At 48.6% G+C, this 254,988-nt stretch overlaps 8 protein-coding genes and 8 long non-coding RNA genes across 45 annotated transcripts; 11 read left to right on the plus strand and 5 right to left on the minus strand.

The window, feature by feature from the left end:
• Nucleotides 1–1,217: 1,217 nt before the first annotated feature.
• On the minus strand, nt 1,218–17,307 carry LOC139079625 (uncharacterized). 2 transcript variants are annotated; one of them, XR_011533390.1, is made up of 3 exons: nt 17,198–17,285; nt 11,206–11,380; nt 1,218–1,494 (listed from the first exon to the last, which is right to left on the minus strand). It is a non-coding gene; the product is annotated as an uncharacterized lncRNA (long non-coding RNA). The 2 variants fall into 2 exon arrangements; XR_011533389.1 differs by lacking the exon at nt 11,206–11,380 and adding an exon at nt 15,453–15,707 and having other exon boundaries at nt 1,221–1,494; nt 17,198–17,307.
• A 104-nt stretch (nt 17,308–17,411) lies between these two features.
• AK2 (adenylate kinase 2) lies at nt 17,412–36,981 on the plus strand. Of its 2 annotated transcripts, XM_008530477.2 has the most exons (7): nt 17,412–17,671; nt 26,386–26,511; nt 28,251–28,361; nt 28,490–28,584; nt 32,623–32,695; nt 33,861–34,056; nt 36,116–36,981. In XM_008530477.2, exons 1-7 carry the CDS (start codon nt 17,573–17,575, stop codon nt 36,118–36,120), a joined length of 705 nt encoding a protein of 234 aa, XP_008528699.1. In that variant the 5' UTR covers nt 17,412–17,572; the 3' UTR covers nt 36,121–36,981. The 2 variants fall into 2 exon arrangements, with proteins under 2 accessions (XP_008528699.1, XP_008528698.1); XM_008530476.2 differs by lacking the exon at nt 36,116–36,981 and having other exon boundaries at nt 17,435–17,671; nt 33,861–34,226.
• A 13,854-nt stretch (nt 36,982–50,835) lies between these two features.
• LOC139079634 (uncharacterized) lies at nt 50,836–65,949 on the plus strand. Its single transcript, XR_011533409.1, has 3 exons — nt 50,836–50,970; nt 63,829–63,961; nt 65,806–65,949. It is a non-coding gene; the product is annotated as an uncharacterized lncRNA (long non-coding RNA).
• Nucleotides 63,956–65,624, minus strand: LOC103557783 (uncharacterized). Its single transcript, XR_546555.2, has 3 exons — nt 65,456–65,624; nt 65,167–65,340; nt 63,956–64,155 (listed from the first exon to the last, which is right to left on the minus strand). It is a non-coding gene; the product is annotated as an uncharacterized lncRNA (long non-coding RNA).
• Nucleotides 65,950–70,167: 4,218 nt separating the features above from the next.
• On the plus strand, nt 70,168–91,297 carry RNF19B (ring finger protein 19B). 12 transcript variants are annotated; one of them, XR_011533393.1, is made up of 11 exons: nt 70,169–70,924; nt 79,040–79,245; nt 80,448–80,592; nt 81,983–82,145; nt 82,602–82,716; nt 83,776–83,916; nt 84,856–85,063; nt 87,552–87,683; nt 88,472–88,970; nt 90,238–90,382; nt 90,767–91,297. XR_011533393.1 is itself a non-coding variant. In XM_070595552.1 (10 exons), exons 1-9 carry the CDS (start codon nt 70,293–70,295, stop codon nt 88,929–88,931), a joined length of 2,202 nt encoding a protein of 733 aa, XP_070451653.1. In that variant the 5' UTR covers nt 70,169–70,292; the 3' UTR covers nt 88,932–88,970; nt 90,238–90,499. The 12 variants fall into 12 exon arrangements, 10 of the variants coding, with proteins under 10 accessions (XP_070451687.1, XP_070451653.1, XP_070451712.1 ...); XR_011533399.1 differs by lacking the exon at nt 87,552–87,683 and having other exon boundaries at nt 70,168–70,924; nt 90,767–91,056; XM_070595552.1 differs by lacking the exon at nt 90,767–91,297 and having other exon boundaries at nt 90,238–90,499.
• Nucleotides 91,298–91,968: 671 nt separating this feature from the next.
• LOC139079638 (uncharacterized) lies at nt 91,969–93,229 on the plus strand. Its single transcript, XR_011533418.1, has 2 exons — nt 91,969–92,082; nt 93,087–93,229. It is a non-coding gene; the product is annotated as an uncharacterized lncRNA (long non-coding RNA).
• Nucleotides 93,230–93,738: 509 nt separating this feature from the next.
• Nucleotides 93,739–106,537, plus strand: LOC139079637 (uncharacterized). Of its 2 annotated transcripts, XR_011533417.1 has the most exons (3): nt 93,739–94,498; nt 94,657–95,210; nt 105,562–106,537. It is a non-coding gene; the product is annotated as an uncharacterized lncRNA (long non-coding RNA). The 2 variants fall into 2 exon arrangements; XR_011533416.1 differs by lacking the exon at nt 105,562–106,537 and having other exon boundaries at nt 94,341–94,498; nt 94,657–100,216.
• A 4,991-nt stretch (nt 106,538–111,528) lies between these two features.
• TMEM54 (transmembrane protein 54) lies at nt 111,529–118,142 on the plus strand. Of its 2 annotated transcripts, XM_070595647.1 has the most exons (6): nt 111,529–111,720; nt 114,054–114,247; nt 116,385–116,444; nt 116,586–116,774; nt 116,914–117,048; nt 117,467–118,142. In XM_070595647.1, the coding sequence occupies exons 1-6, from the start codon at nt 111,705–111,707 to the stop codon at nt 117,533–117,535; spliced, it is 663 nt and encodes a 220-aa protein (XP_070451748.1). In that variant the 5' UTR covers nt 111,529–111,704; the 3' UTR covers nt 117,536–118,142. The 2 variants fall into 2 exon arrangements, with proteins under 2 accessions (XP_070451748.1, XP_070451755.1); XM_070595654.1 differs by lacking the exon at nt 116,914–117,048.
• HPCA (hippocalcin) lies at nt 117,702–126,915 on the minus strand. 4 transcript variants are annotated; one of them, XM_070595660.1, is made up of 5 exons: nt 126,616–126,915; nt 126,198–126,297; nt 123,142–123,540; nt 118,814–118,919; nt 117,702–118,665 (listed from the first exon to the last, which is right to left on the minus strand). In XM_070595660.1, exons 3-5 carry the CDS (start codon nt 123,517–123,519, stop codon nt 118,568–118,570), a joined length of 582 nt encoding a protein of 193 aa, XP_070451761.1. In that variant the 5' UTR covers nt 123,520–123,540; nt 126,198–126,297; nt 126,616–126,915; the 3' UTR covers nt 117,702–118,567. The 4 variants fall into 4 exon arrangements, with proteins under 4 accessions (XP_070451761.1, XP_070451779.1, XP_070451769.1 ...); XM_070595678.1 differs by lacking the exon at nt 126,198–126,297 and having other exon boundaries at nt 126,616–126,911; XM_070595668.1 differs by lacking the exon at nt 126,616–126,915 and having other exon boundaries at nt 126,198–126,312.
• Nucleotides 126,280–132,884, plus strand: LOC139079636 (uncharacterized). Of its 3 annotated transcripts, XR_011533413.1 has the most exons (5): nt 126,280–126,529; nt 126,964–127,215; nt 129,363–129,498; nt 130,487–130,609; nt 130,695–132,884. It is a non-coding gene; the product is annotated as an uncharacterized lncRNA (long non-coding RNA). The 3 variants fall into 3 exon arrangements; XR_011533412.1 differs by lacking the exon at nt 126,964–127,215 and having other exon boundaries at nt 126,400–126,529; XR_011533415.1 differs by lacking the exon at nt 126,964–127,215 and having other exon boundaries at nt 126,400–126,529; nt 130,708–132,884.
• A 5,070-nt stretch (nt 132,885–137,954) lies between these two features.
• LOC139079639 (uncharacterized) lies at nt 137,955–139,508 on the plus strand. Its single transcript, XR_011533419.1, has 3 exons — nt 137,955–138,084; nt 138,222–138,256; nt 139,382–139,508. It is a non-coding gene; the product is annotated as an uncharacterized lncRNA (long non-coding RNA).
• A 556-nt stretch (nt 139,509–140,064) lies between these two features.
• FNDC5 (fibronectin type III domain containing 5) lies at nt 140,065–147,690 on the plus strand. 2 transcript variants are annotated; one of them, XM_070595740.1, is made up of 6 exons: nt 140,065–140,287; nt 141,929–142,044; nt 142,517–142,715; nt 143,058–143,147; nt 145,098–145,231; nt 145,583–147,690. In XM_070595740.1, the coding sequence occupies exons 1-6, from the start codon at nt 140,080–140,082 to the stop codon at nt 145,586–145,588; spliced, it is 753 nt and encodes a 250-aa protein (XP_070451841.1). In that variant the 5' UTR covers nt 140,065–140,079; the 3' UTR covers nt 145,589–147,690. The 2 variants fall into 2 exon arrangements, with proteins under 2 accessions (XP_070451841.1, XP_070451830.1); XM_070595729.1 differs by having other exon boundaries at nt 146,148–147,690.
• Nucleotides 147,691–150,847: 3,157 nt separating this feature from the next.
• S100PBP (S100P binding protein) lies at nt 150,848–192,299 on the minus strand. 6 transcript variants are annotated; one of them, XM_008521852.2, is made up of 7 exons: nt 192,149–192,299; nt 175,198–175,314; nt 173,647–174,512; nt 172,876–172,964; nt 171,513–171,616; nt 155,816–155,900; nt 150,848–153,527 (listed from the first exon to the last, which is right to left on the minus strand). In XM_008521852.2, exons 3-7 carry the CDS (start codon nt 174,508–174,510, stop codon nt 153,386–153,388), a joined length of 1,284 nt encoding a protein of 427 aa, XP_008520074.2. In that variant the 5' UTR covers nt 174,511–174,512; nt 175,198–175,314; nt 192,149–192,299; the 3' UTR covers nt 150,848–153,385. The 6 variants fall into 6 exon arrangements, with proteins under 6 accessions (XP_008520074.2, XP_070466474.1, XP_070466472.1 ...); XM_070610373.1 differs by lacking the exon at nt 192,149–192,299 and adding an exon at nt 180,853–181,099 and having other exon boundaries at nt 172,876–172,961; XM_070610371.1 differs by lacking the exon at nt 192,149–192,299 and adding an exon at nt 180,853–181,075.
• YARS1 (tyrosyl-tRNA synthetase 1) lies at nt 180,179–207,493 on the plus strand. The gene is made up of 13 exons (XM_008521851.2): nt 180,179–181,362; nt 184,902–185,048; nt 185,189–185,364; nt 191,062–191,191; nt 193,167–193,247; nt 196,709–196,801; nt 199,206–199,341; nt 199,823–199,908; nt 202,703–202,838; nt 203,596–203,693; nt 204,583–204,776; nt 205,331–205,472; nt 206,627–207,493. The coding sequence occupies exons 1-13, from the start codon at nt 180,568–180,570 to the stop codon at nt 206,735–206,737; spliced, it is 2,325 nt and encodes a 774-aa protein (XP_008520073.2). The 5' UTR covers nt 180,179–180,567; the 3' UTR covers nt 206,738–207,493.
• Nucleotides 207,494–207,796: 303 nt separating this feature from the next.
• Nucleotides 207,797–236,122, minus strand: NHSL3 (NHS like 3). 4 transcript variants are annotated; one of them, XM_070610369.1, is made up of 7 exons: nt 235,768–236,122; nt 214,323–214,493; nt 214,184–214,239; nt 213,755–213,878; nt 213,056–213,172; nt 210,401–212,965; nt 207,797–209,996 (listed from the first exon to the last, which is right to left on the minus strand). In XM_070610369.1, exons 1-7 carry the CDS (start codon nt 236,000–236,002, stop codon nt 209,974–209,976), a joined length of 3,291 nt encoding a protein of 1,096 aa, XP_070466470.1. In that variant the 5' UTR covers nt 236,003–236,122; the 3' UTR covers nt 207,797–209,973. The 4 variants fall into 4 exon arrangements, with proteins under 4 accessions (XP_070466470.1, XP_070466469.1, XP_070466468.1 ...); XM_070610368.1 differs by lacking the exon at nt 235,768–236,122 and adding an exon at nt 225,428–225,678; XM_070610367.1 differs by lacking the exon at nt 235,768–236,122 and adding an exon at nt 216,459–216,680.
• On the plus strand, nt 213,470–221,483 carry LOC139081943 (uncharacterized). The gene is made up of 2 exons (XR_011537473.1): nt 213,470–213,521; nt 220,783–221,483. It is a non-coding gene; the product is annotated as an uncharacterized lncRNA (long non-coding RNA).
• Nucleotides 236,123–254,988: the final 18,866 nt, after the last annotated feature.

Raw genomic sequence — 254,988 nt, forward strand, 5'->3', positions numbered from 1 at the left:
TCCCAAGCTCCTAAAACAGTACTTAGCACATAGCAGATGGTCAATAAATACTGAATGAATGAATGAATGGGGCAATCCAAGGTCATAGCAAGTGAGGGGTGCAGTGTTTTCATCAGGTCCTGCCACTGCTCTTAGAGCTTTTCTGTGATGTCCTCTGGGGCTGCCTAGGCTCTCAATGGGACCATCTGTGATCCCCCAGCCATTGTGGGGTTGACTCAACGCAAAATTATGAGATCTCAATTTTGTCGTTGTTACTTCTGACTTCTCCTTTTCTCTCCTTCCCCAACCCCAAAGCCGCCCTTCACCCTAATGTGCTTCCCCCATGTGGCAAACATTCCCCTCTTGTGTGGCAGAGGCAGGGCGCTGTGGCACAAAGAGCACCAAGCAGGAGTCCTTAGAAAAGCCACTTCCCTCTCTGGGTCTGTTCCCACCTCTGTGACTCCCACGATCTCTGAGACTCTTGGTGGCTCCCATATCATCCATCAGTCTCTTTATATCATCACCCCGGGAATCTAGGTTGAGATCATGGCCTTTTCTCTGATGGAAGAATGTGTGGCTTTTTCCCATGGGGAATAGAGAAGAAAAGTATTTTCAGGTCTGAGGTTGTTCAGTCTGGGAACTAAAAAAAACTGGGTTTAAACTTAAAGCTGCCACGCCCTAGTAGCTCGAGGACCCTGGCAATTTGCTTCAGTTTTCTGAGTTTCAGTTTTCTCCACTGTGAAACAGGTTGAGTAATATCTTCTTCAGAGGTTTGTGGGAAGAGTAAATTAAAAGATGCACGCAGAGCACTTTGCATGTTACCCGGCTCATCAAAAGTGTTCCAAAAATAGTGGCTGTTATGAGCTTCTGAGCCCCGAGTGGATTCCTGCAGGTACAGATGGGTGGGGGGCAGCGGGAGGAGGGAGTATTTCTGGACTCCTCTCTGCGCAGCAGGTGTGGACCTGGGTGCTGCGTGCAGCTGTTGCAGACCTGGTTCCACGGGTTGAGGCTGTGCCTATTTTGCAGACACCAGTTCCTGATGTCTAGATAGGGCTCCAGGGCCCTTATCTCCCCATCTCAGAGACTGAGCCCAGAAGTTTGAGTCACAGAAAGCACTGGAAGGTCCCTGGGAAAGCCATCTGGGCCAGGAGGACAGAGAAGATGTTTCCCCATATGTTTAGTTTATTGAAATATTGTGCTTGTCATTTATAGCTACAAAACAAATAACTCCTAAAACATAATGGCTTAAAACAACAAACATTTATTATCTCACACGGTTTCTGAGAGTCTGGAATCAGGAGGCTGCTTAGCTGGGTGGCCCGCTTCAGGGTCTCACAGGAGTTTGTAGTCAGGAAGTCAGCCAAGGCTGTAGACACGTGAAGGCTGTAACTGGGGCTGAAGGGTCCGCTCACAGCAAGCTCACTCACACAGCTGTTGGCAGGAGGATTCAGTTCCTTGCCACGTTGACTTCTCCACAGGGATGCTCAAGACATGGCCTCCTCTAGAACAAGCCATCTGAGAAAGAGAGAGGGAGACCAAAATGGAACCACAGCATCTTTCATAACCTAATCTTAGAAGTGACACACCATCACTTCCATCAAATTCTATTGGCCGCACAGACCCACCCGATACAATATGGGAGCGGGGATTACACAGAGGCCTGCACACCAGGAGGCAGGGGTCACTGGAGGCTATTTTGAATGCTGCCCAGCTCAGGTGTAATTTACATATGATGAAATCCACAGATCTTAGGAGTACAGTTTGATCAGTTTCAACAATCGGATATTCTCGGGTAACCCACACTCCTACCAAGGTTTAGAACATTTCCATCACCTCAGGACATTCCTCATCCTCAGAACATTCCTTAGAACACCCATCACCTCATGCCACTTCCCGGTCATTCCTCCATCACCCCAAGCAACTGGTAATCTTATTTCTACCTGTAGATAACTCACAGTCTTACCTGGTCTGGAACGCCATAAAAATGGAATCACACAGTCTGTACTCTTGTGTCTGGCTTCTTTTGTTCTTCATGATGCTTATGAAGTTCCTCTGTGCTGTTGTGGGTATTAACGGTTTGTCCCTTTTTATTGTTGAGTTAGCCCCTCTCACCTTTGCGTAATTCTTACCCATATTCCATGCACCCTGTAACCCGACATCTGGCAGTTAACTCCTCATGTTTCTCCTTCTATAAGACTGTGACCTGCGCGAGGGCAGAGACTGTATCTCATTTATTTCTGGGTCCCCAACATGAGCTCAGTGCCTGGCAGGCAGCAGCTGCTGGGAGCTGGGAAGTGCGGCGTGATGGGAAGTCGGGGTCGGCAGGGAGTGGAGGGGCAGAGCAGGCTGGACACTGTCCGGAGACCTGTTCAATGGGGCCAGAAATCATGCCAAGACCCAGCATCGACAGGCCCCATGAGCTCAGAGAGATTGACAGCCAGAGGTTCCAGGATAGAGAGGGGGTTCCAGTCCAACAAACACAGAGGGGAAGTGAGTCCAGGGCTGTCACCCTGGAGGTCACCCTCTGGCCACTGAAAAACTCGCTGACTAGGGACAGGCCTGAAACGAAAGTAAAACGAGTCCTTCTGCTCTTGTTTCTCCTCCCCTTTCACCCAAACAGTACACCTGAGAACTAGCCCCAACCCTCAGGCAGGGGTTTACAGCCCTGGCCTCACTTGAGTACCTCCTTCCATCTCCCTTACTCCTCACACCAGCCTCACCCTTGGCCGGAGCCCTGAGGAGACCAGGGCTAAGTCTCGAACACCAGTGGGCTTTCTGGAATCCCAGGACCCCTAGAGCATGGACCTAAGGGTCAGAGCTGGTGCCGAGTTCCTGGTCTACCACCTTCTGATTGTGTGACCTTGGTCAGATTACTTCCTCCTCTGTAAAATGGGATCATAATTCCTAGCTGGTAGGGTGAGCGCAGGACTGACTGAGGTTAAGTGCTGGGTGCAGTGGCTGGCAGAGAAAGGATGGTGTGACTTAGTTTTTCGAGGTGCCAGGTATGACTTTGCCCATTTAGTCAGAAAGGTACAATTAGCACCAGAATCCAGAGCAGAGAACAAAAGGCACCGAGTACTTCACCTTCCCTTCCCTCAGGGCTTGATAGGAAGTACCGTGCCAGCAGAACCAGCTCCACTGTCAGGGCTCAGGGGGTGTCCCCCACGGAAAGAAGCCACCTGTCCCTCTCTCCCCGAGGGGCAGAGCAGGGGCCAATGGATTAGTTCCTCTCTCTGAGGCAGGGCAGGTGTGTCCACCTGGATTTTGCCAAGATGGCCACCATAGTATCTCCCATCCCACTTGTTCTTCTGCAATGTGACCTTATCACTGCTCCATCCAGAGGACCTGTGAAATCCCCTGCCCTCGAATCTAGGCTGGCCTTGGTGACTCGCTTGTAACAATCGAATGCCGCAGAAGATACCCCGCATGACTTCCTCAGGAGAGGCCACAAGGAAGCTTGCAACTCCTTCCTCGGTGTACTGGAAAGCTCACTTGATGGACTCTCCCTCTCTTGAGACACTCCCTCCCAGAGAAGTCTTTACCGGGTACTTTACCGGGAGAAGCCAAGCCACATGGTCAGGCCACATGTAGGCCCTCCAGGTGACAGTGCCAGCTGAGCCTTCCAGTCATTGCAGCTCAGGCACCAGCCACATGTGTGAAGTAGTGTCCACGTGATTCCAGCCTCCAGCCATTCGAGTTTTCCCACGTAGGGCCCAGGAATCATAGAGCAGCCTATTAGCCATCTATCGCTGCGTAACAAATTACCTCAAAATGTCACAGCTTAAAGCAACAAACATTTATCATCTTAAACAGTTTCTAACGGTCAGGAATTCAAGAGCAGCATATCTGGGTGTTTCTGACTCGGAGTCTCACAGGAAGTTGCAGTCAAGCTGTTGGCCAGGGCTGTAGTCAACCAAGACTTTCTCTAGGGCTAGAGGATCCACTTCCAAGCTCATTCACACGGCCGTGGGCAGGAAGCCTCAGTTCCTCTCCAGATGGGCCTCTCCGTATACGAGTGTCCTCAGGACATGGCAGCTGCCTCCCCAAGAGTGAGTGGTCCCAGAGAAGCAGAAGCCACAATATCTTTTATAAGCTCGACTCCAAAGTGAGATACTATCACTTCTGCCAGATTCTATTGGCCAGACAGACCAACCCTGATGCAAAGTGGGAGGGGACGACACAAGAGCATGAACACGAGGAGGCAGGGGTCATTGGGAGCCATGTTGGGGGCTGCCTACCGCAAGCAGAGTCCAGTCGTCCCCCCTGGGCCCTGTCAAATTCCCGACCCACAAAACCCATGAGCATCATAGAGCAGTGGCTGTTTTATGCTGTGAAGTTTGGGGTGGTCTGTTACACAGCTTTAGATAACCAGAGCAGAACTGAGTTATTCATCCAGTTGGGGTGCCACCAGGGGGCGTCTGACCTCTCATTCCCGGTTGATACCAGCTGAGCCACTGCGCTTGCTGACCTGCCCTGGTACTACTGAAAAAGGAGAAAGGGCACTGGAGAGAGAAGGCCGAGGATGTGACCAGGTGGAGAATGGGCAAGAAGAGGAAGAAAGACTAATTCTGCAATGTCCACAGGCCCCGAGTTTGGGGCTGCAGAGGGTAGAAGGGATGGGGGCAGCAGGCCTGCCTGCGGCCACCAGCAGAAGGAGAGCTGTTTGGCATCGAGCCTTTTGTCAGTACGGCCTGTGAGTGATAACGTCTACAGATAACGAGCTGAGCAGCTGTGATGACCAAGAGGAGAGGAACACAGCCATCTCACAAGCTGTAAAGAAGGGATCAGCCAAGGGCCAGGGGACACCTCCAGAGACAAGGCATTTTTCTGCCTCTTGTTCCTCCCTACCAGAGGGCAAGGAAGAGAGGGCAGACGATGCCCATCCTCCCGCCACAAGTCCTGCCTCCTAGGACTTTGAATCCAGTAGGAGATTGACCTTTGAAAATAGAAAGAGCTTAAAAAAAAAGCCAAAATTGTCCCTTTTGAAACAACATGGATAGACCTTGAGGGTATTATGTTAAGTGAAATATGCCAGACAGAGAAAGACAAACACAGTGTGATCATTCATATGTGCAAGACAAACAAACACATGGATAAAGAGAGCAGATTAGTGGTTACCAGAGGGCAAGAGGGTGGGCAAGTGGGCACAAATGTATGGTGGCAGATAAAAACTAGCCTATTGGTGGTGAGCACGATGCAGTCTATACGGAAACTGACACAGAATAATGTGCACCTGAAATTACACACTGTTATAAACCAGTATGACCTCAATAAAATAAAAAAATTAAAACAAAATAAAGAAAAGAAAATGGAAAGACCAAGTTAATGCCTGAAACAAGAGACTGCATTAATAACTAAAAATGACTGAAAGTTTTGACACCAGCTAGAGATGTCATTGAGGGAATCAAGTGTCCATCAGGAAGGGGGTAATGTCAGATTACAGTTGGTATAAGTTGCTTTTTTTTTAACAGTATGATATTAACCTTTAAATATGAATATTCCTCAATCAAGCTAGTTCCAGGAGCCATTATTATTATTGTCTTTGACTCCTCCTGTTTCACCTCATTAATTCACTCACTCACTCTCTCCTCTTCCACCTCATATATTCACTCACCAATAAGCACTCATTGTATGCCAGGCTCTGTGCTACGCACAACACAATGGTAAGTACAGTAAATTAGAAGTATAGTCAATTGGCCACAGTGACCTGTCCATTCAACTTCTAAATATCTCCTAAGACTTTGTCCACTTCCCCACCCGAGATGTCTCTGCCTTGGTTCAGAGCCCAGTAGCTCTCATTTGAATTATTTCCTTGCCTCTGATCTCTTACCTCTAGTCCCTTCTCCACCCTTCCCAAGAAAGATCTTTCCAAAAGACAAATAGGTTTGTCACTCCCTGTTGAAGACGGCTAGTTGCCCCCCAGCATCCATCCTTCCTTTACTAATAGAACCTCTGCCTTTTAGCTAAGCACATTTCTGGCCAGACTAGAAACTATATTTCCCAGCACCCTGGCTATTAGTGAGAGCCATGTGACTAAATTCTGGGCAGTGCAATGTGAATGAAAGTGATATGTGCAGGTCTAGGTTATGCCTTTAAAGGGCAGGGGTGTGTCCTCCATGCCCCCTTTACTCCTCCCTGCTGGATAAAATGCAGAAGTGATAGTAGGAGCTGGAACTGCCCTCTTGGAACACAAGAAGGAAGTGTCTGTTGAAGACGTCAAGGAATGAGCCAGAAGGAGCCAGGGTCCTTCTGATTGTGATGACTGTGGAGCTGCCAGGCCCACTCTGGCTTTGCCTACCCAGGTTTTGACATAAGCAAGAAGTAAACTTCTATCTTGTTTAAGCCATTGTTATTTTGGGGGGTCTTTGTTATAGTAGTTGAGCCTGTTCCCTAGCTAATAAACACCAAAACTCAAAACTCTTCTCATAGCTCCTACCATCTTCAGGTTAAGTCCAAATACCTAAACCCAGTACCTAGGACCCTTCAAGAAATAGCCCCTGTCAGCCTAGTCTGTCACCTTATCCCTTCCTTCTCTTTAGTTTCAACTGTATGCTTTAGTCATACCAAACTACTTACACTTACCAAATGCAATAAGCTGATTCATGCTTCCAGGCCTTTGCTTAAACTATTTCCTCTGCCTGGAATGCCCTTCCTTCTTCTTCTTCGCTGCCTCCCTTCTACTCATCCTTCAGGATTCAGTTCTGGAGTCACATCCTCATAAAGTTATCCCAAAATGCCCTTCTCCCCCTGCCCCAGATTAGGTTACCTGCCCCTGCTACGTGCTCCCTTAGCATTCTGTGTCTATTTCTCTCATATCTGTTAGACTATAACTTCAGGAGGGCAGAATAGTTCCAGTCTGGTTTACACTAAACACCCAGTTTCTTGTATATCAGGAGCGCTCAATAAATGTGCACCAGATGAATGAATAACTAAATTAACCAACCGACCTCATTTATCACACTGGGTCGTCGCCCTCTGCTCACTCGTCTGTCTGACGTCTGAGTTCCCTGACACAGGGACCACAGAGTCTGACTGCCAGGCATCTTAGGTGCTCAATAAATGTTGTTCTAGGAGCATTTGCACCCCAGTGCCCTCTGGTCTGCATCATCACTTTCCGGTGGAACTTCTGGTTCATTCCACAAGGATTTCGTCACAGGCAGCATCCAAAGCGCGGCACTTCCCAACTGAGTGCATATTTATTGCTGTTAACATCATAAGCCTTTCCTTGGAAGGCTGGCGGTGTGTATGGAAATCAGCTTTTGGTCACAATGACCTCAAAACAGAGGCTGAAAAGCTCTGCTTGTTCAGGTGGCTTGAGCTTAGCCAATTCTTTAGAAAACCACATCTCAGCGTTGTGGTTTGTGTGGCAAAGGGACAGGAAGCATGTTACAGACACTGGGAAGTGGGTGCCAGGTCAGGTGGGATTGTGAAGTGCGAGAAGGGCACGGAGGAAGGGGTGCACTCTGGCAGGTGGGAGGCGCGGTTGGTCTGTGGAGGTAATTGGCACTCAATAGCCACAGTCTTGGCCCACTTGGCAAAAGCCTCCTGTCCAGCCCCTTTATTCCGACTCCAGTGAGGGACAGTCAGTTAGGATGGGCTAGGTTTTGCTACAGTAAGAAACAACCAGGGAAGTCTCAGTAGCTTAAGACAACAAAACAAATTCCTCACTCGTACTGGATGCTCATTTGAACCAACTAGGGGTCTCTCTTCAAAGCAGCCTCTCAGAGACCCAGGGCGATGAAGGCTCCACCTCAACACGGGCTTCCATGACTGCAGAGGCAGGAAAGAGAGCGTATGAATCCTGAGCTGGCTCTCCAAAGCTTCTGCCCTGAAGAGGCATGCATGTCACTTCTGCTCACATTACATCAGCCAAAGCAAGTCATATGCTCTTGCCTAAGTCCAACAGGGAAGGGCTAGGTAATAGGGAGGAACATCAAATATTTGTGAAAAACAGTAATCTACCACAAAAGAAAATGCTGGGCGGTGGGAGCTTTCATGAACTGTATGATTTCAGGTGAGCCAGTTAACCATGCTGGGACTCAGTTTTCCCATTCTTATTATTAAATAATAATTCTTCTTGTTAAATAAGAACAGTAGTTGCTCTGACAAAGCAAGAGTATTGTGATGACAGTGAGATTGTATGCGGAGAGCTGAATACAGGGCCTGGTATAAATACTTGCTCAATAAATGGTAACTTTTTCAAACTAAATTATGGATAACCGTGATTGCCAAAAGGCAAGATGGAAATGGAGCCCCGTGGCCATTTCCTTCACTGAGGCTGGAACAGGGAGAACCCCAGAGCTGCCATTTCTCTCCCTCTTTCTCTCTCATACAGGCAGCAGCGGGGTTCAGGGACTGCTGCCCTGGCCTAAGAAGGCCTGGGGTTCTATTTGGCCTCTGTGGACACCAGCAGGCCAAATCGGCCTCTTGGCCTGCTTTGGTTCTTGACAGCCAAGGCCAATGTAGCCTATGAAACAGGGCCGTGAATGTGGCCAGCCAGGCTCTCTGACGGTCAGCATTGGATTTGGAGGTGCAGGGAGAGAGCTCAGGCAGACGGAAGCCTGGCCCTCCTACACCTGAGAAATTGACTCTGAGATGTGTATTTTGCACCAGTTACTTACACCTTAAGAGCAGGCAGGCAAGTAACTGGCTCCTATCTGAGCAGTAAGGAGGAACCAGGAGGGAACCAGACTCCCCAGAATGGGAGGTGGGAGCTTATTGCACCCAGCAGAACCCTCTTTCCGTAGGGCAGCAGCCCCTCACATCTCAGCGTGCAACTTTGGCAGGGCTGAGCCACCTGTCCCTCCATCTGGAGCATGCGTATTGTCTCCCACTTGGTGGACTCCAAATAGATGAGTTTCCGTACCCAGGGCCATTACAGACAGTTGGCATTCTTTAATTCTGCTGATGTTGCTCAGTTAATCACATCACTATTGTGATGGGATACCCAAGCCATGTCAAAAGTTTGCATTCTAGAGCAATTCCTCTGGGGGCAATGTGGAGGAGAAGCTAGCCAGGGAGTGGTTGCTATAATCCTGCTGAGGAAGGGTAGCGTGAGCCGGGATGTCCCCAGCAGGAGGGATGGAAAGAGGGAGGTAGACATGAGAGGTGTTAAGGAGATAGGAAGAATGAGTGGAACGTGCTGACCACTTGGACGTGGGGGAGGTGAGGAGGGAAAGGAAAGTCAGGCTGACTCCTAGGACTGATCTAGGAAAGAATTTTAAAATTTGGCACCAAAAGTAACTTGAACCAAAATCTGACCTGAAAGACATTCTGGTTTGGAAGATACAGGACTCTATAATCTTTATATATCTATGGTATATTTACTGCAGAAATATTAGCATATTTTGTCACATGGGGCTGCCCCGTATCACCTGTGTCTAAAGTCTAAAAGAATTCCAAATTCTGAGTCACATCTGCTTTTAGAACAGTAGTAGCAGCAGCTAACCATTGCACCAGGCTCCTCCCAAGAGGGTGTAAGAGGATGCCCTTGTTCCCATTTGCTTTCCAGTCATCAGTCTACAGAGGTCCCAGCTGAGAACTCCTTGAACCCGCCTCAGGGCCCCTGCTAGTCCACCAGACACCCGTGCCCACTGCCCCCTAACCCACACTGGGCAACAACACATTCTGCTGCTCCCTGCAGCACACTGGGTCATGAGGGGAGACATGGGGGTGTCTTGGATCCTTGGCCTTGCCCTATATCCTGGGGTAAGGGTGGGGCTCTGAGATCCTGTGATTTCTTGGGCCCTCCCCACTGCTCTCCTGCCCCCAGAAAAGTAACAGATCCTCTTCTGCTCTAGGATTTCCCACACCCGCCTGGGAAACCTGGCATTGTCACTCCCTATGCCACCCACCCTCAGAGTAGGGAGGGGCAAGCCCCGTGCCCCCTTCTCAGTGACCCATAGTAGCTCAGCTCTCTGCCTTCCCTCAGACTCTCTTCTCCTCTCTAGGCAAAGGTGTCTAGTTTCTGGCAGTGGAGAACCGACTGTTTCTTTTATTTTTCTTTTCATTGGGCTAGGACCTCAGCTTTTAGAACCCTCAAATGGACTCTTTCTCTTTCATTCTTGGCCTTCTCTAGCGTCATCCCTGGCCTGAAGCATGAAGGTAGAAAAACCATAGTTGCAGAAAGAGATCGGTTACTATCAAAAATGACATCCAGGCCCACCGATAAACACGCTGCCTCTTTCAAGAAGACACCTTGCCTTCCACTTGGCTACCCCTCAGGTTACCAGCTTGCCGGTCTCCCTCCTTCCCCAGGACAGCCTCAAGAATGAGGGATCTCAGCTCACAACCTTGCCCACCTCAATCAACCCCCCCACCCCAGCCTCCATCTGAAACTGCTCCCTTGTTAAAGGTCATGGACAAACTTGAGGCCAACTCAAGAGGCTTTTCTCAGTTCTCATCTTGGACTCCTTCATGAAGGCAGATTGCATTATTGCTCACAAATATTCGCTGCCCCTCCTACTGAGGCCCTCCCAGTGGGAGAAGTGTATCCCATTGGTTGCAGTTTGGCCATGAGACTTGCTTTGGCAAGTAGCATGGGACATGTGGCACTTCCATGACCTGCGACATTTCTGGGCAGAAGCTTTAAGGACTAACATCATTGTCCTTTTCCAGTGCTGTGCTAGTAAATGTTTAACAACTGGCTCTCTAAGGGGCAAAAAGTATCTGCCAATTTCCATAGTATAAATCCTCCCACCGTGACTGATTTCAAGCTATCAATGTGACATCATTGAGCGTGGAGCTGGGCAGAGTTGTGCACTATTGGCTCTCACTAGTGTAAGCCAACTCCACGCACCTGTGTATCATTTCCTTCTCCCTTGAGAGCAACGCTGTTCTAGACAGGGGCTGCCCCTTCAGCCAGCATCCCCGACAAACAGCAGGACCATAGCTGACCTGCAGCTGACATGTAACGTTTTCTGTAAGCTGATATTTTGGGTTTATGTCACTGCAGCATAACTTAGCTGAAGCTGACTAACATACTTCCTGAAACTCTTTGACTTTGGTACTACCCCTCCTTATGATTTCAATCAACAAACATTGATCAGTGCCCACTACATACGAGAGACAATGAGGCACAGTGGTTAACAGTACGGGCTGGAGAGCCAGACCACCTGCATCTGTACCCAGCTCTGACATTTACTAGCCATAACCCTGGGCAAATTACTTAACCTGTCAGTTCTTCCATTTCTTCATCTGTAAAATGGGACTAATAATAGCACCTACCTCCTCAAGTTGTCATGCAGATTAAATGATTTACTATGTGTAAAGCATTGAGCGCCATGCCTGGTGCTTCACCATCAAATGCCAGCTTTCATTATGACCACTAGCTGCCAGGCCCCATGCTAGCGGCAGAAGATCCAGTCAAGGTCTCCCCGCTCTCGGAGAGTTCACTCACAGTCTGGGGCAGGAGACAGATATAAAAGCAGAAAATCACAATAAATCATGACCAGTGCAAGAAAAGAAGGGCGTGGTGTGGGAGCCAGAGCATTAGGACACCTAACTCAGAGTGAGGCTGTGGGTCGAGCACCGAGGAAGACTTCACAGAGAAGGAGATATTTAAACTGGACTTTAGGGGCCGGCTCCGTGGCCAAGTGGTTAAGTTCACGCGCTCCGCCACGGCAGCCCAGGATTCGGATCCTGGGCGCGGACATGGCACTGCTTGTCAGGCCACGTTGAGGCGGCATCCCACATCCCACAACTAGAAGGACGTGCAACTAAGATATACAACTGTGTGGGTGGCGGGGGTTGGGGAGATAAAAGCAGAAAAAAAAAAAAGATTGGCAACAGTTGTTAGCCCAGGTGCCAATCTTTGGGGAAAAAAAGGAAGATTGGCAACAGTTGTTAGCCCAGGTGCCAATCATTAAAAAAAATAAAAAAAGCAAAAAACTGGACTTTAAAGGATGAGTGGGAGTTTTCCAGATGAAGAAGGGAATGGTGAGTAGAATGAAATTTCAAATTTTCCTCTTAACTCTTTTTTTTTTGAGGAAGATTAGCCCTGAGCTAACATCTGCCACCAATCTTCCTCTTTTTGCTGAGGAAGACTGGCCCTGAGCTAACGTCCGTGCCCATTTTCCTCTACTTTGTGTGTGGGACGCCTGCCACAGCATGGCTTGGCAAGCGGTGTGTAGGTCTGCACCCAGGATCTGAACCGGCAAACCCCGGGCCACCAAAGTGGAACGTGCAAACTTAACTGCTGCACCACTGGGCTGGCCCCTCCTCTTAACTCTTTAATCATTCTCTGACTCCTTTGCTGGCACATCTTCCCCCTCAAGTGCTGGTTCCCCACATTTAGTCTTCATTCTCCTACTCTCTACCCTCTCCTAGGACAAACTCATCGGCCATGGTTTTGACGCAGGTAGTAATAGTTAACACTTACTGAGTGCTTACTGTGAGTAAGGCGCTATGCGAAATACTTCATGCCCATTATCTAATCTGATATTCACTATGATCCTGTGAGACCGGTGTCATCATCCTCACTTTGCAAAGAGAAACTGAGGCCCAGAGGGGTTAGGTGACTTGCAGTGTCACAGGGGTACTTTCAGCGGCAGGTACCAGAATACCCAAATAAATGTGGATTGAAGAGCAGGGGTTTATCTCCCATCACAAGAAGTCTAGAGGAAGGTGATACCCAGGTTGTTTCAGTCAGCAGCTCAGTGATGTCAGACTCTGGGTCAGCTTCTCTCTGAGTCTCTTGGCTCTCCCCTCATGGTCCCAAGATGGCTGCTAGACTAAGCGTTGCATCCTCCTTCAACATTCAAAGGCAGGCAGGAAGGAAGCTTTTCCTCCTGGGCATCTCTCCTTTTACTGGAGGGGAAAGCCTTCCCTGGAAGCACCCGGAAAACTCCCCATAGGTCCCTCCCTCCTTGCCCTCTTCTTTCTTCCGTTGTCCTCTCAAGTTATAACTCCAGCCGGGCTGACCCTCTCTCAGCTCTGTACCAGTCAGGGTTCTCAGTGGCTAACCTAAACAGTGAAGGAATTTACTGAATAATATGGGGTGCTCATGAATTCCAAACATGGATGGGAACCAAAAGCAATTAGTCTAGGAACACAAGCAAAGCCACGGCACAGGAAACGCCTGGTTGGACAGCCACTGCCGGCCATTGGCACCCACTGCTGCTGGACTCTCCCCTCCTCTCCGAAAACAGGCTGTGCTACTTCGCTTCTCTCCCTCAAAGGTCAAAGTCCTGGGCAGGAAGGTCCCACTAGTTGGGCCTGGTCATGTGCTCCCTTCCCAGTTGCCAGGAAGGCAGGCAAGATTCCGCCCTTTCAGCTCCTGTGGGATGAGACAGGGCTGTTTCCCGCAAGCCCTTGGCAGTATAGAATTTCCACGACATCAGAGAGGCATCCCTCTACTGAGTACCACAGTTCCCCTCAACTTGTCGTAGTCTCTCTTGCCTCCAGGCCTTTGCACGCCCTGTTCTCTTTGTCCCCTTGCTCTTTGCTAGGCAATTCCTTCTCATCTTTGAGGTTTCATCTCTCTTAGATGTCACTGCCCCTCAAATCCAGGCTAGGTGCCCCTCCATTGTATTTCCACCACAGCCTGTACCTTCCCCAGCTCAGCCTCCATCACTGTACTGAAACCGCCATCTTACTTGCCTTTTTCCCCACTTGACTGCAAGTTCTATCATGGTGGATACCCTGCCTTCTCTCTTCACCACTAGATCCCTAACACCAAGCACAATACCGGGAACATAGTATGTGCTTACTGAATGTATATTGAATGAATCAATTAAAGAACGAGTGAGATGAATATTGATGGCACCACCATCCCCCTGCTCACCTTGCCCCAAGACTTGGACATTTTTATCCCCATCTGGTCTGTTGTCAGGTCCCATTAATTCTACCTCCATAGTCCGGTCCCTCATTACCTTTCTCCAGGACATTTGCAATAGCTCCCTGCAGTGGACATCTGTCGTTTCTCCATGCCCAATAGCTCTTCCCTTCTTATTTTGGAAACTGTCATCATTCGCTTTTGGGGAACTACTTTTCCCATTCCTTGCAGAGTGAGGGAACTGTGGATCAAGGTACTCTCCACTTTTGCCAGGAGGTGAACATGAGATCCAAGCCAAGCCAGGACTCCGAATCTTGAGTAGAATTACATAGATACAGAAAACAGTTGAGCTGAGTCAGTCCAATCACAGCATCCATGAGAAATTGTTGGGTTTTGGAGTATCCTCACCCAAGTTTAGAACCAAATGAGAGAGAGCTACAGAAGTAGGGCAGAGGGAGATCAAAATACCACCTTTAATACTGACGAAGCTGATAGAGATGTACTTTCAGGTCTGAAAGACAAGTGGGCTTACTACTCCTGAACCCCCAAATTAATCTTCTCCACTAAGTGGCAGGCAGTGTTGGAAAATCATAGTCTTCCCTGCGAAGGTCAGACTCTGGGAAATTTAGAGCGTGGAGGAAGAGAGCAAAAAAAACATGGCTCTTGTGGACAGGCAGATCTGAAACAGAAAGAGGGAGGAAGAGCTGTGTTGACCTCCATTCACTCTCCCTAAACTCCCCCATCAGATAAGTCTCTCCTCCTCCTTTGGGGAGGACCGATGAGTGAGGGGTAAATCAAGAAGCAAGAGTATTGCTCTAAAAGAGGTCCCTCCACGTGGAAAAAGCCAGAGAAGGGACCAAATATTCCCCTCAGCCCTGTCCACTTGCTTCTGACATCTGGATTACTCTAAGCAGCTCTGGCTCTTATCTTTCCCGAGGCTGCTCGTTGTACAACTGTGTCCTCCCAATGAATTCCTTTCTCACTTACTGTAGCCAGAGTCTGTTTCTGTTGCTTACGTCCAGAGAACATGTGTTAGTTTCTACTGCTGCTGTAACAAATTATCACCAATTTGGTGGCTTAGAGCAGCATAAATCTATTAGCTCACAATTCTGGAGGTCAGAAGTCCAAATGATTCTTGTGGGGCTAAAATCAAGATGTCAGCAGGAGGTGTGTTCCTTCTGGAAGCTCTAAGGGAGAATCTCTTTCCTTGCTTTTCCAGCTTCAGAGGCCGCCATCATTTCTTGACTTGTGGTCCCCAGTCAGCAATCACACCACTCTGACCTCTGCTTGTGTCATCGCGTCTCCTTCTCTGGCTCTCCTGCCTCCCTCTCACCCTTATGAGGACATTTGTGATTATAACGGGCCCATCCAGATAATCCAGGATAATCTGTCCATCTCACAATCCTTAACTTAATCACATCTGCAAAGTCCCTTTTGCCATGTAAGGGAACATGGTCACAAGTTCCAGGGATGTGGACATCTTTGGGGGCAGGGGGAGGGGAATTATTCTGCCTGCAACCAAACACTGGCAGAAATAGTTCCTAGCTTGTCTGTAGTCATCTCTTTCTCTCCTCTCCAGTGTGTCCTGCAAGCAATCTTTATAAAATGTGCATCTGGTCATGACTGTCCTTCCTAAGAAACTTCCAGAATCCCCAAAGCCCAAGGAACAAAATCCACAGCACACCCTACTCTCTCTCACCTCTGATGGTTTGCTCTGAAATGTCCTGGCTGAAAAGTACCCTATCCCAAAGCCAAATGCTCTGTATCCTTCAAGGACCTTCTCTTTCACAGACACCTCCATGATCCCTCTAGCTGGAACCAGCCGCACTGTGAGTCCCACGCCTGCAGAAACTGCCTGTCTTGTCGCCCGGCAGTGCTGGGCACCAGCCAGTCAGACAGACCTGAGCTCAAATCTTCTCAGCCACAGGCTAACTTCTCTGTGCCTTAGTTTCCCCTATTTAAAAAAAAAAAAAAGCAGAAAATAAAGTACTTACCTCTTATACAGTTTGCTGCGAGAATTAAATGAGACAATGTATGTAAAGTGCTTAGCACAGTGCTGGCACCCAGTACCCAATAATAGGTAGATGGTAGCAGCTATTATTAAAAATTAGTAGTTAAGTGAATAAATGAATGAGGTATTCCCTCCTTCCCCTGGGCTGTCAATATCTCCTTTGTGGGCCTTAGTATGCCCCAAAAACTAGGACATTTAAGAAATTGAATGAATAAACTTTAGATTTTGTATATTTATATGTGGTCCTAGTTGTTTTCCTTCCCGGGGCGTCCATGCTTGGTCAGAATCACTGTAGGGACTGGTGGTAGAAGGAGAAGGCTTCTCCTATGGCCCTTGCCTGGTGCCCCGGGAACAGCAAACCTCGATAAACTCTGATCTTCTTGGATCAAAGCAAACTTTGGCCACATAGAGGCATCTGTCAGAGAAAATACTCTTGCTCCCCACCCTCACCCCCACCCCCACAAACCCCATGCTCTCTGGGGCACCAACTTGTCATCTCCAGTGTTAACTGTGACGCTGCTACTGTGTGACTTTAGGCTGGTCACTACATATCTTCCTGGAAAATAGGGGTGACCATCCCTCCTGCCTTCAAGGTCAGGCACCTTGTAGAACTCCAGTGTGGAGATGAGGAAGGAATGTTAACTTCTTCTATGAGGTAAAATAGAAGAGACCGAGCTGAAGGGATAGCAAATTCATTACCAGGACGGAGAAAATGAGTTGCTCTGAGCCTGTGGGGAAACATAATTCTTTCATAATCACACTCTCCACAAAAGGTCCAATGGGGCCGTTGGGGCAGGTCTTGCCAAGGACTCAGGGCTTGCTTCATAGGGGGTGTGGAGGAAACTTTCACACGCCAAAAAGCTGCAGAAACTATTTGCCTGTCCAAGAGACAGTCAGCTCTTTTGAGAAAAACTACCTTTTCCTGACTTAAAAGGTCATTTTCTTATTATAAAGTAATATCTGTTTATTACAGAATTCATCATAGAACTTTTTGAAATTATAAAAATGCACAGAGAAGGGGAGAAGTTCCTGTAGTCACACTATACAGAGATCATCACTTGAAACTATCAAACAAAATTGGGATTTTGTTGTAACTGTTTGGTGAATATTTTCCCACGTTATTAAAAATCTTAAACAATGGCAGGATACAAGTATAAAAGTTTGTTGCAATTTATTTAACCAATCTCTCATTGCTGAACATTTGGGATATTGCCTTAGTTTTTTGGTTGGTTTGTTTTGGGCTTTTTGGCTGTTATAAGTGCTACAATTAATATCTTTGTCACACAACTTTTTCAGCACACCCTTGATTATGTCCTTTGAATTCTTGCAAGTGGCATTGCTGGACCAAAGGATATTTGATACATATTGTCAATTTGCTTTCGAAGACTAATTTCACCCACTTACACTCCCGCGGGCAATTTCATAGGACTTACCGGAGTTTCCGGTGTCATCAACTGTCAAAGCCTAACTAGAACTCCCAGCGGGGCCTCTCCCCGGGCTCCACGTTTTCCCGCCCACTCCGCACACCCGCCGTGAGCCCCACCCACCTCGGTCCTTGATGGCCCGCCCCTTCCTTACTCCGGCACCAATTCTGTCCAATCAAAAGCAGTATTCCCCAGTATCGCCACATGGTTGGTAGGTTGAAGTGTCCGTCTGGCAAAGGGGCGGGCGGAGCGGCCTGACGGACGTGGCGACGGGCCAGTGTGAGCAGCAAGCGGGGCGTGCGTGGCGTGCGGGGCGCGCTGGCCTGGAAGCGCTGGACCTGCTAGGTGTGCAGGCGGGTTGAGCAGTGAGAGGCTTCGGCGGCCATGGCTCCTAACGCACCCGCGGCCGAAGAGGCCCGAAAGAGTCCTCAAGGCATCCGGGCCGTGCTGCTGGGGCCGCCCGGGGCCGGCAAGGGTACCCAGGTGAGCTGCAGGGCCGGGCTTGATATCGGAGCCCGCGGATCTCCAAGGTCAGGGCGGCAGGAGGTCCGAATCGCCCCAGAGCGGGGCACCGGACTGAGGCCTCCAGGGACGTTGGCCGGCGTTTGGGGTTCTGGTAAGGCGTTTGGGGGAGGGTCCAAATGGGAGATCGGAGGAGTTTGAGTTGGGATTAGAGTTCTTGAGGGATCCAGGCTTGAGGTGTCATGCTAGTGGATTTAAGGACTGGTTAGATGCCGTAAAGGGTTAAAAGCTGAGAGGGTTTGAGAAGTAGGCTGAGTTCTGGCCTCATGCTTCTAGAGTACCACCTGAGCGGAGGCAGGGCCCCCAGGTTCCCTGTGCTTTGAGAGTGAATTGTCCAGGGTTACGTCCCAGGCACTCGGGGTGGGGGATGTCTCTTATAGTGGTTAATGACTGAAGGTAGAGGAGCATTTCCAGCACGTGGGGCGGAGTGGGAGCTGACGTGCTCATTAGGCGTCTGCTCAGAGAAGTGAGGTATGGCCTGCGTGAGCCAGTGAAGTTGGGGGGATAGGCGAGGGTACCCCAATATACAGGTAAGAAAACAGGCCCAGAGAGGTCAGGTGGCTTTCTCAAGTTAGGGACATTGACTTCCTGGAGCCTGGTACCTCAGGAGGTGATTGGAGTCTGAAGTGACCTTCTGCCCTATCCCACTGCAGGGCCTCTCTTGGTGTCTGGGAGGTAATGGGTCCACAGATCAAGGCTGGGATTTATGGTCTCGGTTAGGATTTAGAAGCCCACAGGTTGGATTATCAATGTCCCCCCTTCCTGCCTGGCATCTGGCATTGCCCCCCAGGCCTCAGGCTCTTGCTTGTTGTTAGGTTCTAAAGAGGGAATTCCTGAAAGTCTGAGCTCCTGAGGGACTTTGGTTCTGGAGACTGCTCTGTGCCCACTCTTCCTAGCAACTTGCAAAGACTGCAGCGTCTTGGCAAACAGACTGTCTTGTCTTACTCAGTCTTGGGACCCCCATGGCACCCAGTACATTACTTGGCACTTGATGGGGTTACTGGAAATGGATGAAGGACACAGATTCGTGTGGGTGATGAGGAGAAGGGAAGTCGGGGAAATGCGGATCATTCCTGTGACTGCTTTTGTCTCTGAGCACTACTAGGTGAAGGCAGGCTTTCCCTTTTCTCTGTATAGCCCGAGCGGATTCGTCCTTGGAGCTCCCTGTTACCTAACCCCTTGTTCTCAGTAACACTGAAGTCTCCTCTTCCCTGTTGCTACCACCCTCGGTTATTAGGTAACCTGCGGCCTAGGAATGTTTAATCCCAGACTGCAGACTTTTGCTGTGAGTGACCGAGTATAAATAGGGTAGCTCAAATGCATCGATTATTTTTTCTTAGTTCATATTGAGGTTAATAATTTTAGTAGTTGTGAAATGGACAACCCAGCTCAGTGCTGAGACAAGGGCTTTATAATCTAGCAAGTTTTGTAATTTCTAAGCCTCAGTGTTCTCACCTGAAAAATGGGGAGAACACCTTCCTTACTCATTTGCCATTTCATGAGCACCAAACATTCGAGATAGAGCAGTGAACAAGACTGATGAGGTTCTTGCCTGCGTAGACCAAAGGTTCACAAGGATGTTGGAAGATTATGTTATATACATGTGTAAAGCACCCATAGGTACCCACATGACAACCTGGCACATAGTAGGTGTTCAGTAATTATTGACTCCCTCATCTTAGTAATACATCTCCCCTCCCCCCCAACTTGGATGTATTTCAGTGTAAAGGGTGATGTATTCAGGAAGTTGTAAAAAAAATTATGAACTGATTTGTGAGGATGCGTGTATGGTGGGAGTTCGTCAGAGAAGGCTTTATGGAAGTAGAGGAGATGTCATTAGAGCTGGGGCTTGAGGAAAGGGTAAGATTTACACAAGTCGCTTGACCTCTCTACGCCTTTCTTTCCATAATTGGAACAATAGGAATACCGGTGGTTGTAGTTTTATGGAGTTGAAAATAAACGACAGTTCATAAATCAGAGGTTGCAAAGTGGCAGCCTACAGCAGCATTTAGCTAGCAGACACACCCTCACTTTTGATTGTAAAGACTTTTGAATACAGAAAAGAAGGCGGGATGGTATAATGAGCCCCTGTGTACCCATTATCCAGCCCCAGGAACCATCAGGTCATGGCCATTCCTTCCCCACCCATGCTCCCTTCACAAATTATTTTAAAGCAGCTCCCAGACGTCCTAACATTTCGTTTGTAAATATTTCCGTGTGTATCTCTAAAAGATAATTTTTTTTTGTAAACAAGTACAATAACCCCTAAAAATCAGCATTTTTAAATATCAGTCGGTGTTTATATTTCCATTTGTCTCACAATGTGATCATTTTAAGTCTCTTAATTGACAGGTTCCCCTCCTTTTTTTTCTTGCAGTTTTTTGTGTGTGTGTGTGGAAGAAAATGGGTTGTTTTTCTTGGGAGTATGTCTCTGGGAATTTTTTATTGTATCCCCATGGTGTATTTAACGTCTTCCTCTTTCTGTTTCCTATAAATTGGTAGTTTGATCCTAAACTTAACCTGATCTGGGTTTTTTTGGCCCAACTAAGTCACAGGTGGAGCTGTGCTGTTGATGAGGAAGCGCGTCGTGTCTGCTTGTCCCTGTGGTGGTCAGTGCCTGGGCCCAGGAATTCATTGTGGGTGGCAAAATGGTGGTGTTCTAATTACATCATTACCTTTTCATTTATTAGCTGAAATGTTTCTATAAAGAGAAACTTCGCATCTCCCATTTGGTGTGGTTTGTACAGAAAAGGCAGCATAAATGCTTAATTTGTTCCTTTTCTTTGTCAGCTTTCAAAATAAGTTGACCACACAGCATTTGCAGTTGTGAAATTTCACTTAAAAATCCAGAGGTCCAGTTTCTCTTGAGAAGTCAGATGTGGTGGCTCTGGGCCTCCATTCCGACTTGGCGTGCAGTTGAGTGGCGATGCCGCTTTGGATGGTCCATGAACTCTCCTGTGCCCTCCATGGCCCTCTTTGCTGCCTGTTGCTTTCATTTGACCCCCTTCATTCATTTGCGTGGCCAGCCTGGCTCCCATTGGTACATGTTTCCAGTCTCTGATGTAAAATCCCTAACCTGGGTTAGTGCCTTGTGCCTACTCAGTTATGTTTGTTTTCTTCCCATTAGTACTTCCTTTTATAAGTGCATAGCGCAGTACTTTACATATTTGATGTTGGCATGACTGAAATAATGTCTCCTTTTAAAACTTCTCATTTTTAACTAAAATAATTAAACATTTTAAACTATCTGCTTTTGCATCAACATAACAATGTTTAAAAACATCTACAATACTTGGGTTTGTTGTTTTATTTGTGTAATCTTACTTTTCTGTCTCCCTTTTGGGGTTGGATGTTCCTACAGTGGGGCCCAAACCAAGGTATTTCCTGTTTTCTCTGCCAGCCCCTGTTCAGTTTCTTCCATGTGTCCAGTTTATACCAGTTCCTCAAGGCCAGGCACTCTGAGGCAATCAGCTACTATCTTGCAGGTCAGGGTCTGTCAGTTACGTCAATGCAGTGACCCAGCAACTCTGAGACCCATATTCTTCTTCCCCCTTTTACAGTAGGCGAAACTGATGTTCAGAGAGCTTGTTCTCTAGCTTCCATAGCAAGCCATTGGCAGATCTTGCCTCTGAATGACTCCAAAGCTCATGCTCTTTCTGCTGCTGTCTGCTGCTCTGGGTTAGAGTTTCCTCCTCCCTTTGCATGTTTTGTTGGGTAAGTTCAGTGCTAAAGATGCAGAGAGCAGCCCTTCCCTCAAGAGGGTATAATATTACAAAAGTCACCCTTTGCTTAGTTAATGTGACAGACCCTCCCAGCCAAAGACTTCATATGTGTCATCTGATTTAATCCTACAACCCTAGGAGGTAGGTCCTGTTGTTATCTGTACCCTTTTACTGATAACCTGAGGCCCACAGGCTGTATCTTGCCCCAGGACATTCATAGAGTAACTTACATAGAGTAAGTAGCAGAAGCAGGATTTGAACTCTTGACTGTCTGATTCTTGAGCAAAGTCACCATCTTACATTGTTGCTATTAATCTAGGTGTAGAGGCAGAAATTAACATGCATGCAAACAATACACACTAGTGCAAAGTACCACGTGGGAAGTGTCAGCTGAGTGACTGACAAATGCTGGGATAGTTCAGGGTTAGAACAAGAACTATAATTTGTTGAGAGTCTCCCATTCTTCCTCCTCCCCACCCAGTGATGTTGGTAATAGTATCCTCAATTTATAAAGAAATAGTCTCAAAGAGTCACTGGCCTAGGGTTACATAGTAAGTTATGATGCAGAGCTGAAGTTCAAACACAGGTTTCTGTGAGTTTTTTTAAACTTTTTTATTGAAGTGTAGTATATATAGAGAAAGATGCAAATATCCTAAGGGAGGGACTTGAGGAATTTTCACAAGATGAACGCACTTGTGTAGCTTATACCCATATCAAGATACAGAACATTGTGAAGTCCTTGTGCTCCCTTCTGGTCACACACACATACACACACACAGACACACAGACACCGACACCCTTCCCCAAGGACAGCCACTAAGGCTCTGTGGGTGGTGGTGGTTTTCTAAGACCGCACAGTGTCAAGAGTAAGAGCAAGGTCTTGATAATCTTGAGGCCACTCGCCAGGTTCTTCTCTTACGAGCTATGTGATCTTGGGCAGCTTAGCCTCTGAATTTCATTTGTAAAATGCAGACAAAAATAGTTGCTGCCTCATGGGTTTGTTATGCATTGTGCATACTAAATACTGTCAAACAGTACATGGAAAAATTGCTTGGCTTGTTGCAGACACTCAAAGTTAGCTGATGTTGATGATTCCTTCTCAGAGGTAGAAGGGATAGTTGAGGTTTTTAAGTGGGAGAGAGATGCTCAGAATTTGACTACAGAGAAGGGTAGAGCTCTGACCAGTAGGGGGAAGGGAGAGGGCATTCCTGCATAGAGAGGAGCCTGAGCCGAGGTCCAAGGAGAGGCTTATATTGTATGTTTGGGAATCATACAGAGAGCAGCTGTTTGCGGCGGTGCAGGGCATCCAGGTAGGGAGCTCGCAGGGATAAATTTGAAGAGCTTAGGAGGTATAGGAAGTTGATCGTGGAGGACAGAGTGCGAGGCTAAGATATTTGGACTTCTCCTCTGTTGCACTGGGGAGACGGTGAAGGCTTCTGAATGTGTGTGTGTTGCGGAGAGGGGCAGGGTAGCATAAACAGTATTTTAGAGGATGATTCCAGCCACACATGCAGGAGCATTGGAGGTGGGAGCAGAAAAGACTGGAGGCAGAAAGATGATTCCCAAGTGAGAAAGAAGTGAGTTTGAGATTAAATCAGATCTCAACGACTGGTAGTTTCTCTTTATTTCCGTAAGTGCCAGGCACTGTGCTGGATTCTTTGGGTACGTACAATCTTATTAAATCCCCACAACAGCTCTGAAAGTAGACATTGTCATCCGGACTCTAGGGATGAAGAAACTGAGGCCTTAAGAAGGCTGCATAACTCATTCCAGGTGACACAGTGAGAAAACTGTAGTCCCTGTTTCCACCCAGATCTGTATCGCTATACAGCTCAGTGTTGTGCCACTGCCCCAGGGCTTCGCACACAGTGTACATCAGGATCCGAGAGCGCTGCCTGAGAACCACTCAGTCCTAAACTTTAAGGGTGGGCCTGGCTTTGTGTTTTTAGCAAGTGCCCCAGGCGATTGTGAGAATACACTGAAGTCTGAGAACACGAAGCCCACTGTGCTGCCTCCCCAGTGGTTTTAGCTAGTCTTACCCACGCCCTCACAAAGTCCACCGTCCTCCCCCATAGGGTTCTCATAGAGGTGATGAGCCTATTACTTGGGGTCAGCAACAGTCCATGACTAGTGAAACACAGGTGGCTCGGGGGCCTGCAGCACAGCCAGGCCTGGAAGGTTGTTAAAAATGCAGATGCTCAGGCCCCACCTTGTGGAATCAGAACCCACTTTAGCAGCTCCCCCAGGTGATTTGGAGTAGAGAAGCGTTGTCCTAAAGCATAAGCTTGAAGTGTGAGGGGAAGATGATAAAGTTCTTTCATCAAGCTTCTGCAGTTTGCAAGTAAAGAGTAATGCAAAAAAGAAAAACCATGGGGGTCCAGCCTGTGGCCTAGTGGGTAAGTTCAGCACGCTCCACTTCCAGGTCCAGGTTCAGCTACCTGGCATGGACCTATACCACTTGTTGGCAGCCATGCTGTGGTGGTGACCCACATACAAAGTAGAGGAAGATTGGCACAGATGTTAGCTCAGGGCCTGTCTTCCTCAAGCAAAAAGAGGAAGATTGGCAACAGATGTTGGCTCAAGGCAATTTTTTTTAATATATATAAACTTTTTTGGGGGGGAGAATGAGGAAGATTGGCCCTGAGCCAACATCTGTTGCCAATCCTCCTCTTTTTGCTTGGGGAAGATTGGCCCTGAGCTAACATCTGTGCCAGTCTTCCTCTATTTTGTATGTGGGACACTGCCTCAGCATGGCTTGATGAGTGGTGTGTAGGTCCAGGTCCACACCTGGGATCTGAACACCTGAACCCCAGGCTGCTGAAGTGGAGCAAGCGAACTTAACCACTACACCACCAGGCTGCCCCCAGGGTGAATCTTCCACGGCCAAAAAAAAAAAGAAAGAAAGAAAGGACCGGGGAAGGAGTTCTTTTTTTTATTTGTTGAGTGCCTACTGTGTGTCTGATGTTTTGGGTACTTTATTGCATTTTATCCTCACAATAGCTCTGTGAGTTAGACATTATCCCCATTTGACTGGTGAGTAAACTGAGGATCTGAGAGGTTAAGTAATCAGCCCAAGGTCACACAGTTATTGAGTGCTTTAGCCAGGATTCGTGTGCAAATCTGTCTGACTCCAAAGTCCGTGCTCTTTGCCCACCACATTGAGCCCCGTGCAGCCGGCAGGGAATGAAGGAGTTAGGCTTCCGCCATGCCGTGTCTTCCCTGTTGGGTTCTTCTATACAGTTGTAGAATTCAGCCACCTGGAACAGCATATGAGTCCCGCAGTCTGGGGGCGATAAAACTAGAACATTAGGTTCTGTGCTAACAGCTCTTCTGCGGTGTTTTGGTCAGCCTTTCCCCTTGGGCGAGCCTGGCTTCCAGATTTTTCACCCAAGTTAATTTCAACAACCAAGGAGAAAGATGGGCAGAAAAGCAGAGTTCTCTGGGTATGTGGCCACTGCCAGCCTGGAGACTGGGAGGTTTTCCATTGCCAGAGGGTCCTGACCTTCATAGATTTTCAAAAGTGTGGGTTTTTAATGCCTTCCTGTCTCGGTTCCATTTTCTGTGAAGTCATTTCTTTGCTTGCATTCAATCAGCCCATGAATCACAAACCAGAATTTGCTGCGTTGAGCTCCATCCACGTAGCTTTTATTGCTTTCGCCTAAGAAAACTGCCAGTGAACTGGTTTGAAGGAGGATCCAACCTACTTATTTGATGAAACAGTTGAACTGGAAAGCTATGTATTAAGCTCCTTGAACTGATTCTTTTCCTTGTGAATTTTGTGCTCCTTTTTGCCACTACAAAACCAGTGTTGAACCATCCAGGGTCTCTTCCTGTTGTCGTCTTTGTTCTGATATGTCGTCCACCAAACCTTGCCTAGAGGACAGAGTCTGTGTGTCCTATTCACCTGGCTCCCTGGCTCCCAGCAGGGTTCTTGGAAGAGGCGTCCGGATGCGTTTTCTTTCCGTATGAATGAATGCGGACAGTAGGGCAGGGGTTACAGTGACAGCTGATGTTCACTGAGCACTTAGATGTGCCTGGCCCTGCTTGTGCCAAATTCTGTGTAATCTCATCAACACGCTGATGTAGGTACTGTTAACCATCTCCATTTTACTTAGAGGAAATTGGCAACTTAGGTAATAGAATTTTTCTCAAGTCACATGTCTAGTCATTGGCGGACGTGGAGTCTGAAACCCGGGCAGTTTGACTCTCAAGCTCATGCTGTTTACCAAAAGGCCGTACTGCCTCCTAAAACTGATAGATAAGTGCTTACTGTTTACTGAGTGCGCTTTGTATATATTTCCTCTGAGCCTCACAGCTACCTTCTGAGATGGAGCCTTTTTGCCTTCATTTTAAACAGGAGGAAACGAGCCTCTGAGAGGTTAAGTGATTTGGCCAAGGTAATGGAGCTCCCTGGTAACAGGAAGGGGAAGAGCCGGGTCTGTCAAGGGGAAACCTGTGTTCTTCACCTTGCCCCAGCTGCCTCCCAGGCCACACATTCATTCCTTTGGCAAATCTTCATTCAACACATTACGTGCCAGGCATTGTGCCGAGTGCCGTACATACATGAACTCATTTAAATTCACAGCAACCGTGTGAAGTGTTGACACTGCTCTTTTTATTCTTCCCATTTATAATGGGGAAGCTGAGGCTTATGTGTCATAGTGTGTCTAGTGGAAGTAGTGATAATTGCTAATATTTATGACGGCTTCCTGTGTGCTACCTGCATTGTTTTAATGCTTTTCCTGTGTTATCTCATGTAATTCTTACTACAACCCTATAATGATTATACATTAGAATATAATATTAAGTACTTTTATCCATTACAGGTAAGGAAATAGGCATTTGCCAAAGTTCACACAGCCAGTAAGTGGCAGGGCCAGCTTCACGCCCGGCAGTCTGACTCCGGGGTCTGCAGTGTTAACTGTATCTCGGTTTTTGTCTTCCCCTCCACAGGCACCCAAATTGGCCGAAAACTTCTGTGTCTGCCATTTGGCTACTGGGGACATGCTGAGAGCCATGGTGGCTTCTGGCTCAGAAATGGGAAAAAAGCTGAAGGCGACTATGGATGCCGGGAAACTGGTAGGTTTGGTGGCACCAATGAATGTTGCTATTCTTCAGAGTCCGGATCTGCGCTGCCTAAGATGGTGCACCAGCCACATGTCGCTCTTGAAATTAGTTTAAATTCATTTCCTCAGTCTCACCTGCCACCTTTCAGGTGTTTGCTAGCCAGCACAGATAGAGAACATTTCCATCATTGTGGAACGTTCTATTGGGCAGCCCTGTGCTGCAGGGTGTTTTAAACTGGCACATTATATGAGTAAGTTGCTTGCTTCGTTCCAAATTTACAGCATCTATTTTATTCACGGTATTCTTGAGGTTCCTTCATGCTGGTGCATTTTGTGATGCACCCACTTTTTAGGGCCAAAAATGAAACTGCCATCCCTAGGCCAGAATTCAAGGATGCATTCAAGAGAGGACTCAGGAAGCCACAGAGTGTTTTTAATCTACTTTTGTGACTCTGTGTTCTGTGTCTCTTAACAGAGGAGTCGCTTGGCAATTGATAAAAGTAATCCTTCCTATTTGGAGGGTATAAACCGCATTTTCTCTTGTTTTTAGTTTAGTTGATCTGATTGGACAAATACAATATATTATCTACTACATCTTCTTTGATTAGTGCCAGAGCTTAATTGTAACCGAGTTCTTCTGGGACAGGGCCTTTGGGAATCACCTTTTGAAATCATCATGTGCTTGGCCCTTTGGTCTTTTCGCATCCGCGAATGTTGTGTGGGGAAGGTCCTGGGCTTTGCCTCCCTCCCCGACTTACCTCCTGCCAGGGTTTGAGATTCTGCAGCAAGTAAGTTATCGAGTGGTACCCCTGCCTGCCCTCCCACCTGCCCCTTAACTCCCAGCTTTGCCTTCATGTTAGTGAGGCCTTGAGTCAAGCCAGGAAGCTGGGTATTTTGGACTTTGGGTCTTGGCAGAAGATCCTGTACTGAGAAAAATTAGGATGTGGCAATGAGATTACTTATCTCCAGCCTTCACTTAGTCACAGAGCTTACACTTTGTCCCTAAGTTCACAGCTGGTCCCAAGAGATAAGATGAGCATTTTCACTGTGATGCAGGCAGAGAACTTCTCTTTCTGTGAAAGCCCAGAAGAAAAACTAGGTTTTTGAAAGCTGGGAGGGGTCCTCATTGGAGTTTTTAGAGAGGCTCAGAGATGTGTTGGGCTGACCCTTCAGTTCCTTGGTCTGACCCAGTCTTGCCAATTCAGTGACCTTCTCTGTTGCCTCATGTCCAGGATGGGCTGGGTCACTTTACTGTCCGCCTAATCAAAGTTGTGAAACAGGCAAAGTTGGTGCCTTTCTGCATTCTGGCCAACCCCCACTCTCTCCTGGAGCCTTCCTCAGGTGATCTCTCAGCCATGTGTCTTTATCTTTTTTGTTCCCTTAGGACAGCTGATTGCTGATAAGTTGTTTTCAGATGGTCAGGACTCTAATGGCCAAAGAGACCTTCAGGACCCAAGACCTGGAGCCCTCCTGGTAGGGTGACAGGCAGTGGAATTCTCTTCCCTTGCCTAGATTAGGACACGGGAGAATCTCAAGGGAGAGAATGTGTGTATGGCAACCACAGAAATACCATGAAACTGAATCTTCCGAATGGAGCCACTCCACATTTGCTCTGATTTTTGCTTCTTTGGGGTCAAGAAAACGTGCTGCTTAGTAATTGGTTATACAGACACAAACATGTGACTGTGGAGTTGGGCTGGTGTCACCAGGTAACATATTTAAACCCAAGGCTGTTTTGTTCTTGACTTCCAGGTGAGCGATGAGATGGTGGTGGAGCTCATTGAGAAGAACTTGGAGACCCCTCCATGCAAAAATGGTTTTCTTCTAGATGGCTTCCCTCGGACTGTGAGACAGGCTGAAATGGTGGGTGGCCTGGTTTTGTATCTTCACCGCTTGAAAGCCAACTCTGGCCCTTTGTCTCTTACTTCCTTTGAGGGAGATGGGTCTGATCAAGCTCTGGTAGCTTAGGTGTGCCACACACTCTTTTACAGCTTGACGACCTCATGGAGAAGAGGAAAGAGAAGCTTGATTCTGTGATTGAATTCAGCGTCCCTGACTCTCTGCTGATCCGGAGAATCACGGGAAGGTATTTGTCCCCTGAAGGTCCCTTCTGTCGGTGCTTCCTCAGAGCTTTGTCAGACCATGGGAACTGCTGTTGCCTAACCCAAGCCAGGAAGCTGAGTGCCATTTCAGCGTGGATCGATCTTACTTGGTGACATCCGCTGAAGTGGTGGCATAGGGATGGGGATGTGGAAAGAAGAGCAAGGGATCTGAAGTCAGCCTCTCAGTCCTGTCACCTTTTAACACTGACCCTAGACAAGTTTCTTAACCTCTCCAGGGCTATTTTAGAGTGCGGTTAGTAACACCTGCTTCAAGAAACTGTTGGCATGTTAGATAACATAGCATGCATAGTTCAGAGCCTTGCACCCATAATAGGTGCTTAAGAAATAGTAAATTCCTTACATGCGTATCTCCATTTGAATGCTTTTTAAAATCTGATTCCAGTTGGAGTTGCCATGCCTTGCTGTAGGCTTTTTATTAATTACAAAAAGAATATGAGCATCTACAGAAAGTTTAGAAAATGGAGGGAAAATTTGCTCGTGGTGCAGCCACCTTCGCCAAAATCACTATTTTTTTGCATGTTTTGTCTTCAAGTTCTTGTTTGTCTATAATAGTCGACATTGAACGCAGAAATGCTTCTGCTTCTGAACGTGTTTGCTCTGAAAGATCTCCACTGCTTTAGGCTACGCCCTCCCCTACCCTATTTCTAATTACTCCACCGTCTGCTTTGTACCTTCCAGAAATATGTTGGAAGCTCTCAACCACTAATAGGCCCTCCTATTCTTGTCTCTGCCTTGGGCTATAGCTTTTTTTTATTCCTTAGTCATTTTAAAGGGGTCTCAGGAAGGTGGTCAGCCTACCGTCTTCGACCAGACATCCGTGACTGTTATTTTAATTGCTGTGTGATATTTCACAATAGATGACCCATCATTTACATTCTTGTTCCCTTGTTGTTGTACGTTTGTGTTTCTTCCAGTTGTCCCCTGTTAAATTGATACTAAGACCATCGTAGTACCTGTAAATTTTTGGATTTAATTAGGGGAAAATTTTTTCTCACTGTAAATTTTATTACTTTGATTTCCCAATGAGGTTGAATGCTGTTTCCACGTGTCTGCAGTCCATATCTTCCAGGAGTGAGGCAGACCTGTAAACAGACAGCAGAGTGAGTGTTAGAGTGTTTTCCTGGATATTAGATAACAGTGGGAATCACCTTAGGTCAATTTTCTAATCAAATGTCCAGGTTTCATGTTTCTAGCTATTCCATAGGCTCCGTCAATGCAGGAACTTTTGTTTCTTTGCATCCCCACTGGCACAGAGCAGACAGACAAAGTTGATGTAGGCCAAGAAGCAGTAAGAGTTAACAGAAAGGGACATCAGCAGGGTTGGGGTCCCTGACATACGATGCAGATGGCAACAGTACTAGGTGCCACTGGGGGCCTTTGATTCAATCAATCCAGCTTCCTGAGTGCTTGCTTTGTGTGCAGCACAGTATTAGACTCTGGGGGCAGAGGACCAGGAGAGGATATAGAAGAACAGTATGATGGTGCCCATCTCTGACCTCAGAGAGTCTACAAGCCATGCGTGGAACCTGGGCCGTTCAGTCCAGGAGGAAGCCCAAGAAGAGAGCCTGTGGGCAAGGAGGGAGGAGTGCCAGGGGAGGTGTAACGTCAAACTTGACCTTCTAGAGAGAGAGGATTTCAGTGAGGCTTTCCTGGAAGGGAATAGAGGCAGAAATGAGTATGGGTTGGGGGAGGGGCTCTATCTGGGGCCAATGGCAGAATGTCCAGAGTTGGAGGAATGGTCTGGGGGGCTGAGTAGTAGAGTGAATGCTGTTGGGAAAGTAGGATGGGAGCTTGGCTGGGGAAGGCCTGGCCTGCTAGGGTAAAGAAGGTAGGTGTGACAGAGGGTCACGAGTCACGGGATGTTCTTAAGCCTCCAGGTGTTGTGGCAAAAACAGCATTCTAAGAACATTCGCTTGGTTCTCTCCTACAGGTGAAATTGGGGGAAAGGACAAAGAAACGAGGACCCACCTAGGGGCCTGGTTGTGGTCCACATGTAAAGAGATGGAGGCTTTTAACTGGGGGTGGCTGGTACGGAACAGGGATTTAAAGAACAAACTCCAGGATTGCTAGAGAGGGCGAAGGAGAGAAGATTCAGTCCCTCAGGTGCCAAGTGAGTGGTTTCCTGTGACCCCATCCCTCACGGAGGAGGAAACAGGCCAGACACATAAAAGTGTTCTTCCAAGTTCAGTCTGCAGGTCAGCGGCAGAGCTGGCACCAGAAGCTTGCTTTCTGCCTCCTAGTCCACTGCGCTGATTCTTGGAAGAAAAAGAATCAAGAACTAGTCAGTTTAATATGGATGTTATTTAAATCTGACGTGTTAAGGACCACTATAAACATCTTGTGAATTAGCTCTGACTTCCTTGTAATAATTTTATGAATGATTATTTTATTCCTTGAGTAAGTGTGGTTGGTGGTTGTTGATTTTAACTTACTCGGTGTTGGCACTCCCGTATCCTAATTATTGTGTTAGTTGCCTCTCTGGTGTTATTAGCCTAATGTCTGGTACCATCCCCATTTTGGGGATGAAGAAACAGGTGTCCGCAGCGTCACCCTCAAAGTAGTAGTGGCTGTAGATTCCCAGCCCTGATCCCTCCACATCCTCCCCTCTCCTTCCAGGACAGGCTCGCAGTGGTTCGTAGAGCTGTTTGGGTTTGTATTTGAGACCAGTCCCATTTTGAGAACTTGGAGATTGGACTTTCTTTCATTTCCTTTCCAGGGAATGAACCTTCCATTCCTCTTAAAATGATGCTTGTGAGTGGGGAAGGGACAATGTATTACATGTCACTGGAAGGCTGAGGCATTTTGGGAGTGAGCAAGAGAGGTAGAGGTGTGGAGGAGAGAGATGTGTTTGTTGCATCCTGGCTGCTATGTGCCATGTGCTCTCCAGAAGGTGAAGAAAATGGCCCACACCTCGTGCCCCCTGCATTTCCCAAGGGCAAAGCTGTAGCAGAGCCCAGCAGCCTATGTTCTCCCTCTCCCTGGGTCTCCCAAAGGATGCACCAGAGGAACCCCTCCTCCACCTCACATTACGTGATTGCAATCGCAGGCCCGCTCAGTACAGCTGATTTACTGGGCCATCACCTTACCCCTTCCCAGTGCTGTAAATGGACCACCTTATGCTATAAATGGACCACTTGGCCCCCGGAAAATGTGCTGTCTTTAAAACACAGTATCCTGTTTTACAGAGATGTGGCTTCAATAGTCTAACCTGGACTTGGGAAGCTCTGGGCTAAGACCTCCATGAGGAGAGCACCTGTCAATTAAATAAGCAGAACTTGGTTGGCATAGAATTGGGAAACCACACGAACTCAAGCAGGCCCTGGCTGCTGAGCAGTGTTTGGCCTGCCTCCTCCCTTCTTCGGTTTGTGGGCCCCTGTGGTGTGGTCATTCCCAGTCAGGAACATGGGCTCTTTGCCTGAGGGGACACAGCACAGAAGTGGCTACCAACTACACATTCAGTGCCAAATAAAAGCTTCGTCTTAGACCCTTTATCCCATGACTTGTTTAATAAGTCATTTTCCCTGACACCTTGAATGTTGCCCTCTGATGATCGCTCTCTCTTTTATCTGTGATCACAAAGGTGTGCCTCATTGTCTAGTGGTGTTTGCATCCACAGGACATATTTTTCTTATAGCACTTTTCTGATTTTATAACCAAACTGATTTAGAAAATAAGGTTAGTTTCTCTGTCCTGTGTCCCCATAGCATTTTGTACAAATCTCTGTTAAAGGATTATCACATTACTGTAGTTATTTATTTCCACATTTGTCTCCCCCACTAAATTAAGAACTGCTTGTGAGCAGGGATCTTGACTCCTTGCTCTATAGCCCCTGGATTCAGCCTAGGGCCTGAATCGGACTGGGCGCTTAGTACATGTTTGTTGAATGAACAAGTGAAAGTCCTAGCATCCTGCATCTCTGTCTCTGCTCATCATCTTGGAGACCCCTGGGGTTCAGGGATACTTTCAGGCAACCTGACTGGTGTTCATTTGCTGTCTTTCAGGCTGATTCACCCCCTGAGTGGCCGTTCCTACCACGAGGAGTTCAACCCCCCAAAGGAGCCCATGAAAGATGATGTATGTAAACTCAGGACAGGAAGTTTCCTCTTCTTTCCTTTCTCTTTCTTCCTTCACTTTTGTTTGTTCATTTTTGCTTTGTTTTTTCATTTCCCCTTTATTTCTATCATTATTATTAACTTAACCATGAGAAATATCACTATCACATAAATCACAAGGGCTGTGCTCATCAGTACAGTATCTTGCCAGGTGGTTTATTGCTTGGCCTCGAGGTGGCCACCAGTGCCAGCTAGTTCCCAGGGCCCGGTTTGTACCTGTGTTTTGTCCAGAGCTGTTCCTTTCTGGCATCATGGTGACCTAAATGGTCACCTAAGCAGGAGAAGGTGGCTTGGAGGCCCCGAATTAGAGGCAGAGTGGAGGGCTAGTATTGAGGAGAAAGTTGCTGCCCAGTCCTGCTTCAGAAGGTCCTTTCTTTCTAGTGACCCTACTGTGCCCTACAGATTCAGAATATTTTGGCTAGACTAAGACTGCCAAGTTCTTATGACAGTCTTCAATTGCTTGCTGATGTAAAAGGGAGGGTGCTATACATGTTTACTGTAACATTTGCCATAAATAGTCCGTTTCATCTGTTTTAGAGCATGCAGAAAATAGTAAGGATTTGCTGACTTTACCTTTGTCATATAAGACGGGTTCGTCAGGTTCCAAAGCTATCATGTCAACTTAGTCACATTCCCCAAAGCTAGTACTTCTATGATTCAGTTCTTTCTCGCTACACTCACCACTTTCGAATGTTGATGGCCGACACCCTGGTAAAAACACTAACTACTTAGGCACCTAAGGTTCTAAGTGATAATGCAGCTCTGATTTTGATGTATTCTCCTGGTCTCAGGGGCCTCTGTCTTTCTTGCTTTTGACCCTAGAAGTGTTCATCTTGGAAGCAGAACAGCCTGAGAAAAGGCTGTGAGACAATTTTTGCCCATCTTCCTCTCACCAGCCCATTTCCTCACGGTTGCTGTTTCAGGCTCCCTGACTTCTCTAGACCAGTGGGTCTGCTCCTGGGACCAACTTGCTGGGAGTATTGGAGTTCTCTATAGTTCTTTCTTGGAGAGGGTCTAGGTTGTCTGTCTTTCCCTCTGATGGGCTTTGCCACCACACAGCATCTCAAATCTGCATCTGGCATCTTGCTAACAGTCTTGGCGTTTCATTGCCCTCTTTCTGTTCTCAGATCACTGGGGAACCCTTGATCCGCCGATCGGATGATAATGAGAAGGCCTTGAAAGTGCGCCTGGAGGCCTACCACACTCAGACCACACCCCTGGTGGAGTACTACCGCAAACGAGGGATCCACTCGGCCATCGACGCGTCCCAGACCCCTGACGTCGTGTTTGCGAGCATCCTAGCAGCCTTCTCCAAAGCCACATGTAAAGACTGGGTTATGTTTATCTAATGCTGGGCCCAGAAAGGAATTTCTTGCTTCTTCCTATCCTTGTTGAGGGGGTGGGTAGAAATGGCAGAGCAGGTGGAGGAAGCTTCCTCAGGCCAGCGAGGATACCATTTGATGTATTAATTAAAAAAGCACTTGCTTGATGTATCTTTGGTGTGTGTGCAACTCTCATCTCATCTGTGTGTGTGTGTGTGTGTCAGTATAAGTATGTATATACGCTCCTACTTTGTAGGTTACAGGCGATGTTTTATCCGCTCTTCTTTAGCCATACTCTCGATTTTATTTTTTGACCAAAATAAACTAACTCAGGTATCTGCCAGGCACCCCAATTCCAAAACCTCATGGTATTTATTCCACCTCCATCAGCTGAGTGGAAGTCCAGGGTCACGTGAAGTCAGGCAAGGCCAAAGCTCCTGCTCCTGCTGGCAGATTGTCGGCAGGGAATTCCGCTTGTTTTTTAGCCTACAATGAAAAACCACACGAGTCAGTGTGTGGACAGGGATTATTAATTTTTTTCCCCTAAATGGAAAGAAAAAGGCGCTTACATTATAGATTCCAGAAATTACTGGGAGAGGGTATCACCATAGAAGAAGCCAGGCCAAGCTGGAATATTTTTGTGATCTGCATCACAGTGCTGTAAAGTAGGGATCATTTAGGACCTGTGTTTGAAAACGGAATTCTTGCCAAAGAATTAAACGAGGTGAAGGGTCCTTTTGAATTCAGACTACTGTCTCCTGAACATCCATGCTGGGCATCTGAGGGCAGCCAATCCACTTCCCCAAGGAGACACCAGGGGAGGTTTGTTAGTTTTTATTTTTAATGTTTGTCTCTGTCTCCAAGTATGAAGAAAACACTGATTTGGAGGTGATCTGTTCTTGGATTCTTCGGATTTGAATTTATTCAAACCCAGCCTCTCTTGAGGCTGTGAAACTCAAGTCAGATGTGTCCCTTTTAGACTAAACCCTCGTCCTTCCAGATCCAGTCCTTCACTCCTTACTTCATAACGGTGGGAGCCACAGTGTCCCCAAGAAAAGATCACCCCAAAATAAGATCACTTATGACAGTAACCAGCTTTTATTTCTAACCTCAGCTCCCCAACTATTAAGTGTTTCCTGGGGTCCATGCTGTGCCTTTTGGTCTCTGGTTTGATTTGTGGCAAACAGATGAATTAATAGATTGCTGTGAGGGGCAACAAAAACAGCAGCCTCTGGAAAAACCGTTAGAAAATGAGTGGCAGATCCAGTAAGTAACGCTGCCTCCCTCAGCGTAACCTGCTGACTCAGTGCAGTGGTCTTTCAAGTGCCCAGTCTCCCTCTGACCTGAACTCTCCTCCTGTCTCTGAGACTACCAGAGGGCTTGTCCTCTGTCCACCTGGAAGCTGGGCACGGGTACGTGGCCATCTTGCTTCCCTGTTTGTCTGGTTCAAGTGAGTGCCTGCCGGCTCTGCTCTGCCTTGCTTCCCTGGCTGTAAACTAACTCCACCCATTCTTAACGGAAACCCAGTTCCGGCGTGGGGCATTTCTGGGAAGCACATGACTTCTGGGAATAGCCACGGAAAAGGAGTGAAACCAAAATTATCAGCCATGTCTACAGGGATCTGGGGTCCTCCTCTGGGTGAGGGTGGCCTCATGAATCTTGGAGTCAACTCCCCTTTGGCTGGGGACAGTTGCAGACACTTGGCCTCAAAGTTGAGGTCCTTGAATGTTTCCTAATTGAGTGTGCATGATCTTTCTCAAATATTTGTCACCCATTCATACACATTCACGTGCACACACACGTGTGTGTGCTATTTGTGCTGCCAGTGAGAACTAGATGATCATGGGGGATGCATATGCCCTTTGGGGGTGGTTGGGCTTTAGATTTTTGCTTCATTTAATTCCAGACCTTAACCTCAGCAGGCATGAGAGCTTTCACTTGGCAGAGAAATGTCCAGTGTTAATGCATTTGGTTGCTGGGGCGTGCATGCTAGCCTTCTTTGATATTTACTTGGTTTTTAAAAACCCATTTTGTTCTCTCTTGTTTCCTCTCTATTTCAGCCTAGTAGCAGAAGGCCAGGCGAGACTGCAGCACTGCTCATCACCCCGCGGCGTGATCCCTGCTCTTAGGTGCTGGGCAGCGGGGAGGGGTGGTCAGGGACGAGTCGGGAGGGGCTCAGGAGGAGTATTGGAAGAGCAGCAGTGTTGTAGTGAAGTGGCTTCTTGGATACATAGTAGGGATCTTTAAAAGTAAAGGGGAAAATTAATTTTTTAAAAAACTGATTGGAGGGTATAACGAGAACTGTGGAGATGCAGTATTATTTCTAAGGAATCAAGTTTCATGTACTCTGGACTGGTGACAATATTTTTTAAAGCTAGTGCGCTGAGACCTCAGCTTTTATCTCAGAACCTCAAGGGTTACCAGGCTGGGAATGCAGGAAATCAAACTGTTGTCCTGTCTGTCCTGCAGCTTGGAACGGGGAGGGTTTGACTACTGACCCAGATTCCCCACACCATGAGATCAAAAAATCACCTCCGCATTTGAAAGAGATCCGGTGTGTTCACGGGGGCAGTAGTCAAGTTTACTGGAGTTGTGGCAAGGGTGGGGCAGGCTGGTCTCACTTCCTTCCCGACGTACCACTGATTTCCAGCCCACCAGCTCTCATGGGGAAGCTCTCAGCAGCCAGCCAGCATATGCCACAGTCCTGCCTTGCCGCCTTCCATCCACCATGTGTAAAGGGACATTTTTAAATAAATGACCAAGTGTCCTAATCAACATCATCCAAAGATTGTCCTTTCCATCCTCAAATCCTGTGCCTGGGATCACTCAACAGCACTGTGATGTACTGTTTTCAATGAGGTGCCTTTCTTAACCAGATGCTGCCTTGTTTGGCCCCTAACTCAATAAAGTCTATTAAAAATTTGTATCCCCTGTTGTGGCATTTTTTGAGGGGATCTGGGCTAGTAAAATGGCATTCAATTCTGGATCTGGCTTGGAAGCCCTTTTTTGTGGTCACTAGAAGTTGTGAGGTAGGAAGGTCCAAGTGGGTGCTCATAGGATGAACCTGCACCCTCTTGGTCTCATGTGCAGGCTTTCCTCGAGCCCAGGGACAAGGCAGCTTGGTCTGGTGGAGACAGCACTGGGCTTGGGGTTCAGGGAACTATAACGAATCCCAGCCAATCATTTCCTCTGCTCCTGCTTCCTCATCTGAAAAAAGACTGGTGATGCCGCCTTCTCAGACTCATTGGCATTAAATGAAGTTTATAAGAAGCAGCTTTTTGCTTGGTGCCTGGCACACAACAGACGCTGGAGAAGTGTTAGTTGGATCCGAATATACACAAAAATATCTGCTTCCTGCCGGGCTGGATAATTGGTGAGCAGACAGTTGTCCGCAGCCTAGAAAGCCAGTGCTTCTCAGCTCTAAGCCCGATTTTTGGCTGCTTTTTCAGCTGCCTCTTTAACGCCCTTGGCTGCTGCTTTGTAAATCCATTTCTTCCCCAGCAAAAATGAACTTAAATCATTTGTCTAAACCGAAGCTCTCATGCTCTTTGGAAGGGCTGCCTTGGCCAGTGAGTTTTCTGAGAAATGGCTGCTGTTCTGAAACCAGAGGGAGCTGGCTGGAAGCGCCGCTGTTCTTCAGGGTCCCGTTCTGGAGAGAGGCCAGGTTGTCACTGGCATGTTAAATCGAGCTCCCTGAGCAACTAACTCTTCCCTCTCCTGCTTCACCGCTCCCCACCTCTGCAGTCATTCTCAGGTGTCAACATGACTTCTCTGCTCTGATCTTCTCATTCCCTGAGCTGTTTAAAGGCTCGATGAAAATTTTCTTCATCGTCCTGCAACAAATGGGGGAAATATTTGTCAATCCAGCCTGGGAGGCCGCGTGGTATGGTTGAAAAGAATAAACTGAAAGAAGACCAGGCAAGCTGTTAGTCGTTACTTCTTTTGGGCTTGGTTCCTTATGTGGACAAGATGAGAACAGCTGTTCCTGGAAGACTGACACGCCAGGTCCTGAGCAGCGGCTTCACGACCCCCGCGACCTCACGACCCTCACGAAGCACCGGAGGCGGTCAGAACTGTCATTCTCCTGTTTTTCAGGTGAGGAACATTCCTGAGGTCACACATAAGAGGCGGAGTCGGAACTCAAATGCAGTCTCGGACGCGGGTCAGTGCCCTTGGCCTTGTTGCAGTGCTTTAGTGACTAGCCCAGCTCTACAGCAGGGAGGGCCCCTCCGGATGAGAGTTCCTTCTCATGGACACGCACGCTGCCAGAACTGATTTTGAAGAAGTCACTGCCAGTCAGGACCCAGGTTATGTGTCTTGGGATCCCTTGTGTGCGCAAAGTGTCACAGACAGAGCAGGATGAAGAGCAGTCTCACTCCTCAGGAAGCCTCACTAGTCTTCTCAGCAAAACAGCTAAATGAGTCAGAAAACAGATTTCAGCAGCGACTCCTCCACCATGAGACCTCGGGCAAGTTCTCTCACCTCATCAGTAGACTGGAAATGACCCCTAGCCCTCAAGTGTGCTGACAACACTGGTGACCAACATACTCGTGTGGGCCAGGATTCTTGGTACACAGCAGATGCTCAGTGTGTGCTGATGGAGTTTAGAGAGAGAATGTAGGCACTGGCAGGAGCTGTTGTCTTCCTGACTTTCAGAAACCAAGCCAAGGATTCTTAACCTGAAGATGCCCCAGGAGTTGATGGACCTCTGAAATTGTGTGCAGAAGTCTGTATTTTTGTATTTTCATAATTAATAATAGTTTAACATATCTAATGCTTACTGTGTGACAGGTTCTGCATACATTATCTCATTTATTCTTCTCAATAACCCTGTGGAAGCAAGCACTATTACTATCTCCATGTTGTGTCTGCGTTTTGAGGTTCATACATCGAGGAATGGCAGTGGCTGGTCTGTGGCTGTCCACACCCCAGCCACTTACCACTGCCCCCATTGCTTTGACACTTTGCTGGCAGAAGGAGGAGATTCTCAGGGCACTCGTGATACAGAGAAATCCACAAGCCGTGGATCTGAATGAAAGGAGAAGAAAGTCGAGTAGGTTTCCTGTGTCTGGAGGAAGGACCTGAGTGGGGAGAGCTGCCTCAGGTAAGGCCTTTTTCATTTTCGCCATTCTTGCTTCCTTGCTGTGGCTGCTAAAGCTTCAATGTACTGGATTTGCAAAGCTCTTGGAACCACTCCTATTCCAGAAGGGCCAGAGGGCTGAGTCACTGTGGGAGAGAGCAGTCCATTTCCCCCGCCTGGTTCTGGAAAGGGTGGCAACAGAAGGGTGCATGTGCTGGCTCCATCTCACGGTCATCCCTCCAAGACTGCAGCTCTGTACGCCCGATGGCATCGCTTTATTCCTAACTCTAGAGGGAACCCCGTCCTCTGACATCTGGGGAAGGCGGCAGCTCTGTGTCGAGAGTTGTCCAGGGCAGTGTGGTGATGAGCTGATCTCACGGAAGGCCCGTTTCAGGTGCGCAGTCAGGATGAGCTGCACCCAGCAAGGAGCAGACGGGAGTAGAAAGAAGGTGTCAGAGGGCGAGGGCAAGACAAGCCTTAGGCCCAGATCGTGTGCAGGTAACCCTCAGGCTGAACAGATCTGCACTTTTGGGGTAAAATGGCCATAGAGCAAATCGTTACATGGTATGGTGTCCCTTAGATAAAGACTTTTGGGACAGATCTCTCTGAACTTGGAGCTAGGAGGTAATTTTGCTTCCCACTTGACTAGTCTTTGTTTCATACCGTGTTTTCTTTTTTGCCTTGGCTGTGAGGAAACTCCCCTTGTGTTCCATTGCTATGCTTTCCTCTCCTGGGGTTTCTTAATAAAATTCTTACCCCACCTCACCCAGTGTCAGTTGTTTTATGTTTAGTGTTTTTGTGCTCAGATGTGCGTTGTAAACTGCCTTGAGTCTGTTTTGGAAAAGAAGCAGGGTGTAGAGAAAGGGCTAATTATGTGGTACAGGAGGTCAGACTGCAGAGAAGAGGGTAGCTTTGTGGAGGAGGTGGGATGGGGTGGCTCCAGGTGGAGGATGGAGCATTCCAGGCAGAGGGCACGGCCCGAGGGAAGGTACAGAGGCCACTGGGGCTCGGGGCTGCTTTAGCTAGTGCATCCCTGGAGTTCTCGGGACATCTGCATCTGGCTGGAAATAGTGTTTCCAAACCAAGCACAGGGACAGTAGAAAGGAAGTAGTAAGAGTAACATCAAGAACCCAGAAGAGTGGGAGACAAGGACGTGTACACATCGAGTTGACGGCCTACCTTCAGTTCGGCCCACCTACCATCCTTCTTCCTTCTCTCGCAAACACACCGCATCCGTGCTTTGACCAGGAATTGGGTGGTCCTTTGTTCTGCGACTGAAGAGGGGAATCCCCTCAGTTTTACTGTCAGCTCTGTGTCAGTCATGTGCCTAGTGATGTGGGCATGGGTTCTGGGGGTGACAAAGACGACCTGTGGTTAGATCTTGGTGCTGACAGTAGCTCACTGCGTTGGGGAGACACTTTCCTCTAAGCCTCAGTGAAATCACATGTAAAATGAGGATTGTAGCACCCTTCTACGGGTGGCAGGGTCAGTATGACGTGAAAGATAGCAGCTGTGCAATAAATGATCCTTTTTTTCCTCCTTTCCCATGGCCATTTGCCACGAAATAAAGGATCTTACCGTGACTACCAGGTATTTCCAAATGTGTGTCTTCACCCATTCCTACTCCCCAGTGCCACCTCCCTCCCCCTTGGAATACTGCCCCAAACCAGAACAGGTTGCTTTTCACTGGGATGTTTGCTGAAACCACACCTTGGGCTTGGTGGTACCTGCTCTTACTCTACAGACCGCCCCCACGGCCGCCTGCAGGAACTGCCCTCCTTGAGGCCAAAATGGGAGGGAGTGCAGAAGAGCATGATGGGGTAGGTGTGTGTCTTCTATTGCCTGGGACCCCAGGGAGATGCTGGAGTGGGTTGAAAGAGCCTGGTGAGAATTTCATCCTTTGAAAACCTTTGAGAATTGCCCCATAGTAGAGGAATGAGAGAAGTACCTCCTGCTTGGTGTTGTGGGCATGATTAAACAAGTTCGTGCACATCAGGGGCTTTCGAACAGTGAGCGCCCGTGGTGCTCAGTGAGTGCTCCCTAGCTGGCGGCTCTGGCTCAGCAATTCCCCTTTGTTCCTGCATCCTAAGGAAATGACTGTGCAGCATTTTTTATAATAGGGTGAGAACTGGAAACAACCTAAATTTCCAACAAGGGGAGATAGGCTATGATTCATTCACGGGATGGAGCAGCATGCGATCATGAAATAAATCATTTCAAGACAGAAGAATTTCATGATAAACTATTGAGTGAATAAACAAAGGTTATAAAATAACAGAGAATGGGTCCACTTTTGTTTTTTTTTTAAACAACTTTTTCTCTTTTTTTTAAGATTTTATTTTTGCTTTTTCTCCCCAAAGACTCCCAGTACATAGTTGTATGTTTTTAGTTGTGGGTCCTTCTAGTTGTGGCAAGTGGGACACCGCCTGAGCATGCTTGATGATCAGTGCCATGTCTGTGCCCAGGATCTGAACTGGCAAAACTCTGGGCCGCCAAAGCAGAGCCGGCAAACTCAACCACTTGGCCACGGGGCCGGCCCCAGGGTCCACTTTTAAAAGTAAACTTTTTATTTTGGAATAATTTTAAGTTTACAGAAAAGTTCCAAAGATAGTACAAAGAGTTTCTGCATACGCTTCTCCCAGCTTCCCCTGATGTTAACATCTTACATAACTATGGTACATTTGTCAAAACTAAGAGATTAACTTTGGTATAGACTCTGGTTTGGTTTTCATCACTTCTTCCACGAATGTCCTTTGTTGCTGTTCCAGGATCCAACCCAATATACTGCATTGCATTTAGTTTTAGTTTTGTTTTTTTTTAAGTTTATGTACATAGAAAAGCATCTGCAAAGTTACAGATGAAAACATTAACTATGATCATAGCTGAGTGGTAGAACTAAGGGATATTTTTATTTTTAAGTTTTTCTTGGGTGTTCTCATTTTTCTATTGTAATGTGTCACATAATTAACAAAAACAAAACTAATGCCTTCAGGCTGACCTGGTGCCCTCTGTGATTACTCTTTCTCGCGGCTACTCTGTGTTGTGATTATTCTTTTGTCCTCTTTAGGCTGAGCTCAAAAGGCGGGGCCATGTCTGCTTCATCCTTTCCCCATCTCGCCACAGCACAGGCTCAGGCATGGGAGGAGGCACCGAGGTCTGGCTTAATGAGTGAGTGAAGTCAGAGAAGTTTATTGCTACCAGCTCTCAAGAGATTAACTAGTCTTAGCCTCTTTCGGCTCAAGGAAATCCCAGGCTTACATTTCCCCGGTTTAGTGACCCCTGGCAAAAGTACAGGCCCAGCTCTTAAAGTTTGCAGTCTCAGGGCTGACTCTCATGCCCATCACTGAATGAGTCACTGTGGCTAAGGGCATGGAATATGCCGGTTGGCCAGGCCTAGGTCACCTGACCAGCCCTTCGGATGGCATCTAAAGAAAAGTCAAGGTTCTGCCATCCAAAGGAGGGGGGATGGATGATGAGCAGGTTAAATGCAACATCAGAGCCAGGCCCACAAGTAGGCATTTTAATCCTTGATTCTTTCCTCCACACTATAAACTTGAGGAGGGTAGGACCGCATCAGTACTGTTCATTCTTAAATCCCTAACACCTGGCATAGTGCTTGGTGTATAGTCGGGGCCTAATCAATATATAAGTGAATAAATAACGTCTTTTGGTAAACAAAATAGTTTAACTAGATGGTGTTTGAATCAGGGTGATTTTAGCTGCAAATAGCAGAAAACTGGCTTAACAATAAAGGAAATTGTTGGCTCATGCAACTGAATTTAATTTAAGTCTGATGGAGCCTGGCAGTCAGGCATGGTTTGATCAGGACTCCATTTCTCTGCTAGTCTAGCTCTGCACTCTCATTATCATCCTCAGGCTGACTTCTCTCATGGTAACAAAATGGCTGCAGCAATTCCAGACTTCACATCTGCACTCTATACCATCTGAAGCCAGAGAAAGAATAGAGAGAATCTGTATCCGGAATTCCCAAGTCCTGAGATTCACTGAGGACTGAATAAAGTCATCTGTCCATCTGTGAACCAGCCTTTAGGGATAGGAGTTGTTTATTGGCTTAGCTTAGATCATGTGCCTCACCCTTGGAATAGGGGCACGATGGAGTACATCAGCCTCCCTGAAACCACGTGAATCCCCAGTGGGAACCGAGACTTTGGAGAAGGGGAAAGCAGTCTAGATCCTGGGGAGGTGACCAACTTAGGTGGGTCAGGGGAGGCCTCAGAGGTGGGGGGGACATCTGAGCCACACCTTGAAAGGCGAGTAGGGGGGCCAGCCCAGTGGCGCAGCGGTTAAGTTCGCACGTTCAGCTTTGGTGGCCCGGGGTTCGCCGGTTCAGATCCTGGGTGTGGACGTGGCACCACTTGGCAAGCCATGCTGTGGTAGGCATCCCACATATAAAGTAGAGGAAGATGGGCATGGATGTTAGCTCAGGGCCAGTCTTCCTCAGCAAAAAGAGGAGGATTGGCAGCAGTTAGCTCAGGGCTAATCTTCCTCAAAAAAAAAAAAAAAAAAGATGAGTAGGAGTTTACCAGACAGCCATCAGGGACAGAGTTTTTGTGTCAGACAAATGTGTTTTATAAATTGGGCTGCCTTTCCCTGCTAGGCTCCTACCTGAGCCCACCTTGCTCCCATGGGAAACAAAGAAATGCCCTGGAAACCCATCCCCAGGCCAAGAGTTCCTAGAACAGGGGGTACGGAGGGGTATCACCTGCAGGGTAAAGTCCAGACCATGAGCCTACCGTGCAGAGGCCCATCCAGCCTTTCCTCGTATTTTACACTCTGGCCTAACAGATGTCCCTGAAATCAGCACCGCCGTGTTTCTCCTCCCTGTGTCTCCTTCCTCTCCACACCTGCCTGGCAACCTCCAGTTCATCTCCTGGAAACGTGATTGATCCCACAGCCCACTCAGGCCACCTGGGCATCTTTTTATTTGTAAATACATGGACTGATCCTACCTCCCCAAATGACTGGAGCTCCTTCAAGTACAAAGAGGAGGTCTCCGTCTCCTCTGTTCCCCCAGTGCCTAGCACAGGGACTGGCCCAGAGCTGCATTTCTGGCTGCATGTTTGGAAGTCCTTCGCTTCAGCAGATATCAGGCAACTGCCTCAGCCTTGCAGGTGCTGAGCCAGGCACGGAGGATACAAGAAGCCCGGGGTACCATCCAGGGAGAAACTCACATGTTAACAGGTCATTGCAGTGTTGGGTGATATGACGGGAACACAGGAGAGAGCGACTGCTTTGTCTGGGCGCCCCGGGGAAGGCCTGCAGGAGTCAACATCCAACTGGGCCTTGAAAGTGGAGCAGGAATTTGCTGGGTGCTTGTACAAGACACAGAGTCATGAAAAGCCTCAGCGTGCTCCAGGGACAGCAAGCATGTGTTATGGCTGGAGCATGGGAGGAATGGAAGAGGGCTGGGAGAGGAGGCTAGGGAAGCCGGCAGGGGCCAGGAAGGAGCAGACCTTGTCCTCCTGGCAAGGAGTTTGGATGCATGTCTTACAGCCAGTTGTTGAAGCTTTTCAAACAGGGAAGGAGTGATGTGGTCAGTTTGTATTCTAATGTAGAGGACAGAGAGGGTAGAGATGTCCAGGAACTTGGGCCACTTTAATAGTAATAACAACAGTTAACACTTATTCAGTGATCGCTCTGTGTGGGCCCCATTCTACATAGTACCTTTTACATATTAACTGATTTAATTCCGCCACAACCCTATTTTAAAGATTGAAAGCCTGAGATGTAAAGAAGTTAAGGACCTTACATTACTTGGTAAGTGGTGGAACATGGATGTGCATCCTGGCTGGCTCACTTCCGGGCCTGTGCTTTTAGTTACTGTGCTGTGTGGGTTCTCGTCGTCATCATAGTAATAATAATGATGCTATGCTAATAGGTGATTGTTGAGTACTTATTCCATGCCGGACTCTGCTCTGTGCACTTCACACTGTTATTTCCGGTTTAATCAGGTTCTAATCAGATTAGCAGGAAGGACACTATCCAGCTGGAAGGCCAGCACCAGAGCCCATAGTCCAGTGGAGACACTGCTCCAGGCCTTGCTTGCTGTGTCTGAGCTACCCAGAGGGAAGTGACCTGGCCACCTCTCCAAATTGCTGACGATGACCTTTGGCAGGGGCAGCCAGAGCCTCGTGCTGCAGTTGGCTGAGAGCCCAGCCAGAAGGGCTGAGCCAGTGGGGAGTGAGCAGCTGTAGGGCCTGGGCCCCTGGGGCCTCCAGGCACCCTGGCTTAATGCCAGGACGCTGTGCAAGGCTGCTTCAGTCGAGAGCTGGGGACCAAGCATCGGGACCCCTGGGTTTGGGGCCCAAATGGTCGCTGATGTGCTATAGGATCTTGGGTAAATCCTTACCCCCTCCATGGGCCTCACTTTCCTGGAGGATGAATGACCAAGATTGCCTCTGTTCTTGACCTTCCTCCTGTATATCGCCTATGACAGGGAGGGCACTGGGTGTATCACAAAGTAGTCTCTCCTGCCAGGAAACCCAGGCCTGGTCTGTTGAGGAAAGGGTGTGCTCCGTGTGGCAGGTGCTGGGGAGGGGAGTGTGTGTGAGTGCAAGGAGATGGGGCTGAAGGGGCAGGTAGGAGGCAGCAAGGGGCTGAATTGAGGACCAAGTTGCTGAGCCACAGCTGAAGGCTCCTAGGCTGGAAAAAGCAGGGCCCATGCACAGGCCTCATGGGCATCTGGGAGGGCCTGGAGCCTCTGGAGTCCCATCTTGGCCCACATCATCTCCTCCCCTCCCCCCAAGGCCAAAGGCCATCATGCCTTCCTGTTCAGGGCGCTTCCTCCTCTCCAGTCTCTTGATGAAGCCCTTCACAGAAGAGCCCATTCATCCCTGATGCCTCACACTTGTGGCCTCATCCTCTATCTTCCAGGTTTCTCCAGCAGCCCAGTGAGGCAGCTGAGACTCACACAACCTGCCAGGTGATGCAGAAACAGTTACTGAGCACCTATGGGTCAGGCCCCATGTTGACCTCGCGAACAGGTCAGACAGGACTCCTGCAAGGAGCCCACCATCTGGTTGGGAGGATAGACGCTAAACAAATAAGCATGTCAATAATTAAATATTTACTATTGTTTTGGTTGTTTAGAAAAACATAGGTAGCTGGAGATCTTTATAACAGGGAGCTGACGTCTGTGGGCAGACAGGGAAGGTATTCGAACCTGAGGTGCAGAGGAACCAGCTTACTCGATGAAGCAGCAGAGGGAAGAGTGTTACCAAGTCATGATGACTTGTCCAAGGTCATCTGGCCATACGGGAGATCTGCTTCACAGCCCCCTCCCATCAATCAGTATTTCGTTCCCATCATTCAAATGTTAACAGCAAAGAATTTCCGTATCTTTGATCTTTATGGATCCTCTGTGAGACAGGGCCCATTCTCCCCATCCAGAGGCAAACTGAAACCTAGGAAGTCCAAATGACTAACCAGTGTCCATACAGCAAGTCAGAACCAGGACAAGAACCCATAACTGGGCCCTGAGATACCTAGCCAGATCAGGGAGGAAAACCACAGCTGTCTTTCCCAGCTTTGTCTTGGGCCGGACCATCCCTGGGATGACAGACACCCAAGGGACTTTCCTGGAAAACAGCTTCCTGGAGGGACGTGACGGTGGCCCAAGGGATATTTTTGACTTGGGGACAGCCCCGTGCTGAGCCTGAGGGTGCCCAGGAATCCCCGATAGTTTTCCCAGCCTTGCTGGTAGCCCTTAGCTCAGAGCAGACACTCGAACTATGGTTCTTTATGCCCTTGAGGTTGCTAACAGGACTGCGTTTGAATGAAATGGATCATAAGCTGCACACAAGGGCTGGACAGGCCTCTAGGGGATGTGGCCACTACCTTCAGAAAGAACTGTAAACTGTAGGAAGCTCTAAGCCTTCGGGCACTGGGCCTTCAGGCCCTGAAGTGGGATGGGTATCTTTCGACCCTAAGGGAATGTTGACCCCATTCGGGGCCTCTGGGTTCTGATGAGGGGTGTTTGGATACTGTGGACCCAGGGAAGGGGGTTCTAAGGGTAACAGATCACTCGTCAGGAAATGGGAATAGTGGAAGTGTTTGAATATATTTGGGTGCATATATTTACTGTATCTGTGGAGTTTCTTCAGTCCCTTTCATCCCTAGAGCACTCACCCCTTGATTATCTTATGTGTTCCACATTGGCCCTCAGAGCCATATTTTATGGAGCTAAAGAGATTGAAGATGGAGAAATGAAGAAAGCTGCCCAAGACGCCGCAGAGAGGGACGCATCTGGACTCAGACCTCTCCTGTGGCCTCCAGCTGCCCTTGCACCCTCTGCCAGCCTGGGGCCCTCCCTCTCCCAACCCAGCCGGGTCCAGCCTTTCCTGCCCTTGCTGAGCTGCAGGCCTTAGGAGCCAAAGAAGCAAGCCCACTCCTCAGCTGAGTTCTCCTTTCTGAAAAAGCCCTGTCTGGGGAGGTGGGAGGAACTGCGGGCTTTAGTCCTGGCTCTGCCTCCTTCCCTGCGTTGCTGTGAGTTTAAGGGAAATCGTGGATCTGAAAGTGCTTCATAAACTGAAAAACATCAAACCATCACAAAGAAGGGGAAACCACCACCCTGTTGAGTACAGAGGTGAGTGATTTGGAGTCAGGCCCTCAAGGGGCTCACAGTCCGGGGAGACAGACCCACAACCCCAACATGGCATGAATAATGTGACAGTCAAGGGTGTGCTGGGCACTGTGAGGGCGCAGACAGCTCCTAGCCGAGGCAGGGAAAGCCCTGAGAGGAGCACACCTTGGAGACGGGCCCTGAGGATGCGTGAGAGTTTACCAAGGAGACGGAGGAGAAGACATGCATTTCAAAGGAGGGAACAGTTGGTGCAAAGGCTGGAAAGGGAATGGGGTCCAGCCAGAGCATCCACTCAGTCATGGCGAAATGGGTCTTGACAAAGGCAGGCCAGGGTGGGGCAGGGCAGAGAAAAACATTGCCATACTGGCAAAGAAGTTTTGGCGTTCTTTTCAGTAAATGATGGGAATTCTAAAACAGGGAAGTGTACTTATGCAAGGAATTATTATTTCCATTTTTTTACAAATTTCAAGATAGAGAAACAGAACTAATAGAATGGAGATAGATACAGATACCTCCATACATATATTTATATATACACTTATGTTTATATTTTTATATATATTTATATAAGATTTATTATATGTATTATATATATGAGACTTCTTATAAAGAATTGGCTTACATGATTATGGAGGCCAGCAAGTCCCAAGATCTGCAGGGTGAGTTGGCAAGCTGGAGACTGAGGAAAGCCAATGGTTTAGTTCTAGTCCAAGCCCAAAGCTATCTATAGGGCACCCTGTGAGCCAGTCAAGTTGACACACAAGATTATCACAGCGTCACAGCTAAAAAGCAGCAGGGCTGGGGTCTGAACCCAGGTCTGTGTAACTCTAGAACCCTTTGCTGCAGCTGCCACTGGGCAGAGACCGAGAGCTCTCCTTTCCCAGCCTGGACTCCAGCCCAGTGCCAGCTGGGAAGAAGCTGCCAGTCACCAGCCAGGTTAGGCTGTGGGCCAGTCGGATAACCCAGCAGGACTTGGGGAAGAAGCTAACCAGCGACCTCTCTGTTTTAGGCAAGGCTTTACAAAGGGCTTTAGACCCTGTTGGGAGGAGAGGTGAGGGCAAGGGGGTTGGGGCTTCAAGGGAGCTGCTCAGCAGGAGCAAGATCTCCTCTTTTGTCGGGTGTCCAGACAGCCGTACCTCTGTCTCCCCCCTCCCTCTGTTCCCTGGCCTGGAGAGTCACTGCTTTCAAGATTGTTGGAACTGGGAAAGCCCCCAACCTTCCCTTCTTCAAAGCAATTCCACATCATTATGCAGGCGGCAAAACAGATCTGGAGAGGGAAAGGGCTTTTTCCTGGTCACTCAGCCAATCCAGCTCTCTTCAACCCATGTTTATAGGTCTTACTATGTTCTACTGGGTAAGGGGCTTAAAAGGTAAGGGGATTGAATAGGCAAATCCAGGAGTGTGGTTGAAGGACCCTCTCCCCACCAGCCAGGGGCTCCTAAGGAATAAAGAGTGAACCACCTCTTTGCCTCCAGTGTCAGCACAGGGCCTAGCATAGAGAAGGCGTGTGGCTGTTCCATTATATCGCCCCATGTCCCACAAGGTCCTGGGGTATCAGAGAAACACATAGGATGGATTCTCAGAGAATAGAATCTTTGTGACTTGGGGCTCACATATATGTGGGTCGTGAGAGAAAAGGAGTTGAAGATAATACATCCCAGCTTCCAGGCCTCAACTCCTGGGTACATGGGGGTATCCTTCTCTTTAACTCTGAGAACAGCGGGAAGAGGAGCAGATCTGGAGAGAAGATGACAAGTACAATTGGGACCTTGAAATCACGAGTAAAGGTCTGGAGGAGGAAAAGTACAAGGCTTGTTTGAGGAAGGTTGTTGGTATGTCTTCGACAGCGGGAAAAATTAGGTATGAGTGGTAGAGGGTTTTGAATGGAGAGGCAGAAGTTGCTTCTTGATCCCTTTTGGGAGAGCCACTAAAGGTTTTTAAGCAGATCCCCAGGAAGATGATTCCAAAGGTCACTACAAGCAAGCATCATGGGACTAGCACACCCCAGATTCCTCAGGCAGTGGGGGGAGACAAAGCTGGACCATGCCCACATCAGTGTCCACTTTCTTCCCCATTCACCCCATTCGATCTCAGCAACCCTGAGAGTAGGGAGGGGTAAAATGCCCATTGGGCAGATGGAGAAACTAAGATGTGGAGAGATGAAGTGGCTTGCTCAGGGTCACAGCTAGGAAGCGGAATCACAGGACCCAGGACCCTTGGAGCCCATCCCCCTCCTGTTTTACAGAGAAGGAAGGAGAGGCCCAAAGGGGAATGTCCCCATTTTGCTGATGAGGAAGTGGAAACACAGGAAGGTTGGGTCTTCTCCAGGCCATTCAGTGAATAGTGATCAAGCCCTCTAACTGTCCTGGGTGTTGTTCATCTCTCCACAGGACTGGGCCTTTCTACTGCCCCCAACCCAGAGTTTACAAAATACTTGTCTTGGCCACAGTATCTTGGGTTCAAGATCATGCCACTGCAGAGCCAGCTCCAACTTCACTCTCACTCAGTACCGACATCCAGAGAGAGGAAACCTCCCCCCCATGTCACCAGCAAATCAGGAGCCAACTCCAAAGGCTCTTTCCCTGAGCCGTCCCTTGGAGTAGCAGAAGATAGGCTTGACTAGTGGCACCAGCCTCCGGGTGACCCTGGGAAACCTCTCCGGGGAGAGGGAGGTTCCGAGGCCCAGAGATGGCAAGTGGCTGGCCTGAGGCGCCACAAGCTGGGACCTGTTGCTGCCCCATCACAGCACTTGGTGAACGCCAGGTACTTTCTGAGGTGACGGAGGATGGGCGGGGCGCAGCGCCTGCCCCACATCCCACCATGAGAACTCACCAGGAGCAAGGGGCTTTCCACTCAGCTCCCCGAGAAGTTGCTCCATCATTCTGTCTCACCACAACCATTTCCTTCTCTAAAAACTCCCTTCCCGGCAGGCCCTGAGACCAGCCAGCCTCTCAACACAGGGGACCCAGACTAGCTTCTTTAGCTGCGGCCACACCAGGCTCAGGAACGTCCCCAGGAGGCCCTCTTACTTCTGCCACTGTCACAGGCTGAGGGGGTGTGTGGGGGGGGGGGGGGGCGGGTCGGCCTCAGGAAGGGCTGGGCCTGAAGCTACCAGCAGAGAGTAAAAGTAATATGCTCCCAGCCCTTGCAAAGCAGTTTATGTAGACAGCTCGCCTGGCCCTCACAGCCACCCCGTGCTGGGGGAGCAGTTACTGTCAATGGCCGTTTTACAGGTAAGGAAACCGAAAGCAGGGAAGGAGCCCAAGGTAACAGCTTTTCCGTTTGCCTCTGAGCGCTCTGCTCCTAAGGGTCTGCTCAGTGGTGTTGAGTATCAGGTTTCGGGTTTTGTTTTGCTTTCGGAGATTTTTTGGAGGTTGCCTGGGAAAGAGTTAAGATTCCCAAACGTGCCAAAGCGGAAGGGCTCCCGGGATGGGGTAACCGGAGCCGAGAAGGAGACGTGTCTTAGCGAAGGTTACACATTAAATGAACCAACTGGCTGGGGTCAGACGTGGGACGGGAAGCATCTCCCAGGCTTGCACCCCGACACCCGGGCGGCCGCCTCCCCTCCCTAAGGCCTCAGTTTCTCGGCTAAGTCGGGGGCCCTTCAGAGCTCACGCCTCGGGTGGGGCCGCAGACTGAGGGGGTCTTCATTTGCGGAAACCAGTTTGGTTCTGTGGGTGCATAGATTCCTGCCCCGCCTCCTTAGGCGCGGGTCACTCCCCCAGCCCCGGATGGCCATCGGGCCCCGTCCTGTCCCGCCCATACAGGCCCATCACTAGAGGCCTTGAAAGGCTCCGCCCCCAGCAACGCTCCTGCTGTGAGGGGCGGGGCCTCTCGTCCCAGCCCCGGGGAGGCGGGAGCCCGGCTCCCCCACCTGGGGAGGCCTACTTTGGGAGATGGAGGATTCGAGCTCCTTAGGAGAAAAGAGGGTTGGGCTGGTGGGCGGATGCCTGCCGCTACTGACTCATTCATGCATTCATCCATCCACGCGTTCGATCTCCACGGTGTTTATTCATCCATTCCTTCAACAAATTCCTACCCAGCACTTTCTAATTCTCTCACCCACACTTCCTGACAACCATAATCACGCTTTCTGCTGGACCCTGGGGACACAGAAATGAGCAAGGTGGACATGACCTCTGCCCTGGAGGAGTTTTAAGAGTGTAGGGGGCACAGCAGCGTGTATCTAATGCTTTAACAGACGGGTGGACGCGGGACAGCAGCAAGACAGGGAGTGGGAAGTGTGGGAGCAGCCAGGGAGGGCTTCAAGGGGCGTGGCATCGGACTGGATCAGGAAGCGGGCAGCAGTTGGCCAGGTGAAGAGTTAATAATAGTGACAACCCCATATAAGCTTTTTGCAGGCTTTTACTATGTGCTTTATTTCCATTAATTTTCATCTTTACCACAATCCTGGGAAGTAGATATTATCACCCCCATTTTACAGATGAGGAAACTGAGGCTCCAAGAGGTTAAATAAATTGTCCAAATAAATACAGAAGCCAGAATTTGAACCAGGTCTATCTCTAAATACAGTGCTAAGTTTAGACTTAGATTTAAGTTTAAAAATACAGGATGTTAATTGTAAAGACCTGGAGGCTACACCCAAAACAGTTGTAATGGCAGTCTCTGGGAGATGAGTTTACATTATTATACACTGACATACATTCGAATTATATATGAGACAAGAGATATCTATATATGTTAGACTTCATAATTATCCCTATGATACATTAGTTTTGTTTTCTCCAATTCTTTTTCTTCCTCCAGAAATGGAAATTGCTTGCGGGGTGGAGCTGTTAATTACAAAAATATAGGATGATTTTTTGAAAATCAGCCCATTTACAAATGACCATTCCTGGGGCCAGCCCCCTGGCCAAGTGGTTAAGTTCACATGCTCTGCTTTGGCAGCCCAGGGTTTCGTGGGTTCAGATCCCGGGTGGGGACCTAGCACCACTTGTCAAGCCATGCCGAGGCAGTGTCCCATGTGGCATGAGCCAGAAGGACCTACAGCTAGAATATACAACTATGTACTGGGGGGCTTTGGGGAGAAGAAGAAACCAAAAAAAATAAAAGAAGAAGTTTGGCAACAGATGTTAGCTCAGGTGCCAATCTTAAAAAAAAAAAAGTAAAAATGACCATTACCACTGATTTTATTCCCTTTGTGTTTTCCTTACTGCATGTACTATCTTTGTAATTCAAAAGTAAACGTTAATTTTAAGAGATGAATTGCACACAGCAAGGACTCTGAGCAACCAGAGCTCAGGCAGTTCCTGAGAAAAAGGCCTGGGGGTTTGGGTTGACCTCAGACCAGAGTGAGTCAGCAAGTTGAAGAGGCTGCCAAACGCCAGGCAGCCAAGTAGAAACATGGGTCCCAGATGAGAGAAGGAAACCTCCCCTGCTTCTCAGGGCTGGTGAGACCTCGTGTGAGGCTCAGGCATGCTGGAGAGCCGCCTGCAGCCAGAGAGAGACCTAAGCACAGCTGAGGGACCTTGGAGAACAGGCACCTGGGAGGAGGTCTTCACAGTGCATGCAGAGCTGACATGCAGAGTTGGCATGCGGGTGGGCAGGGCTTGACCTGGGGCTTATCCTGCCTGGAGAAATAGAAAGGGGAGGCTAGAAGACCCCCTCATGAAAGGGCAGCTGTGTGGGTGACAGACTGCATTAGGAGACCTCCCTAATATGTACAGTGTTTGCAGGACATGAGGCGAGAGGGATACATACCCAACTCAACATCTCAGAATGTGCTAGAACTACCAATAGAAAAGAATAATGGTAACAATAATGAGAACCATTTGTCAAGTGCTATTGTGTGCCAAGCTCCGTATGCCTAGCACATTATATGTCATATAATATATATTATATGTATATTTTATATATATACATATGTATATATATGTATATACAAATGTATAATTTTATATATATACGTAGTGCCAGGCATAAAGAGCCTGATATATATATACATATATCACTGGCTTTCAAACTTGAGTGACACCAGAATTCTCTGGAAGGCTTCTTGCAACACAGATTGCAGCTCCCCACCCCAAGAGTCTCTGATTCAGAATGTCATGGGTGGGGGCTAATTCACAGGTGATGTTAATGTGGCTAGTCTGGGAACCACAGTTTGAGAACCACAATATACATTATCTTATTTATTTGTCACAACCAGCTTATGATAGAGGCTCTGTTATTATCCCCATTTTACAGATCAAAAACAAAACAAAACATATCATCTGAGGCTCCTCACAGAGATAAAATTACTGTTTACAGCTAGTTAAGTGGCAGGGCCTAGGTTTGAATCCAGGTCTTTCTGACTCCAAAGTTCATGCTTAACCAAAATAATCAGTTCTTTTTTTCAATTAATTGATAAATAGAAATCAAGATTCTATTCTTTGGTAACAAACTCGTAAATTGTTTCTTCAAGATATAAAATAAGAACAAAAATTTTGCTACCTAGAAAAGACTGGGGCAGGAGTTACCAGGATTCCAGGCGCCAAGAAACAGCAACGCCTTAGGGGAGAAGCCGGTGATGATTCAGCCCCTCCTCCCAGTCGGGAGGGGCCTTGGGTTATATCGTGCCCAGGATTTCTCAGCTCTTGCAGCTCCGGGATCTCCTGTTCTGGCTCTCTTCTGGGGCAGTAGCTCTTCCCTTTCTTATGATGCAATTTACCAAACACGTGTTGAGCATCTTGCTCAATAGAGCAAGGTAGGCTGAATAATGTCCACCCAAAGGAACAGGTCCTGATCCCCAGAACCTGGGAATGTTACCTTATATGGCAAAAGGGACACGTTTTAGATGTTATTAAGGATCTTAAAATGAGGAGATCATCTTGGATTACCAGGGTGGGCACGATGTAATCACAAGGGTCCTTGTAAGAGAGAAGGCAGTGTGAAGACAGAAGCAGAGAGAGAGTTGAAGATGCTGTGCTGCTGGCTTTGAAGATGGAGGAGGGGCCACAAGCCAAGGACTGCAGCTGTAGAAGCTGAGAAGGCAAGGAGATGGATTCTTCCCCAGAGCCCCCACAGGAAATGTGGCCCTGCCTGCACCTTGAGGTTAGCCAGTGAGACCCATTTTGAACTGCTGACCTCCAACAGTAAGACACAACCGTCTTCTTTTAAGCCACTAAGTTTATGGTAATAGCACAATAGGAAGCTGATTGTGCTGATTCCAGCAGCAATAGGAAACTGATACAAATGTAACTGCCAAAAATAGAAAACTGCCTCTGGTTGTCACATAAGTGTGTGAGCAAATAAATATCCACACATCCACATGCACACACTGCTTCTGGCTTGTGCACGCAGGGGAGCAGGTACACATGGATGCATAAGTGGCTTCTGGCCTTGAGAAGTGAGAGCACCTGTAGCCACCTAGCCCCGCACAGACCACTTCCAGTTTTAATTCCACAAGTAAGCAAGTGTGATTCATTCCTTCGGAAATCATTTACTGGGTACCGCTCTGTGCCCAGCCTGGGGCTGGATTTGGGTGCAAAGAGATGAGCCAAACAGATCTTCATGGGGCTTCTGGGGCGGGGTGGGAGACAGAAATTCAATACTCTTTCACATGCATATTATAGCAAGGGTGTCTCTGAAGGGGCTTCAGTTCTAAAGTCAGCACTCAGGTGGAAAGGGCATGTCATTCAAAATTACCTTTGAAAGCCCTTAAATTACCTGTAATGCACAGTCATTCTTTTGCACACTTAGGTCTGAGAACTAGGCTGAAGGAAGTAACTAGAGGAAAGGCTGTGTTGAGATATCTGGACATTGAAGCCGCTCTGCCTTTAAGAAAAAGACCCCACCTCTAAGGATGAATTGAGATTGGGCAGAGAATTCGGGAGTGCTCCTGGCTGCTGCAGGGGCGATTCCAATCTGCCTTTATATTAAGCATCTATCATCTTCACGCATGTTAAAAGGTTAGTTTGTTTTTGTAAGGATAACAGCAAATTCTGGAGTTGCATCTTTGGAGGTCAGTGGTTGGAGGATAAGTTCTAAAGTTGGTGTTAGTTAAATGTGCCTCTGATGTGAGTCCACAGGGCAAACCATGGTCAGTGCTATTATGGAAAAGAGCTGGACCCATGAGAATCTATGGTCAGGGGAACATGGGGGCCTTTCCAGAGGAAGTGACATGAATGGACACCTGAAGGACAAGAGGTCATTAACCAGGCAAGGCAACACAAGGGGAGAATATTCTGGGCACACAAATCACCCTAGAAAGTAGCTGGAGTTGAGGCCTTCTCTGTAGGCCCCAAAAGGTGACACTCACAGCCCCCTTGCTGCCCAGAGGAATGCTGGGACCCTCTGCCCTAACCCAGAGACTTCTAGTAGGTCCTTGTCTATGAACCCTGGTCCCTGTTCCATTTCTTGGAAAATGCTGGGGATTTCTTAAGACTTGAGATTTCTTGTTTATGCCTGGGGCAGTTTTTGTTTTCTGGAATGGTGTGGTGAGGCTTTTTAGGAAGGGTCCCAGAATCTGCTCTGCCGTTGACTTGCTGTGTGACCTTGGGCCAGTCACTTCTCTCTGGGCCTTGATTTGTCCATCTGTAAAATGGGGGTTAGGGACAGAATGAACCCTTCCAGTCCTGATGCAGTCCCTCTGGGACTGTGGAGAAATAGTGCCCTATTTCAAATAGCGGTTTGAAACCCCAGGCTGTGGCTCTGGCTCTGAGTGTGAGTCCTGACTCCACTGTTTACTGGGACCTTGGGCAAGTCATTTCACTTCTCTGAGGCTCCGTCTCCTCATCTGTAAAACAGGGGCCTTTGTTCCCATCCCTCCGGATTGTACGAGGATTAAATGAGATCACAGACATAAAGCATTTGCTGGTGTGCCGAGCCCAGCAAATGGCAGCTGCTGTCCTTTTTTGTAATGGTTGTGAAACGGAACGTGTTAACTCTGCTAATTGCTGTGAGAGGCACCACCCTCAGGGTTTACCGTTCGTGCAGTCTCTGCAAGCAGCGTCAGAAGGTCCTCTGATGGGTGTTCAGGGAAACATCCAGAACTGGGGAGCTTCATTTTGGCACGAACTGAGGAAACTCCCCGTAGGGAAAAGTCTGCCGGGTAGGTGGTGGCTGCACTAACTTGTGGGTACAAAGATGATTCCCAGCCTGAGCGGCAGAGTGGGCCTGGGATGGAGTCTGGGTGGCCCAAATCAGCTCAGGGTGGGAAGGGAAATGTCCCTTGCCCTCAGCTGGTAGCCAGGGCCAGGACAGGCTGGGGCAGGATGGAAAGGAGGAAAACTGAGTCTTCCCTCCTCCATGGGCCCCTGGGCCCGGGCCCTGCCCCACCATCATTCTGATTCTGACCATCTGGTGTCTACTCATATTGCAGCTTGGACAGTCTGACTGCTTTTTATACAAGGGATGGGAAACTGAGTCCCAGAAAGGGGCAGCGACTTGCCCAAGATCACACAGCAAACCAGAACCAGAATCGAGCTCTCCAGGGCTCAGATCCAAGAATCTGACAGCATCAGGCAGCTTCCTTGACTCTGCCGAGTGAGGGAGTAGCTAGTTGTTGCCTGGCAACCTCAGCAGCCCCAGATGTTTTCTATCTCCACATTTCCATGGGAATCAGGCCACCCAGTGATAGTTGGGCTCAGACCTCAGAGAGAAAATGTCTCTGGCTTAAGGGGCAGGAGGGAGGAGCCTCCTTCTGTTGAGGCACTGACCCGGGCAAGGCACAGTCAGTTCCCCTCAGGGGCCTGGAGCTCCTCCCAGGCAGCCCAGGCCCGGCTATCTTTCTGGCTTAGGCACAGACTCACATGATTCCTTCTCTCCAGACAGAACTGAGCTGTGGGCTGTCATCAAGACAGCAGCAAGTGCTGGAGGAGGAAATCCTGCCAGGGCCTTTTAGTCACCATTGGGAGACACCTTAAGAGAGCAATTTGGAGCCACACCTGGGCCCAAACCCTGGCTCTGCCACTCACTGTCTATGTGACCTTAGTCAAGTCACTCTGCCTCTCTGAGTTGGTTCCCTCATCTATAAAATGGGGTTAATAATATCTACCTCTCAGGTCTATATAAGGAGTAAATGAAATCATAAATGTAAAGGATCAGGCATAGAAGTAGGTACTCAGTATTGATATCTGTATCAGTTAGCTTTCTCAATTGTAGACAAGAGTCCACTCTAGAAACGAGCCACAGAATCAGGCTGGGAGGCCACAGCCAGGAACAACATCCCCAGAATGCTACTCCAGTGGAGACCTGAGACCGCACCCCCCCCGCCCCCACAGCTGCCAGCACACAGCACACTCACGGCAGCACACAGGGATGTTCTGCGGGCTCACTGCCATCTTGGCACCCCTTGCCCTTCTCCCTTCCCTTTTGGGATCCGACACAGGAGGACAGAAGTAGAGTCCTGGCTCGCATGGCTGGGCTGCATAAGGAAAACAGCAGTGGCCAACACACACACAGGCACTACACACCAGGCACTGCCTTGAGTGCTTACAGCCCTTAGAGGGGGATATTATTATGAGGCCAGTTTGTAGATTTGGAAACCGAGGCAGAGAGAGATTTCCCTAACTTGCCTGAGATCACACAGCTAGTAAGTAGTGAAACCAGGACTGGAACCCATGAAGTCTGGCTCCAGAGCCCATGCTCTTAACTACTACCTCAGTTCCAAACGTCTTGAACTGGAACTCAGAATAAGGTACCTTGAGAAACAGTGTTATACAGGATGGGGAGGTTCTATCATAAATATGACTAGATGGATGGATGGACTTAATTAATTAATTCAACTAGTATACAGCACTTTCTATATTCTCTGCGATCAGTACTAACAAGACTAACATGGCCTCTGCCTATAAGGAGCTTAGGGCTAGTGGAGGAAACAAACAAGAAATAAGCAAACACCCAAATAAATAAAATAATCACAAATTATGATAAGAGTGATGAAGGAAGCACAAAGCATGGTATGAGAAAGGACAAGTGGAGTGGTGTCAGGGGTAGGGAGTACTCTCTCCTGGCTCATTCTGTCCCAGCCATACTGGCCCCATGCTGCTCTTTGAAACCACCAAGGACACTTAGGGATTTTGCATTGGCTTTTCCTCCTGCTTAGAAAAGATTTCCCCAGTTACCTACAAAGCGAACTCCTTCACCGCCTTAGGTTTTACATACATATCACCTCCTCAGCGAGGCTTTCCCTGACACCTCTATTTAACAGTGCCTCTCCCCTCCATCCCCACCAGCTCGCCTTATCCTCCTTACCCTGCTTAGCCCTTAGCACCTTCTCACATAATTTACTTACTGCGTTTACAATTTGTCTGCTCCCCCTTGTAGAAGGTAAGCACCAGGAGAGAGAGCAGGGATCCTTGTTCCGTTCACTAAACAGTGTGTAGCAGGTAGTAGATGCTGAAAATATTTGTTGAATGAATGTAAATAACATCCCTGAGGTCACACAGCTGGGAAGCAGCATGGCTGTGATTTGAATCCAATTTTATTCGGCTCTAAAGCCAGAGAATCTTCTTCCTTGGGCTGTTGTGAGGCTCAAATGAGGTCACATGTGTCAGCCACTTAGCACAGTGCCTGGTACAAAGGTTAACGTACCATAAACGTGAGCTATCAGCATCATTATTATTATCGTTATTATTATTATTGAGGGGAGCCCCCTCCCTCCTCCTGGGCTCATTTTTCTATAATAGTTCCATAATAATTTCCATAATAGTTCACTCAGCTCTTTGGGGTGGGACTTCAAGCTTAACTTGAGCAGACACACTGACATGACCCGCAGGTAGGAAAAATGCAGGTGTCTCTGGCCAGCCCTAGTTGCACAGATCCCTGCCCACTGCAGGACCCAATCCTCTATGCGGCCTTGCCCACTTTGTAACTGACCTGAAATTGTTCTCCCACAATTGCAAACAACACAGACTTCCTGTGTTTTGAGAAAGGGGAAGTCCAGCCAGCAATTTACCTTAAGTCATTTGTTTCAAGAAGGAAGCCTGGGCAGCTGGCAGAAGGTAACAGAAGGAGGAGGGCTGCCAGAAGAGAGAAAGGATTTTAGAAGGAGTTCCACCAGCCCTCAGCCAACTACACTGAGCAAGTCCCCTCTCTTGCCTTAATTTTCTCATTTGGAAAATAGGTCAATGATCTTCACCTCACTTGTTTCTCTACATAGTACTAGTATCGATGAGTGCCTGTGGGTGAAGAGATGGGAATACCTAGCATGTGCAGCTGGGAGGACTTGGAATGGCATCAAAGTCCAGAAGTTACAAATACACAGATCCTGGATTCAAATCCTACCTCCATCACTTTCTAGCTATGTATCCCTGGGCAAGTAACAGAGTCTCTCAAAGTCTTGGTTTCTTTTCCTATAAAATGGATTCTTGGTTTCCTCAGCTGTGAAATAATAGCTTATCTACTAAACTGGTTTTGAGGGTTGAGATATGCATATCAAGAGAGAAAGGACCTAGGCTCAGAGCAAGCTCTCGGGAATTGTGGCTCTTGTTTTTAATCCTCGATGACCTCTCACTTCCTCACATCTCCCCTGCGTGCTGTCTTGTCCAGTCCCAGCTGTGCTCAGGACAAAGCCCCATCTGAGATTGTTTCTAAGAGCCCTTCTCCCATATCTGTGAGGCCACAAATAATTGTTAAAATAGAGGATAATTTTATTTTACAAAAGTATTAAGTCCATGGTAGGAAAAAATATATATAAGCAAATAAGTAAAGAGAAGAAAATAGAGATTACACATAACTTCGCCACCCAGAGATAATCACTATTGACAGTTGGGAGACTTTCCTTCCTGATTTCTTTTTAATGAATGTGTAACAGGATGTTAAATGCAAGTTTCCTGTTGTTTTTGACTGTGGAGCAGAGGCAAAGAATGCCGAAGACCACCCTGGCAGGGCATGCTGAAGGATGGAGAAACCTGTTCTACAGGCATTAACCCATCACCCACATCTAGTCCTCATGGAGTGTGAGAGAGAGACAGACAGACAGACAGGCAGAGAGGAGAGATTGGTTGTGGAGGATTTCTTTTGGAGAGGATTGTTGATTATTGTTTGGTCCCCACTGCAACACCCCCTCCACCCCAGGAAGGAAAGGTGGCTGTGTGTCTCTTTCTCACTTAAGGATAGAGGGACTTGAAGGGAGCCACTTGGTGAGTTTGAGACATGCTTCAGGGGTCAGGGGAGCAAGGAGAAAGGCAAGTCTAAGGCAATGGCCCACTCCTCCATCACTTGCACTTACAGACAGCATATCATGCTGAATTATAAATGTCAATTGAGTTGTCTGCCTCCCCAACTTGACCTGGAAATGTCTGTTTCAGAAAGCCTGGATCATGTATCCCCTGCCCCTGCAGAAGGCCAGGCACTTAGATGCTTGATAAATGGTCTGGTGAATGAAGGGAAGGCTGAAGAAGCCATGGAATAGAAAGCAGAAAGAACGAGGATTTTAGAACCGCACAGATCTAAATTCAAATCCTGCCTCTGCCACTTTCTAGCTGTGTCCCCCTTGGGGAAGTCACGTCACCTCTCTAACCTCATTTTTCTCACATGTAAACAAGGATAATTTGTGTATCTGTTCTGCAGAGTTTTGAATTAAATGAGATCAAGCACTGGCACATAGTAGGTGTTCCAGCAAGGACGAATGAATGAAGACACGGTAGTGTTGGAAACTCTGCAAACTGACTGGGTCGCCTGAGAATTTTCTGTCTGAACTGATACAGTTCTAGAATTTCCAGATCCTGGTTTCCTTCTTTGCTCCTTCCTCAGTCCCTATCATCATCATTATCATCATCATCATCACCATCATCATCATCATCATCTTTATAGCGGCAATAACAGCTGCTCTTTATATGACAATTTACAGAAATTCCATGGCCTAGTCTCATGTAAATCTCACAATAATCCTGTGAGGTCTGTATCATAACCCCCATTTAACAAATGAGGGAACTAAGGCCCAGAGACGGTGAATGATTTGCCCAATGGGCACAAAGATCTGAGACCTGAGGGCACTGCTTTTGGCCTTCCTTAAATAAATTGATTTAACATGTACTCAGCACTCCTTGTGTGCCAGGCCCTTGAAGTTATCAGCATGGCTCCTGCGCCCTTAAAAATGAGTGGGGAGGACAGACATGCAAGTCAAAACAATACCTATCATTCTGCATGGTAAGTGCTGTCCATGAAAACCCCAGACAATATGATCATTTTCTCTGTTGGGGGCAATTGGCCGGAGAGCAGGTCCAGTCCACTATTTTCTATCTCTGTGCCTTTGGGCAAGTCACTTCACCTCTCTGGGCCTTAATTTCTTCACCTGTAACATAGGGATTATAATAATAGTACCTCTCTCATACAGTCACTGCAGGGATAGCAGAGAGAATGTATGTCTGTAGCACAGTGGCTGGCACATGCAAGCACTCAGTACATTGCAGCTGGTTCTTCATTATTGTAACCTAGATGTCAGCCAGGGGCCTCCTGACTCCTTGAGATCTCCGCGGGGATGAGCCCAAGCACCCATCCCAAACCCCTTCCAAGATTACTGTAAATTCCTGGGAGGTTTTATTTCTCCTGCTTCAGCCTGCACTGTCTTTGGTCAGCACTATACCAAAACAGATGTAAAACTTGGCCCCTTCAGCCATTTCCACAAACACCCTAGTCAGGGCAGCCTCCGGGAGTATAGGAAACTTTTTTGAAGATTTCGAGGGATGGGAGACAGAGGAGGAGATCACATCATAGCTACAAAAAACCTCAAGGTGAACCAAAATGCCCTGGTTCCCCAGACAGCCTCAGCCGGCTCTTCTGCTTCCCTCAACACTATCCCCAGCCACTCAGCTGTGGGCCAGTCCCCATCTCCTGGTAATGGACGTCTGCCATTGTTTGGCTATTGTCTGCACTCTCTCTTCCTAAGGAGCTCTCCAATTTCCCTTCCAAGGTTATCCCACTGTGTGAAGCCTTAGGGGATGGGGAGGTTGGCTTCCCCTCCTGTCTCCTCTTCACTTCCCCACCCCCACCCCACAAGTCAAAGCACTACAGGGCCCCTCTCTGGCCTCCAGGTAGCCCCACAAGGATGGGAGGAAACGCTCACTGTCATTCATGGAAGTTGATGCTGGGGGGCGGGGGAGCGGGGGCTGGCTGGCTTCCAAATCTAGGTGGTCTTCTTGGCTGCCTCTACAACAGCTGCTTCTCAGAGCTTCAAGACGGCACCTTCGCCCTCAACAGTTTTTCAAAGTTTTTTCCCAGTGAAAGCCATCCTCTTTCCTAATGAGCTGCATGTGATCTGCAGGGATGTTTAAAACAACCAAATCAACATTTAAAAATTGAGAGATTACACATAAAAATCCGGATTTGTGGTTTTTCTTGTAAACTCAGAAAATCTGGCATTATAGAACCCACGTTCCCCAAAAGGAGCATGTTGGCCTGAAGAGAGAGCAGGGTCCCTGCTCTTTAGACAAGTCTTTCTTTTTTTTTCTTTTTTTACAATTTTTATTTTTATTATTTTATTTTTCTCCACACAGTCCCCCGGTACATAGTTGTATATCCTAGTTGTGAATGCCTCTGGTTGTGCTATGTGAGATGCCGCCTCAGCATGGCCTGATGAGTGGTGCTAGGTCTGCGCCCAGGATCCGAACCGCCAAAACCCTGGGCAGCCCAAGCACAGCGAGCAAACGTAACCCCTCCGCATGGGCCACCCCAGACAGGTTTTTCTTAGGCCCCTGCCCCTCCACCTTATTTATTTCTCCAACTTGACTCCTGTAGATTTTCAACTTTGTGACCTTCGCTAAGAGGCATTTCACTGCCAGTTCCCACCCCCTGTTGCATTATTATAATAAAGTTGGGTCTACGAATGAATTTGCTAAGCTCACAAAGGGCACCCTCCGCAGAAGGTATAGCAACAGCCATCACTTCAGTATGCAAGTGATGGCTGTTCCTGGAAGGGTAAGGGGCCCAAAGGGACTGGGTCTCTGGTGCAAGAAGGCAGTGGGGCTGAAAAAGGTTAAGCTGGGGCTTGGGTATGAAGGGCCTTCATGCTCTCTTATAGGGCATTGGGGCTAGTGTGGGGTTTGAAGCAGGGCGACCCAGCAAGAGGTGTGCATACGAGAAATGTGGCTGGGAAGCTCGTGGGGCGGGATACATGGAAACCCTCCCCTCCCCCGCTGTCCCCGCAGGAAGCCCAGCAAGAGGCTGGGGCAGTCTTCCAGGAAGGCCAGGGATGCTGCAGCCGGACGCGTGGCAGCGGCGGTGGGAATGGCTGGGAGGACGGCAAGGGAGGGATCCCGGAGGCAGCCTCGCCGACAGTGGGTAAGCTCGACCTTGACGGAAAACACTGCGGCTGCAATTCGCTCGCCTCTCCTCTCCTCCCTCGCGCTGCAGCGGACTGCGGCGGAATTCCCGGCCCCTCGCCGGAGCGCCCCCAGCGCAGCTGCGGCATGCGACGGGCGGGGGCGGGATGGCGAGGTGGCAGGATGGCGGGGATGCCCGTCTTCCCTGGAAGGCTGGGGAGGGGAGGGAAAGGGAAACTCGTCACGTGGCGCTGCCCGATTGGCGGCTCCAAGCAGCCCGGGCTGCTGGGGTTTCCAGGCACGGAGCAGGCCCCTCCCCTCGTTCGGGCACTCGGGCGTGGGGGGCGGGGAGTGGGGGCGCTGACCCAGCGCCGAGCAGGGTAGGGTGAGGGTCTTGCTTTCTCCGCAGCGTGTGTCGCTGCCAGGTTCCGGGCTGCTAGCCAGGGTCTTCACTGCAGCTTGGGAGGTCTGATTATTGTCTCCATGAACACATCCCTTCTCCGCTTCTCTTCTGCCTTCCCCCACCTGTCCCTCTTATACGGTGCTACGAGAGGCCAGCTTTGTTTGGTCTGTCTGAAGCAGGTTTCTGTTAACTTGCCACAATTTTGCAGTTTTGGGCAAATTAATTAACCTGGCTGGAGGTGGGGAAGATCAAACCAGAAATCCAACCGGCATCTTAAGCCTCATACATCCAAACTGACCTTATTATCTCCCCAAACTGCTCCTTCTTTCGGTCCCCATATCTGTTTTCAGTAGAAACCCAATAGCCATCTCCATCTCACTGTATGACAAGTCTTATTAAATTTACTCCAAATATTTCTTAAACCTCAGTATCCAGTATTTGCCCTTAGCATTTATCCTGATTTGTAACTATGTTTATTTGTGATTGTTTTTGTATCCTTTTTCCCACTGAACTATAAGCTCCGGGAACAGGGATCTTGTCTATTTCGCTCATAGCTGTATCACCAACACAGTACCAGTCGCATAGTAGGTGCTTAATAAATGTTAATAGAATGAACAGATAGATGCATAGCAAGTCCTACACTAGGTATCAAAGTGGTCACAGATTTTAAGATGAAACATGCAGTTCTATCCTCAAGAAGTCATCTATCCAACAAACATCCCTGAGGCCTTCTCTACGCCAGGCCCTGGGAGGGGCCAGTGCACAAGATGAGTAAGACTCCACATCTACCTTCCCCCTTCATCTAGGGGGAACACACTAACCTAGACAATAAGACTCTGCGGTATTGGAGAGGTCAGGGAGGTGGGTGGTACTTCTCCACCTCTGGAGTCCAGGATTTGGGATCCGATGATCTGGCTTCCCAGACCAGCTTGGCCACCTTCTGGCTGTGTGACCGCAAACCTCCTCTCTCTCTCTCTGAGGCTCCATCTTGTCATCTGAAAAATAGGAATAACAATACCATCTCAAAGGGCTGAGAGATATGAATGAGACAAATGAAAGCACCAACTGCCAGGTTTTACAACAATGTTGAGTGTAGATGTGTGACCGTACCTTCTGGTTTGCCTGGAACAGATCGATTAACACTTGTTGAAGCACAGCAATCAATAACAGCATTCCCGGGGCTGGCCCTGTGGCCTAGCAGTTAAGTTCAGCATGCTCCACTTTGGCAGCCTGGGCTCGGTTCCTGGGCACGGACCTACACCACTCATCAGAGGCCATGCTGTGGCGGCAGCCCACATACAACATAAAGGAAGATTGGCACAGATGTTAGCTTATGGTGAATCTTCCTCAGCAAAAAAAAAAAAAAAAAAAAAAAAGCATTCCCTTTCATTCTTAAAAGTGTTCTGGGTTCAGGGGCTGGCCCCGTGGCCGAGTGGTTAAGTTCGCGCGCTCTGCTGCAGGCGGCCCAGTGTTTCGTCGGTTCGAATCCTGGGTGCGGACATGGCACTGCTCGTCAGACCATGCTGAGGCAGCATCCCACATGCCACAACTAGAGGAACCCACAACGAAGAATACACAACTATGTACTGGGGGGCTTTGGGGAGAAAAAGGAAAAAAAATAAAATAAAATCTTAAAAAAAAAAAGTGTTCTGGGTTTGGATAGTAAATTATGTGGTCATCCTAGTAACAGGTGTGACACAGAGTTATCTACATTGTGCCCTGGGGACACAAAGGAGGAAGGGAGGTGGGTCTGACTGTAGAAAGGGGGGTGGTGACCATGGAAATGAGACAGGAAGTATGCATGGGATGACACCAAGTAGAGAGGGATAGGAAAGGCACAACACACAGAGGTACCAGCATTTGCAAAGAAGCACAGTTTGATAAATCTGAGCATGTTTAGATAACATCAAGAAGCCCAAATGGCTGTATTGCCAGATGCATGGAGATGAGGCTGGCAGTGGAAAATGTAGAAAGTTTTGAGTAGGGGTTGACATGAGCCGCTGGCTTCACAAAAGAGACCAGTTGAAGAGCTGGGGCCAAAGTCTAGGCAAAGCAGATAATGAGGCCGGAACCAGAGTGAGGTTCCATAAGCACTTTGGAGGCAAATGGGACTTGGACTTTGGGGTCGGAGGACAGGTCAGAGGCAGGAGGATTTCCAGGTGGATAGGGAGGCCATTCACTGAGGCAGGTGGGGAGGAGGAAGGCCCAGGAGACCCAGGAACAGGAGGCAACCCAGATTGGACTGACCAGGCCCAGTGGCATTCACCACTCCTGATCCAGAGGGAAAAGGTAGGGGTAACAAGAAGTAGAGTTCACTCCTGAGGCTAGAGGAAGGAGCTGGGGCCCAGTCAGTATTCAGGTGAAATCTGATCAAGAATAGCTTTCAGGGGCCAGTCCTGTGGCCTAATGGTTAAGTTCAATGTGCTCCACTTCGGCATCCTGGGTTCAGTTCCCACGTGTGGACCTAACTACTCATTGGTGGCCATGCTGTGGCAGAGACCCGCATACAAAATAGAGGAAGACTGGCACAGATGTTGGCTCAGGGCAAATCTTCCTCAGCAAAAAAAAAAAAAAAAAACTTTCAGAGCAGCCTTGAAAGGCAAGAGAAAGCTCAAAAGTAGAACCTCAAGCAAAGAGCAAGCAGGTTTTGCAGGCTAACTTCATTGTACATTGGCTCTCCTTGATCAAAATGTTCCCACAATGCCCCACTACCTAACAGAATATAGGGTGAGGTCCTCAGCTTGGTGTTCAAGGCTCCTGGTGACTTGGCCCTAATCTATCTCTGGTGAACTTTTCATATTTCACCTGCTCATGTTTGGCTCTTCCCTTCATGTGAAAACAGAAGAATTGCTCCTCCCCCTGGCCCAACCACAAGTGGGCACTATCAATCATGGCATCCCATCCCCCATGACCAAGGGCCCAGTTACCATAGAACTTGTCCCAAAGGGTTACAGGAGTAATAATATAGAACCTTTCCATTCCCTCTTCTCTCTCACATCCATTCAAACATTCTTTGCTCCTGTCACATCCTGCTGCTCACACTTCCTCAGACTGATCATGCGTTCGTACCCCTAAGCCTTTCCTCCAGGCTCCTTCAGTTTGGAATGTCCTTTCCTCTTCTTACAACTTGTCAACCCCTACTCACCCTTTGAGACTCAGCTCAAAGGGCTCTTCCTCAGGAAAGCCATCCCTGACCACCCTGAGCAAGGCTTGCCAGGCCCTCCTCTGGCCTGTCACAGCTGTTTGTACATGTCCTCATTACCTAGTATCCCAATGACCTGCTTTCTTGTCTGTAACCCCCATCGGACTATGTTTTTCATCTCCATGACCCTAGTGGCTGGCAAAGGGCCTGCCACAAAGTAAGTATAACAAATGTTTACTGAATGAGTGCAGATGAGTGAGAGTCCTTCTCTCTCTCATGCCATCTCCCTGAGTCACTACTCAGTTTTTATCAAGTGGAGACACAGAAAATTAAGTGGAAAGAACTGCTTTAGTGCCTTGATTCAAGGGTGATGGGTTCGGGGAAGAAGAAAACCCAGTAGAAACAAAGCCATTGCAAAGTCAAATGGCATTTATGAGAGGTCAGTTTTCTGCCAAAGCACTGATGGTGGCAGCTTTGAGCTGAGGCAGAGTTTGTTTGGGAGCCGGAGCCAAGACAAGCAAACACGCGGTGTGTTGAGCTTTTCAGCAAGCTAGGATTCTGACAGCTGTTTCTGTCAGCTGCACAGGGAGAAGCATCTAAAAGCCATCTGGGTCTGCCTGGAATCAGGAGTCCCCATTTCTTTCAGCACAATGCAGCTTAAGGAACAAGGCAGCCCTCTCCCCCACCCTTCATCCCCACCAGAGGCACACACCTCCTGGGAGAGGGCTCTGTAACTGATCAGGACATTGGGCACAGAGAACAGAGTCAAAATTGACTAGAGAGAACTGTGGCTGAGATAATACTGCTTATTAAATAGTCCACGGCCCCCCCTACCTTTCCTGGCCTCCCTCACCGTTAAAGGGGTAACTGTATAACAAGTAATCCATGAAACAAGTTCTGGCTAATAGTCTGTGAATGGAAGTAACATGTCATTTCCAGGCTTAAGTATTTAATTGTGGGTGCACAGCCCTGCAGCTCTCTCTTTCCCCTACTGAGGCAATCCTGAAAGCCCCCCATTCAGGTGGTAGAGCTCAGGATAGAAGTGGCCTGGATCTCTGAGTTACCCAGTGGAGTAGAGGAGAGATACTCTGGAAAGTACCTTGATCAATAGCAAATTTTGCATGAGTGGGGGAAATTGTTGTATTAAGCCATTGAGATATTTGGGTTGTTCATTACCACAGCAGAGACTGGCCTAGTCTGGCCAATATTTAGAAATTAATTATTGTTTTAGCCATCCAGCCTCCTTCCTCCTTGAGGATAAACAGTCCTCTTCCTTATAGGACTCTTCAGTATTGCCAAATCCAGGGGTCACTTCCCTGTTCTTATCTTTCTTGATTTCCCAGCAGCATTTGTCACAGTTAACCACTCCCCCCCAGAAACACTGTATCTTGGTGTTTGTGACATCATGCCTGCTTGGGTTTTTGCCTGTCTCACAGCCCCTGCTTCTCAGTTTCTTTTCCTGGCTCCTTTTCACTGTTTTATCTCAAAAGTTTGAAGTTCCTCAGGACTTATTCCTGGGGACCTTTCTTATGGCTAAGTACCACCCATGAAAAAGACAGCTGTTTACCTTCCAGTATTCATTCTACCGTTCTTGATTAATAACAGAGCCCCTATTTTTAGGGGCACATTGTGCCCAGTTAAAAGACTATAATTCCCAGTACAGCCATGTGACTATGTTTTGGCCAATGAGATGTAAGCAAAACTGTGCATGCCTTCCAAAGCAGCCTTCTTAAAAGGAAAAGGGTATGCCTTTCTTCCCTTTTTCCTCCCCACCGTCTGGAATGTGGACTGTAATGAGGTGACCTTAAAATTGGAAACCAAGTGCTGACGATGGCAGAGAAGTCCTGAGCTGCTTACTTTTGGACTTATTTTTCATTAAGAGAGAAATAAATTTCTATTGTAAGCCATTTTTTCCTTTTATTTGCAACTGAGTCTAATCCTAACTGATACATTCCCATTGCTGTTGAAGCCTCTTGCTTGCCTCCCATTTGGAAGGTTGAGTCCAGATTCTCCCCCAGTCAGAGGAATGGAAAACCAGCAGAAAAAAGGCACTTCCAGGCCAAAAAAAAAAAAAAAAAAAAAAAATGCTGGGCTACCAGGACAGAATGGGAGGCGGGCCTAGGAATCCAGTCTATTAGCTCACAGAGAGCACTGAATGCTACATTAAGAAATTTAGACTTTGTAAGTCCCTTGCAGATAGGGGACCCTGTCTGTCTTATGTAGCCATGCCTTCGCTTCATAGATGCTCAGTGAATGATTATATTCTTTATTAATGCTGTTTGCTTAATAACAACAAAAGAAATGTTGGAAGGTGGACCAGTTGGAATCACCATGTAATTTACCCTTCTCTGCTTTTTACAGGTGAAGAAACTGAAGCCTCATTTGCTGAAAGGAAAAACGAAACTCCACCTTGGGGATGACGGCGATCGGGGTGACAGAATTGGGGGAGGAGACCAGGAAAAGCACTAGGGTCAGCGTCTCCTCAAGATGGCTGCCCCGGAGCCACGTGACCTAGAGGAGGCGGAGCTCCGCCCCAGCACGCCCCGCTCCGCCCCGCTCGGCCCCGCCCAGCGGGCCCCTCCGGCCGGGGTGGGGAAGCGGGTTGTGAGGTGTCTCAGCGAGGCGCCTGCGCAGTGGGCAGGGGCGCGCGGGGCGGAGGCTTTATAACCACTTCGTCGCCAACGTTCGGTTTCTATCTCGGGGAGGGCGGCTGGGGCGGCGGCGGCCGGGGCGCCGGCTGAGGGGGCGCTGAGGCGGGAGCTGTGGCGGCGCTGGGCGCCCCTCGCCCCTCGGCCTCTGGGGGCCATGGGCTCCGAGAAGGACTCCGAGTCGCCGCGCTCGACATCCCTACACGCGGCCGCGCCCGACCCCAAGTGCCGCAGCGGCGGCCGGCGCCGGCGCCTCACCTTCCACAGCGTCTTCTCTGCCTCGGCCCGCGGCCGCCGCGCCAGGGCCAAGCCGCAGGCCGAGCCGCCGCCCCCGGCCGCGCCGCCGCCGCCCGCCGCGGCCCCGGCCGCCGCCCAGGCCCCGCCGCCCGAGGCGCTGCCCGCCGAGCCGGCCGCCGAGGCGGAGGAGGAGGCCGCGGCGGCGGCGGGGCCCGGGTTCGACGATGAGGAGGCGGCGGAGGGCGGCGGCCCGGGCCCGGAGGAGGTGGAGTGCCCGCTGTGCCTGGTGCGGCTGCCGCCCGAGCGGGCCCCGCGCCTCCTCAGCTGCCCGCACCGCTCGTGCCGGGACTGCCTCCGCCACTACCTGCGCCTGGAGATCAGCGAGAGCCGCGTGCCCATCAGCTGCCCCGAGTGCAGCGAGCGGCTCAACCCCCACGACATCCGCCTGCTGCTGGCCGACCCGCCGCTCATGCACAAGTACGAGGAGTTCATGCTGCGCCGCTACCTGGCCTCGGACCCCGACTGCCGCTGGTGCCCGGCCCCGGACTGCGGGTGAGCGCGGGGGCGTGGCCGCGGGCTGCGGAGGGACCCTGGGCCCGGGCCGCACGGCTGGTCCCGCGGGCGGCGGTCCTCGGCGCGGCGCGCGTGTGCCAGCCCGGAGGCCAGGGGAGGGATGGGCGGTGGGAGGGAGAGGACGGCGGGTCGCTGACCGGTGCCCACCGGCAAGCCCGGACGAGCGGGGCGATGGCGCCCGACACCCCACCCCTGCCCGCGGTGGCTGGAGGTGGGGGCTGAGCGGGCGGCGAGGGGAAGGAGCTGTCCATCAAGTCAGGAGGCAGGGAGAGGCCGTTTTTCGTTGGGTGAACGCCCCTCAGTCCGGAGGGAGGGGACATCTCTTAATGAGGGGATATCTGGCAAAGGACGGAGTGAGCTTGTCGTTCTCAGGGGGCAGCGCTTCAGAGGGGCGTGTCCGCTGTTTAGGGGCAGACTTAGCAGCGTGGCAGGAGAAGGTGTGTTCTTCCCGACCACCCCTGCTGGAAGTTGGGATGGAGGGGGTGCAGGACAGCTCGCTGGCAGGGCTCTGGGGGCACCCTGGGCATGGTGTGTCTGCTGTGCCAAGCTGTTGGGAGGCCCGCTGTGGTTCTTACACTGCTGCCTTGGACAGAGTGAGGAGTGGACAGACCCTTTCTTTGTCCAGAGAAGCAGTGGGTCACTGAGAAGAAGGATGCCCAGAGGCTGGTATGGTAGGAGAAAATGTTTCCCACACCCTCCGATCTTGAGTTCTTGATGGCATCTTTCTAGTGCACTGTGTATACTGAATTTTTAAGGTCAGTGGGAAAATATGCGGTATCTGCAGAAACATGATACCACCAGATTTCACTGTCTGGAGCATTCGTTGGAGACCCCCTTCCCCTCCCTTTTTGAAATGTGATTGTGTGTTACTGTCAGTACGTCCCATGAATGCATGCAGCAAAGAGGGGCTCATCTAAGTGGGTGGGAGTCAGACTGTGCCACTACCTGCTCTATGACCTTGGGCAGATCATTTCATTCTTGTGTGTCATGTTTGGGGACGAAAAGATGCTAGGGACTCCTTGCAGTGTGTACATGTAATGCTAGTAAAAAGCTATATGATCGTTTGCTTCAGAGGAGTTAAGAAGGGCTTTTAATGGTAGCCTATGTTATCAAGGCTGTTTGAAGATTTCCGTGATGCTGCTGTTTGCCTCCTTCAACAGAAGTGTCTGGGGGAGTAAGAGTTTCTACTTTTCTAGTCTGCCAAACTTGTTTAGACATGGGTGTGTTATTTAACCTCACTGAGATGAGGTTTCTAAATTACTTTGAAGTGTTGTCATCAAAGGTACCCTGTACATCCATGGTAGATGACTTTCACTTTCAGTTAATAAGTATCAGAAAGAACCTTGTAAGCTGTTGGAACAGTTTGCTTGTAACTGGTATCTGGTGATCTTACTGGCCTTAAGAGGTTAATTTATGTGGTATTCAAGTTTTACAGACACTGTTGATCTATTTTCTGAACCAAAGGAATATTTACTTAAGAGAACACTGCATGGTTAATTTTGGAATAGTACTTTAACTCCTTTTTGAGATGTGAGTTAGCTTGAATTTTAACTGAGAAATGTGGCATCACTGATTATCTTTCTGGAAAAGCTATCTTTTTGTTTTTTATTTCCCTGAGGTCAGTCTCTGTCTTTGCTCACATCAATAAAAGTGGACAGGAATTAATTTGCAACCTTGCTGATGCCAGCTCTAAACCATTACTGATTGGGTAGTTATTAAAAAATTAGGCCATTTCTTCTTTTAACCAAGTATTGAATTAGTGTCATCTAGAGGTTTTTTTCTCATTAGTTAAAAGAATTATAACAATTTTATATATAATTTTTAAAAATGTGTTATCTGTGGGTTTAAAGAAGGTGAAGTCTGGGAAAATAAAGCGAGCTGGAATCTGAGTATCCATGTGCCAGGCATACATAATTTAATTTGATCCTTAAAACATTGTAAGATAGATTTGAGGAAACCGACGTTTAAATAAATTGAGTAACTTGTTCAGGGTCATATAACTAGTGAGTAGTGGAACCAGTCTCGGAACACTGGTCTTAACTCCAACCAAGGCCAATATTCTTTCCTCTCAACCTCTCTTTTAAAAAGCACAGGCTTGTCTGCTTTATTGCGGAGGCTGCTGTTTGAGTCATTTCGTCAAATGTGGCCTAAGGACAACATTGAGGGAGCCAAGGATGCTAGAATCTAATTTCTTTTATGATTCTTATCGTTAACAGCCTCTTACCTACTATATTTTTCTTGTCTGAAAAAGGCCTAATCCTTTCCTGACTTGAGAGGCTTAATTAATGTTTGCAAAGTGTTTTGAGATCTTCAGTTGAAGGTATTAGATAAACAGGAGTAACTTTAAAATTCTTTCACTTCCCAAACAGGTGTCTGAGTCCCCTGGGGATGTGGCCAGTGGTTTTGCTACCTCCTGTTAATTCGAGGAGAAAAATAGCTTGTTTTGTTTTGTTTTGTTTTAATCAAACTGTTCTATTCTTCTGAGTCTGTGAAAAATTGTAGACGAGCACCAGAGGGAAGCCTAAGCCCCAGTTATCTCTTCTTCTCATATCTGATCATCCTTACTGCCCACAGATCAAGTTCTTGCCAGCCAAATTTGTCACGTCCACCCTTTGCTCTCTTTGTGTGTATGTGTGTATTTGACAGGGTGAGGGGAGCATGTGAGTGATCTTACAGAGTTCTGGTCATTTGTTTCACTGTGATAACTCGTGATAATGAGAACACTATATATTAAAAGATTTGTTATTTGTTTACAAAATATTTGTAGAACAGAGGAAAGAGTCTTGAATTTTTCTTTTCCCATCCTCGAATACTATTTATTTTATTTGTGAGTAAGGGAACCAATTTCAGTGGGGAAACATTCACATTATTTAATATTTTTAAGTACAATATTACCAAGTGTAATCTTTAAAAGATACTTTCAAGTGAGATAAAATTAACTCAAAATACAAATAACTGACATTTTTATAGTTGTTTATAATCTTCAGACTATAACCTCATTCAGAAATAATTTTATTTTAGTTTCATACAAGTAGATGGTGGTAAACTCATCTGATAAAGGGGAAGCCAGTTCAAAGAAGTTTAAGTGTGGGGCCCAATGTCTCACAGCTAATAAATGGTTTGGTTGATCTGTTACCCCTTAGAGCCTCTGCTTAAGCATGTCTTTTTAGAAACCCCCAAATTATGTAAACATGTAATGTTGCCAATCTTTAAAGCCTTTCAGAATCTCTAGAAGACAGAGGGGTGAGCAAAGGAGGCAACGGAAAATTTCCTGGTGTACAAGGGCAGATCTTTTGTACAGATGAATCGGAGATAAGGCCGTCTTGACCTAAATTCTTTGTGCAGGTCCACCTCTCCAGCCTCTCATTGCTGCCTCTGTCTCCTGCAGAGTCCCTCCTCCCACTTGACCCCAGCAGTTAGTATCAGCTATGGGCCTTCCTCGACAGCTGGACTGGACCATCCCATAAACAGGAAGCTTCTGTTCATCTCTAAGTGCATTTGTGAGGGAAGAGCAAGCTCCTTGAGCAAGACAAATTTCTCAGTGAAGGTTTTTTCCTCTCTGAAGCCTTCCTGGACCTTGTCTCTTAATTTAGCCCGTACCTTCTATTTCACAACGCTTCATTCTATCCCCCCTGCGCCACCACCATCTACATCATCCTCCAGCCCAATACAGCTTTCTCGTATTTGCCAAAGTACTCATTCTAAAGTGAAACATTTTATATCACTCCCCTGTGTAAAACTGTTCATACCTGACCTGTAAGATGACTTTTTCTATCTTTAAGGACTTCTTATTTGTATGATCTATCCTTATACTTTAAGCCCCTTTACAGTTTCCAACCATCTTTTGATCTTATTTTCTATTTTTCATGTACATAATATTTCCCAAGGTATATTATAGACATTGCTGGAAAGAAAAATGTTTTGTGATCAAATAAGCTTGGGAAATATTGGATTGAACAAAATAAAGCAAATTTATTTCTGAGCTTCTTAGACCCTTTAAACACGCCAATATACACTGTAAATCTTGTTAATGCTAATATGCAGTGTAAATCTTCAGTCTGGTATAATTTTCCCATACTTAGATCACCAGGAAACTTGTTTTTGTTTCTTCTGTGGCATCTTTAAGACTTAACTGAAAATTTCCCTATTTGCAGTTTTCTAAATTCCTTTAATAGTTATTCTGGCCTGCCTCTGTTAGTGTCCTTAGTGAACAATGAATCTTATGCTCTGAGTAGGTTGAGAGCTCCTCTAGACAAGGATATCTATATACCAACTTTTTCTACAACTCTGTGAACAGAGTCTTTCAATTAAGTCCCAGAAGAATGGGATGAATTGTTGAATTTTGATAAGAAAGATAAAGAATAAGAGCACAGTTTTTGGAAGAGACATAGATAAGAGGAGGGTGGGCAAGAAGAGGACCCACAGGTGATCATCCAACAGACACTTGAGAATTTCGTAGTGTTGAACCTTAGGTGAGTACTGGCTGTTACAAAAAGGTCTTAGTCATGACCCTCTTGACAGGGAGTTTGGCCTGGCAGAGGAGTTGGATGGATGGATAGATAGATAATTATAAACGCAGTGTAATAAATACTAAAGCAAATACACATGCTCTTAGAGAATAGATGAAAGGTTTTGCATGATGGTGTCAAGAAAAACTTCATGGAGGAGATTATATTTGATCTGGCTGGGCCTTGAAGAATATGAGTAGGAATTCATACTGGGCAAACAAAGATGAGGGTAGAGAAAAAAGCATCTCAAAGCAGAGCATATGAGCAAATGCATGGAGGTATAAAAATACAAGACTAAGTCTGGAGTCTAGTTTGGTTAGCCTCAGGATGCACAATATGGGGAGCATGATCTGGGAAGTGGCTAGAGATCAATCTGAAAAGATAGACTGAATTCAAGTTGATGAGCCTATCTGTGCCATGCAGAGAAGGACTTTGAAGGACTTTGTTCTTTTTGGTTGAAGGATTTTAAGTAAAAGAGTATCATCATGATAGACAACCTTCTGGAATTGGAATTTGGGTTGGAGTGGGGAATGAGACCAGATAGTATAGTCTCTTGCAGTTGTCTGGCCAAGAGGTGACATGGATTTGAACTAGGGCAGGAAAATGGAAGATAGTAAGGGTACAGCTCATTGTGACAACTTGGCCCATGTCTACTACCCTCACACGTGCTCGGGGTCCATTTGTAAATGAAATCATATGGCCTGGAGCTGGGAAGTACAGACACAATATAGGAACACATTTCTTTAACTACCCGAGTCTGTTGGAGCATAATCAAATTCATACTAATGGGATTTTTTTCCCCAGGGCTGAAGTTAGGTAATGCTGTGGTCTAGCCTGTCACACATTATGATGTTTCTGAAGACTTAGGAAATTAACAAAATTAGGAAAAGTTATATAAATTTAAAGGGAAAAAAGGATGCATCTGTATTCATAGCAGCATATCGTTTCCTACACCTTCCATTTGCCTTCTAATTAGCAAACTGGAATGCTTGGTTAAGCTAAGAGAACTCCATTGTAGGACATGGAAGAGAAGGAACAAATAGTCAAGGCAAATTTGGTCTCTAGGATGAGGCTTTTTTCAACTACCTGGGGAAGAAGATTGCCCTATTCAGAATTTAGGAGTTTATTCCTAAAATGGGCTTATACAAATTTTTAGGATTAAGTCATAGTACCTGGTATGTAGTAAGCCAATTGATACATGGATAAGTTTAAGAAATTGCTTTAGGAGAAGAGCTAGAATGCCCTGGGGAACGCCAAAAACCCAAACATGAGAGAGCCTCTATCATTCATTCAACACAGGTATTTTAAGCATGAATCAGTGTGGTAGACCCTGGAGATTAAAAAGTGGATGATACTTTTCCTTGAGTCTAGTCTGGTTGGGGAAACACACATATAAACAGAAAATTAAAATACAATGTGATAAGTATTATAAAATAATTATGCACAGTCATGAAGTAGGCAACCAGCTGCCTGGAGAGGTTAAGTGGATTTTATAGAGAAGATGACATTTGAAGTGGTTCTTAAATGTATTAAATATTTGCCAGGTCAAGAAGTAAGGAAAGGACATTTCTAGGCACAAGGAATAGAGTATGCAAAGGCCAGGGAGTAGGACAAAATGTGCTATGTTTTTATAACACACCTTCCAGGACAAGTTCTCAAATGCAGTTTTAGAACATGTTTAGTTACACTTGAAGGTGGCAAGCACCTGTGCCTCCATTTTGGGGGTAGAAACTAAGGTTTGGAGATTTTAATTAACTGAAGTATCATAAGAATGAATCAGGGACAGGGAGCCCAGACCAGGTGCTCAAAAACAGGAATGCCAAGTCTCATGCCCTGAGTAATTCTGTGTCATGATAAGACAGATTGCTATGGGTTCATGAGTATTTGGGGTTATTTTACTTCCTTGGAACCAAATTCCACACCCAAAATTGACATTGCCAATCTTATCAAATGTTCTTCTTTGGGGGAAAAAAAAAATGTTAAATATTTACTCCCACCATGTGAGATGGATCATGAAATGTTCAAGGCTTCCTGACTGGCAGTATATCTAATTTGTATCATCAGAATTTGACTTAAATACTTTTCTGAGATCATCCAGTACCTTTCCCGTTTAACACAAAATAGCAAGCAAGTTACTTTCTTCAGGAGAAACGTTGTTTATCTTTAGTAGTTATTTTGCAGCTAGGTGGGGTAAATTTGCTCAGAACTCCTACAGGATATGAATCATTTGCATTCATAGATTAACCTATTCTCAGTTTGCGCTTTCTGAGAAGAGGTTTAATACAGCCTGTATTATATAACATAGATGATACTTTTTCAATGATATTTTTAGTGTCATTCTCAAATCAACCTGCAGAATCTATGATAAACCTGAAAACTTGAGTTGCTATTATAAACCTCTAATGTACATTCAAGTAAACAAAGAAGCTGTAGAAGAAATCCAAGAAAACGTTTTTAGCCTTTTGTATAAGTTGTTTGAGGTCTTTGGCTATTGGAGGAGTGTGTGGGATAGGGAACAACAAAGCCCAGAAGGCAAAACCTAAGCCTGCAATCACTGACCTGTCTAAAAATGATGTGAACTTTCACCACTGCCGTCTTCCTTTCTTCATTTGTTTCTTTAAATTACTTTAAAAAAAATTTTTTTTAAATTTTAAACAAGTGTTCACTTATTAGGGCAATCTGAGCATTTAGTTGACATATTTAGAATTAGTCAGAAAGGCTAATAGTTGTAAAAATACCGGATTGTTTGTGGGAGAGTAATTCTTGGTAAATAAACATGAAGTACAAGAAACAGTTGATGCTGGTACTAGTAGATTCTGAATTGCCCACCTTTACTAAGAATATGTGTCAGGAGAGAGAAAGAGAGAGCAAGAAGGAGGGAGATAGGGCCTTATTGTATATATTAATTAATAAGATAGATGAGTGGTATTCTTGGATTCTGGAGCCTGTCAAGAGAGAAGATATTTCAAGGTATAGATTTGAATTGGAAAAATAGAAAGAAAAAAGTATAAACAGATAAAATGAGCTTTCAATAGGAGTTGATCATGAATCCATCTATGGCTATTGTGTCTCAGGCAGTGGTCAGGCCAGCTTCGCTGTGAAACCTAGAAAAGTATACTTGCTTTAGCTTCGTTGCTATAGCTCTTTATTTTACAAATGTTCTGTCTTTTAATGTAAATGAATTCTAATCCCTCTAAATATAACAAACCATCAGAGGAAATAGTTTTCTACCTAGTTATTTATGCAACTTGCTGTGGCAAACTGCTTCTAAAGCAGTTTATAACTGAATACATGCTAGAAACTCAGGTGAAATATATTTTCCTCTATTTTTTCAGGAAATAAATGATTTGTGTTTTTGTAATCTCAAGAAGGAATTTACCAAAAAAAAGAAGCAGCAATTTACTTTCTCATACACAATATGTTTTACAGTTTGTTAGACGTGCTCGTGCATGTGGGTTCTTTTCTCTACATCATATGTAGTAGTAGGGGTGCCAAATAGTGTTACCCCACTGGAACTGATGAGTAATGTCTGTCTTTGGTAGAGCATTCTTACTTTACTGATATCTCTGACTATTTTCTTACCCAGTTATGCTGTTATTGCCTATGGCTGTGCCAGCTGCCCAAAGCTGACCTGTGAGAGGGAAGGCTGCCAGACTGAGTTCTGCTACCACTGCAAACAAATATGGCACCCAAATCAGACATGCGACATGGCCCGTCAGCAGAGGGCGCAGACTTTGCGAGTCCGGACCAAGCACACTTCAGGTCTCAGTTATGGGCAAGAATCTGGACCAGGTATAAGTTGGCATTGTCTCATTTGTCTCATTATTTGATATTTCGTAATATGAGCCCAAAGCTGAGAGGGATTACTTTACTGTATATCTGAGTATTTCCTGGGATCAGAGAGCAGAAAATATTTGGTGATACTTTCAATATTATATTTAATATGTAGCTTCCCTCTCTGACCATTATAGGTTATCCAACCCAGGTGGAATCAGAATACACACAAAATTGAATTCTCTAGTTTCTACCTTCATAGTAATATGTCTCATATTGGAGAGCAATTAGGTCCTTTTGCTAGGGGCTTTTTCAAAACTTTCATTATGAGCAGAAAGACATTTACTGTACTGTACTGTTTGTACTGTTTTCCTCCTAGCTTTAAGTGCATCACTGCTTTTGGAAGTAGGGTACAGATTTAAGGAAAAGAAATAATATTAGTGTGGATTAATGATTAACTTTAGAAGGAGGAATTACACGCATTCAGTTCACACTTTGACAAATCGGGGTAAACCTATTTAAAAATGTCAGTGGGTTTATTGCCTTTTATAAATAAGCTTTATTTCACTGATGTCACTTGGGAGAGGCTAGTAGGAAAGATTTTACCGTTCACTTTTTCCTGGCACAGCATAATCTCCTAAATTGTCGTTTTAATAGAATAGTTTCCTAGCTTGCTGTGAAAATTACCAGGTGTTTGCTACATAGCATACGCAATTGTTTTTAGATTTTGAATTTGAGAGTATCATGGGAAAGGGCTGTGGGTTGTGTTAATAACAAATTACAGTGATACTTGCTGAGCCTGAGAAATGAGTTTCCTGAACTAAAGTTTTTCAAAACTTAGAGCCACTTCCAGGCTGCAGACTATCCTTCCTGCAGGACTCTGCTTTTAATTCTGCCAGCCTACTGGCTGGTGGAATTCCATTTTTCTTGGAACCGTATTTCTCTCTTGGGAAGTCTCCTTGCTCAGAGTGTGGCTCAAGTGCTGTGTAAGATGCCAGTTTTTAGGATAAGCAGCTCAATACGAGACAGGATCCATTTTATGAAATTTCCTGAGGTCTAGACATGGCCAGCCTTCTAGTGAAGTGAGTTGCACAATTTGGAATCCTCAGTCAAGAGTTCTTGACTGTCTCCTCATTTCTTACGTGTACTCGGAGGAATAATAAAGCCAAGCAAGGTTTAACTACGGGTATTTTTCTACCCATTCTTCTTTTCCCCCTTAGCAGATGACATCAAGCCATGCCCACGATGCAGTGCTTACATTATCAAGATGAATGATGGAAGCTGTAATCATATGACCTGTGCAGTGTGTGGCTGTGAATTCTGTTGGCTTTGTATGAAAGAGATCTCAGACTTGCATTACCTCAGGTGAGATGGGAAATGTATCCATTGCTTTTGTAGTCTTGTTCTCTTACTGATTTAGGGAAAAGGATGTCAAAGAGACATAGTTGTCCTCTCATTACAGCATAAGGAAGCTGTAAAAACTTCCTCTGAAGCACCTCTCTGATCATGTTTTTCTTTAGCTCAGCAACTTCCAGGGACTGTCTCCTTACCTTCCAGATAGAATTCCATTTCCCTGTCATGGCTTTTAAGGTTTTCCACAGTCTGGCCCTGATCTGCTTTTCTAGCTTTTTCCATTTGCTTTTATACATGCTATATTCCAGATAATCTGGACTTGCTGTTCCCTGTGTTTCCTCTGTGATGTCTTACCTCCAGACTTGTTCATATTCTTTCCCTTGCCTGGAATGCTTTCCAGTCACCTCACCCTGCCAGCATACCCCTTTTATCTCAACCCGTTCAGTTTTTATCGACACTGCAAGGGCCACTTAAATGTCATTTCATCTGTGATGCCTTCCCTAGCTTTTTTTGCCTCATTCTACTCTATTGACGTTCCTTACATGTTTATCAACATCATCACAACTTGTATTTCATGTACATGTCTAATTTTATGAACTACGTAAGTTTAAGGCTGGAGTTACCTCTTTAAAGTTCCTTACATGTGATGAGTTTCCAAATAATTCATTGAGTGAATATTAAAATATTGTCCTAAAGGAGTTAATATTTACAAACTTAACATTCACTGTGTGGATGAAGCACTTGCATTTCAAATTAGCAAACTTTTGAGTATTTACAGTGTACCAATTACTGGGGACACAAAGGTGAATAAAACATGATCCCTACTTTCAGAATTGCTTATCCCATCTAGAAGAGAAGACAGGACAAAGGAAGTGAGCAAAAAAGGTTGGACACAGAAATGTAAAAGTAGCCAAAAACTGATATAAGGGGTGTGACAAGTCTTTTTATGTCCCTTCCCAGGAACGTGGTTTGCATATCTATATGATGTGGTAGGCTATGTGCCAAGAAAACTATGCAAATCAGAGTGTTCATTAGCTGCAGGGCACAGGGCATTTGGGTAAAATGTCAAGTGCGTAGGCTATGCAGGATCCCAAGTAGTATCAGTCAAGGAAGCTGGGCTAGTGTTGGCGGGTTAGCGGGGACAGAGATCAGCAGAAAATAATGGAAAAGAGGTTTCAAGCCTAGAGGCCTGCCTTTCCAAATAAAAGAAAGAAAGAAAGAGCCCAGAGCTCTAATAGTCTGGCCTTGTCCTTTGCTCCCCCTTGTGTAATATACTCATTTCCTGTAATCTCTTCTGTTAATCACTCCTGTGGAAAAGAAGGCTCTTGCTCTTATCAAGCCGTCTGGTGACAGCAGCTGCATTTGTAATATTGACATTAATTTCAGCATGTTTCCTCTGCAGCCCTTCTGGCTGCACGTTCTGGGGCAAGAAGCCGTGGAGCCGTAAGAAGAAAATTCTTTGGCAGCTGGGCACATTGATAGGTGCTCCGGTGGGGATTTCCCTCATTGCTGGCATTGCTGTTCCTGCCATGGTCATCGGCATTCCTGTTTATGTTGGCAGGAAGGTAAGACATGCTGAGTTCTGTGCATGTTCCATCTTCAGGTTTATTGGTAAAAGTTTGAAGGAAATGGGGAGGAACTTTATGTTTCAGAGCTGCCTGAAAACCAGCTGATTCATGGATAAAAATAACCTTGATTTTTTAAATGGATTTTCATAAACCCCCAAGAGATCTGAAAGTTCTTATTAACATCCTGGGCCTGGTTTGTCTCAGTGACTTAAAGGTGAAATGCTTACTTCACTCCCCTGAGTTATTTTGTCTCTTCTTGGATTAACTCTTTCTATATTAGTTTGTATGGTTCTGGTCTGAGTTAGGTTAAAATTTGAGAAAGATACCTCTTTGGGATGGGGAATACGTTTTAATATAGATAATTTATAGAGGAGTGTTCACTTGTCCTTTTTATCCCTGGCAAAAAGGTTGATGTCCTAACCTGCTGACCTGGATTTTCTTTCTTATTCCTAGATTCACAGCAGGTATGAGGGAAGGAAAACCTCCAAACATAAGAGGAATTTGGCTATCACAGGAGGAGTGACTTTGTCAGTCATCGCATCCCCAGTAATCGCTGCAGTTAGTGTGGGTAAGCTAGCCAGGACCACGACTCTTCTCCCTCTGTCTCTGTCTCCATCTTGTCTCTGTCTCCCCCTTTCCTTCCTCTCTCTCTCTTTCTTCCCCTTCTACTCTCCCTCCCCCTCATCAGCTTTCTGACTATGGTCAGCTTTTCTGACTATAGCATCTGGCCAGGTGTTTCATTCTGGAGGCTCCTATATTTTATGCCAAACCCACCTTAGGAGTTAAGTCTATTAGGCACTATTATTGTGATTATCAGCCACACTAAGTTATCAGAGTTTGGGATTTTTCATTCTGAAGTTAGTGCCTAGAACTCCACCTGGCACATAAAAAAGATTGAATTAAGCAATATTACTTTAAGGCCTAGTTTTTCACCTTTCATCTTTCTTCTTCTCCACTTGCCATGGAACCCACAGAACAAAATTACTTTTATTTTGCTTTGCTTGGCCTCACAGTATTTTGGGAGACATGAGGATTTGTTTTAGAATAATAATAATGTAACTAATATTTATTTAGGCTTTCCTTGTGCCAGGAGCAGTTCTGAGTGTTTTGCATGCATTAATTCATTTAATCCTCACAGCAGCACAGTCCTAACAGAAGCATGCAGTAATTTGCCCAAGGTCACTTAGCTGGGACATGAATCCTGGCAGTCTGACTGCAGAGGCTGTGCTCTCAACAACTAAGCCATTCTGCCTTACACAGCAGTAAGATTTTGGAATTAACACTCTTGGATTAGCACTTCAGCAGTGAATAGGTGGGGGGAAATGAAAGCAACATATACTTACTGTGCTGAGCACTATACATATCTTCTCTTTTGATCGTTGACAACCCTGGGAAGATATGTCCAAGGTCATACAGCTAGTAAATTGGAGCCAGGATTCTGATCTAGGCCTTTCTGATTCCAAGTTCAGCCATCATTCTGTTATACCAGGCTACCTCTTTGGGATAGCTGTCTTTTGTCTTTCCTTGTTCCTTTTTAAAGTGTTTTTTCTGTGCTCATGCTGGGAAGGAGAATTCAGGGCAGTTGCAAGCTGATGGTCTGCTGACATGTTTCCTTCTCTTCCCCTAGGTATTGGCGTCCCCATTATGCTGGCATATGTCTATGGGGTTGTGCCCATTTCTCTCTGTCGTGGAGGGGGCTGTGGAGTTAGCACAGCCAACGGAAAGGGAGTGAAAATTGAGTTTGATGAAGATGATGGTCCGATCACAGGTAAAAGGAGGATTTTTAATTTCCTTTTGAATTTATGGCACACAAGATAAAAATCAGTAAAATTCAGTACATTTTGCAGAGAGATTGTCATTGGATTACTTTGGATAATGAGCTTTGTAGGGGGCAAAGTATTTTTAGCTTTTCATTTCTTCGTTTCAGAGTTATTAGGTTAATTCCTCTGGTACTTGCCTCTGTGTGGCAGGTACAAACTGGTAGAATTCTAAGTAACTCCAAGTATACTGATAATAGTAGTGATTATAATAAAGTCTTATATCTGCACAGTACTTTGTAATTTTCAGAGGACTTTACACAGTTATTATCTCACTTGGTTTTTACAACAGCTCTCTGAAGAGAGAAGGCGGGGGCTAAAATTATCTGCATTTAATGGGAACTTCTTGAAGCTTTTGTTTCAACATCTGTTAAATGGGTTTAAGAGCTTCTGCAGAGTGAGAACTAGAGCAAGTATTCTGACTTCTACTTTGATGTTGTTCCACTTCATATTAACTAATCTGGGGCACAGAGATCCCCAAAGGTTTTTCAAGCTTCCTGCTAGAATCAGCACATGACCTAAACATGTTTTGAAATCTTCATGTTTTATTAGATGTCATCCATGGTGTCATGGAAAGAATAGTGGGCTTGGAATCAGAACTGTAGTTTTGTGTAACTAGCCATGACCTTGGACAAGTCATTTACTTCTAAGATTTCATTTCCTCATCTAGAATTGGGGATATTAGTGCCTAGTTTGGGGGAAGGTTAAATATTAGCATATGTTAAAACATTTGATGTGTGATGGTCGCATATAGCAGCTGTCCATTAAGTGAATAAATAAGTATTTCTCTACGTGAATAGTCTCCATTCTGAAGAGTCTTTGCAGGAAGATATTAGACTCTGTTTTGATGCTGTGCCATCTTGAATTGAGATGTTTGGTTCCATCCCCAGTGGCAGATGCCTGGCGAGCCCTCAAAAATCCCAGCATTGGGGAAAGCAGCATTGAAGGTCTGACTAGTGTATTGAGCACCAGTGGAAGCCCTACAGATGGACTCAGTGTTATGCAGGGTCCATACAGCGAAACAGCCAGCTTTGCAGCCCTCTCAGGGGGTACACTGAGTGGTGGCATTCTTTCCAGTGGCAAGGGAAAATACAGCAGGTAAGCAAATAGATAATTTCTGACAGAACCAGTTGGAATTATAAGAAGTAACATACCTGTATTGAGGTATTTCTCTGTGCCAGGCATGTCCCATATGTCATCTCATTTGATTTAATCATCAGTGGTATTTTTTTTTTTTACTTTTACAGTTAGACAACTGGCTCAGAAAGGTTAAGTGACACAAAGTTCAGTGTTCTTTCCACTGCAACTCCATATAAAGAATAATTTTGACTTCTGATCTTCCCTCTACTACATTAGGCTGCCTGCTTCAGGAAGGAAGGCACACATTTTTGTACAATTCCCAAGGCTGTGCTCTCCATTAGGCTTTGTCACTGGCTTTCAGTTGAACAGCATTTATGCTGTATTTTGTTGGCTTACTGGTGCTGTGAACCTTATTACCTTCCTATTCCTATTCCCATTTGATAGATAAGGAAAGTCAATTCTATGAACTTATGTTGAGAATATGTAAAGCTTTATGACTAAAAAGGTTGTGACTTTCTCAGTCATTTCACCAGTTAGACAAACCACAACATCTTCAGAGGAGCCTAACAGATGTTACATGAGAAGCAGTTAGTTGAATGCATGGGAGAAGAGAAGTCTGGGGTGAGGTAAAGGTGGGACAAAACAAGGTGGGGAGGTAGGGGAGATGATTGCCTTCAGATATCTGAAGGGCCTCGAACTGGAAAAATGGATTAGACTTTTGACTCATGCCAAGAGGTAGATTAAGATGACTTGGCAGAAGCTAGAGGGAAACTAAATTTGTTTCTTTGTAGAGAATATAGGGAAAATCTATATAAAAGTACAAAGAAGGAATGGGTTACCTTCATAGATACTGAGCCGCCTAACCCTGGAAGTGTTTAAAGTGAGACCGGATAGCCATTTGGCCATTAGAAGGAGTCAAGCAACAGATGGCAGATGGATTGGATCCCACACACACCTGAGTGCCTGTCAGTCAGCTGGGAGACTCTTAAAAATAGATTTCAGGGCCCTAGCCCACATTAACAAATTAGAATCTTCTGGAGTGAGACCTAGGAATCTGTGTTTTGAAAAGGTTCCCCAGGTGATTCTAATGTAGCCATTGCACGAACTAGCATCTGGAAACCACCTAAGTAGATGGCCTTTGTGAAGGCCTCTTCCAATTCTGAGAGTGATTCTGTGGCAGAACTGAAGCTGGAACTCAGGTCTCTGACTCGATGCACTGCGTTTCCCTGGGCCGTGACATGTTCCTGAAGGGCATCTGAGGCTGGAGCAGAAAAGCAAAGACACAGGCAGCAGGATGGAGGTTGCTTGAATGTGCAGCTGCAGGCTGCTGCTGACCTGTGTGCATCTCATGACTTTGGTTGTCTCTTGTTAGGGGATCCCGTCCCCGCATGTCAGAGAATTCACTGCTGTGCTTTCTTAAAACCAAAACCCCTGTAAATAAGCAGACAGACATTATTGGAGACTGACTTGCTGAAACTGCAGCTTAGCCAGTCCAGCTGTTCCAGTTCTGTGAAAGCCTTTTATAGGAAGTGAATGAGTCAGACGGGTTTGACTGTGAAACTCATTATGAGGAAATACTTAAGTGTGCAACAAAATGGTGTTGGAGCCAAGAAAGGAAATAGTTATGAGTTCTCAGCTCTGAAATACCATTGGGAAAGTTTGTTGCTCTTGTAGGAGGTTGGCTCCTGTACGTCCTTCAATCTCATAGCCTGGGGGTAATTTGATTGCTGAATGTTTGAGTTCCTAGTATGTGCAACAGAGGGTACAAACGGAGGGTAAAGTGTGAATGAGATGTGGTCTCTCCTTTTTTTCGAGCTCACAGACAAGTGGGAGACAGATAAGTAAATTGATATAATAAATAGGTAGGTGCTATTGGAGCACTTAGCAGGAAGTGACTGGTTTGCTGGGAAACTGAGGGGAGGTGATGCTTCTTTTGTTGTTAAGGACTGATATGAAGTTTGTCACATGGAGAAAGGAAATGTCTAGAGAGAGGAAATACCATGTGCACAGTCATGGAGGTATAAAATGTGCATAGGTGTATAAGGAAAGAAAATTGAGAGCGATTATGATTTTAGGACCTATGGTGAGAGACGGAACTAGAGAGACAGCTTGGAGGAGATCAGGAAGACCTTTAATGCTTGTTGGCAATAGGGAGCTAGGGGAGGACTGTTGGAGTAATTGAATCTTTGTCCACACTGTCACTGATCTGGAAGTGGTTTGACCTGGAGTTAGGGCTCCTGGAGAAAGAGCCCAATTGCAATTATCCAGGCAGGAGATGTGGAGGGCCTGAAGTTAAGCAGAAGCAGTGGGGATAGAAAGGAGGGGACGATTTCAGTAGATATTTAAGAGAGAAAATGTGTGGGCATCTCTTTGAGCTATTTGACAATTGGAGAAGATCAGATCAACTCAATTTGCAAGAGAATAATGGAAGAGATGTGTGCCAGGAAGCAGATGGTCTCGGAATACCCAGGTCTCGTATTAACTTGAACGTCCCCTCTTTACACAGGTTAGAAGTCCAAGCCGATGTCCAAAAGGAAATTTTCCCCAAAGACACAGCCAGTCTTGGTGCAATTAGTGACAACGCAAGCACTCGTGCTATGGCCGGTTCCATAATCAGTTCCTACAACCCACAGGACAGGTATGTGAACAGTCAGATGCCCAGGAGAGGTTGCATTTTTTCGGTTGGGCACTAGGCCTTCAGAAGCTCAATGCCTCATGTTAGGGCTTTGTGTAACATCTAGTAGGGTATATGGTGTGTGTACCCTGTGAATTCACTGAGCAAGTTCTTGGTATGGGAGTTTTTGGCATGTCTTGATTGATTCTTCTTGTTAGCACTTGATTTTTAGAGGTTTTTTTCTTTCTTTCTTTTTTACTTTTTTTTTTTGGTCTTTTCTTGGCTATTGCAACAGTGTAATTATTCACATGGAACTTAAAGAGTTTGGTTGGTGTTCATTGATGTCCGTGGGTCTATGGTTTCTGCTCTCATGGGGCTCCTGTAGCCTATTTCTCTTTATTTTTGAGAAGCTAGTGTATATGGTATGGTGTGATTGCAGCACTTCTTGCTGGAGAGAGTCTGATTTCTTCTAATTGTGGCGTAGTAGTAAAAAGCTTTGAATCTTTTCACTTTCATATTTTGAGTAAGATAGTGTAAGGCTCTGACCCTTAGTTGAATTTTGGAAGCTCTTTTTTAGTTGTTTAAAGAAATTGGCAGAGGTATGTGTGTGTGTGTATTTTAAACCAACAAAAAGGATCTAATTGTTCTCCATCTTAGTATTAGGTTAAATTTTTATTTTTGTTAAAAGTGAGCTCTAGTCTACTTTTTACTTATGTTTTTGGACTTCCTAATCCTGAACCCACAAACTGCTTTTACCAACAGGTATAGCATGACCCATACATGACTCAGCAAAGTGGATTTTGTCTCCACAGAGAATGCAACAATATGGAAATCCAAGTGGACATTGAAGCCAAACCAAGCCACTATCAGCTGGTGAGTGGAAGCAGCACGGAGGACTCGCTCCATGTTCACGCTCAGATGGCAGAGAATGAAGAAGGTAGTGGTGGAGGTGGAGGTGGCAGCAATGAAGAGGATCCCCCCTGCAAACACCAAAGCTGTGAACAGAAAGACTGTTTGGCCAGCAAGCCTTGGGACATCAGCCTGGCCCAGCCGGAGAGCATCCGCAGTGACCTGGAGAGCTCCGATACGCAGTCAGACGATGTGCCAGACATCACCTCAGATGAGTGTGGCTCCCCTCGCTCCCATACTGCAGCCTGCCCCTCGACTCCCAGAGCCCAAGGTGCACCGAGCCCAAGTGCCCATATGAACCTCTCTGCCCCTGCTGAGGGGAAGACTGTCTTGAAGCCAGAAGGTGCAGAAGCCAGAGTATGAAGTGGATTGAATGCTCCTGTTCTGAGAAGCACACTTGTTGTAACTGCATCTTTTGGAATCTTTTGGGGGGAGGGGTGGGGATTTATGTATTTTATTTCAAAGATTCTCTGGTCACAGGTTTTCCCCAGGGAAATTCTGGGAAATTTGCTATTTCTTACCAGATAAAACATGGAAATTTTGCCCTTAGTCCCACCCCACCTCCCCCCTTTTTTAGTTTTAATTTATTGGTTAAACTGATGGTGGCAATCCGTGAGGTCTGTCAAAGAGTGTACAGATGTATGTGTGTATATTTTATGTATGCTAACATTACTGAAGGACACATTTTAATAAAGATTTCTGTCGTAATTCAACTCATCTCATTTTCCTTGGCTTGGATAGTCCTACAGAGCCAAGTGTTTGATTGAAACAGACTACTACATCTTTAACAGTCTTTAGATCTGCGTTTTCCTAATGCCAAAAGAGAAGGATTGTATTCTAATCAGCCTGCAGTGGAGTCATCAATAAACTCATGACTTCTAGCATGACAGGAAGCAAAGCTAGGCTTGTTTTGGACTGTGTAGTCAGACTGAAGTCAGCCAGATAGTGAAGCTGTAGATTAAAATGAACCTTGTTTGCCCTCTAGAGGCAGCTGTGCAGTTTTCCTGTTAAAGCTTAATTTACGCTTTTCTGCATTATAGTTACTTATTAGAAGTGTGCTTCAGAGGAGGGAACTGGTGGCAGTTCCAGTGGCTCTTCAGAGATCCCAGTGAATGTTGTAGGGTTACAACTTGGGGAATAGAGTATTCTTACTGATTCTGCACAATCACCAAGCAATGACTTAGATGTTTGTTCTGCTCTCAGGTTCACATGCCCCGTTCCAAAAAGCTTTCTCAGTTTTGCCAGTCTAGTTTAAGTAAGAGAGACTAAGGAATCTGACTAAAATTTGTAGTAAGAGGAGACGTGCCATCAAAATCTCAGCATTTAATTTTATTTGGTCTTATCAATTCATCAGAATTGAGCTAAGTTAGTACCGCTTGGGATTTTGGCTCTGTCTAGAATAATGGCCTTAGAAATGAAAGCTCATACATAGTATAGCAGACAAATTAAAAGATTCATGAAGCCGGATGTAAGATTCCAAATCTGGCAGTAACTTACTTTGTGACTGTGTGAGTCAGTGACTCTCCCAGGCCCCTGATTTCCCCCTCTCAGATAGTATTGAAAGAGCTTCCAGTGCTAAACTTCTCTGTCACCTTAGCTCTGGGCCCAGAGGAAGAACTGAAAACATACTTTCTCTGAGGACCAGATGGCTTTCTGTTTCCTTTCACAGATGCACCTGCTCTCTGTCGTCCTGGCCTGTGCTTTACTACAATGAGGATGATGAGTCTGGACAACAGGCAACTTGGAAGATTCTTATCTCATGGGCACTGTAGCCAGACTTAGCACATTTCCCTGCACCTGGGACAGGAGATGCTGTTAGTGGACTTTGGGTTTCTGGAAGAAAGTGCCCTAGAGGGTGTCCTTGTGTGAAAAAGGGAAGCTGTTGGAAAAAGGGGCAGTCTGGAAATCTCTAAAATGCGATTATCAACTCACGACTTGCATTTCTCTTAAAGCCTCATTAAGAGAGCAATTAACTTGGATAAAGTCAAAGAAGTCTGTTGGAGGGACAAGAGTTTGCAGCCAAATCTGTATTATCTAGGCTCCACTTCTTATTCCTGTGAGACTTGGGCAACTACTCCAAGTCTGTTTTTGCTTAGCCAGAATGGGGATAATAATCCTAATTATGGGGGTGTAAAGATTAAGTGAGATGGTATACTGAAAATGCTTTCGGTAAAGTCCTATGTTTTTTCCTCCTTCAGGAAAAAGAAGAAATAAGAGAGATTATGGGTGTCAGCTAAGAAAAGCCCGGAACTCTAGACCAGAGGCTGTGAAAAACTAAGCTTACTGTAATCCTTTGCAACACTACTGTTCTATCTCCTAAATATTAGCAGCTGAAAAGGCCCATCAGCACCACCTGGAGCAGAACATGAGTAATGCCTTGGAGAAGTTGGTTCTCAGCTTAGAAAATGGGGAAAGTTTAATTTAATTTCCTCTTTGAACAACATTCATTCATTCTAAAATACCTACTACATTTCAGGTATAGGATGCAGTAATAAGGAAAACACAGAATTTCTGTCCCTCCAGAATTTACACTCTAGTAGGGAAAGGAGATTGGGTATATAATCTGGATGAGGATAAGTGTGCTGAAGAAAAGAAAGCAGGAAGAGTGATGAGAGAGTGGTAGCTGGTGCTAGGTGGGTAGTATAGGCCTGAACGGCGTGAGAAAGAGCCGTATGGGTATCTAAGGGAAGAACATACCAGATGTGAGGAATAAAGTACAAAGCCCCGTTGGTGGAGCATCCTTAGTCTGTTTACACACACACACACACACACACACAGCATAGAGGCCTATATGGCTGGAACTAGGTGGACCAAGGAGGAGAGTACTAGGTAAGTTGAAGAGGTGTCTGAGGATGAAGTTAGGTAGATTCGCAAAACAACTCTGAAGACAAGGAAATCTTAGGTTTCTCTGAGGCCAGGAAGAGCAGTAATTTTCAAAGCCAGACAGAGGGGGTGATGGCAGTCAACTTTCAAAGGGGCTAAAACTGGGAGAGGGCGTGTGTGGTCACCAGTCCTACTTGGATAGGCGAGTGGAAAGAAACTTGTGGACTTGGTAAATGGGTACTTATTCATTCCAACCTCTTAACCTCTTTCTAATATACTTTCTTGTACTCCAGAGGCTGGAAAGCTAAAAGCTACATATCTTAAACTTCCTTGAAACCAAGGTTCTGAATGTAATTTAAGTTTTGCCAATTAGATGCACAAACAAGATGTGGAAGGAGGAAGTGATTCAGGGGTCATCTTCAGCTGCTTTGACTGTTGCTGCTGCGAGGATATAGAGACCTTAGGTTTCTCTTCAATGGTATTCCAATATCCATCAGTAGTTTTGTGAGTGTTGAAGGGCTTCCTGACCGATAAATAACAGTGATATTTGTTCTCGTAGTCAGGCTATGGTGGTCTCCTGATTTCTCCTCTTGACGATAGTGGGAGAGGTAGCATCTCCCATACAGACCAACCTGGGAATCTTTCCTGGAGGCCCGACCTAGAGCCCACTTGCCTAGGCTTTCCAATTCTGGTACGCATCTAATTTACGTTTATTGAATCCTTTTCTAAAAGTAGGTAGAAGGGTTGTGTTTCCTGGCAACTACTGAACCCTGACTGGTAAGAGTATTTGGTTCCAAAAGTGGTTATAGGCAATAAGCCCTCAAAGATGGAACTCTTAGGTTAGTTATGACTAAGTTGGCCTTGAAGGAAGTGAAGATCTAGTTGCCATTGGGAAATGATAAACTAGTAGGCAAAGATTACTTATGTCTGTGGTCATCTGAAATGACATGTCTTTTGGAGGAAAGACTTTGGCAGATCAAGTGGCTGCCACAATAGACCATCATGTAAGAAATGAGGACTTAAATGATGGTGGCTATGCTAAAGAGGTTAAAGAAAGGAAATGAAAGGCTCAAGAGTTTTGAAGTTTCAGCTCAATGGGCCCGGCCCTGTGGCCAAATGGTGAAAGTTCCTCGCACTCTGCTTTGGTGGCCTGGATTCACGGGTTCAGATCCCAGACACTAGACCTCCTCCACTCACTGGCCATGCTGTGGAGGTGTTCCCACATATGAAATAGAGGAAGATTGGCACAGATGATAGCTCAGAGCTAATCTTCCTCAGCAAAAAAGATAAAATAAATTTTCAGCTCAAGGCGTGTATGGGAGAGCCCCAAAAAGATTTTGTCTCTTGTAGCCATAAGGCTGACATACATGAAAATCAGATGGAGATTCTGGGTTATTGAATTACAACGTAAGTTAAATTAATATCCTTACCATGTCTCTTATGTGAAAATTAGGACATTGTCTGGGAAAGAGTAGGACCCTGAAGTGAGAGATGAGGACATTTGAGTGGTTTTGGATAAATCCTAGTGTTCTGAGCCCCCAGACTCCACTAAGCTTCTCTTACCAGGGCAAAGAAGCCCTTTTTCTCCTCACTGAGATGCCTGGTTCCCTCTTACTTGGAGACCCTGGGGTAGTTGCCTTGAAAGGGAATGCCAGTACTTACCATGTCCCACCCACTAACCATTATTGCCAACAGATCTGTAACTAGAGTCAGATCCCAGTACGCTTCTGGAAGGCAAACGCAAAGTCTGATCTGAGAGAAGGCTACAGAAGAATTGTAAGATTTTGCTAATTGAATCAGCAGAAACCTTGGGAATGTGTGTGGACTGGATGCTAAAGGTATTAGACCAGGAAGAAAACATGATTTTGTTTTCATCTGGTTTGAATTTATTAATGTGGAAGTTCTAGAGATTCTGGATTTAGTATATTGGCATTAGCAGCTAAGAGGCTCTTAGCTGGTTGGTTGGATGAAACCTGGACTTAACAGTGGTCTACACTCAAAGAAATTGAAATGCCAAAAATTCCTAGTGTAGCATTAAAAGACAATCCAAACACATATGAAGATAGAAATGTTGAGACAGATTTATCATATGTGTGATCTACTTATCTAATTTTGTCCTCCAAATTGCTCAAAGGATATTCCTTTCACTAAGGAATTGGAAAGTACATAGATAAGGGGAACACCTCATCTTGAAAAGTGCTGTAGTGTATATCCTCCGTAGGCTGGGAGTGAACCTAAGAGATGCTGCCATTGAAATGCAATCCCTGATATCAGTAGGGATGACAGGAGCCTGGAGTGGCAGCGGCCAAGAGACTGTACCACGGCAACAGAGCTGGAGTGATGAAATAGAACCTACTAAGGTCCTAGCTGGTTTGTATAACAAAGCAAAATTCCAGGTCTGGCAAAGAGAAGCCTGGTTTGAGTCACCAAAATGGAGAGTTATGGACACTCGCTAAATTCTCAGACCCAAGGCCCTTGAATAAAGGGGTGCTGGGTACCCTGGAGGAAGCACCCAGCAATATCACCATAAGTGAATTGGACATCTTTTAGTCTTCCACAAACGAATCTTAAGGCGTTTACCTATGTTCATCTATTTAGGGAAATGGAAATACCCAGGCTTTTAGGGAATACTTAGAAACCGGCCCTAAGCCACCAGTAATCCCAAGGGACCTAAAAGGTCTTTGTGGTCCACTAGTTAGAATAGAGGCTTATGGGGGTGTTATGGGTTGAATTATGTCCCCCAAAATCACTATGTTGGAATCCTAACCCCCAATACCTCAGAATGTGACCCTATTTGGAAATAGGGTTGTTGCAGATGTGGTTCAAGTAAGATGAGACTGTACTGGAGTAGGGCGGGCCCCTAACCCGGTGTGATTGGTGCTGTATGATAAGGGGAAGTTTGGACACAGAGACACAAGTGCAGAGAGAACACCATGTGAAGACAAAGGCAGTGATGGGGATGATGCAGCAGAAGACAAAGAATGCCAAAGATCGCCAGCAAACCACCAGAAGCCGGGAGAGAGGCCTGGGGCAGATTCTCCCTCACAGCCCCCAGAAGGAACCAACCCTGCCAACCCTTTGATCTCGGACTTCCAGCCTCCAAAACTGTGAGATAATAAATTTGTGTTGTTTAGGCCACCCAGTTTGTGGTATTTTGTTATGCAGCCCTAGCCAACTAATACGTGAGGGTCAAGTAATTTAAGAGGAATTTTGGCCTGTGTCTAGCTCGCATATTCACCCTGCGCTTACTTCTCCGTTCCTGCAGGCACAGTTGTAGCAGACATACTTGACCGCTGGCAGAATCTTCACAGTGACCCACAGAGTGAAAGCTATTGTGGTGGGAAGAGCAAAGGAAAGTCCCTGGAACTGTCCTTCCCCACCAGATCATAATCCAAAAGCGACAGTGCATCCCTGAGGGCACGACAGATATTACCGTCACCATCAAAGACTGAGAAATTTGGGAGCGCTGATCTCTATCTTATCTGCGTGTAAATGATTTGTTTGCCCTGTGCAGTACTTGAGTTGTAGCTGTTACAATCTCTTTACGAAGCAAGTCAACACCTGCCCTGGCACCTGCAGCCATGCAAGTATCAGTCTGAAATATGCTTTCTTCTGTAGCCCAAAGAGCAGAAAACATCAAAGCAGGCTCCTTTCACCTGTCAGGGTCAACAGTCCATCTTACTGTCCCACACCTGGGCGTATCACCTCTCCAGCTCTGCTGAAATCTCCTCTGCAGTCACTTTAATCATCTCACCTTTCCCAGAACATCACTCTACATGTGGTGACGTGTTTTTGGACCAAATAAGCAAGAAGTAGCAGGTATCTAAATGCCTTGGTAAAACGCATGTATTCTAGAGGATAGGAGATAACCTCTGTGGAAATTAGGGCATTTCCACCTCCGTGAAGTTTTTAGGGATCCACAGCAGTAGTCTGGAGCACAGCAGTTTATCTAAAGTGAAAGGTGAGCCGTTGTCCTGTACACCCCCGACCACTAAGAAAAATCCTGAGCATCTGATGGATCTCTTTTGATTTGGGATGTGATATACCACATTTGGTTATGCTTCACTGACCTGTTTGCCAAGTAACCCATAAGGCTACCAGCTTTGATGGGCCCAGGTTAAGAGAACGGTCACCAGTTGGTACAGGCTGCAATGTAAGCAGTTTGGGTTTTATGACCCAGCAGATCCAGTGGTGTGGAAATTGTCAAATGAGGATACTGTAAACAAACCGTGGCCAACTTCCGTAGGAGAGTCACAGCACAGAGCCTTAAGATTTTGGAGTCAAGCCATGTGATTTTTGGCAATAGCTATTCTCCTTTTGAGAAGCTGATGTTGGCTTACTACTGAGCCCTGCTCCATGCTCTGGGGGGACCAGCTGGGCACTTAATAACAGATCAGATCCCTTCCATCATAGAGAACATAGGGATTTGTCCTCACTGGAAGACACTCGTATATGAGATATACATTTTTCCCATGCGTGCCTGAAATATTCACAAAGAATAAATTTTAAAGGAGAAAAATCCGAATTATTATAAAACCAAAGACATCTCCCTCAATTATTCTAAATTTGATTATACATTCACTTTGAGAAGTATAGTGGTTAAGAGGATAGTCTCCAGAGCCAGAAAACCTGGCTAGGAATTCTGACTCCACCGTTTAAGTAACTTACAATCTCGGGCAAATTACTTCACCTCTCTCTCAGTTTCTTCATTTGGGACTGTGAGGATTAAATGAATACATATAACAGTGCCGGGCCTATAGTAAGTGCTATAAGTATTAGCTAGTATCATTTTCACTTATTATTATCATGATCACGATTGTTGTCATTGTTAGTATCCGCGAACTTACTGGATGCCTTCTTCGTCATGGAGTATTCCACACAACACTGCCTCTCATCAGGTGAGGCAATGGGCTCAGACCCGGGGGATCATCCTGAGGCAGCAGGCCTAAGAGCACAGTCAAATGACTTCCTAAAGACTCTTTTAAGGCACTGCTGGAAGACAGCATCTTGTGAAGTTGAAGTTTTGTCTTATAGGATGATGTGTTCTGGAACAGTGACCACTATATACAACCCGCTCACAAAAGTTTTGCTTCTTTTCCTGTGACTTTGGTCTTTGTTAGTTTAGGAATCTCAATACCCAGAGGAGAAATACTTCCAGAAGGGCACACAGCAATGAGTCCATTGAACTGGAAGTTTTCTGGCCAACTTGGGCTCCTCATCCACTGAACCAATAGCCTAAAAGGGGACGACTGTGTTAGGTGGAGTGATTGATCTTGATCATCAAGGGAGATAGGTTTGCTGTTGCTCAGTGAGGTCGGGAAGGGGTATGTCTAGAACCTAAAGGACCTTCTGGGGCCACTTGTAGTACTGCTGTATTCAGGAGTCAAAGTTCTGAAAGGCTAGACCAGCGAGGGCTCAGTTCCTTTAGGAGTGAAGATTGGGTCCCCACACCAGATAACTGGCTGTGGGAAAATGAACTTAGAATGAGAGTAGAGAAAGAAAGTAATGAATATAAATAACTAATTCATGAAAAGTTGAGAAATGAAGACTATATTAGCACTTCATATTTTTCCTCCCTCTATTGTGTATGTATTTATAGGTAACAACCCATTTCTTTCCCACTTCCCATATTTTCCCTAGTCTTATAAGGTGTGTTATTGTTGGTAACTTGATCATCTAGTCCTTAGGGTACAGGTTGTTGAGGTAGAATTGTGACTGAACTAGAATGAACATCACCCAGAGATGGCTTTTGGATCTCTTCTTTTAGGGAGAGGGTTTAGATCCCCAAAAGGTCAAAGGATGAACTGGCATAGATACGGTGAATTGTCCCTCAGCATCCATTCCAATCTCTTCCTTGTACTGTAGAGGCTGCAAAGTTAAACACTGCATTTCCCACAATCCCTTGCAGTTAATATTCTGCATGCAAATTAGAGTCTGTAAATTGCATTGATTTTTATGAGTGGGGAGAAGGAAGTGAAGCCAAGGCCATCTCTCAGCTGTGTGGTTGTTGCTCCATGTTTGTGGCAACCTTGGGTTGCTTCAGCAGCATTCCAATGTCCAATCACTAGCTACATGAGGTTGAAAAGCAGTGATGCAGCAGTGAAGGTGGGTTTTTAAATTTTTTTTTAACGGAGAGATTTATTTTTTAGTTTATTTATTTTTTGGCTGGGAAAAATTCACCCTGAGCTGACATCTGTTACCAATCCTCCTCTCTCTTTTTTTTTTCCCTCCCCAGAGTCCCAGTACATAGTTGTGTATTCTAGTTGTAGGTCCTTCTAGTTCTTCTGTGTAAGCCACCACCACAACATGGCTACTGACAGCTGCCTGGTATGGTTCCACACCCAGGAACTGGCCCAAGTTGCCAACTTGGAGTAAGGTGACCTTTAGCCACTAGGCCATCAGGGCTGGCTCCAGAGGTGACTTTCTGATGCTTAGATTGCAGCCACAGTGATGTGTGTGTGTTTTAACCATGTTGCTTTTTTTTTTAATTGGGATATGATTCACATAACTTAAAATTACCATTTTAAATATATTCACAAAGTTATGTGACTATCATCGTCTAATTCTAGAACAATCCCATCACCTCCAAAGAAACCTATTAGCCATTATTCCCAATTCCATCCTCCTCCCAGCCCAGGCAACCACTACTCTACTTTCTGTCTCTGTGAATTTGCCTATTCTGGATATTTTGCATAAGTGAAATCATACAATATGTAGCCTTTTGTGTCTGCCTTCTGTCACTTGGCATGAGGTTTTCAAGGTTCATCCATGTTGTAGCATGTATCAGTACTTCGTTTCTTTTTATGGCTGAATATTTCATTGGATATGGTATGGATATACCACATTTCATTTATCTATTCATCAGTTAATGGACATGTAGGTTGTTTCCACTTTTTGGCTATTGTGTCAATGCTGCTGTGAATATTGGTGCATAAATGTCTGTTCAAGTCCCTGCTTTCAATTCTTTTGTGTATATCCCCAGAAGTGGAATTGCTGGGTCATATGGAAATTGTGTTTAATTTTTTTTAATTTTTTATTGAGATTATGATAGTTTACAACCTTGTGAAATTTCAGCTGTACGTTATTGTTAGTCATGTTGTGGGTACACCACTTCACCCTTTGTGCCCTCCCCCCATTCCCCCCTTTCCCCTGGTAACCACCGATCAGTTCTCCTTGTCTATATGTTAACTTCCACTTATGAGTGGAGTCATATAGAGTTCGTCTTTCTCTGTCTGGCTTATTTCACTTAACATAACACCCTCATGGTCCATCCATGTTGTTGCGAATGGGACGATTTAGTCCTTTTTTATGGCTAAGTAGTATTCCATTGTGTATATATACCATATCTTCTTTATCCAATCATCAGTTGCTGGGCACTTAGGTTGGTTCCACGTCTTGGCTATTGTAAATAATGCTGCGATGAACATAGGGGTGCTTGGGACTCTTGGAATTGCTGATTTCAGGTTCTGAGGATAGATACCCAGTAGTGGGATGGCTGGGTCATAAGGTATTTCTATTTTTAACTTTTTGAGAAATCTCCATACTGTTTTCCATAGTGGCTGCACCAGTTTGCATTCCCACCAGCAGTGTATGAGGGTTCCTTTTTCTCCACAACCTCTCCAACATTTGTTACTTTTTGTTTTGGTTATTTTAGCCATTCTAATGGGTGTAAGGTAATATCTTAGTGTAGTTTTGATTTGCATTTCCCTGATGATCAGTGATGATGAGCATCTTTTCATGTGCCTATTGGCCATCCGTATATCTTCTTGGGAGAAATGTCTGTTCATGTCCCCTGCCCATTTTTTGATCGGGTGTTTGATTTTTTGTTGTTGAGCTGTGTGAGTTCTTTATATATTATGGAGATAAACCCTTTCTTGGATATACGATTTTCAAATATTTTTTCCCAATTGATGGGTTGTTTTTTTGTTTCGATCCTGTTTTCCCTTGCTTTATAGAAGCTCTTTAGTCTGATGAAGTCCCATTTGTTTATCCTTTTTTTTTTTTTTTTTTTGAAGATTTTATTTTTCCTTTTTCTCCCCAAAGCCCCTTGGTACATAGTTGTGTATTCTTAGTTGTGGGTCCCTCCAGCTGTGGCATGTGGGATGCCACCTCAGCAAGGCTTAATGAGCAGTGCCATGTCTGCACCCAGGACTCGAACCTGCGAAACCCTGGGCCACCAAAGTGGAGCATGCTAACTTAACTGCTCAGCCATGGGCCGGCCCCCTGAGGAAGTCCCATTTGTTTATTCTTTCTATTGTTTCCCTTGTCTGAGAAGATATGGTGTCCGAAAAGATCCTTTTAAGACTGATGTCAAAGAGTGTACTGCCTATATTTTCTTCTAGAAGCCTTATGGTTTCAGGTCTTACCTTTAGGTCTTTGATCCATTTTGAGTTTATTTTTGTGAATGGTGTAAAAGAACGGTCTATTTTCATTCTTTTACCTGTGGCTGTCCAGTGTTTAATTTTTTGAGGAACCACTATCCTGTTTCCACAGAGGCTATAGATTTTACCTACCAGCAATACACAAGGGTTCCAATTTCTCCACATCCTTGCCAAGACTTGTTATTGTCTTTTTCATTATGGCCATCCCAGTGGGCATGAAATAGTATCTCATTGTGGTTTTGATGTGCATTTCCCCAATGGCTAGTGATGTTGAGCATCTTTTCATATACTTCTTGGTTATTTGTATCTCTTCTTTAAAGATATATCTATTCAAATCCTTTGCTCATTTTTAAATTGGGTTATTTGTCTTTTTATCGTTGAGTTATAAGACTTCTTTATATATTCTGGTTACAAGTCCCTTGACAAATACATGATTTGCAAATATTTTCTCCCGTTTTGTGGGTTGTCTTTTCACGCGGCGTGTTCCTCAGTGCAACAATTCTAGCAGTGGCCTCCTATCCATCACCTTCATGATTGTGCCAGAGTTGGCAGCTATTCTGCGGTCTTGTTCTGAGAGTCACTCCTGGGGGCTCATCCTAGAACCCACTCCTCCACGTCCTGCCCACTATGTTTTTAAATATCTCATTCCCTATATTAAATGCCCTTCGGTATAAAATAATCAGAGTGGTTTCTATTTCCTGCGACTGATCCCTGACTGATAAACAGCACAACTTAAAACCTTCGAGCAGGGATGTAATAGGCTATTTTGCTAGAGCTGATATGTAGCCAAACTATAATAATGACAAATTCCTGGAAAGTCAGATTTGGAAGTACTTTTGAAGATCAGTTGGTCCAACCCCTTCATTTGTCAAATGAAGGAAGGAAATCGAGCCACAATGAGGAAGACACGAAAACCACGAAGCCGAGTGCCTGCAACTCCCTCAGCCCCCTCCTGAGGCCAGCAGACCTGAGCTGATCTTGCTTCGTGAAATCGTTGTGATCTAGGTCACATAAATCCAATGAGGCCAGCCCTGCCACCTTCCTGCAGTTGATTGGACACAGGATTTGGGCCCAAGCCAAACGCTGCTGTGAACAAGCTAGATGTGATGGAGGCCACCCGCCTGCGTGAGCCTGTCTGGTATGGGAGACATAAGCGCTAGGAGCACACCCAGGGCACGTCACCAGATCATTGTTCCTGTTCTCCAGGGAGCTGCTTGGGGCTGCTAAGATGGCTTCCCGTAATAACTCACCTCCTCTGTGTCCTTATCATAGCCGCCATCACTGAATGTCATCTGAGCATGGCTCTTCCTTGCATACCGAAGAAGTTCATGAACATACCCACACATGGCCACTGATTTTCTGGAGATCACACAGCCGGATCAAAAGACAGCAGACCACAAAGCCTGATCTGGAATTCGGATATCACGGCCTTTCCACTCTAACATGCTATCTCACAGGCAAATATGAGAGAGAGGGCATCATGAGTGGAGGGTGACGAGAGAAGACTGCTAGCGCTGTGGGATTGAGTTCTGAGGCCTGAGTCACCATCAGAAGGATACAGTAAGGGCAGGATAACTGCCTCCTCTTTACTCACGTTGGAGATGCTGCTTAACTTTTCTTTTGGGGGGGTCTGCCTTTGCGAGTGGCTTGGGATATGGTTCCAGATCTGGATCCGGTTCCCTGCTTTGCCATTCCTTAGGCACCTGCCTTTGAGGAAATGCCTTCTTTGCTCACTAGATATGGACAGCTACTCTGTCAGGCTCTGTGCAGGGGCATGGAAATTGACCCCCATAGGCAGACCCAGGCCCTGGAGATGAGGAATCACCAAAGAAAAAATGGCACTTGAAACCACAGACGTGAGTGAAAGGGGAAGTGGCTTTCCCTCCTCATAAACCTTTAACCAGTGAATGCAGGGAAAAGAGCAACCAGAAGAGGGAGAGGGAGAACCAGGAACGAACGAAATCATGGAAGCCAAGTAGGGTGAGAATTTGAGGAGAGAAAGCATGGCGAGCTGACATGTGAGACGGGTCAAGCTGGCCGAGGGCTGGATTTGTCATGTGGAAAGTAACTGGTAATTTAGAGAGAGCGATTTCAGAAGACGGCACAATAGAAAACTGATTTCATTTAGTTGAGATGTGAGTGAAAGGTGGATGAGGTGTAGAGATGGTAGACAACGCTCTCCTGAGAAGGGGAGGAGGTTTGTTTTTTCAGTCGGAGAGACTTAAGCATGTTTGGAGGCTCAGAAGAGAACAGAGAGGGAGAGAGTGACAATATAAGAGCAAGAGGAAGATATTTGATGGTGTTTTGTCTCTAGGAAGAAAGAGGGATGGGATCAAGGGCAACAGCAGAGGGTGGACTGTGGACACAAAAAAAGGCCACTCTCTCCGCCCCCCACCCCCACCCCCCCAGCTTGGAGGGAGGTAGAGGCGACCAGGAGATTTAGTTTCCTTCCCAAAAGGGGACAGTCTTCACCATGTGAAGATACAAAATGCCTGCTACAGAACAGAGAGTTGATAAATATCAATCCTTTCCTCCCCTCCCTGGCTGTGCAGTTTCACTCCTCTGAGGCCACATGTGACATCACTCTGGAATGTCACAAGGCTAAAGAACATAGCTGGAGCTGAAGAAATTAAAGGCAATTCCAAGCTTTTCTGGAATTCCAGGAGAGGAGAGGCTGCTTTCTTCTTTCTTCTGAGGTTCCTAAGCTGGGAAGTTGTAAGCATGGATTTCCCACCATGTAGACAGAGACTGCCTAATATTGAAAGCAACACAGAGGCAGAGAGCTGAGAAATGGAGAAAGGGTGAGAGACAGAGACACCATTTGGACACACAAGATGACATCATTTTAGTGCCGGGATCTAACCATGTCTAAAGCCCCTGAACTTTCCCGTAATGTAATCCAACAAGTTCCTTCTCCCGTCCCCAAAGTCCATTTCTGTTGGGATTCTGTCACCTGTAATTGAAGAAGCTCTGACTGATACAGGAAGTGGGGTGTTGCCAGGAATGTCCCTCACACCGGGAATTGGCTGAGTTGAGGCGGGTATAGAATGATGAGGACTTCCCCATCCCAGGCTGGGAGGTCAGCATTCCCTGTGATGAGGCTGCACAGCCAGGGCCTCCTGAAGCTCAGACTATGTACCTAACATAGGTGGGAGCTTTAGGGGGCTTGGTAGAAATACGTCCGGAGGTTGCATGTGATGGCTATTTTCCCAAGCCTCCATTCAGAGTCAAAGAGATAAATTTTGCAGAGAGAATAATAAACAATAAAAGCTAACATTTCTGAGGCACTCATCGTGTGCCAGGTTCTATGCTAACTGCTCTATGCCTATTAATTCATTTAATCTTCACAGTAACACAAAGAAGGGAACACCATTGTTACTCCCCATTTTACATTTGAGGAACTGAGGCACAGAACGATTTGCCCAAGGTCACGAAGCTAAACAGGGACACAGCTGTGACTTGAATCCAGGCAGCCTGGCCCCAGAGCTCGTGTGCCCACAGCTTTGCTAAGACAGACTGTAGCCAGCAATCCAAGCTACTGCAGTCTGATGGTCACATGCTTTGCAGGCTTGAAAAAGCTCATCTCTTTATGTCAAAGCTAAAGTGAGTGGGAACAAAGGCAGGGAGGCAGGAAACACAGCCCCTCCCAAGCACTTCCTACCTGTCTCCCGGAGAGAAGAGCTACCCTATGTGAAGAACCTGCCACTGGGATGCAGCCTAGTGGTCAGGGGCAGCCAGCTGTGCCTCTCCCCCATGCCTCGTGTTCATGATTGCTCCAAGGCAGAGGCAAAGAAGGAGGCCCTGAGCCAAGGACTGGGAGGTCCTGTTACTGAGAGAGACTCCTTCCCTTCCCCTGGCATACCAAGATGAAGGCCTAGATGCAGGGACCACAACTCACAATTCTTCTGACTCGTTTATTAGCCTACAGAGTGATCCAAATGTGAATAGTCAGAAAATGTGTACATCTTTCAAGGGAGTGGTTTTGCCACAGAAACCCCAATCCTGGCACATAGAAGCCTGCAACTGATCAACCCTGAAGGCAATGTCTTGGCTCCAAACAATACCAAGAGGAAATCCTCAAAATCCTTCTAAGATGCGGCCACAGAGTGACGACAGAGAGGGGAGACTGCCCAAAATGGCAGAGCAGCCAGACGTGCCTCACTCTACGAAAGCAGGGAATCCTGGCTCTTCTTGACCTGTGGCACACAGACACACCAAGGACCGTGGGGTGTTATTTCCCCTCCTCTCCTTTTCCAGACGGGGTGGCTTATTTATAATTGTTTTGTGTTCCTTCCACCAATGCACCGAGGTATTAGGGGCTGATTAACTTTGTTATTTATCTATAGCAGTGTTGCCCAAACTTTTTTGACCTTTTTACAAAATTGAAGACCTTAAAGAGCTTTTGTTTATGTGGGTTACGTTACTGATAATTGTCATATTAGAAATTAAAATTAAGAATTTTAAATATATATTTATTTATTTTAAAATAATAAGGCCATTAATGTTAACATAAATAACACCTTTTTTCATTGCAAAATAACTACATTTTCCAAATCAAAAAAATTAGAAGAATTGCATTGTTTGACATTTTTGCGAATCTCTTTAGTATCTGGCTTAGTAAAGGGCTGCTAGGTTTCCATATCTGCTTCTTTATTCAACCTGTTGAGATATGTGCTTTTGGTTGAGCCTCATAAAGATACATAACTGGAAAAAGGAGTATTTTTAAAGCCTTTTTAGATAATTGTGGATATTCATCTCTGGTACTATACCAAAACTTGACAAATGACAATTTTGTAAAATTGCATTTCAGTGTGAAATATGAAACCACGTCAAAGAACTTTTTATTAAATTAAAATACAGTGGCCTATTACACTCTGAATGCATCCTTTATCCACCCATGGTTTTGTAATATCACATATTGGTCACTTGGAAAACATTGGTTCACTGAATTATACAGATCTTCCCAATGTCGACACATTTCATTTTACGTTAAAAAATCATATTCATTAATGTCACTACTGATCTTATCAGAAAGTCTTTAAGTATTGGGAAGCTATTAAGCTCACAATAGTGGATACAAATTTTCCAAAAGTCTCATTTTCACTCAAAAGCTCAAATTTTATCATTGGCAGCAAATACTGTCAATTTTTTCCCCTGAATTGACAGGCTCATTTCCTTCATTTTAGAGAAAATGTCAGCAAAACCCCCACATTTGCATAACCATCATGTGTCTTGCAATCCTTCTTTCAAGTAGAAATGGTGTTCAGGAAAAAAAAGCAGCTAGTTCAGCTTGCAACTCAAACAATCGCAGGAGAGCTTTTCCTTGAGACAACTATGGTACCTAGGCATCCAGCAGAATTCTCCCTATCCTGTCAAAATATTGAAAAGAAGTATACTCAAGGGTAGAGATTTAATAAAGTTAATAATTTTTACTGTTTCGTCAAGTCATTCTTAAGGGAAACTGGTATATTTATTTCTTTTACTGTGCATGCATCGCAGTGATGAACGCAATGGCCACAAGTACAGCCTGGGGCCACTGCCTTGCTTTGTGCTCAGGGGCCAGTTGTTTTCACCCATCATTGCTTTTCTACTGTCAAGAAGGCAAAATAATGCCTTAGTACTAGTATGAAAATCAGTTTGACTTCATAGACCCTCTGAAAACTCTTGGGGACCCTCAGGGGCTTGGAGACCACACTTTGAGAACTACTAATTTAATACGTCTTTTTTGCTGAGGAATATTCACCCTGAGCTGACATCCATTGCCAATCTTCCTCTCTTTTTTCTTTTAGGTGAGTCACCACCACAGCATGGCTGCTAATAGACTAGTGGTGGAGGTCCACACCTGAGATCTGAACCTAGGCTGCTGAAGCAGAGCATGCTGAACTTAACCAGTAGGCTGCTGGGACTGGCCCTGATTTGATGCTTTATTCATCAGTTAACAAACACGTATCAAGCACCTTCTATGCTCCTGACACTCTTCTAAATGCTGAGTACTGAGTGGTGAGTTATAGGTAAGATACTTAAGGCCTCTGCTCTCATAAGGCCAACATTCTTGTAGCTAAAAGTAGAAAATTGATAAATAAGTGAACAAGATTATTTCATCTCAAGAAAAGTGCTTTGAAGAAAATAAAGCAAGATAACTTAATAGAGAGTGGCTTGGGGGTAATTTACTTTCATGGTTCAATATGGCATCCACTAGCCTATGCCTACTTAAATTTAAATTTTAATTCAATTAAATAATTCAGTTTCTCAGGCTGGCCCATGGTGTTGTGGTTAAGTTCAGCACACTCCACTTCAGTAGCCCAGGTTTACAGGTTCAGATCCTGGGTGCGGACTGACACCACTCATCAGCCATGCTGTGGTGGTGACCCACATACAAAATGGAGGAAGATTGGCACAGAAGTTAGCTCAGAGCTAATCTTCCTCAAGTGAAAAAAGAGGAATATTAACAACAAGTGTTAGCTCAGAGCTAATCTTCCTCAGCAAAATAATAATAATAACAATAATAATAATTCAGTTTCTCAGTCACACCAGCCACATTTCAAGTGCTCAGTAACCACATGTGGCTAGTGGCTACCATATTGAACAGTGCAGATGTAGAACATTTCCATGATTAAAGAAAGTTTTATTGGACAGCACTGATTTAGATTGTGAAATAGAGCAAAGCTCACTGCAGATTTGAGGACAGAGTATTGAAGGCAGAGGGAACAGCAAGAGCAAAGATCCTAAGATGGAAACCACTTTGGTGCATTGAAAGAAAAGAAAGAACAGCAGTGTGGCTGAAGTGTAGTAGCTGAGAGGAAAGTGGTAGGACATGCTATCAGAAAGGTGGTGGGAGCCAGAGTGTGTTGGAAATTGCAGGCCTGGTGAAGCCCTATACAGGCCATTGAAGGGAGGCGTCGATATGACCTGATTGATGTTTTTGAAAGATCACTCTGGCTGCTGTTTATAAAACAGATTGTAGGGGTGGAAGTAGAGAGGCCAGTTAGGAGGCTACTGAGTGAAGGGAGTGACAGTGGAGATGGATAGAAGCTGTTTGATTTTAGGTGTATTTTGGAGATAGAGTGACTGGACTTACAGATGGATAGAATTGGAGAATGAGACAAAGGGAGGAATCAGGAATGGCTGTTAGGCTTTTGGCTTGAGCAACTAGGTAGATAATAGTGCCATTTACTGAGATGAGAAAGACTCGGGGAGGAATGAATTGAGGAGAGTGGAACTAAGAGCTCTTCTTGGGTATATTAAGTTTGGATGGCCGGTAGGCATTCAAGTAGAGACGAGAAGTAAGTAGTCGGATGCACAAGTTTGGCACTTAGTGAGAGGTCAGAGCTGGAGAGATATGTAGGAGCCATTGATGTAGCGCAAGTATGAAAGCCAAGGGACTGGATGAGATCATTGAAAAAGACGGTGCAGGTAGAGAGAAGAAGAGGCCTTTGCCTAAATTCTCAGGCATGCCATCATGAAGGGTCAAGAGATGGAGATCTCAAGAAGTTGAAGAATTGTTAAGAAGTTATTAGAGTGAATGAGCTGGAAAGAAAGGAAGTGGGTGTCAGGGAGTAGGATGCTAAGATGTGAGGTCTTAGAGGTAGTATAGTTGTTGATGATGATAGGGTCAAGGGTTTGACCTTAGAATGGGTAGTTGACGACCGGACTTAGAGGTCGAAGTCCAAGAGAGGGAAATCAACTAAAGAGATCAAGAATGAGCAGTTATAGAGGTAGGAGGAAAACCTGAAGGGTGTGGGGTCACCGAACCAAGAGGAGCATGTTTTAAGCAGGATGGACGAGTCTTCTTGGTTGGCTATTGCTGAGAGGTTAAGATGACAACAGAAAAGTGACCACTGGGTTTAGCAACATGGGAGATGTTGGTGTCCTTGACAAGAGCAGTTTCAGTGGAGTGGTGAGGGTGGGAGCCCAAAGAGAGCAGGTTTAAGAGTGATGAGATTTGAGGAAGTAGGAAGGGGCACAGAAAAATGAGTGGCGGCTAAAGGGCAGGTAGAGTCTAGGGAGTGTTTTTAATAATTGCTTTAAGATGGAGATGTACAGTATGCTTAGGTGTTGATGGGAATGATCCATGGGAGGGGAAGCACTGGATGCAGGAGAAAAAGGATGTCATTGCAGAAGCAAAGCCCTCAATAAGGAGTGAGTTGAGCTTTAAAAGGGAGCAAGAGGACTTCATCTATGGTAACAGGGAAGAAGGCAGAGGTGCATACGAACCACATATCTCAGATTTCCTCTCTTCTCTCCATCTCTGCAACCACCATCCTGGTCCAATTCAAAGTCCCTACACTTCTCCTCTCTTACTGCACAGCCGAGCTGGCCTTCAGATGCTCAGCCCTGTGGTGGAGGCTTAGTGGCGGAGAGGCCAGGAGGCGGCTACCTGAATGGAAGGAAACAGAATGGGCCGTGGCCTCCGTGAAGTGAGAGGATGAGGCATTGGGAGTCAGAAGAGGGGCATGCTGAGGGAGAGGCCCTTGTGGGATGCTTGAGGTTGGGATTTCAGAGGGAACCTTGCAAGGCATGGCCCTGGAAAGAATGGCTGGGGTCATGATGAAGGTCACTGAGGAGTTCAAGGGAGGGTATCGGAGGGTCATTCACATGGATGAGCAGGATATTAGGACAGATCACCTGACCAAGATCTGGAAACCCAAGACCTTGATGGATGGAGGGGGCTGAGGCGGGGGCAGGAGATCAAGGGAGGAGAAGAAGTGGCAGAATAAAGCCAAGTGCCAGGAGTTTCAGAGGAGGAGGAGAAAATGATACATGCACATAAGAAAACCCCTCCAAGATGTGAACGGTGCTTGTCTGTGGGAGCAGGGAGGATAATGGGCAGTCGTGATTTCTTCTTTATGCTTTCCTATTTTTCCCCCAAGTTTTCAACAGTGAGCTTTTTTTTTTTTAGAAATGTAAAAGATAAAAAAAATTACAAAGAATAACAAACGCCCCCATTCACACCCTCTAGCATTTGTCATTGTAAACACGCTGAAGTCCCCTTTGATCACCTGCTCATCTCAGACCAGCATGACCAGTTGGCTTTTCGTTTTAGGTTCACATACATAGACACCTAGAATAGAATATGGCAGGGTTTGTGTGCGATTGCTTTATTTACATGGAGGGACTGTTCTTATAATTAGAAAAAAAAATTCTTTTAAGGTGAACAGGGGTTTCACAGGGACTGGAAGCCTGAAGCCCCCTCCCCAGCTGAACAGCCCAGCCCAGCCCGGGAAGACCCAGCCTCCAGGTTAAGCGCACTGGGCCGCGCCTGGTTGTTAAACGTTCCAGGAAGAGAGAGAATTACTACTTGTATGTCTCTGGCTAGGTTTCAGCCCACTCTCATATCTCTCAAGTCATTTATGCCTCAGAAATCTGGGAAGCAGGGAAGGAAATCATTATCCCCATTTGACCGATGGGGAAACTGAGGCCCAGGGAATGGCAGTGAGCTGCCAGGGTGTCACAATGAGTTGGTGGGGGACAGGTGACTAGAGCTTTCCAGAACCCCAGGCCAGTGTGCAGAGGGGTGGGGCAGAGGCAAGGGGCACCAGGTGGCTCCAACTAATGGACTTTGGCCCTGTGGCAATAAGGAAGAGAAGTGGCAATAACTTCGGGCAGCTAAGGCTGGGCCACGGCCAGGAAACTGTCTGGGGAGAAAGAGGTGGGAACATTTCTCCTCAGAGGCCCCAGAAAGCATGCCCATGCCATGGGGGCTGTGGCTCCCCCATCCCCCACCACACTCAGAAGTCAGGAGCAGCCTTCGCAGTTAGACAGGCCTGGATTCAGGTCTCACCTCTGCCACTGATTCATGTTGCATGATCTTTGAAAAGCCTTTACCTTTCTCGAGCTCAATCTTCTCATCTGTAAAACGGGGTCATAATCTCTAACTCTCAGTATTGTTCCAAGGATAAAAAGAGAGAATCCTCATCTTTGCATCTGAAAGCAGAGACATTTAAAAGGTCTGGTCCCCAACCTAACTCCAGAAGGTTCCAGATGGGCTCAGTGTCAAGGGAACTGCCTGACACCAGCTGATAGAGAGGCCACATGCACACACACACGTGAGATTTGACAGCGACTTTGCACTGACCACACATGCTCCCCAGAGCAGCCCCTGGGAGGTGGCCTTTGTCATCAGAAAGTGGTTGGTGGAATGGGGGCAGGGTGGTGGTGATGAGGGGCCCTTTCCTTTCTTTCTTTCTTTTTAACAAAAGCAAGACATGAGTGAATGCTTATTGTAAGATTCCCACAGTGCGGCCATGTGTAAAACACAAAGCCAAGGCCTTCCCCTGCTCTCCTCCGGCCCACCGCTCCTGGCTTCCACTGCAGTGCTATCTCGCTCTCGGGAACAGCTTGTCCATAAACATTAAATGCATGCATATCTTTCTACTCTTTGGTATGTAAGATAAAGACCGAGAAATGGAATTGCTGGGTCACAAACACAAGTATCTGATCATTTACAACATGGATATGTACTGCCCAATTGCCCTACTAAAAGACTGTCCCCATGGACAATGCCAGCCTGGGAGGGACTAGCCCAGTGGCTTAATGAGCTGTCCCCATCTTCCCTTCCACCTTACCAGTCTTTCTCTCCACCTCACACCCTCTGTGCATTGTCCTCCTCCTGACAACAGATGACAGGGAAGCATGTCTGCCAAGGGGTTCCACACAGGCCTGCCTGACTGTGGTGGTCTGCAGATGCCCTGGGGGCTTCCCAGGCGCAGTTCCCTGTGGCTCTGCTCCCTTTGGTGTTAATGTGCTCTCCAAACTCCAGAGACCCAGCTGCCTGACTCACAAGGCACACAGCAGGCACTGGAACAGGTGTGCAGAAAGGCATGCATTTGCCGGAGATCTGGTGTCCAGGCATCAAGCCAGCCCCTGCCCTCAAGGTCACTGACCAGTGGGGTGAGGGGCACAGAGTGTGAACAGAGGCTGCCCTGATACCATGTAAGTGCCTCCCGGAGGCCTGCTCCGAGGGTTGAGAGAGCCCAGGCAGGCAGACGCGGCAGGGAGGCCTTGGTGGGAATCTAGGCTCCCTCTGACTCCACTTCTGTCTGGGCACTCTGAGTCCCCTTCTGCGTGCTGAGGGTGAACCAAGGGAGGCCATGGGTCCGTCCTGGCACATTAAAGGACCTCAGTAACTGATAGCCAGGATTAGTCAAGCTCCTACTGTGTGTTCCTGCTAGGTCGGCACTTCATAAAGATACTCTAGAGTTTCCAAAGCATTTTCATATCTCATTCTTGTATCTCATTTTGTCTCACCACCTTAGGGGACAGGAATTATGATCCCTGATTTTCCAATGAGGGAACAGAGACCCCCAAGACAGAGAGGCAAAGGGCCTTGCTCAGCATGGAGGACGGAAGACTCCCAGGCCAGGGCAGGGAGGGAAGGCGATTTGCCTGAAGCCACCATTGCTGCCCCTCCCCCTCCTCTAGAAAGAAGCGGATTCTGTGCCCACCAGGTTACAATAACCACAGCTCACACGCGTATGGCCCCCTTCTCCCTCCCCCGCCCGGATGCTCGCGGCTCCTCCGAGCCTCAGTTTCCATCTGTAAAATGGGCATCACTGGAGTGGAGGCGGGCCACGAGTGTGTGTGTGAGTCGGCACGGCCGGGCGCCGGCCCGGATCCCGGCGGGCGCGGGTGGGTGGGGCCAGTGCCGTGACTCAGCCGGGCGGGCCAGGAAGGGCTGCCCAGCCGGTCAGACCGGCCGGGGATGCAGACGAGCCGCCAGGGCCCTCCCGGGGCTGGGCCGCCCGGGGGGTGACGGGAAGGGAGGCGGGCCGGGCGCCGGGCGCCCCTGGCTCGAGGCGGGAAGTGGGCGCGGCGCGAGCTGTCCCGGGCGCACGGCGGCTGCGGACCAGGATGGGAGCGGGGCCCCCCGGCCGCCCGCAGCCTCTGGAACCCCGCTGAAACCGGCCGCAGAGACCCCCGCGCAGGAGCCAAGATGTGTCTGCGCTTCGGTGAGCCGGGGCGGGGGGCGGCAAACCCGCCCCAAATCCTCCTGCAGGGGCGGAGCACTGTAGTGGGAGCCCGGGGTCCGGGCCGCCTTCTCTGCAGGTCACTTTCCGCTCTCGGCCACAGTTTCCCCAGCCGTGAGATGGAGAGAGGAGGGCCGCTGGTATCTTCTCGATGTGGGGTCACACCTGTGCCCCTCGCCCCCACTTTCCTTTTTTGCGGAGGAGGGACTCCCTCCCCACCACCACCAGGCGGGAGAAGAGACGCTGGAGAGAGCACCCACCCCGCCTAGAAGGGAGAGCAGAGGGAGGGGGATCCAGGGCCCAGGGAGTTCTGAGTCAGAGGTGCCTGCCCTTGGGGTCCTCAATCTTGAAAGGGGCTCCCACTTCCATACCCTCCACTCCTGTAGCCAGGCGGGGAGGGAAGGGCCATTGGCAAACAGGATCCAGACAGAGGAAAGGGACGGATGTGTCCCCTCCCTTCACTCTCTGGCACAGGGATGCTGCTCTTGGTTGTCAGACAGACCTGGAGAGTCCCCACTCTCTAGACAAGAGACCTTGTGAGCCTCGGTTTCCTCATCTGTAAAATGGGGAGGGTAGCACCACCTCCTAGGACTGCCATGAGAATGAAGTTAGCCCCTAAGAGTAAAGAGCTTACCACTCTGGCAGCCACATTGCTAAGTGCCCCAAGAATGGCAATTTAGAAACCAGGGAGCCAGGGACGGCCCTGAGACTGTCCAGTGTCCAGGCACAGCTCCACGCTGGCACTGTGCCTCCAATTTGGCCAAGTCTTGGTCCTGGGATGATGTTGTTCATGAGCCCAGCCCTGAGCCAGGTGGTGTCTGGGCTGCCAGGTAGGTGGGTGGATGGGGTGAGGTGGGTCAGGCCCCCGGGACGAAGCTGCCATGCCCCTACCTGTTTGGCTGGCTTCATGGTGCCATTCCAGTTCCACGGTGCCTGTCCAGCTCATGGTCTGCCCTCTGCTTCTCCTAGACCTGGTCCAGCTCCAGAGGGTCCTGCAGGTTCCAGGGGTCTCAGAGACCAGCTAGACCAACCCCTCCCATTTTACAAATGGGGAATCTGGGGCCCAGAAAGGAGAGGGACTGGTGCAAGGTCACGCAGAGGGCCTGTAACTGAGCGGCCCCTCCCTCCCTGCCCCCTGGGGACTGCCCCTCGGCACAGATCCCCCAAGAATATTCAAGCTAGTGATTTCTTTCTTTCGGTTTTTTTTTTAGCTGCAGAGCTCCCGTATATGAAATACGATCCACCCCTCTCTGCCACAGCTGGGGAGACTGAGGTCTCGGAAGGGACTCACAGGTCCCACCAGGAGAAGCTAAACAAAGAACGAGGCTGTTTAGTTCTGGGGGCCCAGCCACTCTTCCCGTCTCTCAGAGCTGGCTAGAGCAAAGGGGCTGGTGGAGCCAGGGGGCCAGCCCGGTGTGTGTCCTTGAGGGCAGAGCCAGAACCCATGGGGAGATCCACAGAGCATATCTGGAAGAGCATGAGCTGCCCAAGGAGCAGGGCTCCCTGTTCCTGGGGGTGTGCAGATGGGGGCTGGGCAGCCACTTGGCCACTCAGAATTTGCTTATGGGTCCCCCAGCCTCCCCTGCTTGCCCCGTCCCTGCCCAGTGCCCCTGCACCAAGAGCTTGCTTTTCCCAGCACCCCCAGGGTGTGCCCCACTTCTCCATCCATCTCTTCCTGGGACCTCCTCCCCCATTGGGAGACAGGGGTTATTCTTCCCATTTTACAGATGGGGAAATGGAGACTCAGAGGCTGGAGTTTCTTGCCCTGAGCCAGTTCAGCAACTGTGAGTTGAGCATCTACTGTGTGCCGGGCCCTGGCCACCAAACTGAATCCTGAGCAGGACCCGTTCTCTGCCCAGTGAACTAGGGCTCCCTGGGGCCCGGAGGGTGACTGTCAAGCTCACCGTGGCACCTCAGGGCCTGGCACGCAGCAGGCACTCAGTGACCATTTGTGTAACAGACACATGAATATCAGTGAATGGGGAGCTTAGTGGAAGGATCGTGGAGCTAGAGACCCGAGTTCAAATCCTGGCCCTGCCACTCATGACCTTGCGCACTAACAAGGACTACCACCTTTATTAAGTACCACCTGTGCGCTTTTCCAACCCTGGTATTCCAAAGACTCTCAGGAAGGCACTGTGAACCCCTTTTCCAGATAAGGAAACTGAGGCTCAGAGAAGACAAGTTCCTGGCCTCAAGTCACCAAGAAGTACACTGAGAGCCCAGTGTCCATCACTCCTGCCAGGGCCTCGGTTGTCTCCTCTGCCCAGCAGGATGACCCCCACCCAGGACCCTGACATGGCTGTCCCCCACAGGTGTCATGAGCGTAGATGACTTCCGGAAGGTGCTGATGAAGACGGGGCTGGTGCTGGTGGTGCTGGGCCACGTGAGCTTCATTGCAGCGGCTCTCCTCCACGGCACCGTGCTGCGCTACGTGGCTGCCTCCCGCGACGCTGTGGCTCTGCAGTACTGTGTGGTGAACATCCTCTCTGTCACGTCCGCCATCGTGGTATGGCCCGACTCGGGGGGGTGGCTGGCGCGAGGCGGGTGGAGGGGGCCTGAAAGATCTTTGATGAGTCCCCACCCAGAGCCTGGGGTGGGCAAGCAGAGAGCTGTGAGCCCTAACCCCCGCTACTCCACTTACCAACTCCCCAATCGCTCAACCTCTCTTTGCCTCAGCTTGCTCATCTGTAAAGTGGGGATGGTAACATCCGGTCCACCTCACAGGGTCCCGGTGAGTATTGAATGAGACCATCATATAAAGTGCTTAGCACAGTGCCTGGTACGTGGTTAGTGCTCACTCCTGAGAACTCGGATTATTGTTACAACAGGGAAATACTCAAGGCAGTGTTGGACAGAAGGAAGGAGCATCAGCTCAGTTGGGAGGGTCCAGGAGGGTTCACAGAGGTGGAGGCCCCTGAGCTGGGTGCTGATGGATGAGTAGGAGTTCAGAGATAGGCTGAAATTACCCTCACCCAGGTATGAGGCCTGCTGGGGCCAGCAGGTAGGAAAGGCAGCTAGGATCGCATTCCAAGTACAGAGGATGGCAGATGCAAAGGTGTGGAGGTAGGAATGGCTACGGTTTGTTCTGGAGACACTGAAAAAAACAATTTGGCAGGAGCTTAACCTTAGGCCTGGTCTATAGTAAGTGCTCGATAAATGGTAGCCATGGTGTGACCAGATGTCAGTCCCTGGTTGATGAATACATGAATGAAGGGGCCTGGTATTCTCAAGTTCATAAAGCCCTTTCCCACCTGGCCGCAGCCTTTGGGGAATACCCACACATCAGTGTCTGAGTCCCGTCCTTGTGACCTCCCGCTGAGGGACTTATTTCTCTCTCTAAGCCTGTTCCCTCCCCTGCAAAATGAAACTCGGGCAGCCTGCTGGCCCCAGGCCCCAGCAGGTAGGAGAGCCTCCGTCAGTGGGACAAGACGGGGCCGTGCAGATGTGTGCAGTGTCCCTGGGGGTTACTATTATTGCTGTTTGTTCCTCTCACCAGCCTTGTGAGGAAGACGGGGGAGGCAATGAGCTCAGGGTTAGGAGGTCCACCAGGGATGGGCTCTGGGCTGGACCACTTCAGCTTGGCTGTCATTTCCTCGGTTATCCTTGCTGCTCCCAGCAACGTGGGGCCATTATTAACCCCACTTTACAAATGGGGAAACCGAGACTCCGGGATTCACCCAACCTCCTGCTGATACAAAGAAACCACGCTGGATTTGAAACTCCTTGTGTCTGCCACCAAAGCCAGTGTCCTTTCCGTGAGCTCATCCTGCAGAATGGGGCTTCGCCCAGAGAGGTTGAGGCACTTACTTGTGGCTGCTCAGTGAATTAAAGACATTCTTGGGCCCCACCGCCGTCATCTCACCTGCCTCCCGTGGGTCCAGCCCGTGCCCAGTACAGTGAGGGAACTCAAGGAGGAAGCCTGGCTGAATGGAGCCCCAAAGATCCAGAGGGCCACTGGTGGGCTACACAGTGGGCCCGCCTCTTGGGACTGTGGGTAGTTAGGGAGGTCTGCAGAAGGAGGAACCAGCAGACAAAGCAGAGCAGGAAGGGTGTTCCTGAGAGGGCACTGTGTGGGTAGCATCTTGAGCAGGTATGTGTGGGTATCCATATCCAGGGCAATGAGGGAAGAGACTGGCCAGGGTGGGGTAGAGAAGCTGATGGGGCGGGCCAGGTCACTGGAACTTGGGATCGCTTAAAATACTCCTAGGGCTTTTGCATTCTACTCCAGAAAGTGTCCTGATTTGTTTTAAAGTAATTTTGTTTTTAGCTCCTTGCCAGTTACTTAGTTTCTTCCAAAATCCTTTCCAGTCCAAGGAGACATGTCATATATATCCTGTGACATGCTCCTGCGACCCTGGGACACACAGGTCCCTGTTTGAGATACACAGCTGTAGGCAGTGGGGAATCATGGAAGGTTGTAGGCAGGGAGCGATGGTGTTTTAAAACATCAGTTCAGGGCTGGACCATGAGGAGGCAGTACCGCTGTGCAGATGGAGGTAATGAGGCCAAAGCTAAGCAGAGGTGAGGGCGGGGGTTCGGAGGGCTAGAGTTGGCATTGGTGGAATCTTTATCGAGAGTGGCCTTGACCCCCTGCCCATTCCCCTCCAGCAGGGGGTCAGGGCTGACTTGAATCTCCCCCACAGGTCATCACCTCGGGCATTGTAGCCATCGTGTTGTCACGCTACCTCCCCAGCACCCCCCTGGTATGTGGCACCTCATGGGATGGGGCGGTAGGGGTAGGGGCAGTGGCCACTCCCGAGGGCTTGGGCTGCTTGGAGAGGTTGAGGCTAACCCCTGCCAAGCCTGACATCCACTGACCAGTGGCCCCCCCCCCCCCCATCCAGCGCTGGACAGTGTTTAGCTCGAGCGTGGCCTGTGCTCTTCTCTCTCTGACCTGTGCTCTCGGCCTCTTGGCCTCGATCGCCATGACCTTTGCCACCCAGGGCCGGGCACTGCTGGCCGCCTGCACTTTTGGGAGCCCCGAAGTTCTGGCACTGGCACCCGACTGTCCCTATGACCCCACACGCATTTATGTGAGTGCTTAGGCCTGGGATGGCAGGGGTGGGGAAAGGGGGGACCCCAAGGTGCTCATCAGGGGTGGGAAGGGTTCTTGGAGTCCCGCCCTCTATCCCGAACCCCAAGCAGCCATCTCTGTCCCCTGTGCCCCCACAGAGCTCCAGCCTGTGCCTCTGGGGCATCTCGCTAGTGTTCTGCGTGGCGGAGAGCGTGTTTGCTGTGCGCTGTGCCCAGCTTGCCCACCAGCTGCTGAAATTGAGGCCCTGGTGGGGGGAAAGCAGCCACCACATGGTAAGGCCTGCTATCCCCTCCACAGCCCTGACCCCCCGATTTCCTGGGAGCCCCTGCTGGGGAGCCCAGGCAGGTCTGTCTCCACCCCTCTGGACGGGGCCCCCACCTTGAGAACTGGGGCAATAGTTTTCTCACCGGGACCAGAGGGAAAGGCCCACAGGGTCACAGAGGTCAGAAATCCCAGCTAAGTCACACAGCTGACATCTGGCTCTCCCATGGCCCCATGAGTCTTGAGGGAGGGGGAGGGGTATCTGGGCTGGAATTAGGGGCACTCCAAGGGTACCGCTTGACCCTTGCTTCAGGGGAAGGAGTGATGCCCCTTTGCCCAGCCGTCCCCTCCTCCCATTCCCTGGGTGTCCTGGAGGAGGAGACCCAGACCCAGCAGGCCTGGCAGCCTCCTATGTTTCCCCTAATGCAGGAGAGCCCAGGGCCCATGGAGGGCCAAGACCTGCTGAGCTGCACCGCCTCTGAGCCGCTGACCATCTGACAGCTGCTGCCGCCCCTGGGCCCCTGGGCCCCATAGCCACTGGAGTCCTGCAACCAAGTCTGCACCGTGACCTGGCCAGGATTCCTGGAGCCCGCCCAAGAGGACTCAGTGGCCCCTCAGGGACCCTGGTAGGGCTTTCAACCTCCTCCGCCAGCCACCCAGCCCATTGCACTGAAATGAGACTTTATTCTGAAGTTATTAAAAAGAACAGAGATGCTCCAGGTGGATGCATGCAGCAGGGGAGGGGGCTCGGCCAGGGGGCCTGTGCTTCTTTCCCACACAGGACGCTGTGGGTGGGGCTCCAGATGTGTCTGCCCATGTGTCTGTGGGCCTGTGTGCGTGTCTGAGAGAGGCAAAATACACAGAGGGCTCCGTGGTCTGTGTTCATCCAGTGCTGAAGGGTGGGTGGGTATTCGTGGGACTCACAGCTGGGGGGCTGGAATCCGAGGTTTTCCTTTTGCATCATGGCCTCCAGGCCAAGGAGAGCAGGCACAGGAAGGGTGGAGGCCCTCCTGCAGGGAAGGATGGCTCAAGGAAGCTTTTTCCTCAAGCCCCCCACGCCTCTGGAATCCTTCTCTCCCCTCCAAATAAAAAGACAGGCTCCTCACCTGGGCGTGATTCCCCCTTCCAGCCAGGCTGCGGTCTACAAGGTTGGGGGAGCTTGCTCCCTGGTTGGGGGAGGGAAGTCTGGCCTCGTGGCTGTGTGTGTGTCGGGGGGAGGTTGGAGGGAGGCATGGGTGAAGTCCTATCTAGGTAAGGGAGGGCTGACTCTGAGGCGCACACCAAGCCAGAGCCTGTGTCTCTCTATCATTGCCGAAGGGTGATATTGCCTCTTGGATTGGGAGGTGCTAACTGCTTGCTTGCTTGGACCTTGCGGGGGCTGCAGGGTTCCCTTCTCCATAGGCCCCCCAGAGTGCAGACCCTGAGGGGGGCAGTCTGACCCCCAGCCTGGATAGACACAAGGGAGAGGAAGCTGAGAGCCGAGAGAGGGCCCGTGAAGGCAGGGAGGCGGGGGAAGCTGGCTCCTCTCGTTCAGAACTGGGAGGCGCTGCTGGGGTCGCACTGCAGCAGACGCACGATGGACGGGTCGCTTTTGGCCCCGCGGATGAACTCCTCCAGGGACAGCTTGCCTGCGGGGCGAGGGGAGCAGTGATGGAGGAGAAGGCGGCGGCTAGGGGAGGCAGAGCGGAGCCGCGGGAGAGGAAGGGGAGTGGCGCCCGCCCCGCCCCGCCCCGCCCCGCCCCGCCCCTGCCCCTGCCCCTGCCCCTGCCCCCTCACCGTCGTTGTTTGTGTCCATTTGGCGGAAGATTTTCTCAGTCCGCTTTTCCGGGGTCGACTCGTCCTCCGGCATCTTCATCACGGACGAAACCATCTTGTAAATGGCCTGGGGGGGCGGGGGAAGGCAGGGAGTGAGCCGCCTGCCTGAGCCCCTCACCCCCAACATTCCAACCCCCCCAGGTGTGCTGATGATCGCGCCCCCGCCACGGTGAGGTGGAGAGGGGACCATGAAGCCGTGGAGAACTGGGGGATTCAGGAAGGAGTGTCTGGGAAGGCTTCCCAGAAGAGGGGGCTATTGCAGCGGGCCCCGACCAAGTTCCCTTGGAGCGCTAGGTGGGAAAGGAATCGCTGGCAGAGGGATCTGCATGACCAAAGGCACCGCAGCGGGAAGCTCTGAGTGGGCGCTGAGAATTTTGGGGTGGCTGAGTACAGGGGGTCAGGAGAGATGATGGAGGACATCGGGGCCCAGGCGGTGAACGGGGGTCCTAGAAGGCCGGGTTTAGGACCTGGTGCCAAGCTAAGTACTGCGTTAGCGCGGCTGGTCAGAAACTTGGGGCTCCGGGCGGCCCGCGCTCGGTGGCAGACGGAGGGCGTTGGGCTGCGACGCCGCTGTGGCCGGCAGGGGGCGGGGGGCCGCGCTGAGGGCTGGAGGGATGGAGGCAGCTTGGGCCGGAGGGGGCGGGGGGTGTCATGCAAATAAACGCAAATAAGCATCTGCCGGGGGCGGGACCTGCTGCCCGGCCCAGGGCGCAGCCGCCACGTGCAGGAGCTCCCGAGGCGACGCGAAGGAGGAGTTTTGCGCAAAATGTACACAGGGCACATAGGGCTTGGCCTGTGGCAAAGGTTGGGTCCCGGCACCCCGGAGCTCAGGGACCGGACCGGTCGCCTCAATCTTCCAGCTCTTTGCTATTGACACCTCCTCCAATAAACTTCCCTTGCCTCAGATCTGGCTTCAGCCTCTGCCCTGGTCTCTTCCCGCCGCATTTCCTTGGGTCTGTCCTCCATGCTGCCTCTTTTCAAACACAGATCTCCCCCATCACGTCCTCAGCCCAGTGGTCCGCCCCCTCATTCCCATCACACACACAGGCCTCCCTCCAGCCCCGCCGTGCACCCAGCTCCTTCTGGATGCTGCCCCACCCTCCTTCTGCTGCCTCCCACTCCTCCTTGGGGCTCAGCTGACATGGCGCTTTCTTAGGGAGGCCTTCTCTGATCCAGGCTGGGTCAGGGCTCAGGCCCAGAGCCTCCTGGGCTTTTCCTTTGGGGACACCTCTTCGGAAGTAATTATGCCTTTGGAGGGTTGCTCCTGGTCCCCAGCAGACAGACAAGGACCATGGACATCTAGCTAGTGCCCATATTCCCAGAATGCACAGTGCCTGGCATCTGGCAGCGACTCCCCTGTTTAAAAGCTCTTGGCGCCTCCCGCTGTCCTCTGTACCAAGTCCAAACCATTCAGCCCTTGGCATTCAAGGCACTTCACGCTCTGGTCCCTGCTAACCTCTCCACCATCAGGCCTCCCCTGCTACAATTCTCCTGCTCCTTTCAGATCTCCCAGCGTTTACAGCCTCTGCCTGGAACAATAAGACCAGCTACCATTTATCAGGCACCTACTCCGTGCCAGGGACTTTACATGCATTATTTTTAAACCTCACAACAACCCTGAAAAACGGGTATAGCGATAAGAAATCGAGACTCGGAAAGGGAATTGATAGCAGACACTGGATTAGAACCTGCTCTCTCTTAGCTGCTGGATAGATGCTTGTGGGGTGGTGATGAGCAGCAGGGGCTTTGAAGTAAGGTGGACCTCGAGTGGCATCCTGATTCCTCTAATGACTTGCTTTGTAGCCTTGGGCAAGTACTTAACCCCTGTGAGCCTCAGTTTCCTCATCTGTAACATGGGGGTAATTATATTTCCCTTATTAGGATTGTTGAGAAGATTAAATGAGATGATATATGTAGGATAGTTGGAACAGTGGCTGGCTAGAGTAAGTGGTTAGTAAATAGCACTCATATTATAATCTTTACTCATCCACCACATCCTCATGTCTTCCTTGCCCTTCAGTCCCCTGGACTCCCAGGTGTTACATTTACATCCCTGTCACCGAGCTGGTCAGTGTGGCCTGCACACTTGTCTCTCCCACTGGAGAGGGAGCCTGGAGATGCAGTCCCTCCCCCTCCTGTGTGCCCACCACCTGACCACAGGGCTGGGAATCGAGAAGAACTGAGTGAGTGACTTAGAGAGTACAGCTCCCCTTGTGACAACCCTTCTCCTGGGCCTCCTAATTAATTGTCTGGAATTGCTGCTCACTCATTGTTTCATGGAGCTGACTTGTAATTAATCAGTCACTGGGGTTTGCAGAGCTCTGTCTGTGCCAGCCGTCGGAGGCCACCAGGCTGCCGTACAGGAAACCAGGGCCTAAAGAGCAGAGGCCAGCCAGGAAAGGGTGCCCCAGGAATAGGGCTGGCTTGACAGATGCCCTGGCTTGGCGCCTCCATCAGGGCTAAGATTTGCCAGTATACACCAGTGCAATCACATTAAGTGATAAAACATGAAGATCTCTTTGGATTGGTCCATATCCAGCTTCTGCCCAATCCTTGAATGATCCTCCACCACTCTGGCTACCCCGACTCTTCCACCAGGACCCCTAGAACTCCTGCTATACATCAACTAGAGTGAACGCCAGGCCTTCGGAGTCATTGGCAAACATTAAGGCTTCCCCCTAGTAACAGGCATAGGGAGGGCACCGCATCCCAAGGCTGCCCATTTTACACCGGCTGGAGAGAGCAGACCTGGACCCTTAGCAAGAGAGAAGCCAACGTCAGGAGTCCAGTAGGGGCTGGATGAGCTGGAAGGGGGAGCAGTCAGCAGAACTGAGGGAACAGAAGGGAAAGGATTCAGAGAGACTGAAGGAAAGGGAGCAGGAGCTTGAGCAAAGCTGGGTGGCGGGATTACTCAGGGCACATTCCAGGGATGTTGAAAAGGCCATTCTGGCTGGAGGAGAGAATGTGCGTGGAGAAACTCATAACTGACAATCGCTAACATTTCTGAGTACCCGTTATATGCCAGGTCTTCTGCTAGCGTCCCCATCCCGCTTTATACCTACAACAGCCTTGTAAAGTAGGGGATTAACACCCTCACCCTACAGGCAAAGAAACAGGCGCAGGAAAAAGTGAACACAGAACTGGATAGGTACAATAGAACCAGAGCCCCGAGGGTCTTCAGTGCTGGGCTGAGGAGATGGGCACTCTGGAAGGTTTTTTGGATAAAGCTAACATGTGTCACACTTAAATTTGTACCATGAAAGGGCATTCATATTAGGTCCTCAAATCTCCCCGTGAGGTCAGCATCACTATCCCTGTTTTACAGGTGAGCAATCTAAGAGTTGAGGCCACCTCCAGAAGTGGAAGCCAGGCCCCTTTCAAGAGGCAGCTCTGAGTGATGGCCAGCTTGAGCTTGACTCCACTTAAATGCTGTGTGACCTTGGGCAGGTCATGTCACCTCTCTGAACCTCATGGGGTTGTTGTAAGGATGCACTGAGTTCATGGGTATGAGCACCTTACTTAGTACTAGGCTCTTAGCGGGCCCTTAATCCATTAGCTGGGAAGTGGCTGGGTATCTAGATGCAATGTGGATGATGGAGCCAGGTGGCTCACTCACAGGCTGTGTGGCCTTGAGCAGATGTCTTTACCTCTCTGAGCATCCATTTTCTTCTGAGTAAATGAGGATCAGTAAAACATAACTGGCTTATACTCTGCAGAAATGTCATCTTAAAAGACAAAGAAAGGCTGAGGAGCTGTTACAGATAAAGGGGACTACAGAGGCAAGACAACTAAATGCAATGTGTGATCCTAGACCAGGGGAAAAAATGCTATAAAGAACATTATTGAGACAGTTGGCAAAATTGGACTATGGTCTGTAACTTAGATAATAGCATTGTTTCTGTGTTAAATGTCCTGACCTTAATAATCATATTACGGGTTATGTAAGAGAAGGTCTCTGTTCTTAGGAAATATATCCTGATGTATTCAGGGTAAAGGGTCATGTTCAGAACGGCAACAAAACATCGCATAGGCGCACGCACACACACACACATGATGATACAGCAAAGGTGGTAAAATGTTACTTGGTGAATCTGAACAAAGGGTAAATGAGAGTTTTCTCAACTTCTCTTAAATTGGAAATTATTTCCTAATAAAGAGTTTTTTTAAATGGGTTGTAAGAAGAGCACCTGCCACTATCGACCCACCAGGGCTGTGGAGAGGATAAAAAGGAAGGTGGGTGCAAGCTGCCAGGCCCTGCACCTGGCATTCTCAGGGGCCCAGGGGCCCACCTGCACGATCTCGAGCATCTCCTCGCGGCTGATGTAGCCATTGCCATCCAGGTCATACATGCTGAAGGCCCACATGAGCTTCTGCTCCAGACGGCCCCGCGAGGTCACGCTCAGCGCGATGATGAACTCCCGGAAGTCGATGGTGCCATCGCTGTTGGTGTCGAAGGTGCGGAAGACGTGCTCAGCAAACTTGGAGGCGTCACCGTAGGGGAAGAAGTTGGCGTAGATCTTCTTGAACTCGTCCACGTTGAGGATGCCCGTGGGGCAGTCCTTGAGGAAGCCCTTGTACCACTCCTGCAGCTCCAGCTCCGAGAACTCCGTGTTCTCCCGCAGGTCCTGCAGCATCTCCGGCCGCAGCTTGCTGTTCTGCTTGCCCATGGCCACCGAGCCAAGTCCCACCTGGGTCCCCAAGGGGATCAAGGGGCAGAGAGGAGTGGTCAGACCCTCCTGGCCCATTGACAGCACTCCAGGAGGGCCCCCATCCAAGCCACCCCAGCCTCTCTCTCTTTTTTTGTTTTTTTTTTTGAGGAAGAGTAGCCCTGAGCTAACTACTGCCAATCCTTCTCTTTTTGCTAAGGAAGACTGGCCCTGAGCTAACATCCGAGCCCATCTTCCTCTACTTTATATGTGGGACGCCTACCATAGCATGGCGTGCCAAGCGGTGCCATGTCTGCACCCAGGATCCAAACCAGTGAACCCCGGGCCACCGAGAAGCAGAATGTGCGCACCTAACTGCTGCGCCACAGGGCCGGCCCCCAGCCTCTCTTTTGACCCAATGAGAGGAGCTGGCCCAAGGTCACACAGCCTGAACCCAGGCATCCTGCTTCTGTGACACGCCCCACACCATTTCCCCAGACCTGACAGTTCCTCGGGAACAGACCTGGCGACAGAGGAAGGGAAAGGGGCTCACATTTACTGAGGCCCTTCTCAGTGCCAGTCACTGAGTCTGCACAGGTGTACACCATTTCACTCTCACAAACTGAAGCCTGGGCATCAGCCCCATCTTACAGATGAGAAGGCAGGTTCAAGGAAGTGAGGTGACCTGCTTCAGGTCACACAGCCATGGACTGACAGGGCTGACCCCCGAGTGGACCAGGAAGATGCAGAAAGGCCTTCTGTTCCTCTTCCCTCCCACACACTGCCCCCGCGTTGCCTCACACCTGCCTGCTCACCACAAAATACACCTGCAGCCCAGACACTGACCTGGGCTCTGTCTCCCACACACGTGTGCCTGACAAGGGGCAGCATAAGATAGGTGTTAGCCTGGGCTAGTGATGGGCCTGAGAGCCAGACCACCTGGGTTTGAATCCAGCGCTGCCTCTTACCAGCTATGTGACCTTGGGCAAGTTCCTCAAAATCGCTCTGCCTCATCCGTAGAGTGGGGGTAATAGTACCTACCTCATTATTGTTGTGGGGATTAAATTCGTTAATACATGGGAAGCACTTAGAAAGATGCCTGCCATCTAAGCGCTACATAAGTGTTAAATAAATAAAAATGATTTCCATGTAGCCAGATGCCACAAGACTTATGCACAACAATACACAAATGAATACATGCTGACAGATATTATGCTACACGTCTCACCAAATCCACACACTGGGTCCCATGCCACTCACCAGCCATATCCACCCATGGGTCACCATGTTTCCACACACAAAAACATTCCCTCTGCTCCACAACTCACATGTACTGACACACAGCACCACACACGCACAACTCATAGCCTGTGCATCAAGACACACCAGCCCACGACCCCACCTGTCTCAGACATGCCATCACAAGCCAACTCCCATGCTGACACCTCTCACATGGCCAGCGGCACGTGGGACCCTCAGGCACGCTTGCCATCTTTCTTTCTTTTCCCAGGGGTGCTGCCAGGTCCCAGGGGAGGAAGCTGCAGTCCTTCTCAGACCTACTAGAGGACCCTTTTCCAGGGAGACCCCTAGCTAGCCAACCTCCCTCCAACACTTACCTTTCATCTAGTTAACAAAGGTCCCCTCAGTGCAGGGGGTTGGAGTGTGGAGGGCTGAGGGGAAGGCAGTGGAGGGGAGACAGCCAGGCAGTTCCGGCCAGGGATGTAGGCTGTGTGTCGGTGACTTGCCCCCCAGCTTAGGGCTGTGAGACAGGACGAGGGAGCTCCTTGTGAGTGCATGTGCCGAAGCTCTGTGCACATGTGAGTGAGTGTGTGAATGCATGCGCTCAAGTATGCACGTGTGTCCCTGCTCTCTGCATTGCATTTGTCTCCCCGTGTGTTTCAATCCATATATGTGCATGTGCACATATGTGCATGTGACTAGGTGTGCACCCGTCACAGTGTGAGGAGGATGTGACTGTATGGCCATTTGGGGGACCTGTGTGTGTCCTCAGCAGTGTGTCACATGCATATTTCTGTAAGTTGGTGATCCTCCCTTCTAAATCAGCCTCTTCTGCCCCAGGCTGAGGACCCACTGAACAAGTGTGTGGGAGGGGACTGAGGAAATGCGTGAGGCTAGGGCGACAGAGTGTGTCCCTTAGTGCCCTCCTCAAGGTCTAAGGAATTGGGTCATCAGGGCGGGGGCACAGAGATGCGCTGGGCAGGAGACATCTCCCAGTGCCCCCTCCTCCCCGCCACCCTCAGAGTTGCCCCTCCCAGATGGAAGACTTGGAAACGAGGGTGGTAGAAGATTCTGTTGTCTCCGCAAAGACCCCCAGTCCTCAAAATGGGAAGGACCCACACCTCGAACTGAGAAACCCGCCCCTGGGACCCTCTCCAAACCTCTCTGAGCCCCCGCCTCAATCCTTTCAGCACTCGGAGAGCGCCGGGCGCGTGGCCCCTCCTGGAGGGGGCGCTCCGAGGCGGCCGAAACGCGACTCCTCCGGGCCGGCCACTCGGCGGTCAGGACCCTGGAGAGCTCCGCGCGTTTCCCGGGGGAGCCCCCGCTCCCTGCGCCCGCCGAGGGAGGATTCCCGGGAGGCGCGGGAGCGGCGGGGTTGGGAAGCCCTGGACGTGGCCCCCTCCCGCGGGGATGCCCCCTCCCCGCAGCCCCCGGCCCCGGCCGGAGCGGCCCCCACTCACCCAGCGACGTGGAGACACCGACTGCGCAGGGAAGGCGGCGCTGCTGCGGCGCGCGGCGGCAGAGGCGGCCGGAGGGGCGGGCGGGGGGCGGGGGGAACGACTGCGAGGGAAACGCCCCGCAGCGTTCGCCCGGAGCCCCTCCCCTGGGGGGGTCCCCTTTCCTCCCTTTCCCCTCCAGCCCCGGGCGAGGAGGGAGCGATGGGCTAGGCTCCGCCCCCAGCCCTGCCCAGGAGAGGGAAGGGGACGCCCGCACTTCCCCGGCCCCCTCACAAGAGAGCACCCAAGCGGGGAAGGAGGACTGAGGTCCTCATCTCCTCAGCATCTCGACTCAGGTAGCCTGAATGGGGTAGGGTGGGGTCAGTGCCCAGAGACCTTTTTCCTAAGCGGCGCTCCCCCCGCCTTCCTCCCCCATCCCTACCTGGGCGCGGGAGCGGCACTTCGCTCCGAGGGCGGAATCGGATCCTGAGCGGTTAGGTAGGCAGGCACCCTCTCTGCCCCCGCGCCTCAACTCCGGAACTAACTGAGCTGGGGGTTCTTCGGAGAGGGGGCAGCGCCCACTCCTCCAGTTTGTGAGGTCTTCCGGGGCCAGACACGCCCCCTACCCCACCTCCGCCTTAGAGAGCCCCGCCCCCATCTCCTGCCGCCGCTTCGATCTTGTCCCCAGGACCCCTCTCAGAATGAATCCCACCTCCCAACCTTGATCTAAACTGCTCCTCCCACTCCCCCCAACCGCCAATCAAGGAAACCCTCTCCTCCCCCTTCCCAGCCTCTGCCAGTGCAGGAGTGTGACATGCGAGGGCTGGGGAGTCCTCCGGAAGGTAGACCCCCTGCCTGCAGACAGGACAGCCCCTCTCCAGAGTCGCTGACCCCATCAGAGCTCCTCCTGCCAGTATGGGGCCTGCATCCTCCTTCCCCCAGCCTCAGCAACAACCCCCACACCCCTACGTTGTCCCCGCTTCACAGATAAGGAAACGGAGGCTCAGCGGGGTTAAACCATTCTTCCGACATCTCACTGCTAGTAAGCGGAAGGCTTGGACTTGAATCCATGTGCCCTCATCCATTCATTGCACAAATATTTATCAAGCACTAGTTCTGTGCCCAGCACTACTCTAGGCAGTGGGGTTACAGGAGCGGACAGTAAACAATGGACACAATACGCAAGTCAGTTCTCTAGTGTATTAGATAAGTGTTGGGAGAAGCTGAGATCGCCGTGCGGAGGTTGGGATGGTGGCATGCTGAGGACTATGCCAAGGACTTCAGGTTTTGTTCCAGTTGAGATGGGAAGCTCTTGGGGTTTTGAGCAGAGTGAGAGGGTCTGACTTCCAGGTCAAGCTTACTCAGGGATTCTATCAAGAACAGACTTTGAGGGTGGGGCCAGCCTGGGAGCAGAGGGCCATCTCAGGGTGAGAGAGGACCAGGGTGGCAGAGATGGGTCTGGTTTCTGGACCTACTTGGAAGGTGAGCTGACAGCATTTGTCTTCTGACTGGACAGCTCCTCCCGGTTCGGTGGTGCCAGCTGGGACTCTCCTGGCTCCGCAGGGCTCCAAAGCTCCACCTCCAGGTTCCCAGACCAAGCCTCTCAGGTGGTCAAAGTCTAGCCTGAGTCCCTCCTGCTTGAGGGCAAGTGAGGAGTCTCAACTGGAGAAGCTGGGGAGCCAAGCTGCTGGGTGTGTGTGTGTGTGTGCGCGCAGCTGGGCCCTCCAGAACACCAGTTCCTCTGTGTGCCTTGGCTCTGGTGTTGGGACCCCTGTGGAGGCATGAGAGACGCTAGACATGTGTGGGTGGTTCCCAGCTGCCTCCTGTGTGAGGACCTGGGGGTGGGGAGAGCCTGCTGCTCAGCCCCCACCCAAGGCCCCTTGAGTGACAAGCTCCCTCCCTTCTCCACACTAGGCCTGGAGGGCCCGCTGTGCTTGGGGCAGGAGAGGGGCCTGCCCTGCAGTCGTGACCTCCGCCCCTCTTCACCGCCTCCTCCTTCCTCTCGCCTGCCTGAAGCCTGAATCTTCCCAGCCTGCTCTGGGTCCTCCTCTCCATCCTTGAGGGGTCTCAGTTCACCCTCACGGGGGGCTGCTCAAACTCTTACTGCTTCCTCCCACTCCCCTGCCCCAGCTTCTCCTCCTCCAGGCTGACTCCTTGGCTCAGCCCCTCAGGAGCCTACTTCTCCCCAACCCACTGTTTTTCTTGTCTGTGAGGGAGGCTTGGATGCCCTGCCCTCAGGACTCCAGTCTGCATCCTGTCTCCCCAGTAGCTGAGGCTTCTGAAGGCAGAACCAGCCATGGTGTTCTCCTCACCCTGAGCACCCCACCTCCCTTTGACTTTCCCTGCCCCTAGAATGAGTAGGTTGGGTCTGGGGGCAGAGTTTGGGCCCTGGTGACTCTGCTGGTTACTTCCCTTCAGCCACCTCTACCCTCCCCGGAGCCTAAGAAGAACTTGGAGGTGCCCCTGAGCCAAAGAGAAGGCCCTTTAAACATCAAGGCCCCTAGCCCAAGACCTAGTGCCCTGAGATATAGCCCAGGAAAGGGGCGCAGCAGGCCTGGGTCCCTCGCTTCAGGATGACCTGGAACACTTCTCTTCCCCTTTCTGAGCAGGGAGGTTAGACAGGTGACCTTGGTGTCTTGACATTCCTCATCGAAACCCCTGACCACACAACTGACAAGACAAGTCCTCATTCACTGCCTCCCTGGCCCCTCAGGCCTGAGATTCTGGACGTGAGCATGCATAGATGAGGCCCCATGACCCTGGAACCCTGCCGATTTGTCTTCCATGAAGGCCTTTTGTGGGGCTATCAGAGGTCTCGAGGCTGGACTGAGGCATCTAGAAGGGAGGGAGAGGGGCGGCTTAGGGCAGATGTAGAGGGAGGGTACTGAGAGAACCAAGCAGTGGGCGGGTCCAAGGGAGATGGAAGAGAGAGCAAGTCCCAGAGGAGCGAATGACCTCTGCATCCGAGGAGTGAGGTGAGGGGTACAGAAACCAGAGGTGGCTACCCTCCAGCACTCCAAGAGGGACAGACCAGCTCCTGGATGCCAGAGAGAGAGGCAAGTGGGGGATGAGTGGAGAGGGGACCACATGTCTTTCGAGCGCCTACTGTATGCTGAGTGCTTTGCATATGTCACCTCCTTTGATCCGCACCAATCCTGAGGAGTCAATAATGTTACTGCCATTTTACAGACGTGGAGACTGAGGCTTCAGAGAAGTGAAGTCACCTGCCCAGGGTAATATAGCAAGAAAGTGACAGTGCCAGAATTTGAACCCAGTTCCGTGTGACTCGGGAGCCCAGGCCCTTCCCTGGGAGCCCCTCAGGGAGGTAAGTGGAGGGGGGCCCCCCTCCAGCCCCCTCAGAGGCCCAGCCCCCACTCTCCCCTCTTTGGTCCCAAATGGTTTGGAAAATCCTGATGGGAGCAGATGGTGGGGACAGATGGAGGGAAAAGCATCTCGGGGCTGAATTACACAAACAAACATTGATAAAGTGATTAAAACCTCAAGCCACCCCTTTCCACAGGGCCCTGCCCACCCCAGCATGAAGCACTGGATGCTGAGGTGGGGGCCTGGGGGTCTCTGCACACCCTGCATCTTAGCCCAACCAATCCAAGCTTCCGCCAGCCCCCCTTACTGCCAGGGACCACCCCCGGACCAGAGCCCAGGGTGGCAGAGCTGCCAAGAGCACAGCCCGGGAGGGGGAGCTGGGTAGGCCTGGCTGTTCCCAAAGGAGCTGGGCCATGAGGAACAGAACGGGGGCGGAGGTGAGGGTGTTGGGAAAGTCCTGGGAGCTGGGACTGCAGACCCGAAGTCAAGGTGGGAGGGGGGTTTGGTGGAGCGGGGTCCCTCGAACGAAGCTCAGTTTACAGATGGGGCTCAGAGAGCTGCCCTGCCCGCCCAAGTCACACAGTAGCCTTGCAGGTCCCACCGAGCAGGCTGAACCCTGACCCACCCCCCAACCCCCAGGGGAGGGGGCAAGGCCCTGGAAGCTTCAGTTGGTTCCTTCATTTGTAAAATGGAAAGGATAATAATAGATCCCCTCCAAGGGTGGCTGTGAGGATGAAGTGAGAGAAAGCCTGTAAAGTGCAGGCACTGGGCCTGCACATAGTCAGCGCCCAATTAATGTGGGCTCCAGCCAGCTAATAGGGGATACCTGGTGTTGGGGCATTGGGAAGGTTGGGGCTGGCTGCAGACGGTCCCTCTACAGAGCGGAAGTTTGGGCTTGAAATCCTGCTCGCGGAGCCCCCAAGGCTGGTGGGCTCTGCAGCAGAGGGATGGCTGCAGTGGCCCCAAGAAGAGCATCAACTCTCTCCTAGGTAAAGGTATATGATCTCTCTGCCAAGCCCAGAATCCAGGACCCCAAGGGAGAGAGAAAGGGGCCGCATCTTTGCCCGTCCCTCAGTGTGAGCTTACAGCCTTCACACGGCAATGGACCCAGGGTAAGATCCAGGGGTGACCCCTTTCCAGCTTTGGGGAAGTTGGCACAAACAACCCCTCTGACCCTCTGGCTCCTTCTCAATAAAGCCCACGTTTCCAGCTGCTTCCTGGACTGTCTCCCAGAAGCCCACGACACCTGGGACTCAAGCTGGCCAATTTCCACTCATCACCTTCCACCCCAGCCTGCCCTGTGTCTGGGTTCCCCTCCATCCACCAAACAAGCCTGAAGCCCCACCCCATCCGGGACCTCTCCCTCCTCCACACCCTCACACCTGCTTCCTACCCAAGTCAGCCTTCTGCCAGAGGATGTCTCTCAGGCCTGGCTCCTCCTCTCCCCCCACATCCCCTGCCCCACTCCCTCCTCAGACAGCCCTGTGTTATTGCTCCAGACCTCTTACAGCTCTCCCCTCCTTCCCTTTCTCTAAATCTAATCTCCCTCCTCCCTGCTTAATAACCTTCCATGGCTCCCCACTGCCTACCACAGGAAGTGGACATTCAAGGCTCGCACGCCACGCCCCAACCCTCAGCCCCCGACTTCACCTCTTACCGTCCACCTTCCTTCAATAACTCCCACGAGTCCAGCACCTCTCCTAGGTGGCCGGGTTCTCCCCTGTACCGAGAGAGGGGATCTGGCATCCAGGCTGGGGAAAAAGGGCTCCCTGACCCCCATATCCTTGCATATGGGTTTCCCCCTAGGTGGGGGCGGGGTGCAGTGACGCAGGCAGCGCGGGTCACGTGTCAGCCAACCCTTGGCTGCACAATAATCCTCTTCCCTCCGCTGGTGAAAGTTAGCTGGAAGGGACAGTGACTTGCCTGAGGCCACCCAGTCAGGCCCAGCCTGTTGCCCCCTCCTCAAATCAGAAGTGACCCTTTCTGTGACAGCTTTTCTGACAGATAAGCATTCGGATTTTTCTTACACATTTCCATCGCTGAGGAGCTCGCTCCTGCCCCTCCTGCTGTCTCTGACCTGTCAAAAATTGTTCCTAGGTTTGTAGAAAATGGAGTGGTCCCTCTTAGAGGGCAGGAGGCCGAGTGTTCATTGTAACTTTATATGCAGTTCTGTCTGGATGAATTACAACCTGCATGCAGGACAGTTGAGACTTGAGTCAAAATTGAGAGAGTCAAGATTTTAAAAAGAAAGTTCTTCCTAAATTGGGATCTGCCTTCCTGAGGCCCAGCCCTGCCCTGGGAGGTTTTCTGCAGGCTGAAGGCGGCACCCAGCGCCCGAAGCCCCAGGGTGACTCTCCTCCCAGCCTGCTCCTCCCAACCCAGAAAAGCGGTTGGAATCCCCAGCCACCTTGTGATGTGGCACTGTAGGCTGAGGGATTGCACATATGGTGCAGGGCTGGGCCCGGGGGAGACGAGGGCAGCAGACCTGGCCCCACCACCAGCCAGCTGTGTCCTTCTGGAGCCTCAGTTCCTCTTCTGGGAAAGGCTTCCATCCTGAGGAGCCCACAGGACACTGTGGAGGGTAGTGCACATGAGGAGGCTGCTCGGTGACACTGCAGGGCTCAGGGGCATACACGCATACAGTCTTGAGGGCAGGTGCTTCTGGGAGAGGACAGGTAACACCCCAGCTCAAGGCTTCTGCTGGCACCTGCGATTGTGCCCATTTTCCAGAAGAGGAAACTGAGGCCCAAAGAGCTCAAGTTCCCTGCCTGAGACCGTGCACAGGGTTAGAGCTAGATCCAAGATGGGGCCCACCTCTATTTCCTGAGCTCTTTCCAGTGGACCAGGATGCCCTGGAGAAGTGAGGGCTTCCCAGAGAGCTCAGAGGGACCTGGAGTCCCAGACCCAACCCCTGGAGGCTGCAGTTGCCAGATCCCAGTGGCCTCATGCTCCTGATCTGTCTCCCTTGCTGGGAAGACTGGGTCAGCTCCCATTTCTGGCACTTTAGGCTCTCCCTGAGGCTGGGGACTGCCTCTTCGTTCCCATAGTAACAGTGAACAGAGGGGCCTCCGCATCAGTGCAGGGATAACGCCCGGGTACCCGTGAGGAATCCCTGCCACGGGCAGCCTTAGGTACATGCAAGCATGCATGCTCGTGTGCACCATTGCACATGCATACACACCCAATGCATGTGTATTTGCACACTCACGCCCCTTTGTGAACACACACGCACACCCTTGCACACCCAGGCACATGCACAATGTCCCCAATAACCACCTGACGTGGCCCACTCCCACAGCCACCCTGGCTACTCAGGAACAGGGATGGTGGGGAAATGAGGGATTTCTGCTTTGTAATAAAACTCACTGCTACGTTTATAGATTCTTACCACGTGCCCAGGATTGCGTCGTCCTTTTCACGTTAACATCTCCTGTACTCTCCACAACACTATTCTAAGATAGGTGCCCAGTGAGGAAACAGGCTCAGAGAGGTGGAGTGACTTGCCTGAGGTCACCCAGTAGGCATGGCCAAGCCAAGATTTGAGCCCAAGACTGTTTAGTTCCTTCCCTCCCTGCCAGTCCCTTGGTGCCAGACCCATGAGGACTCACCCTGAGACCCACAAACACAGATGGGGAGGCCTGGCAGCAGGGGGGCAGCAGAGCTGAGGCCTCCCAACCAGAACGCCAGGGATCCCGGACTTGGGGCTCAGGGTCAACAGATGCCTCTCCGGCCCCCAGCCACTCTTGAGACCGAGGCATGAAGGGGGCTCCAGAGGATGACAGGGTCTTCCCTTGCATTTATCTCTTCCTAGTCAGCAGAAAAGGAACTTTGAACAGCAAGAACAAGAGCCCTTGGGAATCTCCTGCGGGTAAAGCCCCCGGGGGTCCCTTGTGAGCTCCCCGCCCTTCCAGCGAAGGCAGGAATCCAGCTACGGGGTTCTGGCCCCCCGACCTCTCAGGCAGATCTTGGGGAAACAGCAGGTCCTGAGCCCAGAGGCTAGGCCAGCTGGGCCACCCTGGGCAGGGGGTTGGGGGTATGTCTTCCAGGAGGCGGCTTTCAGCAAGAGGATGACCTGATGGTGAAAACCTGCTGCTGAGAAGGTAGTGAGCTCCCTGTCACTGGCAGCACCCCAGGTCAGTAGGCACTGGACGCTCCCTGGGTAGGAAATTCAAGATAAACAGTGGACTGAGTCCTGCATCATTATCATCATCATTGTTGTCGTCATAGCTACCACCAACCTTTGTGTCGGGCACTTTAAGATACGATACACCTGCCACCACTGCTAATAAAAATAGCAGCTTCTATGTATTCAGGCCTTATGTGGTGGGTCTTCACTGATGCCTCACAGAACCCTGAGAGGCAGGCGCTATTGTTAGGCACATTTACAGATGAGGAAACTGAGGCTCAGAGAGGTTCAGTGACTTGTGCACAGTTCAGTGGCAGCAAGATTCAGGCTCTGCCTGGCTGCTCAGTCTGTGGTCTGTCCACCTGGAGCTGGCGTCCTGGGACGGGGACAGAGGGAGCAAATCAGGAGGCAGGGCGGCCTGGCCCAGCTAGAGCTCCGGCCGGGAACTGTTCCTGTTCTGGGCACCACTGGCCTCACTGTGGCCGAGTCAGGCGCCCTCTGCTGGCCATTCCTGGCTCTGCACAGCCCTGTTCCTTCAGGCCGAGGGAGGCCCTCGGGTACCAGGGATGCAGGGATGCAGGGACGCGGGCAGGGCAGGCCCCTGAGCCTGGGACCCTCACTTCAGATGCTGCTACCTGAGGTCACCCAGCCCATCAGTGGCTGAGCTGAAGGTTGAGCCCAAGGGCTGTCTGATCCCCAGGTTCTTGTCCTTTCACCCTTCCCTGGTGGGGAAGAGGTTTCACTCCAGCTGCCACACTTCCTGCCACACCCCCCCCTCCACATCTTGTCCCCCTAAAATAGGGCCTCTGGTCCCACTGCTCTTGAGGGAGCTTGGCGACTGTGGTCTGTAGCTGGGAATCTGTCTCCAAACGCAAAGCTGGGGTCCAGGGTTTGAGGGAATTTGAGGCGAGAATCTGCCACCGACTGGCTGTGTGATGCTGGGCAAGATTCCCAGCCTCTCTGAGCGCTGTCAGATGGGAGTCGGCTCCTTTGTAGACTCTGAAGAACTGAAGAATTTTGAGAGGTCTCCTTTCCCCAACTAGGAGGCGTTCACTCAGCCCCTCCTCCTCCCGCTCCTCCCCCTACTTCTCGCTCCTCCTCCCGCTCCTCCCCCTACTTCTCGCTCCTCCCCCTACTTCTCGCTCTTCCTCCCGCTCCTCCCTTTCTTTCTCCTTCCTCCTCTTTGCCACCCTCACCATCACTTCCACCACTCTGTGCTGTGGATATTATTATCTCCCCTTTCAAGAGGAGGCATTTGAGGCTCAGGGAGGTGGAGTCACCGGCCCAGGGACACCCAGCCAGATGTTTCTGGCTTAGAATCCAGACTCTGGAGAGCGGACCCCTGCCCTGTTCCCTCTTCCTCTCCTCTCTCCTCACTTGCTTCATCTCATCCATCAGCTCCTCCTACAAAAGTGTCCTGAATCCTCCATCAACGTCTCTCCCTGGTCCTTGCCACCACCCAGGCCAAGACCCATCATTCTGGCCTCGACTGCAGCAGCCTCCTTGCCTCCTCACAGGTCACCTGGCCCTGGTTCCTGCAGTCTGGTCTATGTACTGGAGCAGGCAAAGTGGGCTTTTAAAATGTAAATCCTATCACACCACGTCTCTCTTTAAAGCTTCCACTGCAAGTGGAATTAGCCTAAACTCTCTTCCGCAGCCCCATGCCCTGGGCTGTCATCCCAGCCACCTTCATTTCTTCCTTCTTGCTCACGAAGACCAGTCTCACTGGCTTCTTTGAGTTTCCTGAACGTGCCAAGCTTACTCCTGCCCCAGGGCCTTTGCACTGGCGGTTCCTGTGGCTGGAACACCCTTCCTGTGGGGTGTGTTATGCCTGGCTCTTCTTCCTTCTTCAGGTCTTCTTTCAGACGTCACCCTCCTCAGACCACACTACCTAAGATTACCCCACTCAGCCATTCTCTACCACTTTACTCCTTTTTTTCATAACCCCGTGAGTCTCTGAAGATATTTAACTTAGTCATTAGCTCACTTGTTTGTTGCCTGTCTGCCACTGGAATGTGCGCTCCCTGGGGGCGAGGACCTTGTCATCCTGTTCAAGGCTGTGTCCCTAGGACCGAACCTAGCGCCTGACACTGAGGAGGTGCTCAGTAAGTCTTTGTGGACTCAATGAAGCCCTCCTTTGCCCTGACTTCTCTTGCAAGCTTGGAACAGTCTTTCATTTATTTTATTTTATTTTTATTTATCTACCTTTTTTTGAGGAAGATTAGCCCTGAGCTAACATCTGCCAATCCTCCTCTTTTTGCTGAGGAAGACTGGCCCTGAGCTAACATCCGTGCCCGTCTTCCTCCACTTTATATGTGGGACGCCTACCACAGCATGGTGTGCCAAGCAGTGCCATGTCCACACCTGGGATCTGAACCAGCGAACCCTGGGCCACCCAAGCGGAACGTGGGAACTTAACTGCTGTGCCACCGGGCTGGCCCCCAGAACAGTCTTTCAAATCAGTCTTAGTTTTCCTCTCCCACTGTCACAGCTCAGAGCTGGCAGCGACCCCTCCCGCCTCCCTGCCACCCTGCTCGGCTGCCCCAACTTCCCCTCCACATAGACACCGTGCTCTACCAGGCCTCAGGGCCGACAGTTCCTTTTTCCCTCTGCCCCTTTCCCCTCATTTGACTGATTCCCACCTGACTGTCAGTACTTCAGTTCAGGTGTCACCTCCTCCCAGGAGCCCTCCCTGCTTTCCTTTCAACTTAATGCTCCCTTCCGGCCCCTGTAGATCCTTGGTGCCTCCTGGTCCAGAACACAGCCCCCTCTCTGTATTTTAAGTGTCTCTCCTTCTCTACTGTGGGAGCGTCTCAAGGGCTGAGACCAGTGTGGTTCACCCTACGTCCTCAGCACTCAGCCGCAGGCTGGCCTGGTGCAGACACTCAGGAAACAGTGAGCTGGGCTGGCCTCATCACTCCTGGGATGAGGATTTGGGGGATTGGACAGGCCAGACCAGCGTCTCCCAGCTGTAGGACCCATGCGAGCCGCTTCCTCTTTGAGCCTCAGTTTCCTCATCTATAAAATGTGTGTAACAACCCTGACTGCTCAGGATCGTGAGGATTCAAAAGAAGCTTCTCTCATGCATGTGATGTGTCAGCACGTGGAAAGTGTTGGCTGAGTGGTGGGGCCCTTCCTCAGTGTGGTCTTGACCCTGAGCTTAGCCACTGCATCTGTGAGCAGCAAGCCCCGTGGAGCCCTCCAGGGAAGGAACACATATGCCCTGTCGTGAGCCCTGGGCCCTGGACCCCGCCCTGAGTAGTCCCCAGAGGGAGGCAGACTGGGTCAAGCCCTGGACTTGGAGCCACATAACTGAATTTGAGACGTAGCTCCATAATTCACTGGCTGTGTGACCCAGGGCAAGTCCCCACACCTCTCTGAGCCTCAGCTTCCTGATCTGGGATGGGTAATAACACGTACCAGCTGAAGACTCAAAATAACATGGACAAAAAGCCAAGCCCTTGGTAGGTGCTTGGCTATCATATCCCCAAGGCGATCTCTTGATTCCTCCTGTGATTTAGGGGGTGTGCATCTAGGGGGCCCCTAGACAGGGCCATGACCATTCTAGGTGGCGAAGAGGAGCCCCTCCACTCTAAATGGTTCCCAGGAGTCTGGCTTGGGCACCTGTAGCCTGGGGTAGGTGCTGGGACTCCGGCCAGCTCTGGGCCCTCAGGACCATCCAAATGCTCATGACCTCAACAGGCACCAATGCATAAGTGACCAGGCAGCCCCCAGGAGAGGTCCGTGGGGGTCCTCCAAATGGAGACCAGTGCAGCTGGGTAGGACAGAAGCCCACCCCGCAACCCCCACCCAGATCGCCGTTCATGCAATCACTCATTCTTCTGCTGCTGTATTTCCAGAATGTTGCACAGAGCCTGGTACATAAAAGGTGTTCAATAAATACATGTTGGAAGAACAAATTGACTCCGTACATTCAACAAACATTGACTGAGTGCCTACCGCTCTTAGCCCTGTGTAAGAGATGGTGTAGAGGAACTGGTCACGACAGCCCCCTCCCTGGGTCACCCCGGCTGCCTCTAAACCCTCCCAGCTCTTCCCATCCCCAACCCTGCTTCCGCTGGTGGCCAGGCGCCAGGCATCAGGACTTTTCCCAGAATCGAGGTAATGCAGAAGTACCCCCTGTCTTTCATGCCCGCTCCTCCAGCCACCCTTCCTGGAACATCCTTCTAAAACCTGCAGACACAGCCATCTGCCCCTCCCAATGCCTCACATCTACCTGGGGCTATGCCTGGAGAGGCCAGCAGGTGGCGTTAAATCCACCACCTCCCCCGGACTGGACTCCAGACCCTGCCAGGACCCTGTCCCTCCTCCTTTTCTCCCCAACAGGGACAGGAGTGGATTCCGACCTCTAACTGACCCCTCTCCTTCCTGCTGGCTCCTGTGATGAGGCCTGAGGAGACTCCAGTTGCTCCTGCAGGCCCCTGGTTGTCTTCCTGCCTGGTGGGTGAGGGGGTCCCTAGGGGCCAAACTGCAGCTGCTGGGGCGGGTTGGGAGGGGTGGGGCGGAAAGCAGCTGCTGAGAGAGAAGAGAAAAAGGAGAGAGAGCTGCTCTCGTGCCTCGGCTCCTATCCCAAACAGGTGGAGGTCCCAACTGAGGCTGACCCCAGGACAAGGTATGTGGCTGAGGAAGCAGATGGGGCTGGGGGTGTCAGCCTGCCAAGTGGAGCAGGCCTGGGGTTAGACTGCGCTGCTCAGCAAGAGCCGCTGAGCTCCCTCCCATCTCACCCCTTCCAAGGTGACCAAGTGGAACCTTGGGCAGGGAAGGGAGTCCTGGGCGGGGTATGTGGAGATGTGGCCTCTGTTGCTGCTCTCGACTCACTGTGTGAATTTGCACCAAGCTCTTCCCATCTCCCGACCTCAGTTTCTTAATCTAAAATGGGAGGAGTGGGGGGAGATCTTGAAGATGTTCTGTGGGATATCTTTTCAAGATGTCTCCTTTCCAAAAAGGATTAGCCCTTCCAGGGGCATCTGGAAGACCAGAAGGCCTTCAAGACCCAAAAGGATGCCCCACTACTGGTGAAATTTCAGAAAGGGCGGGGCATCATTGGGAGAGATGGGTGGCCCCTCCAAGTCTGGGGCCCTGATCTGTGCCTCTCTCCTCAACCTTGTTTCTCTGGCTGGGACTCAGGGTGGAGAGTGTCACAGGGTGGGGCTGGGGGGCTTGCCTGGCGGCGGGCTCCAGAGGCCCCTCTTTAAGGAGAGGGTGGTGTGTGCAGGCTGAGGGCATTTCTCTGCCACCCCAAGATCAGAAAAGGAGTGGACTGGGCAGAAGGGTGTGTGGGGCGAGGTAGGGGCAGGGGTAGGCATATGGGTGACCCCAAGGTGATGAGGGAGGGGTCACGCAAGCCCTTGTATGAACTGCGGCTGGGCTGCTCGCCATCAAAACCCCCTGCTCGGTAGAGGCGTTAGCTCGTTCACTGCTCACAGCGTTCAGTTCCGTCGGGTGAGAAAGGGGGATGGGGTGGGCTGGAGCCGCTCCTCCCGCACCCTGCTCTTGGGAAGAGATTGTTCCAGATTGTTCTCTGGCTGGGGAGGAGCTGGCACAGGCAAGTTCTAGGATCTCAGGGATCCCAGGGGGGCTGAGTTCGCTCTGGGTGGGGAGGCAATCCAGTCAAGCCCAGGTTTGGGAGTCGGATTGGCTCTGCGGTGGGTCCTCGGGCAAGTCCAGCAGCCTCTCCAAGCTGCCGTCTGCTTCTGTGCAAAATGCCGACGGCGGAGCAGGCCTTATGGGGTTGCAGGGAGAAGTAAGCAACACAACGCAAGCAAAGCCCTCCACACAACCTCTGGCACCTCGGAGACCCTCGTGGTTACTCTCATTGCGGAGATAAAAACGGAGGCCCAAAGAAGGGGAAGGATCGGCCCGGGGTCACAGGGCCTGGCCCTCCAGGGAGTCAGAGGACCCTCTTCTTGGCCCAGTAGCTACTGTATGCATCCCGGCACCTACTCTGCACTCTATAGTCTATAGTCACCCCATCCCTGCGCTGACGACTCCCCTCTGCTCACTCCTGCCCCGGCCAGCAAGGCCGGGGGTCTGGGGTGGAGTGAGGGGTGGGGACTCCTAGGCCGAGGTCAGCTGTGGGGTGGGGGCCCAGAGGGGCATCTCCGTGACGCTTGTCCTCCCTCTCCCTGGGGACAGGGGAGAGACGGGGGCCGGGGCAGGGCTGTGCGGGGGAGAGGGGCTGCGAGGTCGGCGCGCAGCACGCGGGGGGCGCGCAGAGCCCGGCTCGCAGGAGTGAGCGAGTGGGAGCCGCGGGTCGGCGAAGCCCGGGCTGGGGCCGAGCGGGAGCGGGGGCGGGAGGGGGGCGCCCTCCGCCCCTCACCCGCCCCCGCGCCTCTCCCCGCCGCGGGGGCGCCCCGCCCCCCGGGCGCCCGACGTGGACGCGGCCGCCGCCGCCGCCGCCGCCGCCGCGCGGGAGTCGCTGTCCGCGGAGCCGACATGCAGGCGGCGCGGGGCGGCGCGGGGCGGCCGGGCCGGGCGGGCCGCGGGCTGGAGCGCGAGCGCCAGCGGCCGCCGGGCGCCGGAGCCGCGTCCGCCTGCGCCGCCCCGGGCCGGCCGGCCGGAGGAGCCGCCATGCGCCCCGGGCCGCCCCGCGCCGCGCTCCGCCTGTGGCTGGGCTGCGTCTGCCTCGCGCTGGTGCAGGCGGGTAAGGGGGCCCGGGCGGGGGGCGGGGGGCGCGGGCGGGCGGGCTCCCCTCGCGCCCGGCCCGGGAGTCCGCCGCTCCCTTCCCTGCTCCCTGGGGAGCCCGTCTCTGCCCCGATCACCGCTCCCTGACCGCACCCCCAGCCTCTTCCCTGCCTTCTTGACCCCAGGCCCGTCCTGCAGCCCCTAAACTCCTGCCCACCACCCCAGCCCTGGGGTCTAGGGTCTTGCGATCCCCAGTCCCCGCATCCCATTCCCCTGACCCCAGGCCTCTGCCTCAGGTGCCCTAGCTCCCTTCTCTGGCCCAGGGAGCAGCTGAGGACACCGGTCCCCCCACCGTGGGCCTTGCTCCCTGTCCCCAAAGCCCTGCAGGCCAACTCTGCAGGTCGGAGCGGGATGGGGTCCCAGTGTGGGTGAGCATGTGTGAGGGGGATGGGGCCTGGCATCCTAGGGCTCCCGGTGGGTGGGGGTGGCCCCCTGAGCCTGGTGCAGTCAGGGTCGGGCCTGCCCTGTGGGGCCCAGCCTCATCCTCCCCCAGCCTCTCCTGACGCCCTGTCTGTCTCTTTGGCTGCTGCTGCCTCACTCATCTCTACCTCTGCCCATCTCTCCGTGGCTCAGTGCTCTCTCTCTCTGCTTCCGTCTCTGTGTCTGTCTCTGATACCCCACTGTCTGTTCTCTGATTCGGTGTCTGCCACCACCTGTCTGTGTCTGTCTGTCTCTTTCCGTCTCCACGTCTGGCTTTGTCTCCCCAGCCCCTTGGGCTTCAAGGCCACTCATCTGTGGGATGAAGGGTCCTGCTCAGGCCCAGGTCTTCCCCTTGCAGTACCTGACCCTTGGGAGGGATATAGAGGCTTCTGTGACTCTGCTGCTCCTCTCCTAGAAGGTTCTTCCTTCCCTGACCCCACCGCCCTCATCACTTTCCCTCCTACTCCCTTCTCGACTGCCCCTCTTTCATCCTTTTCCTGTGTCCAGAAGGCCCTACCGTAGTCTTGACTCAGCTGGGGGGCCCTGCTCTAAGTGACCCTCTTCTCCTGCCGCCTCCCCACCTGCCTCTTGGGGCTGGCAGTGTGGAGAAGAGGCTCACCTAGATCCCTCCCCAGGCTCTTCCTGCCCGGGTCACCACGATCCGGGGGGTTCCTCTCTTGATCCCCACTCCCATCCCAGGGCTCACCCCAGCCTGGCTCTTCTGGACCTCTGGGTCTTTCTTCTTCCCTCAAGGTCACTCACTTGACATCGCAGTACTGTAGAAAAAGTACTGGACTGGGAGTGTTTTTAACTGCGTTCATCAGACTACCCTTCAGTCCTGCCACCCCAGCCACCTGTGTCTCCTGTCCCCCAACCTCTTACCCCCCTCTCCATTAGATTGGCCCCTGGCCCAGGCCCATCGACTTTAGCTTGGACTCCTGGTAGGGCAGGTAGTGGCCACCAGGGGGTCCCAACCTGGACACAAGGAGCCTAGGGCCTCTCAGGCCTGGCTCTTCAACCCATGAGGGAGCTGAGACCCATGTGCCAACCCCATTGGAGGCCTGGGTTTCTTCCTTCCCCCACTGCATGGCCTTCCCAAGGGTCCCCTTTCTCATTTATGAGACAATAGGCCTAGGCCTCAGCAGGGGGTGCTCAGGCTCAGGTGCTGCCTCACCCCCAGACAGCCCCTCCGCCCCAGTGAATGTCACTGTCAGGCACCTCAAGGCCAACTCGGCGGTGGTGAGCTGGGATGTCCTGGAGGACGAGGTTGTCATCGGATTTGCCATCTCTCAGCAGGTAACCCTGGAGGGCCCCTGGGAGGGAAGAACACACCAAGATAGTAGCGGTGGCGTGGGGAGGAGGGGTGCAGAGAGAGAACGGGAGAAGGAAAGAGGAGCAAGAGAGACAGGCAGAAAGTCGCACATATGGCTTGAAAGGGGGGCCGGAAGGGAATCAGTCAGCGAGGGAGGGCTCAGGAGCCTTTGATTGGAACCTGGGAATTAAGAGCATGGGCTTGATCTTAGACTTGAGTTTGGGACCTGGCTCCAGGTCTGACTAGGTGTATGGCCTTGGGCAACTTCCCTAACCTCTGAGCCGGGCTCCTTATCTGTAAAGTGGAGATAATGGTGCCTACTCCAGAAATGATGGGATGCATAAGTAAGCTTGTGTGTGTAAAGGGCTGAGCATGGGAGCCGGGTGCGGCCTGTGGGTAAGCCCCAGAGTAGGGTGGGGGGCTGGACACTGAGAGCAGCGGCTTTTGCCTTGGCAGAAGAAGGACGTTCGGATGCTGCGCTTCATCCAGGAGGTGAACACCACCACCCGCTCGTGCGCCCTCTGGGACCTGGAGGAGGACACTGAGTACATTGTGCACGTGCAGGCCATCTCCATTCAGGGCCAGAGTCCGGCTAGCGAGCCGGTGCTCTTCAAGACACCGCGCGAGGCTGAGAAGATGGCGTCCAAGAACAAAGGCAGGGGCGGGGTAGGGTGAGGGCTGGTCAGGGCCAGAGCAGAGGGTGGCTCGAGGAAAGCGCTAACTCCCGCATGGCTCCCCCCACCCCTGCTGCCTGGTAAAGCAGTACCTGAGAGAGAGGAGGTTCACACGAGTCCCCCAAGACAGTGGGTCCATCAATGTGGGACTATGGATTAAGTCTCATGGCTGCCACCCCGAGTAGCCATCAGCATGTTCTCGAATCACTTTTTATCAGATGTGTGGCCACCTATAGAAATAAGTGCTTCCTGTCTTGGGCTCGGCCCTAGAGCGTGGCCGGGGGAGGGAAGGAGCCCTGGACCTGGTGTCCCTCTTTCCACAGATGAGGTGACCATGAAGGAGATGGGGAGGAACCAGCAGCTGCGGACAGGCGAGGTGCTGATCATCGTCGTGGTCCTGTTCATGTGGGCCGGTGAGTCTGGCCTCCGAGCCCTTCTTCACTTAACCTCTGGGGAGTGGAGGCCCCTGACCAGCCCCCTTCTCTCACAGAAACGAAGGGTACGGGGCTTGGAAACAGCTGAGAGACAAGGTGAGAAGTCTCTAAGTCCTGCTCTGGGGAGCAGACTTGATCCCTTCTCTAACTCACGCCTCACCAAAGAAAGCGCCTATTGACAGCTGTCTTTTAGGGTTATGTGAGCACCTGTCCTTCCCCTCCCTCAGGAGTGGCACAGGCTCCAGGGGGTGGGCACATCCACAGCCCCTTTGCCCTCTGGCCATGGCTGCCGCAGCCTCTCCTTCCTCCTCCAGGTCGCTGTGCCTCCAGGTGCTTCAGGCCTGGGCAGCTCAGGGTTGGGACACCCTCTTAACCTACTCATCCTTCTAGACCTGGCTCGGAGAAGGCCTCCCTAAAACCTCCCCAACCCTGCAGCAGAATATCCTCCTGCCTCGCTGCCCCCAGCACACACATTAGTTGGCCTCATGTCTCTCTCTTTCCCACTTGTCTGTGAGCTCCGTGAGGATAAAGACCAAAGTTCGTCTGTGTACTCAACTCGACCAGCCTTTCCTGAACAGTCCCTCCATTCCAGATAGTGCTGCTACAATCATGACTAAGAAGAGCCCTGTGCTTGCAAGGCACTCGGTCTTGGAGAAGCCAGGCCCATACTTAACTCTAATTCAATGTGATGAGAGCAGCAGAGATGGAATTAGTTCTGGGGCTAGGCGCAGAAATCAGGGAAAACCCAGAGAGGAGGTAACATGGGAATTGAGCTTTGAAGGATGAATAGGAGTTCACCAGGCAGCCAAAATAAGGATTCTGGGCACAGTGTGTTCAAGAAACAAATTGAGCTCAGTCTGGCTACATGCAGCTGTGACTCAAGAGAGATGGCAGAAAGTAGGGGAGTAATGGCGCTGAGGCTGTGGAGGGGCTGGATGGAGTCCGTTTTGAGGGACTCAAACACCAGGCCAAAGCTGTGTTAGCCTGGCGGTTGAGAGGGGACGCTCTATTGTAAAAGCATCTAGAAAAAAATGTTCCGTAGGCACATAGAAAAACAGGCACTTGAAAAAAAGCAGGAAAAAGAAAAGATTTTACAAAAGAGGAAGTTTGCTTATGGTGCATTATTAGATTTGGCACAGACCGTATTTACATAATCGTAACAATATAAACAGCGAATTAACCCAAAATCCTGATGTAATTTTGTTAGGATGATGGGGAACGAAGTAGAAGGAGTTGTTAGGCTTTGTCTACCATGATGGAAAGTCAACAGACAGTATCTAAAACAGAGCAAGAAATAGCAGTATAAATCAAATATAGAGGTAAAAATGGAGAAAACACCTACAAGAATTGGAGTTGGCTGCTTTATAACTATCTGATTTTCAAAAAATGTTATGTTCATGTATTATTAGTTTGATAACAATAAACATTTAGCAGAGTGCAGGCCCTGAAATTCACATCCCAGCTCCACGACTGTGTGACCTTGAGTGGGGTATCTGAGCTCTGTGTCAGTGTCCTCGCTCCTAACCCGGGAGTGATGATAAAAGGTACCCTCAGAGAGCTGTGAGGATTAAGGGAGCTAGAATGTGTCAGTGCACAGCACAGGGGTTGGCACATGCTCCACAAATGCTATTGTTTCTACTTCCTCCTAAAGGACAAGGGGAGCTGTCAGAGGTTTAACAGAAGGGAAGGGAAGAGATACAGTCGGATGCATGTTGTGAGAAGATCAACCTAGCAGCGGTGAAGGGGAGGGCTGGGAAGGGGACAGGAGGGCCTAGGAGCCAGAGGCTAGAGGCAGACTGTGGCAGTAGTGCAGGCGAGAGACCATCTGGACTCAGTACCCAACCGGAGCTCAGCAAGTGCTGGTGGGAATGAAGCAGGGGGCAAGGACTTGGGCTGTGGCCTCTGACTGCTCTCCCTTGTCCCCACCAGGCGTCATCGCCCTCTTCTGCCGTCAGTATGACATTATCAAGGACAATGAACCCAATAACAACAAGGAAAAAACCAAGAGTGCGTCAGAAACCAGCACACCAGAGCACCAAGGCGGGGGTCTTCTCCGCAGCAAGGTGAGGGCAGGACACGGGTGGGCAGCCCCATGGCTTGTGCACTTGTAGTCCCTAGACTGCAGAAGGGTCAGCTCAGGGCCTGGCATGGCTACAGCTGGGCAGAGCCAAGCTTGGCCACTGCCTGTGTGCACAGGGGACACTGCAAATTGATTTTGGATCCTCTCCTTTTACAGGGTGCCAGGGCCAGTGGGATTAAAAAAAAAAGGGCAGCGAATGGGAAGAGCAGAATTCCTGGTTGGTGTGGGAGAGCAAGAGTAGGGGGTCCGGGCTCGTGTCTGCTCCTGCTGTGCTGGGTGACCTTGGGCAGGTGCTTCACCTCTTTGTACCTTCATTTCCTCTTCCGTAAAACAGATATGAAACCTTTTCAGTGCTTGCTCTGAGCAGCTCAGAAGAAAGACATAGAGGATGTGAGAGGATCTCATGGTTCTGACGATGATTATCCAGCAAACATCTGGCCCTCTCTACATTTCCTCCTCCCTCCATCTCCTTATCCTCTGGCTTACTGTCCTCTCTTGGCTTCTCTCTTTCTGGCACATTTTCCTGAAGCTTCTTATTAACCCCCATCTCCAGAAGCACCTCAACAGTGTCAGTGGCTGAGGCTGCGCTCAGAGGCAGATCTGCAGGATTTGAGAGAACCAGCCAGCGGGATGGCTCTGCTGGGGGTGGCCTGGGAACCAAGGGCCGTGGGCCCAGGACCCAGTCTTGGCCTCTCAGTGAGTGGGGCCGAAGGCTGGGTTTGAGAAGGCAGAGAGACAAGACATCCAGGCAGGGCTACTCCTTCCACATGAGACAAGAGCCTGGCTTTTAGGCTGCAGCCCCGCTGCTCCCTTCCTTCTTGTATCCTCTCCCTGTTTCCAACCTTGCAAGGAGTCTATTCAGTTAGCCCTGGCCGCTTCTCTCATTTTTTTCCTCCCAGTTTCCAAACAAGCCCTCGGTGAACATCATCGAAGCGTGACTGCCTGTCTGCAGGGAGAAGGATTTCGTTTCTCTTCTCTGCCGGTCCCCAGGTCCACGGGCACAGAGAGAGGGAAGACTGCGGTGGGGGGAGGCACAGCTGGCTGCACAGTTCTCCCTCTGCCCCCGTCCTGGTCTGGTGGAGGAGGCTGAACTACAAACCCAAATTCTGCAAAAAAATAAATAAGCCACAAAACTAAAAGGCCTGGCCCTGTTCTGGAAAAGGCAAAGCTGCATGAGACACAGCCTTCTTTCTGCCTCCTCGCCTCTCCTGGACTGGCTTCCTCTCTGAGAAAATGCACAAAGCTCCTGGGAGATGACAAGCACCTAGAATGATTCAAGCTGTGTCTTTTAGACCACGAACCATCAGGGAAGCTGTGGGGCTGCCTGCCGGGCAGGGTCATGGCTGCCATCAAGCCTTTTCTGGATCCAGCCATCAAGGACTTGTTTGTGGTGTGATGCAAAACGTTGCGAGTGTGTAAGATGTTATCTGTTTTGTTACTTTTGGAAAACATAATCGAAGGGCTTCACTCCAGAGGGCAGAGGGATTCCCCGAGCTGGTTGCCTGCATCCTCTGTCTTCTTTGGCCCTTATTTTGACTGTGAGATCATCAGTCTGGGGTCTTAAGAAGACAAACTAGGAAAGAGACCTGGAAGGTATTGGCCCCATTTCTTTAGGAAAGTCTCTTAGAGTTGTAACAGTGCTGGCTTGCACAACTGAAGAGGTACATCCACGGGACATCCTGAGGGCTGCTAAATCACCCACTCTGGAGTGGCAGCTGCTGGAAGGCAGGACTGAGCCATTCACCACGGACAGTCAAAGCAGCCCTGGCCTCTGGGGTCTCCATTATCTTGCCATCTCATCCAGGGTTCTGTGAAAGCTACCCAGGTCCTCATGTCCTTCCCTAGAGCCTGAGTGGTGTGAGGTGACTGGTCTCTCTCTCCACTGCCCCTTTCTGGTTAAAAAAAAAAAAAATGGTGCTTGATAAGGGAAGGCAGACTCTTCCTAGGACCGACAAGTTATGGCCGCTGAATGCCTGTGTGGGAAGAGATGGACTTCTGCATCTTCCACTGGCGGCTGAGAACGGGCATGCAGGAGGACAGCGCCCAGCACAAGCCTGGCACACAGTAGGCGCTCAGTGGATACCTGTCGAACTGAATGATGAGAGCAATGGCCCCCAACCCAGAGAGCTGAAAGCCATCACCCAATGACCGCCCCTTCCTTCCGGTCTACAAGAGCTCTCATGGCTGGGCCAGCCACCACTCTGCTTTGGCTGAGTGTGGCAGCACAGGTGGGGAGGAGAGATGGGGTAAAAGGCAGATGTCAGCAATACTAAGGGCTTCCTCATGGGAGGGCATGAGGCTCCACTCATTGTCTTGTGACTTCCATCCCTGCTGAATGGGGCTGCAAGGGCAAGGCTCCTTAGGGGAGAGGTCCTTACCTCTGATACAGTTAGAGCAATAACCACTTTTTAAATGTAAAATAAAAAGACAAATGAAAAGGCACATCCTTGTCTTCTGGTAAATGCCCAAATGTTGCCCTCTTTTTCTGGCAGTTGGCAGCAAGTCAGGATGTGTGGAGGAGGAAGTCAGTTCTCTCTCTCCATTTTGGCCTGCAGCTTCTCAGGGACATGCCTGCCAGCCAAGCTGGAGTTGGAAGGGAAATCTTGAACAGATGGGGGTGCACGTGTAGGAGGAGAAAATAGCTGCTCCATCATCCTATTCCTGAGGCCCCCCCAAATCAAGCTTGGGCTGCCTCACCACAGAGGTATGCAGGCTGGTGCTCAGTTTTTCAAACAAAGGGTTTTCCCCTCTGGATGGGCTGGGTGCTTTCCCTGGTCAAAGGAATGCAGTTCTGTTTCTCCACGGGGTCAGGAGGGAAGTAAAGAGGAAGTGCAAGAGCCGCCTGCTGCAGCTCAGTGTTCGCAGCATGCTGTGCTGGGCTGTTAAAGGAACATCGTTACGATCCCAACAGCAGGCTGAAAGGTAGAGTAACGGTGCCAGTGGGCAAACCAGTAAATAGGGCACCTCAAACATTTCTGTCCAGAACCAGCAAGAGCTTGGAGAGAAAAGGTCAGGTGAGCAGGGCTTAGGGTAGGCTGTTCTGGAAGGTTCTGTGAGCAGAGGGAAAGCGGGTCTTAGAGGCTGGGTGGGAACGTGAGAAATCAGTTAGCACACAGAACTCTAATAAGCCCGACCTCAGAGAGGTACTTTCCAAGCCCTCTGTGGCCATCTGGTGCCAAATGTTGGAGAAGCCCCCAACTCAGCATCAGGTATAGACAGCTGTCAGTGGGGTCCAGGGAGCACTGCTGATGGGCGAGTCCTGTCTTCAACTTACCTGTGCCTCCAGGACATCAGCTGGTGGCAGGAGGGGGGTGTGAGGGGAGGGGAGTGAACAACATTCCTGCTTAGCTAAACTCCGTTTCCTTTAATTACCTCCCTAACCCCCAAGTTCTACAATAATTGAGCTTTTCCTGAATCAGCTACCGTGGCACAGTAGAACCCTACAGCTTGGGATGTGGTCCTTTCTTCACCACTCACTTAGGTCTGCAGATTCCTCACAGCTTGGGAAGGGCCCAGGCAAGTTCTTTGAGACTAAGAGACCTGACTTGACCACAGCGGGCCTGTGGAAGGAATGCTGGACTGAGAGGCAGAAGACCCTGCCTTGTAATCATGTAGCAGCTCAGGACAATTACTTCTCTGAGGAGGGACCTTGGTTTCCTATTTCAAAAACAAAGGAATGAGAACAGAGGATTGCCAGACCCCAGCACCACCTAGAGTGGGAGCCAAGGGGAAGAAGCCAAGAGGGAAAGCCCAGGGTCTGAGGAGAGGAAGGACTGGTGAGTGTTTCTGAGGGGCAGGAGTCCTTTTCTCTTTCTAATCTTGTCCCCTCAACCCCTAGCTTTTTAGTATGGGCCCCCTCTAGAATCCAGTTTTAAGATCTCTAATTCAACCCTTTACAGAAATATGTAACAACTCCCTACTCCAGTCATGTGATGTTTCAGACTTCTACTTTATTTCTCACCCTCTTTAAACCCATTTGACTGTTTTGGGATTTCGCTTTTAAGAAGTAGCCTCCAAGAACAAATTGCTTCTATAAATGGGACACCCCCCCCCAATCCAGCCCCACCAAGCTCCGTAAGTATAATATTCCCAAACCCTCAAATGTCACTTGAAGCTAAGTTGAAGATCTTTGTATACAAATAGTTCCTTAATGATACATTTCAGGACTATCACATGGACTCTTTAAAGGTTGTCCAAAGGATTACATTCCACTCCCTTCTCAGTGGGTGCCGGGGAGGGTCAGATTTTCTGTCTATGGCATGTTCCAGTTGTCCTAAGGGAAGAACAGGTGGGGAGGACTGACAAGGCAGGAGCTTGTTCACTAAAGAATTCCACCACTGACCAGCTGATACTTCCTGTGACAAGTGGAAATTTTTTTCCTGACAGGTGCTCTGGCATACAAAGCAAGCATACCCTAGAATCAGCTTAGGAATAATTGTTTTCTCTTGAAAAGCAGGACAACAAGAAGAAAAGCAGGAAACTCTGCTTTCTAGTTGGGTTTTTTCTTCCTGTAAAAGCTCAAAACAGGCTGGTTAGGGAATGAACCCATTCCTTTTAGAGAAGGTCCATTTCTCCTCCTCCTCACTTTTTCATGACCTAAAAACAAGCTGAGGGTAAGGGACATCACCATTTCAGAGAATACGGCCTGGTCTCTGAAACCTTTGATGTCTACAATAACACACTGCTGAAAAGGAAATAAGCAGTTACTGGAGAAAAGATCACCTATACCTGACAGGAACAAAATGGATATGTATAGGTCAAGAGTACCTCAGATTCAGACAAGAGTATCAAATAGCTGGGTAATTAGTAAGTTTATATTGAACCTTTTGCCTGGATTGTAGAATATATACTAGACAAAACTTCTAGAACAGCAGGACAGAGAGCCTGTCTCAATGTGTTGCTACTTATTTTTCTCAGCACGAGCTGAGATTTTAGAAGCATTGGCTAATACAGGTGACAGGCTATTATTGCATTCCCTTTTATCCTTGCTCCTGGGGGTAAGTCTAAGAAGCTTGGTTCACAAAAGGGATCTAAGGAACGCTGTGTCTCCCACATCTACCCACACTTATCCAAACTTCACCCCAGGTTCTAGGAGCACTCAATCTCTGAGAAGTTGGGTTAAGAACAACCCTCAATCTTGTACTGTCATTTCTGGTTTCTCACATCCCTTTGAAAGGGAGAATGCCCCAGGATAGCTCGGCTTCTTCCTTAATCAATGCTAGCTCCGGAGAGGCAGAGACAGGGGGGTCAACCACACAGCCATGGGAAGGAATGCAAGGCAATACCTGTCTGATCGGGCTGAGCCATCTTCCCCCTCTGCAAAAACAGCAGCACAGAGATATTTCAGGCTCTCCCTACGTCAGGCTCCTGACATGCACTATATGTAGCTGCAAATCCCAATCAATTTCAACATTTCTGAACTGCTGGAACGCCTTTCTCAACACTGTAATTTACCCTCAAAAGAACAGGGAGCATTCACCCTCGCCTCCCTAGTACCACATTCTACTAGCTGCCACCCCCTCCCATACCCCTCTAACCTACCTACGCAAAGGAGGAAGGAACTCTCCTTCAAACCCGCAACAGACGGCCACAGCACATATGCCACTGACAAGAACTTTTATTTCTTTTTAATGACATTAAACACAACTGCTACAAGGGAAAAAACATGATAAAGAGGAGGCACCAAACTACAGTTTCATAATCGATCCTGACAACAACTCCAGTAAATCAGGGCCTGCATTAGATGTGAAAGTACAGGTTATTTCAGGCTCTTTACTTACAAGTAAACTATGTAAACAGCACATTTTTACTCTGCTTTGTCAAGACCCCTGTGGTGAGAATGTCATCATGGGTGAAGAACGCTAGGTAGGCAGTTAAATGCACATAATGCTTACTCAAATAAAATAAGGCAATAATTCCACACGAAGTATTAGACTTAGGGGTCAACACCAAATATGAGATATGCAGCTTTAAAAACAGATTAAAACTCCAGATTCTACCCACTACCATCTTTAAGGCAAACGTGCCTGATAATGAGTTTTCTTTGGCTTTGTTTCTTCTTCTTAAAGAATACCATGTTAACCGCTAGAGAACAGTTCTCTCCTCCCCTCGTCCAACAGATTTAATTAAGCTGCTAAAGCTTTGGAAAAACAGACTTACTTGAGTAAAGAGGAAATGTGATTGTCACATTTTCTAGTTAACCCGTCACTCATTTGATTTGGCAAAGGTGATGCTCCCATTACACGTTCAGACTTAAACCCTCCTGTACCAGGAAGGTGGAAGATGAGTCTTAGATTTTGCCTAAGCAAAATGCTGTCCCTTCACTCCTTGGGTTATTGTGGGGAACTACACATTTGCAATGCTAGTTATTCCAGCTACAATTAATTTTAACTATGCTATGGTTCCCAAGGTGGATGTTTGCTTGTCTCCATCGAGCTAATTTAGAGAAACCTGGAGAAGTGATTGACGTAGTAAATGCCAATTATGCCAAGTGAAACAACAGATTTTGACTCTTGCCTTTGAACAGAACTTCTTTGCATTTTGGTCCCAGAATCTGTACCAAATGTCCATGAAAAAGAGACTCCTAGACTGGATAAAAACAGTAAACACTTAGGGATAGTTATCTAAGTTTACTGATGGCTTGAATGACAAAGCGTTTCCCAAGTCAGTTTCTAACCCAGGGTAGATGTTGAAGATGGGTTACTCACATACAAAGATAGGGCTGATGAAACAACAAAACCAGACAGAGGCAGCTAGCCCGGTATCACAGGCTGTGCTACAGCAACTACATACGACCTTCACAGAGAGTGAACAATAGCACGGATGCCGGGACTGCAAATCTCCCAAAAGATGTCTAGCACTATCTGTAAAGAGAGTAAAAACTCCTAAGACATCCATTAAGATGGCTGAAAAAAGTCTGTCAACTTGAATTAAAACACCAAACCTTAAGATCAGGTAATGCTTTTCCACACAGGCTTAATCACAACCATATTAGACCCACTTGAGCAGGTCTGTGAAACTACACCATAGGTTTGACCAAATGAGGAGACAGTAACATCCGGTCTAAAGGCACCTCTTGTTAACTAACAAGGGAGACAAAAGAGTGCCTCTCCCAAGTCTCTCCCCACGGACGGAGGCTCACTGACTAACACAGCAACTCCCACTTGAAGTGGGGTTCAGCAGGTGAAACTGAAGACCAACCAACACCTCAACAGCACTGGCTTTCTGGCCCGTCCCCTACAGTCAAGACTCTGGGTGGGCAACTCTTCAGTAAGGACAGCAGGGAGGCTCTTCTTAGAGGCATATACATGTCTAACAAGATACGAGACTATGCTGGTAGAACCCGAAGGAGCACAGTGGTCACTGGGGCAAAACAAGGAAAATCCTTGAGGAAAGGCAGAGAAGACAATCACAAGACCAGTCACAAGACCACAAATCAACAAGGGTTAGTCAGTAGTCTCCTGTCAGAGTTCAGATGTCTAAGATTTGTAAACACCACTGTGCAAAATCAATTTAATGAAGAATGAAAAAAAGCCAAAAAAATAAAGGCAGCTAGTTGGTACAAAAAGGAGACAATTTACACCTTTAATTTGTCCTTTCAACAGGATTTTTGTCCTGCTCCATCCTACTGCAAAGGTTCTAGATTACCAACTTTAAAATACTGACAGGTAAATTCAGAGATTCAAATAAAAAAATAAGAGGGGCTGTTAAAAGTGACTTGTGTCTGTCTTTAAGTCATCAGCAATAATTAGCACTGGCTTGCAGCCTGCTCAAGAACCTCTTCCTTACAGGAGATTTTGGGCACCAGAAGCAGACTTGACTTCTGCACGGAGGTGGGTGTTTTGCTTGAGCCTGGGGGTTTTGGCTTAATGTTGGCTTTCAGGAGGTGGCCACCTCCAATTTAAATAAAAAAATAAAAACTGTATCAACTTAACACTGCTTAAACACATACATACACACATACAAACAAACAGGAAGGACCTTATACAAAAAAATTCAAGTCAGCAATGGGCATTTCCAAAAGGTAACAAGTTCTTTAAATAAAAATCTTGTGAAAAATAAAATTCAAAATCTACAAAGCACAAAACAACACAAGAAGATGACATGCTGCTCTGGATAGGACCCTGGATAGGGACCTTCACTGCTGATGGGATGAGACAAATGGACTGGCCCGGAAATCTGAAAGACGCTGGAACCGGTGGTGGCTTCGCATGTTCCTGTCAACCCACTGAGTCAGACTGCATCTTTGCAGAGGTTTCTGTCGTTTCCGGGCATAGTTTCTATAAGGAGAAAGGGGAAATAAAAAACAGGAAAAGATGAGGGTTTCAGCTGGAATGGCTATTTGTATACACAAAAGGCCAAGACAACTATTTTAAAAATATCATTACTTTTGGAAAACGGATATTTTATATTTCGAGTCTCACAATTTTGGAAATTTCATACTATTTTATTTATACAAAATTCATAACATTATAAGTGCTATTTCCTTCCAACTTCCAAAGCTACCTAATTCCCATACAGGTATTATGGTGATATGTGCCATTTACACAAATGTTCTAAGAAACCTAGGGACAGGCCTTGCCTGTATAATGTATACTAACATTTACGTAGGAAAAAAATATTTTGTTCCTCTAGAAACATTTAGAGCAGGATCTATATTTCATTGCTTGCATCAGACCTGTACCTCCAATAGGACCTCATTGTCTGACACTGCTCAAGGTTGCTCAGGACACAGCAGTTAAAATTAGAATAAAATTCCCAGAGAAGGTAAATCATCATGTGAGTATCACACTGCAAGTTCAGAAACTGAACAATTAATAGCACAGGCTCAAAGTAAAGTTTCTTGAGAGTCTCCTTTAGCCATATGCTGGGCTTGGGGTTCTTTTTTGTTGTTGTTTTTTAAAGATTGGCACCTGGGCTAACATCTGTTGCCAATCTTCTTTTTTTGCGTTTTTTCTTCTTCTTCCCAATAAACAATTTAAATGTCCACCCTAGTGGAATTATTATTTTATTTAGTTATTTTTTTGAGGAAGATTAGCCCTGAGCTAACACCTGCTGCCAATCCTCCTCTTTTTGCTGAGGAAGGCTGGCCCCGAGCTAACATCTGTGCCCATCTTCCTCTACTTTATATGTGGGATGCCTGCCACAGCATGGCCTTCTGCATGGTGCCATGGCCGCGCCCGGGATCCAAACCGGTGAACCCCGGGCCTCCAAAGCGGAATGTGCACACTTAACCACTGCGCCACCGGGCCGGCTGGGCTTGGGTTCTGAACAGGACCCTCTGAGATAATCTGATCCCATTCTCAGCTCAAGTTGCTCCTAATAACCACCTGGGAAGCTTTTTAAAGATACAGATTCTTGGCGCCCCCATCTCCCTCCCAGACTCAGAATCCCTGGAGTCAAGGCCTGGACATCTGTATTTTTAGACCTCTCCACAGGTGATTATGAGTAGCAGCCAGGGTTGAAAATAATTATAAACAGCATTACAATGACATTTAGCTAGCCCTATATGCAAATACTTGCTGAATTATTTAAACACCTCATCTCATTTAATGCTAACGACAATCCTACCAGAAAAAGACTCTCCTTAACTCCTTGTACAGGTAAAGAAACTGAGCCTCAGGTTAGGTAACTTGCCCAAGGTCATACAGTGGAGTAAGGAGCCCGGATTTGAATTCACATCTGACTCCAGAATTTAACTAATAACCGTTATACTATACTGCCTTTCTGAACTACTATCATTTTGGCAACTATAGAGGAAACACTAAGTGTAAAGGCCCTGGAGGTGGGAGTATGTCTGACATATTTGAAAAATAGCTAGGAAGCCAGTGTGACTAGAGCAGAGTGAGCAAGGCAAAGAGTAGTAGGAGAAGAGGTCGGTGAGCTAAGTAAGCCTAGGCCAAAGCATATAGGCCCCTGTAGGGGATGGTGAAGATGGGAAGATGTGAAATGGGAAGCCACTGGAAAATTCTGGGCAAAGAAGAGAATCCAACTTATGCTTGAAAAGAATCTCTTTGGCTCCTGAGTTGAGAATGGCAGACAGGCAAGGGCAAAAGCAGTGAGACCATTTAGGAGACTTGCAATAATCTAGGTGAAAATGATGAGAAATGGTCAGGTTTTGGATATATTTTGTATGTAGAGCTCAGAGGATTTGCTAATGGACTGAATATGGGGCAAGAGAGAAAAGAGTCAAAGATGACTCCAAGGTTTCTGAATAACTGGATCAAAGTAACAATAAATCTATAAAATCACACTGTATCAAGAATCCAGAAAATTTCAGAACTAGAAAGGCCCTTTGACATCAATTAGTCCACCATCTTAATTTTACTGACGTGAGGAGCAGAGAAGTGAAATGACTTGATCAAAATCATATAGTTAGTTAAAAATTGCAAAGCTAGTATTAGAACCTAGGATTCCTGAATTTCAGTCCAGTTCTTATTCCATTAGACTGTATTAATTCTTTTTCTACCTCTGGAACTAAACAACAATTACAACCCCCACCTTCCCACCACATTCCTCCTACAGCTAAATTCTACCCTTTTCTTCCTTCTTTTAATTACCCACTTACCGCATGGTGAGGTCTGAAGGATGCTGCCAGTTTTGGTTCTGCATATGAACTTGATCCACCAAGGCATACAGCTCCCCCAACGCACCTGTGATACAGAGGGATCAGAGATCAGAAAGCAGCTCAGTGAACTGCCATTTCAGCCTAGGTCAAAGCATGTGCTTTCAGGGAAAGAGAAAACAGGCACTGGTCCTAATACTATCTAATTTATGATTATCACAAGCAGTCAGCACAAAAACTACCAGCTAGAGAGGGGAGCTTGCTCGTGGATGATGATGATGATGATGATGATGAAGCAATAATGATAGCCACTATTCATTCATTCAACATTTATTAGTTCCAACAATGTGTGAGGAACTTTACTTGTCCCAGAATATGGCAGTAGACAAGACACTGTACCTCAACGAAGTTTATAAAGGAGACAAGCGGTTCCCAAACTTGTGACAAGTGCAGTTGACAAGAGGAATACAGGCTGCTATGTGAGCACAGAGACTGGGGAGCAGGGGTTAGACAAAGCCCCCTCCAGGGGAAGCAGACCATAAGCAGGGATGTATAGAAGTTAGTGAGGTAAAGAGGGGTGGGAGGTGGGGGTTTCCAAGAGAAATAGCTAATACAAAGGCCCAGAGATACAAGACGGCAAAATACATTCAAGAAACAAGAGAAGCTGAGACTAGAAGGTGGACAGGGGCTTTTTTTCCTAAACAAAAAAAATTACTGGAGGCAATTTCTCAAACATTTGAGAGCCTGGCAAGGTACAAGGTACTTTACACATATCTTACTTAATTCTAAAAAAATCTTATATGGAGATAGATGTTATTAACATCATTTTAAAGATGGGAAACCGTGGCTTAGGGAGGTGAACCTGCCTTAAATGTTTATTAAACTGGACTCAAAACTAGTTCCTGTTTGACTCCATGCTTTTGCCATTATTCAATAATACTAATTTTCTTTTTTTTGAGGAAGATTAGCCCTGAGCTAACATCTGCCGCCCCAATCCTCCTCTTTTTGCTGAGGAAGACTGGCCCTGAGCTAACATCTGTGCCCATCTTACTCTACTTTATATGTGGGACGCCTGCCACAGCATGGCTTGCCAAGCGGTGGCATGTCCGCACCCAGGATCCAAACCGATGAACCCTGGGCCACCGAGAAGCGGAACATGCGCACTTAACCACTGCACCACCAGGCTGGCCCCATCAATAATACTAATTTTGCACTTAAGGGCTAAGACCTAGGCTGAAGCTCATAAAAGCAGAAATCATGGTTAGAGAGAATAAAATAGTTTCCCTAGACCAGTGGCTCTAAAATTTTAACAGGCATCATAATCAGCTGGAGGTGGTATAAAAGAGATTGCTGGGCTCCAATTCCCGAGTTTCTGATTCTGTAGGTGTGGAATGGGACCTGAGAATCTGCATTTCTAACAAAGGCCCAAGTGATGCTGATGCTGCAGGTCTGGGAACCATATTTTGAGAACCACTGCCCTAGACAGTGAGGACCTTTCTTTCAGCTAGTTTACACACTTCTCATTACCTTATCCACTGTCTACTATGCTCTCGAGAACCAAAAACAATCTAACTAGGCTACAGACCATCTTTTCAAGTTCTGATAAAAGATATTTACTTAACTTTTAGGACCAATTTAATTTATTTGAAGCCTCAAGAAACCAAGCTTTGTAGAGTAAGTACATACATCCTTTGGAGTTAGGCAGACTTGAGTTAAAATTCCAATCCAGCCCCTAACTAGCTCTGTGACCCTGGGCATATCATTTTACTTCTAGCCCCACTTTACTCATCTATGGAATGTGGATAATAATCATATTTAGCTTGAAGTTGAGTATTAGGAATACAGTACATAAAAGACCTAGCATATTGCCTGGCACACAGTATGCATAAGTGGTAGCTATTGTTATTATGGTGTTACTGCCTCAGGCTTATGCAAAGACTCTTCAAATACTGTGACAATCAATCACTTATTTGTAAGGAAAAATGCTTAATAAATGGATCAGTCTACATATAAACTATGACATGTTTTACAGCACTGAGCAGAAAAATTTTCTCTCTAACCATGAGAAAATACTTTCCAGGAAAAATCTATAGATTGATTTTATTAAAAGGTTCAGTGCAGTTAAAAAAGCACAATCAGGGGTAAAAAAGACAAGTGACAAAATGAAAAATATATCTGAAACATATTTGGCAAAAAAAAGTCCTTATTCTACAAAGGCAAGTCTTCTCATAAAACAAACAAAAAAGGTCAAGGATATGAATAGGTGATTCACAAAAGTAATATAAGTGATCAGTAAACATACTGAAAAGATGTTCAATCTCATTAATATGGGAATAAAACATATTAATCTCACTTCTTGAGAAGGAAATATAAATCAGAAATGAATTTCCCCTTTAAGAAGGGAAGTAGCTTTGATCAGAAAATCCCTTGCCTGCTGGATTTATGAAGCTAAAATCAAGGTCTTAATTCAAATTGCCTTTTCTATACCCTACTTTCACATCACTAGCACCCCACTCACTCCAGCCCCCGCAAAAGGACGTTTCAGTGGGAGGAAAAAATCAGCTTTGTCAGAATTTCAAGATACATTTTTCCTGCTAAAGCATCACCAAAGGAGGACTGGCAAGATACGGAAATTCTGGTGTTCAATCTCGAAATGAAACAAGATTATCTGTAGAGCATGTCCTGCAGTTCACTCATCTCTTACCACTTAGATTCTCTAAAATTATGCTGATGACGGAGACTAAGGATATACTATAAACCTCCTACAAAGAAACCTATTCAATTTGAACTAAAAGAAGAAAAAGACTGGTCAATTAGACTCAAGGAGGCTTCAAGTATTCAACTGCTAGGAGTCACAATCTAGGAGGAGCAACTTACTTAAACACCATACATCAGGCAGTGTATTATGTACTTTACATACATTAACTCAATTATTCCTTACAACAATCCTAAGAGGTATTTTCCCAATTTTACAGATGAAGAAACTGAGGCACAGAGAAGTAATTTGTCCAAAGTCATACACACAAATTCCAACAGCATAATACCATCATAGGGTTGAGTTTCCTTAAATTTTTTTCTGGGACTAACATTTCATAGTGGGGATTAGAAAGCAACAATCATATTGCAATACATCTATTGTATACCCAGCTGGTACCTAGCACAGCACTGAGTAAATAAGGGCTCAATAATTAGGTCTTAGCTCATGCACCAAGAAATGCTACTTTTCATTAGCACTAAGAACTTACTGATGTACTAGGGTAAGCTTTATTATTAATAAGACTTAATGATCTAGATATAACAGGAGTTAACACTTATCAAGCATTTATTATGTGCCAGGCACTTTGCTAACTGCTTTGCATGTATCCTAATAACCACACGAGGCAAATACCATAAGCTCCACTTTATTCATGAGTAAACTGAAGCTTAGAAAAGATACTCATCCATCATCTAGTAAGTGAGAAAGCCAGGATTCAAACTCATGTGGGGCTAATAATCCAAAAACCTTATTTCAGCTTGTAGCTTCAATCTCTTCCTCCAAATTTAGAGATGCTACGAGAATGGAAATATCTGAATTTTCTTTTCTCTTCATAGTCTCTAACAGATGGGCTTTCTTGGACCAACAGTCAGTACCATAGGTTTATTTTAAGTTGTGGCTAAAAGGTGGTAGAGGCAGTTCTTTGTTTTGGGGCTAAGAATGAAATTAAGAGGGGAAAAAAATGCAACATTTCAGAAATAAGATCAGCAATTCAACCAAACTCTAATCTATAAATATGTAGATGACTGGTTTTGGGGAAAATTCAGTCTAATAACTGTCCTTTAAGTTAAAAGTGAATCAATTGTTCTAAAGGAGGAGGAATGATGCTGCTGAGTGCTTGCTATACGAATGGCCCTTCTGATAGGTTTTATACGTCACCATACTTTGTACCATATGACCCTACTCAATCAAGTGTAGCACATGACCCAAGAACAGAGACTCTCTCAGCAGGCTAATGACGTAGGAGTTCGCCTGGCACCAACAGGTCATTAAGTGAATCAATCAGATACTCTCCTTTGGAATGTGAATGTGAACTCTGGTAATGAGAAGAGCACACAGGCAGGGCTCTAGGAGAAAAGAGACACTTGAGATGGCTAAGAGAGAGCAGAAGCAGCACTGGTAACAGAGACAGATAAGATGAGAAGTAACAGAATCACTAAATCAGCAGCAAAACCTCAACAGGAAACAAACGCACTCGTTTCTGAGGGGGCCTGGCTCTATGGCTAATCCTTTCTACTGTGAGGCCCAGCTATGTTGTTGAGCATCTAATCTTCATCTTTTTCTGTAAATCCTTAAACTCAGTTACTTAAAAGGCAATATAATGTCTCTATCCCATGCAATCAAAAAAATATCTAATACAGGGGAGGGAATGAAGAGGGAAGGAAAGAAACAAATGTGCTACAGGGGTGTAGGCTGCTGCTTTTACAAATAGGTTAATGAAATAGGAATAAAAACGAAAAAGAGATTAAGTAGAAAATAAGAATGCAAATGTGTCACCTCTAGGCCAACAAAACTGCGATGATCTAGTACAAATCTTAGCTGATTTTCTTTGCAGACAAGGCAAAAAGCAAAAGAAAGAAACAGGAATTATTATATAACTCATTTCTGAAGTGATGTATTACACAGGGGATATTGAGTGATATGTGAATGTCTTCAACACTGAGGAATGGCAAATGCAGAATCAGAATTTACATAACCACTGCTGCTTATGATCTTCAGTAACAATCAAAGCAGAGACTTCCACTTCTAGTCATGATGAATGGGCCTAGCTCCCATTGTGAGCAAACTAGAAACTGGGCAAAAATACATGAAACAACTATTTTCACACTGCTTAGAACTGCGATCCCTGGGGGAAGGGAAACAATTGAAGTGAGCCTTGAAACTTCTTACAAGTCTGTAAGTCTAATTTTTCAAAATAAAAAGTTACTGGGGCCAGCCCGGTGGTGCAGCGGTTAAGTTCACACATTCTGCTTCAGCAGCCCAGGGTTCACCAGTTCGGATCCCGGGTGCGGACATGGTACCACTCAGGCGGCCATGCTGTGGCAGGCGTCCCACATATAAAGTAGAGGAAGATGGGCACAGATGTTAGCTCAGGCCAGTCTTTCTCAGCAAAAAGAGGAGGAATGGCAGCAGATGTCAGCTCAGGGCTAATCTTCCTCAAAAAAATAACTAAATAAAATAATAATTCCACTAGGGTGGACATTTAAATTGTTTATTGGGGAGAAGAAGGAAAAAACACAAAAAAAGAAGATTGGCAACAGGTGTTAGCCCAGGTGCCAATCTTTAAAAAACAACAACAAAAAAGAACCCAAGCCCAGCATATGGGGCTGGCCCCATGGCCAAGCGGCTAAGTTTGCACGCTCCGCTTCAGTGGCTCAGGGTTTCGCTGGTTCAGATCCTAGGCACAGACATGGCTCATCAAGCCATGCTGAGGTGGCATCCCACACAGCACAACGAGAGGCACTCACAACTAGAATACACAACTATGTACTATAGAATATACAACTATGTAGTGGAGAAGAAGAAGAAGAAGATTGGCAAGAGATGTTAGCTCAGATGCCAATCTTTAAAAAGTAAAATAATATAAAATAAAATAAAATAAAATGAAGGCAAAACAAACACTTCGTAAATAAACAAAAGCAGAGAAACTTCATCACCAGCAGACTCGCACCTTATATAAGAAATTAAAAGGGGTTAATCAGGAAAAATGAAAATACCAGATGGAAAGGAATCAAGAGCACTGGAAATGGTAAATATGTGAGTAAATATAAAAGACTATTTTTTTCACTTAAAAAGTGTCCTCAGGGCCAGCCCGGTGGCGCAGCAGTTAAGTTCACACGTTCTGCTTCGGTGGCCAGGGGTTCGCCGGTTTAGATCCTGGGTGCGGACACGGCACTGCTTGGCAAGCCATGCTGTGGTAGACATCCCACATATAATGTAGAGGAAGATAGGCACAGATGTTAGCTCAGGGCCAGTCTTCCTCAGCAAAAAAAGAGGAGGATTGGCAGCAGATGTTAGCTCAGGGCTAATCTTCCTCAAAAAAAAAAAAAAAAAAAGCATCCTTAAAAGATAACTATTTGAAGTAAAAATAATGTATTGAAGGGTTTAAAATATATGTATATGTAAAATGTATGAAAATAATAAAAACAGAATGGCGATTTGGAAGTGTATTGTTGTTAGTGCCTTAGATTATACGTTAAGTGGCATATTATTTGAAGGCAGACTGACAAGTTAAAAGATCCATAATGTAACCTATACAGCAACAGTTCTCCAAGTGTGTCCAAGTATCCCTGAGAGTCCTCAACACCCTCTGAGGCTTCGCCAGGTCAAAATTATTTTCATAACAACACTAAGATGTACTTGGCTTTTCTACTTGCATTCTCACAAAGTGTACTGGGAAGTTTTTCAAGAGGCGGCATGACATGACATGGAATGTAGAACCACATATGAGAATCCAGCACTCTTCTATTAAGCCAGACATTAAAAGAGCTTTGCAAATATGTAAATCAATGCCATTCTTCTCCCATTTTTGGTTTTGTTTTGGAAAATAAATTATTTTTAATAAAAACATTATTTATGTTAACATGCAATGAGTTTATTGTTATTTTAAAATATATTAATAAATATTTTAATGATTTGTCAGTTCTAACTTTTCATATGGTTTGAGTATAGATAGATATAACTCACATAAAACACTTTGGGATCCTCAATTTTTAAGAGTATGAATAATCTGTAAGAATGTAAATACACCCTGAGACCAAAAACTTTGAGAATTACTACCCTAGAACCACCACCAAAAGTAGAACAAGGAGGTGAAGGTAATAGGTCAAGCATGAAGATAAAATGGAATCAGGGGCCGGCCCCGTAGCTAAGTGGTTAGTTCTCGCGTTCTACTTCGGCAGTGCAGGGTTTCGCTGGTTTGAATCCTGGGCGTGGACATGGCACCGCTCGTCAGGCCATGCTGAGGTGGTGTCCCACATGCCACAACTAGAAGGACCTACAACTAAAAATACACAACTATGTACTGGGGGCCTTTGGGAGAAAAAGGAAAAAAATAAAAAACCTTTAAAAAAACAAACAAAAAAAATGAATACTAAAAAATACAAAAAAAAAAAAGTCCAGGAAAAGATGAAAGAAGAAAGAAACAAAGAATAGACAGACAAAAAGAAAACAAGTAGCAAGATGGTAGATTTAAATCCAACCATATTGATAATTACATTAAATGTGACTGGATTAACACTGGAATTAAAAGATAGACTGTGAGACTGGGAAAAGAAAAAAGCAAGGCCCAACTATGTGCTGTCTTCAAGACATCCACTTTAAATTAAAAAAAAAAAAAATTTTTTTTTAATTGGTTTTTCTTCCCAAATCCCCCCAGTACATAGTTGTATATTTTAGTTGTGGGTCCTTCTAGCTGTGGCACGTCGGATGCCGCCCCAGCATGGCCGGATGAGCAGTGCCATGTCCCCGCCCAGGATCCAAACTGGCGAAACCCTGGGTCGCCGAAGCAGAGGGCGTGAACTCAACCACTCAGCCACGGAGCTGGCCCCAAGAAATCCACTTTAAATATAAAGATACGGATAGGTTAAAAACAAAAGGATGAAAAAACATATCATGCAAACACTAGTCAAAATAAAGCTGGAATGGCTATAATAATATCCAAGTAGACTCCAAAACAAGGAATATTACTAAGAGTAAAAAGATACAGTTCAAAATGATAAAGGGTCAATTTATCAAGAAGATATAATATTCCTAAATGTGTGTGCATCCAATAGCAGAGTTTCAAAATACATGAGGCAAAAACTGACAGAACTGAAAGGACAAACAGAAAAATCCACAATTAGCGTTGGAGGTATGAACACTCCTCTTTTAGTTAGAAAATCTGTAAGGATATAGAATCGAACACCACCATCAACCAACAAAACCTCAGTGAAATTTATAGAACGCTCCACCAACATGAGAATATACAATTTCAAGTGAACATGGAACATTCACCAAGATAGACCATATGCTGGACTATAAAGTAAATCTCAGTATATTTAAAGGGACTGAAATCATACTGAGCATATTCTCTGACTACAACAGAATTAAACTAGAAATTAATAATAGGAAGATAGCTGAAAACTCCCAAATATTTGGAAATTAAGGAACATACTTCTAAATAACCCATAGGTCAAAGAAGAAATCACAAGAGAAAATAGAAATTCCTGTGAATCAAACGAAAATGAAAACATAACATATGAAAATTTGTGGGATACACCTAAGCAGCACTTACAGGGAAACCTGCGGCTTTAAATGCTTACAGAAAATAGAAAGGCCTCAAATCAGTGATCTAAGCTCCATATTAAAAAGCTAGAGAAAAGCAAATTAAACCCAAAGTAAGTGGGAGAAAAGAAATAATAAAGAGTAAAGAGAAAAACAATATAGAAATATGAAACTAAAAACTTACTTTGGGGAAAAACATGAATGAAATTGATAAACCTTTAGACCACTCAAGAAAAAAAGACAAATTACCAATATTATAAAGCAGTGAACATTACTATAGATCCTACAGTAATTAAAGGAATAATAAGGGAATATTGGGGCTGGCCCCATGGCAGAGGGGTTAGGCTTGAGCACTCTGCTTCGGTGGCCCAGGGTTTCGCTGGTTTGGATCCTGGGCGTGGACACAGCACTGCTCATCATGCCATGCTGAGGTGCTGTCCCACACAGCAAAGTCCGAAGGACCTACAACTAGAATATACAACTATGTACTAGGGGGCCTTTGGGGAGAAGAAGGAAAAAAAAAAGAAGATTGGCAACAGATGTTAGCTCAAATGCCAATCTTTAAAAAAATAAAAATAAAAAATAAAGGAATATTGTGAATAATTTTATGCCAATAAATTCATTAACTTAGATAAAAGGGAAAAATTCCTTCTAAGATACAAATTACCAAAATGGACTCAAGAAGATAAAGAAATTCTGAAAAGCCCTATATCTATTACATCTGTAGTTAGAAACCTTGCCAAAAAGAAAACTCCAGGCTCAGACGGCTTCACTGGTAAACCATCCAATATTTAAAGGAAGAAATGATACCAATCCTACACAAACCAAGAAAAGAGAGGGGAAAACACTTCCCAACTCATTTTATACAGGCAGCATTACCATGATACTTAAACCAAAGGAGGACAATACAAGAAAAACTAAAGACCAATATTCCTCATGAACAAGACAGAAAAACCCTTAAAAATATTAGCAAATTAAATAAAGGATAACTCATCAAGACCAAGTGAGTTTATCCCATTTGCAAGTTGGCCTAATAGTCAAAAACTCAATAAATGTAATACACCGTATTACAGAATAAAGGATAAACACCATATAACCTTCTAAATAAATGCAGAAAATTCATTTGACAAAATTTACCACTCATTCACGATAAAAATTCTCACCAAACTACGAACAGAAGGGGAACTTTCTCACTTGATAAAAGGGATATGTGATAAACCTACAATTAATATCATGCTTAAAATACTAGAGGTCCTAACCAGTACAGTAAGCTAAGAAAAAGAAATGAAAGGTTTCCAGATTGGAAAGAAAAAAAGAAACTGTCCTTATTTGCAGATAATATTATTATGTTAACATAGAAAATTCAAAGGGATCAATTAAAAAGCTAACAAAATAGGAAAATTTAGCATGGTTGTAGGACATAAGATCAACACATAAAAAGCAATTGTAGGGGCCAGTGCTGTGACCAAGTGGTTAAAGTTCCGCGTGCTCTGCTTCGGTGACCCGGGTTTGTGGGTTCAGATTCCACATGTGGACCTACTCCACTCATCAGCCATGCCAGTCCTCTATTTTTATATGTGGGATGCCTCCACAGCATTACAGCAAGACCAGACAAAGAAATTACAAGAAAAGCAAAGATTAATATCCCTTATGAAGACAGATGCAAAAATTCATACCAACATTTTAGCAAATCAACCCAACACTATTATTACAAAAATACTTTAAGATCAGGTGCAGAATGCAGAAGACCAGGAATGCAAGATTGGTTTAACACTGGAAAATCAAATAATATAATTCTCTAATTATTAGACTTAAAATAACCACTATATGATCATCTCAGTAGATGCAGAGAAAGTATTTAACAAAATCCAATATCCATTTCTAATAAAAACTCTAAAACTATAGATAGGAGGGAACGTCCTCAAGTTGATAGAGGGTATTCAAGAGACATCTATAGCTAATAGTTAATGGTGGAAGACTAAATATTCTCCTTCTAAGATCAGCAACAAGTTACTTCTATTACTTGTACTCAACATTGTACTGAAGGTTCTAGCCAGTGCCAAGATGGCAAGAAAAGCAAATAAAAGGCATCCACATTGGAAAGGAACAAGTAAAAAGTCTTTATTTGCTGATGACATGATCGTATATGTAGAAACTGATGGGATCTACAAAAAAGGTACTAAAAAAACTAATAAGTGAATTTAGCAAAGCTGTAGAATATAAACTCAATATACAAGAACCAACTGAATTTCTATATACTAACAATGAACAGTCCCTGGTAAGGATGGAAGCAACTGTAATTCCCACACTACTGGTTGGAATATAAATTGGCACAACCACTTTGGAAAACAGCTTGGTAGTTTCTCAAAAAGTTAAATATATACCTACCATATGACCCAGTCATTTTACAATCTCACCAACAGTGCACAAGAGTTCTAGTTTCTCTACATCCCTGCCAACACCTGTTATTTTCTGTTTTCTGGTAGTAGCTATCCTAATGGTTGTTAAATCAGTACAGTAGTCTCTCCTTATCCGTGGTTTTGCTTTCTGTGGTTTTAATTACCTGCGGTCAACCTTGGTCTGAAAATATTAAATGGAAAATTCCAGAAATAAACAATTCATAAGTTTTAAATTGTGTGCTGTTCTGAGTAGGGTGATGAAATCTTGTATCGTCCTACTCCCTCCTCTCTCCCATAGTACAACCACTGTGTGAAACAGTATGGAGGTTCCTCAAAAAATTAAAAGTAGAGGGGCCGGCCTGCTGGTGCAGCAGTTAAGTTCGCACATTCTGCTTCGGCTGCCCAGGGTTCGCCAGGTTCAGATCCCAGGTGCGGACATGGCACCACGTGGCAAGCTATGCTGTGGTAGGCGTCCCACATATAAAGCAGAGGAAGATGTGCACATATGTTAGCTCAGGGCCAGTCTTCCTCAGAAAAAAAAAAAAGAGGAGGATTGGCAGATGTTAGCTCAGGGCTAATCTTCCTTGGAAAAAAAAAGAAATACTCCATGGCTTCCCATTACTTGTGAAATAAAGTTCCTATTTAAAAAAAAAAAAAGTAAAAGTAGAACTACCACGTGACCAGCAATTTCACTTCTGGGTACATAGCCAAAAGAGCTAGAAGCAAAGTCTCAAAGAGATTCTGCATACCCACATTCATAGCAGCACTATTCACAACACCCAAGAGTTGGAAACAACCCAAATGTCCATTGAAAGATGAACAGATAAACAAAATGTGGTATACACATACAATGGAATATTATTCAGCCATAAAAAGAAAGGAAATTCTGATACATGCTACACCATGGATGAACCTTGAGGACATTATGCTAAGTGAAATAACCCAGTCACAAAAAGACAAGTACTGCATGATTCCACTTATGTGTGGTATCTAAAGTAGTCAAATTCATAGAAACAGCAAGTAGAATGGTGGTTACTAGGGGCTTTGGGAGGGAGGAAAAGGCTAGTTGTTTTTTAACGAGTATAGAGTTTGAGATTTGCAAGATAGAAAAGTTCTAGAGGTCCATTTCACAACAATGTGAATAAACACTACTGAACTGTCTAATTAAAAATGGTTAAGATGGTAAACTTTATGTTTTGGTTTTTAACCATAATCAAAAAACAAAAAAGATTAATAGGGTCATGTAAGAAGATACAGGAGCCCACTTGAGGGAGCTCCCATTGGTTAAATTTGGGGTAAACTGAGTATCAAGAAGAATGATGACTGTAATTGATTATAACAACACTGATTTTTTAAAAATCCATGAGGTAATAGTAATACTAAAAAAAAATTTTAAATCTTTATAGAATGCTAGCTAATAATTGTAAAAAAAAAAGGTATATTTAGAAAATGAAATTTTCTGTGCAACTCTGTGTAGTAGCTGATTCAAGCAAGGATTGTCAATGAATGCTCAAACCATTAGGTGAACAATTGTTGTGAACAGGATATTCAACAGTACCAAAGCATTATCTTCTGGTGACTTACTAATTACAACAGGAAAAAGGTACCTTACAATGGAATGATGTGGCAGTTAACAGTTTAACAAAGGGATCAAATTTAAAATCACTTTTAGTGGAACAACCCGTCATTGGGTGGTGGCTCCTAATTTGATACAAGATGAATACACAAAGGTACCTGTGAATTAGTCCAGCCAAAAATGCTTAATCTGAATCTTATCCCTCCTCTAGACCCAACTTCCAATTTATAGGAAATACAGGAGGTGGAGGAACAAGTTAAATGACACCACAAGGAAACAATCCAACACAATTTAGAATGTGAGACAATCTACAAAACAAGTGACCTAGATTAACAGAGACTAAGGAGACAATATCTAAACATGTGAACCCTGATTAACCCTGCTTTAACAATTTACAAGAAGATATTTTTGGGGAAACTGGAATATGAACTAGATATCAGATAAAATTTTAAGAAACTATGATTAAATATAAATTGCCAATAAACATATGAAAAAATGCTCAACCTAATTACTAAAACAAAATATGTTAAAATTTATCTATCAAATTGGTAACAATAAAAATTAATAAATTTGGGAGGGGGCAGGACAATCTGATAACATATAACAAAAGTTTTTTAAATGTTTATATACTTTACCCAGCAATTCCACTTCTAGGCATTTATCCTATAGAAATAAGAGTTGTACAAAAACATTTATTGAGCAGAATGTTCACTGCAGCATTACTAATGTAAATGGACACAACCTAATTATCCAAGATGGAATAAATTATATAATAATCCCTCCAATGACTTGGGGGATGTGGGGAGGAGTCTCTCTAGTTCCACCAGACCTTTAAAATAGTTTAAGCAAAAGGATCTCACAAGCAGAGGGCTGAGCAATCAGTACAAGTAGTATCTGACTGGTTAAAGAAATCTCTGGGTAAAAAATAAAAGGACCTAACTCACTTAACTCAACAACAAACAAACAACCCGATCAAAAAATGGGCAGAGGACATGAACAGACATGTTTCCAAAGAAGATATACAGATGGCCAATAGGCACATGAAAAGACGTTCAACATCACTAATCAGTAGGGAAACGCAAATCAAAACTACATTGAGATATCACCTTACACCCATTATAATGGTATAATCACCAAGACAAAAAATAACAAATGTTGGAGAGGATGCGGAGAAAAGCAACTCTCATTCACTGCTGGTAGGAATGCAAACTGGTGCAGCCACTATGGAAAACACTACGGAGATTTCTCAAAATATTAAAAATAGAAATACCATACAACCCAGCTATCCCACTACTGGATATTTATCCAAAGAACATGAAATCAACAATTCAAAGAGACTTACGCACCCCTATGTTCATTGCAGCATTGTTCACAATAGCCCAGACATGGAAGCAACCCAAGTGACCACTGACTGATGAATGGATAAAGAAGATGTGGTATACATGTACAACGGAATACTACACAGCCATTAAAAAAGACAACATCATCCCATTTGCAACCACGTGGATGGACCTTGAGGGTATTATGTTAAGCAAAATAAGTCAGACAGAAAAAGACAAACATTGTATGATTTCACTCATTTGTGGAAGATAAACAAACACATGGACAAAGAGAACAGACTAGTGATTACCAGAGGGGAAAGGGGATGGGGAGTGGGTATAAGGGGTAAAGGGGCACACATATATGGTGACGGACAAAACAATAACATACAATTGAAATTTCACAATGTTATAAACTACTGTGACCTCAACAAAATTTAAAACAAGAAAGAAAGAAAGAAAAAAAAGGACCTGGAATAAAAAACTCTTCTGGCTAATGTATCAGAGTTCTAAACCTTTTACTCATAGCCTTATAAAACAAAAACCAAAAAATTACTAAATAATTCAAGATTTGTCAAAGAAAGGGGAGTTTCCTTCAATCTTTAGCCAAAAATTCTCCTAAAACCCTCCCTAGTGATTTATAGTAGATCTTAGTGTAATTGAAATAATTATCTTCTCTGTGGAGCCTACCTAGGGCAGCCTCCCTTCCCCAGCTTCCACTCTCTCCCCAAACACAAATAGAAGGGCTTCCTCCCGGCTCCTACTGCACTTTATACATACAGTCATGCATCACTTAACGATGGGGATACATTCTGAGAAATGCATCATCGTGCACTCATAGAATGTACTTACACAAACCTAGATGGTAGAGCCCACTACACTCCTAGACTATGTATGTGGTACTAATCTTATGGAACCACTGTTATATATATGGTCCATCACTGACCGAACTGTCGTTATGCAGCACACCACTGTAATTCTATTAGAGCACTAATGAATACTGTGGTGTAATTATCTTTTCCTTCTCTGGTCTATCAATTCCCAGAGAGCCAAGACCATACCTTACTCCTCTTTTGTATTTCCAATCTGTAATCTTCAAACCTAGCACCACTGGAAGTAGTTGAGAAAGGTTTGTTGAGTCAATAAAGAAAAGCTAAAGATGACAGAATATGGAGTGATTTTTACAAGAAAGAATTCTTTTATCAGTATCTCTCTAACCTCTGCACCTTCAGTACAGCCCACAAGTTTCCCTTTTGGAGTTTTCCCATTAGCCAACAGTTCAGGATAAATGATAACATGGACTATAGTCTCTTGAGGGCTGGAGAAAGAATCTAGCCATTTTAGTTTGCAATAGTTTTTAATGAAGTAGGGGGAACTCAGCTTGAAGGATCTGGAAGGTAGTCAAAGCCTTTCAAGAGCTTTTATTCAGATGCCAAGATGCAGGATGGTATTTGAAATGTCTGTTTTTTACATTGAAATCTGAAGGCAACAGGGAAAATAAATAATTCCAAATAAAAAACAAATGATTACTAAGCAGTGCCTGGTCATCCACTTCTACTATTTTTCAGAGAAAAAAACCCCAGCAAAAAAGTACAAGTCTGGTTCCAGCCCTCAACCACAGGGGAGGCACTCTTCATACTGGTATGAGTCTCTCTGGACCCCCTTTTTTTTTTTTTTTTAAAGATTTTATTTTTTCCTTTTTCTCCCCAAAGCCCCCCAGTACATAGTTGTATATTCTTTGTTGTGTGTCCTTCTAGTTGTGGCATGTGGGACGCTGCCTCAGCGTGGTTTAATGAGCAGCGCCATGTCCACACCCAGGATTCGAACCAACGAAACACTGGGCCACCTGCAGCGGAGCGCACGAACTTAACCACTCGGCCACGGGGCCAGCCCCTCTCTGGACCCCTTTTTAATACTTGTTAGCCAAACCACTTTGAGGATTATCTGGTTAGGAAATCCCTTGAATTGAAAATCTCTAGGTAAGGAAGTTATCTTTCTCATCAATTTAAGAAAATTCAAAACAATCTCCCAGTTTAAACTATATTCCACTGGAAAACAAAAAGTCCCATCACATCTTTTACATAGCATTCTTTGGTTACTGTGTTACCTTGGTTAGAGTCCTCTGGGTCATTTATATGAGCAATGACACTCCTGAGATATTTTTGCTTCTGCTGTTCTAGATCTGATTGTGAAAACGTCGTAACATTAGTCCTTGAACAAAGCAAACCAGAAGGAGGAAAAACAGTTCATTAGAACCATGAGTACAGTGCTTTGTAGGGAGAAGTCATATACTATTGATCAGTTAGAACAACTAACTTTCAGAGGCAAAATACTCTCTCAGATCCAGTGACAGAAGACAGTGTTAGTCACATAGTATGAAGCTGAAATCAAGTATGGAGTTGAGAGAAAAAGGAAGAAAGAGATACAACCTCCTGTTAACAGGGCATGGAAAAGTGAAGACTACCTAGTCCTGAGAGAAACAAAGTAAGTGTTGAGTAATTCAAGGTTAGTCAGGAAATAGCTAGATTCATAGAGCCACAGAAACACTGACATAAATAAAGACCAGAAAGAACCAGCTGGATCTGGCAATTAGACCATTGGTGACCTTGGTAAAAACAATTTCCGGCCCTTGCCCATACTGACTGCACTGTACTGAGTTAACTGTGGATGAGAATATTGAGATAGAAAATTTATTACTGTTCCAAGTAGCCTGACTTTTGAGTTCTTTGGTAAAATTTCCATTGTGAGCAATTCACAAAGTTTCCATCAATTATGAAAACACGACGAAAGAAAAGAACAGGAAACTGAGATTAGGGATGGTGATCAAAGGGGACTTTAGCCTTATTTGTAATATTTAAAATTTTTTAAAGCAGAATAAATATAATATCTATGTAATAAATTTTTTTTAAAATTCTCATTGTAAGAAAGCCAAGCTGACTCAACCTAAAAAACAGCTTTGCTAACCGAAAACACGTGTCCATGGAGAGATACTGCCATCTCCTGGCAACAAGAGACTGGATTGAAAAGGTGACCCAAATCTGCAACCTTTGTAAGAATTTTTCCCTAAGGGCAGTTGTATCAAGCTGGGAGAGATGACTAAATGATTCTCCACATAGTTATATTTTAACATTTTTGTTAAAATTATTCTAACCTATCATATCTGTGACCAGTCTTTCACACACAGGAAAAGAAATCTTACATTTATATAGTGCTTTCACTAATACGTCTTTTTTACTCTTCAAAATAATCCTGTGAGGCAGCAGAGAAGGCATCACTAGCCTCATTTGATTGACAAAGAAACAGAGGTCAAGAGATTGTCTGACTTGCCCAATAGCTAGGTGGTCCCAGAACTTCAAGTAGGCTTACTGCTGGTGCAGGGTTTTTCTCTCCACACTAAGGGGAAACTGAGGAGAGGAAGAAAGAAATTGAAGAGAAGCAATGGAAACCAGGATACTTCATTATACTGTTACCTTGTTTTGGTTTGCAGAACAGGAATGACTTTGCCCAGTCTTCTCTCAGGGACTTTCAGCTTTCCAGAATCCTTGTCAAGAACATCCTGCTTTTTTTCAGAGAAGGAATGCAGAAGGAAAGATGGTCCTTAGTTATAAGAAAACAACTGAGAACACTATTTATGGAAATATTCTTGAACTAAAGGCTACATAGCCATATCCTCAAACCCTACTGTGTACCAGGCACTATGGTAGCTGCTTTAAATGACCTACCATAGTGACTGTAATCTTCATTAAAAAAAAAAAAAAAAGAAAAGAAACCCTAAGTGGTAGAAATTATTATACCTATTTGACAGATATGGAGCCAGGCTGAAAGAGGTTAGGCAAATTGCCCAAGACTTTTCAGCTCTTCAGTGGCTGACTCGCAGTTGGTGCTTATCTGATATAGGTTGGCAGCCAAAGATTGAGACTTAGGCTGAAACCCAAAGGAAGGAGAAATAATAGTAAAATCATCATCATCTTAGTAATTATTTAACAAATGGTAATTTAATATTATGTACCAGTTACTGTAAATACATTATTTCATTAATCTTTACTACATCCTGAAGTATTATTTACTCCAATTTACAGATAAGAAATGCGAGGGAACAGAGAGGCTAAGTAATGTAATTTGCCCAGGTCACAGTGCTAGTCAGGATCAAACCCCAATTTGTCTGAATACAAAGCTCTGCTACACAGCTTCTGAATGAAAATAATTTCATTTTTCTCTTCACTTTGAAAAAATATACTTACTCTCTTTGATGAACTGGAACCAACTGGAAACCTCATTTCACAACTTGATTTATGTGATCCACTTCTCCAGGATGACCCCGTATTAGGAGTCTCTGAATGGTCCAAGATCTGAGAGAATACAGGTGTAGGTTTCTTACTGTCAGGCATATTTTTATTAGAGACAGTTTGTGGAAAGTTATTGTTTGAAGGAGAAGGGAGCGGGGGCCCATCCCCGGCAGAGTTATTGGGGCTGTTCCCTTCCAATTCAGTGCAAAGTTTGCTCTCATTTGGACTATGACCATCTTCTCTCATCTCTTCTCCAAGGGAGGAGGGTTTTTCAATATCTTTGGATGTATCAGTCTTGTCCTTATCAAGCACAGCATCACAAACTGTTGGATCAAATGGTGCAACAACTGTTATCTTTATAAGATTCTTTTCTAGCGCAAAGCGTCTGTTTAATGGTTTAGTAGGAGCTGGTCCATGACCAACTGATGTACTTAGTTGAGGTAGTTTGGAGAGGCCAGGGGTCTCAGCTACTGGTCCCAAGCTGTACAATGAATTTTTCTCTTGGGGAGTATCAAGTAGAATTTGACTCCCTCTCCCTCCCTTCTCAACATGCCTGCTGTCATCTTTAAGCAACCCTCCTCCCCAAGAAAAGTGCTCATCTGATAGGTCATCATCAAGAGCATCATCGTTCTTCAAGAGCTCCTGAATCTCTTCCTCCGTGAAACTGAAATGGCCATCATCTTCTTCTCCATCAGACAGCTCCAGCAAGGAGTCATCCAATCCATCCTCATCCAAGGAACCCCAAGAAAATGGGGCATTGTCTTTAGGCAAGAGAGAGGTACCAGAAGACTGTTCAGAGGGCACTAGTGAACACGTCATATCTGGAGAAATAAGAGGCAGTTTCGCTGAGGAACAGGAAATACCCCTATACCAATTCCAACCTACTCTATAGAGTGGTGGTGTCCTAACATTTCAAATTCTTTGCACTGTGACTTGTAACATGAGAAATAATTTTAAAATATTTAACCTTACCAGACTCATGGAAACACATATTAGAATAATGAGGTACTTTTTTCCCTATCTAAATGGTAAAAAGTAAGATGACACAATAATCTAGGTTGGTGGGGATGTAAGAAATAAGCATCCTCACACACTATCAGCACAATATTTTGTGGAGAGTAATTTGGCAATACTATTAGATCCAGCAACTTAAATCCTGGAAATTTATCCTGCAGAAGTATCTGTACAAATGCACATGGATACATTTACAAGGATGTTCAAAACAGCCAAATATTGGACACAACTTAAATGTCCATCACCAGAACTATTTAGTAAAACCATGGTACATACACGCTATGGAATATTTTACAACTATTTAAAAACACAATGAAATAGATCTGTAATTACTATCATGGAATAATATCCACAACATACAAACAAAACAAATATATAATGTAAAATGCTTGGATTTTCAGTTTACATTTTTTTAAAAAAACAAACATATTACTTTTGACATTAAAAAAAAAACAACTTTAGGAACACAAGATAAAGAATTGTCTTCCATACTGTGTGGAGCTGCTGGCGGGATCTCTGCCTTTGCCACGAGACCAAATGGAAAAAGGTTTCAGCTCCTGTTAGCTGTTCCTTTCAGGAGACTTGTCAAAATGATTGACTCCCACCTTCCTGCAGGCACAAAGAAAATTAGAGGATCTTCTCATCACTTTCAACTCTGCTAATTACAAAGTCAACTGCATTATGCTTTAAGGTGCTCCTCTATTAATTTTGATCTTGATTTTTTAAAATACACCAGAAAGTTGGATTTTGAGTCAAGAACATCAAAGAAAAACCTTTAGAGGAAAAATTACGCAACTAAGAAACTAGTTTTGTTCCTCCCAACAATTTGCACTTTTTTAAGAATATCATTTGCTCTAGTAGAATGAATACTGGCTCGGGAGTCCAACGGCCTGGGTTGTATGCAGTCCTGGTGCTGTCCCTAACCAGTTGTAATAATTTGGGCAAGCCACTTAACCATTTGGACTTGTTTCCTCAATTACAAAATGGGGGAGGGATGGAGTAGCGGGACTAGGCAATGACTAAAATTCTACCAAGATCTAAAAGTTAATCATGATCACACACAGAAAAGTTTCATTTTCAGTACATATATAAATGCCAAGAACAGGTCTGGAAAAATACAAACACAAAATTGATGATAGTTATAACCTGCAGGGGGATCAAGAGAGGTCAAGGGGCGACTTTAATATCATTTTACTTTTCTACCTGAATATTTATATATTACTTGTATAAGTAGAACCTAGTTCTTAAAGAGCTAATGATGGACTAATCTATAATTATTTTCTAAGTGGGAAGATGACAGACAGCTGATATTTCACATAACACGTCAACATCTGAGAAGCTATAAGAAATGCTTAAACACTGAATTTAATACTTTGGAAAATTCATTGTAGCCTTTTAACTGTGAATTTCTCCTCACCCAACTTCTCTCCATACTACACCCTGAATTTTAGCTTTAGTTCATGCATTCTTTCAGAAAACATTTGCTGAGTTACTATCATCACAGGGCACTCAGCTAGATAATGTCTCTCGTGACTTTTAAGAAATAAACATACACTTTCTACCCTCAAGGGATGTATAATCTTGCTAAGAAGACATTTAAAGTTACGCACCAATATGAGAAAACATAAAATGGTATGGACAATAAAGTATTAGAAAAAGTTAGAAGGGGAGGAATAACAGAATTTTAGAATTAGAAGGGACCTATATAATGCACAGCATGATGGCTATAGTTAACAATATTGTATTTTATATTTGAAAGTTGCTAAGAGAGATCGTAAAAGTTCTCATCACAAGAAAAAAATCTGTAACTGTGTGAGGTGATGTACATTAAGAAACTTATTGTGGTAACATTTCCCAATATGTACGTATATCAAATCATTATGTTGTACACCTTCAACTAATATAATGTTATATGTCAATTACATCCCAATAACGCTGGGGGAAAAAATAAAGACAAAAAAAAGGAACCGAGTTAAACTCACTCATCTTAGAAATGAGACAGGACAGAAAGGGAAGAAATATTAAGTACCCATTATAAACCAGACACTGTGAGACACATTTTACAACTCTTAATTTAACCCCTCAACAAAACTCTGTAAAATAGAACTTATCAAAGAAACTAAGCTTTCTGTGGTATTTAAACCTAGAGCTGCTAGGACTTTTTATATTATTTTACCAATATTCCAGCAATTGTTGTAAGAGAGTTCCAGGCACTGAAGCAGGTGCCTCTATGAAGAGAAAAGTAATTTCTCTGTCCCGTGACTGGGTTATTTTATAAAGTGAAGTTATTTCTTTAGGCAGCAGCAACAAAAAAGTTTACTTTTGGAAAATTTTTTCTTTTACTTAACAAAGTTTGTGGTTGTCGAGCACAAGTATTACAGACACTAGGGTTAAGCAGCTACATTTCTGAGGAGCCCTTTCTGAGCCACTATCCCCAATCTCACTCCAACTCCTTCCAAAAGGTCTAGTCCAAGCACCTGCTTGACCAAATGAAGCGTTCAATAGATTTTCACTCTTGGGAAACCAAAGGCCAAAGGCCTTAAGCACACAGAACTAACAATGCCAGAAGAAGGATCCAAACCCAGATCTAATTCCAGAGGCAATGTTTTTTCTTCTGTTCTTTTCTACCACCCTTGTGACAGACTTGCCCAGGGTCAGTCAGCAAATGGCAGGGCCTTCTAAATTCAGAACACTCTCTAATATACTATGAAAGAAAGATGTAGACACCAAAGGCGGCTTTTGGTCCCTTGACAAAAATAATTTAAGCCATTTATCATGCACAGGCTTCCCTTGACTTTCCAGGTGGAATGGGAGAACACGAGAAACACCCCTGAATGTGTCATGGAAGAAAAACCATCACTATTTGAAAACTGTAGTGCGCATACATAGGCCCAATGTCCTTCACAACCACTGAAAGCATCAATTCCTATGCCACATGACATCCAGAGGAACAGAGCTGGCTCTTCTGAGCTTCTCTCACAGAATGTTGCAATAGGTCTGGGAGCAAAAGCACGCAAAAAAACACCATATACATATAATTTTTAACTTGCACAATTCATTCTCTTCAGAATTTTATTTCCTCATTTTTAAAAATAATTTTTATTATAATATAAAATATGTACAAAAATAAGACAATAGTATAATGAACCCCCATATACTCATCACCCAGCCGCAACAACTATTGGCCCATGGCTAATCTTGCCCCATCGGGCCTTTACCAAATTATTTTGAAGGAAATCCCATGCATCACATCACTTCATCTGTAAATAACAAGAATTTCTTATCATAAAATATCCAGTTCAGATTTCCAATTATTTTATAAATGTTAATTTTTTTTAAGATTAAAAGATCAGTATCCAAATAAGGTTCATACATTGCAATTGGCTGATATGTCCTATGAGTATTTTAATCTACAGATTCCCCATTTTTTTCTTGCAATTTATTTGTTAAAGCAATATCATAAATTGTATATGGATACATATATATTATTAAATTATAAAAACATGCATGGGAATAAGAAACACCAAATTCAGCATAGGCTACCTCTGTTGGAGGAGGAAAAGAGGAATGGCAAGGGAGCATGGTAGCTTCAATTCTATCTGTAATGTTTTATTTCTCAAAAAAAAAAAAAAGGTAACAAGAAAAGACCTAAAACAAATATGGCAACATAAGATAAAGCTGGATGGTGAGTATAATGGTATTCATTATTATGTTGCTTAATTTTTATATGCTTGAGACATTTAATAATAAAAACATCTTAAAACTAAGAAGTCAGTGGGGAAAGACACAATGATTACACTCTGAAGTTTCAAATGTCCTCCCTTGTAAAACAGGGGCCATGATGGTATCTGCCTCATGGAGTTGTTCCAAGAATTAAATGAGATCATGAACATAAAGCACTTAGCATACTACGGGGACAGTAAGAGCTAAATTAGTGGCTACTGTTATTATTCCATCCCATAATCATCACCACCCTGACCCCTGAAAAGTCTTAAGAGAAGCGTTAAGAAACAAGAATGCTAAACTGGTAGGGAATTTCCCCTAGTCCTTGCTTGTTAAGAAATTATCCTGTATGCTCTAATCTCTTCTAGCTTAACCCAGCATTCAACCACACTGTCACAAAATTAAACACCAGGCTGTATGACAAATTTGGCAAATTAATGGTCACTGAAGTGTATAGAGGCATTGGACTTAAAACTCAGAGACCTCAGCAATTCACCTGAAGTCTCTGAACCTCAATACACATGTGAGTACTCTTCTGAAAAATGGGGGATAATTATTCACTGTTAACTTCAAACATTACTGTGAGGCCCAAATGAGGGGATGTTTATGAAAACACGATAAACCTAAAAGCCCTATACTAATGAAAGTTGATATTTAATGAATCTGCGGGAGAGGGGGATGGATTCAGATACATTTCAAGTTCTAAAGCAGTTCCGCATGGCAGCCTTAGCACTTCTGTCTGCCATTCGACCATCACCCGCCTTTCCTGGCACTCGCTTGGTAACCTCCACCTAAAATATGAGCATCTCTTTATTTTTCAAGGGAAGAATATTTTTCCCATCTCCCAAGTCTCTCTCTTAATTCCTCTGCTCCCCATCCCTTCTGTGACCCTATTCTGTCCTTCCACATCTCTCTCATCTGTCCACCCCCTTCTTCACACTTCAGTTTACCACCCCCTCGCTGTTCTCTAACCTCCTGGTTGCAACCTCAGAAACTGGTTCCCTTTCTATTTTTATCATACCTAAGAAAACCTATTGCCTTAGAGCACAAAGCTTATACCGAGGCCGCTAAAATTGCAACACCAGACACAATCCCACATCCTTCTTTTAAGGCTCTAAAACCAAGACCCTTACCAAGGTGGATCTGACAGGTACAGCCAAGGAACAGGACTTCCTCACTGGCCTTTGATTTCCAACCTTTCCCATATGCAAGCAACATATGGGAGGCACAGAGCACAAAAGGCACTCAGTGGGCTTTATCATTCCACAAAATGGGCATAATGTTTAAACAAAATCAAAGTGAACTGAAATTATCTGTAAGAATTCCGCAACTCCCTTTGAGGTAAGTGGAACACTGTAGGACAGAAAAACAACCCAGGGCTGGAAATCTCTGCTTTCGGTAACATTTCACAAGATAAGGGTGCCAGGACTCTCCTCCTACATGGGCATAGAGACCAAATAATGTTAAGCTGCAGCAACAGGTTTCTTTTTTAAAAGAAATCATTTAAACCATGTAGACGGGTTTGCTAAAGCTTGGAGCCTCTAACAAGTCCATAAGAAACTGGAGATCAGGTGGGAGCAGGAGGCGGGCAATTCAATCACTTCTCGGGGCCCACCCTGCGGTGCCAAATGCCCTCCCTCCCGCCCAGGAAGGCACGGGTGGCACCTCCAGGCCTTGAGAGCCAGGGGAAAGAGTGGCCCAACACATCCTGGCCTCCCCCTCCCCCCGCTCTCCCGCAGAAATGCAGCAGCCGCGGCACGGCATCGCCCTGGGGCAGGGCCTTCGCACTTGCCTCCTCCCTGCTCGGAAAAGCCCAAGAATTCCCGCCTCCCCGTGGAAGGCGGGAGAAGCACGGGAGGGCGGGCGGCCTCCTCGCTCCCCATCCCCGACGCCGGGGCAAAGCCGGCGTCTCGGCGGGCCACCCCGCACCCCGAGGATGGCCGCTCACGCCCCCTCCTCTGCCGGACCCAGGCCCCGGCTCTCTCGAGGGGCGGAGCATCCTTCCCTCCCCAACCTACAAGGCGCGGCGGAAAGACCGCGATCCTCTCCCTAGCAACACCCTCCCGCAGGGGGCCAGGGGGCGGCGGCATCCCCCCACCTACACACGCCTTCCCCCACCCCCACTGGGCGGAAGACCCGATGTCGCTCCCTTGTCTCAGGTGGCCAGAAGGCCTCCCTTTTCCTCAGCAGGGTGAGGGGCAACTGTCGCCAGCCGAGGTAGAGGCGGGGGTGGGGGGTAGGGACACTCCCCCCTCCCGCCGCCATCACCTCAGGGACGAGAACAAGTCCTTCTCCCAGCAGGGCGAGGGCTTCCCAACCCCTCAACGGGGCGGACGGGTATGCAGCCCCTTGGAGAAGCAACAGGCGCCCCCATCCCCCTCCCAAGCGCGGAGTGCCGACCCCCTCACCCCTCCCGCTCTTCACCTCCGGAAGCTGGGCCGAAGCCTGGGCGAGCACTGGGCCTCACTCCGCCCCCAGCGCCATTTTATCGCCCCCTCCCCGACCTCCCCCACCCCGAGGCAGCCCGGCCAGCGCCAGGGGGAGGGCAAGCAGGCAGTGATTGGCAGAAAACCGCCCCGCCTCTTGGAGGGTTGCGCCCCGCGCAGGCGCCGCAGCCCCGCCCTCCGCCCCGCCTGCCCCGCCTACTGGCTCCACCCCTTGGTCTCTCATCGACCCGCTCGACTCTCTGCTGCGCTTGACTGTTTCTCGGCCACTGCCAGGCGGAGAAGGGTCCAGGCCGACGAAGCCGAGCGACGAGCTCAGCTGATGCAACCTAACCGGACCCGCGTGACAGTTCCCGGCACGCGGCGGCGGCGGCGGCGACCGAGGAAGGGCGCGAGTGCCTCGCTGAACGCGGGAGACGGGGGCGACGGAGCCATGGGAGACTCTCCGAGCCCTGAAGAAAAGCTGCACCTTATCACCCGGAACCTGCAGGTCGGGCCTCAGGGTGGGAGATGCGCCGTTGGGGTCTGGGGGCCCGAGGTCCAGTGATCTAAGCCCCACTATCAGGTCCTAAATGTGTGGGGCCGGGGACTCCGCGCCAAGGCAGCTCAGAGAGTCTGCAGCCCTCATTGCCGGTCGGTCAGGCAGTCAGAAAGCCAAGCAGCAATTATGTGGGTACTACAGAAATCACAGTGGGCTCACTTTCTGTGTGCAGTTACCTGGTGTTGACCAGACTTTGAATCCAGGACTCCCACCCTACCCGCCCTGTTATGCGCCAGGCGCTGGGGATACTCAGGGCCCTGCCCTCCCAGAGCTTGTCTGGGAGGAATCAGATGTTAAAAATGACCCATAATCCAAGTACTTGATTACAGGTGAAGCTTGTTCTGGAAGGTACTACACGTGGAGCTTTGAAAGGAAATTAGGGGAGAGGGCTGGGGTAGTGTCAGGGAAGGTGGAGGAAGTGACCTCTAAACTGTGCCCTGAGGATGTGGGTCACCTCTTCACTCCCATATAGTCCTGCTGTTACCGGGAAGTGCCGAAGTTAACCAGAGGAAGAATGAGGGGAAAGCATTTCAGGTAGAAGGAACCCAGGTCAAGACCCCGTGGTTCAGAGAGAAGGCTAATTTGGCTGGAGTAGAGTGAGTAAAGTGTGAATCAGCCACTTAATAAATATTTATGTTGTTCATTCCTTTGCCTCTTGCAGGCCTCTGACTGTTGTCACATCAGGAAAACTTTCCTGCCCACTTTATTTAAATTACAAGTCCCCTGCCATCAGAACCGTCTCATTCCTTGCTCTGCCTTTTTTGTGGTGGTGTTTCTCCATAGAACCTATCACCATCTGACATACTATACATTTTACTAGTTTGTTTAGAAGGGGTAGGCAGGGACCAGATCATAAGGGCCTTGTCTAAAATTGGGGTGAGGGCTGGCCCTGGGCCTAGTGGTTAAGTTCAGCCTGCTCGGCTTCAGCGGCCTGGGTTTGGTTCCCGGGTGCAGACCTACACCACTCGTCTGGGGCCATGTTGTGACAGTGACCTACGTACAAAATAGAGGAAAATTGGCAACAGATGTTAGCTCAGGGCAAATCTTCCTCAGCAAAAAATTAAATAAGTAAATAAAATTAGAGTGAGCACTCTAAGAGCAGTGATACACTGGTTGAGCCACAGCTTGTTTTTTCCTCTTTTTTGAGATAAAATTCACATACCATAAAATACACCTATTTAAAATGTACAATTCACTGGGTTTTAGTACAGTCACAAAGTTGGCAACTATCACCGTTATCTAATTCCAGAACATTTTCATTGCCTCCCAGAAAACCTGTACCCATTAGGAATTCCTGCCCATTTCTCTCCTTCCCTGAGTCCTAGAAAAACACTAATCTACTTTCTGTCTCCACCTATTTGCCTATTCTGGACATTTCATATAAATAGAATCATATAATATGTGGCCTTTGTGTCTGACTTCTTTCAGTTAGCCTAATGTTTTCAAGGTTCATGCATACTGTTGCACCTATCAGAACTTTATTCCTTTTTATGGCTGAATAATATTCCATTATATGGATATACCATGTTTTGTTTATCCATTCATCAGTTGATGGACATTTGGGGTATTTCCATTCATAACTTGATCTTTTTTTTTTAAAGATTTTATTTTTCCTTTTTCTCCCCAAAGCCCCCTGGTACATAGTTGTGTATTTTCAGTTGTGGGTCCTTCTAGTTGTGGCATGTGGGATGCCGCCTCAGCATGGCCTGATGAACCATGCCATGTCCGCACCCAGGATTTGAACAAGTGAAACCCTGGGCCACCGAAACAGAGTGCACGAACCCAACCACTCGGCCACAGGGTCAGCCTCCATAACTTGATCTTAACCAGAGATTCTTGCATGCTTCCCCTTAGCCAGATCCTTTGTTTTCTAGCCTCTCTTCATAAAAATAGTGCTGACAGAGGCAAAGGATACACAAAGCTAGGGGTGTTGACTCACTCAGATTTTAAAGGGTAAGTGAGATGACTTTTCCTTGGGTGGTGAGAACCCTCCAAGTGTCCAAATAGTCAGGGGCTTGGAGAATGCAGAATCAACCTCCAAATGGCTTGGAACATAGGATTTTAACAAGTCCTGCTAATAGTTGATTCAAACCAGCAAAACAATTTTTATCTATCATGGCTTTCAACAGCCTCCCTAACCATCACTTGAAGAAACACTGAAATCTTTTTTATCAGCAGTATACTGGCATGTTAGAATTTTTCCAGTATTGTCTTAGGGCAAAAGGAAATCATTAAAGAATTTGAACAGTGAATGAGTTGATCAGATTTTGGGTTTTAAGATCTCTGTGGCTGCTTTTTAGAACTTAGAGAGAGCAAGAGTTGATATGGGAGACCTTTTAGGAGGCTAATACAGTAGTCCTGGTGTGATCTGATGGTGGCCTGGACTAGGGTGGTGGCATAGAGACAGAAGTAGGAGGATTTAAGAGCTATTTCAAAGTAACTGATGCAACTTGGTGAATGATAGTACCGTTTACTAACCTAGAGATGAAACCATAAGTGGAAAAAGATGCTTGGGGAGTGAGGCAGGAAGGGGAGAGTATGAGTTTAATTTGAACATGTTGAGTTTGAATTAACTGGGCTGGTAACAAGTAGATGGTTCTATATATATGGGTGTGAAGAGGAGATTTGGGAGTTACTAGCTCATGAGTAGTAACGGAAGCAAGGGGATCAGTTAGGGAGAATGTAGAGTAAGAAGAAGAGAGATAGTGGCTGACCCTGTGGCCTAGTGGTTAAGTTTGCCATGCTCCACTTCAGTGGCCTGGGTTCAGTTCCCAGGTGCAGACCTACAACACTCATTGGAGGCCATGCTGTGGTGGCAACCCACATACAAAGTAGAGGAAGATTGGCACAGATGTTAACTCAGGGCAAATCTTCCTCAGCAAAAGAAGAAGAAGAAGAGGAGACATAGGGCACCAAGGATTGCTAATATTTAATGATTAGGAAGACGAAGAGCAGCTGCAAAGCAGTCTGAGACCCAGCAGCCAGAGAAGTAGGAGAAAAACTAAGAGGATAAAATAGAGGAGACCAAAAGAGGAGAGAGTTTCGGGAGGGAGTGAGGCCTAAAAAATATTCGTTGAATTTAGCAACATGGACGCCATCTGTGATCTTAGCAAGAGCATTTTCGGTAGTGTGATGCTGTATGAATTCAAACTGGAATGGAAGATGAGGAATGGAGACTAGAAGTAGAGGCAACTATTTCCAGAAGTTGGCTGTAAAAGGAAGGAGCGTGAGTTAGAGGTATTTGAAGGGGAAGGTATGGTTAAGGACGTGCCCCCTTCCCCTAACATCAGTGTCATTTCACTGGAATGGTATTAGCAACTGCACCAGCTTCGGTTGGCTCTCACTCAGCGCTGAGAGCATAGCTGGACCTCCCTGCTGACCCTGAGCCTGGACCCCAGTGACACATGCCTTTGTTTTCCTTGTCACAGGGTAAAGGATGAGCAAGGTGGGGCACCAGCATTAAACCAGCTCTTCTGCTTCCACAACAGGAGGTTCTGGGGGAACAGAAGCTGAAGGAGATACTGAAGGAGCGCGAATTGAAAGTTTACTGGGGAACGGCAACCACAGGCAAGCCCCATGTGGCTTACTTCGTGCCCATGTCTAAGATTGCGGACTTCCTGAAAGCAGGATGTGAGGTAAGAACGAATGTTATAAACCAAGCACTTGCCTTTGGGGAATGGCCAAAAGAGAGACTTACCAAGGGCAGGGCAGGGAGGGGGTTTGCTGGTACTTGGACAGATTCACATTTTGGTGGCCCCTTATCTCCTATGTCCAGGTAACAATTCTGTTCGCCGACCTTCACGCGTACCTGGATAACATGAAAGCCCCATGGGAACTTCTAGAACTTCGAGCCAGCTACTATGAGAATGTGATCAAGGCAATGCTGGAGAGCATTGGTGTGCCCTTGGAGAAGCTCAAGTTCGTCAAAGGCACTGATTACCAGCTCAGCAAGTAAGTGCTTGATCATCCACCCTCCTCATGGCTCTGGTGCTTCTAGCTGATTACAGGCTTGTGAGTCCAGCACTCTTTAAATTTGGATTAGAAGCTGTTTGGCTCTACCTGTTTAGAACCATTTTAAAATGTATACCTTTTGTCCTTTTAATTCATCCATCAAAACTGTACTAACTAGTAAATGCCTAGGAACTGTCCTGTTTGCTGGAGATACAAAGGTAACCATAAGAAAGTCCTTGGCCTTGCAGAGCTCACAGCATATGGGAGAGTGATGATGAACAATTCAGCCTCCCTTTCCCCTTCCAGCCTCTGCAAATAATGATAAAAGAAATGTGAAAGAAAACATTTCACTTCTTTCTCACCTCCCCAACAATTTGTATTGCTTCTTATCTTTGTCAATTTTTTTCATATTTATAATGTTAGCATACATATGATTTTGTGTCCTCATTTTTAAACTTACAGTTTCCTAAGAAACTCCCCCATGCTACCTCAGAGTCTCCACGTTTTTTTATTTTTAAAACCTCTCAGGGACCGGCCCAGTGGCACAGCGGTTAAATGTACATGTTCTGCTTCAGCGGCCCGGGGTTCTCTGGTTCGGATCCCGGGTGCGGACATGGCACTGCTTGGCACGCCATGCTGTGGTAGGCGTCCCACATATAAAGTAGAGGAAGATGGGCACGAATGTTAGCTCAGGGCCAGTCTTCCTCAGCAAAAAGAGGAAGATTGGTAGCAGTTAGCTCAGGGCTAATCTTCCTCAAAAAAAAAAACACCTCTCAAATAAACCATGTATCACTCTACTAGTCACTTTTGCATTTAAACCCTTACAATGCCTTTTTAAGGTAAGCATTGTTTTATCCCCTTTCACAGATAAGGAAATAGATTCAGGTTGTTTCCCAAGTTCGTACAGCCAGTGAGTAGAAGAGCCAGGATGTGAATCCAGATCTCTTGCTTACAAGTCAATTTCTCTTTTTACTGCATCTAACATAATTTTCTTTACCATTCCCCACTGTTGCATAGAAACATGTAAAGCATATCAACATCCTTATGTAAGCATCCTTCTATGAATCTACAGGCGTGGTAAAGTGCCTGAGATTTCATTCATTTTTACATTTATTCTGCATATATTCATGGAGCACTTATTATGTGGTAAGCACTGTGCTAGGTGCAGAGTATGCAAAAGTAAATTAAAATAAAAGTCCTTGTCCTAAGGGGCTTATATTCCAGTGAGGGAATACAGAGGTAAAACAAATAAACAGGTTATATATATAGTGTGTCAGATGTGATAGGTGCCACAAAGTAGGCAGGCAGGGGGAGAGAAAGTTCTCAGGGGAATGGAGAATTTCTGTTTAAATCGAGTGGTTAGAGAAGACCTCTATGATGTGATAACATTAGCCAGAGACCTGAAGAAGGTGAGAGAGTGAGTCATGCAAATATTTATTGAGTTCTTACTGTATGCCAGACACTGTTCTAGGTATTGAGATTATAACAGTGAATAAGGCAGGCAAGGTTTTTATTCTCCTAGAATTGAACAAAATTTGGGGTATGGGAAGATGGGATAAATAAAACTATCTTGCTTCAAAGTCACTTTGATCTTTTTCTGTATACAAAAGCGACTTCAAAGGAAGATGGCTTTGTAAGTACATGTATTGATGCACTCCCTATGTTCCATACACAGCAATGATGCATAAAAATATAAAAATTAAAAACCAGAGGACATAGCCAGGTTCAGAAATAAGCTAAACATCTCTGTGGTAACAGAAACAATTGAAATGCAGATTGGTAAGTTGGGCTGAAGTTACAGGTCTGCTGTGTTCCGGTCTAGAAGCAGTCAGTGAGAACAAACCAGGCTTACTGCTTAAAGTCAGAGGATAAAGTAGAGCTTTTCCCCTTTTCTCATTCCCACCTCTACCCCTCAAGTAGAGCCCAGGAGTGGAGGCACTATTGGCCACCCCCCTGGGTCTTTAGGGACTTTTATCTAGCTTCAGGGCTACAGAGAGTGGAGTGTGTGCATGCCAAGAATTGAACCAAGCTGCCTACCACTTATGAGTGTTATATGCCTGATATTACCAAAAAGACATAAGCTGTAAAATGCCAGGGAATTATATCCACTAAGAAAAGGAAATTATAAAACAGAAACAGGCAGAAATGAAACATAAATATATAGAAATAAAAAGAATCATTTGGAAATCTTGAAAATGTAAAAGTCAGTCGTTAAAGTAAAAGCAATGAAACAAAAAACCCACAAATTCACCGTCAGTAGAGAAGATCAACTCTAGACTGAACACAGCTGAAGAGAAAATTAGAGATTTGAAAGGTAATACCAAGAAATTCACCCAAAATGCAGCCCAGAGAGATGGGCAAAAAAACTTTAACAGTGTTTGAGATGTGGATAAGGACTTTTGTTTCCAGCAGTCTGGCAGGCTAGGTACTCTGACCCACCCTTCTGCTTAAAACTACTAAAAATGCTGGATAAAATATTGTTTCAGCAGCCGGCCCCATGGCCGAGTGGTTAAGTTCACGCGCTCTGCTTCGGCAGCCCAGGGTTTTGCCAGTTCAGATCCTGGGCGCGGACATGGCACCGCTCATCAACTCATGCTGAGGCGGTGTCCCACATGCCACAACTAGAGGACCCACAACTAAAAATACACAATTATGTACCAGGGGGCTTTGGGAGAAAAAGGAAAAAAAAAAAGAGTTTAAGAAAAAAAATTTAGAAAAAAGAATACTCAGTGGCCAGAAACCAAGTGAAAGTGAGAATACAGAGAGATACTGTATTTCAGTTAATCTAAGATGTCTTTAAAAATAGTGCTAATTAATCTATAACATGCCATTGTTTAAAAGACTCATCTAGATTTCAGAGATGTTAAACAGTAAAAAAAAAAAAAAGCATCTTAGAATCTATAAAATATAGATTTTATGAAATACTGAATATAGTGTTCATAGAACACTGAAGACTTCTTGTACCTTGAGGGAGCTCATTGAATTGCATGCACTTGAACTTTGGTTTTCGTGGCCTCACACAGCATCATGGGAAAAAAAGAGAGAGAAAAAGATAAGAAAACTAGAGTACTAGGCCAGGAGGTCAAATATTTGAATAATAAGTATTCCAGAAAAGAGAATAAAGAGTCAGAGGGAAGGAAATCATCATTGGAACAATTTAAGAATAAAATAATTTAAGGAAATAATTAAAGGACATGAATTTCCAGATTGAAAGGGCCTGTCCAGTACCTAGCACAATGGATGAAAACAAACCCACACTAAAGCACATTATCTTGAAATTTCAGAACACGGGGGCCAAAAACAAGTATTCTACAAATTTCCAAAGGGACAAAAGAAGACACATACAAAATGTCAGGAATCAGAACAGCTTTGCATTTCTCAAAAGGAGCACCGAAAACCAAGTGATGAAGCAAAGCCTTTAAAATTCTGAAGGAAAAGAATTCCCAACCTCAAAATCTATACCCACCCAACCTATACCATTCAAGTGTAGCAGTAAGATATCTGAAAATATTTATCTGAAAGGAAATATTTTCATGTTTTTGTTGGTCATTTATGTTTCCTCTTCTGTCAAGTGTCTATACAAGTGTTTGGGCCCATTTTCCTACTTTTTTTTTTTTAGGAGTTCTTTATGTATTCTGGATACCAAATCCTTTGTCATTTATATATCATGGGATCAAAAATTAACCACTGGAACGGAACAGAGAGTTCAGAAATAGATCCTCACAAATATGGAAACTTGATATATGACAGAGCTGGCATTGCAGATCAGAGAGAAAAATGAACTTTTTAAGAAAAAATGGTGCAGACAATTGGTTATCCATATGGGGAGAAAAATTATCCCTCTATTCCAAGTGGATTAAAGATTTCACTGTAAAGGCCAAACTATAAGACATTTCAAAGACAGTATATAAGACTCTCTTATGGGGAAAAAAAAGGGGGCAGGCTGGCCCTGTGACCAAGTGGTTAAGTTTGCATGCTCTGCTCTGGTGGCCCAGGGTTTTGCCAGTTTGGATCCTGGGCGCGGACATGGTACCGCTCATCAGGCCATGTTGAGGCGGTGTCCCACATGCCACAACTGGAAGGACCCACAACTAAAAAGATATACAACTATATACTGGGGGGATTTGGGGAGAAAAAGAAAAAAAAAGAAAGACTCTCTTATGATCTCAGGTCAGGGAAAATTAAACAAGACACACCAAAAGCACAAATCACAGGAAAAGATTGATGAATCCAACTTCATTAAAATAAGACCTTCAGTATGTCAAAAGTGAAAAGATAAGCCACCAACTGGGAGAAGATAGTATTTGTAACACTTATAACAAGCGAAAGATTACTATCCATTATATGTCAAAAACAACAGAATCAACTGTCAAAAAATGAGTCAATCCAGTAGAAAAAACTTAAATAGGCATTTTACAGAAGAAACTGAGTGACCAATACGAATATGGAAAGATGCTTAACCTCCTTGGTTGTTATTCAAAGAAATATAGATTAAAAGTGCAGTGAGAAACCATTCATGCTTGCCAAATTGGCAAAATATAAAATAATGACAGTATTAGGTAATAAAATTGATAGAAGAAACTTTGGAAAATAGTTTAGCATTATCCACTAGTGTTCAGGATACAAATCCCTTATGATCCAGAAATTCTACTGCTTGGCACATATAAGGGAACTTGCACACATACAACAGGATACACATACAAGAATATTTACAACACATTGTTTAGAGACACAAACATAGTATAAAACTGGAAAGAAGTACAAAACTTCAGGATGGTGGTTACTCTGGAGGAGGAGAAAGCAGGACGGGATCATGGAGGGACGCACAGAAGCTTCAGAAATAATTAGGTCTTTTTTCTTAAACTGAGTGACGGGTTGTTCTTAGTGCCGTGGAGTGGATTCCAACTTCTAGTGACCCTGTGTACAGCAGAGCGAAACCCTGCCTGGTGTTTTTGCGCCATCCTCTCACCTCTGGCACTGTATTAAACAATTAATAGTGCTGTATCAGACAATGCTCCACCAGTATTCATAGGGTTTTCATGGCCAATTTTTTCAGAAGTGGGTGGTCAGGTCCTTCTTCCTAGTCGGTTTTAGTCTGGAAGCTCTGCTGAAACCTGTCAACCATGGGTGACCCTGTTGGTATTTGAAATACCAGTGGCATAGCTTTCAGTGTCACAGCAACACGCAGCCACTACAGTAAGACACTCGACAGACGGGTGTTGTGGTTCCCTGACCAGGAAGTGAGCCTGGGCTGAGGTGGTGAAAGCACCGAATCTTAACCACTAGACCCCCAGAGTTAGTGGTGGGTCAATATTGAAAGAACAATATTCTTAATATTGTTCATTATTGTTTACATGTATTTAAGTTAAAAAAAAATAAAAGATATGGAAGGTAGATTGAGAAAGTCTGATGTCTATTTAATAAGCATTCCAGAAGAAGAGAATGGAGGGGAATGGCAGAGAAGCCCTATTTCAAGAGATAAGTGAAGAAAAAGATTAATTAAAGCCATCTATAAAAAGGAAAAACATAAAAATGAAGTCGTGTTTTAAAGGAGTGGATGGACCGCTCACGTTTTAGAAGCTACCAGGCAGTGTTCTCTTTGAAGGACTTAAGATGGGGAGAGTGAATTAATACGCTTTAGGATTAAACTGAGGCCTGGGCCCATTCTCACAGCTGCCCCTCTTGTTTCCTCTTCAGAGAGTACACGCTAGATGTGTACAGACTCTCCTCCCTGGTCACACAGCACGATGCTAAGAAGGCTGGCGCCGAGGTGGTAAAGCAGGTAGAGCACCCGTTGCTGAGTGGTCTGCTGTACCCCGGACTGCAGGTACTTAGGAGGGACGGAGTTGCCCGACGACCTTTCCGCTGCTTCTAACTGCTGCTCACACACCTCTCTCAGCCCCAGTTAAACCGACGTGACATGTGTCCTTTGACGTGTGTCCTTTGACCGTGCTGTAGGCCTGCCTTCCTGGGTTCCTCCTCCGCCCCGCCCCCACCTTCCTGGCCCCCGCTTTGACTTCTTCACTGTAAGTCCTCCCCCACCTGTCTTTCTTTTAAAAGACTGCTCCTCTCACCCACCTTCTTTATGTTAGTCATGAGCTGTTAATTGAAGAAAGTGAATTTCAGAGTGATAGGTGAAAATAAATTTTAGGCATGATCTTATTTTCCATTAAACAAAACAAACACATCATATTTTGTGTATGTGCATATTTGTATGAGCAAGGAGAAAGATCGGAAAATTCAAACCAAGCTATTAATACTGATTACAAGCTCAGGAAGGTAACATGAAAATGTAGACAGACTTAACTTTTTCTCTGTGTGTTTCTGTAATGTTTGATGTAAGAAAATCAGGTCATCCCTTCGTCATCGCCAAGTGATCTTTCCAGAGGTTAAACTCAGAGACATTCTGGATCTGCACTGCCCACTATGGTAGCCTCTAGTCATAATCCACATAATATGTGGCTATTAGCTATTAAAAGTAATTAAAATTGAAATTTTTAGTTCTTCAGCTACATTGGCTATATTTCAAGCGCTCACAAGCCACATGTGGCTAGTGGCTAACCTATTGGACAGCATGGATAGAGAACATATTCATCGTCACAGAAAGTTCTATTGGACAGTGCTGTTCTAGATTCTTCCTGCTTGCTTGCCTTTCTCTTCCTCTCCTTCTTCCTCTTCCCCCATCCCATCAAACACTAAGTTTTATCAGTTCTACTTCTTCAAAATCTCTTGAATTCATTCCTGCTCTGCATCCCCACTGACTTGGTTCATTGTTATTTCTCACCTGGACTCTCACAGCAGCCTTCTAGCTATTTTCTTTGTCTTCAGCCTGCAGGCGTCCACTCCATGCTCTGCCCTCTTGCTGGTGTGATCTTTCTGTAGAGCAGGTCAAGTTTCTCCCCTTCTTAGAAGCGTTCACTGGCCAGGATGATGCTAGGTACCCTAACGTGACATTCAGGGTCCTAACCTACTTTTCTAACGTCTTCACTAACCACTTCCCATATCCCTTGAAGTTTGTGGTTTTGCAAGCTGCGTTGCTCATAACTTCCCTGAACACTTCACACCTCTGTGCTTTCTCACATTCCATTTCCTCTGCACAGTGAAAAACATCTGTATATGCAAAACCAAGCTCAGACCACAGTCTGATTCTAGGAAGCCTTCACTGCCACCTGTCTGACCAGTTGGAGAGAATCATTTCTTTCCTTGTGTTAGCGTTGTTTCGTAAATAAACATCTAGGTTAGCCCTTTGCACACTGTATTGAAGTGATCTGTTTACATGTCTCTCTCCTCAACTGGGTAATTGGCTTCTTGAAGGCAGAGTCTGGGTCCAGTTTATCGCTACATCCACAGGGCTGGCTCTAGGCCTGGCATGTAGTAAGCAACCGTGACTCTTCATTTACTAGTTCAGTCTTGCTTTTTTCTTCTGAGCTCTCACGGCAGTTACTTCTTATGGCACTTATTTGACGTTTATCACAGGCTGCCTTATCTGTCACAGTGGGTAACTTTGACGTGACTGTGGCTGTCTTCTCCTTCCTCCCTCCCTTCCTCACTGGATTGTGAGCTTCTGGAGGGCAGGGACTCTGCTTACTTTTTACCCCAGGACATCCACGTGGAGTACTGTTCACTGCAGGCACTCAGCAAGTGTTTATGCAGCTCTCGAGGCCAACAGGAAGGCTGAATGCTGCTTATTTGCTTCCCAGCCCTACCTTCTGAAAAATCGAGTGATTTTCAAGTGTCTGATTTCTCATACCCATACAGAAGAAACAGAGTCGCAGCTTATACTTATGCGTTTCTTTCTACAGGCCTTGGATGAAGAGTATTTGAAAGCAGATGCCCAGTTTGGAGGCGTTGATCAGAGAAAGATCTTCACCTTTGCAGAGAAGGTCAGTGTCCTCCTTCCTATCTCTTTTCTTTTGAGCCTCAGAGGTATGCAATTAAAGTTCATTGAATATGTCGCTCCCACTAGTCATAACCATATTGTATGGCAGGTGTTGTTCTCCTTGTTTGGCAGATGAGAAAACTGAGGGTAGAGAGAGTAAGGACGTTGTCCAGTATCACACAGTTAGTGATTGAGCAGAAATTAGCACCCAGATCTGTCTGGCTCAGAAGCCCCTGCTCCTGCTGCGGTCACCAGGATGCTGCCCCTAGACTGTAGGATTTGCTTCTTTCCTAATAGCTCAGTTTCCAGGGAAAGGCACTACCAGTCAGAGTTACTGTTCCTTCCCAGAGTGTTTGGTCTATATTACTCTGGATCTTACATAAACCACTCACCTCTGAGATGAGGTTTAACAGGGTTTAAAGGAGGAACTCAGCACAAACGCATAATACTTCTTTTCTGGGAAAGAACTTGAGTAAGTTGAAAGGGACTGTTGAGAAGTGGTTGGTATTTTTGAAAGCTTCTCAAAACCTCACATTGGTAGGGGTGTGGAGAAAACAGTGCTAGTGGAAATGTGTCTTCCTGCAAGGTGATTTGACATCTCTAAAATGTCTCTATCCTTTGCCCTAATAATTTTATAAATTCGTCCCAAGGAGATAATTTTAAAAATGCAACTTGAGTTATGTATAAAAGTGTTTTATCACATTATCAATTTACAGCAAAAATCCAGAAATAAACTTACATCCAGCGTAAGTTTACAATCCAGGGATTGGTTAATACATTATGATAAATCCTCACAATGGCATATTATATAACTTTTTTTTTTAAGATTGGCACCTGAGCTAACATCTGTTGCCATTCTTTTTTCTCTTTTTTTCTTCTTTCTTTCTCCCCAAAGCCACCCAGTACATAGTTGTGTATTCCAGCTGTGGGTCCTTCTAGTTGTGCTAAGTGGGACGCCGCCCCAGCGTGGCCTGATGAGCGGTGCCAGGTCCACGCCTAGGATCCCAGCTGGCAAAACCCTAGACCACCAAAGCGGAGCGCGGGAATCCAACCACTCTGCCATGGGGCCGGCCCCTATTATATAATATTTTTAAATGGTTTTTGGATATATTTGATGAACGTGGAAATGTTTACAATGTAAAGTTTTTGATTAACCCAGTATTTCTTATTATTCCGTGTTTATCTCCTGTGTTAACTTCTTAGTTGAACCTTCTCTCATTATTCCAGGAGAGATATGACCCATAGCTTGTTTTTGTGTGACTCAGAAGCTGTAAGAATAGTTTTTATATTTTTAAAGGGCTATAAAAAAAACGAAGAAGAGTAGGCAATAAAGACCATGTCGGGCCCACAAGGCCTAAAATATTTATCTGGCCCTTTACAGAAGAGTTTTGCCCACCCCTGCCCTAGAGAATACATGTATCTTTGTAATTTATTACAATTTGTTAGATATCTTTACCACTTCCCAACAATACAAGAACTTAGAACAATTTTACTCTATTTAACACCTTCCTGCCTTTTGTGCTATTGTTGTCATATATTTTACTTTGACATATATTTTAAATCCCAAAGACTTTATTATATTGTTTTTTAAACAGTCAATTTTTGTGTATGTTTACCCATACTCACCCTTTCTGATATTCTTGATTCCTTCCTGCGCTTCTGTGTCTCTGTGCTTCCATCTGGGATCATTTTCCTAAAGTCCCCTCACTTAGAATTGTATACTTGTAGTCCAAGTCTCTTGGTAATGAGTTCTTGAGCTTTCTTTTGTCTGAAAACATCTTTCTTTTGCTTTCACTGAGTGTAAAATTCTAGGTTTGTAGTTATTTTTCTTTTAGCACTTTAAAGAGTTGCCCTGTTACCTCTGGCTTCCATAATTTCCATTGAAAAGTCACCTGTAAGTATTATTGTTTCTCCCTTGCAGATAATGTATCTTTCCTCCGGCTGCTTTTAAAGTTTTCTCTGTCTCTGATTTTCAGTAGTTGGACTGTGATGTTTTTAGCTATAGTTTTCTTTGTGTTTATCCTGCTTGGATTTTGCTGAGCTTTTTGAGTCCGTGGGTTGAGGTTTTCATCAAATTTGGAATATTGTCTCCTGTTATTTCCTTAAATATTGCTTCTGTCGTGTTCTCTGTCTCCTCTCCTAGGACTCTAATTTTATAAAGGTTTGACATCTTGATCATGTCTCACATGTGTGTCATATCCTCTTCTGTTGTTTTCCTGTCTTGTGCCCTCTGTGCTTTAGTTTGCATATTATCTACTGACTTTTCTTCAAGTTCATTAATCCTGTCTTCTGATAAATCCACCCAACATTGTACTGTGCCATTTTAGAACTTCCATTTGATTCTTTTTCATAGATTCCAATTCTCTTTTGCAGTTCTCTTTTATCCATTTTGTCCATCTTTTTCTCGTTCCCGTTAACACACCAATTATATTTATTTTGACATCCTGATTTGCTTATTCCCATATCTGGATTGTTTCTGGGTCTCTTGGCTATCAGTCACTTTTTTCTGCTTCCCATTTCTAGTACTTTTTCATTGTATCGCAGACACTGTAGACATGTTGTAGAGGCTCTGGATTATGTTTATAGACTGCTGTGTTTTCCGTAGGCTGTTAGGTTACTCACTTATCACCTTGATCCTGTCAGGGTTGGTTTTAGGCTTTGTTAGACCAGATCTCTTTCAGTTTCGCCCTTACTCCTATGACGTGGCCCTTATTCTTAGGATGTGGCCTTTCTAGGGTCTCAAACTGAAATCTCAGGATGTTCACAAGGCCCTCTCTGCTTTGATTGGACCTAAACTTCAACCTCTGTCTCCCCACCACTGTGCAGCCTCTGAAGTCTCTGCTCTGGTCTCCAGCCTCCTGGAGCCTGTTCTCTGCTGGGCTTCCTGATGTTTCTCTGTATGCATGCATAGCTGTGAGTCAATCAAGCAATCAATGGAGACTTTTGCCTTAGAGTTTTGGAGGGGGCTCCCTTCTCTCCAGAAACCTTCCCAAATCCTAGCCTCCTGGCAGTCCCGACGTCCAATCTCTGTCTTCTCTGCTTAGTCAGACTGCTATTCTCTGCTTAGTCTCTTTTTCTCAGCATTTGTTCTGAAAACAACACCCTTAAGGAGAAAGCCAGGGTGAGTGTGGTGTTACCTTTGTTTGCCTTCTCTCAAGATTTGTAGCCCTACACCAGTTGCTGTCCAGTGTCTGCAGATGGTTATTTTATGTATTTCCAGCTTTTATAGTTTTTTATGTTGGGAGGGTAAGTCCAATAGCCTCACAATGTAATACTAATAGAAAAACAGTAGGGAAAAAAACCTTTGTTTATATTGTGATCATCCTTGAAAAGTTATATATTCAGTAGAAAAAAGATTGGAAGGAATGTATCAAACAATTAAGTGCGTAGCCAAGTGAGATGAGATTGGGGCACCGAGGAGGAATATACTAATGTCTGCTTTTGTGTTTCTTTCTAACCCCTCAGTACCTGCCTGCACTTGGCTACTCAAAACGGGTCCACCTGATGAATCCTATGGTTCCAGGATTAACTGGTAGCAAAATGAGCTCTTCAGAAGAGGTAAGTCCCAACTCTGTCTTGAGTTTAGAAATCTTCTGCAAGAGACAGAGATTGAGCACTCAAAAGAACAGTGACCTGGCTAACTAGAATTCTCAAATATTTGAATTATTAGGAATCTTAAGTTATCTAATTAATCCCAGTGGTTCTTGAGTATTGAAGGGCTCAGGAAGCAGTCCTGATGGGATCCAATCATATTTTTAACAGTTTTACTGCTACTAATAAAAAGCACAAGCAAAAGTAATTTCTTCATTTATAGAACTGTGATAAAATTCAGCCTTATTAATGAGAAGCCTTATTAATGAGAAATTACATTTCCTCAATTAGCATCTTGAATCTTAGGGTGATGTTTGATATAACTAATCTGATAAACACGATATCTTTTACTATTCAAAAGTCCTTCTTAGGGAAAGTACACTTTTGTTCTGGTCACTAAGGGCCTCGAATAGAGGAATTGGTAGAACCCAAAGATGTGAAAAGTTGAGTTCTGGGTTACCAAATATGGCTGATCTTCAGAATTACATAGGGAATTAAAAAGAAATTTTTAAAAAGTTGATTAGACCCTGTTCTTAGAGATTCAGATAAAGTGGTTCTCGGGAACAACTCAGGAATCTGTATTTTCTTTCAAATCCTACTAGGTGATTCTGATTGAAATCACGTTTGGGCACTCATCTAGTTCTTTAAATCTGACTTCTTGATCTTTGATCAGAGACTGGTAAATATATGCGTGGAAACTGTTGTTGTTATTTTTAAAGGAATATATTCATTCCTTTTTCTCCCACGTTGAAATGCTCCATATGTCAGTTGTTTCACTATATCTTGTCCCTGGAAATCGGTGCTAGCAGCAGTTCCCAAACATGGCTGCATCGGAGTCACTTGGAGAGCTTTTTTTTTTTTTGAAGATTAGCCCTGAGCTAACTGCTGCCAATCCTCCTCTTTTTGCTTAGGAAGACTGGCCCTGAGCTAACATCCATGCCCATCTTCCTCTACTTCATACGTGGGACGCCTACCACAGCATGGTATGCCAACTGGTGCCATGTCCGCACCCGGGATCCAAACCATCGAACCCCGGGCCACCAAAGCAGAACGTGCGCACTTAACTGCTGTGCCACTGGGCTGGCCCCTGGAGAGCTTTTTAAAATACAAATGCCTAGCCCAATCCCAAGAAATTTTGATTCATTAGGTTTGGGTGGAGCCCAGTAATTTGTATTTTTTTTTTTAAAGATTTTATTTTTTTTCCCTTTTTCTCCCCAAAGCCCCCTGGTACATAGTTGTATATTCTTCGTTGTGGGTCCTTCTAGTTGTGGCATGTGGGACGCTGCCTCAGCGTGGTTTGATGAGCAGTGCCATGTCCACGCCCAGGATTCGAACCAACGAAACACTGGGCCGCCTGCAGCGGAGCACGCGAACTTAACCACTCGGCCACGGGGCCAGCCCCAGTAATTTGTATTTTTAAAAGCACTCCAGGTGATTCATATACAGTCATATGTAGACTAGAATTTGGTAACCACTGAACATAGATGAGCATGTGCTCTCTCACTCCAAATAAGAAACAAAGCCCAGTGCTCTAGAAAGGAAAAATGGCTCCAGATAATGTATAATACTCGGTGTTGGTGATTGCTGTGAAACAAGTATCCTCGCACTTCGCTGATGGTGATGGTGATTAGTATACCCCTTTCAGAAAACAGTTTTGGGCCTAACAGTTTTTGGTAGCTGAAGGAAATAATCCTAGAGGAGGCGGAAAAAACCCTCTGCAAAGATGTTCATCATAGTTTCATACAATCATGTACCGCATTACAACATTTCGGTCAGTGACAGGCTGCATGTACGATGGTGGTCCCATTAGATTAGTACCATACAGCCTAGGTATGTAGTTGGCTATACCATCTAGGTTTGTCTAAGTATGCTCTATGATGTTCGCACAACGACACCATCACCTAACAAGCATTTCTCAGAGCATATCCCCGTCATTAAGTAAAACATGACTGTATATAATTTTGTAAAAATTAGAACATATCTAACAGTTTAGAAATTATTGAATAAATTATGTTGTTACTAATAATTGGGAATATAATACAGCATAAAAATTATAGGTGAAGACTAGGTAGCCACTCAGAAATACTTATGATAAGTCTTAAGTGAAAAAACAGGACATTTATTCTCTAACTATAAATTTGTAGTAATTCCATATCCTGTAGGCAAGGCCAGGGAAGAACACAGAAAAATTAAAATAGTTTTATTTGTTGAGTGGCAATATTATGAGTGGTCCTTCACTCTGATTAATTCTGCTTTTGTTAAAGTTGTTTAATGTTTAAATCTTTGTTTAAAAAAATTAAATTCCACAGCTTAGTTGAGCATATTCTCATTTTCAACCACTAGAGGTCCTCTTCTCCTCATTGGCTTCTAGGATTCTAAGATTGATCTCCTTGATCGGAAGGAGGATGTGAAGAAAAAACTGAAGAAGGCCTTCTGCGAGCCAGGGAACGTGGAGAACAACGGGGTCCTGTCCTTCATCAAGCATGTCCTCTTTCCCCTCAAGTCTGGTAAGACGCCCCCTGTTTTCCTCTCCCAGGCCAGGCTGAAAGAGCAGAACTGGTGCTGTGGTCACACTTGTGATTGGTCGGAGATCTTCCTCTAGGGCCAGCTTCCCTGAGGCCCTGCTCTGCTTTCTCATATACTAATGCGTGATTGGAGTTGGGCTATCATTTAGTTGTCCGTGTGTTTGTTACCAGGTTAGGTTCTAAGTGGAGTGGCAGGGTGGGCAGAGGTGGTAGAGATGAGGGTTGGGGCAGGCCTGTTGAACTAGAGGAATACAAAAGAAATGTAAGACGTGATTCTTCCCCTTAAGTTTGGATGCTCTCTGGGTATATGACATTGCCACTCATCCAATTTAAAAAACAATACAATCCCATATAATAAAGTTCAAAATATATGGCAGAAACTACAAACAACCATACATTTGGAGTAGGAATGCTGACTCTTCATTATCAATGAGTTTGTTGGTGTGGATCCTTTTTCTTATAGAGTTTGTGATCCTTCGAGATGAGAAATGGGGTGGAAACAAAACCTACACAGCTTACTCGGACCTGGAAAAGGACTTTGCTGATGAGGTAATACCAGAGGAGGAGCAATCCCCACTGAACTCACTCTCACAAACCTCTCTGTCTTGCCTCAGCCAGGTTTCTAGTTGTGTGCCTCAGCGCTCTGTTTTGATGCTGTGCAGGGCTTGATGCTCTTAATGGCTTAGATGAGGATTCGACTGGTTCACAAATTAGGTGGGCAAATGGCACAAAGCCAATATATTGATGTCCTAATCACTCTCCAACAGACTTAACCTGGAATGAAGGACCAACCCTAGCAAGATGAAGCATTTCAGGAACAGGTGAAAATCCAGGTTCCAAAAGAGACACAACTATAAAAGGACAGAATAGAGGATACTATTCATTTCAACAAACAGTTTACCAGAAGACTTACTAGGTGCCTACGTGTTAGGCACTGTGGTAAAGGCTGGCATTACAAAGAGGATTAAATCCTCATGAAGCTCATAGTCCAGTAAGGGGTGTAGACATGTAAACAGATAGCATTCACTGTGCTGCTGTACAATGAAGACACATACATGGTCCAGAAATAAAATAGGAGGAAGGGATAAAATGGCTCTCTGGGCAAGCTTTGTGGAGGGGACAAGATCCAAACAGTTTCACTTGAGGATTAGGAGCTCATGAGGAAATCTGTGAGGGAATAAATAGTGCAAAGACATGGTAAGATGCAACAGCGTGGTATATAAAGAATCACAAGTAGTTTGGCCCGATCAGAGTCTAAAAGGTGAGATGGAGCATTGTGGGAGAGAGAGGCAGGGCCAGGTCATCAAAGGAAGACGTAATAATAGTGTATATGGGCAATAAAATGGGGGGTTTTGATTGACTGAATTTGAATTGAATCGGCAAAGTGACAGGACTGTCAGAAATGTTAATGAAGTCTTGGCCTAAGTCATCAGAAATGTAGAGTCTGGAAGCAGGGAGTTGAGAGTCCATTCAGTGCTCCATTGTTCTGAGTACGTTGGGGGTTGTGCATTCAGTCCTGGACTTCAATTTTTTTTTTTTTTTAAGATTTTTTATTTATTTTTTTCCTTTTTCTCCCCAAAGCCCCTCTGGTACATAGTTGTATATTCTTCGTTGTGGGTCCTTCTAGTTGTGGTATCTGGGACGCTGCCTCAGCGTGGTTTGATGAGCAATGCCATGTCCGCGCCCAGGATTCGAACCAAAGAAACACTGGGCCGCCTGCAGCGGAGCGTGCGAACTTAACCACTCGGCCACGGGGCCAGCCCCTGGACTTCAATTTTATAAGGTTTATTTGACAACCTGTGGTGTGTAGGTGGGGAGAGAAAGGATGCTATGATAGGGAACAGACTCAAAACCATGTCACAAAAGCATAGTTGAAAGAACTGGGGATGTTTAGCTGAGAAGCAAGAATGTGTTCAATCATCCTCAAATACTCTCATGGGAGAGGGGTTAGGTTTCTTCTTATGGCACCAGAGGGCTAAACCGGGACTGCAGACTGTTGACAGGGAGCACAGGAAGGCATGTTTAAGTTCATCATCAGAAAGAACTTTCTAATGAGCTCAATTGTGTGAGGAAGGACAGGGCTGCCTCACTTGACCTTGGGTTCCTGATCACTAAGGTGTTCAGGCAGAGGCCAGAGGATCCCTGAAGGCAATGTCATATGAGGGTTTGAGCATCAAATAGAGGAAAAGACTTGGAGACCTCTGAGATTTGAGGGACCTTAAGGCCCATTTTTTGGATGTTTCACAGCTGTTCCTCTGAAACCCTTCTAACTACAGTCTGAGGCAGGCCACAGAACCCACACTCCACTCCTCAGCCCCATCAGTAGTCCTTTGTGGGAATAGTGAGAAGCAGTAGAAGAAACCCTGCTGATAAAAGAGCCTGGAGCACGTTATCCAAGAGTACTTTCTGTGTGGTGGACGTGCTCTGTCTGCACTAACACAGCCGCCACTGGCCACAGGTGGCTGTTGGACCTTAGAATGTGACCTCAGTGCAACTGAGTAACTGAGTTTTAATTTACATTTAAATACCCACATGAGGCTAGTGGCTACCACACCGGACAGGTCTAAAGCTTTTCTATTGTGAAAAATTAAACATTCCCAAGGAAATGAAGAAATAACATCAAAAACAAAAATGTAGACATTGTATTACAGTTATTCATACCTCAGGGATACCCCCTCAGAATATCTCAAAGATCCTTTCAGGCCAGATTTGGGATATACAAGCGCTGGTCATAGGACACAGGAAGAAAAACTGAATTACTGACTCCTCCCTTGTACTAGCGCTGCTCTCACCATTTTCACCACGTTATGTAATTTAATCCGCATTCTGACTCTGAGATACAGGTATTATTATCTTCATTTTTTAAGTGAAGAATCCAAAACTTAGCAAGGTTAAGTGCCTAGGAACTCCAGCCCCGGCCTGGTGGACTCCGGAGCCCTTGTTGGTGCTCGCTCAGCAGCCCCCAGGCCTTCGTTAATCCTTGCTCAGTGTTGCCTAGGTGAAGGTTTCTCTGCCTGTAAATGACACCTGGTTTATGCCACTACTCTAAGCATAAATGGAAGGACTAGGAGAATTTGACTAATAAAAACATTCCCCCTCTAAAAACCCTCAAGTTAGTGTGGAATTCAGGGTCAAAAGACCTGGCTCTGGGACAAGTTAGATAACCTTTCTGAACCTATTTCCCCTTCTCTGCTCTACCAGCTTCACGAGGTTGTGCTGAGGATCAAATCAGACTTGGCTGGGAAAACACCCTGCGTCCCGTACGGACATTATTCTTACTACATTCAGGTGTGCTGTGCCCGCTCGAGTGTCCCATCTCACCAGGCCTTGTACACTTTTGCAGGTTGTACACCCGGGAGACCTAAAGAATTCTGTTGAAGTCTCCCTCAACAAGTTGCTGGATCCCATCCGGGAGAAGTTTAATACCCCTGCACTGAAGAAACTGGCCAGCACTGCCTACCCAGATCCCTCGAAGCAGAGTAAGGCCACCTGGGGAGTGGAAGGGCCAGGTAGGGGGGTGACATCATCGGGATAGAGAGCCTGTCATTGGGCCTCAGAGAAAGGTCTGTCTTAAATTGAGGGCCCCAGAAGTCAGGGGGTCTGAATGTCAAGAACATCATACCCCACTGACTCCTGGAAAGGAACTTGAGTCATGTTGGTTTGGGTTTGGTTGATACTATGAGGTGATGATATCCTCACCACTGCTGGAGATGCTGGGGTGAGACACGTCCTTGGATCCTTTCAGTCTTGTTCACTAAATCCACCTCTTCAATTAAGGACACCAATTGGGTTAGACCATGAGGGGGGTGACACAGTGGCTTCTTAGGGAAGCTTATCTGTAGATTCACTCAGTTCCCTTCCATGTGCTTCTGACTGGCTCTTAGTTGGCCATCCACTTATCCGTGATGCTGAGATATTAACATTGACAGTTTTGTGTGACTCTCCCAGAAAGACTCAATAACTATATGTGGAATACATAAATGGAAACACCCAAGGGGGCAAAGCTACTACTGCCCCTCCCCTCCAGCCTAATAGCTGAGGGAGAGAATAGATGAGTATCTGGCATGCCACTTCTCAAAGGTTGCCAACCTGTTTTAAACAAGATGTAACTCAGTGGGTAGATTCTGGGGATTCTGCACTAAATCCTGCTAGTGTCCTCATTTGGTAGGAGCAGTAATTGACCCGTCATGGGGAAGGATGAGAGTTTTGACCCCTTGGGGTTTTTCTCATCCCCAGAGCCAACTGCCAAAGGCCCTGCCAAGAATTCAGAACCAGAGGAGGTCATCCCATCCCGGCTGGATATCCGTGTGGGGAAAGTCATTAGTGTGGACAAGGTACTCGTTTTTCACCACATCCCAGAGAGGCAGATAGGGGTCAGGTTTGTCTGTTTCCATCTGGAGGAAACCTGGCCTCTGATGGGAAGTAACATCCCTGAGGTCATAGTGTAAGTCAGAACCCAGGTGTCTAATTCCAGGCGTCAGGCTTTTCCCTTTGCTGCCTGGGACCTTATGCAACCAAACGCAGCCAGGAACTCAGAGTGGGGGGCGGATGTTAGTCAGAGGGAACTTGTTTATCTATTAAATCTGGTATGATGGACTCACCTGGTCTCTACCAGCTTGTCTGGACTAGCTTCAGGCCTTATCATGGATCGGCCACTTCGTTTCCCGGTATTCCCCCTCAACCCCGACCTCCAGAAAATGGTGAAGGGAGAAGGACTTCCTTTTTCCCACAGACAGGAGGTTATGCGACCCATAGCCTAGGACCATTGTTGTGGGCTTTTTCTTCTCCCAACACTGGTTTGCTTTTCACTACATAGACCCAACCATCAAAACTACTCTGAGATAACTGCTGACGCTCTTTCAGATGGTGAGGCCAGCAGTTGGCCTCCCACCTTCCAGTCTACCTAGAACTGTTCTGTAGCATGTGGCCATAATGGCAGCCACCCAGACAGTCAGGCCATTTAATCTCTGTTAGAGATTCCTTCCATGTCTTACATAAGTAATTAGGCTCATTTTACTCAAATCCTGCCTCTTGGTTGAGAGTAGAAGGTACCTTCAAGAACCATTCTCCTGTCTGCTGTCTGGGACCTGGAAAGAGAGTTCACTCTAGAAGGTTCCTCAGGGGCCTCTGAAGGGAGTGGATGCCCCTTTCTGGAGTCAGGGTTCACCAGGCCCCTGATCTAGTCCATTAATACTCTCCGGGACTGCCATCTCTTGCTGGCAGCATCCAGATGCAGACAGCCTGTATGTGGAGAAGATTGACGTGGGGGAAGCTGAGCCACGGACTGTGGTGAGCGGCCTGGTGCAATTTGTGCCCAAGGAGGAGCTGCAGGACCGACTCGTCGTGGTGCTCTGCAACCTGAAACCCCAGAAGATGAGAGGAGTTGAGTCTCAAGGCATGCTACTGTGTGCTTCTCTGTGAGTGAGGACTCAGGGTGGGGCATAGGACTGGGGAAGGCCAAGAGGAGCGGGGAATTGGCCCACATGATGGCCTTCCACATGCTAGGTGGAAGCCCTGATAACACTTTCCAAAAGATGATGCATGAATTATTTCTTGTACAGTACTGTGAATGAAGTACTCGACCTAAAGTTAGTCTTATTAAAACAGAAATTGAAGGTTCAAAGCAGTGTGTACATACCCGTCTCACTACTAGTAAGAGGTGGAGCTAGGATTCAAACCCAGTGCTGATTGGCTGTTAAGGCCTTGCCCTCTCTGTTATGTCATACTTCCTCCCCTAAAAGCCCAGATTTGAGTCTCTCTCCTGATAGAGAATTTCACTTTAACCCAGGTTAACCCAACCCTGGTGATATCGAGATGCAGTATAGCAGTGAGGACCGCCCTGGGGCTCTGGCACTGAGAATGCCCTGAATCCCAGGAGGGCCCCTATGTAAAGGCCCTGATGCTTTGGCCTCCACGACAGCTGGAGGCAAGCAATAGCCTCACTCTTTCCTTGTCCTGTGTGTTTTTCCAGAGAAGGAGTGAGCCGCAAGGTTGAGCCTCTGGACCCTCCTGCAGGCTCTGCTCCTGGTGAGCGAGTGTTTGTGAAGGGCTTTGAGAAGGGCCAGCCTGATGAAGAGCTCAAGCCCAAGAAGAAAGTCTTTGAGAAGTTGCAGGTAAGAAGCTGTGGGTGTTCCCCTCTTACCTGGGCCACCTGGGCTGTGTTCTGGTCTGCTCTGTTACTGAATCCACAGCTGGGCCTTCCTGCATCTAAGCCCCTCTCTTCCTTCTTCATTCTAGACCCTTCTGAACGAGGTGGCTGAGGAGCATGAGGGCCCTCACATGCACTGAGCACTGACAGACTATTTGAGGCATTCCTCACTTAATCTTCAGTCCATGAGAGGAGATTACCCCCATTCTACCTGGCAGGCCAAAGCCACTCAGGTCACCAGAAGTAATGGAGCCAGGATCAAAACCCTCCCTGGGTCCCTCCTGCCCACGATCCCTGAATTCATTCATTTAACAAATATTGAGTCCCCCAGGCTACATCAATGAGTGGGGCAGCAAAAATTCACTCTCCTCGTGGAACTCACACCACATGTGACTTTTCCTAGTTAACACCTCATGGCCTCAGTCAGACAGTGTTTCTGGAGGGCACGTAGACTGCTTTCTGCCTTTCTCTGTCCTCCTGCATGGGACACATGGCTTTGTCCACTCCCTCCTTTCCTGGCACTCCAGGCTGGGTATTTGAATCACTTATTTTTTTCTGGCTATAAAAAAAAATTTTCATTGTAGAAATATAGGGAAATATATAAAATTATATATATATTTATATAAAACATAGGGGGAAAGGAAGAAAATAAAATATTCATAGTCCTGCCACCCAGAGATACTGAAAAATATCATTTAGCGATTGTTCCTTTCTGGGTTTTTTCCATTGCAGTTTGTCTTACTGTGGTGTTTATTCTGCTTTTTTATTTAACTTTATGCATGAAAAACTTCCCCATCTTCTTAAATATTGAAGGGGGAATCTTATTATGTATAGTATTGTCATGATTATCATAATTTAACCAAAACCTTATTAGACATTGAGGTTGTTCTGGGTTTCTCACTGTTAGAATGCTATAATGGATGCACTTATTCATGATTATTTTCTTAAACTAAATCCCTAAAATGAACTTACCTGAGTCAAAAGATAGGAACATGAAAGCTTTTGACAAACTGCCCTCTTAGAGAAGTTGAGTCAGTTCACGCTAGTAGTACAGAGAGTCTGTTTTCTTGCAGTCACACCACCATCACTATAATCACCTTTTTTGTTTGTGTTGTCCAGGCTGACTTTAAAATTTCTGAGGAGTGCATCGCACAGTGGAAGCAAACCAACCTCATGACCAAGCTGGGGTCCATCTCCTGTAAATCGCTGAGAGGGGGGAACATTAGCTAGCCAACCCAGCATGGTCCTCCCTTCTCCCATCGTCCTGAGTCATCTGCTGTCTCCTCAACTTGCTCGTCCATCACCCGTTTCCCCGTTTCCCAGGACACTGAAGCAGGAAGTTTGGGACTTTATTAGGTGCAGAACTTGGTAAGGGGCAGCTAGCTCACTCTTCCCAGAATCTAGGGTCATCCTGCCTGGCTGCAGTGGGAGGCTGACCTCCCAGGTAGTAATGGGGGCAGGGCAGCAGCAGGGAGGCCAGCTCTGCCTTCCTCTCTTGGCAGCTGACTTGAGAAATCTGGTTTCAATATAACTCAAAAAAAGTTTATACCACAATCCTTCTAATTGGAAAAATATTGGTTCCCAGGTTTTCCTAGAGTTATACCAGCAGCTGTGCCTCTGGCTGGGATCTGGTGCCTGAAGTGGGCTAATTACAGCTTCTCCCCAAACAGGAAATTGTGGGATTTGAGAAGGGAAAACAGAGAACCCAGTGGTCTACCAAGTGGTTGGCCGGTTTCCCCAATGCCTGCCAACCCCGAGGCTTGGCACTGGGGGGCAGGGCCTGCCCCAGGGCTCCTGGAATTTCCCTTGATCCTGCTGGGTTGGGACACTCCCTAAACCAGCTGTGTGGTGTTAACATCAGCAGTAGGGTGGATGGCACAGCCTGGTTCTTTCTTCAGAGGGGGTGGGGTACTTCTCCATAAGGCATCTCATTCAGAATCACTAACCATCACTGTCATGAATTCAAATAAAATGTCTGAACAAGGGTGTCTGGATAGGGCCTGTGTGAGTGAGCTGGACCATCTGAGGAAAGAGGAACACGAGTGTGAAGCAGCTGCTGGGCCCCTCACCCAGCCTGGGGCTGCTTGTATCTTGGACTTTTGACCCTGTAATGGGAGGGGAGGGAGGAGAGAGAGATGGATGACAGACACCTTGACTTTCCCTTTGGCAGTACTAAGCAGAAGAGGCCCACTTTGGGGTCCACTGCTTAGAGCAGACAACATTTTTCCTTCTAAATGTGGGCCCAGCCCCAACCCTGTCCCTCCCCCATTAAGAAGCAGCAGCCACAGCCAAGTTTCAATCATTTAATTAATTAACACCTTTGAATGAAACACGCACAGAGCTTTTTCCTGTGTCTCACTCAGGCTTCAGGGAAGAGGGAATGGATTGTTTGTATAGACATATCAAAGACTCAAAAATTTAAAGAAATATATATATATATATACTTCTCTCTCTAACATTTTCATGGAAATTAAAAATCAGAGGCTTTTGGTCTTTCCATTTTCACTAGGTCAAGCTCATTTACCCAAGAGGACAAAGAAGGGTTGCCTCTTCTAGATCCTCTTCTCCTTTGTACTCTGTCCCACCCAGTGGGGAAACAAGCTCAGGAGATTCTAACTGAGGATAAGGAGCTCGAGTAACATGGGGAGAGGGGAGGGAAAGAGAGAAGGTGGGCTCCCTCCCACCTCCAGCAGTTCCAAGGCTGCTGCCAGGGCCTGGTTTCCTAGAGGCTTTGACCCGGGTCCTCGTTCCCAGGGGGTTGGATCAGGAGCTCTGAGCAGAGCAGTGCTTACTGACTGTCCTTCCCGGGCTCACTGGGCATGCGCAACACAAACCCAGCAGTAGCTTGCTGTTACCCAAGAGCAAGGGAAGAATGTTGGTTTACAGCTACAGGGAGAAGACAGTAGTGAAAGAGGGCCAGAGGAACCTGGTCTCTCCTACCACATCCCCTGCGTTCCCAGCTCTTGTTCTGGGAGGGGGTCAATCTCTCTCCTTGGTGGAGGAGAAGAAGCTAAAAGCGAGGTCCCTTGCCAGGCTCAAGCCTGAGTCACCGTTAAGGAAAGAGGATGGAGATAGAAGGGGTGGCCCTGGTGGCAGCCATGCTGCTGTGGAAGTCACAGGGGCCAGTGGGGAAGCCATCTTACCTAGATAGGTGGCACAGGCTGAAAACAGAAAGGTCGTTAAAGTTCCTGGAGGAGAGATCAGTAGAAGAGGCTGATGTCTAGGGGGCAACCACCCAGCCTGCTCCCTAGGAGCACGGAATGTCCCTCTCATTGACTAGGGAAGAGCCTGGAATAGAATGCACTTTTGGCTTCCCATCCTTGTCACTCAGCATCTGCTCCCCCCAGCAGAACCACCTATGCTGAAAGGCAGCTGCAGCAAAGACATGCACGAAGACAAGGAAAGAGAAAGGTCAGACGATGAAATCCAGAGGGCCAGGCCCGGGCCCCTTGCCCAACTAAGCTCCTCCCCTGCCAGACCCTCTCCCCCATCCACCTCCTCAGGACTTCCTGCAGTTGAAGGGGACCCAGCTTTGCCACAGCCCGTGGGCTTCTGCCTCTAAAGTGTCGTGCCTGCCTACCCCAACCTGATAAAATGAAAGGGGGAAAATGCTTGGCATTGCCAAGTGCCAACCGAGATGACCCCCATTCTCTTCTCCTGCTCTCTGAGGATAGAGAGCCTGTGGACCTCCCCTCTGGGTCTCTCTCCCCCGACCCATTTGGGTCTCCCACTTATCCCCTGCATGCAGCACCTGGCAGAGCCGGAAGGCAGGAGGGGTGGTTGGTGGTAAGTTGAGGCACAGGAAGGCTAACCCCCACTGCACCTTTGTGCTTTGGAATTCCACAGTCCCACTCCTGCCTCCAGCGTGGAGAAGCCTGTGGGATACAATGACTTGCCCACCTCCAAGAACTAAGAAAAGGAGCAAACTGGTTTGGTTTGGAGGGAGGGGACAGATTGGTCCCAGCTATTGGGCTGGCTACGAGGGACTGATGCTGCTGCCATGTAAACAGGCCTTTGGAATGTGGCTTCACGGGCCCTGGAGGATGGACATGCAGCCACGTTTCAAAGTGCTTTGATTCTGGACTACAGTATGTGCATGATTTGGACATGAAAAGAAAAATAAAAAACTCAAGTGAGGTGTTCTGCTCCCAACTCTGTGGCCTCAGGGCCAGCAGGGGGCGCAACCACCCACTCCCTCCAGCTACCTCTTCAAGATGAGGCTAAGGCCAAGACTGAAGTGGCAGCTGCCAGAGGTGAATCCATTCGGGAAAAGGCATGAGAGCTGAGTGACTCGGAGGACAGATTGACGCCAGGCTTGCATAAATATTGAAGGCGGTGAGTTAAGGCTGCAGGCATCCTCTCGATTAGGTTAAGTGTCTGCCGTATCCTTTCATCCTTGGAGCTGCTCAGGTCCCTGAGATTGTACTCCTGGGTTGGGCCAGCAGTGTCAGTGAGGTGCCTAGTGGTCAGACCAGCTCTTTCTGGGGGTCTGTGGGGAAAAAGAAGGGACACTCAGCAAGGGGACCTCCTGTCTTGGTTCTGGTCACCAAAGGCCCAAGGCACATCCTCACCCCCTCAATTTACTGACCATGCGGCAGCTCTGGGTTAGACACTACAAACGTTCTGACACTCATACAGTATCACTTGACAGTGAGGAACTTGCAGCTAGGATGGGCAGGTAAAATGGCAAAGTTGGACTCCAAACTCAGTAGTTCTGACTCCAAAGCCCCACACACCATGCTCTTTCACTGTAGCTCATCAAGGGGTACAGTTCACCCTTCCCAGGCATCCTGAGACCAGAGAAGTCTTAAAGATGCAAGAGCAAGTCCTTCACGGCAGGACTTCAGATATCTATTTCCCATCACCAGTGATGGGCCCCACTGCCCACTGTACCTGAGCTAGGCAGGCCCAGCTTCTGCTCCTCTGGACCCACCAGCTGCAGGACACCTCCATTCTCCGCCAGCTCCCCCTTAGTCCTGTCCTCGGCATGGGGGAGCCCGTTGGTGGGAGGAGTAGTAAGAGGCTCAGCCCGAGGAAAGCTGGGGGAGGCAGGTACGGGGACTCCCACAGAGGGCTTGCGGGCCACGGGTGGGGGAGCCTTAAGTGGCTTCTTTGCAGCCTGGGGTGGCCGTTGCTCCGAGATGCTCCGAAGTTCAGCCACCAGATTCCGCTGAAGGTCTGCCTGGGTCTCAGGGGACACAGACCGCTCCAGCTGCAGCTTCTTAGTGCCCTTGGAGAAGATGAAGCTGGCCGTAGAGGCAGGGGACTGGGGACACCGTGGCTCTACCTCAGGTGGTCCATTGGACTGGGCACTCACAGGGCCCTCGCTGGCAGCCAGACTGGAGGCCTTGAGTCGGACAGCAGCATGGAGCCCTGAGGAGGCGGCAGGTGCTGGGCTGGCCCGCCCTGACAGGGCCCTTCGTAGTGGCTTCTGGGGGGCCAACGGCCCTGATGCTGGGGTTGGAGCCACTGTGGGAGTGCCCACAGAGCGCAGCCGAACCATCTGCAGGAGCGAGGGCGTGACCAGAGGTGCACCAGCATCCTCCCTGGGAACCCCACTGCCCTTGTTGCAGCCCATGGGTTCTTTCCGAGGGACCTTGGCCAGAAGCCCTGTGACAGAACCAGCAGGAGGTGGGGCTGGTGGAGCTGGAGGAGGGTCTGGGGTACCATGGGGCTGGCTCTGGGAAGAGACAGTAGCTGAGGGGGGCAAAGCAGCCACGGAACTGACAGTTTCCGGGGGGTCTGAAGGACCTGCACACTCAGGGCCCGTCACAGAGAAAAAGGCCTCCTCAGGTGGAGGGAAGTCAGCCATGGACAGGTCCTGCTCCTCGGGTGCAGGAGGTGGCGGAGGGGGCCAGTTGGGATCTTGGAGGGGCTCCTCAGCCATCTCTGGGGCAGATGGGGCCTCCTCAACCACCTCTGGCTTCTTAGTGGGTGGGGGGGGTGGATGATAAGATGGGGGTGGAGATGGTGGGGGTGACTGGTCTTTGGCGGCAAGGGGAGACTCCTGTGGTGGAGTCAGGGCTGTCTGGGGAGTGGGGGGGGATTCAGGACTGGCATCAGTGGTAGAGATTGGCCCAGGGACCATAGCAGGGGCAGTCGGAGCAGGGGCAGCTTGGTTAGGGCTCTTGGGCTTGGAGGGAGGTGGGGAGAAGGGGGCAGGCACCTTGGGGTGAGGAGGTATGACAAACCTGTCACCCAGGATGGTTGACATCTGTGGACCAGAGCGTTCTGAGGGGGCTGGGTCAGAGGAGGAGGAGCATAGAGACGTGAGGGAGGAGGAGACAGAGGCCCCAGGAGATCGAAGGGAAGTGACTCGCTCTGGTTTAGGGGGTTGAGCCTTGCCTGGGGAAGCAGGGGCCCCTGCTAGACCCTTGGGAGGGAGGGTAGGGGTACCACTTTGGCTCGAGTATCCACTGGAGGGTGACAGCGTCCGTTCTGGGGAGCGCGGGGGGCGCCGAGAGCCACCCGGAGATAAGCCAGGCACCCAGCTGCCTGCTGAGGTGGATGGACAAGGTGCTGCCCCCATCCCTTCTGACCCACCAGTGGTGGGCGGCCGAGGCAACTGTGGCTGCTGCTTCCGCTCAGGCTTGGGAGGCAGCCCCAAGGGCCCATCAGGTGCTGCTGAGCCCCGCTGATGGAGCGAGTGGGTCCGGCGGGGAGGTGGTGGCGGCCGCTTCAACTTACGTAGGGACACACTCCGGCCAGACAACTGCCCACTACTCCGAATGCTGACAGTGTCTGAGGCCTCAGCTGTGCTGCCCCCACTGGGAGAGCCCCTCCCGCTGCCCCCCTGGGGAGGGGGTGCCACACTATTGCTAGCCACAGAGCTCTCTGGCCGGCCCTCAGAGCCACCCTTAGAGGAAAGGGTGGAGCCATCAGACACAATGGTCTCAGAGGACTGAGAGTGGCTCCAGGTGTCACTGGAAGAGGAAGGGTGGCGGCTGTGGGGCCGTGGGCTGGAGACCGAGGAGAAGCGGCCCAGTGAGCGGACAGAGGCCGGGCTGGCCGAGAGCAGGCTGCAGCGGCTCAGTGTGCGCAGGCTGCAGCGGCCCAGGGCCACCACGTCCACCGTGGGTGGCAGCACAGCATGTGGGATCAACTTCGACAAGTAGGTAGCCTGGGGCGAGATGGACATAGCTGGGCTCATGGGCTCTGGAGGCCCTGCCCCTCCTGTCAGTCCAGGCACTGCTAGGGACATGGGTCGGGTCACTGGTGGGGGCCGGGCCCCTGTGGATCGTCCAACAAGGGTGTCATCCCGGTAAACACGGTCGATGTGGCGCTGCAGCATGGCCTCTGCCTCGGTACTGGCCTCTGCCTCCAGTGCCTGCAGGGACACCCGGGCCCCTGTCGCTGAGGCCAAGCCCACTGGGCGGCCATCCACCGTGGGGATGCGCACAGCATCCCGTGGACCAGGAGGCCGAGGAGTGCCTGGTGCCTCACGCTCAATCCGCAGGCCTAGAATGGACAGGGAGGATGTGGGAGTCAGCAGAGGGGTTGGCCAGGGCTCCCCACCCACCCCTGCTGCCCTCCTAACTGGGTGCTCACCGAGTTCCTTCTGCACGTGCTGCGGCAGTCCCAGGACGGTGCTCCGCCTCTCCCGCCGCCGGCGCCCGGACTTCCCAGATGATTTGGGAAATGAGTCATGGGGTCGGAAGGTGGAGCCTGGGGGTCAGTCCAGGGGAGAGAAACCATTAGAGCAGGTCTCAGGGCACACTGTGCAGAGCACAACCTCTGTAGAATATTAATAAGAGCTCTGCAAAAAAAGATTTCCACAGTCAAACAGGCGTGGGCAAAACTAAGTCAAACAAAGCTAGGACACTTCTTTTCTGTAAGACTTCTGGAAGGCTTTACTAGGTCAATAATGGTCATTTCCATTTAGTGAACATTTATGATGTGTTAGCATGCTAAACACTTGGCATTCATTCCAATAACGTAAGTACTCTTATCCTCATTTTTATAGATCAAACAGAAGCTCAGAGAGGTTAAGGACTGGCCCAAGGTCACCCAGCTGGTAAGTAGCAACACCAGGCTCAAATCCAGGTTTCCTGATTCTTAACTGTCCTGCTCTGCAATTAATGTGCATTATGAACCTCCCAGAGGGTACAGTGTTTCCTGAATTCACAGAAGCACAGAGCCTTGGGAAACACTACATTAGGAGGAAAAGGGGAAGCTGCAGGTGCTGGGACCCAGATGGTGCCCACCACCCCACTCCCTGTTCAAGAATCCCGGCTGGTGAGCAGACACCTTTGCGCTGGATCATCTCCGAGCGGATGGAGAGAGCATCCTCTGCCGTGGAGCTCTCCGCTGTGTAGGATGTGGTCTGGCTGCAGAAGGAGATACTATCTTCATCTGGCCCTGTCCGGGAGGACTGTTGAGGGAAAGAAGGGGATCAGTCCCTGGCCTGGGACCCAGGACTACCCCAGAGGCCTGGGAGGGGCTTACTGTTGCCTCTTCAGGGCTTCCCTTTGGCACTTTTGACTCAGATCCCCCCGCTGCCAAGCATCACCCAGCACTGAGCAGACATCAGCCAGAACAGCCCTCAGGGGTCATCTAGTCTAGCCCTTCATGAAACAGGAAGGAAACAGAGATCCAGAAGGGTTCAAAGACATACTTGCCAGAGGTCAAGCAGGGAGGGAAGAGTAGAGTCAGGACAGAGCTGGGGGCAGGGCTCACCTGGATGCTCTGGGTGTCTCCATGGTCCCAGCCACCCTTGTTCAGTTTCTGTTTTTCTGGAAGACACCAGAATGGTGTGTTGGGCTTAGCCCCTGACCTTGGGAGCTGAGAGTAGCACTGGAAGGGAGGGGGAGGTTACCTTGGTGCTGTAGGGAACGCAGCCCCTCCTGGGCCTGTGTGTGCAACTCCTCCAGGTGAGGCGGCCGCCCACTGGGGAAGAAGACATTGTCCTGGTGCTCATCCACCACAGACCCTGGCCCCTGGCCGGGACCTACACCTAGACGTTTGTCACCCTCAGCCTTGGCAGAGCCTAGTGGGATGGAGGAGGAAGAGAAGTGAGGCAGGCCCAAAGGCATCTGGGCCCTGGGGATGCACAGGCACCACAGCAAGGGCACCCACAGCCCCCAGACTGTACACAGCCCTGCACATACATGCAGTGCACACCTCCCCCAGTCTGTACACCCAACCCACAGTTCTGGAGCATACACGCAATACACAGCCCCCATGTACATACACAAACCACACCCCAGTGTACAGATATCTGAGTACCCACCCCATACAAAGGGCCCTACAGAGGGCACCATACTCAGGGCACACAGGCCCACTGTATATGCACACACCACCCACAGGCTTCAGCTTGTATACAATCAAACAGCACCCAAGTATAAACACATCTGGGTACCCACACCGCACACAGGGGCCCACATGGAGCACACCCAATCCTTGTGTATACACACAATATCCACAGTCCCCATTCTATACATACACAAACAGTACTCAAATATACATACAACTGTGTATCCACACATCACTCAGGGGACCATGGAAGACACCCCAGAATACACACAGCCCGTAGCAAATACACTTCTCGTCTCCAGATCCCAAGCTCCATTTTACAGGAAAACAAACCACCCTTTTTGTTCACCCTCTTGGCCCAGGTCCAGAAAGAAGACACACAGAACACTAGGAAGGGGTGGCAGTTTGCAGGGGTCATAACGAGATCCCCAGGAAGTTCTGGGGGGAGGGACAAACCAGGTATATGGCCTCTTGGGTCCCCTACTCACCCATGTGGCTGTCCCTTAGTGGAAGGATGGGGCAGGGCAGGGGAGGAGGACCCAGGCCCCTCTAGCCCTAGCCAAGGCAACTCTATCCTCTCTTGGGGGAACAGCCCCAGGTATCCCCCTCTCCTGGAGGCCCCAGCCCCTGGTGCAGAGGAGCTAGGGATCTATTACAAAGGATCCTGTTACAGGCCCCGCCCATGGGGGAGCTGGTCATCTAATCCCAGGAATGGGGGGCTGTGTCAGCACTTTGCAGCCCCAGCCCCCCTTTAAAAGGAACCCACAACATAAGCAAAAGCGCTGGCAGGGTCATGTGACCCTGGCAGCACCTTATAGAGGGGCAGGAACAAAACAAGCCCTTTAAAGGGCCACACCCCAGGATGCCCCAGGATCGGGGTCTTCAGTTCAGACACCTGCCCTTTCCTCCTTCCTCAGACCATTCTTCAACAGCCAGCTCCTGCCCCAAGGAATCCACAGGAATCCCACAAAGTCAGAGCTGGGAGGTCTCCCAGGAATCCATCCAGTTGAGTCTCACCTAATCCCCCGATTTTACAAGATGGGAAAACAGGCTCAAAGAAGAAAGGCCTTGCCAAGGTCACCCGCAAATCACAGTCAGACAGAGCCCGGATTAAACTCCAGGTTCCCAGAGGGGGCTCCTGGATCACAGTCAGATGGGGACCCTCTAGCCCCCACATCTTACTCCAGGCCTAGGAGAAGGAAGCCCAGCTCCTAGGAGAAGGAAGTTGCATAGGCCCCTCTCTCCAAAACTTCTCCCCGGGGCATCTAAACAGGATTTCACTGATCATGCTCCCCAACTTCCAGGGGCACCACATTCCTCTCTACTCTGCTCCCCACATGCCATCTTCCCACACACACTGACTGACCTGGGAGGGGGTGCCCCACGTCTCGGAACTGAGGTATTGGGATGTACCCAGTGAGGTGTGGGTACTCCTGGAGAGAGGCAGTCTCACCCAAGGGCTGCAGGCTTCAAGGTCAGAGCCACCCGGATCCATCCTCCCAAACGCAAGCAGGGCCCAGACAAAGGCAGCGGGAGAGCGGCTGGACAAAGGCTCAGGCGGACAGGGGAGTCTGGCCTCATGACGAGCCCCATCCCCCACCCATTACCCTTCCCCGGCCTGGATCCCCTACTACAGAAGGGTCTGGCAAACGGAGGTGTCGGGGATCCCTCCTCTCCCCCCCCAGCCACACCCACTCACCCTTCTTCTTAAAGAGGCCGAGGAGTGCCGGGAGGTGGCGGCCCAGGAACACCACCATGACTGCGGGCGCCACTCGGACTGTCCCCTATCCCGACCTCTCCAGAAAGCTGGGCGACGCCTTCACTATAACCCGGCACTGAGGGGATGCGAGGCCACCCGCCCAGCCGCAGAGCGCCAGCTCCAGGCAGAGGAGGGGGAGGGGCCGCTCCTCGCAGGTCCTCCTCCCACCTTCGCACTGAGCCCGCCCACACGCCGACCCCGCCCCTCAAGCGGAGGGCAGAGGCAGGGGCCATCCCAGGCTCTGAGGGGGAAACTGAGGCCTGGAGTCTGTGGGTGCTCACCGCTGGTGGAGAGGATGACTAGGGGGGCCGAAGACACTCGATTCCAGGGGCAGACCACTAACCCTATCCCCAAGTCCTTTTCAACTCAGGAGCCAGAACTAAGGCAGGGGACCCGCTGCCAGATGGTAGGTGGAAGAGCCAGTAGACTAGACTTGGCATGGTGCCCACCCCCAAGTCTTCCTTGCTGGGGAGGGTAATTCCCAAGGGAAGGAGCTTAGCACATGGAGCAGCCAGGTAGAAGCCCAGGACTGCCTGTGGGGAGGGCAAGGCCACTGGCTGAGGCCCCAGGAGGGGTGGGAGCCAGCCCAGGACACAGCACTGGGAAGACACCAAGATGCCCAGAGCAGAATCACAGTGGCTGGAGGTAATAACCCCTCACGTGTATGTTCAGCCTCACACTTTCCAAAGGACTTTCTCCCACTTTGGTAATGTGGCATCAGTAGCCCAGAGAAGCACTGTGAACTCCAAGGTCACACAGCAGCAGCAGGCCTTCAAGGCAGACCTCCTGCTCCTCCAACCCAGGATTCTTCCCATTCTCCTCACTCTGTGACTCAGTGACTCTGCTGGATCACTAGGTGGGGACAACAGAATTAGCCAAGAAACAGCTCATAGGTAAGGGCAGTAAGTGTCGGGGGGTGGGGAGGGTGTACCTGGAAGGAAGTCAGGTCCAGGTTCTAGTCCAGCTCCACCACACACAAGTCACGAGTTCATATGGAAACAAGGCCAATAACTCCTCTTTATAAGATTGCTATACCCACTCACTCAATCAGCAAATCTTTATTAGGCTAGTGTTGGGGGCTACGGCTATGGAAGAGAACTATCTCCTTCACCAGTATATTCCTAGTGCCTACATCAGTGCCTGGCACACACTCTGAGTTCAATAAATAGTTGATGAATACATGAATGAGGTAAACTAACTATAACTTTAGACAGTGAAGACCGCGGAGCTGTGACAGGAAGGCGGTACCTTTGGGGGCATCAAGGAAAGCCTCTCTAAGGAAAGGCCATTGGAACTGAGACCTAAAGAATAAGGAGCCAGCCAGGGCAAGTGCTGGGCACTGAGCCTTCTAGACAGACGCAACAGCAAAGGCCTGGAGGCAGGACTGGTGAGTTTCCCAGACCAGAGAGGAGGCCAGTGTGGTTGGAACATTGTGAGCAAGGGAGAGAATGGCAAGAGGGGAGAGGGCAGGAGGGGAGAGGGCAGGAGCCAGGCCAGGTAGGGCCCCACAGGCCTTGGCAGAGTCTGGATTTTATTCCAAGAGCCCCAGAAGGTCAGTATGAAGGTGAAGCTGGGTGGTGACAGTGTTAAAAGAGATCCCCTGACAACTCCAAAAAGAGTAGCTGAGACTGTGGAAGAGAAAGTCTGTGAGCTACACAGTGCTGTCCCCCAAACGCGCCTGAGGACACCCCTCTCTCCCAGCACCTGTCCCTGTGCGTCCCCAAGGATCTAAGCATTCATAGCGGCTCCTTCCCCATTTGTTGCCCCACCTCTCCGAGACCAGCCAAGCAGAAGGCTGAGTCCTTGCTCTCTGGAGAACAAAGTTCTGTGGAGCTGGAGAGTGCATACCCACAACTCATTGAAATCTAAACAACAAGCCTAAGAAGTAGGCTCTTTTATCCCCATTTTACAGAGCAGGAAATGGAGGCCAGAGTGGGCAAGCATTATAAAGCGGTAAATGGGGTGGCATTTGCATTCAAGACAACTTGAATCCAAAAGCCACACTCTGTGTGCTGTGCCAGCTAAACCTGACCTCCCCTCCAAAGAAGGCAGCAGGACTCTATCATCCCCACGAGTTCAGGGTTGCTTGACCACGTCCTCCACTCCTCTCTCTCAGGCCAGACCCATCCACCCCTCTTATTAGTCCCACTCCAACAGAAAAGAGCAGCAGACTGACACTTGTAATTAATTCATGCCAGCCACCATGCCAGGTGCGGGTGGAAGGCAAAATCTCTGCCCTCATGGGTCTTACAACAGCCCTTGGAGGAGGTCTTTGAAGACACTCTCCTGGAAATTGTCCATGGACCTGTGAGGCTCAGAGAGCCAGGTGACCTCCCAAGCTCTGGCTGCCTCCAAAACTGGAGCTTTAACCATACAGGACACAGTCATCCGCAGCTTCCCCCTAACCAGGGACACTAAGGGCTGAGCTCCAAGTCCGGTCGGGGAACACCAGCTCATCAAGGTCTCAGGTCCACAGCTGGCAGTCAGGGCCACAGCTGCAAATTCCCAGTCTGATCCAAGGCTCTCACACTTGATAACATCCGGTTGCCCCAGCAACACCCCACCCCCCACCCACCCACAGCGTGGCCAGCACCCCAGGCTTCTCAGAGCCACCCCAGGCACAGGTCTACACACCTGTGGCTTGCTTGGGGCAGAGCTCAGCAACCTGAGTCTCAGGTGGAGGGCAGGGACCTCACAAAGAAACTGAGGCCCAGGCAGTGGAAGGACCTTGCCCAAGGCCACACCTTGAGTCCGTGTTCCAGGACCTTCACAGTCCAGAGGCGCGCAACCTGTGGCTGAGGCTCACCAAGCAGCCTCCGCCTTCCCCTCCTCCCCCACCTGCCTGAGGGAGGAGGCTTCCCAGAGCTGAGAAGATAACTTGCTCCTGGCCACGCCCCTAATACGCAGGGCACACCAGGAGGCACACATGCAAACTCCTGAGCTCAGATACAGTCCCCGAGCAGAGGTATGCAGCACGCACCTCCATAATGTCACTGGGGCCACCCTCACAGGTGGGCACTCTCAGGACCACGTCCACAAAGCACACCCAGGCCACGCTAGTCCGTGTCCTCCTCACGCACGAGTGCCACTACACAGACTCAGCAGGGCCCTGCCAGGTGGCTGCATGTACACGAAGGTGGGTGCATTACCCACCACTCTGGGGCTTTCCTGAGCCTGGGGACAGGGAGAAATGGGGGACGGGCCCCCACCCCCCAAGGCCATGTGCACATTCGTGCACATGCGTACCCACTGTCTTGGCAACATCCTCCATGGGGTGAGGTCTCAACCTGCCCCATTCCAGAACAAGGGGCGGGCATTGCGGCGCGCCCACAGCCAGGCAGGCCTGACTCAGAGGAGAGGAATGAGGGGGGAGGGCACAGCTGCCCAGGTGGCCTCGCTCAGGAGCCGAAACCCTCCAGAACTGACCCTGCCAGCAGCACCTCCTCACTCGCCGTGGCTTAACTGCCCCTGCCCAGCCCAGGAGCCAGGATTCAGGGCGTTCAGAGGCCCTAAGTCTCAACCCCTCACTGTACCTGTTAACAAATCAAGGCACAGAGTGGTGCCAGGGCCTTCCCACAGGAGCAGAACCCGGGGTATATAAAAATTTTCTTCTTTTAGAAGCAGGACAAAGGGAAGTGAATGTAACACAAACTTCCAGCTGGAGGCACTTTACAGCTCTCTAAACACTCTCTTCTACCGTGCAGCAGAACACCTAATAAGAAACCTGAAAGGTGCAGTGACCTCCCCTTTTTACAATCGAGCACAAGGAGGCTTGAGGGAAAGTGACTTGCTCAAGGTCACCCAACCAGGAAGTGGCTGAGCCCACAGTGGAACCTGGGTCTCACTCCAAAGGCCTTAGTGGCCCCAAGTCTGAGGAGGCTCAGGGGTCAAGGAGGCTGCAGCCCTCAAGAGGGGCAGTTCTGTGCCCCACCTCTGCAGAAGGGGAATCTCCCTCCTGCCTTCCCTCCATGGGAAGCCCCGCCCCAGCGTGGGCAGAGCTGACAAGCCGGTTCTAAGGTAAATATTGGGGGGCAGGGAGTGCCTGGGACAGGGAGGGGAGGATCCCATCCTATAGACGCCTGGGGGAACAGGCAGCAGTGGAGGGAGGAATTAGCTACAATAATATTAATAAATGTCATAATGAGTTTCCGGGTCAGTTTCTGCTCCCCAAAATGACATAATAATCTCTTTCCACCAGGGTGCAATTCTGACTTTCCAAAGTCCCTTCCTTTGTTCCTTCAAGGCATAACTCCTCATTTTACAGATGCAGGAGAGGCAGCCACCATGGAGCCAGGAGAGGAAAAGACCGGGAGTCAGGAGGTCTGGATCCCAGGCCTTGAACAAATCAGTCAGCCTCTCTGGGCCTCAGTCTCCTCATCTTTAAAATGGGACTAATACCTACCTCAGGGAGTGCCTGGAAAAGTTAAAGAAGGCCATGCAGCCAAGTGTCAACACAAACTGTTGTAATCAGTGGGAGCTTCTGCCTCTCCGTGCAAGGGTAGGTAAAGGGCCCTCTCACGCCCTTCTGCCTTCCTACTTACTACACAACGAGAACGAACTAGCACTTACTGAATGCCAATTGATTGAGACACACATGGTGTCCCTAAATCTCCCTCACCATACAGAGGCACTCCAAGGGTCAGTGACTTGCCCAGGGTCACACAGCTAGTAATGCAGAGTCAGGATGTGAGACCAGCTCTGACTGGCTGCAAAATCATGTTCTTCCCAGATTAGTGGTTACCGGAGAGGAAGGCGGTTGGGGGATGGGCATAAGGGGTGAAGGGGCACATATATATGGTGACTGACAAATAATAATGTACAACTGAAATTTCACAATGTTATAAACTATTATGACCTCAATAAAATTAAAAAAAAAAAAATCATGTTCTCCCCATGCCACCAGAGGCCTCCTCTCCCACCCACTTCCGGAGCTCTCTTCAAGTCTCAAGCAGAGTTAAGGACCATTATTAAGATAAGGTCTGATAAGGGACACTTAACATCAGCTCTCTATCAGCCCCTCAGTGACCTCGCCCTCTCTGGTGGCCCTAACCCCCTTGTTTGTGAGAGAAGGGAATTCCGATCCCAGACCACATATCCCACTGCCCTGGGAGTCAGGAGTCCCAGGTTTGAACTCGTACCGCCCCTTAGTTATGGCATGACCCCGAGCCAGGCACGGCCCCTTTCTGGGCCTCAGATTCTCCATCGGTGAGGTGGGAGGGTGGGAGAAGCGATCTCTAAAGAGCATGCATGACTCTGACCCTAGAAGCAGGGCAGTGGTCCCCCACTTTGGGTCAGGGCCTGGAGCAGCAAGGAGGTTCAGCTTATCTCAAAGCCCTCAGACCAGAGAGGGCTGGGCCAGCCCCTTATCTGGAAGCCCAGAGCTCCCCACAAGCAAGTCCGGACAAACAGTTGGTCACAAGTCTCCCCCCCATGAAGGGGGAGGAGACAGAGGGAAAAGCTGGGGGGGAGGGGGGTAGAGGAGCAGGCCTTCTCCCAGCTGTGGGGCCTACCAAAGACCCCTGGCGTTCCAGTTCAAGGCAGGGGAGGGATGGAAAGAATTCCAGGGAGTCTGACTCCACCAACAACTCAGTCCCTTCCCTCTGTCTCTTCATCTGCATGATGGGAACAATAAACCCAAGCAAGAGGGCCGTGTGTGTACCTGACAGTGCAATGCACGGGAACTGGAGGAGGGTGGTGTGGTGGGGTGCTCTCTGGGCTCCCGACTCCTATCCTCCACCATTCCCCGAACCTGCCCGGGACCAAGTGCCCAGCTGGCCTGGGGAGGGGAGGGTTGAGCTGGATTCCTGACAACCAAGGCTGATCCATCTCAGCAGGCTACAGTGTCTTTCCAGTGGTGGGGAGGCCTCTCCCGGTTTGCCCTCAGCCCTCACCCTTCTCTGCTGTCCAAGGGCACTGGATCCATGGGGACCCACCCTTCCTTGAATCTCAGTTTCCCCCTCCTACTTCCCACCTGCTCCCTCTCAGAGCCCTTGGGGCTTCCACCCCTGCCTCTCCCCGGCAGCACTTCCTCCACTTGTGCTCCCTACAGAGCCCAAACCCTCCAGGGCCTCAGGCTTTCTTTGCCCAGAGGACCTGCAGGCCCCTCAATCTAAGAGGCAACCCATCTATCCCTAAAATGATGAAGGGCACAGACTTCGGAATCTGACAGGCTTGGGTTTGACTGAATCCCAGTTCCGCCATCTCCCTGCTGAGTGGCCTTGGGCAAGTGGCTTCACTTCTCTAGAGCTCCAGCTTCCTCATCTGTAATAACAGGGGAGAATAGTAGCTTCTAGCTTGTAAGACTGCTGGAGGACAAATAGATTAATCGATGTAAGGGGTTAGCATACGGTCTTAGTATCCTGCTAGCGTCCCCCAGCCAAGCAGCCTCAAGCAGAGCCTTCACAGCCCTCTCCGGCCCTTACTCCCAGCATCAGATTAATCCCAGGTCCCATCCCTTCTGACACCTCCTCTGCAGTCTCTGCAGCTGCCACTCCTCTCCACTCCCACAGCTCCCACCCTGTCCCCAGTCCTCACCTCATCACCTCTCCCCTGGATTACTGCAACAGCTCCAGACTGCTCCTTGAGCTTCCACTCTCACCACCCCGCCCCCCCCACCCCCCAACTTGTTCTGCCTGCCCCCGCCCCCACCCTGAAGCCATCTTCCTAATGCCTCACTTTCGTAGGCCCCTCCCTTACTCAAACACCTTCCCTGGCTCCCTATGGCCAGTAGACTCCAGCCCCCTCAGCTTGCCTTGCATTCTTTCCCTCATCCTCTCAGGGACTAATCACATGTACTCAAGCCCCTGCCCCAGACCAGGGCCTGTGACAGCAGAGGCTGAGGCCGGAGAGACCTGAGAATCCTTGGCATGAGTCAAACCCAAGGGATTGACCATCTCCTCAGTTTCCTAAAAACTGGCCCCAACCCAAAAGCCTTTTGCTATATAGCCTAGAATGTTCCCCAACCTCCCCTCCCCTCCCCCACTTCCTTCTCTGTTGCCTTGACATTGTTTTCTGGTTTTTTAGGAACATCTTAAAGCCTGATGGACCCTTGAGTTGCAGCAGGAGCTGGAAGAGCACAGGACTGCTAGAAGCGGCTTAAGGCCAGCAGGCAGGAACTGCCAACACAGCTCTCTTCATCTTTCTCTCCCCCACCACAAATGGTCACAAGTCTGGACCCACAGTTGGTTTTCAGGAAACCATCAGATCAGAGTGGCCGGGGGAGGGCAGATGAAGAATGCAGCCCAGCCCCAGCCCCACTCCCTCAGTGCAGAGTCGAAGAGCAGAAGTAGGTGGGCACTGGCCTGATTTCAGGACTGCTGGGGCAAGCAGTACTGGAAGGTCCTGGACTCTCTCAACTCACCTTCTGAGGAACCCTCAGAGATCCTACCGGAACTTCATTAACTCTTTTCCTATTGTTAACTCGATTATCATTACTATTCCTCAAACCACCACAGGCAAATGACCTTGGACAAGCCCCCCCTTCTCTAGGCCTCAGTCTCTTCATCCACAAAATGGCTAACCAGGGCTGTAAGGGTTCCAGAAGCCACCTGAGCTAAACCCCTCTCATTTCACAGGCAAGGCCCCCTGTAGTAGCCAGGGAGATCCAGAGAAGTGAAAGCAATCTGCTCAAGGTCACCAGAGCCACACTGAGAACGCAGACCCCTAATTCCCAGCCCAGGCTCTTTCTATCCCCCGAGTGGAGAGATGAGATCACCAGGCTCAGTTCTGAACCTCTAGGAATGTGCGCCAGCCTGGGAAGACGTGGGTGGATTCTCCCACTACAGCAGGGGGCCCCCACCCCACCTCCTCCACGATTCTCTCACTCCCCAAAATGAGCAGGTATCCGTCTCTGTCAGAGACCCCTTTTCCTGGGGGGCGGTGAAACCACCACGCTACCCCTGCTCCATCTCTGGATTCACCAGGTGAGGGAACTAGGCACCCTCGACAGCTTCTCCTCCAGCACCCCCTGAGACTCTGGGGGATACCCTGAACTGCCGCACCCGCTGGAGGAAACCAGGAATCTTGTCTCCCAGCCCTGGGGTTGGAGGCCTTCCCCATTCTCCCCACCTCCCCCCAACTTGGAGGCTGGAATGTGACCCGCGGAGGGATCCCGCAGCACGCTGGGAAGGGCTGCGTTCCAGCTCGGTGGCTGCACTGAAAAGGGGGAGATGCGGCAGCGACCACGGGGGCGGGGGCAAGGGGGACGGAGAGAGGCAGCAGCGGCGGCGCGGATGGGGGTGGGGAGAGAGCCCAGAAAACCAGTCCGACTCCCGATCGTGCCAGATGGAGGCGGCCCGGAGCCTCCAGCCCCCCGTTTCCTGCTTCTCCCCTCCACCTTTGTCTCCCCTCCCTCCAGCAAACTTTCAGGCTGTTGGGGGCTAAAGCCTGGGGAACGTGCGTGTATGTACAAGTGCCTTCGGGTCTTTGAGCCTGACTGTGTATCTGGTTGGTTGTGCAGTTTGGAACCCGTGTGTACATCTGTGTGCCTAAGACGCTGGGCAGCTGTACCTACATGACTGATGTGTGTATACGACCGTGTGTCTGAATCTGCGCGTGTGGTATAGTTCGTGCGGCTCTGTAAACCGTATGCACAGGTATATGTACAATGTCTGGAGATCTGTGCGTCTTACAGGGATGATGTGGGAGTGTTTGTGTATGTGATTCTGTGTCTGCATGTCCGTACATCTGAGTGGGCGTTGTGTGACTGTGTAAATTGTGAACATGTACGTGTGTTCGCCCGTGGGTATTCGTGTGTGTGTCTGTGTGCATGTGAGGGGTGGGGTCTGTGCGGGGGATTCCTGGCCCTCCCACCCCCACCAGGTCCCGGGAGGGGGCAGCAGCGGTGGCGGCGCGGCTGCGGCAGGGAGACCCTCCTCCCCGCCTGCCCCGCCCCCACCCCCGGCCCCTACCTGCCGGCCGCTTCGCCGACCGCCCGAACCGCCAGAAACTGCGGACCCGGGGGCCGCTGGGGGCCTTCCTCTTGTGGTGTGAGTTGCCCATGGCGGGCACAGGAGCCGGCGCGGGAACCCGAGCGCAGCCCAACCAGCCCGGCCACCGGGCCCGCAGCCGGGGCAGGGAGGCAGCGAGACGCGCGGGCGGCCACCGCAGGCGCCCCCAGCCCCAGCTTGGCCACGCCCCCGGGTTCTGCGGCCAATGGTCGGACCAGGGGCGGGGCCGGAGGGGGCGGGGCCTGGTGCGCGTCCCGTAGGCTCCGCCCCTCCTAGGACCTGGGAGACCGGCTGAGCCGCCCCGCCCAGAGTGCTCCGGAAAGGCCCGGCCTATCCAGGTGGGGCAGGCAGGCCGCCTGCTCTCCCGGTCCAGGAGCCGCCTCTCTGAGGACTGCAGTGGAGCCAAGAGACGAGGGGACGGGCTCCAGCAGGCGGAGTCCGGAGCCCTGCTGCTGCTTGGGCCCACCAACCACCACCCCGTGTCTCTGTGCCTGTGTGTACAAAAGTATGGATCTGACTGTATTTCTGTAGTAATGGTGTTCAAAGTAATAGTACCAACATTTATACAGCATTCTCCTCTTATCTGCAAGGATGCGTTCTAAGACCCCCAGTGGATGCCTGAAACCGCAGATAGTACCGAATCCTATATATACTATGTTTTTTCCTACACATACATACCTATGATAAAGTTTAATTCATAAATTAGGCACAGTAAGAGATTAACCATAATAAAATAGAACAATTATAACAATATACTGTAATAAAAGTTACTGTAGATCTTAGCAACCTCCGCATAGGATTTTTTATCTTTGTTTATCAAGTCGAGAACTTTCACCTTTTCAGTTAAAGGAAGCACGGCTTCTCTTTGGCATATCCGAATTGCCAGCATCACTACTCTTGTACTTTGGGGCCATTATTAAGTAAAATAAGGGTTACCTGAACACAAACACAGAAGCACCGCAATATAGCGACAAGTTGACCTGATAACCCAGACGGCTACCAGGTGACTAACGGATGGTAGTGTATACATGGATACGCTGGACAAAGGGATGATTCACGTCACAGGCGGGAGGGAGCTGGACGGCGAGAGATTTCATCACGCTACTCAGAATGGCAGGCAATTTAAAACTCATCAATTGTTTATTTCTGGAATTTTCCATTTCCTATTTTCAGACTGCAGTTGACCACACGTAGCAGAAATTGCAGGAAGAGGAATCGTGGATAAGGGGACTGATATACAGCACTTACTATGTGCCAGGCACTGTGATAACAGCTTTCATGCATTCTTTTTTTTTGCCCACAAAACAATTCTGAAAGGTAGGTACTTCTATCATCCCCATTTTACAGACAGGGAAATTGAGGTTCCACGAAGTCAACTGACCAGCCCAAAGTCAAACAGCATTAAGCTGCAGAGCTAGTACTCAAACCCAGACTGACTCCAATACCCACTGCTCCATGCCGCTTACCCCTCCACTTTATCTGTGCCTCTGCATGACTTTGAAGGGGGGGCACGTAATTGGGCATTTGTAATTGTATGCTTCAAGGTGGCTGTGTAGTTCTGTATCTGTGACCCTGAACATGTGGGTTCCTCTCTGTGTAATCCTGTGTGTGACTGTGTGCCTGCATCCATATCATTGAGTCTCTTTCCATATGTCTGGATGTGTGCTTTTGTAAATCTTCCTATGTAATTGTGATTCACTCTCAAGGTGGCTGAATATCACTGATTTTTGTGTGTCTGAGTGAGTACCAGTCTGCCTGCATGCATGTAAGTGAAAATAGGTTTGTCTGTAAGACTGTGTGATTGCATGTGCTTTTGTGTATGGGTATGATTGTACCATTGTTTGTGGAGTGGACGCCCACATCTCCATTTGGAGGGTGTGTGCGTATGTAAGTAATGGAGTGTATAGGTAAACATACATGAAACCACCCATGTCTGTGCATCTGTGGAGCTGTGTGCCCCTCACTCATCTGCGCTTACACAAGTCTTCATCTTTCAAAGCCCAGGCCAAGCTTCACATCTTCTGAAAGTCCTCCAGGCTCCCCAAGGCCCCCCCCTCCGTGTCCTCAAAAGTGTCCTTGTGCCCGGGGACGTGTCCAGGGCCCCATTTCCTGGGCAGTGACTCTCCTTCACCATCACTCTGCCCTGTCTCTCCAACGAGGGGCAGCATGGGGTAGCAGAGGGAGCGCTGGGCTGGGAGTCCGGAGCCTTCGCTTCTAATCCCCATATGGCTCATCCTTTCTGCCACCTGGGCAACCCCCTCCACTACACCATGCTGCCTCTTAGGCCCAGCAGCTCCAAGACACCCTGTTCCCTCCCTGAAAAATCAGAGAGACATAGCTGATCACCACACTCCCTGAGGCCCAGCTCTTGCTAAAAGTCTGAGGTTGACAACAGTGAAGTCCCTGAGGGGCTGGTATTTTCTTCATCCATCCAGAAAAAACTCATTGAGCATATACTATATACCAACCTGTGTGGACAGGTCCCTGCTCTGAACAGAGAAGAGAGTCCTAGTGTCAATGCTGGAAGAGACCGGCTAGCCCAATTCCCTTAATTTACAGATGGGGAAACTGAGGCCCATGAAGAGGAAAGGTGGTATGGGGGAGCAGAGAGAACATTCAAGGGTAAAGTCGAAATCCCTTGGCATGAATCGAGTGAGGACAGGCGTGCAAAGAACCTAGAAGGATGTCTGGAACATAGCAGGCGCCTTGGCCTTGGCAGGAGGCCTTAGAGGAGCTGCCCACCGCCCCTGCCACACACACATATTCAGCCTCACCTCCGACCACACCCCTCTCATTCTCAGAGCTCCAGCTACACAAAACCGCCTGCCTCTCCCCAGTGCACACCTCGAGGCCTTCACACATGCTCTTTCCTCTGCCACTTTTGCCTGGAAGATCCTTTGTTATCCTCAAGGCCCTACTCCTCCAGGCAGTCTTCCTTGCACCCCTACCTCCCCCAGCTCAGTTCTCCGTGCTCCCACAGGCATGAGTGCTGTGCTCTGACATAGTCCTGACCACACCTCAGGGCCCCCCTGCACCCTGGGTAACACCAGCCCAGCACTTGTCTCAAGACAACGGTTTGTTTTGGTATCTCCCTTTCCCATCAGAAAACAAGTTCCTCAAGGGCAGAGGTTGTCTCCCTCCTCTTGGTAACCCCAGGCTCAGCACAGTGTCTGGCCCACAGTAGGTGTGTCATACATGTTAATGGAAACTGGTGGAAGTGGGGATGATGGCACCTAATACTGGTGGAGGTGAAGAGGCATAGGCAGCAGGGTCCAAGAGAGACTCTATCCCGATCTTACATTCTCCCACCACAAAGGCTGTGCTGGCTCCAGGATCCAGGAGGAGGGGTTTTGCCAACAGCCAAGAGCATGAGAGAGCCTGGGTAGGACTGGTGGGAAGAAGTAGGTGGTGTGCAAGGCGTAGGGACCAGAGCTCCTGGAACCACAAGACAGGACTGGAGTGCCTCGTGACTCTCTTAGAGAACGGTGGTGAAGGCCTCACCTGCCTAGGGGCTTGGAGGAGAGGTGTCCTAAACAGACAGGAGGCCCTGCTTGGAAAAGACCCCACCAGCAGCCTCCTGGGAATCATGCACTTTGCCAGAAAATTTGGGGTTTAACTCTTTTGCAAGCTAAGCCATCTGACTCCCTTCCATGCCAAGCACAGAGCTGGGCACCCTGTGAGTGGAACTGACAGCCTTTGATGAACCGACCCCGGAGGACAGTGGAGCACAAGAGCACAGAGTCCCGTGGAGTATAATAATGGGGAGGTGGACAAAGTTTTTTGTTTGTTTATTTTTGTTTTTTTTGAGGAAGATTAGCCCAGAGCTAACATCTGCTGCCAGTCCTCCTCTTTTTTGCTGAGGAAGACTGGCCCTGAGCTAACATCCGTACCCATCTTCCTCTACTTCATATGTGGGACGCCTACCACAACATGGCGTGCCAAGTGGTGCCATGTCCACACCGGGGATCCGAACTGGCGAACCCCGGGCTGCTGAGAATTGGAATGTGCGAACTTAACCGCTGCGCCACCGGGCAGGCCCCGTGGACAAAGATTCCATCCCTTCCGCCTAAGGAAGCTGCTTCTGCATACTTCCCTCTCCAAGTCAGGCAAGGTGGCCGTGGGGTCTGCAGAGGGACGGTGGAGGTGTACATACCTGCTTTCCCCACCCCACACGTTCCCTGCGGCCCAAACAATATACAATGCCTCCTCTCATGAGTTTTCTTCAGCATGTGACAGGCCAGGAGCAGCTGAGACAGCTTTGAGGGTGTGGGGAGAGGGGGATTTCCAAGGGGCAGGGGGGTGAGTGGAGGCTCTCCCTCTGCCCTCTGCTGACAACAGAGTAGAGATTTTCCTGCCCAAGGGATTTAGCCACCCCGATGCAGACCTTGCTGGCAGCCTTGCTTCAGGGGCAGGAGAAGGAGAGAGCAGTGGGGGGAGGGCCCCTCCCAGCCTGAGGGGGATTTCCAGGAGAAGGCTGGGATGTGTGCCACGTGGGGATCTGGGCCTCCATGGAGGGAGAGGGCGAGGCAGCTGGAATGAGCCCCTGAAGGTGTCAGAGCTAAGGGAGGGGTTGGAGGCCTTGCCTCAGCTGCCTGCTCATCTCGTCCTACCCATGGAAGAAGCAACTCTCTGGGAGGGGATTTTCCATTTGAAGTCTAAGTCTGAACAAAGGAGCGGAGAAGCTGAGGTCAGCCCAGCAGGTGTGGGCTCCTGTTGCGCCTCTAACGCTGGCTGGCCAAATGACCTTGAGCAAGTCACTTCCTCCTCTGGGCTTCAGCTGCCTATCTGTATGTGCCATGAGGGCTCCCTGGGACATCTCAGGCCATCAACTCTGAGCCTCTAGGATCCAGAGATGCCCATGCCCTGGGGGCCCCTATTGGATCACCCACCTGTCACTCAAAGCCACTTAGTGCCAGGCCCTGTGCTGGGCAGGGCAGAGGAAAAAGACAGTCAACCCAGCTCCTGCCCTCAGGATGTTCAGAACAGTGAGGTATGGCGATCCCTGTGCCCCACAGAACCCCAGACAGCCAGCTGGTCCCAGCCCCTAGCAGATGCCTTGCCTGATTCTGGCAGTGCAAATCCCTCAAGCCCAGCTTCCCCTCATCCTTCCATTTTAGCTCAAGTGTCACCTCCTCGGGGAAGCCATCCCTGATCTACCCCTGAGATCACTGTGCTCCCTCCTTTGTCACTTTTTTTTTAAGATTATTTATTTATCTTTCCTTCTCCCGAAAGCCCCCTAGTACATAGTTGTATATTTTAGTTGTGGGTTGTCACACTTCTTGACCCTTAATTACTTGTTCAGTGTCTGTTCCCTCCCCCAAATTGTGAGGTTCATGAGGACTCGGACCTTGTCTCTCATCATCCCCAGGACAGGGTCTGACATATAGTTGCTACTTATTATCTGGTATTAAATACTTAATAAGTACTTGTGAAATCAATTAATGAGGTGCCCTCTCCCATCTGGACCCAAGGCAGACAATGCCCATCCCTTCACAGGGGCCTGGAGGAGGTGGGCCCAGACTCCTCTATGGAAGCCACTCCCCCATTGGATGTATCCCACAGCAGAGGGAGCCCTACCCCTATTACATTAGTCCAGGCCCCAGACACTGAGATGCCCCTACCCAAGAAGACGGTGGCCAGAAAAGCACATACCGTCCAACTCTAAATCTCTTCCCTGCTCTACAGTCTGGGGGCAGTGATTTCCCCAGGAGTATCACAGAGATGATGACACTGGAGCCAGGCCTTGAGGGATGAATAAGAGTTCACTGGATGGAAAAGGGAAGGGAAGGGGGAAGAGTATATGCAAGGGCATAGAATGTGGAAATACATGGAGTGTTTATTGAAAGGCAAACAGATACCATCCTGACCTCAGAGAGGCAAAGTGCCCCCTAAGCAAAGTGCCTTTGGGTCCTCACTTCGCTTTAGAACTACACAGGCCCCTTCCTCAGCAGGGAGAGACGGCATTATTCACACTGCACTCTCCTCGCCCACTTTCCTATGGCATCCAGGCCACTGGGCCCCCATGTCTTATCCACCTGACTGACCAAAGGTAGGCTCTCCTTTCCTGGACGTAGCTCCCACCCCCATGCTCCTGGCCCCTACCAGTTTGCTCCTCCAGCCCATTCTCAAACCCACAGAATTCTAGAGCTAGAAAGGTCTCAGAGGCCGTTAAACCTCATCTTTGTCAAGACAGGGCATATCCTGCCGAGAGCGGGGCAGAACCTGCCTAAAGTCACACAGCAGAGCAGAATTCACACTCAGGAGTGTCTCCACAACGGCACACCCTGAGTGAGTGGCCAGAGGTCAGGGGTTCAACCTGCTGGGCCCGGCAGCGTGGCTGCTGAACTCTCACTGTGAGAGTCGGAGCCATCCCCACTCCTCCTACCCTCCAGCCACTGCCACTGCCTGAGAAAAACCTTCGAGAGTGCGCTATCCCCAGAGCTGGTTCTAAGATTCTACAGAGGCTTCTCCCATCCAGAGTCAGAAACCCATCCAGCCTCATATGATTTAGTTTGGAGAGTGGCCTCTGGAGGCAGACTGAGTGGTTCTGTCAGTGCCACATCACTCCCAGGCAAGCAGGAAGCTTGCCTGTGTTGTCCCACATATCTGAATTACCCTGAACAGTATACAGCACTATATAGCCTGACACTATATATTTTTTTTTTTTTTGAGGAAGATTAGCCCTGAGCTAACATCTGCTGCCAATCCTCCTCTTTTTGCTGAGGAAGACTGGCCCTGAGCTAACATCCATACCCATCTTCCTCTGCTTTATCTGTCGGACGCCTACCACAGCATGGCTTGCCAAGCAGTGCCATGTCCGCACCCGGGATCCGAACCAGCGAACCCTGGGCCGCCGAAGTAGAACGTATGCACTTAACCGCTGTGCCACAGGGCCGGCCCCAGAATATATCTTTTTCAAATGAATGAAGCTGAGTAATCTTGATCAACTTACTTTCACCCTCTGAGGCTACTTTCTCACCTATGAACAGTAACAACTGCCCATCTCCCAGATCATTGTGAGAACAAGGGACAACAGTCATGAAAATGCCTGGCCAGGGTCCGGCACACAGCAGCCTTCATGTTCCCCTTCAAATGAGCCGGCACTCTGCTCACCTCCTCCAGAAAGCCTCCTGCGATTATCTACCAGGCTCCAATCCTGGCATCTGTCCCAGAAACACTTCCTCCCCACACACTTGTCTAAAGTCCAGGTGATATTTCTGGAAAATATGGATTCCTGTTTGTTTTTTTACCTTTTCTTATGCCTGAGTCTTCCCGTTGGACAAAGGTAAGACTCCACTTTCTGTGGATCCCCCCACTCAATAACAGTCATCATCACGGGTACCTGAGGTGTAACCGAGTTGTTTTCCAAACACGGATCAGGATGAACTTAGCAAATGCCGAAGTCCTCAGCATCACAACAGCAGAAACCTGCTACCATCTGGACCATCCTCCACCGTTCACAAAGCATCTGCATGTCTGTTATCTAATTTGATCTCTGAAACACCCCTGTAAAGCCAGGATTTATTACCCTTATTTTACAGATAAGGAAACTGAGGCTTGGAGGTGTCAATAACCTGCTGGTGTCATGCGGCCTTAAAGGGGCACACCAGAGTCCAGGAGTTGTCCTGTCAGCCTCAGAACACATTCCTTCTAGACTGAGTCCTTACAATTCAGGTGATTAAACTTAACAAACACAATAATAACAACCCCTGGCATTTCTATAATGGCTCCACTTTCCTATCTTTTTCACATTCTCTCTTTGTAAGACTCTTGGAGAGACGGAAAGCTCACAGACCCATCAAGGCAATGTCCAGCCAGGAGGTCAACCCTCTGGGAAGGTCCCCTCTCTTCCCTGAGACAGTAAAGATATCAGTGAGGTCACAGAGAAGTTGCTTGCCCAGTGTCACGGGGCTTGCTGACAGCTGAGCCAGGATATGAACACTCATTTGCCTGACTCTGACACTGCCCACTCTGCCAAGTTCCCTCACTTCTCTCTGCGCCACTTCCCATCTGTAGAATGGGCTGGAGAAAAAGATCTTTAAGCCTTACCCCCTGGACTGTGTCCTTGGGAGAGTCGTGAAAACAGTACCGGTTTTAGAGGCAGATGATTTGAGTTCAAATCCCAGTTTGAGCAAATCAATTGCTCCCTGTCCCTGAGCCTCAACTTTGTCATCTGCAAATGGGCTCAAATGAGATAATGGATACAGGGCTCCTGGCACACTCAGAATAATCAATAAGTGCCAGATTTCCTCTCTTCTGAGTCTGTGCAGGGCAGTGAGGGGAGCGGAGGAGTGCTGGAAGACAGGTGCTCAAAATCTATTCCAAGCTCAGTTTCCCACCTTGTAGGAGGGGAGTCCAATTCGGGGAGCCGAGCCCTGCTCTGTGGGTCTTTGGTCCAGAGATTGGGAGGGGGGAGATAATGACCTCCCTGGCAAAGGCCCTGCCTCCCAGGAGTTTTCTGTGTGTGCCTCTTTCCTATCTCCCACAATCTCCATTCCAAACATTTTCCCCAGAAAGAGTGAAGCCTTCTTTGAGCTTCCCCTTCCTGATCAGTGATGCCAGTGGAGATTAGAGAGATCAGATTTATTTCTCCTTAATAAACAGAAAAGAAGTTGGGCCAGGCAAGTGACAAGGAAACAACTGGAATAATAGGAGGTTGAAGCAAAAGGGAGCAGGACTTCCTCCAGTCATACCTGGGGCCACCCCCAGACCTGGGGAAAGAACAGGCAGGGGCAGGGAAGTATTGCCCAAGCACGTGGGCCCAAATCAGGCCGACCTGCTGCCTGGAAAGCCCAGGGCTACCTGACACCAGACACAAGGCAGAGGAAGGCCTGGCCACTAACCCAGTGATCCCTAACCCAGGGGTCAGCTACAGGGTCAGCTCTTCCAGCTTCTGCCTCCAGGCTGGTCTCCCAGGGGAAAAGTGTCCACTGCCCTGGGGTACACTAGCAGCCTTCTAACTCCAATCCCAACAGTCCAACCACTATCCCTCCTGCTGCAGTTCTGACGTGCACCCTCTTGAGCAAGATGGGGATGACTTCAGACTGAATCCCAGTGGGGCAGCCCTGGGACAGACTCCACGTGCTGTTGGGGCGCACAGCTCTTACAAACACCCCTCACCCAAACCCTCCCTCAGGGCCTGGCCCAGCCATCCCAGCCCCAGCACCCTGACTTCTATTTGTGGCTAGGCCACAGGGGGGCAGGGCCCTTATCCAAAAGGAAGATCAGGCCGGATGCAATCACACAAGAGGCTTTTCACCCTCTTCCTGACCCCTAAAGTGTTCCTTCTAATTCTCCTCCAGAGGAGGCGGTTAAAGGACACTGGGAGGGTAAACAGGCAGAATGGGATGCGCCCGTGCACGCCATTTCCTCACCTCTAACACGGCAGCAGGAGCCTAGGCCAGGAGGCTTCGGAGGAAGGCAGGCCCTCTTGCCTTCCCCCTCAAACGGGAGACAGAGGGGAAGATGAGGGAAAAACCAAGCAAGTGGACACGAGAAAAGTGACCTCAGCAGAGACGGGCCAGGTCAGCCTCCCTTCATCCCGCCCTTCCATCAGGCCAGAGGGAGCCCAGAGGCAGGAAATTAGCTGTTGTATTTTAAGTACCCACCCCAGTCCAGATACAGCCTCTCCATTAACTTGGGCCTCAGTTTCCCCCATCTGTAAGCACACTTCCAACAGTGGCAGTTTCTACCAGGGCTGGGGGGAGGGAAGGAGTGCCAGAAGGGGTGGTTGGTTCACATCGGTGAGCTCACCACCCCAGGAGGTGGATGTTTGCGGTTTGGCCCAGGTGAGCGGTGAGGGGGGCCAGGTGAGAAAACCTAACACTGGCGAGAACCTAAAGCATGCTACGCTCCAGGCTGGGTCCTTTGTGGGGCTGGAAACCCAGATCCACCTAGACGGCTGACTCACGTTTCGAGTGCAGGTGACCCCCCAGACCCAGAGGGACCCCCACGAGGATGCAAGGCCACTCCCATCGGCACCAGGCCAGAGTCAAGTCTCTGACCCCCTGACTCAGCAGAGGGCAGAACCTGGCTGAGCCTGCGGGAGGGGGACTGCCTCACCGTCCCAAGAGCCAGGCTGCCCGCACACCCTGCTCAAGCCAGGGGATCCCTGCCCCAGCCGGGGGTCCCCTCCTCTAGAACCGGGCAGGGCTGAGTCTGGGGAATTCTGGGGGGCGATGCAGAATGGGGGTGCTCGGGCTGAGCCCGGGCTCTCCGCCCCTCCCCGCGTCCGCGCCGGGGGTCACCCCCTCCGCACGCCGCGGAGCCACCCCGGCCGCCCAGGTGCGCGGCCGCCTTACCTCGGCCCTTCCCCTTGGCCTTCCTGGCCTTGTCGTCCGCCTTCTTGGCCCGAGGGGCGGCGGGGTCGGCGCCCTCGGCGCCCGCCGCCTTCTTCTTGCGCCGCTTGCCCCGCAGCCAGCTGAAGGCGCGGCGGAGGCCGGACGCGCCCGAGCGGGACTTCTTCCTGCGCGGGGGGCCGCCGGGGCCCCCCGGCTCGTCGGCCGCAGGTGCGGCGGGGGGCGCGCGGGCCGCCATGGCGCGGCGGGCCGGGCTGGCGGCGGGGCCCCTGCGGCGGGGCGCCCATGCGCCGGCGGGCGGGCGGGCAGGCGGCCGCCGCGGGAGACGCGCGCGCCGGAGAAAAGTTTGGGCGGCGGAGGCAGCGCGAGCGGCGGCGGCGGCGGCGGCGGCGGCGGCGGCGGCGGCGGCGGCGGCGGGCGGCGCCGGAGGGCGGGGCGCGGGGCCGGCCGGGGGGAAGGAGCCGCGCGGGGAGCGGCCGCGGGCGGGAGCGGCGCCCCTCCCCGCCTCCTCGGCCCGCAGCCCCGGGCTGGGCGCTCGGGCTCGGGGAGGGCGAGGGCCGGCCCGGAGAGATGGTCCAGAGCCCCCGGAGGCGTGCGGACCGGCCCGGACCGAGAGGGCGGGGTCGCGGGCGGGTCCGGGGGGGGGGCGGTCCTGGGGTTCTGTCTCCGCCGGGGCGCGAAAGGGACCGGGTTTGGAAGCGAGGGGGACGCGCTCAGGGAAGAGGGGAAGACAATGGCTGGGGTTGGACCCCAAGAGAAGTTGATATCCTGAGTTTGGTCTGGGAAGAGATGGGGGATTCTGGAATAAGGGAATTCTGAGAATTCTTTCCAGGACCCAGACACTGTTGGAGGTTTTGCTCTAGAGATGGAGACTTCAGCCCACCTTAGACCTGTGACCTGTGGCCAACGGTGGGCCTTCCTTTCCCTCACCACATTCTCTCCCGCCTCCCATAATCTCACGGTGGAGCCGGGACCCAGGCCTCTTGGGTTCCCTTCCACTTCACCCCTTGGTGACTGGGTTAAGGAGAGCTGTGCCTCAGTATACCCTTAGGCTAGGGTGTGAGGCCCCAGGGCACCCCTGCCTGGGTTTGGATTTCCCACTGGGTCGCTCAGCACTGCTTAGGGCTGATCTTGGCCTTCATGAACTGAGCTCCTAAGGAGCTTTGAGATCCTCTGGAGGTGAGACGTGTGACTGAGGATGGTAGTAAGGAAGAAAGCCTTTAAGAATCATGAAAATGCTGTGCTCATTTCCTCCAGGCCTCTGGCTCTTTACTGTAGCTGACCAAGCACTCTTCTATCATCTGATCCCACAACAAGCTAGGAGGGAAGCAGGGCATGGAGTGCTACCCCCATAGGACAGATGAGAAACTGAGGACAGGAGAGGACAGAGATTGCCCAAGAGCACAGAGGTGGTCAGCAGCAGAGGAGCAGCCAAGACCAGCAATCTAGGTTTTGTCTGCGCCTGGTCCCCAGGGGGCTGGAAATTGCCCTAGGGGTCAGCTGTGGGTTCAGCACTCTTGGACTCCCTGGGTCCCCAAAAGGGCACTGTGGTCACCCCACCATTAGTGTTCATCCTCGTCACCCAACCTGACCCTTGTTACATAGCTTTCTCCTGGTCCTGGTCTTCATGAGAGCAAAGACTCATTTATTTGGGGCACCCAGCCCAGTCAGGCCTGGCAGGGTGTGCACAGCACTCAATATAACATTTTAGAATGATTGGAGTGCAGCGTTTGACTTCTCTAACCTGCCTCAGCCCCCCGAGTGTCCCCAGGGGCTCAGCTGTCTCAGCTGTGGCAGAGCGGGGCCATCACTGACACTCCCCCCACCTAGGGGGCCTGGGACAGATCACTGTCCTTGCTGGGCCTCAGTTTCCCATGTAACCACCGTTCATTCAGGTCCAGTCCACAATCCCAGAGCACCCATTCTGCGTGAGGCACTGCGCCATGCACAGGGATCATTGGGCCCTGTTCTCATGGTGCTCTCTACGCAGCCAGCACGAGCCCTGAGGACCCTGCCTCTCCCTCAGCTGGTGAGTACCAAAGGAAAAGTGTATAGGCAGGGCTGAGGCGGAGAGAGAGCAGCGCACGGGGCCTTGGCTTGTTGGTTAATCTGGATGCACTGGGTAGGGAGGAGAGGGGAAGGCAAACATGCTCTGGCTGCTGCAAGGGGTGATCAGGAGAGGAATGTTACTCAGTCTTGCCCCCCACCCACCCTTTCAGCACTGCCTTCTTCCCAGTAGCCAGGAGTGGCTACATAGTTTGCGGGGCCCAGTAAAAATGAAAATGCAGGGCCTTTTGTTCAAAGGTTATTAAAAATTTCCAGAGGGCAACAGCAGAGCATTCAACCAAGTGTGGAGCCTTTCTGAGAGTAGGACCATGGGTGGCTATGCCCATGAAGTTGGCCCTGCCAGTGGCTCATATAATTCCCCAGCAAACGCTCCCCTCAAACCAGAATCCCCAGGAGTCAACTCATAGATTGGGTCCCTTGATTTGGAGGTGAGGAGAGGAAGGAGGGAAGTGGGGAAAGGTCAGGGTTGCATTCCCTTCGCTGCTCCCACCTCCAACACCCCGACATTCTCACCTCCCATCCCCAGCCTGGACCACCCTCAGGCCAGCAGCTCTAGCTTTCCCTCTTGTCCCCTGGCCTAATGTACAGACATGCTTCTGAGACACCAAGAGAGGGCTAGCCTGGGAAGGGCTAGCCTGCAACCCTGCTCTCTCAATTCATGAATGCTCAGCTCTGCCACATTTTTTTGCTGTCCCTATGGGCATCTGAGGAAACTGACTTCCCAGCAGCCCCTGTTGGCAGGGCCCAAAGTCCATCCTAGAGCCAGACTGTCACCTGACCAGGCAGGAAGCTGACAGCCTGTCCCCAGAGAGGAACCAGCAACAACCAAGCCTGGGGCAGCAGGCCCTGGGCCCTCCAGCTTTGCCCCCTCTGTTTTTGGAAAACCTAGGACCATTCCAATGTTACCATGACACCTACCCAATGCTCCCTCATCCCCCACCCTTGGGAGACCTTCCTCTCACAGGCTCCAGCTTTGTCCCCTGCTGTGCCTGGCCTCTGCCCCACAGACTCCAGACTAGGCAGCCAGGCCAAGGTGTGGCTGAGCCGCCCTCATTTTATAGGGAACACCGGGAACGGTGAGAGTCTGCATATTACACAGCCAGGGCTGGGGGCACCTGTGACTTCCCGGGTTCTTAGACCAATCAGAGGGGCCGGAAGGAATTGTAATGGAGGGTGGAGCACTTCTGCAAAGTTGAAGATGTCGAGCAATTAGGAGTATTCCTGTTCCGTGAAAAGGAACCCTAAGGATAGGTGGAGTGACTGGCCAGCAGTCACACAGCTGCCTGTGGGCAGAGGTGGAATTTAAATCTGATTTCTGTTCACGTGTGTGTTTGTGCATAGTATGTGTGTGTTTCCTAATTGAGCACCGCCTTGTGCCAGGCACTCACTGCCCCACCCAAGCTGCTTTGAGAGTTGGCAGTTAAGACCCTGGAAAAGGAGAGTATTTATCCTGGGGCCGCAGCTGGGCCGCCAGGAACTTCCAGAATTGTTCTACTTAGCTTTGCATGCACCTGCATGCCGTTTTCCGGGAAAAGGGTCCACAGCTTTAACCAGAGTCTCAAAGGGGTTCGTGTTTCAGAATGAACTAAGATTCTACCCTTTGATCCTCTTCACTGAGCGGGGAGGGGAAAGATGGAAAGGGAGTCCTCGCATCTGGGGGATGCCCTCCGCCTCTCTCCTCCCTAACCTGGGGAGGTGGGGGACGGTCAACCCTGCAGATCCCATCTCCACAGGGGGCATTCCTGCGTCCCTTACTCTGTGGTTCCTGGCATCTGTGGCAGCATCTTAACATTTCAAACAACTTCCCTGCTGAGGTCTTCTTTGATCCTCCCAGCATCTCTTAGAATCAGGCCCCAAGCCTAATTCTACCCATTTTCCCTGCTAGATTGAGAAGTGAAATAGGCCCAGGGTGTTAGCGGTGTGTAGCTGGAATCCTGGAGTCTTGTGGCCTCCCAGCTCTGAGTTGTTGCCAGCTCCTAGGAGGCTGAGGGAGGGAAGGAAAAAGAGAGCAGGGGGAGGCAGGAGAGAAAGGAGAGATAGCTGTTGCCACTGCCCAGTCTCCAGTTGGAATGTATTCTCATTCCCTTCATTCTTTCAGCAAATGTCTCTGAGCACCAGCCTGGTGCTCCAGGCTTCCGGATTGACCAGTTATTCTGTGACCAGAATGTCAGTCTCTTAGCCATACACGGGGGAGAAAAGTGGTTTTCCGACGTTCTCTCTTAGCAGTGGAACTTTTACTTTTCCCCTCAAGCAAAAGCCCCCCAAATTTTATCTGGCAGATAAAATGGATAACAGCAATGTTTTATAAGTATAAATTTATTTCATAAATCAAAACTTATAACCTTTACTTACCACAAAGTAAGTCAGCAGGAATAATGACAATATTTTGATGGATTAAAAATATGAAACCCTGAGTAATAGGTGATGGTTATGGTTTTAACGGAGAGCCAGCATTCAATTTATTTCTGCGGCAGTTTGTTTTAGTCAGTAATTAGAAAACACTGTGCCTCATAGACAGGCAGATGTAGATAGTAAGATTTTTAACAACTTGGTAGAAATGTCAGGAGAAGCTTTATTCAGAGGTCTGCACTGAAGTGAGTTATCCAGCAAGCCCAGCTTAATGGCTTGTCAAAAGTTAGCCTAACCTGGGTCTCATCTCAGTCCTGCCACTAACTTGCTGGATGTCCTTGGGCAAGACACTTGCCTTCTCTGGGCACCAGTATCCCCATCGGAACATCCCATTTCACCTAGGAAAGGAGAGTGTGTGTGGAGGTATCTGAGTCTGTTGGGGGGTGGGGGTGCAGCACGCACATGTGGAATCTTCATTACTCCTCCTCACTGCCCACCCCCATCCCAGCGAAGGGCCTGAAGAAGGGGCCCCAAAACCACTGAACTGCCACTGAAGGCAGAGGTGGGTTGCCATGGAGACATGCTTTGTTTCCCAACTTTCTGGCCACATCTGACAAGCACAAAAAGTCAGGCCAGATGGACACTGACCTGGGCTAAGAGAGCGGGGACTTCCTGACCCCATGATCCGCAGGGCTCACTGCTCTCCAAGGAGGGGGTTTCGTTCTGTTTTCACTCCCCAACCAGGAGGAGGACCAGCCTGGCCCGCCAGCTGATAAGGTTCGTGTAGGGGGCTGCTGGGTAAGGCCCTCAACGTGTTTGCAGACACCCACTCCACCAGCCCTGGGCAGCAAGACTGGCCCTGTGCCCAAGGGCAGGGCTAGGAGGAAAACACCCACACTCAGGGCCTTCTGGAAGCTGGGGGAGAGGTCAAGGTGTGTGGGCAGAGCTCCCTGCCCATGATCAGTGGGAAACAGCTGGATGTGGCTTCTCAGAGACTCCCTCCCCCCACCCACACAGGGGCCTACACAAACACACTGAGACACACACACAAGTTGACACACCCACGTGCACACCAGTTCACACTGGCATACCCAGATACATGGATACACACACCAAAACTCAAATCCAGATACACATTGACACAGCTAGCCTAGATACCCATAAACACTCAGGTACACTAAGACTGACATCTAAACACATATAAATACACACAGATATGGAACCACAAACTCGTATACACATGTACCATACACACACACACACTTAACACACCCAAACACATACTCAGTTATACACAGATATGCTGATCCACAGACACGCATAGATACACAAATGCACACATTCCTGGATGCACAGACCCTCAGGCACGGATATCCATTGATACAAAAACAGGACACACGCTGATACTCACCAGCCGGTAGACCAGAGAGAGAGACACAGAAGGCCCTGTTACATAAATATAGATATAAAGAGACAAACAGTTACAAGTAGAAACACAGATACACAAATACCCCACCCAGATGCAGGCAAGGAGAAGAGAAGAGAAGGGAACTCACACTTGGTGAGGGTCAATTCTGCACCGGCAGCATGAAAGGGGCTTTATCTGTAGGATCTTTTTAAAATCCTTCCAACAATCTGTGAAGCTGGTAGCATTATCCTCGCTTTTTACAAATGCGATAATGTAGAATATACATGCCTATGAAAGGCCCAAACAATGAAGTAAATAGAGGAAAATGTGCAAGTCCCTCTCCACACACGGGTTCCCCACCCCACCCCACCCCAGCCTCTGTGAATGTTAGTGGGCAGGATATGCTTTTTCTATGCGTTTGCATGCAAGCTTTCAAAGATACTACAAGTTTGAACAAAGCTGACTCAGAGAGGTTAAGAAATTTGACCAAGGGCTTACAGCTAGTTAGTAGCCAAAGCAGGAGTTGGATTGAGCTCTGGCTCGCTCCAAAATGCTCTTTCTGCTGCCTCAGCCCACAGACAACCACAGAGACACAAATTCACAAAGGGGAGGCCCAGGGGCAGGGGGAGGGGCCGCACCTCTGGGCTGGCGAGGAAGGCAGGCCCAGCAGGCTCTCTGCCTGATTGCTCTGGGTCCATTGGGTGGCTCCTTGGCTGAAGGCGTTGTCCCTGTAAATTCCTGTTAAGGGGCAGATGTATTCCTGGGACTGAAACCTTTGAATCATTGACCCCAGGTGAGCACCCGGCAGGTGACTAAGTGATAAACACTGAGCTCCAACCCCCAGGACTACCACACCAGCTTCCCCCAGTCTCCTAACCTCTCCCTCCTCAATCTCTTAGCCACACGCCCCACAGGGACCTTTTCTCAGGCTAAATCTAGACCTTGTCCTTCCGCTGCTGAAATCCCTTCCTGTTGTCTCCAGGATAAACCTCTTGGACACACAGAGCTCTGCGTTCTCCACCCGGCGACCTGCCTCTCCCCACTTTTCCTTTTAGCAAAGCACTTCTCCCCCTCTAAGGCCAGCGCAAATACTCCTCTTGCGGAACCTACAGGAACACACTGACCACCTCCGAGGTCCTGCCCTGAGTGCCTTCCATAATCACCTCCCTTAATCTTTACAACAGCCCTAAAGAGATAAGAAGTATTGGCCCTATTTTACAGATGGTTAAGTGGAGGCCCAGAGAGGTTAAGTCCCTTCTTCACGGTCTGATTTGTTTCTCAAAAGTCGGTCCTTGCGGGCCGGCCCGGTGGCGCAGCGGTTAAGCGCACACGTTCTGCTTCAGCGGCCCGGGGTTCGCCAGTTTGGATCCTGGGTGTGGACATGGCACCGCTTGGCAAGCCATGCTGTGGTAGGTGTCCCACGTATAAAGTAGAGGAAGATGGGCACGGATGTTAGCTCAGGGCCAGTCTTCCTCAGCAAAAAAAGGAGGATTGGCAGCAGTTAGCTCAGGGCTAATCTTCCTCAAAAAAAAAAAAAAAGTCAGTCCTTGATCAAGCCACATACAACCACATAATAGCAAACATGTTTTCATCACCCTCCCAGCTAGACTAGAAGACTGGAGAGTGGGACTGGCCCTCTTCATCTCTGAATCTCTGGTGCCAGCACAGGTTTGGCACAGTGGGGAGAGGCCCAGGGAATGGTTGTTGAATGGGGTACCCATCCATTTGCTGTCTCCCTGAGTGACAGAATAGGAGAGACAGGTTGGGACCGTGGGGTACCCTGGGAGGACCCCTGCTAGCTGGGATCCCCCAGGAAGTCGCTGAAGGCAAGCGATCCCTCAAGATCTGGCTGTGGCTGCCCCTGGACCCCAGGGACATCTGTGCAGACCCTGCCGGGGGAGCAGGTGTCCTCTGGCTCCTCCACATGTCCCTTCAGTCAGGAGCTCTCAGCCAATCTTATTAAATATTTACTGTTCCCCACTCTTCTCAGCTTGGTGCCAGGCCCTGGTGGAGGGGACCAGAGAGCAGGGGACAGGGAATGGTTTACAGTTAATGATCACCTACCAGGTGCCATGGAATCCTCCCAACACCCTGCAGGTTGGGTTCTCAGCCCTGTTTTTGCAGCTGGAGAAATGGAGCTCAGAGAGAGGAAGACACTGGTCTCAGGTCACACAGCCAGTGAGCCAGGATCCAGAGTCAGGGGTGTGCGCATCGTCTCCCTGCATCCTGCACCCCACCCCCGAGCCGGGGAGGATGTGGGCCGACTTGGAGGAGACTCGAGGAGGCCATTTTTGAGGTGGGGCTGCGGCTGGAACACAGCCTGCCCTGGTGGATTTTCTACAATAACAACAGCTTGTGTTTGTGCAGCACTTTCCCTTCCATTAGCTCATTCAGCCCTCCCCAACATCCCCTCGGGTGCCTATTATTATCTCCATTTGACAGATGAGGGATGGAAGCTCAGTGAGGTCAAGTGACTTTCCCAAGGTTGCACAGCCCGTGCACGGCAAAGCAGGAGTAAACTTTTGAACCCAAATCCTCCTTCTGGGTCTCCCTGCTGCCTCCACTTCTGCCCCCTCCCAGCAGTCCTCCATGGTTCCCCAAGGGAACTTTCTAAAACACAAACGTGAGCTCCCAGCTCTAAGAGCCCAGCCAGTCTCTGCGTCTCACACCTCACACTGCCGCAGCTTTGCCCGTGGTTGCTCTTGCCCTTGAGGAGTTCACAGTCTGGTTAGGGACACAGAAAAACAATTAAGTATAATAAGATAATTGCTCTGTTAGAGGTGTGTATGGAGGAAGCCAATCCAGGAAGCCTTCCTAGAGAAGGAAAGTGCCTGACAAGTGACAAGTGCCAACTCAAATGCCACCTTCTCTAGGAAGCCTTCCTGGATTGGCCTCCTCCATGCAAACCTCTAACAGAGCAATTATCTTATTGTATTTAATTGTTTTCCTGTCTCCCTCACCAGACTGTGAGCTCCTTAAGGGCAAAGACAATGATTGTTCAAGTCTGTCTTCCCTGCACACAGCTTTGCGTTCTCAGTAAGTGCTTGTTGAAGGGTTGAACGACATGCCTGAGGGCTGGACCTGGTGGAAGATGGTGGGGCATTAACAGAAATTGGGGCATCAAGAAGAGAAGCTGGGGGGCCAGCCCGGTGGTGCAGCGGTTAAGTTTGCACGTTCCACTTCGGCAGCCCAGGGTTTGCCAGTTTGGATCCCAGGTGTGGACATGGCACTGCTTGGCAGGCCATGCTGTGGTAGGCATCCCACATAAAACAGAGGAAGATGGGCATGGATGTTAGCTCAGGGGCAGTCTTTCTCAGCAAAAAAGGGAGGATCAGCGGCAGATGTTAGCTCAGGGCTAATTTTCCTTAAAAAAAAAAAAAAAGGAGAGAGAGAGAGAAGCTGGTGTTTGAGGAAGAAAAAGAAGGGATGAGATTTTGCTTTTGGCCACTTAGAGTCTGAGATGCCTCTAGACATCCAACTGGACATGCCCAGTAGGTGGGAGTTGGGGGTTGGGCAGGAAGGAAAACTGACCAGGAAGAAAGGATATTAACGCAACCACCAGTAACTGAATCCTTACCTTGTGCCAGACTCAGTGCTGAATGCTTTATGTGCATTATCCTTTTTGATCCCCAGGAAATAGGAGATGTCAACCCATTTGATGGAGGAGGAAGTTGAGGCTCAGAGAAATAAACTAATTTATCCAAAATTACACAGCCAGTAAAAGATAGAGTCAGGACTTGAACCCAGGTCCACGTGATGCCAAAGTCCACGTGCTTAATCCCTCCTTCATATGATAGACCAGGAAGGACTGAGTTTATAGAACACATATCTTTATCAGGGAGAGTAGGAAGCTGAGATCAGAGAGGGAGCTGTCCAAGAGATAGAAGGGAAACCAGCGGGGTGGTGTTTGAGGCCAAGAAAAGAGCTCCAAGCAGGGCCAGGTCAGCAGCTCCTACTGTCCCTGAGCGATCAGGCTGGGTTGGGTGAGGGATTTGGCAACTCAGAAGCAACCTTGCTTCCACGTGCTTCGAGGAGTCAGTACCAGGACCTGCCGAGTGGGAGGTGAGGAAGTGGAGGTGGTTGGCTGGTAAGAGAGGGAGAGAACAGGGAAGGCAGGGAGCACCCTGTGGGTACCTGGGCCTGGTAGGGCGGGGCGAACAGGTTTGGACTAGCCTGGAAATATTGAGGATAGCAATACAAGCAGGTGGGAGGAGGACGGGGTGAGTATGTGAGCCTTTCAGGGTGAGTCAGCGACTCGACTCGAGGACACCCTCAATCTCTTCCTTGAAAGCCCCGGCATCATCCCTCCGCCTCCTTTCCTGTCCTTCCCCCAACTCCCCTGAGGTTGTTCAGGACCAGCTACCCCCCATCTCCGATCTGCTGTCTCACCCTCCCGCCCCGCCTGGGGAGGCAGGCAGGGAGGAGTTTCCAGGCAGGAAAGGGCTGAGTCACTTGGCCACACATCTGCTCTCAGATCTTGATACCCAGCTGGAAGGGGCAGGAAGGAAGGGAGCTCCTCCCCCACAAGCTCCCCTGGCCGGTGCTCACATTGCCAGCTGCATGGGACAGGCTGGGAGAGGAGAGCCCCTGTCATATTAACAACCAGTGTTGGCCGGGCTGCTTCACCCACTCCAGCTGGGGTCCTTTGCTTCTGTGATTGCCTTTAATGCCCAGCACAGCCCTGAGAAGTAGGGTTTGTCACCTCCCTTTCACAGGTGAGGAAGCTCAGAGAGACGAAGTGGCTTGGGCAAGGTCACACAGATTTGGAGTGCTGGTCCATTGTCCCCATCCCATGCTCTAGACACACAGGAGGGGGTGGTGTTTGGAGACAGTGGACAAAGGGGTAGAGGGGTTCAGGCATGCCAGTGGGTGATGACTGCAAAAGCTGGGTGCGGGGAGCATGGGTGGCCTATGCTCCTATCAAAATGGCCCTTTCCCACGTCCCAGTGGAGGGAAGACCCTCCTTCCTCCCCCACCCCCTGCTCTGGCCCTGCTGTTGTTGGCCCGGCTCTGAGCCACCCCTACCTCATTCCTCAGCATCGTCTTTCATCCTCTCCTCGCCCTGCCATGCTGAGAGGAGTAGCAGGGGCCTTGGCAGGCGGCGTCCTGCCATCCTGCACTCTACCAGGGCACAGTGTTCCCATTGTCCTGAGCAAACGGAGGTGTCCAGGACCTGGACACAGGCAGGGGGATCGGGCCAGGCCTCTGCTCTCTTCCCAGGCTGCTCACCAACCTTCTCTGGGGCCCAGGCTGTTTTTTCACACAACCTCCAGAGTGACGTTGGGCAAGTCACTTTTCTCCTCCCAAATGGGGTATCCCACACGTCTTATACAGAGGAGCACGCAAATCAGCATTCTTCCACAGACCCAGGCCATCCCCGAATTAACTTCTGATTGCTTAATTGTATTTAATGCGGCTAGAGTCACAGCTGTGCCACTTGCCGTGTGACCTTCTGGACTTCCCTAAGTCTTGATTTCTTCCTCCTTGAGATGGAAATAGCAATAATAACACCTCCCTCCCAGAGTGGTTGTCAGGGTTGATTTAGATAATGCCTAAAGCAGGTACCACATAGTGTTTAAAAAAAAAAGAGAGAGAGCGAGCTAGTATTATTGACGGATTTCTGATTACAAAATGAATTCATGCTCAAGGAGAATCTGGGGGGCCGACCTGGTGGCGTAGTGGTTAAGTTCACACACTCCTCTTCGGTGGCCCAGGATTTGCGGGTTCAGATCCCGGGCACGAATGTACGCACGACTCATCAAGAGATGCTGTGGGGGGACTGGCCACCTGGCCGAGTGGTTAAGTTCGCAGGCTCTGCTGCAGGCGGCCCAGTGTTTCGTTGGTTTGAATCCTGGGCGCGGACATGGCACTGCTCATCAAACCACACTGAGGCAGCGTCCCACATGCCACAACTAGAAGGACCCACAACGAAGAATATACAACTATGTACTGGGGGGCTTTGGGGAGAAAAAGGAAAAAATAAAATCTTTGAAAAAAAAAAGAGATGCTGTCGGGGGCGTCCCACGTACAAAATAGAGGAAGACTGGCACAGATATTAGCTCAGGGCCAGTCTTCCTCGCAAGAAAAAAAAGAGAGAGAATCTGGAAAATGCAGAAAAGCACAATGTCATCAATAAAAACTACTTGTAATTCCACCTAGAAGGCCCTTTTTGTGATGATTTTCTTAACAGAGTAGAACTGCCCTCCCTCACCATCCAGGGGAATGACCATGTGCTTCCAGGCTGGGCAGGTAGTGTTGGGGGTGGATATAGTCTGCAGTTTCTGCATCCTCTCTGGGCCTCAGTTTCCCTGTCTGGAAAGGAAAGGGTTGAGCCAAGCAGGGAATACAGATTTCATTTCATGTGCTAACTGCTGCCTCAATGAAGTGGCCCTGGGCTGAGAGTGCCATGATCAATTAGTCATGTCTGCCATGGATGAAGAAATAGGTGGTGGTACTATGTGTATCCTGTGTAGCCACTGTGCAGAGTTTAAGAAATTCCTAAGAACCACTTCAGTTTTTAACATTCTAAGAACCTTTCCTCCTCCTCATTCTCCTCCCTGTTCTAGAGCCCACCTTCCTCTGGGGAATGGGGAGGGAATGCTTGCCTCTTCTCCCACCGCAGGCCTGTCCTCAGCATACTTCTGGGGTCTAGTACTCCAAATGGCTCCTATTTAACATTCTGCATTGTGGTACCTTCTCAGCAGAGCCCACCTAAGGCTTTCCTCCAGTCAGGGGAGCTGGGGAGGGAGGAAGGTTTGAGTGTTCTCCTCACTAAAAAGGAACTATGCCCATCATCACATGCATACTAGCACCCATTCCTCACCAGCCCCAGCCTGAATATTTGAATATTAAATAATCCTATGCAAATTGATGCAAATTAGCACCTTCTCTTTCATTAGCAGCCCCTGCAATTCTTTGGGCTATAGGGCCTCAGCCCAGCCCGAGTGCATGGGCCCAGGGTCAAGACAGCTCTCCCTGCAGGTGAGAAAGGACTCAACTGAAAGATTTAAAATTGGCTAGGGTTTGGGGGCCAGCCGGGTGGCACAGCAGTTAAGTTCGCACGTTCTGCTTCTCAGTGGCCCGGGGTTCTCTGGTTTGGATCCCGGGTGCGGACATGCCACCACTTGGCAAAAGCCATGCTGTGGTAGGCGTCCCACGTATAAAGTAGAGGAAGGTGGGTACGGATGTTAGCTCAGGGCCAGTCTTCCTCAGCAAAAAGAGAGGGATTGGCAATAGTTAGCTCAGGGCTAATCTTCCTCAAAAATAAATAAATAAATAGAATAGAATAGAATAAAATAAAATTGGATAAGGCCATCCCATTCTGGAAGCTGCCTCCAGCCTATAGGACTCCAGAGGTGAGAGGAAACTCCTGGGAAATAAGAAAACCTGGGCTCTCTTGCTCCCCATGTCCCTAGGCCAGTCCTCTCTCTCACTGGCCCCCATCCTCTCACTGAGCCCCACCTCTTCACTGAGCCCCCATCCCCTCACTGCACCTACCGTTTACTGAGCCCCCATCCCTTCACTGAGCCCCACCCCCTCACTGAGCCCCACCCTCCTCACTGAGCCCCACCCCTCGGTCATTCCATATCTTCCTAATGAAGCCTTGTTGGTAAACCTCCGGTTCCCAGATGGGGCACTTGAAACTGCAGCTGTGGGACCAGTGTTGTATCCACCCAGTCTCTGGCCATAGCCATACCAGCCACATCCTTGTCTTTGTCATGGCCCAGGGCACAGGCCTTGAGATAGAGGAGCCAGAGGCAAAGGAGTCAGTAATAGCTGAGAAGGAGAGCCCAGCTAAGGGCCTTCTGGATTAGCTTGCACGGCGCTCTGGGGCGGCTCTGCTAGTGGAACGGATATTGTGACGATGCTGCAGGCAGGGAGGCAGCTCACCCTCTGGCCAAGACTCAAGCCAGGGGCTGGAACACAAGAGGAGGCATTGGTCTCACCCTGATCCCCTGAACAAGAGCTGCACTGTGCACACCCCCCCGTCCCCCTCCCCCGCCCCTCAGGCCAGGACAGGGTCAGGCAGGGCCACCCATGGAGGCCGGAAACAGAAGGACACCCAGGCAGCGAGGGAGCAAGAGAGAGAGGCTGTGAGATACACAGTCAGACCTGCAGGCAGAGAGAGGCTGTGTGCTCACACCCCTGAGTCTGGAGGGGTAGGGGTGGCCACCAGGCATCTCCAGGACACAGAGAAGCAGACGCATGTGAGGGAGACCCAAGCCCACAGGTTTAGAAGCAGGGAGGTTTGAGGGGTTGGTGATCCTGGAGTGCCCTGGACAAGGACACAGCAATTACAGGTCCCATTGCACAGCCACAGACTTCAACAGAGCCCCAAGGCTCCTTGTCTGACTTCATTCACTTGTCCATCAACAGAGTCACTGCAGCTCAACTCTGCCAGCCCTGTGTTGGGCACTAGGGACAGAGAGATGAAGAGGCACTGTCCACGACTTCATGGAAACAGCTGAAATGAAGGTGTGTGTTCAAGGGAGTCGTTTGTACTTGAAGTGCCTGCCTTGCCCACAGTCCCTCTAAGGTTTTCTTAAGTCACCATGCTCTGAACCAAGTGTCCCAACTGCCCGGCCACTGACTGGACCAGAGATGGGCCTGGCCCTCGCTCAGCTGGCTAGTAGCCCATGAAGTGGTCTGGCCGGAAACCGTCCTCCAGGAATCAGATCCGCCGCACCCAGTAGATCCTCTCTTGGGGAGGAAGGGAGCGAGCGACTGAAAGCTGTGAGCAAGATCGTGAGGCTGCAGGAGCCAAGCCCAGCAAGGACCCTGGGCAGGCAGGACGTGCAGGAAGACCCAGGATGACCAGGTCTCTGTGCCCACTAAAGCATCAGCTTGAGCGTTGGGCACCTGCAGCCATGGAAAGACGTCAGGCCAGTGGAGCTGCTCTGCTTCCTGAACACCCACGGAGATGCCGAGGCCTGGAGGTGGGAGCACCCTCCCTGTCTTCCTCGCTTCCCGCGTAGCCTCACCACAAGCCCTGTCTCCCTAAGCACTGAGGCGAGCGTTTCTCTGGTCCTCCTCATCCAAAAGAGCCAAGTGAACACTGCCTCTCACATCCCTGCCTCTTGGCCTCCGCCCAGCGAAGCCGGCCTTGGGACCCGAGCAAGCCACGTATGGTAGCAAAAGCCCTGGACTTGAAGTCGGAAGAAGATGAGATTCAAGTCTTGTTTTCGCCAGGTATCTGCCTCTCAGAGCCTGTTTCCTCAGCAGAAATATGGGAGTGAAGCCAGCTGCCCAGAGAATGAAATGCAACAGCAGGGTGAGAAAAGCTGTGCCAGCCTCCCCAGGAGTCCTCCCTTCACACTCCCTCTGGCCCCTTGTCCCATTTTCATTGCTTCCATCCCTATTCCAGAAGGGCATCCAGGACTTCCATCAGTCTGGGACCCTCACTCCAACCAGATTCCCTGAGGCCAGGTTTGGGCTCCAGACGCCTCCCGCGGAGCCTGGGGTTCCCGTCTCAAAGAGGAGCCTCGAAGGGGCAGAGTCAGTGGAATGGTGGAATTGCAAGCTCTTGTGAGCAGCCAGTGGGGAGGTTGCTCAAGCCTGGGCCCTCTTAGTCACGTTTTCCCTCAACCCGGTGCCTCAGTCCAGGGGAGGGGGCCCAAGGACAGGGAGCCCAACTCCGGTTAGAACAGGAAGTCCTGCCAGGCTGCTGGGGCTCACATGAGACTGTGTCACCTCTGCTCCGGGTGTGATATGCACGAGAACCGTCTCAAGCCACCTCTCCTCATTCCTACTCATTGTCTCATCATCTTTCCACCTCTCTCTCGGGGACTAGCAGGATTGACCCCGCAGCCCAACCCTGCCCCTAGAAGCATGAGCTCTAGGACTAGAGAGACCTGGGTTCAAATCCTGCCTCGGCTACTTCCTGACTGTGACCCTGGGCAAGCTGCCTCACCTCTCTGAGCAAGAATGAAGCGAGTGAAATGACAACATGGGAGGAGCCAAGCGAGTGGCTGGGGGGGCGTCCCAGAGTGTCAGTTCCCTTTCTCCTTCCCAGGTCCAGAGCCCTGGGCTGGGAGGAGGCCAGGGATCCTACCTTGAGCTTAAACACTCGTGTCCACTGTGTGACCTGCAGCAGGTCACAGTGCTTTGAGCCTCATGTTTTCATTTGTCAAACGGGAGTACAATGGAACATGCTTAGCTGATGTTAGGCTCCCCTTCGCTGATCACAGAAGGCTGCCTGGAGGGGCTGAGACCCACTTTGGGTGGGAAGATGGTAAACTGGGCGAGAGAGGGACTATCCTTGATGGCAGGAGGCTGGGGGAGGGGTGCAGGGATGGCAGGGCGGTGAGTCACCAGGAAGGGAGTGGGGGCACGGGGGCTGGGCTTTTCTGAAGGGTGGGGCAGGCTTGATGCCTCTGTCAGTCAGAGCTCAGTTGGAGGAGGGCTGCTGGATGCTAGGGCTCAGACCTATTCTGAGAGGACTCTGCTGGTGACACACAGAGTCACACACACACTCGTCCACCCGGTCACGCAAAGGCACTCTGGAAACATTCATTCACACGCTCCTGTGCACTCAAGGACATTCACATAGTCACCCAGAGACACAGAGACACACTCAGAGACGTTCAGAAACTAATCCACATGCATTTTTACACTCGAGTGCTCAGGTATATCCACACAAAGGCACACATGCAGACATATTCACACAAGCTCCTGTATACCACATCCACACAGACAAGAGGGTAAAAACACTTGTACGACTCAAGTACATTCACACAGACACCATAGGAACACACTCAGACACAATCATACTCACTTCTGGACACCAGGGACAGCCGCACAGACACAGAGGCACACACAAAGATGTGCTCAGAGACAGTCACACATTCTTGCACACTTGAGTACATCCTCCCAGTCAAAGGCAGGCACTTATTTTGTACACACCCCTGTATACTCTGGAACATTCACAGACGTTGGGTCAGGTATACTCACACGCACAGTGTCTCTCACCCACCCTGCAGCCACCCCCCTGCCCCCACCTTTAGCCAACTAGGCTCCTCTCTTTCTCCCCACCCACTTCCCACCGTCCTCTGGGGCCTCTGGGGCCTCCCTCGGGAGCTGGGGGAAGGGACGGGGCGGGGCTCCCCCTGCTGATGTGGCAGCTCTGCTCACCTGCAGCCCGCGGCCGCACCCTCCACGGAGAGAGGCTTAAAGGAACAGGAGTCCTAAGTGCTGACCTCTCCAGGTCTCTGGTTCTTCCTCAGATGGGGAAAGTGAGGCCCAGAGAGGGGTCAGACGGTGAATGGGACTTGAATCCAAGACTCTAGTGCTAAGAGCCAAGTGGGGATGGGATGCTTGTGCTAGGAACGGGGAAGACTGGGTTCCGGGCACGGCCTGCCTCCTGCCTGCCCCGGCTGGCTGCCTGTGGAACCTCACTGTTCCTGGTCTCCCTAAACAGGCCCTCCCCTCCTCTGGCAGTCTTTGTCTCCTGGCCAGCACACAGGCCTGAGCCAGAAACCTCTGGGGACACAACACACACACACACACACACACACGGAGCAGTCACTGCAACTTGTGGAATCTCTCCCCAGTGTTTCCCAAACCTGGGAGGAAGGCAGCCTTAGGGCAAGTTGCGGCTTTTCTCTGAGCCCCAGTTTCCTAATCTATAAATGGGGTGATGGTCACACCTACCTCCTAGGATTGGATTGGTGAGAGAATTCAACCACATAACAGAGGCGGAGCGCTGCAGGGCCAGGCCCAGGGACTCCGGGTGGGTTGGGTGAGTGAATCCAAGATACATGAATGAGTTACCAGGACATATGGAGTCGGGCCAGGCCACCCCCTGCTGAAGCCTCTCTGATCCTGCCATCTCCTAAGGGATCCCCCAGGACCAGCCTCTCGCAGTGTGGTTTGCTGCTGCTTCCAGAGCCCCAGCAGCCCAGCCCAGCCCTAATCGTTGTACCAGGGTGGGAGGAGGCCCTGGCTGGTGCACAGGTGGCAAAGGTGGAGAGGGTCGGGGGCACAGCCATGCCCTTGGGAGCCACCCGTCTGATGGGGAAGATCCAGCTCAGTTCTGCTCCTGTCATGGGAGCTTAATCAGACCCGTTCTGTCCTTGGACCCCAAGACTACTTAGTGAGAGAGATACAGCCCTGTCCCAAGGGCTCCGCGTCCCATGTGGGAGACAGACTAACCCCAGGGCTCCCAGGCTGGGAGGGAAAGCACCCCTGGCCCAGGCCCCCAGACTAGTTGGGGAGACCTAACACTTCCCCTGAGCTTCCCAGGCTGACGGGGGCGAGCCACCCTCTCCTAGGGGCTGCGAGGCTGGTAAAGGAGACTCTTTTTTTCTGTTATTATTATTGAGGTAACATTAGTTTATAACATTATATAAATTTCATCATTCTATTTCTGCTTCTGTATCATCTGCATTTGTTCCCCCACCAAAAGTCTAGTTGCCACCCATCACTGTACACATGCCCCTTTATCCCTTTTGCCCTCCCCCCAAGGAAACATGACTGTTGTTCTCAGGAACCCCAAGTCACAAAAGAAGAGAGTGAGAACACACTGGGGACACAATGTTACCCAGACACAGAGAAGCAGCAATGAGCACAGATGAATTCAGTTTTGTGCGTGTGCCTCTTGCCTACAACTATTTGTGACTCTGTTCCTGCATGTGACATGGCATGTGACTGTATGCCTCTCTTTCTGTGACTGTGCATGTGCCTCTGAGCTGAGGCTGTTGAGAAGGCTCAGTGAGGGGACCCAGCGGGGTCTGATCCCTCCCGCATTGGACATGCATTTATTGCGCGGTCACTTTGTTCCTGACGCTGGGCTCGGCGCTCAGATACTTGGAGCCCTCCATAGGCAGCGTTTCTGCTTTCGGGGCGTCACGATGTAAGGGCTGTAGATAAAGCACTAAATAAGCAATCCCCTCTGCTGCGTCGTGTTTGGAGGAAGCACAGGGGGCTGCAGGAACGTAGGGGAGGAGGACTTCCTGGAAGAAGTGGTCTTTAAGCTGTACCCTGAGTAGCAGGCTTTAGGGCTCGGGAAAGGGTATTCCAGGTGGAGAGAACAGCATATGCAAAGGCTGTGGACCTGGGGAGAGAGAGCCCAGGAAAGGTTTTCTGGAGGAGGTGACTGGATGGGGTTTTAGAAGAGGTAGGTAGACAAGAAGAGGGGGACATAGCTTCAGTTTGGGGGGGAGGGGAGCTAGTGGGAATAGCTGGAGGAAGTTTGCTGGCTTGGGGATGGTAGAGCCTGAGGGCCTGCAGGTGACCGGGCATCTCCAGAGAGGAGACGCTGCTGGGTGGTGGGTTTAGGGGGCGAGCTTCTGGACTGGCCTCCGGGCTGTGCTAGGAGAGAGAGACCCAGGAGGCCCCAGGGGCCGGGGAAAGGCCCCCAGTGCATCCTCAGCTGTGAAGGGAATTTATCATAGCTCCCTCAC

Source organism: Equus przewalskii, chromosome 2, assembly GCF_037783145.1.
Source record: "Equus przewalskii isolate Varuska chromosome 2, EquPr2, whole genome shotgun sequence".
In the NCBI taxonomy this organism is placed as follows: Eukaryota; Metazoa; Chordata; class Mammalia; order Perissodactyla; family Equidae; genus Equus; species Equus przewalskii.

Coding starts and splice junctions, on each gene's coding strand:
- HPCA (XM_070595660.1), bottom strand. CDS start 123,519: ATGGGCAAGCAGAACAGCAAGCTGCGGCCGGAGATGCTGCAGGACCTG. Junction 118,920..123,141: donor AGATGCTCGAGATCGTGCAG/GTGGGCCCCTGG, acceptor CCGCCCCCCCAG/GCCATTTACAAGATGGTTTC. Junction 118,666..118,813: donor AATGGACACAAACAACGACG/GTGAGGGGGCAG, acceptor CTCGCCCCGCAG/GCAAGCTGTCCCTGGAGGAG.
- NHSL3 (XM_070610369.1), bottom strand. CDS start 236,002: ATGGCGGCCCGCGCGCCCCCCGCCGCACCTGCGGCCGACGAGCCGGGG. Junction 213,879..214,183: donor GAGACACCCAGAGCATCCAG/GTGAGCCCTGCC, acceptor TTCCCTCAACAG/TCCTCCCGGACAGGGCCAGA. Junction 212,966..213,055: donor GCACGTGCAGAAGGAACTCG/GTGAGCACCCAG, acceptor TGTCCATTCTAG/GCCTGCGGATTGAGCGTGAG.
- TMEM54 (XM_070595647.1), top strand. Junction 116,775..116,913: donor ATGACCCCACACGCATTTAT/GTGAGTGCTTAG, acceptor GTGCCCCCACAG/AGCTCCAGCCTGTGCCTCTG. Junction 117,049..117,466: donor GGGAAAGCAGCCACCACATG/GTAAGGCCTGCT, acceptor CCCCTAATGCAG/GAGAGCCCAGGGCCCATGGA.
- RNF19B (XM_070595552.1), top strand. CDS start 70,293: ATGGGCTCCGAGAAGGACTCCGAGTCGCCGCGCTCGACATCCCTACAC. Junction 70,925..79,039: donor TGCCCGGCCCCGGACTGCGG/GTGAGCGCGGGG, acceptor TTTCTTACCCAG/TTATGCTGTTATTGCCTATG. Junction 80,593..81,982: donor TCAGACTTGCATTACCTCAG/GTGAGATGGGAA, acceptor TTTCCTCTGCAG/CCCTTCTGGCTGCACGTTCT.
- FNDC5 (XM_070595729.1), top strand. CDS start 140,080: ATGCAGGCGGCGCGGGGCGGCGCGGGGCGGCCGGGCCGGGCGGGCCGC. Junction 140,288..141,928: donor CCTCGCGCTGGTGCAGGCGG/GTAAGGGGGCCC, acceptor CCTCACCCCCAG/ACAGCCCCTCCGCCCCAGTG. Junction 145,232..146,147: donor GGGGTCTTCTCCGCAGCAAG/GTGAGGGCAGGA, acceptor TTTTCCTCCCAG/TTTCCAAACAAGCCCTCGGT.
- YARS1 (XM_008521851.2), top strand. CDS start 180,568: ATGTCGCTCCCTTGTCTCAGGTGGCCAGAAGGCCTCCCTTTTCCTCAG. Junction 199,342..199,822: donor CCTCTTTCCCCTCAAGTCTG/GTAAGACGCCCC, acceptor TTTTTCTTATAG/AGTTTGTGATCCTTCGAGAT. Junction 203,694..204,582: donor AAGTCATTAGTGTGGACAAG/GTACTCGTTTTT, acceptor TCTTGCTGGCAG/CATCCAGATGCAGACAGCCT.
- AK2 (XM_008530476.2), top strand. CDS start 17,573: ATGGCTCCTAACGCACCCGCGGCCGAAGAGGCCCGAAAGAGTCCTCAA. Junction 26,512..28,250: donor CTATGGATGCCGGGAAACTG/GTAGGTTTGGTG, acceptor CTTGACTTCCAG/GTGAGCGATGAGATGGTGGT. Junction 28,585..32,622: donor ATCCGGAGAATCACGGGAAG/GTATTTGTCCCC, acceptor GCTGTCTTTCAG/GCTGATTCACCCCCTGAGTG.
- S100PBP (XM_008521852.2), bottom strand. CDS start 174,510: ATGACGTGTTCACTAGTGCCCTCTGAACAGTCTTCTGGTACCTCTCTC. Junction 171,617..172,875: donor GTTCTGCAAACCAAAACAAG/GTAACAGTATAA, acceptor GCTTTGTTCAAG/GACTAATGTTACGACGTTTT. Junction 153,528..155,815: donor CCTTCAGACCTCACCATGCG/GTAAGTGGGTAA, acceptor TTCTCCTTATAG/AAACTATGCCCGGAAACGAC.